Raw genomic sequence first — 218666 nt, 5'->3', positions numbered from 1 at the left:
TGATGGCATTCTCCTTTATCTTTAAGGGCCCCAGTTGATGACATCATCATGTAAAGACCTTACTACACAGAAGAATGCCGTCACTGGAGACCCCAGCACTTCCAACGGGACAAATAGTGAGTGACTGCAGTTGCTTGTCAGGAAGAATGAGGACAGTCACAGGAGGAGAAAACTGCTAAAGGGATGAGCAGGGCAGGTGACATCTGCATAGGCGGGAGAGAAGCAATCAGGCACATACAATTAACATGTGTTTGCCTGTATTCGTGTGTGTGTGTGCGCCTGTATTCAACTCTGCATGTGTGTGCCTGTGTTTATCATTCAGCAGGGGAACCATGGTGGGGAGGGGGTCTAAGGGGCCTCCTATTTAAAGAGGAACTCCAGTGAAAATAATGTAATAAAAAAAGTGCTTAATTTTTTACCATAATTACAGTGGCTTGCAAAAGTATTCAGCCCCCTTGAAGTTTTCCATATTTTGTCACATTACTGCCACAAACATGAATCAATTGTATTGGAATTCCACGTGAAAGACCAATACAAAGTGGTGTACACGTGAGAAGTGGAATGAAAATCATACATGATTCCAAACATTTTTTACAAATAAATAACTTCAAAGTGGGGTGTGCATAATTATTCGGCCCCCTGAGTCAATACTTGTAGAATCACCTTTTGTTGCAATTACAGCTGCCAGTCTTTTAGGGTATGTCTCTACCAGCTTTGCACATCTAGAGACTAAAATCCTTGCCTATTCTTCTTTGCAAAACAGCTCCAGCTCAGTCAGTTTAGATGGACAGAGTTTGTGAACAGCAGTTTTCAGATCTTGCCACAGATTTTCGATTGGATTTAGATCTGGACTTTGACTGGGCCATTCTAACACATAGATAGGTTTTGTTTTAAACCATTCCATTGTTGCCCTGGCTATATGTTTAGGGTCATTGTCCTGCTGGAAGGTGAACCTCCGCTCCAGTCTCAAGTCTTTTGCAGTCTCCAAGAGGTTTTCTTCCAAGATTGCCCTGTATTTGGCTCCATCCATCTTCCCATCAACTCTGACCAGCTTCCCTGTCCCTGCTGAAGAGAAGCACCCCCAGCGCATGATGCTGTCACCACCATATTTGACAGTGGGGAGGGTGTGTTCAGAGTGATGTGCAGTGTTAGTTTTCCACCACACATAGCGTTTTGCATTTTGGCCAAAAAGTTCCATTTTGGTCTCATCTGACCAGAGAACCTTCTTCCTCATGGTTGCTGTGTCCCCCACATGGCTTGTGGCAAACTGCAAACTGGACTTCTTATGCTTTTCTGTTAACAATGGCTTTCTTCTTGCCACTGTTCCATAAAGGCCAACTTTGCGCAGTGCATGACTAATAGTTGTCCTATGGACAGATTCCCCCACCTGAGCTGTAGACTTCTGCAGTTCGTCCAGAGTCATCATGGGCCTCTTGACTGCATTTCTGATCAGCGCTCTCCTTGTCCGGCCTGTGAGTTTAGGTGGACGGCCTTGTCTTGGTAGGTTTACAGTTGTGCCATACTCCTTCCATTTCTGAATGATCGCTTGAACAGTGCTCAGTGGGATGTTCAAGGCTTTGGAAATCTTTTTGTAGCCTAAGCCAGCTTTACATTTCTCAATAACTTTATCCCTGACCTGTCTTGTGTGTTCTTTGGACTTCTTGATGTTTTTGCTCCCAATATTCTCTTAGACAACCTCTGAGGCCCTCACAAAGCTGCTGTATTTGTACTGACATTAGATTACACACAGGTGCACTCTATTTAGTCATTGGCAGTCATCAGGCAATGTCTATAGGCAACTGACTGCACTCAGATCAAAGAGGGTCAAATAATTACACACACCCCACTTTGCAGTTATTTATTTGTAAAAAATGTTTGGAATTGCGTATGATTTTCGTTCCTCTTCTCACGTGTACACCACATTGTATTGGTCTTTCATGTGGAATTCCAATCAAATTGATTCATGTTTGTGGCAGTAATGTGACAAAATGTGGAAAACTTCAAGGGGGCCGAATACTTTTGCAAGCCACTGTATTTATAAATGATTTAGTCAGTGTTTGCGTATTGTAAAATCTTTTAAATCCCTGATTTACATTCTGACATTTATTACATGGTGACATTTTTACTGTTGGTAGGTGATGTAGCTGCTGCATGCTTTTTTGGCAGTTGGAAACAGATGTAAACAGCTATTTCCCACAATGCAACAAGGTTTACAGACAGGAAACTGTCAGGAGTACCACGGTCCTCAGAGTTTCTTGTGGGAGGGATTTCGCCACAATATCAGTCAAACAGCGCCCTCTGATGATGCTGATGTTTGTGAAAAGGAATAGATTTCTCAGGTAAAAGGGGGTATCAGCTACTGATTGGGATAAAGTTCAAATCTTGGTCAGAGTTTCTCTTTAAGCACTTGCCGACCGCCCACTACCGATGGGCGGAGACAAAGTGGCACCCCCAGGACAGGGTAACGCCTGTCGGCGGCGGCTCCTGGGGGACTAACTAGCCAGGGATCACGCGCATACATGCACGCGCATCCACCGGCATTAGGCTCCACCCACCCGTGACGTCAACCCACTGGCCATTTAGAAGCACCGGTAAGTTGTTAACTCTCGATCTGCCGCTCACAAAATGTATAATACACTTTGTAATGTATACAAAGTGTATTATACAGGCTGCCTCCTGCCCTGGTGATCCCAGTGATCGAGGGAACACCAGGGCAGGAGGCACCCCCCTAGTAAACATACACGCATACACTGACTCTGCCCCCCCCCCTGCCCCCTGATCGCCCACAGCACCCACCAGACACCTGTTTGCACCCAATCACCCCCCTAATCACCCATCAATCACTCCCTGTCACTATCTGTCAATGCTATTTTTTAGATTAGGTCCTAAACTGTCCCCTGGGGGCTCCTGATCATTCCCCCACCCCCTTAGATCCTCCCCAGACCCCCCGTGTACTGCATACATATATTTTCCCCTGTAATCATCCAGTGATCACCTGGCAATCACCCACCAATCACCCCCTGTTAAAACCTGTCACTGCCGCCCATCAGATCAGACCCTAACCTGCCCCTTGCGGGCACCTGATCACCCGCCCACACCCTCAGATTGCTCGCAGACCCACCCTCAGATCACCTCCGAACTGCATTGTTTACATCTGTTCTCCTCTCTAATCACCCACTGATCACCCATCAATCACCAATCAATCAACCCCTGTCACCACCTGTCACTGCTAACCATCAGATCAGACCCTAATATGCCCCTTGCGGGCACCCAATCACCCGCCCACACCCTCTGAGTGCACTCGGACCCTCCTGATCACCTCACGAGTGCATTGGTTACATCTATTCTCCCCTCTAATCACACCCTGATCACCTATTAATCATCCCGTCACCACCTGTCACTTTTACCCAGCAGATCTGACCCTAATATGCCCCTTGCGGGCACCCAAACACGTGCCCACACCCTCAGATCGCCCTCATACCCCCCGAATATTATTTACATCTGATCTCCCCTCTAATCACCCACTGATCACCTATCAATCACCCCCTGTCACCTCCTGTCACTGCTACCCATCATATCCATCAGATCAGACCCTCATCTGCCCCTTGTGGGCACCCAATCACCCGTCCACACCCTCAGATAGCCCTCAGACCCCCCAATCACCTTGCCAGTGCATTGCTTGCATCTATTCTCCCCTCTAATCACACCCTGATCACCTATCAATCACCCTGTCACTGCTACCCATCAGATCAGACCCTAATCTGCCCCTTGCGGGCACCCAAACACCCGCCCACACCCTCAGATTGCCCTCAGACCCCCCTGATCACCTCACCAGTGCATTGCTTGCATCTATTCTCCCCTCTAATTACACCCTGATCACCTATCAATCACCCCGTCACCCTATGTCACTGCTACCCATCACAGCAGACCCTAATCTGCCCCTTGCGGGCACCCAAACACCCGCTCACACCCTCAGATTGCCCTCAGACCCCCCTGATCACCTCCCCAGTGCATTATTTACATCTGTTCTCCCCTCTAATCACCCACTGATCACCCATCAATCACCCATCAATCACCCCCTGTCACCACCTGTCACTGCTATCCATCAGATCAGATCCTAATCTGCCCCTTGCAGGGACCCAATTACCTGCCCACACCCTCAGATCATCCTCAGATGCCCCTTGATCATCTCCCCAATGCATTGTTTGCATCTATTCCACCCTCTAATCACACCCTGAGACACCCATCAATCACCTCCTGGAACCTAGGCCTGATGTTAATTGACAGCCATTTTTGAGCTTGACACACTTGGTCAGTGGGTGAATGAGATTGAGATTCAGGAAAGTGGGTGGAACCTACAACAGACAATCAAAATTCACCTATTGATTTTCAAGGGGAATATTTAAACTGCTGCCATTCTTCCATTGTTAATGGTAGAGGCTACAAACTTACTACAGTCGGTCATTGGCTGACTGGGGCCCAAATTCAGAGGGGGCCACAAACAGCCAATCAGATTTCCTTGGTGGATAAACTGCTTCCATTCACACATTTTTGATGCCAGGAACCTGAAAGCTCACAAACTTGGTCATTGAGTTACTGTGTCTCAAGGTTACAAAAAGTGGGCAGAGCCAAAAACAAATTTCACTGGGAAAAAATAAACTGCAGCCATTCTTACACTGTTAATGGTAGGGTTCTCAAACTTTGCACAGTTGGTCACTGGGTGACTGAGATTAATATTCAGAAAAGTGAGTGGAGCCTAAAAAAAGCCAATCAAAATTCACCTATTGATTTTTAAGGGGAATATTAAAATTGCTGCCATTCTTGCACTGTTAATGGCACAAGCCTCAAACCTGGTACAGTTGGTCACTGGGTGACTGGGGTTTATTTTAAGAAAAGGGTGGCACCACAAACAGCCAATCAGATTTGTTTAATTTTTATGGGAGTATACAAATTATTGTTACAAATGACCCCAAAGCTCATAAACCTGGTAACTCCAAGTGCACACCAAAACCGCTAGCAGATCCACAAAACGTTAGCGGTTTTGGGTGCCGAGTACGAGATAAAGGCACAGTGCACACCAAGCGGATTTGGATGTGATCCGCCGGCCGCATTCCCGCTAATCCGAGTGGCTATTGTATTTCAATGGGCTGGTGCACACCGGAGGTTTGAGTTTTTTTGCAAACCGCAAACGTGCAGCAGGCTTTGCTAAAAACCTCAAACCACCGGTGTGCACCAGCCCATTCAATTACATTAGCCAAGCGGATTTTCAGGCGGATGCGGCCGGCGGATCTGCTTGGTGTGCACTGGGCCTAACTGAGTGATTGTATGTCAAGGTTAAAAAAAGTGGGCAGCACCAACAACTAAATTTTTTACATGGGAAAATATAAACTGCAACCATTCTTACACTGTTAATAACAGGGTTCCTAAACTTGACACAGTTGGCCACTGGGTGACTAGAGTTAATATTTAGAAATGTGGGTGGAGCCTACTACAGCCAATCAAAACTCACTGTCAGGGCCAGCCTTAGGTTTCACAGCGCCCTGAGCGAAACCTGATTTTTGTGCCCCCCCTTCATCCTCTTCCCACGTGCAAATACACACCCACACACGTATACTCACACACAGGCCCATATGCAATTCCCCTTTTCTCCTGAGATATCTACTAGGACAGTGGTTCCCAACCTTTTTGACGTTGTGACACATCACGCCAAATGCTCAGATCTCCGTGACACGTCACATATGTATAATAGAAAAAATACTATTAACCTCCTTAGCGGTAACCCCGTGTGTGACACGGGGTAAGCCGCCGGAGGGTGCCGCTCAGGCCCTGCTTGGCCGATTTAAATAATTTTTTTTTTGCTGGACGCAGCTAGCACTTTGCTAGCTGCGCCAGCACCCCGATCGCCGCCGCCGCGCGCCCGATCGCCGCTATCCGGTGCGGCGCGCGCCCCCCCCGACCCCTGCGCTGCCTGGCCAATCAGTGCCAGGCAGCACCAAGGGGTGGATCGGGTCTCCCAATGACGTCCCGACGTCGCTGACGTCGGTGACGTCATCCCGCCCCGTCGCCATGGCGACGGGGGAAGCCCTCCAGGAAATCCCGTTCTTTGAACGGGATTTCCTGATCGCCTGTCGCCGGAGGCGATCGGCGGGGCTGGGGGGATGCCGCTGAGCAGCGGCTATCATGTAGCGAGCCCTCGGCTCGCTACATGATTTAAAATAAAAAACTAAAAAAAAAAACTGCTGCGCTGCCCCCTGGCGATATTTTTCATACCGCCAAGGGGGTTAATAACCACGAATGGATGGAAAGAATGCATTATCCTGGATACACTTAAAAATGAAGGCTAGAACCTTTCAGGAATATTAATAAAAACAATTATTGGGACAGTTAGCAGCCTTCCCCCCATTTATAATGATAGCACAGCACTTACAATTTGCACCACGCGTTATAGCCACAGTGCGCCCCCCCAACGCCCTCAGACTCAGTATAGGTAGGTAGCCAGGTATAGGTGCCCTCAGTATATTATCTCATGTGTAGGTGCCCTCAATATAGGTTGCCAAGCATAGGTGCCCCCAGTATAGGAAGTCAGTTGAAGGTCTCCATCTCCCCCCATTGGTAGCCAGGCATAGGTGCCTCCAGTATAGGTAGCCGGGTGTTGGAGCCCTCAGTAAAGGTAGCCACAGGTGTTGGGGTCCTCAGTAAAGCTATAGGTGCCCTCAGTATAGGAAATCAGGTGTAGGTGCCCTCAGTATAGGTAACCAGCTTTAGGCGCCCCCTTGGAAGCTGGCGCCCTGAGCGACCGCTCCGGTCGCTCATATTAAAGGCCGGCTATGCTCACTGTAACGATTGTGTAATTCTTTCCGTGGTCAGCACACAGGATGCGCGCTGACACTGCAGAAATCCTCCGCAAGCGTATAATCTGAGAGAACCCAGCAATTTTTAAGGGAAATATTTACATTGCTACCATTCTTACACTGTTAATGGCAGAGGCCTCAAACCTGATACAGTCATTCATTGGGTGACTGGGGTCCAAATTCACTGAAGGGGGTGGATCCACAAACAGGCAATCAGATTTGTTAGATTAATGTCCACCTTTCTGTTATTTTCAGGGTTCTAAAACTTGACACAGTTGGTCACTGACTGGGATTGACTGGGATTAATATTCAGGAAAGTGTGTGGAGCCCACAACAGCCAATCAAAATTCACCTATTGATTTTCAAGGGGAATATTTACATTGCTGCCATTTTTACAGTCTTAAAGAACAAGTGACACCCATGCTAACCTAGAAATAAAAAACACATATATAAGTAGATAAATACTACCTCTACTTACATAACAGATGTATTATGCTATCCACGTAATGATTCCTGTGAATTTTACAAAGGAAAAACAGAAAATCCTATTCTAGGCAGTGGCCATCTTGCCAAGCTAATGCTGACATCATATCCTTCCTGACTCTTGTTTTCCCCCCTCCCTTCTCTTGCTCATTGTGTATTCATTAGCTGCCCTCTTCCCAGAGTCTTTTTTTTTATTTGCACATCCAATCACTGAGTCACCTCAGCCTTGCTTGTAAACACAAGTGATCAGCTAGGCAGGGAAATAAATGGAAGAGGAGAAATATATTATAGATAAAAAGAACTCCCAGCATTCAAAATAACTCCCAGCATTCAACTCTTTGGCACTGTTTGGCACTGGGGCCAGTGCTCCTATAGTATGTAACTCCAAACCATAACAGCAGAAAAAAGTTTTGAATGCAGGGTTAGCTTCTTTATCACTTAATACACTCAGACCAGTTGCTGTTGAAATTTGATTTTTTATGGTGACAATACCGCTTTAATGGCAGAGGCCTCAAATCTGGTACAGTCAGTGACTGGGAGACTGGGGTTTAAATTCTGGAAAGGGGGCGGGCCACAAACAGCCAATCAGATTATTAATCAGGGGAGAGGGTGGAGCCTATAATATGCATTTAAAATTCACCTATTGATTTTAAAGGGGAATATTTAAATTGCTTCCATTTTTGCTCTGTTAATAACAGATGCCTCAAATCTGCTACAGATGGTCTTTGGGTGACTGGGGTTCAAATGCTGGAGAGGGGGTGGAGCCACAAACAGCCAATATGATTTGTTTCATTTCTATGGGAATATGCAAATTTTTGATGCCAAAGACCCCAAAGCTAGAAGGACAAAGTTTTGCTCAATAGAGCATTATAGGGCGAATCGAACTTCCGGGAAAGTTCGCCTTTGGCAGGGGAACGCGAACCACCAAAGTTCACTGGGAACCGTTCGCCGGCGAACCGTTCGGGACATCTCTAGTGATTACAACAGATTTAACATGATGACTAAAATGTATACCAGAGTGCAAGCTATTAAATGAATAACATTCCAAGACACAAAAGGGTGAGAACCCTGCCCTTGCGAGCTTACAATCTAAGGAATGGGGTGGAGATAAGAGGTGGGGTAAGTACACAGTATATATACAGGCAATGCGTGATTAGGATATTTAGTAAGGAGTAAAACTAGACGCAAGATTGAAGTGTGCGTGGCCTAAGACAGAGCATATGCTTGTCGGAAAAGGTGGGTTTTGAGGGAGTGTTTAAAGCTTTTAAAGGTGGGAGAGTGGCGGATGTGCTGTGGAAGGGTATTCCAGAGGAGGGGTGAGGCACGTGAGAAGTCTTGTACATGTGAATGTAAGAAGGTAATTGTAGAAGAGGATAAAAGAAGCTTGTGTACAGATCTGAGATTGCGGTTGGGTTGGTATCTGGAAACTAGTGAGGAGATGTATAGGGGAGAGAGATTGTGGAGAGCTTTGTAGGTTAGGGTTAAGAGTTTGAACATGTATAAACAATAACAATTGCCAAGCACACATGGACAAATATTCCCAGTAGCTCAATCCAAAATGACTATCTCCAGTAAAAATACATAATGATGGAAGTGCAATAAATTGTCAATTACCAGGTAGGACATATACAGTATAGCTTATATATCAAGTAACATCCAGAGTAGAGTAAAGTGCAAGTTAGCTAGAAAAAGTGCAAAGTGCCTGAGGTAGATATAATATGTGAACAAAGAGTGTATTAACAAATAAAAATAAAAAGACTACTCAAAAGAGGTGGACTGTGTGCTGCATGCTTTTTTTTTGGCAGTTGGAAACAGTTGGAAACAGCTATTTCCCACAATGCAATAAGGTTCACAGACAGGAAACTGCCAGGAGTACCACGGTCCTCAGAGTTTCTTGTGGTAGGGGTTTCGCCACAATATCAGTCATACAGCGCCCCCTGATGGTCTGTTTGTGAAAAGGAATAGATTTCTCATGTAAAAGGGTATCAGCTACTGATTTGGATAAAGTTAAATTCTTGGTCGGAGTTTTTCTTTAAAGCCGTAGTGCCACCTGCCTTTGTCTACAACTATTGTCATTTTAATATAGTGCTGAGATTTTCCCAGCTGTCTTCCAGTAAGTTGCTATCTGTTACAAGGAATCAGCTCTTAGGGATGGTCGGAATTGCCAATTTCCACTTCCGTTGTAAACCGATTTCCGCATTCCGATGCGTATTTTTGAAGAAATTTTTTTAACATTGATTTTCTTAAAAAACACAAGGTCTTTTTGAAAGATCTTTGTTTCCTCTTGTTCCCACTTTTCTGCTTAACATGGGTGCTTTGCTATTAATCTCTAAAGTCGGTGGCATACCGCATATCAGTAATGCATATTTTCTGCATTTTACATTAGTTAATGGCCGGCAAATTTAGCGGTTAATAGCAAAGCCCCCGTAGGTGCTAGAAATACCACATTTTCAGGATTGTTATGCAGAAGAGTGGGGACAAGAGGAAAAAAAATCTTTCAAAAAGACCTTGTACTTTTTGAGAAAATCAATGTTAAAATCGAAATCTCAGCGAAAATTTCCGCTTTTGTGCGAAAATCCGCCTACCCCACTTTTATTACCAATTTCCGAACTCCGATGCAGAAATGCAATTTCTAAATTCTGAATTGCATTTCCGCGAAATCCGAACAAGCATCCCTATCTCAAATCTCTCACACCAAGAAGAACAGGATGGCTTAGTGTGCATCTACAGAATTCTTCCCTCTCTCAAAACAGGTCAGTTTCTACAGTTACATTTTGTTTATTGTTGTATCTAGTGTTGGGCGAACAGTGTTCGCTACTGTTCGGGTTCTGCAGAACATCACCCTGTTCGGGTGATGTTCGAGTTCGGCCGAACACCTGGTGGTGTGGTCGAACGTTCGGCTAGCGCTGTGATTGGCCGAACGGGTCACGTGGTTCGGACCCGAACGCGCTCTGATTGGCCGAACTGTCATGTGGTTCGGGTAAATAAATACCCGAACCACGTCATATCTCCGCCATTTGTCTGTGGGTTTAGCTTTGGGTAGGCAGGCAGGGTAGTTCGCGCTCCAGCCACGCTAGCCAGGGTCCCCCCAGTCATTGTGTCGCTGCTGGGAATAGTAGTACACCGCTCGCTCAGCCACACTATATAGCATTCTGTTTACTGCCACTCTGTGTACCTCGCTCAGCCACACTATATAGCATTCTGTTTACTGTTCTGTGTCTGCTGGGAATAGTAGTACACCGCTCGCTCAGCCACACTATATAGCATTCTGTTTACTGCCACTCTGTGTACCTCGCTCAGCCACACTATATAGCATTCTGTTTACTGTTCCGTGTCTGCTGGGAATAGTAGTACACCGCTCGCTCAGCCACACTATATAGCATTCTGTTTACTGCCACTCTGTGTACCTCGCTCAGCCACACAATATAGCATTCTGTTTACTGTTCTGTGTCTGCTGGGAATAGTAGTACAACGCTCGCTCAGCCACACTATATAGCATTCTGTTTACTGCCACTCTGTGTACCTCGCTCAGCCACACAATATAGCATTCTGTTTACTGTTCTGTGTCTGCTGGGAATAGTAGTACACCGCTCGCTCAGCCACACTATATAGCATTCTGTTTACTGCCACTCTGTGTACCTCGCTTCAGCCACACTTTATAGCATTCTGTTTACTGTTCTGTGTCTGCTGGGAATAGTAGTACACCGCTCGCTCAGCCACACTATATAGCATTCTGTTTACTGTTCTGTATCTGCTGGGAATAGTAGTACACCGCTCGCTCAGCCACACTATATAGCATTCTGTTTACTGCCACTCTGTGTACCTCGCTCAGCCACACTATATAGCATTCTGTTTACTGTTCTGTGTCTGCTGGGAATAGTAGTACACCGCTCGCTCAGCCACACTATATAGCATTCTGTTTACTGCCACTCTGTGTACCTCGCTCAGCCACACTATATAGCATTCTGTTTACTGTTCTGTGTCTGCTGGGAATAGTAGTACACCGCTCGCTCAGCCACACTATATAGCATTCTGTTTACTGCCACTCTGTGTACCTCGCTCAGCCACATTATATAGCATTGTGTTTACTGCCACTCTGTGTCTGCTGGGAATAGTAGTACACCGCTCGCTCAGTCACACTATATAGCATTCTGTTTACTGCCACTCTGTGTCTGCTGGGAATAGTAGTACACCGCTCGCTCAGCCACACTATATAGCATTCTGTTTACTGCCACTCTGTGTACCTCGCTCAGCCACACTATATAGCATTGTGTTTACTGCCACTTTGTGTCTGCTGGGAATAGTAGTACACCGCTCGCTCAGCCACACTATATAGCATTGTGTTTACTGCCACTCTGTCTACCTTGCTCAGCCACACTATATAGCATTGTGTTTACTGCCACTCTGTGTCTGCTGGGAACAGTAGTACACCGCTCACCCGCGGCGCCACTGTATAGCATTGTGCTCTGTGTCGCTGCTGGGAATAGTGGTACACTGCTCACCCGCCACTGTATAGCATTGTGCTCTGTGTTGCTGCTGGGAATAGTGTTACACCGCTCACCCACCACTGTATAGCATTTCTGTACTGCCACTGTACTGCTGCCAGTCAGCGTGTACTTTAAGGATAAGTGAAATGAGGAAGAAATCCGGTGAAAGAGGGAGGGGCAAGGGAAGAGGTGTTTCCCCTGACGGTTCACGTACAGGCCATAGGGGAGCACCCAAGAAAACCCACTCAATACCGCCCATGTTGTCCAGGACAACAACCCTCACAAATCCAAAAGAACAGGACCAGATAATTACTTGGATGACCTCTCAAGCGTCCAGCAGTGGGTTAAGCAGCACCAGCACATCACGCACAAGGTCCGAGTCCTCAGCCAGTTACAAGGAGCCAGTGGGCACAAAGCTGACACAACCGGCAGCGACACCATGCACACAACTGCCAGATAACCAGTCCGATGAATTACCTCAGGACACAATGGGGTATTCGCAGGAGCTATTCCCAGCCCAACAAACTTCCACCTTTCAAAGGTCAATGGAGGAACAGCCAGAAATGTTGTGCCCGGATTCACAACCATTAACTGTGGGAAATGCACCGCGCACTGAAATACAAGGCGAGTCCGAGGAGGACTCGGAAACCCAAATCCCAGAGCAAGTTGGGCAGGAGGTGTTGCAATTGCAGGAGGTCGGCCGACAAGATCTGGAAGACGACGTTGGAGTTAGCTGCGCAGAGGTTGTTCTGGGGAGCTCTACTCCACGGCGGCGGCCCCCCACAATGACATATGACGAGTTTGAGGAGATGGAAGAGGAGGGTATGGACAATGTGGACATAGACCCAGATTTTGTTTGTGAACGAGAACATCGCCGTCGTAGCAGCAGCACAGATGAGTCTGTTGAAGAACCCACTGCTGCACGAGTTCGCCTTGTGCCACAAGGTAGGCGGCGCGCAATTTCAGGCACCACAAGCGTGGAAGTTCAAGTGAGAGGCAAAAGAGGCGCAAACAGAAATCGCCAGCAAGTCAGGTGCTCCAATGTCTGGGCTTTCTTTGAAGACTGCACTGAGGATGGTACTATGGCAATTTGCAAGGTGTGCAAGACCCGCCTGAGCAGGGGGAAAAGTATTAACAACCTCTCCACCACCAGCATGAGCCGCCACATGCTATCCAAACATTCCACTCTGTGGGCAAACACGGCAGGACAGGGTACCAGCAACACTGCCTCCCTTGGGGTCACCAGACTCACCACCAGACCCGCCTCAGCAGCAGCAGTAGCCCAGCCATTGCGTGGTTCACAACATTCACAAACATCAGACGCTGACACTGTCACTTTCCGGAGTAGTGCTCTTGAGGTCTCCCAGTGTTCATCAAACACAACAACCAACAGCCCTTCAGTGTGCAGCCCTACGATTCAGTTGTCTGTCTCGGAGATGTTTGATCGCAAGAGGAAATTGCCAGCAAATGACCCCCGGGCCGTGGCAGTAACAGCCAGCATAGCCAAGCTTCTGGCCTGCGAAATGCTGCCATATCGAGTGGTGGAGACAAACAGCTTCAAGGGCATGATGTCAGTGGCCATCCCACGTTACGTGGTTCCCAGCCGCTACCACTTTGCGCGCTCTGCAGTGCCTGAGTTGCATGAGCACGTGGTCAGCAAAATAACCCGAAGCTTGAAGAATGCCGTTGCCTGCAAGGTTCACCTCACCACTGACACCTGGACAAGAGCGTTCGGCCAGGGTCGATACATCTCCCTTACCGCGCACTGGGTGAACTTTGTGGAGCCTGGCAGCGATTCCTCACCTGCTATGGCGCGGGTGTTGCCCACGCCGCAAACAGCTGCACTGCCGTCCCTCCCACTGGATAACAACAGCAGCACCTACCTCTCTGACTCCTTCTCCTCCAACGCATCTCAAAGCTGTACCTCATCCGGAAACGCTAACCCAGCAGCAGTAGGATCGTGGAAGCAGTGCAGCACAGCTGTTGGCATGCGTCAGCAAGCGTTGCTGAAGCTGATCTGCCTTGGGGATAAGCGGCACACAGGGGAGGAAATTTGGAGGGGAATAAAGGAACAGACGGATTTGTGGCTGGCACCGCTGGACCTGAAACCGGGCATGGTTGTGTGTGATAATGGGAGTAATCTCATTTGCGCTTTAAGGTTGGCTAAGCTGACACACATCCCTTGCCTGGCGCACGTGATGAACCTAGTAGTTCAGCGGTTCCTGAGGACATACCCAGGCGTGGCCGATCTTTTGTTGAAGGTGCAACGAGTGGCCAAACATTGTAGAAATTCCAGTACTGCTTCGGGGGCACTCGCCAAGATGCAGGAGCGCTTCAATCTCCCCCACCATCGCTTGCTGTGTGATGTCCCTACGCGCTGGAATTCTACGCTGCACATGCTAGCCCGCTTTTGCGAGCAGAAGAGTGCAGTGGTCCAGTACATGACGGCGCAGTACCGAGGCGCTTCCGGACAGCTGCCAAGCTTCTGTGGATCCGATTGGGCCAACATGTTGGACCTCTGCCAAGTCCTCCAAAATTTTGAGCAATCCACGTTGCTTGTGAGCAGTGACAACTCTTCAGTCAGCATTGCCATACCACTGCTGTGTTTACTGAAGAAGTCAATGTTGAAAATCAAGGAAACAGCTGTCATGATGCAACTGGGGGAATCTGAAGGAGAAAACGATCAGCGTGATGGTACCAACATCAGGCCATCCGCCTCAGGAAACGCTGGCCCCAGCAGCTATGACGAAGAAGAGGAGGAGGAACAGCTAGAGTTGGAGCAGGAATTTCATGCCACCACTGATGAGGGCCAGAGCGGTGCACGTTGGACTTCCACAATTCAGCGCGAATGGTCAGCAGAAGCAGACCAGGAAGAAGGTGACGACTATGATGCATCACAACAACTATCACAACGCTCACAAGAGGATGATGAGGATTCTGGCAGGACTCTGGCACACATGGCTCAATTCATGCTAGACTGCATTGAACGCGACCCACGCATTGTGCGCATTCTGGACAACACCAATTACTGGGTTTATACCCTTCTGGATCCACGGTACAAACACAATGTTCCAAAACTGCTTGAAGAAAGAGTCAGACAGGTCAAAATGGAAGAATACCAGCAGGCCCTTGTGGAGACTTTAGAGAGGAGATTGACATCCTCCCCCTCCTCTAGCCAGTTGTACGCCGACAGACTGACTTCCGCAAACCCAGGACGACCAGGAGGGCAGCAAACAACACAAGCCGCAGCTAGTGCCCAAAAGGGAATGGTATCGGCAGTGTCCTTGGAGTGGGAAAATTTTATGACACCCATGCAGCAGCAGCCCACAGAACAGCAAGCGTGCAGATCCACCTCCAACACCGTTCGCCTGGAGAAGATGGTCAATGAGTACATGTCAGATGGCGTAGCTGTGTTGAACAATCCATCTGCACCCTTCAACTATTGGGTATCGAAGCTAGACACCTGGCATGAACTGGCAATGTACGCAATAGAGGTGCTGGCTTGCCCGGCAGCCAGCGTTATGTCAGAACGCTGTTTCAGTGCTGCTGGAGGCATCGTCACAGATCGGCGTATCCGCCTCTCCACAGAAAATGCAGACCATCTGACTCAAATTAAAATGAATCAATCCTGGATTGGAAACGACTACGCAACACTCCTGGACCCCAACCAAGTAACATGAACAATGACCATCTGTGATGGGTTAGCGTTTCCGGTCCCTGTTTATTGAACCTCTCATCTGTATTACATTTATGACTGCATGGCGGCAAAAAGCATTGCTATATCCGCACGCTATTTGTCCTCATGCAAGGCCTGGGATGTTGTGTCTCAAAAAGCGTGGCCTTCTTCTCCTGCGCCTCCTCCTGTTCCATCACGTGTGCTGCTGCTGCTGCTGGGTTAGTGTTTCCGGTCCCTGTTTATTGAACCTCTCATCTTTATTACATTTATGACTGCATGGCGGAAAAAAGCATTGCTATATCCGCACGCTATTTGTCCTCATGCAAGGCCTGGGATGTTGTGTCTCAAAAAGCGTGGCCTTCTCCTCCTGCGCCTCCTCCTGTTCCATCACGTGTGCTGCTGTTGCTGCTGCTGGGTTAGCGTTTCCGGTCCCTGTTTATTGAACCTCTCATCTGTATTACATTTATGACTGCATGGCGGCAAAAAGCATTGCTATATCCGCACGCTATTTGTCCTCATGCAAGGCCTGGGATGTTGTGTCTCAAAAAGCGTGGCCTTCTCCTCCTGCGCCTCCTCCTGTTCCATCACGTGTGCTGCTGCTGCTGCTGCTGGGTTAGCGTTTCCGGTCCCTGTTTATTGAACCTCTCATCTTTATTACATTTATGACTGCATGGCGGAAAAAAGCATTGCTATATCCGCACGCTATTCGTCCTCATGCAAGGCCTGGGATGTTGTGTCTCAAAAAGCGTGGCCTTCTCCTCCTGCGCCTCCTCCTGTTCCATCACGTGTGCTGCTGCTGCTGCTGCTGGGTTAGCGTTTCCGGTCCCTGTTTATTGAACCTCTCATCTTTATTACATTTATGACTGCATGGCGGCAAAAAGCATTGCTATATCCACACGCTATTTGTCCTCATGCAAGGCCTGGGATGCTGTGTCTCAAAAAGCGTGGCCTTCTCCTCCTGCGCCTCCTCCTGTTCCATCACGTGTTCTGCTGTTTGTGCTGGGTTAGCGTTACCGGTCCCTTTTCCTGGAACCTCTTCTCTGTATTACATTTATGACTGCATGGCGACAAAAAGCATGTTACCTGTGCAAAGAAACATGACATTTTCCACATTTAAAAGAAAGTTTTTCCTTTGAAACTTTACAATCAATTTTCTCAAAAACTATAAGCTCTTTTTCAAATATTTTTTTTCCTCTTGTACCCACTCCCAAGGTGCACATACCCTGCAAATTTGGGGTATGTAGCATGTAAGGAAGCTTTACAAAGCACGAAAGTTCGGGTCCCCATTGACTTCCATTATGTTCGGAGTTCGGCGCGAACACCCGAACATCGCGGCGATGTTCGGCGAACGTTCGCGAACCCGAACATCTAGGTGTTCGCCCAACACTAGTTGTATCTTCAGTAGTGCAGTGTGGAACATTTAGTGGGATAATGTTGGCAAACCTATGAATTTCATGGATGACGGCATCGGTGTAGGGCATATCCTGAGTCAATTACTTTTTCGATTTCATTCTGAACATTTCCTGTAAGTGAGACAAACATAAGAGTTTTTTAAATAGAATCTCTATTTTGCCTTAAAATTAATTTAAAGAACTTTTACTCCCAAAATTTGTAAATTTGAAAATACATACATATCAGAGGTGGTCATAGTTAGCCAACTTCGCTATGCTGGAACTACGCATAGTTTTACGCAATTACGCTTCGCCAAACTACGGCTTCGAAATAAAATATTCACTTCATATGCATTTCGTAGACTACGCGTTAAAATCCACAATTACGCGTAGTGCGAAGCGTAGTGTATGCGGACACTTATGCGGAAAAATTTCCTTATTGATTCCTGTTTTAAATGCCTATACCGGAACTATCTATGCGTACATTCCCCTTTCCAATGCGTACTTTTGTAAGCATACAATCATACGCGGAAAAATAGACGCGAGTAACTTATTCGTAGTTCACTACGCCATACACATGTTAACTAAGCATAGTGGGCGTAAATTACGCGCAGTGGTATTTTGCTACACGTAAATTTGTAAGTGTAGTTTTGAAACTTCGCCTACGAACTACGATGCGTAGATGCGAACTACGATGCGTAAATTCACACTGGCGTAGTTTCTGCTCATCCCTGATATAAAATGTACCGTAGATTTTTCCCAGAGTAAAATGCACCATAAAATAAAAGCACTGAACGATCAGGACATCCAGCAATACATGTACAAATACTTACATTGATTGATGGTTTAAGACATCACCAATGTACATAGAAGTTAACTAGAGGGAGGACTCTTCCCTTGCAAGCTTACAATCTACAGGGTAGCAGGGGTGCTAAGGTTTTTGTGGCCCCAAGCAGACTGTACGAAGTGGCCCTATCCTGCGGCGCGCGTAGCGCGCCGCGGTGACAAATGGGTGTGGCTATCCCGCATAAGTGGCCGTGGCCATGACATGTGTGGTGGAGCTGGAGGGCGGATTGGGGCGGGGCTGTTTGCGGGGAAAATGGATGTGGGGGTGATTGAGGCGCGCGCAGATGGATTTGGCCATGACTTTGTATGGGCGGAGCTTAACCGTAGCACAGCAAATATAGCCAACTATGACCATTAAATAATAAATGCAGCAACAGTTACCCCAGACACCAGAAAATAAAAACGCAATTTGTGCAACATTTCAACAGAAAACAAACAGAATTTGGGCCACATTTCAGCAGAAATCAAACGCAATTAGGGCCACATTTTAGCAGAAATCAAACGCAATTTGGGCACATTTCAGCAGAAATCAAACGCAATTTGGGCACATTTTCAGCAGAAATCAAACGCAATTTGGGCACATTTTCAGCAGAAATCAAACGCAATTAGGGCACATTTTCAGCAGAAATCAAACGCAATTTGGGCCAGATTTCAGCAGAAATCAAACGCAATTTGGGCACATTTTCAGCAGAAATCAAACGCAATTAGGGCACATTTTCAGCAGAAATCAAATGCAATTTGGCACAGTTCAGCAGAAATCAAACGCAATTAGGGCACATTTTCAGCAGATATCAAACGCAATTAGGGCACATTTTCAGCAGAAATCAAACACAATTAGGGAACAGTTCAGCAGAAATCGAACGCAATTAGGGCACATTTTCAGCAGATATCAAACGCAATTAGGGCCACATTTTCAGCAGAAATCAAACACAATTAGGGAACAGTTCAGCAGAAATCAAACACAATTAGGGCACAGTTCAGCAGAAATCAAACACAATTAGGGAACAGTTCAGCAGAGAGCAGATATCAAACACAATTAGGGCACATTCTCAGCAGAAATCAAACACAATTAGGGAACAGTTCAGCAGAAATCAAACACAATTAGGGCACATTTTCAGAGGAGCTGCAAAAAGAAAAGAATTTACTCACCTGGCAGTGGCACTGGCAGAAGTCTTCTCTCCCCGTCTCCTCTCCTGGCCGGCTCCTCAGGCGCGCTGTTCCCACGGAGCTCCCTCCCTCCTCCAATCTCCCGCGCTGATTGAATCAGGGCTACGGGAAGATGGCCACCCGAAGCCCTGTACTGGAGGCATATAAATAGTCTCCAGAGCAGGGCTTCGGCGGCGGCCATCTTCCCGTAGCTCTGCCCTGCTCTGCTCTGCCAGCCCCGCGGGGCTGCGGGGAAACAGTGACGTCACGCCGACGTCACTGAGCCGCTGAGGCCCCTACGATCTTGAGGCCCCAAGCGACCGCTTGGTTCGCTTTATGTCTCGCGGCGCCCCTGCAGGGTAGTGTGGTGGGGACAGTAACGGAGCAGATAAAGAGGTTAGCAGATGAGGCAGTGAGCCTCCAATGCTAGCTATGACAAATTATAAGCTTGTCTGAAAAAGTGTGTTTTGAGAGAACAATTGATGGTTTCCAGGCTTCGAGCATGATGGACAGCTTGTGAGTCTAAAAGGTGAGAGATAATTTCAAAGTAGAGGTGATACTTATGGGAAGTACACTCATGTCTTATCAACAGCACCTACATGCACCCAGTACCCACCTTTGGCCTGTACCCAGCACTCACATGGCACCCACTACTGTTTAGCCCCATTTGCTGCTCAGTCAGCACCTACTGCTAAATAAATAACACCCAATATTACCTAGTATCCACTACAACTTATCAGTGATCACAAACTAGACCTTGATACCCACAGCAAATTGACTCATACTGTACTTAGGCACCTCAACACCCACTGCAACTGAGCACAAACTGGACCGTAGCATCTTAGCACCGACTGCAACTTTGCACCTACTGATTCTTAGCACCCATTGTATATTGGCAACCACTTCCTCTTTACCTGAAATATAGCCTGGGAGGCGGGAGCTTATCAAGAGGTCCCACTCATGATAGGTGAGTCTGGCCTTCATCAGGCTCCACTGTTGCCGCTCTAATAGAGGGCACATCACTGCTGACTTAGGGTGATGGAGCAAATAAGCTGCCTAATACTGCTACACAGGTGAAACTTAAAAAATTAGAATATTGTGCAAAAGTCCATTTGTTTCAGTAATTCAACTTAAAAGGTCAAATTCATAAATGAAAAAGACTCATTATATGCAAAATGAGATATTTCAAGCCTTTATTTGTTATAATGTTGAAGATTATGGCTTACCCCAAAATCAAAATCTCAGACCATTAGAATATTGTAAATATGTTTCATATTCTCGGCTCAAAGCGTCAAACTCTAATCAGCGAATTCATCCAAAAACACCTGCAAAGGGTTCCTATTTCATACAGTATATTAGTTTCACCTTTAAAGTTGAATTATTAAAATAAATGGACATTTACCACGATATTCATTTTTTTTAGTTCCACCTGTAAAGGGGGTTGAGAAGGGACACAAAATCTGCCTGACACTGCTATCAAGGAAAGCAGGGGGGGGGGGGGGGGGGAAGGGGGGGGGGGTCACTGCCTAATACTGCTTTCGGGGCGGATAATTACATACATAATGTTTCACAATTAATTGGTACCCTTTTAAAAAAATGTGAGCACCCCCCTCTTTAGGACCCTCTGCACGGCCCTGTTTCTGATGCTGAAACCAGGAGAGTTTATGTAAAAAATGGGTTATCTGGATAAATAATTACATTGTGTATATACTATTTGCAAATTTGTATACAGACGTGCCAACAAGGTTAAAACCGCTTAAAGAGGAACTGTAACGGCAAACCGTCCCCTGGGGGGTACTCACCTCGGGTGGGGGAAGCCTCAGGATCCTAATGAGGCTTCCCACACCGTCCTCTGTCCCACGGGGGTCTCGCTGCAGCCCTCCGTACAGCCGTGACGTAATATTTACCTTCCCGGCTCCTGCGCAGGCACTCTGACGGCTGTCGGCTCCAAAGTAGGCGGAAATACCCGATCGCCGTCGGGTCCGCTCTACTGCTCAGGCGCAAGTCTCCGGCGCCTGCACAGTAGAGCGGACCCAACGGAGATCGGGTATTTCCGTCTACTTCGGAGCCGAGAGCAGCCACAGCGCCCCCGCTGGAGCCAGCAAAGGTAAATATTGAAATTACAGTCGGGCCTGTCGCCGGCTGTTCAGAGGGCTGCAGCGAGACCCCTGTGGGACGCAGGACGGCGTGGGAAGCCTCATTAGGATCCGGAGGCTTCCCCCAACCGAGGTGAGTACCCCTCAGGGGATCTTTTTAAAGTTACAGAGTCTCTTTAAAAACTGTTTAAAAGCGGGAAGTTTGTGTGACTTACCTCCCTCGTAGACAAACAGACTATAGAACGTTATTGTAATTCACATTTATTAGATACTCCATAGTGCAACGCATTCCGTAGGTCTCAACCCTGCTTCATCAGCCACAACAACCAACCGAGGGCATTCAATGCTTCAGTCCTTTTAGGGGTCTTTCAGCCATATACGACAATTCGTCCCTTCACCCGATGGTCATCCGGGTAGTATCTGATTCAGTCCTCCAATTTATATTAGACCAGTTCCTCCATTTTTTGCCCAATTTTTCTCAAACCATATTCTGGCAATGGGCACTTTTGACTTATGCAATAACTGTGGGGTTTAGGGCATATATTGTAGCACCATTCAGCACTCTGCTGACATAATATTAGGAATACATGGTCCTCTCATCACCCAAATTCTCCCCCACCAACAACTAGCCCTTCTCCAGGGTCATTATCCCAACATATTTGACCACTAGTCTCATCACATGTTAGTCTATATAGATAAATTGGTAACCAACACACACTTTCTTCTACCACTCAGACATGGCCGATCGCCTCCTACTCAGTTGCATATACTGACAACTAGTTGATCATTTATCTCATCACCTCTAACTCATTAAAGAAATGATGTAAAGCTAAATTCAGTATTCAAACCATGGGGGGGTCAGTGTCCTTAACTGGTAGATCCACCTCGTCTCACTTTGTCTAAGCTTTTTATCTAGCTCTCCACCTCTGGATGGTACTTCCATCCTATAGATTCCCTTGAACTTTAGTAGTTCTGGGTTTCCACCATGAAATATGTGGAAATGTACCCCAACTGGTGACTTATCATAATTATCTTTGCTTCTAATCACTGACATGTGTTTTTGGATACGTTTTTTCAATTCATTGGTTGTTTTTCCCACATACAGTAACCCACATGGGCATTCTAAAACATATACAACGAATTTCGTATCGCAATTAATTAATCTCATAATGTCGTATACACGACTATTCCGGGCGTTTATAAACGTCGTTGAACGGTCTACCAATCCACATACGTTACATTTTCCACATGCGTACATGCCCCTCGGCTGTATGTGAGGCCCCAACCATGAACTTTTACTTTTAATTAGAGATGGATTGTATTCTGACTTAGTAAGGATGTCCTTGAGATTTGGGGCCCTCCTTGCTGTTAACTGTGGTCGTTCACCTACCACTAGTGTTGGGCGAACATCTAGATGTTCGGGTTCGGGCCGAACAGGCCGAACATGGCCGCGATGTTCGGGTGTTCGACCCGAACTCCGAACATAATGGAAGTCAATGGGGACCCGAACTTTTGTGGTTTGTAAAGCCTCCTTACATGCTACATACCCCAAATTTACAGGGTATGTGCACCTTGGGAGTGGGTACAAGAGGAAAAAAAAAATTAGCAAAAAGAGCTTATAGTTTTTGAGAAAATCGATTTTAAAGTTTCAAAGGGAAAACTGTCTTTTAAATGCGGGAAATGTCTGTTTTCTTTGCACAGGTAACATGCTTTTTGTCGGCATGCAGTCATAAATGTAATACATATAAGAGGTTCCAGGAAAAGGGACCGGTAATGCTAACCCAGCAGCAGCACACGTGATGGAACAGGAGGAGGGTGGCGCAGGAGGAGAAGGCCACGCTTTGAGACACAACAACCCAGGCCTTGCATGAGGACAAGAAGCGTGCGGATAGCATGCTTTGTACCACCATGCAGTCATAAATGTAATAAAGATAAGTGGTTCAATAAACAGGGACCACGCGGCAACGCTAACCCAGCAGCAGCACACGTGATGGAACAGGAGGAGGCGCAGGAGGAGAAGGCCACGCTTTGTGAGACACAACAACCCTGGCCTTGCATGAGGACAAAAAGCGTGCGGATAGCATGCTTTGTACCGCCATGTAGTCATAAATGTAATAAAGATAAGAGGTTCAATAAACAGGGACCACGCGGCAACGCTAACCCAGCAGCAGCAGCAGCAGCAGCACACGTGATGGAACAGGAGGAGGCGCAGGAGGAGAAGGCCACGCTTTGTGAGACACAACAACCCAGGCCTTGCATGAGGACAAAAAGCGTGCGGATAGCATGCTTTGTACCGCCATGTAGTCATAAATGTAATAAAGATAAGAGGTTCCATAAACAGGGACCGGCAACGGTAACCCAGCAGCAGCAGCAGCAGCACACGTGATGGAACAGGAGGAGGCGCAGGAGGAGAAGGCCACGCTTTGTGAGACACAACAACCCAGGCCTTGCATGAGGACAAAAAGCGTGCGGATAGCATGCTTTGTACCGCCATGTAGTCATAAATGTAATAAAGATAAGAGGTTCCATAAACAGGGACCGGCAACGGTAACCCAGCAGCAGCAGCAGCAGCAGCAGCACACGTGATGGAACAGGAGGAGGCGCAGGAGGAGAAGGCCACGCTTTGTGAGACACAACAACCCAGGCCTTGCATGAGGACAAAAAGCGTGCGGATATAGCAGCAATGCTTTTTGCCGCCATGCAGTCATAAATGTAATACAGATGAGAGGTTCAATAAACAGGGACCGGAAACGCTAAACCATCCCAGATGTTCATCGGTCATGTTACTTGGTTGGGGTCCAGGAGTGTTGCGTAGTCGTTTCCAATCCAGGATTGATTCATTTTAATTTGAGTCAGACGGTCTGCATTTTCTGTGGAGAGGCGGATACGCCGATCTGTGATGATGCCTCCGGCAGCACTGAAACAGCGTTCCGACATAACGCTGGCTGCCGGGCAAGCCAGCACCTCTATTGCGTACATTGCCAGTTCGTGCCAGGTGTCTAGCTTCATGCCCGGTTTCAGGTCCAGCGGTGCCAGCCACAAATCCGTCTGTTCCTTTATTCCCCTCCAAATTTCCTCCCCTGTGTGCTGCTTATCCCCAAGGCAGATCAGCTTCCGCAACGCTTGCTGACGCATGCCAACAGCTGTGCTGCACTGCTTCCACGATCCTACTGCTGCTGGTGCTGGGTTAGCATTTCCGGATGAGGTACAGCTTTGAGATGCGTTGGAGGAGAAGGAGTCAGAGAGGTAGGTGCTGCTGTTGTTATCCAGCTGTTTGCCGGCGTGGGCAACACCCGCGCCGTAGCAGGTGAGGAATCGCTGCCAGGCTCCACAAGGTTCACCCAGTGCGCGGTAAGGGAGATGTATCGACCCTGGCCGAACGCACTCGTCCAGGTGTCAGTGGTGAGGTGAACCTTGCAGGCAACGGCATTCTTCAAGCTTCGGGTTATTTAGCTGACCACGTGCTCATGCAACTCAGGCACTGCAGAGCGCGCAAAGTGGTAGCGGCTGGGAACCACGTAACGTGGGATGGCCACTGACATCATGCCCTTGAAGCTGTTTGTCTCCACCACTCGATATGGCAGCATTTCGCAGGCCAGAAGCTTGGCTATGCTGGCTGGCTGTTACTGCCACGGCCCGGGGGTCATTTGCTGGCAATTTCCTCTTGTGCTCAAACATCTCAGAGACAGACAACTCAACCGTAGCGCTGCACACCGAAGGGCTGTTGGTTGTTGTGTTTGATGAACACTGGGAGACCTCAAGAGCACTAGTCCGGAAAGTGACAGTGTCAGCATCGTCTGATGTTTGTGAATGTTGTGAACCACGCAATGGCTGGGCTACTGCTGCTGCTGAGGCGGGTCTGGTGGTGAGTCTGGTGAACCCAAGGGAGGCAGTGTTGCTGGTGGTACCCTGTCCTGCCGCGTTTGCCCACAGAGTGGGATGTTTGGATAGAATGTGGCGGCTCATGCTGGTGGTGGAGAGGTTGTTAATACTTTTCCCCCTGCTCAGGCGGGTCTTGCACACCTTGCAAATCGCCATGGTAACATCCTCAGTGCAGTCTTCAAAGAAAGCCCAGACTTTAACTGGCTGAGGACTCGGACCTCGTGCGTGATGTGCTGGTGCTGCTTAACCCACTGCTGGACGCTTGAGAGGTCATCCAAGTAATTATCTGGTCCTGTTCTTTTGGATCTGTGAGGGTTGTTGTCCTGGACAACATGGGCAGTATTGAGTGGGTTTTCTTGGGTGCTCCCCTGTGGCCTGTACGTGAACCGTCAGGGGAAACACCTCTTCCCTTGCCCCTCCCTCTTTCACCGGATTTCTTCCTCATTTCACTTATCCTTAAAGTACACGCTGACTGGCAGCAGTACAGTGGCAGTACAGAAATGCTATACAGTGGTGGGTGAGCGGTGTACCACTATTGTCAGCAGTGACACAGAGCACAATGCTATACAGTGGCGGGTGAGCGGTGTACTACTGTTCCCAGCAGACACAGAGTGGAAGTAAACACAATGCTATATAGTGTGGCTGAGCCGTGTACACAGAGTGGCATTAAACACAATGCTATATAGTCTGCTATATAGTCACCCCGAACAGGGTGATGTTCTGCAGAACCCGAACAGTGGCAAACACTGTTCGCCCAACACTACTGGGAGGGAACGCAGATTTTAGTACCTAAACACACGATACAACATGTTTTCCGGGGTCGGACTCTGAGGCACATACAGATGGTCCCGATCATCATCCTCATCATACAACTCTTCTCCTGAGTCTGACCCACCCACCACCTCTGCCACCCCAACATCCCCAGACACAGACCCCTCATCGTCCTCAACATTAACTTGGGATGCTGGCCTGAGCCAGACCTCCTCCTCCACATCAGGCCCCATCATCTCCTCAATGGCAGCCCTCATTAATCGCTCTGGCGACGGACTGATGGACACAACGTTCTCCTCCGGGGAGGGCTGCTGCTGACCACTGGCTGCTGGGGTGGATGTTATAGCTTGCGTGGGGCGTTGGCTGTTGCTGTTGTTGGGAGTGCTGCTCACAGCGGAGGTCTCTGGGGAACTCATGTTGAGCTCATATAGTGGTTGACGGTGAGTGGAGTATTACTGATCCCAGCAATATACACACTGACTGGCAGAGTACGCAATGCTATATAGTGTGGCTGAGCGGTGTACACAGAGTGGCAGTAAACACAATGCTATATAGTCTGGCTGAGCGAGTGGTGTACTACTGTTCCCAGCAGAATCAGAGTGGCAGTAAACAATGGTATATAGTCTGGCTGAGCGGTGTACACAGAGTGTCAGTAAACAATGGTATATAGTCTGGCTGAGCGAGCGGTGTACTACTGTTCCCAGCAGAATCAGAGTGGCAGTAAACAATGGTATATAGTCTGGCTGAGCGGTGTACACAGAGTGTCAGTAAACAATGGTATATAGTCTGGCTGAGCGGTGTACACACAATGCTATATAGTCTGCTATATAGTGTCAGTAAACAATGGTATATAGTCTGGCTGAGCGAGCGGTGTACTACTGTTCCCAGCAGAATCAGAGTGGCAGTAAACAATGGTATATAGTCTGGCTGAGCGGTGTACACAGAGTTTCAGTAAACAATGGTATATAGTCTGGCTGAGCGGTGTACACAGAGTGTCAGTAAACAATGGTATATAGTCTGGCTGAGCGGTGTACACAGAGTGGCAGTAAACACAATGCTATATAGTCTGGCTGAGCGAGCGGTGTACTACTGTTCCCAGCAGAATCAGAGTGGCAGTAAACAATGGTATATAGTCTGGCTGAGCGGTGTACACAGAGTGTCAGTAAACAATGGTATATAGTCTGGCTGAGCGGTGTACACAGAGTGTCAGTAAACAATGGTATATAGTCTGGCTGAGCGGTGTACACAGAGTGGCAGTAAACACAATGCTATATACTCTGGCTGAGCGAGCGGTGTACTACTGTTCCCAGCAGACACAGAACAGTAAACAGAATGCTATATAGTGTGGCTGAGCGAGCGGTGTACCACTATTCCCAGCAGACACAGAACAGTAAACAGAATGCTATATAGTGTGGCTGAGCGAGCGGTGTACCACTATTCCCAGCAGACACAGAACAGTAAACAGAATGCTATATAGTGTGGCTGAGCGAGCGGTGTACCACTATTCCCAGCAGACACAGAACAGTAAACAGAATGCTATATAGTGTGGCTGAGCGAGCGGTGTACCACTATTCCCAGCAGACACAGAACAGTGAACAGAATGCTATATAGTGTGGCTGAGCGAGCGGTGTACCACTATTCCCAGCAGACACAGAACAGTGAACAGAATGCTATATAGTGTGGCTGAGCGAGCGGTGTACCACTATTCCCAGCAGACACAGAACAGTGAACAGAATGCTATATAGTGTGGCTGAGCGAGCGGTGTACCACTATTCCCAGCAGACACAGAACAGTGAACAGAATGCTATATAGTGTGGATGAGCGAGCGGTGTACCACTATTCCCAGCAGACACAGAACAGTAAACAGAATGCTATATAGTGTGGCTGAGCGAGCGGTGTACCACTATTCCCAGCAGACACAGAACAGTGAACAGAATGCTATATAGTGTGGCTGAGCGAGCGGTGTACCACTATTCCCAGCAGACACAGAACAGTGAACAGAATGCTATATAGTGTGGCTGAGCGAGCGGTGTACCACTATTCCCAGCAGACACAGAACAGTAAACAGAATGCTATATAGTGTGGCTGAGCGAGCGGTGTACCACTATTCCCAGCAGACACAGAACAGTGAACAGAATGCTATATAGTGTGGCTGAGCGAGCGGTGTACCACTATTCCAAGCAGACACAGAACAGTGAACAGAATGCTATATAGTGTGGCTGAGCGAGCGGTGTACCACTATTCCCAGCAGACACAGAGTGGCAGTAAACAGAATGCTATATAGTGTGGCTGAGCGAGGTACACAGAGTGGCAGTAAACAGAATGCTATATAGTGTGGCTGAGCAAGCGGTGTACTACTATTCCCAGCAGACACAGAGTGGCAGTAAACAGAATGCTATATAGTGTGGCTGAGCGAGGTACACAGAGTGGCAGTAAACAGAATGCTATATAGTGTGGCTGAGCAAGCGGTGTACTACTGTTCCCAGCAGTGACACAATGACAGGGGGGACCCTGGCTAGCGTGGCTGGAGCGCGAACTACCCTGCCTGCCTACCCAAAGCTAAACCCACAGACAAATGGCGGAGATATGACGTGGTTCGGGTATTTATTTACCCGAACCACGTGACCGTTCGGCCAATCAGAGCGCGTTCGGGTCCGAACCACGTGACCCGTTCGGCCAATCACAGCGCTAGCCGAACGTTCGGGGAACGTTCGGCCATGCGCTCTTAGTTCGGCCATATGGCCGAACGGTTTGGCCGAGCACCGTCAGGTGTTCGGCCGAACTCGAACATCACCCGAACAGGGTGATGTTCTGCAGAACCCGAACAGTGGCGAACACTGTTCGCCCAACACTACCTACCACCTCTCGTATTGTGGGATCTAGTTGCAAGATATGCCAATTTTTGGCCAAAGTTCGTCTCAATTGTGACCAATGTGACCCATATTTGGTCACAATCCGCACTGGTCCTTGTGCTTTTTTATCAACCTGTGTTTTCTTATTTAGCAATTCCGACCTTTCTGTCCTCTCCGCTCTTACTCTAGCCTCCCTTACTGTCTTTAAGTCATAGCTCCTCTCTACAAACCTCTTTTCAGTAACATCAAGTTCTACCTTTAGATCTGAGTCGAGTGTACATTTACGTCTTGCCCGTAGCATTTGTCCCACTGGGATCCCCTTAATTAGCGATGGGGAGTGAAAGCTACCCACATGGAGCAATGTATTGCCCGCTGTGGGTTTTCGATAGGTTTTAGTAATAAGCGTATCACCACATTTTTCTATTGTCAGGTCCAAGAAGGTAATCTTATTTTCATCAATGTCATATGTCAATCTAATGTTTCTGTTGTTCCTATTTAGTTAATCTAGGAAAGAAATCAATTGCGGCAGTTGGCCCCGCCAGACCAGGAGCACGTCATCAATGAACCGAATCCAGAGGTCGGCGTGGGCCCAGAACCACTTATGCCTATATACCTCACTGCGCTCCCAAAAGCCCAAATGCAAGCAGGGCAGCATATGCCGGGGCACACGCCGCCCCCATTGACGTGCCTCTGATCTGGCGGTAGTAGTTCCTGGCAAACCTAAAGCAGTTATATTGGAGATGGTTTGAGAAGTACATATTGAAAATACTAAGATGAAAAATGAATATTATATTAATAGGGAAAAATGGGCGTGTATAAAAAAAGGGAGCCTGGAAAAAAGGGTGCGGGATATAGCCGAAATTATAGGTTGTAATGTAAAACAATAATTTTTGTTTATAGGTTGTAAATGAAAAATGTAGTGCTAAATCGGTTAACTAAACTGAAATTAAACCGCAAAATACCGTCTATAACAATAAACAAATTCTGTAATGATACGTAAAATAGCGTTTATAACAAAAAACGATATTTATACATGTATTAAGCATAGTAATACAATGGTAGATTTTACAGCTATTTTACTGCAATTATACCTAACTGTAGGCTCACACAGATCTCTTCCTATCTCTATCCCTAACCCCTAGACCCCTCTTTTTTAAATATACATAATGTAATAAATTGTATATATTACATACTGTATATTGTGCTGTAACTACACCTAACCTTACTCTCACACAGAACCCTACCTGTACCTATCCCTAAGCCCTAGACCCCCCTGGTGGTGCCAAACCCTAACCACCCTCCTGGTGGTGCCTAACCCTAACCACCCCCTGGTGGTACCTAACCCTAACTACCCCCTGGTGGTGCCTAACCCTAAGACCCCCATGGTGGTGCCTAACCCTAACCACCCCCTGGTGGTGCCTAACCCTAAGACCCCCATGGTGGTGCCTAACCCTAAAACTCCCCTGGTGGTGTATATTGTACTGTAACTATACCTAACCCTACTCTCACGCAGAACACTCCCTGTGCCTAACTCTAACCCCTAGACCCCCCTGGTGCTGCCTAACCCTAAGACCCCCCCTTGTGGTACCTAACCCTAAAACTCCCCTGGTGGTGCCTAACCCTAAGACCCCCCTGGTGGTGCCTAACCCTAACCACCCCCCTGGTGTTGCCTAACCAACCCTAACCACCCCCCTGGCAGTGCCTAACCCTAACCACCCCCTGGTGGTGCCTAACCCTAAGACCTTCCTGGTGGTGCCTAACCCTAACCACCCCCCTGGTGGTGTGTTACCCTAACCATCCCCACTGCACAAAACACCCTTACACACATATAAACAATAATATATATAATCCTTAAAATACTTCACTATAAATAACATGAATAGAACAATTTATATATTTGTAATAGAATAAATAGCCTTAAAATCACGTGCACATTAACCTCCCTGGCGGTTAATTTTTTTTGCCAAATTGGCAAAAAAAACTTTTTTTTTTATTTTTTTTTTTTGTTTCATGTAAAGCTACCAGAGTGGTAGCTACATGAAACACCACTAGAGGGCGCATGTGTCCCTCTAGTGCGATCGTCGCCGGCATCTATAGCAAACAGGGGAACGCGTATACAACGCGTTCCCCTGTTTGGCTTCTCCTGTCGCCATGGCGACGATCGGGATGACGTCATGGACGTCAGCCGACGTCCTGACGTCAGACACCTCCGATCCAGCCCATAGCACTGCCCGGAACTCATTGGTCCGGGCAGCGCAGGGCTCTGGCGGGGGGGGGGCCCTCTTTCGCCGCTGCGTGCGGCCGATCGCCGCAGAGCGGCGGCGATCAAGCTGTGCGCGCGGCTAGCAAAGTGCTGGCTGCGCGCACAGCAATTTACAGATTAAAAATCGCCCCACCAGGGGCTGAGATCTCCCCCTGCGCGGCATAGCCCGAGCTCAGCTCGGGCTTACCGCCAGGGAGGTTAATAATATTATAACTAGAAAAAGGTGTGTGTATATATATATATATATATATATATATATATATATATATATATATATATATATATATACATATATATATATATATATATATATATATATATATATATATATATATATATATATATATATATATTCATACACAGTATATATAATGGAATAAATAGCTCTACAACCACGTACGCATTAGAATTCTTAAAATAATGGTAATATTAAAAGCGATATATTAGTATTAACAAAACTATAATCGTGTGAAAAACAAAGTTAATACCAAAAGCGATGTATTTCTAATAGAAGGTTGAAAACGATATTTAAGCATTATACGTATGAAAACGAATTTTAAATGACAAAATAAGTGTAAACGAAAATTTACTTGTTACAGTCCTGTAAGCGAAATTTAAAACCGGGAAAATAAGTTAAAGCTCCTATAAGCGAAATTTAAAAACGAAAAATAAGTATAACACAAAGTCAAAACAAACTTGTAAACGATCTTTGTTATAAACCTTATGCTGTAAACTAAAACTTTTGATCCCTGCAACCGCTATTTCTTGGGCGCCCTTTTTTCCTGTGGGGTGCCGAACAGCCGATATTTTGCAATTCAGTCTATGGCGGTGCCCTTTTTGTCCACTAGCCATATGCGCCCTTTTGTTTCTAGCCCGAAAAACGGGATCTTGTGTGTGTTGGGTATATTAGATGGTGTTGTGGTGACACCTACTGGGCATTCCTAAAAACAGCATAGTAAACATGTCATATAGGGTCATTGTGGTCTAAATTGATGATACATAAAAATTACAATTGGTGTAGCATATAATAGAAATGCCTTGCCTGATGTAAAATATATGTATAGGTAGGTATCTATAAAAATATAAATATAAACATATAACCGATAATAAGAAAGAAATAAAAATTACACCAAGAGATAGGCACATTGCAAATTTGGAGTACCGTATATGTACGCAAAGCTTATATACATAAGGCTAAACAAAATATAAAAAAAAAAATCAAAGGTCTATAAAATACACACCCTGAGCAATAGGCAATAATATCAATAATAAAAAAACATTTTCGTGGTAAAAATTAAATCGAATTTATGTCAGGAATGAGTAATCCTATATAATAATTTTGAAGTGTCTCTGCGTCCCTGCACTTCCTGTGTGTGTGTCCCCGTGCTTTGTGCTACTGCGCATGTGCAGCACGGACACCCTTTGCACAGGGAGCAGGACGGGCGGGACTGTGTGTGGCGGTGGCAGTGGTCACTAGTGTTGGGCGAACAGTGTTCGCCACTGTTCGGGTTCTGCAGAACATCACCCTGTTCGGGTGATGTTCGAGTTCGGCCGAACACCTGATGGTGTTCGGCCAAACCGTTCGGCCGCATGGCCGAACTAAGAGCGCATGGCCGAACGTTCCCTGAACGCTCGGCTAGCGCTGTGATTGGCCGAACGGGTCATGTGGTTCGGACCCGAACGCGCTCTGATTGGCCGAACTGTCACGTGGTTCGGGTAAATAAATAAACATATTTCCGCCATTTGTCTGTGGGTTTAGCTTTGGGTAGGCAGGCAGGGTAGTTTGCGCTCCAGCCACGCTAGCCAGGGTCCCCCCAGTCATTGTGTCGCTGCTGGGAATAGTAGTACACCGCTCGCTCAGCCACACTATATAGCATTCTGTTTACTGCCACTCTGTGTCTTCTGGGAATAGTGGTACACCGCTCACCCGCCACTGTATAGCATTGTGCTCTGTGTCGCTGCTGGGAATAGTGGTACACCGCTCACCCGCCACTGTATAGCATTGTGCTCTGTGTCGCTGCTGGGAATAGTGGTACACCGCTCACCCGCCACTGTATAGCATTGTGCTCTGTGTCGCTGCTGGGAATAGTGGTACACCGCTCAGCCACACTATATAGCATTCTGTTTACTGTTCTGTGTCTGCTGGGAATAGTAGTACACCGCTCGCTCAGCCACACTATATAGCATTCTGTTTACTGCCACTCTGTGTACCTCGCTCAGCCACACTATATAGCATTCTGTTTACTGCCACTCTGTGTCTGCTGGGAATAGTAGTACACCGCTCGCTCAGCCACTCTATATAGCATTCTGTTTACTGCCACTCTGTGTACCTCGCTCGGCCACACTATATAGCATTCTGTTTACTGCCACTCTGTGTCTTCTGGGAATAGTAGTACACCGCTCACCCGCCACTGTATAGCATTGTGCTCTGTGTCGCTGCTGGGAATAGTGGTACACCGCTCACCCACCACTGTATAGCATTGTGCTGTGTGTCGCTGCTGGGAATAGTGGTACACCGCTCAGCCACACTATATAGCATTCTGTTTACTGTTCTGTGTCTGCTGGGAATAGTAGTACACCGCTCGCTCAGCCACACTATATAGCATTCTGTTTACTGCCACTCTGTGTACCTCGCTCAGCCACACTATATAGCATTCTGTTTACTGCCACTCTGTGTCTTCTGGGAATAGTAGTACACCGCTCACCCGCCACTGTATAGCATTGTGCTGTGTGTCGCTGCTGGGAATAGTGGTACACCGCTCAGCCACACTATATAGCATTCTGTTTACTGTTCTGTGTCTGCTGGGAATAGTGGTACACCGCTCGCTCAGCCACACTATATAGCATTCTGTTTACTGCCACTCTGTATACCTCGCTCAGCCACACTATATAGCATTCTGTTTACTGTTCTGTGTCTGCTGGGAATAGTAGTACACCGCTCGCTCAGCCACACTATATAGCATTCTGTTTACTGCCACTCTGTGTACCTCGCTCAGCCACACTATATAGCATTCTGTTTACTGTTCTGTGTCTGCTGGGAATAGTAGTACACCGCTCGCTCAGCCACACTATATAGCATTCTGTTTATTGCCACTCTGTGTACCTCGCTCAGCCACACTATATAGCATTCTGTTTACTGCCACTCTGTGTCTGCTGGGAATAGTAGTACACCGCTCACCCGCCACTGTATAGCATTGTGCTCTGTGTCACTGCTGGGAATAGTGGTACACCGCTCACCCGCCACTGTATAGCATTGTGCTCTGTGTCGCTGCTGGGAATAGTGGTACACCCAGGGGCGTAGCAATAGGCCCTGCAGCGCCTGCGCCCGCGGAAGCGGAAGTGACGTCAGCCGCTAGAGCGAGAAGGCGGCGATGGAATGCAAGGAAGAAGGTATGTATCCCGCCACCGCTGCTGCCCGCTGCCCACACACATTCACTAGCTGGAGGGGGGCGCAGAGGGGAGAGCCCCGAGGTGAGGGAGAGGGGGGAACTTCCCCTCTCCCCGCCGACTGTGGGCAAGGCTTTCTCCTCATGCTGCCACCCCTCCAGCCCCCAAAAAATGGCCCCGAGTGTGCCCGGGGGGGGGGGGGGGGGGGCGCTGTGAAATTCTGCAGGGGGATTTTCAGGTGTCTGCTGCCCACATTACGATTTTCAGGTGTCTGCTGCCCACATTACGATTTTCAGGTGTCTGCTGCCCACATTGTGATTTTCAGGTGTCTGCTGCCCACATTGCGATTTTCAGGTGTCTGCTGCCCACATTGCGATTTTCTGGTGTCTGCTGCCCACATTGCGATTTTCTGGTGTCTGCTGCCCACATTGCGATTTTCAGGTGTCTGCTGCCCACATTACGATTTTCAGGTGTCTGCTGCCCATATTATGATTTTCTGGTGTCTGCTGCCCACATTACGATTTTCAGGTGCCTGCTGCCCACATTGTGATTTTCAGGTGTCTGCTGCCCACATTACGATTTTCAGGTGTCTGCTGCCCACATTGCGATTTTCAGGTGTATGCTGCCCACATTGCGATTTTCAGGTGTCTGCTGCCCACATTGCGATTTTCTGGTGTCTGCTGCCCACATTACGATTTTCTGGTCACTGCTGCCCACATTGCGATTTTCTGGTGACTGCTGCCCACATTAGGATTTTCTGGTGTCTGCTGCCCACATTACTATTTTCTGGTCACTGCTGCCCACATTGCGATTTTCTGGTGTCTGCTGCCCACATTACGATTTTCAGGTGTCTGCTGCCCACATTACGATTTTCAGGTGTCTGCTGCCCACATTACGATTTTCAGGTGTCTGCTGCCCACATTGTGATTTTCAGGTGTCTGCTGCCCACATTGCGATTTTCAGGTGTCTGCTGCCCACATTGCGATTTTCTGGTGTCTGCTGCCCACATTGCGATTTTCAGGTGTCTGATGCCCACATTACGATTTTCAGGTGTCTGCTGCCCATATTATGATTTTCTGGTGTCTGCTGCCCACATTACGATTTACAGGTGCCTGCTGCCCACATTGTGATTTTCAGGTGTCTGCTGCCCACATTACGATTTTCAGGTGTCTGCTGCCCACATTGCGATTTTCAGGTGTCTGCTGCCCACATTGCGATTTTCTGGTGTCTGCTGCCCACATTACGATTTTCTGGTCACTGCTGCCCACATTGCGATTTTCTGGTGACTGCTGCCCACATTAGGATTTTCTGGTGTCTGCTGCCCACATTACTATTTTCTGGTCACTGCTGCCCACATTGCGATTTTCTGGTGTCTGCTGCCCACATTACGATTTTCAGGTGTCTGCTGCCCACATTACGATTTTCTGGTCACTGCTGCCCACATTGCGATTTTCTGGTGACTGCTGCCCACATTAGGATTTTCTGGTGTCTGCTGCCCACATTACTATTTTCTGGTCACTGCTGCCCACATTGCGATTTTCTGGTGTCTGCTGCCCACATTACGATTTTCAGGTGTCTGCTGCCCACATTACGATTTTCAGGTGTTTGCTGCCCACATTGCGATTTTCAGGTGTCTGCTGCCCACATTACGATTTTCAGGTGCCTGCTGCCCACATTACGATTTTCAGGTGTCTGCTGCCCACATTACGATTTTCAGGTGTCTGCTGCCCACATTACGATTTTCAGGTGTCTGCTGCCCATATTATGATTTTCTGGTGTCTGCTGCCCACATTACGATTTTCAGGTGCCTGCTGCCCACATTACGATTTTCTGGTGTATGCTGCCCACATTAGGATTTTCTGGTGACTGCTGCCCACATTGCGATTTTCTGGTGACTGTTGCCCACATTGCGATTTTCTGGTGACTGCTGCCCACATGGCGATTTTCTGGTGTCTGCTGCCCACATTACGATTTTCAGGTGCCTGCTGCCCACATTACGATTTTCAGGTGTCTGCTGCCCACATTACGATTTTCAGGTGTCTGCTGCCCACATTACGATTTTCAGGTGTCTGCTGCCCATATTATGATTTTCTGGTGTCTGCTGCCCACATTACGATTTTCAGGTGTCTGCTGCCCACATTGCGATTTTCTGGTGTCTGCTGCCCACATTACGATTTTCTGGTCACTGCTGCCCACATTGCGATTTTCTGGTGACTGCTGCCCACATTAGGATTTTCTGGTGTCTGCTGCCCACATTACTATTTTCTGGTCACTGCTGCCCACATTGCGATTTTCTGGTGTCTGCTGCCCACATTACGATTTTCAGGTGTCTGCTGCCCACATTACGATTTTCAGGTGTCTGCTGCCCACATTACGATTTTCAGGTGTCTGCTGCCCACATTGTGATTTTCAGGTGTCTGCTGCCCACATTGCGATTTTCAGGTGTCTGCTGCCCACATTGCGATTTTCTGGTGTCTGCTGCCCACATTGCGATTTTCAGGTGTCTGATGCCCACATTACGATTTTCAGGTGTCTGCTGCCCATATTATGATTTTCTGGTGTCTGCTGCCCACATTACGATTTACAGGTGCCTGCTGCCCACATTGTGATTTTCAGGTGTCTGCTGCCCACATTACGATTTTCAGGTGTCTGCTGCCCACATTGCGATTTTCAGGTGTCTGCTGCCCACATTGCGATTTTCTGGTGTCTGCTGCCCACATTACGATTTTCTGGTCACTGCTGCCCACATTGCGATTTTCTGGTGACTGCTGCCCACATTAGGATTTTCTGGTGTCTGCTGCCCACATTACTATTTTCTGGTCACTGCTGCCCACATTGCGATTTTCTGGTGTCTGCTGCCCACATTACGATTTTCTGGTGTCTGCTGCCCACATTGCGATTTTCTGGTGTCTGCTGCCCACATTACGATTTTCTGGTCACTGCTGCCCACATTGCGATTTTCTGGTGACTGCTGCCCACATTAGGATTTTCTGGTGTCTGCTGCCCACATTACTATTTTCTGGTCACTGCTGCCCACATTGCGATTTTCTGGTGTCTGCTGCCCACATTACGATTTTCAGGTGTCTGCTGCCCACATTACGATTTTCAGGTGTTTGCTGCCCACATTGCGATTTTCAGGTGTCTGCTGCCCACATTACGATTTTCAGGTGCCTGCTGCCCACATTACGATTTTCAGGTGTCTGCTGCCCACATTACGATTTTCAGGTGTCTGCTGCCCACATTACGATTTTCAGGTGTCTGCTGCCCATATTATGATTTTCTGGTGTCTGCTGCCCACATTACGATTTTCAGGTGCCTGCTGCCCACATTACGATTTTCTGGTGTATGCTGCCCACATTAGGATTTTCTGGTGACTGCTGCCCACATTGCGATTTTCTGGTGACTGCTGCCCACATGGCGATTTTCTGGTGTCTGCTGCCCACATTACGATTTTCAGGTGTCTGCTGCCCACATTACGATTTTCAGGTGTTTGCTGCCCACATTGCGATTTTCAGGTGTCTGCTGCCCACATTACGATTTTCAGGTGTCTGCTGCCCACATTACAATTTTCAGGTGTCTGCTGCCCATATTATGATTTTCTGGTGTCTGCTGCCCACATTACGATTTTCAGGTGTCTGCTGCCCACATTGCGATTTTCTGGTGTCTGCTGCCCACATTACGATTTTCTGGTCACTGCTGCCCACATTGCGATTTTCTGGTGACTGCTGCCCACATTAGGATTTTCTGGTGTCTGCTGCCCACATTACTATTTTCTGGTCACTGCTGCCCACATTGCGATTTTCTGGTGTCTGCTGCCCACATTACGATTTTCAGGTGTCTGCTGCCCACATTACGATTTTCAGGTGTTTGCTGCCCACATTGCGATTTTCAGGTGTCTGCTGCCCACATTACGATTTTCAGGTGCCTGCTGCCCACATTACGATTTTCAGGTGTCTGCTGCCCACATTACGATTTTCAGGTGTCTGCTGCCCACATTACGATTTTCAGGTGTCTGCTGCCCACATTACGATTTTCAGGTGTCTGCTGCCCATATTATGATTTTCTGGTGTCTGCTGCCCAAATTACGATTTTCAGGTGCCTGCTGCCCACATTACGATTTTCTGGTGTATGCTGCCCACATTAGGATTTTCTGGTGACTGCTGCCCACATTGCGATTTTCTGGTGACTGTTGCCCACATTGCGATTTTCTGGTGACTGCTGCCCACATGGCGATTTTCTGTTGACTGCTGCCCACATGGCGATTTTCTGGTGACTGCTGCCCACATGGCGATTTTCTGGTGACTGCTGCCCACATTGCGATTTTCTGGTGAACTCTGCCCACATTACGATTTTCTGTCCCACATTACGATATTCTGGTGAACGCTGCCCACATTACGATTGTCTGGTGAATGCTGTCCACGTTACAATTTTCTGGTGACTGCTGCTCACGTTACGATTTTCTGGTGACTGGTGCCCACATTACGATTTTCTGGTGAACTCTGCCCACATTATGATTTTCTGGTGAACTCTGCCCACATTATGATTTTCTGGTGAACGCTGCCCACATTACGATTGTCTGGTGAATGCTGTCCACGTTACGATTTTCTGGTGACTGGTGCCCACATTACGATTTTCTGGTGAACTCTGCCCACATTATGATTTTCTAAAGGCCCACATTACGATTTTCTGGTGAACTCTGCCCACATTACGATTTTTTGGCCCACATTACGATTGTCTGGTAAAATGCTGCCCACTTTACAATTAATTTACAGTGAAACGCTGCCCCATTACGATTATTTGGCACCTATGGGGGGGGGGGGGGCCCATCCAAATATTCGCAGGGGGGCCCAGTGATTTCTAGTTACGCCCCTGGGTACACCGCTCACCCACCACTGTATAGCATTGTGCTCTGTGTCGCTGCTGGGAATAGTGGTACACCGCTCACCCGCCACTGTATAGCATTGTGCTCTGTGTCGCTGCTGGGAATAGTGGTACTGTATAGCATTTCTGTACTGCCACTGTACTGCTGCCAGTCAGCGTGTACTGTAAGGATAAGTGAAATGAGGAAGAAATCTGGTGAAAGAGGGAGGGGCAAGGGAAGAGGTGTTTCCCCTGACGGTTCACGTACAGGCCACAGGGGAGCACCCAAGAAAACCCACTCAATACCGCCCATGTTGTCCAGGACAACAACCCTCACAAATCCAAAAGAACAGGACCAGATAATTACTTGGATGACCTCTCAAGCGTCCAGCAGTGGGTTAAGCAGCACCAGCACATCACGCACGAGGTTCGAGTCCTCAGCCAGTTACAAGGAGCCAGTGGGCACAAAGCTGACACAACCGGCAGTGTCACCACGCACACAACTGCCAGATAACCAGTCCGATGAATTACCTCAGGACACAATGGGGTATTCGCAGGAGCTATTCAGCCCAACAAACTTCCACCTTTCAAAGGTCAATGGAGGAACAGCCAGAAATGTTGTGCCCGGATTCACAACCATTAACTGTGGGAAATGCACCGCGCACTGAAATACAAGGAGAGTCCGAGGAGGACTCGGAAACCAAAATCCCAGAGCAAGTTGGGCAGGAGGGGTTGCAATTGCAGGAGGTCGGCCGACAAGATCTGGAAGACGATGTTGGAGTGAGCTGCGCAGAGGTTGTTCTGGGGAGCTCTACTCCACGGCGGCGGCCCCCCACAATGACATATGACGAGTAGGAGGAGATGGAAGAGGAGGGTATGGACAATGTGGACACAGACCCAGATTTTGTTTGTGAACGAGAACATCGCCGTCGTAGCAGCAGCACAGATGAGTCTGTTGAAGAACCCACTGCTGCACGAGTTCGCCTTGTGCCACAAGGTAGGCGGCGCGCAATTTCAGGCACCACAAGCGTGGAAGTTCAAGTGAGAGGCAAAAGAGGAGCAAACAGAAATCACCAGCAAGGCAGGTGCTCCAAAGTCTGGGCTTTCTTTGAAGACTGCACTGAGGATGTTACCATGGCGATTTGCAAGGTGTGCAAGACCCGCCTGAGCAGGGGGAAAAGTATTAACAACCTCTCCACCACCAGCATGAGCCGCCACATGCTATCCAAACATCCCACTCTGTGAGCAAACGCGGCAGGACATGGTACCAGCAACACTGCCTCCCTTGGGTTCACCAGACTCACCACCAGACCCGCCTCAGCAGCAGCAGTAGCCCAGCCATTGCGTGGTTCACAACATTCACAAACATCAGACGACGCTGACACTGTCACTTTCCGGAGTAGTGCTCTTGAGGTCTCCCAGTGTTCATCAAACACAACAATCAACAGCCCTTCCGTGTGCAGCGCTACGGTTCAGTTGTCTGTGTCGGAGATGTTTGAGCGCAAGAGGAAATTGCCAGCAAATGACCCCCGGGCCGTGGCAGTAACAGCCAGCATAGCCAAGCTTCTGGCCTGCGAAATGCTGCCATATCGAGTGGTGGAGACAAACAGCTTCAAGGGCATGATGTCAGTGGCCATCCCACGTTACGTGGTTCCCAGCCGCTACCACTTTGCGCGCTCTGCAGTGCCTGAGTTGCATGAGCACGTGGTCAGCAAAATAACCCGAAGCTTGAAGAATGCCGTTGCCTGCAAGGTTCACCTCACCACTGACACCTGGACGAGTGCGTTCGGCCAGGGTCGATACATCTCCCTTACCGCGCACTGGGTGAACCTTGTGGAGCCTGGCAGCGATTCCTCACCTGCTACGGCGCGGGTGTTGCCCACGCCGCAAACAGCTGCACCGCCGTTCCTCCCACTGGATAACAACAGCAGCACCTACCTCTCTGACTCCTTCTCCTCCAACGCATCTCAAAGCTGTACCTCATCCGGAAACGCTAACCCAGCAGCAGTAGGATTGTGGAAGCAGTGCAGCACAGCTGTTGGCATGCGTCAGCAAGCGTTGCTGAAGCTGATCTGCCTTGGGGATAAGCAGCACACAGGGGAGGAAATTTGAAAGGGAATAAAGGAACAGACGGATTTGTGGCTGGCACCGCTGGACCTGAAACCGGGCATGGTTGTGTGTGATAATGGGAGTAATCTCATTCGCGCTTTAAGGTTGGCTAAGCTGACACACATCCCTTGCCTGGCGCACGTGATGAACCTAGTAGTTCAGCGGTTCCTGAGGACATACCCAGGCGTGGCCGATCTTCTGTTGAAGGTGCGTCGAGTGGCCAAACATTGTAGAAATTCCAGTACTGCTTCGGGGGCACTCGCCAAGATGCAGGAGCGCTTCAATCTCCCCCACCATCGCTTGCTGTGTGATGTCCCTACGCGCTGGAATTCTACGCTGCACATGCTAGCCCGCTTTTGTGAGCAGAAGAGTGCAGTGGTCCAGTACATGACGGCGCAGTACCGAGGCGCATCCGGACAGCTGCCAAGCTTCTGTGGATCCGATTGGGCCAACATGTTGGACCTCTGCCAAGTCCTCCAAAATTTTGAGCAATCCACGTTGCTTGTGAGCAGTGACAACTCTTCAGTCAGCATTACCATACCACTGCTGTGTTTACTGAAGAGGTCAATGTTGAAAATCAAGGAAACAGCTGTCATGATGCAACTGGGGGAATCTGAAGGAGAAAACGATCAGCGTGATGGTACCAACATCAGGCCATCCGCCTCAGGAAACGCTGGCCCCAGCAGCTATGACGAAGAAGAGGAGGAGGAACAGCTGGAGTTGGAGCAGGAATTTCATGCCACCACTGACGAGGGCCAGAGCGGTGCACGTTGGACTTCCACAATTCAGCGCGAATGGTCAGCAGAAGCAGACCAGGAGGAAGGTGACGACTATGATGCATCACAACAACTATCACAACGCTCACAAGAGGATGATGAGGATTCTGGTAGGAGTCTGGCACACATGGCTCAATTCATGCTAGACTGCATTGAACGTGACCCACGCATTGTGCGCATTCTGGACAACACCAATTACTGGGTTTATACCCTTCTGGATCCACGGTACAAACACAATGTTCCAAAACTGCTTGAAGAAAGAGTCAGACAGGTCAAAATGGAAGAATACCAGCAGGCCCTTGTGGAGACTTTAGAGAGGAGATTGACATCCTCCCCCTCCTCTAGCCAGTTGTACGCCGACAGACTGACTTCCGCAAACCCAGGACGACCAGGAGGACAGCAAACAACGCAAGCCGCAGCTAGTGCCCAAAAGGGAATGGTATCGGCAGTGTCCTTGGAGTGGGAAAATTTTCTGACACCCATGCAGCAGCAGCCCACTGAACAGCAAGCGTGCAGATCCACCTCCAACACCGATCGCCTGGAGAAGATGGTCAAGGACTACATGTCAGATGACGTAGCTGTGTCGAACAATCCATCTGCACCCTTCAACTATTGGGTATCGAAGCTAGACACCTGGCACGAACTGGAAATGTACACAATAGAGGTGCTGGCTTGCCCGGCAGCCAGAGTTATGTCGGAACGCTGTTTCAGTGCTGCCGGAGGCATCGTCACAGATCGGCGTATCCGCCTCTCCACAGAAAATGCAGACCGTCTGACTCAAATTAAAATGAATCAATCCTGGATTGGAAATGACTACGCAACACTCCAGGACCCCAACCAAGTAACATGACCAATGAACATCTGGGATGGTGTAGCGTTTCCGGTCCCTGTTTATTGAACCTCTCATCTGTATTACATTTATGACTGCATGGCGGCAAAAAGCATTGCTGCTATATCCGCACACTTTTTGTCCTCATGCAAGGCCTGGGTTGTTGTGTCTCAAAAAGCATGGCCTTCTCCTCCTGCGCCTCCTCCTGTTCCATCACGTCTGCTGCTGCTGGGTTAGCGTTGCCGCGTGGTCCCTGTTTATTGAACCACTTATCTTTATTACATTTATGACTGCATGGCGGTACAAAGCATGCTATCCGCACGCTTCTTGTCCTCATGCAAGGCCTGGGTTGTTGTGTCTCACAAAGCGTGGCCTTCTCCTCCTGCGCCTCCTCCTGTTCCATCACGTCTGCTGCTGCTGGGTTAGCGTTGCCGCGTGGTCCCTGTTTATTGAACCACTTATCCTTATTACATTTATGACTGCATGGCGGTACAAAGCATGCTGTCCGCACGCTTTTTGTCCTCATGCAAGGCCTGGGTTGTTGTGTCTCAAAAAGCATGGCCTTCTCCTCCTGCGCCTGCTCCTGTTCCATCACGTGTGCTGCTGCTGCTGCTGCTTTAGCGTTGCCGGTCCCTGTTTATGGAACCTCTTATCTTTATTACATTTATGACTGCATGGCGGTACCTCATGCAAGGCCTGGGTTGTTGTGTCTCACAAAGCGTGGCCTTCTCCTCCTGCGCCTCCTCCTGTTCCATCACGTCTGCTGCTGCTGGGTTAGCGTTGCCGCGTGGTCCCTGTTTATTGAACCACTTATCTTTATTACATTTATGACTGCATGGCGGTACCTCATGCAAGGCCTGGGTTGTTGTGTCTCACAAAGCGTGGCCTTCTCCTCCTGCGCCTCCTCCTGTTCCATCACGTCTGCTGCTGCTGGGTTAGCGTTGCCGCGTGGTCCCTTTTTATTGAACCACTTATCTTTATTACATTTATGACTGCATGGCGGTACAAAGCATGCTATCCGCACGCTTCTTGTCCTCATGCAAGGCCTGGGTTGTTGTGTCTCACAAAGCGTGGCCTTCTCCTCCTGCGCCTCCTCCTGTTCCATCACGTGTGCTGCTGCTGGTGCTGGGTTAGCGTTACCGGTCCCTTTTCCTGGAACCTCTTCTCTGTATTACATTTATGACTGCATGGCGAAAAAAAGCATGTTACCTGTGCAAAGAAACATGACATTTTCCACATTTAAAAGACAGTTTTTCCTTTGAAACTTTACAATCAATTTTCTCAAAAACTATAAGCTCTTTTTCAAATATTTTTTTTCCTCTTGTACCCACTCCCAAGGTGCACATACCCTGCTAATTTGGGGTATGTAGCATGTAAGGAAGCTTTACAAAGCACGAAAGTTCGGGTCCCCATTGACTTCCATTATGTTCGAGTTTGGCGCGAACACCCGAACATCGCGGCGATGTTCGGCGAACGTTCGCGAACCCGAACATCTAGGTGTTCGCCCAACACTAGTGGTCACAGGGGAGTGGAGTGAGGGGAGGGAGTTAACACACAGACCTAGAGCCCGTTTTTAAATGGGCTTAGGTCCACTAGTAAGAAGATAAAAAGGTAGGACTAAAAGAGAGGACCAATAAAATATAGTGTTAATAGTATTAATAATGTTCATACAATGGGATAAATTTGGAGTAACCAGTGATTGATGACTGGGTTAAAAGATTTTTTCTAGTTGTCCGTTGAGGCCCTCAGGCATGAGGATTTTCAGAATCTGTATCCAGTACATCTCCCTGTTCAGCAGAACCTCAAAAAGCATTTGTGTTGTGTAACTGGATGGATTCAATGAGCGTGATTTTAAGCAAATGAGGGTTACTATTGGGACAGGAACCAAAGTGCCGTGATACACTGTGAAGGGGATAGATTCTTAGAATATTTATTTTATGTTGTCCTACCCTGCTACATACTGTTTTGGTGGTGCGGCCAACATATTGATAATTGCATGGGCACGAAATCACATAGATCACGCATCTCGACATACAAGAAATCGGTTGTCTAATAGGTTATTCAGTTTGTGTGACTTGCGATACAAACATATTGGTGGAATTAATAAACTGACAAGCTAGACAACTGGACTAATTGCAGGGGTAGGATCCAGGGTTAATAGGGAGGGGAAGGGGGTGGGGATTTAGGGTATTGGGAGGTTGGGTTCTCTCTTAAACGTGAGAGTGGGAGTTTTAGGTAATAGAGATCTAAGGTGGGGATCTTGTGATAAGATCTACCATCTGTTCTGTAGGATCAATCAAATTTGCTTGTGTTGGGTGCTATAACCTTTAACCTCCTTGGCGGTTATCCTGAGCCAGGGTTGGGGCGGAAAACTGCAGCTAAGAGCGGTAATCCTGACCTCTGCTCAGGGTAGCCGCCGGAGGCTGTATGCAGAGCAATGCGCGCAGTGGGAGCTTTTCCACATACCTCCCGGGGATCCCTACGTCGGCCAGCATTCTTCTTCCTCTACTCCGGGGCTCTGCTTCCTGCTGGTGAGATCGCCAGCTGTCGTCATGACGAAAGCTGGCAATTTCACTTTAGAGTTGCAGCGCCACCTGGAGAATGGAGGCCTAACTGCAGCGCTGGAGCCAGGGAGGTGAGTGTATGAAAAACTCCCGCAGATCTCCCTGGCAGCATGATTTTTTTTCCAGGTTTTTAGACCCTAAAATCCAGAAAGAATCATAACAGGGGGTTAAGGAATCTGGGGGGTACAATAGGATTATCATTATCCCGAGAGGATGAGGTAGGGTTAACCGTGGTGGCTTTTCTATTTGCATCTTTGATTAATTTTTTCAGGTAACCACGTTCAGTGAATTTTTGGGTTAATATGGTTGATTGTGTGTCAAAATCTTTAATGTCTGTACAATTCCTAAAAATCCTTGTGGATTGGCTGTAGGGAGTGTTGGTGGTCCAAGGTCGGTGATGGAAACTGTCAGAGTGTATGTAATTGTTAGCATCTACTTTCTTGAAATGAGTTTTTGTCTTGATGAGGTTGGCGTCAGTGAATAGAACCAAGCCTAGAAAGTCTATGGAAATTGAATTATGTTGTGAAGTAAACTGTAAACCTGCAGAATTGGCAATAAGAAATTCTATGAAAAGGGGTATTTTTATCGGTTCACCTTTCCAACTGAGTATTAAATCGTCTGATTTTTTGAAGCACTTTTAAATGTTTTATACAATTTTTAAAGCATATATGATCATGACAAAATACATTCAAGAAGGTGGTTAAAATCTGAAGATGTGAAATGCCATATAACAATAACAAGCAACATATGGTAATTTCCACTGGACAATTAATGGGCCAAGTAACGATGTTGACTCTTTGTTACTGAACTCATACTAGCAATATGATAGTTCAATATAGCTGCTGCGCTCTCCAGAACCTGCAACAGATATATAAGCTCCACATAGGGTAATAACGTTCAATAAAGAATCCTCTTCCAAGTACACCATTGAAGTGGTCAGTTCGCTTCCTGGTGCGCGTACAATGTCAGACTTTAGCTCTGCCCTACGCGTTTGTCCTCATGCTAGACTCATCAGGGGCTCCCTGATCTTAACTATATTACGCTATGTGTTTGTTTTTTATGTTTTTTATTGAGATATTTTTATTGGATTACAAGATTTATGAGACAAGTTCCGTGGCATTGATTGGGAGTCAGTATATGGGCATAATGACATGACAAGACAAGACAAATAACATTTATATTGCGCTTTTCTCCTTGCGGACTCAAAGCGCCAGAGCAGAGCAGCAGCCACTAGGGCGCGCTCTATTGGCAGTAGCAGTGTAAGGGAGACTTGCCAAAGGTCTCCTACTGAATTAGTGCTGGCTTACTGAACAGGCAGAGCCGAGATTCGAACCCTGGTCGCCTGTGTCAGAGGCAGAACCCTTAACCATTACACCATCAGCCAACTGGTGATAATCCACCTGCAGATAGAGGTGGGCAGTATCTGGTGAGCATTTTGACACGCACTGTTGTGGGATTGGCACTGAGTGAGCACACAGTGAGATCACTAAGGCACGGGAGTTTTTAACTGCATAAGATTTGCTGAAGTCTGGACAATATTACCCTATGTGGAGTCTATTTTCTATTGCAGTATCTGGAATTTAAGTGAGCTCTTTATGAGCAATGCTAAAGATCCACCTGATGGCTGGGGTGGTTTAGATCTGGTGAGCATCTTGTGAGAGGGAACAAAGGTGTACAGAGGAGAGTGGCTGTTTGGGGAATCACAAGTAGTGTTGGGCGAACACCTGGATGTTCGGGTTTGGGAAAGTTCGCCGAACATGGCCGCGATGTTCGGCATGTTCGGGCCGAACCCCGAACTCCCCGAACATCCCGCTTTTGGGGGCCCTATGGGGTCGCAGGCATAAGGGGGGAGCATGCCCCGATCGCGGGGGGGTCGGAAATTCCCCCCCCCAGTACGGTACTACTGCTGAACCGCCCGCTGCCCGGCCTCCCTCAACGCGTCACTCTCCGGACTCCTCCTCCTCAGTCACTCACTTCACAGTGCCGCCCACTGCCAGTCACCCACTAGTACCACCGGTACTGTTTTACTTCCTGAAACTTTTGTATGGGGAAGCGGGCAGAGGGGGGAGCGCTAGCGGAGGGGGTGGGGGGAATTTCCGACCCCCCCCCCGCGATCGGGGCATGCTCCCCCCTTATGCCTGCGACCCCATAGGGGGGCAGTATTCGGCCGAACAGGGCCCTGTTCGGCCGAACAGGGGCCCTGTTCGGCCCTGTTCGGCTAGTCATTCCGCAGTTCGGGCGAACCCCGAACAGTTTGGCTGAACACCACCAGGTGTTCGGCCGAACTCGAACATCACCCGTACAGGGTGATGTTCTGCAGAACCTGAACAGTGGCGAACACTGTTCGCCCAACACTAATCACAAGACACACGGGCACTTCAGTGGTGTACTCTTGGAAGAGGACTCTTTATTGAACGCTATTACCCTATGTGGAGCTTTTATGTGTGTTGCAGGTTCTAGAGAGGGCAGCAGCTATATTGAACTATTACACTGACTATTGGATTTTCTGCAGCGATCCCAGTAACGGGCAAAATTTAACAGATATAGGACTTTGTGGACTGTGGCACAGTATTGGATATTTACATACTAGCAATATGGCTAATAACTGATCACATTGTCCATATGCCTTCATTTGTTCTAGCTCACCAAATAATCAGCTCAAGCAAGGTTGATTTGTACTAGAACAAGGACAACCTGCTGTCAGTGCAAATAACAGATTGACTTGACTTTTCAGATAGACATAAAGGAGTTATTATGAAACAGATGCTAATTGGAAAACAAAATATAGACAACTATAAGGAGAAATGATTAAACTATGATGAAGTCTTCATCTTTCCCATACTTCCCTCTTTTGGTAATTTTGTTACTGAATCAATAATTTTAATCGAGCAAACAGAGAAGATAATATTTACAGTACGTCAAATTAAAGTTTGCATAGCATACGGCAAATTGAATACTAATACTTCTCAAGCCTTCCCTCCCATATGCACAGTATCCATGTCCAAGGTTATGGAGGCCAGAATTTCTTACCACCTTTGGCTAGGGATGGTCAGATATGTCAATTTCCAATTGCTCACAGAAATTCCCATTTCTGCCAATGCCGATTACCAATTCCACAGATTTCCGATCGGTTTCCGATTTCCGAGTAGTGGTTGTTGGGTCATTTTTATCATTCTCTGATTGGCCAAATGCTTCCCAGTTGACTCAACATTCTCTGATTGGTCCAATGCTTCTGAGTTCTGTGCTTGGGCTAAAATTACCGATTTGTGGTAATGTAGTATTTCTACCGAAATCCGATTTCCGGGTTCGGATTTCCGATTTCCGGGTAGTGTTTTTTGTTGTTGTCATATTTTGCATTCTCTGATTGGCCAAATATAGTTGTTTCTGCATTCTCTGATTGGTCCATGGATTTCGAGTTCTGTAATTGGGCTAAAATTACCAAATTGCAGTTATGGAGTATTTCATCCGAAATCCGATTTCCGAGTTCCGTTTTCCGATTTCCGATCAGAAATACGGAAATTTCAATTCCTTGAAATCCGAATAAGCATCCCTATTTTTGGCCATCAGAGCTTTCCTGAGAGCTTTTTAAAAAACATTCCCATTGACTTACATCAAAATATCGGTAGAATCACAGTAAAATCGCACAATTTTTCCACAATTTTACTGTGATTTTAATGTAAGTCAATAGGAGTGTTTTTTAAAAAGCTCTCAGGAAGCTTTGATGGCCAGACAGCACTCAGAAAAGCTCTTATAGTGTGTCTGAGCCAGGGGTGAGCAGAAACTATGCCAAAATTTAATTACGCATCGTAATTGTAATGCAAAGTTTGCGAATTACACTTACGCATTTACACATAAAAATCTACCGATATGCGTAATTACGGTTGTTATGCGTAGTTCACATGTATGTTGTGAACACACTTCCGAATGTGCTATAGGCGTACATTTTTACGCGTACGGGTGAATATCACGCATCCGCATGAGCTTAAACGTACTCATAAGATATACGCTTGCAAAAATATTGTCAAGGGTAAATTATGCATAGAAACAGTAAATGTATGTGGACATTTTTCCACATACAGACAAAAGCGTCCGCATACAACTACGTTCATCTTACGTGTTATTTCTTACCAGAAAAAGTACCAGAAGGGAAGTGACGTTTGGTAGAGTCTAGAAGTTCCTTTACAAGAAAGGTACCTTCAGATGTTTGTCCCCACTTCCGGTGGATCAAGTTTACATTCTCAAGTTCTACTTTCCCATTCTAACAATCAATTAAAAACAAATTGAAATTGAAAAAGGCTTTATCCATACTTACGACACCTCAATGAAATGTATTTTTTTTTCAAGACAAACTAGGTTTTCGTTGTATGGCATTCTTTTCCCTTAAACAATTTTGTTTTCTATGCATTTTAATGGGAAAAAGAGGAAGAGAAATAGAAAAAAAAAACCCACATTATTTCTCATTTTACCAATTCCAGTTAAAAAAAAAAAAAAAAACGTTACTGTAGATATAAAACACATATCTTGTTTGGCTATTTCTACCGTTTAACACAAAACTTAAATTACCTTCCTGTCACAATTTATGGTGAGGATATTTGATTCTGAAATAATGCTACAGTGTGTAATTTTCACTATGAACTGAGAAAATAAAATCATTTTAATGGATGAAATCAATTATTGGCTCAAGGAATATTTCAACAAATAGTGCTGCAGCAGATAGTGCTGGAGGTGTGCACAGGAGCAATGTCCAACTGTGCATATCTGTGCTTCAGCTACAAGATGTATATCTACGTCTTCATGGCTTAGATGAAGTCACAGAGGACGTAGATATACTGTAGCGGTGGATAAAGTGGTTAAAATGGCCACGGGGATTCCCAAATCCTGGCTACCAAGAGAGGGAGTCTGAGGGATTATTATTATTGGCAAATAGCAAGCTCTAGCAATAGATAACAATAACAATAGCAAGCCCTATTTTGGGAATGTAAGTCATTAACCACTTTACCACCGCGGGTGCGTGTATCCACGCCCCTGGTGGGGAAAGGGTGTCAAAAGGGGCGTAGATACTTGCACCTGCGATGGTAAAGAGGTTAATGAAGTAACGTGGCCGCTACCGCCAGTGTTTGCGCTCCCACTCGCTCGTGCACGCGCTCCCGTTGCCCGTTAGTTGATCTAAACCCCCAGCAATGATCGGCTGCTTCTATGAGAAGCAGTGCGATCATTGTGATTTTCCCAGACTCATTGCACTTCCTGCAAGCGTACTTCCTACGCTTACAGGACAATTGCACAAAAAATGACTGTGGCTATCTGTTGGCCAAATAGTAAAACTACACCTAAAAACATTTTTCATATATAAATACCGGTACACAGTGTTACATTATAAATTAACTCATTACCTCCCACACTCCCCATTTTTTTGTTGTTTTTTTGTAATACAAAGAAATAAAAATTACAATTAAAAAAAATACATAAATAGTTACCTTAGAGACTGAACGCTTTAAATATTTATGTCAAGAGGGTATAACACTGTTACTTTATAAACGATGGGCTTGTAATTAGGGATGGATGCAAAACTGGAAAAAATGCACCTTTATTTCCAAATAAAATATCGGCGCCAAACATTGTGATAGACACATAATTTAAATGGTGTAATAACCAGGACAAATAGGAAAATACATTTCATGGATTTTAATTACAGTAGCATGAATTATTAAAAAATTATAATGGCCGAAAACTTTAAAAAAATGATTTTTTTTCCACACATTTTTTCCTATTTTCCCATTAAAACACATTTAGAATAAAATAATTCTTGGCATAATGTCCCACCTAAAGAAAGCCTAATTGGTGGCGAAAAAAACAAGATATAGTTAATTTCATTGCAATAAGTAATGGTAAAGTTATAGACGAATGAATGGAAGAAGCGCTGAAAGGTGAAAATTGCTCTGGTGCTCAAGGGGTAAAACCCCTCAGTAGTAAAGTGATTAAGATAGCCAGTTAACATCCATTAATCCCTACAACCAAGGTTTCTGTAGGTTTAGATAAACAGGTTTGGACTTTTATTGCTTAGGATGTGGAAAAGAGGCTAAAACATTTTTAAATCCTTTACTTAAAAAAGGTTAAAACAAAATGATCAGTGCATAAAGTTATGGAACAGGAAATGCTGGGAAAGGCTGACAGCATGTGACAGTGCAATGGTATTGCTAGTTAGCTGCCTACTCAGAGTTCAGTAATCGTAAGCTGTAAGGCAGGTAACAGTCAGTACTCTCCTTGCAAAGTCAATAGCAAATTCCTTGCCCAAACGGATAAATCACAAACAACTTTTTCCTTTCTTACAGACAACAATCTTCACACAGTGAACAGGTAAGTTCTGATTTTATATTTAATGGTAGAAATAATATCAAACTAGCAGTTTGTGAAGATCAATATCCCAAAAATGATATAATGGCTAGTGGTGGTGTTCGAATCCAGCTTTCATTATTTAGAAACCCGGATAATGCCCACAGACATTCAGCACCATTCAGGGGTGTAACAACAGACCATGCAAGGAATGCAGCTGCAGGGGGCCCAGAAGCCGCAGGGGGCCCCTTGGGGTTGAGATGTTTCTTTTCCCTGTCCTGAGAGACTGACGACTAAGGGCACGGAGAGAAAAAAAAACTTTCTGCTCTCTGCACAATTGTTCTAATGGCTGCATCTGCTCAGCCACTGATAAGGAATCATACAAAGTTTTGAAGAAAAAGATTTGTAGACAGTCCCTATTCAGTGTGTAGCGGCTCTTGTGTACAACGCTCTGCCCCCTGCCTCTCCACCCCCTCCCCAAGAGCTGGGTACTGTAGTGATGCTTGAGGAGTCTGTACAGCCAGTTCAGCTCCATCAGAGGAGGACAGAGTGAGTGTAATAAGCTGAGGCTGAGAGCACGCTCATCTGTCGGTTTTCTGTATGCATTTTCTGCACACCATGCGTGTCTGTATGTGTGAAAACATGCATGTATCATCACAGAAGCTAATGTAATTTATAGAGAAAATGCTCTCAGTTCTTCACTGCTGTCTGTTTTTATCTGCATGGGGAAAACACATTCAAGTGTGCACTAGCCAGTTGAATAACATTTGCTCTTAGTTTACCTGTGCAGAAAGCGGGGGGGGGGGGGGGGGGGTTGAAGGGGAGTTGGGGTGTTGGGGCCCCATACAAAGTTTTGCAGGGGGAGTTGTGTTTCATGTCGCGCTTCACATGACTCCAGTGCTTCAGTTAATGTCTGGCTATTTTTCTGTAAATATTACTGGTTTGCTTTTTTTTCCGGGAAATTACAGGTTTGTTTTCCTCCATGCTCTAAGAGATTAGCCACGCCATGAAAAGTTTCTGGGAGGGTTTCACCTTGCCAGGCAGCACTGAGAGGGTTAATAGAATGTGTGTTTTAGACTTGATTCACAGTAGACCTAAAAACGGACCAAATTTTGGAGTGGAGACCAGCAGATAATTAGACATGTTGACAGGTTCTATGTTAACTATATAATCTGTTCAGACTGTATGTCTGTTCTCAAAGTATCAGGGTATCAATGGACAGCAACGTAATCAATACATATATCAATGGATACAGCATTGCAGCGAGTGTAGTGATTGGCCCAATAAAGGAGCCCTGATCCCACCTGAGGGACCGTCGGTTCCTGTTAGAAGTGCAGGCAGTGCATCGATGCATTCACCCTGCTCAGAAGCTGATCCAGGGACTCCTGCCCCTCTTCAAGCTGATCCAGGAAACAACTTTTGCCCCCTTCAAGCTGATCAGTAAGTATATATAGGCCTACATGGGGGTACAGAAGCACACAGGTGAGCAATGGGTGACAGAAGGATGCATAATGGGGGGACAGAAGGGTGCAGAATGGGGGGACAGAAGGCTGCAGAATGGGTTGTCAGAAGTGTGCACAACAGGGGGGCAGTGCACAACAGGGGGACAGAAGGCTGCAGAATGGGGGGACAGAAGGCTGCAGAATGGGTTGTCAGAAGTGTGCACAGCAGGGGGACAGTGCACAACAGGGGGACAGAAGGATGCACAACAGAGGGACAGAAGGATGCACAACAGAGGGACAGAAGGATGCACAACAGGGGGACAGATGGATGCACAACAGGGGGACAGAGGGCTACACAACAGGGGGACAGAAGGATGCACAACAGGGGGACAGAGGGCTACACAACAGGGGGGCAGAAGGATGCACAACAGGGGGACAGAAGGCTAAACAACAGGGCGACAGAAGGATGCACAACAGGGGGACAGAAGGCTAAACAACAGGGGGACAGAAGGATGCACAACAGGATGACAGTGCACAAATGGGGGCCAGATGGCCGCGCAACAGAGACACAGAAAACTAAACAACACAGGGACAGCAGGCTGCACAACAGAGGAACAGTTGGCTGCACAGGGGGACAGAAGCAACACTGGCGAGGGGCAAAGGAGGCCACAGGGCTACAGATGGGACACAGGTGGACACCTGACAAAGGAGACACAGAGAGAAAGAGAAGGAAATGGAGACAGAGGAGACACAGGCTCTGTTCCTCTAAACTTATGTGCGTTTTATGGTCTAGAGCATCTTAAAGTGAACCTCCGGACTAAAAATCGACTCAGCAGCACTGAAAAGGCCTGGTGTTTCTTTAACAGTTTCACAGCATCAGAACTTTGTTTCTCTTATACAAGCTTAATTTTTAGCTGCACAAGAAAACTGCCCGGGCTTTTTTCCCCTGATGCTGTGCAAAGCATGATGGGATTTCTGATGTTGTGGTTCTCTTCCTGCTGTTTTGGTGCAATTTTTTTTTTTACATTTTGAATTTGACATTTGATGCCTAGCGTGTGCAGCTGGGAGGGGTTATCAGGTCACAGGACAGTTGGAACTGTGTCTCTTGCTCCTTGTCACCTCCTTTCAACCAAAACGATGACTGCCCCATGACAAAGATGGCAGCCCCCATGAATCACAAACATTTGCCTGTTCTTTTAAAAACAGGGTGGGTAAGAGATTATATTACCCATCTATTCTAATTAACATAACTAATGTAACTTGATGACAGTATGTTTGTTTAGGCTGAAGTTCCCCTTTAAGGCCTGAAAAATACGGTATGCGCTGGTACAAATATAAACATATTTGTACTAGATTTGACATATATTACTTTCTGACCATGTATGTTCTTTGTCTGTAGGCTCTTGAATTTATGTTCAAAATCTCTGACTTTGTAAAAGGCCGCAGGAAATGGAAGTGTATGGCATCTCAGCATTTGCCTTGCTTGTTGGATGTACAAATTAGGCTAGGTTCACACTAAGGACAACTATGTAACATTTTCCGCAATGGCTAGCAGCAGACAATCGGACATGTTTATGGACCCTTTTGTCAATAGGATCCATTCAAGCATGTCATAGATAGATAGGATAGATGGTGCACACCACCAGGGAGTGCAGCATGCTATCTATGACACACCCATTACAGTGAACACTCCCTATTACATAGACGTCATAGCAGATCATACAATGATGCTGTGCTGTTACCATCTACGTCATGTCACATTTTGGTCTTTTGAAAATTCTATTTTTTTGTTTTCTTTTGTATAACCTTTTTTTTCAGCAGTAACAGTTAAAGTACACAAATAACTGCTTTATATTTCACAGCTTAGAAGCTTAACTAGTTGCTGTGGCATGTGCAGTATATCTATGTCCCTCAAGCATCCATCTAAAGTCCCAGAGACATAGATATTCATCAATCGTTGCTCCCGTTCGCTCCCACAATCACTCCTGTGCATGTTCTTGCCGCAGCCCATTAGACGGGAGATCAGTGAATGGAACCACAATCCCCATTTCAATGAATGCAGGCATCAATGAGATGCCTGCGGCCATTGTAATAACGAAAGTAATACATACACACATTACTTCCTGTTAGCGTACTAATAGTAAGCTCAGGACGATAATGAGTGAGGACATGTTGTGGCAAAATAATAAAATTACACCTACATACATTTATTTGAATAATATGTCATACACATACATTTAAAATGAATCCCTTACCATCCACACGCTTCTACAGTTACCCAAGTAAAAAACTTTTGAATAAAAAAATATGACAATTTAAAAAAAAAACTAAATAGTGACCTTAGGGACTGAACTTTTTTTTTTTAATATACATGTCGACACAGTATATTACTGAAAACTGAAAAAAATGAACCTTTATTTCCAAATGTAATATTGGGCCCTCCATTGTACTGGGGAAATATTTTAAAATTTTCAATAAACAGACAAATAGGCAAATAAAATGTGTGGCTTTTATCCACACTAGAACGTTGTATTTTAAAACTATAATGGCCGAAAACTGAGAAATAATGATTTTTTTCCCATTTTTTCTTATTATTCCCATTAAATTGCATTTAGAATAAAATAATTCTTAGCATAATGTACCACCCAAAGAAAGCCTAATTGGTGACCAAAAAAAAAATGATATAGATCATTTTACTGTGCTAAGTAGTGATTAAGTTCCTGCCGAATGAAATGGAGGAGCACTGAATGGTGAACATTGTTCTGGTCCATAAGGGGAAAAACCCTTCAGTGGTCAACTAGTTAATGAAATGCCTCATAACCAAGAAGATCAAAGAATAACAGGTTGCACTAGGTCCACAGTGACAGGAGCTTGGGTAAGTATGATAATAATAATTCTTGACATCTGCATTGAATTCCACCAGTAATTAACACCCAGTACTACAGCCATCACTAGGCAAGTTTACTTGGGAAGTCAAGTAATTTTAATGACACATGATGTTGTTCTTCCCACCTTTAGATCTGAAGACTTGCTTGCCATGGCTCCTTTCCTTCTCCTTCTGTCCATCGTTGCCATTTTGCTTTTAGTAAAACGCTATAGCAAACCACAGAAATACAAAAATTATCCTCCAGGGCCCACACCTCTGCCACTCATTGGAAGCCTGCACCTGGTGGATCACAGCAAGCCCCAGAACACATTTATGAAGGTAATAAATTACTTATGCTCTAAAGTAGCTATTCTCAGTATGAAAATGGAGCACCTGGCACATTGATGAAATTACACAGGTGTCAAGAGGACGAGGCGAGGACTACTAGGATGGACTAGAAACACTGCCTAGTGGCTTGCACCCAGGGCCGGCCCGCCCATGAGGCGGGGTGAAAAGTTTGCCTCAGGCGACACTTCTGGGGGGGCGGCACCCGCCCGTCCGTGGGTGGGGAGGGCCGCCCGAACTGGAGGGGATAGCGGGCAGGAAGGGGGTATTGGGCCTAGCGGCGGGGAGGGGGGTCGGACCCCCCCCTCCCTCGCCTGGGTCCCCCGTCCTCCGCTCCCCTCCAGCTTGTTAGGTCGCTGGCTGGCTGCAGCTATAAGAGGCAACGGGCGGGGATCACTCACCTTCCTTGTTCCAGCGTGCGCTCCACTGACGTCACTTCCTGCGGCGTAAAATTTGCCTCAGGCGGCAAATGGTCTAGAGCCGGGCCTGCTTGCACCTTGCATTTGGCTGCGTAACCTCTGGTTCGTCTTCTTGGTGATAAACTTTTTTGCCACAGTTTTGTCTTCTGGTTCCTCATCAACCTTATGGGGGCAAACACAGAAATGTATTTGGCAGGTTGAGGATCGTTGCTAGCTTTATTCAGGTCTGTAGTGTAGGGGATAAGCCGCGGGAGGGAGGGAAACTATTTGAAGTCTGGACAGTTTTTAACAAAGATTAGGGGGGTTAGATGGTAGAATATGCTATTTTTTGTTTTGGTGGTGGTGGTTTTGTGTGTGTGTCTTTCTATTGTCTCAGGCTAGGTTCACAGTGGGACGTTACAGGCGCACGTTAATGCAGCCTGCAACGCAGCCCCACCGCACAGTAATGAAAAATCAATGGGCTGTTCACAGTGCCCACGTTGCGTTACATTGTAACGCTCCATGTCAAGAGAAAGTACTGCATGCTGTGCGTTATAGGCGGCTAAGCCGCGTTAGACTGTTTGCACATGCTCAGTCATGTTGGGGAGGAGGGGAGAGCGGCCGGGCACATGGCTAATTAATATTCACTGCACGGTGTGACGTGTAGTGTTTACTTCCTGGGCGGCGATTGGCCGGGCGGGACCACGTGATGCCGCATGCATCCAAGAGTACGCATCTCGGCATCACGGACGTCAGAGTGAGCTGCACAACGCGGCTCACTCTGACGTCCACATCAGAGAGCACCAGGCGTTGCGTTAGGGGCACGTTATGTGCACTATAATGTCCCCTAAACGCAACGTCCCACTGTGAACCTAGCCTCATAAGAATTTCTCATCCACCCCACTTATGAGGGTGTTTTTGGGGGGCATGGGGGCCTACATGTGGTTCCCCTGTTGAGGTGCAAAGTATTTTGCATGGTCCAACTCCTGCAGGGCATAACAGTAAGTTGGGTTAAGTTGGTAAACGGATGCAATATGCATTTGCTGTGTCCTTTTAATTTGTCAATAGACATTTTTGGCAGCCAGTTTAAGTCAGGTGACACCTGGTTTGTGTACACAGTCACACCTCTTTTTCTTTTGAATTAAATTATGAGGGAGTTTACTTGCCATCCAATTACTCCTCATGTGGCAGATCATAAACACGTGTTTTATACGTATGAACTGGGGACATGCTTCATAGGGATGGCCAGAACTGCCCATTTCGGAATGCGTGGAAATTCCAATTCCTATTTCCTATTTCCATGTTTCCCATTTTCCGTTTTTCCGATTTCCAATCTTTTAATTTCTGATTTTCAGTTTTTCCGACTTTTTCCAATTTCCTAGGAGTATTTTATGTGTCATTTGCATCAGAGAATGCAAAAAATTACAACCCCCACCCCATAGAAATAGTAAAATTCAAAACAGGAAAAACAGAATCTTGTGCTGGTCTAAAATTACCGCGGTAATCTGATTTTTGCAGAAAAAAATCTGCACTCTTTGATTGGTCAAATCCGTCCCAGTTCTGTGATTGGGCTAGAATTGCGGTAAATCAGATTTCTGCACAATTCCGATTTCTGATTTCCATTTTCTGACCAGAAATGCAGATTTCCGATTAGAAATGCGTACATTTCAATTCTACGGAATCCAAATGAGCATCTCTAATGCTTTAAACCAGAGACGGCATTTTAAAAAGATTTGATACTTACCTGGGGCTTCCTCCAGCCCAATAAGCACTGCTAAATCCCTCGCCGTCCTCCCGCAGTCGGCCGTTCAGCCGCAATCAACCCCGGTAACAGGCTGAGTCACATCAGACGTGGCCTTCTGCACATGCGTGGAGCTCCCGCGCATGCACAGAAGGCCACAACTGATGCGACTGAGCCAGTTACCAGGGCTGGTCGCGGTTCAACGGTCGACCGCTGGAGAATGGGGAGGGACTCAAAAGTGATTGTGGGGCTGGAGGAAGCCCTGGGTAAGTATCAAATCTTTTTTAAAAAGTCTCTGGTTTCCTTTAAGCCATTAAACCATATGTTAGAAATTTGTTACCAATATTGCTTGGACGTCTTATTGTGACATTGTCCGTAATATCTAATTTTTTAATGACTGACCCTTTTGGGGGTTGTGATGATAGATTTTTGTTTAAGGTAACGGGAGGATCTGGAAAATTTAGACATAGAAAAGAGGGAGCCGTATATGCTCACATTGCCTCCCAATGTGACAAACAAATCAATCCCTCTGTGATCTGAATCTCATTAGAGAGGAATAGAGAGAGGAATAAAGTGCAACACTGGACCGTTAATCAACTACTGTTCCCCCCACTGAATTTTATATTTGGTCCGAACGTGATTTTGATACATTTTGTTGCCACAAATTGATCGAAATTGCAAGCGACGTGGCTTGTTGCACTACAGATTTCCAGCAGATTAGAGTTAAGCTCAACACACACCATACAATCTTGGTTGTACAGATTTACCAAATCTATGTAATATAGGGGCCAACAGATTGAAAATACCTTGAAAGATTGATTGGATAAGCTCTTATACTACATGAAAGTGGTAAGATTGAACAACCAAGATTGGATGGTGTGTGTTGAGCCTTAGAGTGATAAAACGTGCTAGGGGAAATCAAAGCATGTTTGTGCTATTTAAGGTGAAAAGGGTGCAAAACAGGAAAAAAAGTGTGCAAGAGCTTCAGCAGAAAAAAGGGCACCACCACTGGAGCTCATTATAAGGGCAAAGAAGGGAAATTTAGGCCCCGGGAGCCACCGTGATACAGCAATGAAGTGAAGTTTGGGCACCTGGAGACGCCTAATAAAATTGCAGATGTGGAGGCTTCCTGCTATGAAACCTGTGTCATTACAAATTGTGGCATTACATAACGCCTGCTATGTAATGCCACCATTTTCATAGCGGAAAGCCACTGCATCAGCAATTTTCTACGGGTGCGTGCCTCCCTTTTTATTCTCATTACCACAAATCACAGCTTTGTGGCAGGCGGTGAGGTTAAGGTTTAGGCACCACCGGGGGTTAGGGTTAGATGCCACCAGGGGGATGGTTAAGAGTTAGGCGACACCAGGGGGGAGGATTAAAGGTGAGGCATAGGTAGAGGGATGGTTCTGTGTTAGGCATCGGTAGAGGGAGGGCTCTGTGTTAGACGCAGGTGGAGGGAGGGTTCTGTGTTAGGCATCGATAGAGCGATGGCTCTGTGTTAGGCATCGGTAGAGGGATGGTTCTGTGTTAGGCATTGGTAAAGCGAGGTTCTGTGTTAGGCATCAGTATAGGGAGGGTTCTGTGTTAGGCATTGCTAGAGGGAGAGTTTAGTGTTAAGCATCGGTAGAGGGGCAGTTCTGTGTTAGGCATCGGTAGAGGGGCAGTTCTATGTTAGGCATCGGTAGAGGGAGGGTTCATTGTTATGCATCAGTAGAGCGAGGGTTCTGTGTTAGGCATTGGTAGAGGGAGGGTTCTGTTTTAGGCTTTGGTAGAGCAAAGGTTCTGTGTTGTGCATTGATAAAGGGGCAGTTCTGTGTTATGCATCGGTAGAGGGATGGGTCTGTGTTAGGCATCGGTAGAGGGAGGGCTCTGTGTTAGACACAGGTGGACGGAGGGTTCTGTGTTAGGCATCGGTAGAGCAATGGCTCTGTGTTAGGCATTGGTAGAGGGGCAGTTCTGTGTTAGGCATCGGTAGAGGGATGGTTCTGTGTTAGGCATTTGTAAAGTGAGGGTTCTGTATTAGGCATTGGTATAGGGAGGGTTCTGTGTTAGGCATCGTTAGAGGGAGAGTTCTGTGTTAAGCATCGGTAGAGGGGCAGTGCTGTGTTAGGCATCGGTAGAGGAAGGGTTCTGTGTTATGCATCGGTAGAGCAAGGGTTCTGTGTTATGCATCGGTAGAGCGAGGGTTCTGTGTTAGGAATTGGTAGAGGGAGGGTTCTGTGTTAGGCATCGGTAGAGCAAGGGTTCTGTGTTAGGCATTGGTAGAGGGAGGGTTCTGTGGTAGGCATTGGTAGAGCGAGGGTTCTGTGTTATGCATCGGTAGGGAGAGGGTTCTGTGTTAGGCATTAGTGTTGATCGAACAGTGCCCAGCACTGTTCGTTATTCCCCAAACATTGGCGTGTTCTGGTCGAGCACAGCCGAGCACTGCATGGTGCTCGGCCGCGCTGTTTGGTCTCCTCCCCTCACTTATTGGCGCCTTTGCAGGCAGCCAATAAGCGGCCACAATGCTTTTTCCACAGCTATGGTCACACAGCCTAGCTGGCTGTGACCGTAGCTGTGATTGGCTAAGCGGGTCACGTGCTTCGGGTATATAAATACCCGAACGCGTACTGGCTCCGCCATTCGCATGGGGGTTTAGCTTGGGGTAGGTAGGAGACAGAGCTAGCGGTTAGGTGCCAGCACTGCCAGCCAGGCAAACCACAGTGCCCCAGCCTCACCACCACTGCCAGCAGCAGCCACAGTGCCCCAGCCTCACCACTGCCAGCAGCAGCCACAGAGCCCCTGCCTTACTACTGCCAGGCATTGGCAGCAGCCACAGTGCCCCTGCCTCACCACTGCCAGCATGCACTGCCAGCAGGCACTGCCAGCAGCCACTGTGCCCATTGTTTTTGTTGCCAGGCTAGCCACAGTACACCTGCCTCACCACTGCCAGCAGGCACTGCCAGCAGCCACAGTGCCCATCTTTTTTGTTGCCAGCCACAGTGCACCTGCCTCACCACTGCCAGCAGGCACTGCCAGTAGCCACCGTGCCCATCATATTTGGTCCCAGTTTCAGCTGGGAACAGTTGTGCCCATAAAAAAACACAGTTTATTGAAGTTTATTGAATTTCACTCTTGCTTATTGTTGAAAAAAAACAGTACTTTCAATGCCAGCTGGGAACAGTTGTGCCGAAAAAAAACCAAGTTTATTGAATTTTACTGTTGCTTATTGTTGGGAAAAAAAACAGTACTTTCAGTGCCAGCTGGGAACAGTTGTGCCCATAAAAAAACACACTTTATTGCATTTTACTCTTGCTTATTGTTGCCAGCGTGCAGTTTTTCCCCATACACTGCTCTGCAAATATGAGTCCCTGCTTTTATTCTGAGATCTATGTGTAAATGCCCCCCCCCCCCCCACACACACACTATTTCCAACCCATTTTGCAGACGTTTCCCTCATTCTGCAAGTTTTTTCAGGCCTGCACAGCAGGCATGCTCGGGTCCCCATTGACTTCAATTAGGCTCGGTGTTCGGCCAAATATCCCGAACATCCGGGCCATGTTCGGCCGAGCCGACCCGAGCCTGAATATCTGGGTGTTCGATCAACACTATTAGGCATTGGTAGAGGGAGGGTTCTGTGTTATGCATTGTTAGAGCAAGGGTTCTGTGTTAGGCATTGGTAGAGGGAGGGTTCTGTTTTAGGCTTTGGTAGAGCAAAGGTTCTGTGTTAGGCCTGGGTTCTGTCTAAGAGTAGGGTTTAGTTGTAGTAAAAAATAGTGGTAAGCATTACTGATATTTTACTAGCGGAATTCAGTTGCAGAGTATTGCTAATTTTAATGATATTCTATTAGCGGCCATCCCCTGCACTCACTTTTTCCAAGAGCCTTTTTTCATGTACTTTATGTGAAACTGGGCTCCACAGTCACATGCCTTTATAGGAGTTGATTTCTGCCCCCTCCAGCTCTCTGGTGCCTTTCACACGTCTACAAAGTATCATCTGCTTGAACTTCTGTTTCTTCCTTGTTAGATGAACATATAATTTACATAATTGTTTTTCTAGTTATCGGAGAAGTACGGCTCGGTGTTCAGCATCCAGCTGGGTTTGGACAAGATGGTTGTGTTGTGCGGTTATGACACCATTAAAGACGCTCTTATCAATCATGCCGACGCATTTTCTAGCAGACCGGAAACTCCATCAATTGTGAAAATATCAAAAGGATACGGTATATTGTTTATTGTTAAAAATCATAAAAAATATATAATTGGTACTATAGTTGTAGAATAAAATACATTTCATAAGAGAAATCAGCAGCAATGTTAAAATAAACACATAGGGCCTGATTCACAAAGCGGTGCAAACACTTTGCACGCCTGTGAAAAGCCCTTTATCACGCCTAAACTTAGTTTAGGCGTGATCTGAAGGAATTCGCGCGAACTCCCGCGCGCAAAGTTTTGCGCGCGTAGCATGATGCGATACGCACGCAGCGCACCGTGCTTCGCGCAAAGTGCCCATTAAGCCCTATGGGACTTTGCGCGCGTACGCGTGTACGCGCGGGAACTTCACGCGAGTTAGAGCACAAAGCGGTGATAACTTTGCTGGTGCAAAGGTTATCACGCCTAAAGTCTTTTAGGCGTGATAACTGAGTTATCACCGCTTTGTGAATCAGGCCCATAGGGCCTGATTCACAAAGTGGTGCTAACAGTTAGCACGCTGGTGAAAAGCCCTTTATCACGTCTAAACTCAGTTTAGGCATGATAAGTTTAGGTGTGATAAGTTTAGGCATGATAAGTTTAGGTGTGATAAGTTTAGGCGTGATAAGTTTAAGCACCAACTGGGTTAGCACCGCTGTGCACAGCTGATCAAAAGTTTTGCGCTAGCAAAGTCTGGTGCACTTCGCATAGAGTTTAATGGCGCTGCTTTGCGTGCAGGACTTTGCACGCGATCTAAACTTATCTAAACTTTGCATGCCTAAATTTATCATGCCTAAACTTATCACGCCTAAACTTATCATGCTTAAACTGGCTTTTCACCAGTGTGGTGCAATGGTTATCACGCCTAAAGTCTCTAACTGGGTTAGCACCGCTTTGTGAATCGAGCCCTTTGCGCGCAATCTAAACTTATCTAAACTTAGCATGCCTAAACTTATCATGCCTAAACTTATCATGCCTAAACTGGCTTTTCACCAGCGTGGTGCAATGGTTATCATGCCTAAATTCTCTAACTGGGTTAGCACCGCATTGTGAATTAGGCCCATAGAGTGGAATGGTGGTGTAGTGCATAGCATGCTCGCCTTGCAGCCAGTAGCATAGCTAACAAACTGGAGGCATCAGTGCTGGTTTTATATTGGGTCCTCTCAAACATCTATACATCAGATTAGTATGATGCACCAAACCTGCCATGGACAGTCTCAGAGAGTTTCAAGCAGGGGAGGGGAACAGTTTGTTAATAAGTACCATAATTCAGAGTAATTGTAAAGGTTATCATTACCTCCTAAATCTACCCCATCTATATGGTCCTCTAGGCTTTGCAGAGAGTTGCAGCGGATCGTATGCTCACTTATCCACCAGCAGGCTTTACCCCATGACCTGATGGCACAAACATGACCATGTATGTGCCAGGAGGTCATAGGACACAGGTACCCCGGCGGCGATGAGAGAAGGAGATGTGCCTGCGGATAGGTGAGCATACACTCCGGTGCAATACTCTGCACAGCCCAGGGGGAGCTTATTATAGTTGGGGGAGACTGGTTGGGGTCTGTTGGCTGTACGGAAATTAAACGCCACTAGCAACATGCATTCAAGACCACCCTCATTCAACCGAATTTCTTCCCCAGGAGTGACTTACAGTCTCGGTCAATCTTGGCCAGAAATCAATCAAACTTTTAATTAGGCAGCCATGTTGTGGTGTATCGGACTCTGGCAGATTTGATCATAATGATTGATTCTGCCAGGCACTACTAATGATCATAATTTGCTTATTACAATTACGTCAAATTGCACGTAAAAATTGTGTAACTCTGGTCAAACATAAATATGATTTAAAAATTCAATTGATTTTGTGTAATCCATTCATATGTTAATGTAAATATGCATAATTTTATCATTTACATTGAAATCAATACTGCCGACTAATATCATGGTTAACTGCAGAGCCCCCATACGTGTTATCATCAACAAATTTGCTAGGAATGTTAGGGTAATAGTGGAAACAAGTAAAAAAAAAAAAAAAAAAACTTCAAAAAGATCTTGCAGTTTTTCTAAAAACTGGTTTTAAAAATTCTAAGAAGAAATGGCAACGTCTTCCCCTCTCCCCAGAGCCCTTGTCCATACCCTGTAGAAGGGGTTCATCCCCACCTTTGCGGCCCAGGAAGAGGGTAGGGGTAACTACCCCTGTGCCTGTGGCTATAAGCCCTGGGGATTTTCATGGTGGCATCTGTAGGCCCCTTTAACAAGACAACCCCCAGATGCTTCCCCCTCCCCCAAGTAAAATGGGTATAAAGTACGCTTACCCATTACCACAAAGAGTTTAAAAAGAAATAAAAACACAGCTACGAGAAAATAAATTTATTGTTCTTAATTAACCATAAATTCCTACTTTTAATTAATGTTCCAATGACCAATAACTTCAAAAATGTCTCACACCAATATCCTCTCATTATCTTGGTTGAAGATCTCCGCGTACCCGCCTGCACATGCTGCTGCCGCCATGTGCTGTACAAAGTATAGCAATCCCCTGCAAAATATCTTTAAAAACCAATGGAACTAGTATACAGTGGTGTGAAAAACTATTTGCCCCCTTCCTGATTTCTTATTCTTTTGCATGTTTGTCACACTTAAATGTTTCTGCTCATCAAAAACTGTTAACTATTAGTCAAAGATAACCTAATTGAACACAAAATGTAGTTTTAAGTGATGGTTTTTATTATTTAGTGAGAAAAAAAACCTCCAAATCTACATGGCCCTGTGTGAAAAAGTGATTGCCCCCCCTTGTTAAAAAATAACTTAAAGGTGGTTTATTACACCTGAGTTCAATTTCTGTAGTCACCCCCAGGCCTGATTACTGCCACACCTGTTTCAATCAAGAAATCACTTAAATAGGAGCTATCTGACACAGAGAAGTAGACCAAAAGCACCTTAAAAGATAGACATCATGCCAAGATCCAAAGAAATTCAGGAACAAATGAGAACAAAAGTACTGTAATTGAAATCTATCAGTCTGGTAAAGGTTATAAAGCCATTTCTAAAGCTTTGGGACTCCAGCGAACCACAGTGAGAGCCATTATCCACAAATGGCAAACACATGGAACAGTGATGAACCTTCCCAGGAGTGGCCGGCCGACCAAAATTACCCCAAGAGCGCAGAGAAAACTCATCCGAGAGGCCACAAAAGACCCCAGGACAACATCTAAAGAACTGCAGGCCTCACTGTTCACGACTTCACCATAAGAAAGAGCATGGGAAAAAACGGCCTGCATGGCAGATATCCAAGGCGCAAACCACTTTTAAGCAAAAAGAACATTAAGGCTCATCTCAATTTTGCTAAAAAAACATCTCAATGATTGCCAAGACTTTTGGGAAAATACCTTGTGGACCGACGAGACAAAAGTTAAACTTTTTGGAAGGTGCGTGTCCCGTTACATCTGGCGTAGAAGTAACACAGCATTTCAGCAGAACAACATCATACCAACAGTAAAATATGGTGGTGGTAGTGTGATGGTCTGGGGTTGTTTTGCTGCTCCAGGACCTGAAAGGCATGCTGTGATAAATGGAACCATGAATTCTACTGTCTGCCAAAAAATCCTGAAGGAGAATGTCCGGCCATCTGTTCGTCAACTCAAGCTGAAGCGATCTTGGGTGCTGCAGCAGGACAATGACCCAAAACACACCAGCAAATTCACCTCTGAATGGCTGAAGAAAAACAAAATGAAGACTTTGGAGAGGCCTAGTCAAAGTCCTGACCTGAATCCTATTGAGATGTTGTGGCATGATAGTACAATGGCCTAGCCTTCCCAGATCTAACCACCCAATGTAGCCCCCCAAATAACACAAAGACACCTGATTGGATTTTATAGGCCAGAGCAGCCCGTTTATTTAACAAACTGAACACAAATTCAGAGAGCTGAGGTAAGGGGTCCGATCTTTTCTGGCAAGCAGCCTGTAACCGGCCCCCGCCGCGGTCACCAAGTCGGGGACAGCTGCTCTGCCCATCGAATCCCTCTCACTTGCTGAGAAACATAACTGGGTGATTTGCACCTGAGGCAAATCCCCCTAAACCAAGAACTTTCGGAGCCCTTACCCCTCCTGCTGCAATGACGAAAAATAACAAAACCTGCAAGGAAAAACACAACTTATATACACTACCCAAGAGGGAGGGAGGGAGGGAGTTTTCTTCCTATCGCCTGACTGAATAACTCCATCCCCCACCAGCCTCTTCTCCCTAGCACCCCTAATACTCCTCCTTTCCGAAATCCCACCTCCTCTTTCTAACCTTAACCCTTTCCTTCCCATGCAGGCCACACTATCATGTGTAGGCCCTTCAGACTGCGTTGCACTACGCTTACAGGCCTTTTCTTGATAGTACAATGGCCTAGCCTTCCCAGATCTAACCACCCAATGTAGCCCCCCAAATAACACGAAGACACCTGATTGGATTTTATAGGCCAGAGCAGCCCGTTTATTTAACAAACTGAACACAAATTCAGAGAGCTGAGGTAAGGGGTCCGATCTTTTCACCATCACGTTGAAAGTCCATGATAACTGGCAAGCAGCCTGTAACCGGCCCCCGCCGCGGTCACCGGCTCGGGGACAGCTGCTCTGCCCATCGAATCCCTCTCACTTGCTGAGAAACATAACTGGGTGATTTGCACCTGAGGCAAATCCCCCTAAACCAAGAACTTTCGGAGCCCTTACCCCTCCAACACGAACCGGCGTGAAACCTCATGCCAGAGAGGCCCACACCCTCAGCGCCCTCTGAATACCTTCCTCTATCCCCAACGCCCACAAATCTGTCCCGATTTCGTTCAAGTGAACTCCATCCCTGCTAAGCAGTAAATGGAGATCACTTTCGAGCTCGACGTGCCTAACAGCTACACCCCCATTACGGATCACAAAGCTAGCCACTTCTTTATTCAATTTTACTCTGGCCTTATTAACTTTCTGCACCGACCTTGCCAGTCGCCATGAAGACCTAGCTATTACATCCGACCACACTACAACTGTGGCCGGAAACTCCCTCCTGATTCTTAGGAAATCGAACTTAATGTCCCGTATAATGCACCTGGTGGATTTTGATGCAATGTCATTGCCCCCAACGTGCAGAACAAGCACGTCTGGGGCCCTGTCCCACTCCGTACACCTACGGACTTCGGGCAAAACCTGTGCCCATAGCATGCCGGGAAAACCTAGCCAACGGATCCGGACCTCCTGCCGCGGAAATCCCAATTGACACCCTTCCAGGCGAACCGCAGCTCTCCTCGCTCCCCTAGTGACATAGGAGTGTTCAAAGATCCACACAAGTGCCGGATTTCCTGCAAGACAGCAAAACAAAGAAAAACAAAAGGAACAAAAGAACAAACCACATACTCCCCCTAATGAGATTCACTACATCAAATGCAACCTGACATAAGACTTATATCTCAATGAGTCCCATCTGCCTATCCGTTTTACTATTTCCTCACTAAGGCCCCATCGCGAAGCCTCCGTCGCTGCGCCAATGCGAAAGGAATGGGGGGCAAATTCGCTGGAAAGAAAACCCGCCCTATCGAGACATTTGCGAAATACGGTGGAAAACTGGAACCGTGTAAGCGGCAAACCATCCGCGTGCGCCAGAAAAACTGGTGCCGTCCCAGGCCTGATTGCCAAAAAACGCAATACATTTTCCCTTGGGCAAAGTAAGCCCCCAATTTGAAAAAGTGTAATGACCGTCCCCTTTCCCGAACGGTCTGTTTTTGATCTGTGCAGAATAACTGACACCGATCCTTCCTGGACCGTAACGTCTCCAGCGAGGATGCCCCCCATTTCCAATTTTGACCTGCTAACCAACTCCCCCACCCGGAATGCGCCGAAGAATGCTAACACAAATGCCGTGCTAAAGAGCACCACCTCACTCTGACAATAGCATACTTCCTGCAGCGCCATAATCACTTTTTGTAAGTTTTCGAACGAGACCGGGCGCCTAGAATCCCTCCTTATGGATCCCGCCCGAAAACCTTTCATCGCCTGCACCACCCTAAAATCCTTTGTCACATCTCTGAGATTTCTAGACTTAAACAGGAAGGCCAATGCCGCCAACTTCTTAGACATGGTCGCAGCTGACGTGCCCTACGCAAAATTTCTTCCCACAAAGTATAGGAGCAGGCACGACCGATCCTCATCCGTTGAGCAGTCGCCCACCTGAGCCGTCAAAACGTCCCACGCTTTCCACACAGGCGCGTACGCTGCCCATGACGACTCCGATAGAGACCTCCGAATCAGCTGCGATATCACCTGAAAGGAATCATCCACATCATCTCTGGACAGGGAACCCCACTCTCTTCCGCTGTAGGAGCTGCCGCCCGGAACCTGTCCCACTGGAAGCGAGAGAGGGCATCAGCAATGATGTTGTCGACCCCAGGCAAATGCACCGCAAAGATGCAGATATTAAATCGCAGACACAAAAGAACCAAATGCCTCATTACTCGAATCACTGGCGGTGAAGAAGCCGAAAATTTATTCACGGCTAATACCACCCCAAATTATCACAATTAAAATGTATGCGTTTGTTGGCCAAACGCTGCCCCATAACTGAATCGCTACAACAATCGGGAACAATTCAAGCAACACCATGTTTACCATAAAGCCGGCCTCCACCCATGACGGATCCCAAGGAGCCGCGCACCACTCACCTGCCATAAAAACTCCGAAGCCATGAGACCCTGAAGCGTCCGTGAACAATTTGATGTCAAAATTACTCACCTCCTCCGCCATCCAAAAGGATCTCCCATTGAATTCCTGCAAAAAAGTGCCCCATACCTTTAAATCCTCTCTCATTTCCGCATTCAGCCGAATGCGATGATGAGGTGAAGAAATGCCTGCCGTAGCGCTCGATAACCGCCTACAAAAGATGCGCCCCATGGGCATGATTCTGCAGGCAAAGTTCAACTTCCCGAGCAGAGACTGAAGATCCCTCAGAGTGATCTTCCGTCTTAACACTATTGCCTGGATGGTGACCTGAAGGTCCCTGACCTTATCCAATGGCAAACTGCACTCCATGGCCACCGTATCGATCTGTACCCCCAAGAATTTCAACGACGTTGTGGGACCCTCCGTTTTTGCAAGTGTGTGGGGAATCCCAAACTTCTCACAAACCTGATACATAGCAGCTAAAGAGGACGTACACTCGTCCGAGCCCGCCGAACCCATAAACAAAAAGTCGTCCAAATAAAGAATAACTGAGCAGACCCCTGCTACTTCTTTTACCACCCATTCAATAAAACTGCTGAATTTTTCGAAAAAGGAACATGAGATTGCACAACCCATGGGAAGGCAAAGGTCAACAAAATACTTACCTTCCCAAAAAATCCCTAACAGCCTAAAACTCGATGGGTGTACCGGCAACAAACGAAAGGCTGCCTCGATATCTGTTTTGGCTAAAAGGGAACCCTGACCCAACCTCCTCACCCATCTGAGCGCTACGTCAAAAGACGTATACACAACAGACGTGTCCTGTTCCGCTAAGCCGTCGTTGACCGACAACCCTTTTGGAAAGGACAGGTGATGTATGAGGCGGAAAGCACCTGGCTCCCTCTTAGGGACAAACCCCAAAGGTGAAACGATTAAACCTTCCAGCGGGCAACAATCAAATGGTCCCGCCACACGATCAGCCGCAATCTCCTTATTCAACTTGGATGACACTACATCAGGCAATGCACATGCTGATTTTAAATTCCTATGAGAGTCTCCGCCCCGCGATGCGCATCGACTAGGTATAACAAAACCGTCCATGAACCCTAGCCGCAAAAAATTTGCATCCTCCGTATGCGGATACTTACAAAGAAACGGTTCCATCTTTTGAACTCTCACCGGCGTCTTCCCTCTTATTTCCAGCCTCTGCCATTCTCCCTTTTCTCTGCTTATAACACCTGGACACTGGGTGTGACCCACCGCATCCTGAGCACTCGTGTTTAAAACGACACGAGGAACCGAATCTGCATGTGGCATCGTTAAATTGCCAACACAGACCTTTTGTTTTGCTGCCTGATTTCCCAGTGGAACCTGCACCACCGTGCCCTCGAAAGGACTGCGGACTGGTGGATGGGATCATCAGACTCATCCACAACTCTATGTCCTTATGGTTCCAACACACTGACGGGCGAACCGCTTTTCTCTGCCTAAATGCCTCATCATACTTGAGCCAAGCATCTCCTCCATACCTCCTATAGGCCTCGCCTATCGCGTTCTGGTAACAGAAAAGGGCAGAACAACACTCTGGGTTCTTCTCGCCAATCACACATGCCAGAATTTCAAAAGCCTGCAGCCAATTCTGGAAAGTGCGCGTTATCAAGCGATACCTGCGTCGTTCTTCCTCCTCTTTTTTGGATTCTGTAGACTTTACTTTATCTAGATTAAACTTGGCCAAGTGTAAAAGAGAAAAAATCTCTTCAAACTCCCCTCTCCATATTTTCTCGCGAACTTCGGCTTTCAAATGTACTCCAAGCGGACCGCTAAGGCACACATACATTTCTGACTTAGCTGCGTCCGCCAACCTGATCACCTCTGCTTCCACCGATTTCTCAACCTCCCCTTCATTGGTTTGTACAGATACCTCAGCGCTTCCTGACGCCACAGAGGGCAATGTCACCGGGGTCTGAACCTGCTGCGCATCTGAACTCGCTGCCCCCCTTGTTGACACTGCCAGCCCTGTCCGCTGCGCCACCATAACTGGGCTATCCCTGCTACCTCCTGGCGGCTGCATTTCCGGTTGAATCGCCCCCCAGGAAACAGAAGGCGCCTGCAACTGCGACTGTCCCCCCCAAGCCCCAACTGGTGAACCCAGCGCCGCTGGGGGCCCACCCAGCAAGCTCCTCATGCCTGCCATGAATGTCTCCAGTGCCGGGAGCATCGCTGCCTGAGCACTCAACAACCCCCCACTAACCTGCGTCGTCCCCGACTGTGACCCCATCCCCACAACACCTGTCATGCTGGCAAACGGGTTATTAAAAGTGGCCTCACCTGGTGGCGCAGGAGTGTGGACCTGCCCGACCGCTGGTCCGGATCCTGACTCCGCTCCTGTAGCTCCCGTGATTCCTGGCACCATGCTGCTTTGTCCTCCAGTAGCCGCGCCCAGCAGGCCAGCCCCATGTCCTGCCTGGCTGCCCGAATGGTGCTCACCGCTGTCCTGCCGATCATTCCCCCTGCTGGTAGCCGCTGCCTCCTCACCCCTTCTGCTGGCCGCTGAGTCACTCCGTGCAGAAGTGTGGGCCATCGCCGCAATCTGTGAAGAGGCGGTGCCCGTGCTGCTGGAACTGCTTCCTCCCCTCTTTTTCTTAGAGGCCTGCGAAGCCTGCTTGGAAGCAGCTGCCGCCCCCGACTTGTCCGTTGCCTTCCCCCGTCTGCTGCCACTCTCTGCGCCGCTCTTTGCCCTGGGATTCCTCCCGGCTGACCCACCTGCGGAAGGCTGCTGTTTTGCAGGGGGCGCCTGAGGATCCCACACGGGGCTACCGCTCCTCCTCAGCGACCGGGTGGTCGGCTCCGGGCTCAGACGATCGGGAGGTCTGGAAGTCCTCCAGCCACGCTCCTCCTGCTGTCCGCTGGGCCCCGCAGACATGGCCGCCAGCTGAGTCTGGATCCACTCCGGGCCCCTAGATGCCGCCTCCGCACGGATCCGATCTACTAAGGCCTCAATTTCCGTCATCCTGCAGCCAGGCAAGGGTAGGTCCACTCAGCTTTCTTCCTATCGCCTGACTGAATATCTCCACCCCCCACCCGCCTCTTCTCCCTAGCACCCCTAATACTCCTCCTTTCCGAAATCCCACCTCCTCTTTCTAACCTTAACCCTTTCCTTCCCATGCAGGCCACACTATCATGTGTAGGTCCTTCAGACTGCGTTGCACTACGCTTACAAGCCTTTTCTTGACATTAAAAAGGCGGTTCATGCTAGAAAACCCTCAAATAAAGCTCAATTACAACAATTCTGCAAAGATGAGTGGGACAAAATTCCTCCAGAGCGCTGTAAAAGACTCATTTCAAGTTATCGCAAATGCTTGATTGCAGTTATTGCTGCTAAGGGTGGCCCAACCAGTTATTAGGTTCAGGGGGCAATTTCTTTTTCACACAGGGCCATGTAGGTTTTGAGGTTTTTTTCTCACTAAATAATAAAAAACATCATTTAAAACTGCATTTTGTGTTCAATTATGTTATCTTTGACTAATAATTAACGGTTTTTGATGAGCAGAAACATTTAAGTGTGACAAACATGCAAAAGAATAAGAAATCAGGAAGGGGGCAAATAGTTTTTCACACTGTATATTAAAGTGTACTGCAGCAAATTGTCATTTTGCAAAGTGACAGATCCTGATTACAGCTGCATACAAAATTTAAATTAAATACCATTATTTAAAAAAGAATTATGCAAAATTCTTGCTCATCACTACCAGGGATATTAACCTTCCTGGCGGTAAGCCCGAACTGAGTTCGGGCTATGCCGCCGGAAGGCACCGCTCAGGCCCCGCTGGGCCGATTTGCATAATTTTTTTTTTGCTGCACGCAGCTAGCACTTTGCTAGCTGCGTGCAGTGCCCGATCGCCGCCGCTACCCGCCGATCCGCCGCAATTCCTCTCGCCGCGGCCGCCCCCCCCCCCCAGACCCCGTGCGCTGCCTGGCCAATCAGTGCCAGGCAGCGCTATGGGGCAGATCGGAGTCCCCTCTGACGTCACGACGTCGATGACGTCGGTGACGTCATCCCGCCCGTCGCCATGGCGACGGGGGAAGCCCTCCAGGAGATCCCGTTCTTTGAACGGGATCTCCGGATCTCCGATCGCCGGCGGCGATCGGAGGGGCTTGGGGGATGCCGCTGAGCAGCGGCTATCATGTAGCGAGACTTTGTCTCGCTACATGAAAAAAAAAAAAAAAAATTTAAAAAAAAAGATTTGCTGCCCCCTGGCGATTTTTTTGCAAACCGCCAGGAGGGTTAAGCAAGTGCACCTCCTAGCTACTTCTCCTGCCACCTTCAGGCCCTAGACCTTGTGCAATACAACTGCCTCCGTCCACACTTCCCTGTCCTGGCCCCAGTCCTCACCTTTCTGTTTAACATCTCCCTCTCCACTGGCATCTTCCCCTCTGACTTCAAACAGGCCACTGTACTTCCCCACTAAAAAAAACCTCACTAGACCCCTCACTCCTATCTAGCTACCGGCCCTATCTCCCTCCTCCCTTTTGCATCTAAACTCCTGGAGTGTCTAGTCCACCAATGCCTGACCCATTACCTTGGTTCCAACTCCCTGTTTGACCCCCTACATTCAGGATTTTGGCCAGCCCACTCCACCGATACTTCATCACACATCACACCGACACTACATCAATGACCTCATGCTCATCAAGGCCAAAGGAAAATCACTATCCTTCTCCTCCTTGACCTCTCATCAGCATTTGACACAGTTGATTATTCGCTGCTCCTCCAATCCCTGCAAACTGAAAATATCCAAGACCTTGTCCTAGCTTGGTTCTCCTCCTACCTCTCAAATCGCGCCTTTAAGACCTCCTTCAATGGTTCCTCCTCAACCTCTACCCCCCTTTCAGTTGGAGTCCCCCAAGGCTCTGTTCTTGGCCCCCTTGCTGTTCTGAATTCTGGAGTCCCAAACATGTCAGCTCCTTGACTGTATGGCTTTTTACCTGAATTAATAAAATTGGGACTTGATTGTACACAGGAGTTTGTGCGGAACTTTTTCCTTCCTTGTTCTGAATTTACACCGCCTCAATCAAAAAAAATTATCACCTCTTTTCAACTATCACCTATGACAGCAGATGCACAGAGATTTACCTCCATACCACGGACCTTTCCACCACCACCATAAAGAAGGTATCCCCCTGCCCCTCAACTATCTCATCCTGGATGTCTTCCTGGTTCCTAAAGTTAAACTTGAATAAAACAGAACTCCTAATTTTCCCGCCCTGTGCAATCTCACCCCCACGGACATCTATGTCACTGTCAGTGACACAATCATCCACCCAGCCACACAACCCCGCTGCCTTGGTGTCACCCGGGGGGGGGGGGGGAATGGAGAGCACTGTGTAGACCAAAGATATGCAAATGCTATGTTAAATGATGAAAGGTTCAAAAGATATACTTTATTGTGCAAAAACGTCTTGCATGTGATGAGGATGTGCAAGCACATGTAAATGTAAGCTAGCATCCAAATGAAGACCAGTATTTGTGTGGTCAATCATAACAACAGTTCACTGCTCCTTGAGAAATCCCAGGATTGGCTGGGCGAAACATGTAGCTGGTCCTGCATTGCACGCATGCATGTGTCACACAAAGGCATATTGGATTAAGCATTCCTTCATCTAGCACCAAGTCACCAAGCATGCTGGCCACATGTTCACCCTTCTTAAGGCATCTCATGTGTCTGTGAAGTCACACATGAGGACTACAGCACTACACCTGAGCTATTCATCATTTAAGTTAGTATTATCTGAATGAGCCAGAACTACTGTAGCAAAAATATCTGCATGAAGACAAATTTAAAGAACATTAGCAAAATTAAAGAAGTTGTAACTTTGTTCTTCTTTAGGTGTTATCTTAACTAGTGGGGCCCACTGGAAGATGATGAGAAAGTTCACTCTTTCCACATTACGGGATTTGGGGATGGGAAAAAAGTCTATAGAGAGCAGAATTGCTGCAGAGGCCGAATGCTTAATACAAAAATTTGCATCCTTTAATGGTGAGTTTGTTGTGTTTCCTCTTATATGTACAGATATTATTATTATTATTATTATTGTTCTTTATGACTGTGTGTAGGACCTCAGAGTGAAGTTCTGCTTTGCCTACTATAGATCTAAAAAGCAGATCGTTCACATTAGCGCTAGTGTTAAAAACAAGGTGTAACGGTCTTGTGTCGTAGCTCAGATGTCTGATTATATGGTGATCTGCAGAATCACCAATAATACAGACGCTATACCTGATTATGGGTGATCTGCAGAATCACCAATAATACTAGTATAGCAGACAAGGAGCAGAGTGTGTAGTGATTTGGTGCAACCGTAACTTTAATGGTTTAATGAGACCTCACCAGAGGGGCTGGTGAGGTATAAACAGTACACTGACCGTGCACTAAAGTACGACCTCCAGCAAGCTGGAGAAACAATACTGAAGAGGCTGAATTTACCGAGGAGCGGGTGATTCAGAATGTACTGCAGGCAAATGAACACCCAAGGGGCGGGTGAGTCAGACTGTACTGCAGCCTAGTGATAACCCTAGGAGTGGGTGAGTCAAACTGTATTGCAGCCTAGTACACACAGAAATACTACAAGGACAGATTACCTAATGAGCAGGTAATTAAAGCTGTACTACAGCCTAGCAGAGCTGCTTCACCAGCGGAGCTGGCGTAGTTAACACCTCACCAATGGTGAGGGCCCACTGGTGAGTAGAGTGGTCAGGCAGGCAAGGTTTGGAAACAGAGAGGTAAGTATCGGTACAGAATCGTGAGACAAGAGAGTAATCGGTAATCAGGCAGAGGTTCAGCAACAGGAGGGTACGTATCAGTACAGAATCGTGAGACAAGAGAGTAATCGGTAATCAGGCAGAGGTTCAGCAACAGGTAGGCAGATAGGCAAAAGTACAGGATCAGAAAGCAGGATCAGAGTCAGAGTAATCGCTAAGAGTCATACACAGGAGATCAATACAGTAAGCAATATCCTAGTCTCGGTGTGCAGTCCTTGGCATCAACACCAGGGAACTAGTCTAACAAATAACAAATAGCAAAGTAGCAATATCCTAGACTAGGTGTGAAATCCATAGCATCAACACCAGGGAACTAGCCTAAGGCCTGAGCGCTGACACGCAAGCATTCACGACAACAGACAATGCTTGAATGAAGCCCGGAGGCTTAAGAAGCAGAGGAGACCCCACTGGCACGCCCCCCTACCATCAGCCAATCCTGGGCGCCGTGGGACTCCTCTGACGTCAGCCGACCAGCAGGTCAGCTGACGGGCTTCCTCCCCGCATAAAGGTTCCGTCTATGCGCGCGCCCGTGCGCTAAGGCGACCCCCTGCCCGAGCGAACGTAGACGCCGGACGGGTGGATGGCCGCATGGAGGCAGCTGCAGCGGCGGTGCTGTTCCCCGCAGCTGCCTCGAGTCTTACACAAGGATGGCTTCTTGTCTGTGTAGAAGTTTACTCATGCAGCAAGGTCGGAGTTTCCAAACAATCTGTAGTCCAAACAAATTACTGTTACCATGGCTACACGGGAATTCAAATTTGGCTTACAGTCAGTTTTGAAAAATATTTAATATGCTGCAAACATTACCTTACAAAAAAGATCAACTCATTGATATTAATAGTAGTTTTGAGTGATGAGCACAAATTTCTCATAGACATAATTTTGCATCAAAATTCGCAATTACATTGCAAAATCGTAATGTGAAACTTGGGGAAAAAATGTTTTTTGTGTAATGTTGTGTCGATTTTACAGCTAATAGCAAAGCCCCCATACATGCTATTGTCACCACAATTGCTACATATGCTAACTACCTAAAGACCGCTCCACGCCAATGGACGTGACCGTGGCGGTAGCCTCAGGACCGCCTAACGCCAATTGGTGTCAAGTCCGGGGGCTGCAGTTTGCAGGAGATCGCGCACAGGCTGCACGCATCTCCCGCTTGGGAGGCTCCGCCCCGCCTTCAGTCTCCGAGCGGCGGGAGACTGTTAGACCGCGAAACTGCCGTCTTTCACTAAGTACAGCGCTGCAATCCGCAGCAGCGCTGTACTGGGGACAGCCGTGTAGCACGCGTGTGCCACACAGGAGAGTGATCAGCTCTCATAGGCTGAAGCCTATGACAGCCGATCGGGTCATTGGCTGGCTGGGGCGAGGGAGGGAGGGAGCAGGGGAAAAATAAATAAATAGCGTTTTTGATAAAAAAAAGATGATACAACTATTTATATAAACAAAAATAAACACAGGGGAGGGGGGGAGCGATCAGACCCAACCAACAGAGAGCTCCGTTGGTGGGGAGAAAAGTGTGTGTGTGTGTGTGGGGGGGGTGTCACTTTTGTGCTGTGTTGTGCTGCCCTGCAGCTTGGCCTTAAAGCTGCAGTGGCCAATTTACTGAAAATTGCCCTGGTCTTTAGGGGGTTTAACACTGCGGTCCTCAAGTGTTTAAAGAAAATTGTGGACAAGGGCTCGTTCCCATTAGAGGCGTTTTTTGGGGATTTTGTAAGCGCAGGTGATTTGTACAAATTGCCCTAAAAGTGCTTACACTATGTTTTCCAATGAGATAGTTCTCATTGGGGCGTTCCGTTTGCTTGCAGCTAACTAAAGCGCTGTACGGACTATTTTAAGGGCGATTTGCCCTGAATGGAAGGTATAGGGAAACCGCAAAACGCTCACAAAATCACTTTGTGCAGTGATTGTGTTCACATTTTCTTTTCCGGATCAAAGAATTCACTTCCTGACTTGCATCAGGGAGTGAATTAAAAAAACGCTCTGGAAAAGCGCTTAGAAAAGTGCTTTTAACAAAAACCCACCCAAGCACCGGGAATTGCAAAAAAAAAAAAAAAACTTCAAAAAACGCCCAACACGAATGCGAACGCGATCGGAGCGCAATGTGAATGAGGCCTAAGTCAAAAAAATAATTTTCCAAAAAGACCTGACAGTTTTTGAGAAAATCAATTTTTAATTTTAAAAATGCTAAGGAAAAATGGTTTTTAAACTCAGAAAAAATTAACAGTTTAAAAATAATTTTTCCTTCTCAATTTTAAATTAATTTTCTAAAAAACTACAAGGTCTTTTTGAAAAAACGGTGCCCATTACATGAAATCACGAATGATAACACAAAATCAAATGAAGTGAAGAGGCCGGCACCGTCTTATTTTTTGCATCAAAATAAGAAGGTGCCGGCCTCTTCACTATATATTGATTGGATTGGTCATCCTTTGCCTGGCACGTCACCTATGGAGACAGGGTGCATAACTACAATATATACAAAATCAAATGAAGTTACAAAAATCGTAATTACGCATGGACGTAGTTGCGAAAATTTTGTGAAATTTTGCGTAATCAAAATTAGCTAATTGCAATAATTGCTAGTAGTTTTATTACTAAAGCAGAATTCCCCTTGAGGCCAGGTTCACGGTGGTCAGTTGCATAACGTACGCGCGGCGCTATAATGTGTTATGACTGTGAACTGCATTGGAGACTGGATAAAGACTTTAATATAAAGTCTAAAGTAGAATAACGCAATCAGTTACAACGCAGTACTGTGAACAGGTCCATAGAATTGTATGGACAGTGAGTGGTCATGCAGAATTATTCTGCAAAGCAACTGACCACTGTGAACAGGGCCTCACAGTAACTTTCAGCAAAACAATAATATTTATTTTCTGCTTTCAGGGAAACCCTTTGAAAATCCGCCCATCCTCAATGCCGCTGTAGCTAACATTATTTCATCTATAGCACTGGGTCAGAGATACAGATATGATGATCCGACTATACAGAAATTTATACATGCAGTAGCCGAATGTGGCAAAGGCTTTGAAAATGTGATGACCAAAGTAAGTATGACCTGTAATGTAGGATGACCAGAGATCATATTGTCAAAGCAAACCTGAAGCAAAAAAAATAAAAAATAAAATAAAATATATATGTATGCACAGTACAGATAATTAATAGAACATTAGTAGCAAATAAAAGAGTGTCTTATTTTTTATTTTCCTTTATACAGCTTTTTTTTTATATAACATTGCATCATTCTGTCATATTTGCAATTTTCAAATCACACTCTGTATTTTAAACTATAAAACATAGCAGAACTAGTGACCCTTCAGGCTGCCCTTACAGTGGGACGTTACAGCCGCACGTTACAGCAGCCTGTCACGCAGCCCAACTCACAGCAATAATAAATCAATGGGCTGTTCACAGTGCCCACGTTGCGTTTGAGTATAACGCAGCACATTGAGGCTGGTTTCACAGTGGGACGTTACAGGCGCACGTTAGAGCAGCCTGTAACGCACCCCACCGCACAGCAATGAAAAATCAATGGGCTGTTCACAGTGCCCACGTTGTGTTACTTAGTAACGCTGCGCCATAAGACAACGTACTGCATGCAGTACTTTCTAAGCGGCAGAGCCGCGTCAGACTGTTTGCACATGCTCAGTAATGTTGGGGAGGAGCGGAGAGCGGCCAGGCACATGGCTAATTAATATTCACTACACTCAGTGACGTGCAGTGTTTACTTCCTGGAGCGGCCGCTCTGTGCGGCGATTGGCCGGGCGGGACCACGTGATGCCGCATGCGTCCAAGAGTACGCGACACGGCATCACGGATGCCAGAGTGAGCTGCACAACGTGGCTCACTCTGACGTCCACATCAGAGAGCACCAGGCGTTGCGTTAGGGGCACGTTATGCGACCTTAACGTCCCCTAAAACGCAACGTCCTGGTGTGAAACCAGCCTAAATGAACGTGCAGCATGCTGTGCGTTATACTCCTATTTCGCTGCGTTAGAATGTTTGCACATGCTCAGTAATTTTTTTTTTAATGTGTCGCATGCGCCGTTTTCGTTCGATCCGTATGCGTCAAAAAGTACGCATCACGTACCCATCAAGAGACGCATAACGCAGTGCAATGTAACGTCCAACTTCAAAGCTAACATGCGTTGCGTTAGGGGCACGTTATGCGACCTTAACGTCGCATCAAACGCAATGTTCAAGTGTGAAAGAACCCTTAAACTTTTCTGCAGTAAAACCTTATCTTAGGCCTCATTCACACCTAAAATCGTAAGTGCAAAAGTAAGCGCCTTCCCCTCTCCTGGCGCTCCACTGCATGCTGCGTTTCTGGTAAAAGCACTTTTCTAAGCGCTTTACCAGAGTGGTTTTGTCATTCACTCCCTGACGCAAGTTAGGAAGTGAACTCTTTGACACAGAAAAGAATAAATACAATGTATTTATTCTAAAAAATGGGAATGCAATCGTCACATAAAGCGGTTTTGTGTACGTTTAGCGCTCTTCCTACACAGTGGGATGCGAAAGTTAGGGTAACGTTGTTAATCGTCTTGATTTTCCTGTATAAATGGTTGGTTGTTACGATAAAAAATGTCAGTTAAATATATCACATAGGAGACACACACAGTGACATTTGAGAAGTGAAATTAAGTTTATTGGATTTACAGAAAGTGTGCAATAGTTGTTTAACCACTTGAGAACCACAGTGGTAAACCCCCCTAAAGACCAGGCTGTTTTTTTCATAATTGGCCACTGCAGCTTTGAGGCCAAGCTGCAGGGCCGCACAACACAGCACACGAGTGATTCCCCCCCCTCTTTTCTCCCCGCCAACAGATCTCTCTGTTGGTGGGGTCTGATTGCCCCGCTTGTGTTTATTTTTTTTATAAATATTTTTTATAAATATTTATGTTCATATTTTTAAATATTTTTTACTATTTTTGGTTTTTATTTTCCAGAATCCCCTCCCTACCCCCAGCCGGCCAATCATGCTTCTGCCTATGAGAGCCGATCGCTCTTTTGTCCCCCAAGGGGACAGCCGTGTCACACGGCTATCCCCAGTACATCGCTGCTGCTGATTGCAGCACTGTACTACATGTAAAGACGGCGTTTTCGCCGTCTAACAGGCTCCCGAGCGGTGATTGCCACTCGGAGACTGAAGGCGGGACCGAGCTCCGCCCCCAAGCAGGAGATGCGCGTGACTTCCTGCAAACTGCAGCCCCAGGACTTGACGCCAATTGTCATTAAGCGGTCCTGTGGCTGCCGCCGCGGCCACGCCCATTGGCATGGAGCGGTCTTAGAGTAGTTAAATAAAATTAGGCAGGTGAATAAGTTTGGGCACTGTTGTCATTTATTTTTTCCAAAACCTTTAGAACTAATTATTGGAACTCAAGTTGGCTTGTTAAGCTCAGTGACCCCTGACCTACATACACAGGTGAATCCAATTATAAGAAAGAGTATTTAAGGGAGTCAATTGTAAGTTTCCCTCCTCTGTTAAATTCCTCTGAAGAGTAGCAGCATGGGGTCTCAAAACAACTCTCAAATGACCTGAAGACAAAGATTGTTCACCATCATGGTTTAGGGGAAGGATACAGAAAGCTGTCTCAGAGATTCCAGCTGTCTGTTTCCACAGTTAGGAACATATTGAGGAAATGGAAGACCACAGGCTCAGTTCAAGTTAAGGCTTGAGGTGGCAGAGCAAGAAAAATCTCAAATAAACAGAAGCGATGAATGGCGAGAACAGTCAGAGTCAACCCACAGACCAGCACCAAAGACCTACAACATCATCTTGCTGCAGATGGAGTCACTGTGCATCGTTCAACCATTCTGCATACTTTACACAAGGACCAGGGATACTCGGATACCCCTTTTTAAAATCCGAATTGATTTAGATCCGGATAGCTAGAAATCCGGATACGAATCGGATATCCGAATCCGAACATTCCGGTATTCAAATAGAATCGGATATCCTCCAAACCCATTATCCGGGTAAATCCGAATTAATTTGGGTCTCTGGGAGAAAACCGGAAGTGGCCTTTAAATTACTTCCAAAACGTTTTTTTAGAGTAAATGATGCATGTAGCATCATGTGTTTCTTTTTTTTTTTTAAGAGAAACACTAATTGATTTTGTGGGGAGTTAAAATAAAAAAAAAAAATGGCTGTAAATTAACATCAGGACTAGGTTCTAGACAGTGGTCGTGCAGCCTACATTGGACTTGATTTACTAAGCAGTGCTAACCTACTTAGCACGTCTAAAGTCTTAAGGCGTGCTAACCAGGGTGCTAAGTAGGTTAGCACCAGTTTTCTCAATCAGATCGTGCGCTAGTTTTGCGCGCGCAAAGTCCTATGCGCACGCTAAGTCCCATAGGCTTTAGTGGGCACTTCACGCGGAGCGCCCTGCGCTCTGTGCAGTGCGCGCGCAAAACTTTGCACGCGGTACTTTGCGCACGATCACTACTTCTCACATTTCAACTGAGTTTAGACGTGCTAAGGGCCAGTGCTAAAGTTAGCACCTTTTGTAAATCAAGCCCATTGTGTCCAAAGTCCAACCGCACAACTGGGGCATCACGATTTTCAGCCCAGGCACCAGGGGCGTAGCAATAGGGGTTGCAGAGGTAGTGACCGCATCGGGGCCCTTGGGTCAGAGGGGCCCCTAGGAGCGGTCCTTCAACTACAGTTTTAGCTCTCTATTGTTCATGTGCTGGTAATTTTATCACTTCTATAGCTGCTTTAAATAGTAGTCATTATTAACAAACTGTTTACCATCCCCTACTTGCACCTCTGACACTGTGGAAATTCTTGGCAGGTTTTGGTGCGCCGCATCAATTGTTTTGTATACAGTGCTTGGGGGGCCCCATGTAAAACTTGCACCGGGGCCCAAAGCTCCTTAGCTACGCCACTGCCAGACACCTCAAAAAATTACACCGCATTTGTGTTTTGGGTTAAATATAGGTGGTATCAGCACAGCAGCAGTGGCCTGTGGCACTCTGGTGGTGGGAGCAGCACAGGCAGCTGGAGCAGGGCAATGCAGCAGCAGCAGGTGTAACGTGTGCCAGGAGCATGCCGGAGATTGTACCATGGCACGTAGCGTTGGTACCAGGGCTGTAAAAAAAATTGTGAACCAGGTGGCTTAGTTAGTAATAGTTAACAATCAGGAGGAGCCAGGATGTTGTGGTGGTGGTAAAGGGTGGTAAGGCAGGCATAGTGATTCCCAACCACTTCCTGTCCCCCTCTTGCCAACAACAGGGAAAGACTCGCCCAACAGGGTCTGGTGGCATTTTTTCCTTGCATGGGAAGCAGTGGAGGGAGCAGAGGAGGCCACTGAGGACTGGCTGCCTGAACAGGCCTCAGTGTCGGCAGGAGTAGCAGAGGGGATTCTGGTGCTCTGAGTCTGACCACCGCCAGCGCCAGCTTGCTGTGAACAGGAGTGCTGGTGGGGGTGGAGGTCTCAGTTGTAGAGCTGGTGGTGGCCTGCTCATCCACCATCAGCTGGAAAATGGCCACTACACGCTGCTGCGCCTCTGCAGCGTGACTACCCCTAACAGCTGGATGGCCAGTGGCTAGCGGCGGAATGGACAATGACGCGGCTGCACTGCTCACGGTGGCGCAAAGTGGCTCCCTCTCCTCTTGGCCTTACTGCCCCTTCCCGGCTGCCAGTGCCAGAAGACATAGTACAACTATGATATCACCAGATGATGTGGGGTACTTGTACTTTATTAAAATCTGGGTTGGACTTTAAAGGGAACCTGAACTGAGCAAAAATATTTAAAATAAACACACGATGTAGCTGCAAATGAATATTACATACTAACCTCACCAACAGTTCCTCTCAAAAGCTCACCATTTTCTTCTTACAGTGATCCCTTCCAGTTCTGACAATATTTTGTCAGAACTGAAATATACCAGTTGCTGTCAGTTATTTATCAGCAGCTGTCAGTTACAACTGAATGTGCGAGGTAATGTCAATGTTTCACTATGGCTCAAGTGGGCTATATTACAGTTTAACAGTGTGCTGGCCAGGAAGCTGTTATGGGGTAGTGGCCATTTTCAAAATGGAGGACAGAGAATTCTACTGATCACAGTGGGCAAACAGGACGCAAGAGAGGAGAAAGAGATTGATGAGTAGACTACACAGGAGGTAAGTATGACCTGTGTATGGTTATTTTGACTTTTAATTTTAAGTTCAGGTTCTCTTTAAATAAAATTAGCACAGGGTGAAAGACAGCAGAGTGCACACTAACTGTCTAACTGTAACACTGACACTGCTCAGCACAGCAGCACTGCAGTAATCTGTACCAAGTTAACTTAGTACTACTCTAACAACTAACTAGCACTGCAGTACTACTAACTACACAATAACACAGTAATCCTATTCCCTAACCTATACTGTAGCTAAGGCTAATAGCAGGCCAGCAGCAGGCCTGGCCTGTGCACAGCACACACAGACACCGGACCTAACTAGCAGCTGCTGCAGCACACAGAGTCTGACTGTCACTGAATGAAATCAAACAATTGCACAAGCTACCTAAGTAAAAAACAATAGAACAATAGTGTAGTGAAGGTGTTTAACACTCAAAAGCTTTAGGTTTATCACTGTATATAGCACTTGCTAGGCCAGCAGCACTAGAGCATGTCTCTCAGTGAGCAGTCACCAGTCACACTGTAACCCTGTGTGTGTGTCATTGCAACAGACACACACACCAAGGGTTACAGATGCATTGACTTTTTGTGGAAAGTGCTGCTGTAAAAGGAGCCTGCAGGTGCCGCCAGGGGGAGCCCATGAGCAGGAAAGAGGAGAGAGAAGCTGGGCATGTGCAGGGAGGAAGTAAGAGTTGAGTTTTTACAGTTGAAGGCTAGTGAGGGGGAGGAGCCAAGTAGCCGTGGAGACTGAGCTGATGAGGCAGCAATAGTTTTTTTTGTGTCAGGATACTATACTGTACTGCAGCAAGAAATACACTTGATTTGTGAGGAAATAGAGGAGAGACACAAGAAGAGACCAGCCATTGGTGAGACAGTCTGAGCAAGGCAGAGCCACAGACAAGTGAACCCTTACTGAAAACTAAACTAAGGAAGAGAAAGAGAGCTGCAGACATTACAGTAGAGGAGAGAGATCACTCACAACTATAGTCCAGTAAAGAGCAGCAATACTGGAGAGATAAGCCAGAAGAAAAACAGTAAGCAATAAGAAAGAAAGACAAAGAAATTAAAATGTACCTGTAACAGAGAGAGATAACAGAAAACAGCAGAGACATTACAGTGACACAGAGACAACAGGACAGCAATGCATACAAGAGTGAGACAGAGAAACAAGTGACAGGATTAAAGAAAAGGAGTGAAGACTGCAGTGCAGTGTCTAAAGAGATTGTGTGATAACAGCTGGCAGACAAATTACAGAGGAGACAGCAGTGCTTCTTAAATGTTAAGTGATCATTCACTATCATCAACTTCACATATTCTGTCCCATCCTGGATGTTGCTAGGTAACCGCCAGACATTTCTCTACGTTTCCTTCTGTCCTGTGCAAGAATTCAGGTCCACTTTAAAAAGACAGCGGTGAAGAAGTGTCAGATAGTGGAGCGCTGTGTGAGGAAAATTCTGGCAAGTTAATGCAAATAAACTGTATCACATATATGTTTCCTGAACTAGCCCTGATCCTAGCAGGCGGATGTATACAGAGGCCTACCTATACTCATCTGCTAAGAAGAAGTTTATGAATGTGTTTTGTCACTGAATTTTTTTATCTATATGATTTAATACAAATATTTCTTAAAAAGAACTTGATTGGTGTCTGGAGGATTTCTTTACAGTTCAAGCATTATAGAGGTGTTACATTTGGCGTACAGTCGGCAGGATATTACCTAAGTGCCTTAAAACTGGAAGATGGAATCTCAGCCTACACTATCCACCAGAAATGATGCTTCAGCTACTCAGGCTGCAGGAGAATGGTCAGCAAGCTACACATCAGTGTTTACCATGACCGCTATTGGGATGTTAGCTGCATATCTACCAAGGTTCAATGGTTATAATATGGCCCTGAGAGAGTGGAGTGAAAGAATAGAGAGTGCTGTGCAGGCTTATAAAGTGCCCATAGAGCTGCATATGGAAATAGCAATGATAACCTTGGAGGGAGATGCTCAACGAACAGTAATTAATGCTAAATTGCCCACACCAGTATCGCTGAAACAAATTATCGAGGTATTGGAAGACATATATGGAGATCCTACAGACCTGCATTTGTGGAGAAAGAGATTTGTTGATAGAATTCAGAAGGATAACGAAAATATTCCTAAGTTCGCCAATGCCTTACAAGAAATAATGAGTGGACTACAGATAAAAGAGGAAAAGGAAAGAGGACAAACTACCACAGATTCTGCTGTGTGGCTGAGAGATCAGTTTATATGGGGATTAAGGAGCAACTTTATTAAAAGATTCTTACAACAGAAAGTAGAATATCATCCAAGTTTGAATTTCCAGAAACTTCAAAGCTTAGCTATCAAGCTCAGTCAGGAGGAAGAAGCCAATCAGCTGGGAACACTGCAACAAAACACCACTATGATTACTCATAAGAATTCAGCAGTTGAAGTCAAAATCAATAATACTGAGGGGGAATTCAGAGAAGTAAAAACAACACTCAAAGAACTAAGTGAAGAGTTGACCAAAGTGAAACTATACATGGAGAAAAATGGATTCAAAAGAGATTATCCAAGGTGGAGATATAGAAACACAGAGGAATCTGGATGTTGGATCTGTCACCATAGTGGCCATATTGCTAGAGACTGTGCACGAAGCTTTCAGAGAAAATTAAAGAATGCTGCAGTGGTAGCCCGCATGGCAGGACAAGACAAGAAGGCCTCAGAGAAATGGAAGGATAATGCATTAAAGAGGAAAAATAAGGTCATCACACCCAAAGTTCTAGGAACTGTTAAATGGTTTCATGTGCGAAATGGCTATGGATTTATAAATCGGAATGACACCAAAGAAGATGTGTTTGTGCACTGGTCAGGCATTAGGAAGAACAACCCCAGGCATTATCTTCACAGTCTAAGACATGGAGAATCAGTTGAATTTGACATTGTGAAAGGAAGGAAAGGAACAGAGGCCGCTAATTTAACTGGTCCTGGTGGTACTCCAGTTCAAGGTAGCAAGGATGCAAGATGTTGGATTCCATATAAGCCTCGGGGAAACTATGGTGATTATCACTTGAAGAGCTTCTTGTACAGCAAGAAACAAGGAGGAGCAACAAACCCTGTACAACCTACTTTATATGAAGAATTTAGACAGAGGTGTGATCAGGATTCATCTGTTCCTCAACCAGGAAGAACAACAAGTGATACTGGAAGCTTTCTGGAAGCTGGAACTAATGAAGGAAAGAAAAATAAGACTCCAGAGGAACTTATTATTCATGCTCAGGGTAGAGCACCAGAAGATTTAGGCAATGAGAAGGCTGAAGAAAGTAGTTGGATAAATAAAGAAATACCAGGACCTAGTCAGAAAGTAATGATTAATGACTTCTTAGTAGGAGATGAAGTATTACAACATAGAACAGATACTTTTCAAAGAAAGGAAGTGGAATCGTATTGGCAACCGATGCCACAACCTCAACGGCTCAAGCGTTCTAAACGGACACAGTGTTCATTGGAAACCATTCAGCTTACAAATGTCAAGGTAGCTCAAGACAAAGAGTTTGAGAAGTCAGAGAAGGGAGAGCAAAGGTGCTCTACACAAACACCACTAGACTACGACTCACGATGGAAAAATACTCAACATTCCCCGCTTCCTGAACAGTTCGGATTATATATAGACACTGTGACTTGGTTAAAAGAAAAATTGTAGGGACTACAATTTGAAAAAAAGGGGGTGAATGTAACCCTGTGTGTGTGTCATTGCAACAGACACACACACCAAGGGTTACAGATGCATTGACTTTTTGTGGAAAGTGCTGCTGTAAAAGGAGCCTGCAGGTGCCGCCAGGGGGAGCCCATGAGCAGGAAAGAGGAGAGAGAAGCTGGGCATGTGCAGGGAGGAAGTAAGAGTTGAGTTTTTACAGTTGAAGGCTAGTGAGGGGGAGGAGCCAAGTAGCCGTGGAGACTGAGCTGATGAGGCAGCAATAGTTTTTTTTGTGTCAGGATACTATACTGTACTGCAGCAAGAAATACACTTGATTTGTGAGGAAATAGAGGAGAGACACAAGAAGAGACCAGCCATTGGTGAGACAGTCTGAGCAAGGCAGAGCCACAGACAAGTGAACCCTTACTGAAAACTAAACTAAGGAAGAGAAAGAGAGCTGCAGACATTACAGTAGAGGAGAGAGATCACTCACAACTATAGTCCAGTAAAGAGCAGCAATACTGGAGAGATAAGCCAGAAGAAAAACAGTAAGCAATAAGAAAGAAAGACAAAGAAATTAAAATGTACCTGTAACAGAGAGAGATAACAGAAAACAGCAGAGACATTACAGTGACACAGAGACAGCAGGACAGCAAAGCATACAAGAGTGAGACAGAGAAACAAGTGACAGGATTAAAGAAAAGGAGTGAAGACTGCAGTGCAGTGTCTAAAGAGATTGTGTGATAACAGCTGGCAGACAAATTACAGAGGAGACAGCAGTGCTTCTTAAATGTTAAGTGATCATTCACTATCATCAACTTCACATATTCTGTCCCATCCTGGATGTTGCTAGGTAACCGCCAGACATTTCTCTACGTTTCCTTCTGTCCTGTGCAAGAATTCAGGTCCACTTTAAAAAGACAGCGGTGAAGAAGTGTCAGATAGTGGAGCGCTGTGTGAGGAAAATTCTGGCAAGTTAATGCAAATAAACTGTATCACATATATGTTTCCTGAACTAGCCCTGATCCTAGCAGGCGGATGTATACAGAGGCCTACCTATACTCATCTGCTAAGAAGAAGTTTATGAATGTGTTTTGTCACTGAATTTTTTTATCTATATGATTTAATACAAATATTTCTTAAAAAGAACTTGATTGGTGTCTGGAGGATTTCTTTACAGTTCAAGCATTATAGAGGTGTTACAACACAAGCAAGGATGCGATTTCTCATCATTCCAGCCCTCCTTATATGCAGGAGGGGCTGGCAAGGGTTCCCTTATGTGATTGGTTGCTAAGGCTTAGGATGGGAGCCCTCTGATTAGCTCAATGAGGTCAGGAGGGGCTGGCCAGGGTTCCCTTCTGTGATTGGTTGCTAGGGCTTAGGCTGGCAGCCCTCTGTTTCATTTCTCTTCTCAAATATCACTGTGTGTGTCTCCTATATGATATACTAGCTGGACGCCCGGCATTGCCCGGGTATGTATTTGGCTGGTGTTGGCCCCGCCCACTTTTCCTAACCCTAACACACAATTACTTAATTACTTAATGACCAAGTTTGTGAGCTTTGTGGTCTTTGGCACCAATAATTTGCATTGAAATAAAATAAATCTGATTTGCTGTGGCTCCACCACTTTTCTGAATTTGAACCCCAATCACCCAATGGCCAAGTGTACCAGGTACAGGTGATTAACAGTGCAAGCGGCTTGTGCCATTAACAGTGCAAGAAAGGAAGCAATTAAATATTCCCCTTAAAAATCAATAGGTAGATTTTAATTGGCTTTGTAGGCTCCACCCACCTTTCTGAATATTAATCCCAGTCACCCAGTGACCAACTGTTCAAAGTTTGAGAACCCTACCATTAACAGTGTAAGAATGGCTGCAGTTTACATTTTCCCAATGAAATCTGCATTTTTCTCCACCCACTGATTTCCTGACATTGTTTGGGTATGCATTTGGCTGGTGTTGGCTCCGCCTACTTTTTCTAACCCTAACACACAATTACTCAATGATCAAGTTTGTGCGCTTTGCGGTCTTTGGCATCAATAATTTGCATTGATATTAAACAAATCTGATTGCCTGTTTGTGGCTCTACCCCTTTGTCTAAATTTGAACCCCAGTCACCCAATGACCAACTGTACCAGGTTTAAGGCTTGTGCTATTAACAGTGCAAGAATGGCAGAAAATACATATTCCCCTTTAAAATCAATAGGTGAATTTTGATTAGCTTTTGTAGGCTCCACCCACTTTTCTGAATATTAATCCCAGTCACCCAGTGACCAATTGTGCAAAGTTTGAGAACCCTACCATTAACAGTGTAAGAATGGCTGCAGTTTACATTTTCTCAGTGAAATGTGTATTTGTCTCCACCCACTGATGACCCGGTATTGCCCGATTATGTATTTGGCTGGTGTTGGCTGCGCCCACTTTCACTAACCCTGAGGGCCCGTTCTCACCTGAGCAGGAATCGAGCGATTCCCGCTCACAGCAAAGCGCTAGCGGTTCTGCAAGAACCGCTACACAATGTAGCGAGTGGCAGTGTTCTCACTGCCGTGGTTGCGGTTAGCGATAACCGCAACCGCGCTGCATGCAGCGGTCTGCCAGCGACGAGCATTCCGCGATTTGCGATCGTGATTAGCGTGCATAGCACGCTAATCGCGATCGCTCCAAAACCACCGCAGTGTCCAGTGATTTTTCTGCGCTAATCGCGGGAAAATCACTCCCGCAAAATGCCGGCGGTAATCGCCGGCGTTCTGCGATTTTAAGTGTGAACGGGCCCTTACACACAATTATTCATTACTCAATGACCAAGTTTGTGAGCTTTGCGTTTTTTGGCATCAATAACCTGCGTTAAAATGAAACAAATAAGATTGTCTGTTTGTATCAATTCAAACCCAAGTCACCCAATGATCAACTGTACCAGGTTTGAGGCTAGTGCCATTAACAGTGCAAGAATGGCAGCAATGAAATATTCCCCTAAAAAATCAATAGGTATTTTTTGATTGGCTTTTGTAGGCTCCACCCACATTTCTGAATATTAATCCCAGTCACCCAGTAATTAACTGTGCATAGTTTGAGAACCCTACAATTAACAGTGTAAGAATGGCTGCAGTTTACATTTTCCCAGTAAAATTTGTATTTGTCTCTGCCCACTTATGAACCCGTGTTGCCCACTTATGTATTTGGCTGGTGTTGGCTGTGCCCACTTTTCTAACCCTCACACACAATTAATCAATTACTCAATTACCAAGTTTGTGAGCTTTGCGGTGTTTGACATCAATAATTTGCATTGGAATGAAACAAATATGATTAGCTGTTTGTGGCTCCACCCCCTTTCTTAAATTGAACCCCAGTCACCCAAAGATCAACTGTACCAGGTTTGAGGCTTGTGCCATTAACAGTGCAAGAATGGCAGTAATGAAATATTCCCCTTGAAAATCAATAGGTGAATTTTGATTGGCTTTTATAGGCTCCACCCACCTTTCTGAATATTAATCCCAGTCACCCAATTATCAACTGTGCAAAGTTTGAGAACTCTACCATTAACAGTGTAAGAATGGCTGCAGTTAAAATTTTCCTGTGACATTTGTATTTGTCTCCGCCCCCTTTTCGGTTATGGGAATAAAAAGTATCCTATACTTTATTCCAGGTAATGTACTATGTGTGTGCCAAATTTCATTCAAATCCGTTCAGCCGTTTTTGCGTGATCGAGTAACAAACATACAAACATCCGAACTTTCCCATTTATTATATTAGTAGGATTAACTGACATTTTTTATCATAACAGAACCAACGATTTATACAGAAAAATCATGACTATTAACAACAATGCACAAACGTTCGCATCCCACTGTACCTTCCATTATAGCAAAAACGCCCCAAAAATGATACAGGCACCGCTTTGCTGAACGCACAGCGCATGATCCGTGTTAATATGAACCTTCTCATAGAGATTTAAAAATCGCCTGCACTTGAAAAAAGGCTGAATATGCCCCTAGTGTGAATGAGCCCTCAACCGGTCTCTCATTGCTTCTTGTTTGCTTAAGTGCTTCAGAAAACAGGACTGTCTTACGCCTGGTAAACAACATGAAATTTCCTGTCAGTTAGACATTTCAAATAGGTACAAAAGGAAAGCAGTGCTTTCAAATACAGGTTACACCTGAATTGCCCAACTGCCTAGATTTGCAGAGCCCAGAACACGGCAGATTACACAACTTGCATTCAAAACAGATGCAGCAATTGGAGGGCGTTAGCTTCCAAAACAGTTTGCACGCAGATTGTTATGCACTAGATTCTTCCACGGCGACAACGTGCCGTTTCGGAAGAGGCCTAACTACTAGCTAACAGTTAAAACATAGTATAAACCTGGGGCTGCTAGCCATAAATGGTCTACACATTTTCTAAAAAAACAGGGAAAAGATTGGCAGCACTCCTAATCAGGCTGCAACTGAAATAAAACCAACAGAGGTGTGCAGCCCCCGCCAGAGACTTAAATACACACCTTGAATACAAACCAGATGCAAAGCTATGCACTAAACCCTAATGCAAACTGACACACATGAATGCAGATAGCCACAAGTAGACTTACATTTTTGTACAACAGGAGATATTGGCAGTGCTTCCAAATGCAGGCTGCACCCGAGTTGAACAGCTGCATAGATGTGCAGAGCCCAGAACACGGACAGATAACATAACTTGCATTTAAAACATGTGCAGCAAATGGAGGACGTTAGCTAGCGGGCCAATGGAGGACGTTAGCTAGCGGGCCAAATAGATAATTTCCGACAGGTCCAATCTGATCCCCGATCAACTTTCTGATCAATTTTGTATAGAAGTGGTCAGAAAATCGATCAGAAAAAAATGACCGGAAATCAGATCGGACCTGTCGGGTATTATCTATTTGACTTGTCTATCTGATGGGAAATTGCATGGTGTGTACCAGGCATTAGACCTAAGTTGGTAGAACAGCTCAGACAAGCTAATTTGCATTGATAACTGAAGTTTCTCAATTCTTCATGTACTGGAAAAAATATGAGACTATTTTCTTTGCTACTAATGTTCTATTTCTTAGTTGTACTTCAATTGAGTCTTCTTTGTGTCTTTTTTTACTTCTCGCTGAAGACTGGGAGAACAGTAACAGGTCTAGACATGGAAACAGTTGCACTTACCTAAGGGTTGGTTCACACAGGGGTAACTGAGATGCACTTGCAATCTCTAATGCATAAATTATTTTACTTAACTTTTTTGTGATGTCTAGCAATTTACTTTGTTTTGGTAGCCACTAAAATAGTTCTCCCTTGTGGGGCTCAGCCCAAACTGTTAATGTTTCTTTTTGTTTGGATTTTATCTGGTTCTGTTAATGACCTGGGTAGCACATGGTGCCCGTGAGGGCTTATTTTAGCTCCCAGGATATTATAAGTTCTCTTAGAATAAGATACTCTTATGTAAATTCTGTTTTGTTGAGACTTTTATCCCTCCCTGTTCTTACTTATGTTTTCTTTTCAAGTTTGAAATCTGAATTGTGCTGTAAACAATTCAGATATCAAACTTGGTCGGCATCTACTGCACCTGTGCAGTTCTCTCCAGATGACATCAGCATGACTGCGAGCAGCTCTCGTGCAGGCGCAGTAGATGGCGAAAGCGGCATCTGCAACAAAGGGGACCCCCAGGGCCAATGGCTGGGAGCGGAGCTGTGGCGAGGGCACAGGGCAGCTGTCAGGGGCTGGAGGAAGCCCCGGGTGAGTAGATTTAAAAAAAAAGAAAGAAAAAACCTTGGACATTACCTTTAATAAAAATGAAACCAAAAATTGCTCTAAAATTTCTTTGAAAAATTCTTAGTGATTGGTTTTTTTTAGGGATGGGACGACGAATCCGGCGAATCCACGAATCCCTCGAATATTGGGAAATATTCGAGATTCGTGGATTCGAATCCCGACGCCATTTTCCACTTTGCGAATCCGCCGAATCCCGACGCTGCATCGCCGCGCATCCGCCGCTCGCACTCGTCCTCGTCCTCCTCCGAGCCCCCCCCCGCGTCTCCTCCGCCCGCCCCGCGCCTCCTCCGCCCGCCTGCATACATTGTATCAACTCACCTGTCCAGTGGAGCGCAGAGCGGCAGACCTCTCGCTCACTTCCTGGTTCCCTCTAGTGACGGCTTTTACAATGACGTCATCAGTAAAAGCCGGTCCGGCCACTAGAGGGAACCGAGAAGTAACGACGAGGTCTGCCGCTCTGCGCTCCACTGGACAGGTGAGTTGATACTTATGCAGGCACGGGGGACGGAGGAGGCCGTGGGGGTGAGCGGAGGAGGCACGGGGGGGGGGGGGGGGGGGGTGGGGAGCGACACCTACCTACCTACCTACCGACCTACCTCTATACCTACCTCTATACCTACCTCTATACCTACCTCTATACCTACCTAAAGGCCCCCTATACGTACCTACCTACCTACCCGCCACTATACCTACCTACCTACAGGCCCCTATACCTACCTAAAGGATACGTACCTACCTACCTACCTACCACTATCCCTACCTACCTACAGGCCCCTATACCTGCCTAAAGGTCCCCTATATGTACCTACCTACCTACCTAAAGGCCCCTATACCTACCTACCTAAAGGCCCCTATACCTACCTACCTACCTAAAGGCCCCTATACCTACCTACCTACATATCTACCTATACTTAAGGCCCTATACCCTGCTACCTATACTGAAGGTCCCTTTAACTACCTACCTACCTACCTACAGGACACTATACCTACCTACCGGCCACTATACCTACCTACCTACAGGCCACTATACCTACCTAAAGGCCCCCTATACGTACCTACCTACCTAAAGGCCCCCTATACGTACCTACCTACCTAAAGGCCCCTATACCTACCTACCTACCTAAAGGCACCTATACCTACCTACCTACCTACCTACCTACCTAAAGGCCCCTATACCTACCTACAGGCCTCTATACCTACCTACCTACCTACCTAAAGACCCCTATACCTACCTAAAGGCCCCCTATACGTGCCTACCTACCTAAAGGCCCCTATACCTACCTACCTAAAGGCCCCTATACCTACCTACCTACATACCTACCTATACTTAAGGCCCTATACCCTGCTACCTATACTGAAGGTCCCTTTAACTACCTACCTACCTACAGGACACTATACCTACCTACCTACTGGCCACTATACCTACCTACCTACAGGCCACTATACCTACCTAAAGGCCCCCTATACGTACGTACCTACCTACCTACCTACCTAAAGGCCCCTATACCTACCTACCTAAAGGCCCCTATACCTACCTACATACCTACCTATACTTAAGGCCCTATACCCTGCTACCTATACTGAAGGTTCCTTTACCTACCTAAAGGCCCCTATACCTACCTACATACCTACCTATAATTAAGGCCTCTATATACCCTGTTACCTATACTGAAGGCCCATATACCCTGCTACCTATACTGAAGGCCCATATACCCTGCTACCTATACTGAAGGCCCATATACCCTGCTACCTATACTGAAGGCCTATATACCCTGCTACCTATACTGAAGGCCTATACCCTGCTACCTATACTGAAGGCCCATATACCTTGCTACCTATACTGCAGGCCCCTATACCTTGCTACCTATACTGAAAGCTACCAATATTGAAGGCACCCATACCTAGCTAGCTATACTGAAGGCACCTTTACCTCGCTACCTATACTGCGGGCAACTATACCACGGATCGCACAATTCTTATGTGCAGGATTCGTTAGATTCGGGATTCGAAAGGTTCGAGATATTCGAGAACCTTTTCAGATTCGGATTCGGATTCGAAAAAATTGTGGATTCGTCCCATTGTGGATTGTGCGAATCCGCCGAATCCCGACGCTGCATCGCCGCGCATCCGCCGCTCGCACTCGTCCTCGTCCTCCTCCGAGCCCCCCCCCGCGTCTCCTCCGCCCGCCCCGCGCCTCCTCCGCCCGCCTGCATACATTGTATCAACTCACCTGTCCAGTGGAGCGCAGAGCGGCAGACCTCTCGCTCACTTCCTGGTTCCCTGTAGTGACGGCTTTTACAATGACGTCATCAGTAAAAGCTGGTCCGGCCACTAGAGGGAACCGAGAAGTAACGACGAGGTCTGCCGCTCTGCGCTCCACTGGACAGGTGAGTTGATACTTATGCAGGCACGGGGGACGGAGGAGGCCGTGGGGGTGAGCGGAGGAGGCACGGGGGGGGGGGGGGGGGGGGAGCGACACCTACCTACCTACCTACCGACCTACCTCTATACCTACCTCTATACCTACCTCTATACCTACCTCTATACCTACCTCTATACCTACCTAAAGGCCCCCTATACGTACCTACCTACCTACCCGCCACTATACCTACCTACCTACAGGCCCCTATACCTACCTAAAGGATACGTACCTACCTACCTACCTACCACTATCCCTACCTACCTACAGGCCCCTATACCTGCCTAAAGGCCCCCTATATGTACCTACCTACCTACCTAAAGGCCCCTATACCTACCTACCTAAAGGCCCCTATACCTACCTACCTACCTAAAGGCCCCTATACCTACCTACCTACATATCTACCTATACTTAAGGCCCTATACCCTGCTACCTATACTGAAGGTCCCTTTAACTACCTACCTACCTACCTACAGGACACTATACCTACCTACCGGCCACTATACCTACCTACCTACAGGCCACTATACCTACCTAAAGGCCCCCTATACGTACCTACCTACCTAAAGGCCCCCTATACGTACCTACCTACCTAAAGGCCCCTATACCTACCTACCTACCTAAAGGCCCCTATACCTACCTACCTACCTACCTACCTAAAGGCCCCTATACCTACCTACAGGCCTCTATACCTACCTACCTACCTACCTAAAGACCCCTATACCTACCTAAAGGCCCCCTATACGTGCCTACCTACCTAAAGGCCCCTATACCTACCTACCTAAAGGCCCCTATACCTACCTACCTACATACCTACCTATACTTAAGGCCCTATACCCTGCTACCTATACTGAAGGTCCCTTTAACTACCTACCTACCTACAGGACACTATACCTACCTACCTACTGGCCACTATACCTACCTACCTACAGGCCACTATACCTACCTAAAGGCCCCCTATACGTACGTACCTACCTACCTACCTACCTAAAGGCCCCTATACCTACCTACCTAAAGGCCCCTATACCTACCTACATACCTACCTATACTTAAGGCCCTATACCCTGCTACCTATACTGAAGGTTCCTTTACCTACCTAAAGGCCCCTATACCTACCTACATACCTACCTATAATTAAGGCCTCTATATACCCTGTTACCTATACTGAAGGCCCATATACCCTGCTACCTATACTGAAGGCCCATATACCCTGCTACCTATACTGAAGGTCTATATACCCTGCTACCTATACTGAAGGCCTATATACCCTGCTACCTATACTGAAGGCCCATATACCCTGCTACCTATACTGAAGGCCCATATACCCTGCTACCTATACTGAAGGCCCATATACCCTGCTACCTATACTGAAGGCCCATATACCCTGCTACCTATACTGAAGGCCCATATACCCTGCTACCTATACTGAAGGCCCATATACCCTGCTACCTATACTGAAGGCCTATATACCCTGCTACCTATACTGAAGGCCTATACCCTGCTACCTATACTGAAGGCCCATATACCTTGCTACCTATACTGCAGGCCCCTATACCTTGCTACCTATACTGAAAGCTACCAATATTGAAGGCACCCATACCTAGCTAGCTATACTGAAGGCACCTTTACCTCGCTACCTATACTGCGGGCAACTATACCACGGATCGCACAATTCTTATGTGCAGGATTCGTTAGATTCGGGATTCGAAAGGTTCGAGATATTCGAGAACCTTTTCAGATTCGGATTCGGATTCGAAAAAATTGTGGATTCGTCCCATCCCTAGTTTTTTTTTACTTAGTTTGCTACCATGTAAAAGGCAGGAGGCTGGCTGTGCAGTGTTTCTTTATTTGACACCTTCTGGTCTTCCTTCCCTGTTAGGTCACCTTAAAAGACAAAGATAGAGATGCATGATGCATAAACGGAGCTACCAATCATGAAACTGACAGTTTGGGAGGTGGAGTTTGAGGATGTTGGGTGGTGCCGTTTTTTTTCCTAATCTGTGAGACAGTTGGAGCCCAATCTCTGTAAGGAGATGTGTAATGGAGGTGTGTGTGAGGAGCATGCCAGTTTTAGCCAGGTATAGATGCCCCCAGTATAGCTAGCCAGGTATAATTGTCTCCAGCATAGGTTGCCAGGTATAAGTGTCCCCAGGGCCGGTCCTAGACATTTTGTCCCCTGAGACAAACTGTGAGGATGCCCCCCTCCCGCTATAGGTAGCCTGGAGGGGCTAGCAGCCAGAAAGGAGGAGCAGTGGGCACAGCAGAGGGGAGGAGGGTCCGACCCCCCCTCCCTCGCCTGCGGCTCCCCGGTCCGCGCTCCCCTTTCCAGCTATTATTGCTAAATTTAGATCTGGCAGGGAGCGGGTAAGCTATTACTCACTTACTTCCTTGCGTTCTACCACTCGCTACTTCACTTCCTGCAATGCCGCCCACTGTACTTCAGTAAAGGTATAGATGCTCTCAGTATAGGTTAGCCAGGTATAGGTGCCCAGTATCGATTAGCTGGGTATAGGTGCCCCAGTATAGGTTAGCCAGGTATAGGTGTTCCCAGTATAGGTAGTCGGGCATAGGTATCCCAATATCAGTTAGCCAGGTATAGGTGCCCAGTATCGGTTAGCTGGGTATAGGTGCCCCAGTATAGGTTAGCCAGGTATAGGTGTCCCCAGTATAGGTAGTCGGGCATAGGTATCCCAATATCAGTTAGCCAGGTATAGGTGCCCAGTATTGGTTAGCTGGGTATAGGTTCCCCAGTATAGGTTAGCCAGGTATAGGTGTCCCCAGTATAGGTAGTCGGGCATAGGTATCCCAATATCAGTTAACCAGGTATAGGTGCCCAGTATCGTTTAGCTGGGTATAGGTGCCCCAGTATAGGTTGGCCAGGTATAGGTGTCCCCAGTATAGGTAGTCGGGTATAGGTATCCCAATATCAGTTAGCCAGGTATAGGTGCCCAGTATCGGTTAGCTGGGTATAGGTGCCCCAGTATAGGTTAGCCAGGAATAGGTGTCTCCAGGATAGGTAGTCGGGCATAGGTATCCCAATATCAGTTAGCCAGGTATAGGTGCCCGGTATTGGTTTTGCCAGGTATAGGTGCTCCTTTATAAGTTAGCCAGGTATAGGTGCCCCCAGTATCAGTTTGTGTTGGTTCACACTTGAGCGGATGCAGAATGGAAATAGTAAATGCATCCACGAGGCAGATGCTTTCTGTCCATTCTGCATCTGCATACAACATTTTTACTTTGCCTTTCCGCATCTGCATGTCCACTCCTGTGTTGATCACGTCCGCCCGTACCCATCACCGCTCACCTGTCCCGCTGGCGCCGCTCATCCCTTCTAAACATTCTAGACTCCAGAGGCAAGCAGAAGCATGGGGCTCTCCATAGTTTGTACTATGACCGCTTCCCGTCTGCAGGGACACACGCACAATTTCCATAAGTGTGGTTTTTGCCCAAGGTTGTGCTGTAGACAATGTTCTGTTCCACTATAAAACAAAGGAGTGCAGGCATGTCCTAATTAGAGCACTAATTATCACTAAAGATGCACATTTTATTTTGATCATGCAATTTGGTATTTCACTTCAGATTCACATACTACTAACAGGTTATATCATTAGTGTACATGTGATGCTTATCATAGCTATTTTGTATGTATTTTCTTTCAGCTTTACAACAGTTTTCCCTCAGTGGTTGGCTTACTCCCTGGCAGACATCAAACTCTTTTTGAAAACTTTCAAAAGATGGAAGATCTCGTAAAGGAGGTCATCTCTAACCAGAAGCAGGAACTGGACATCAATGACCAGAGGACCATTTTTGATGCCTTCCTAGCTAAGCAAAAAGAGGTACAGCTTCCTTCACTTCTTTACAGTGTTGCTTGCAAATTTTTGCCAAAGTCATTTTCAATTTCAAGAAATTTTCACAAAAATAGCTTTTACCACAACAATTTTTACCACAAAACCACAAAAAAATTGATACCTTTACTGCAAAAATGTGCAAAAAGCATGGAAAATAAAGTTTTTTGTGGAATTTTCGCTCCAAAAATCAAATTGAACATTTTTTCGAAAATTAATGCAAAAAGAATATTGGCATTTTCGCTCATGACTGCTAGACATGGCCCAAACTGTTAGTCGGCAGGCAGTTTATATCAAACAACATGTGATTGTGTTCGCGTCTGCAGGCGAGCACATGGCGTGTTCGACCTGCCCCCCATACATCATCATAGAGACAAAATTTGACCTCTCACCCCAGAGTCAATAGACACATGGCAGCCAATCAACTATCCCTCACTCCTGGACCACACCCTCCAGCCACTATAAAAATGCCAGCACGATAGTCATTTTGCAGTCTGCATTTGGCTACTGTGCTAGGAGAGAACTTTGCTGTGCTGCAGATAGGGAAAGCGTTAGTGAGGCCTGTGTTCTGTGTTTGCAGTGCAGTTTCATGCTGCTATAGTACCAATTTACTATCTACATTAACCAATAGCACTTCTGAGGGCTGTGTTTTTTTCTTGTGATATTGTTGTTTAGTGTGTCCACACAGTGCACTTTAGCTGTTGGAAACAGGTGCAGTCAGTGCTGCTAGTGTTATGGTAGTTCACCCAATAACCCTTCAATGTGCTGATTTTCCATTTATTGCTATTGTTATATTGCAGTTCTGTGTGTCCAGTGAACATGTGTAACGATCTGCGGGCGATTTCCAAAGTCAGCACACGCCACGTGTGCCGCTGAAGCAGAAGGGAATCGCCACAGTCACAGAAGCAAAGTACCCAGTATAGATTTGTAGAGGAGAATTCCAACCAGCAGGTGAAGCTGTGGAGTACAGAGGGATAAGTCCTCTGTACAGCCACAGATGCCAGATTGGAATTGTACGATTAAGCAAGACTGGGCAACAAAGTAGCAACTCAAAAGAAAGCAAGAACAGAGACAGACTATGTGAATGTCTACCAATCTAGTCGCCACCCAGTGACGGTAGACATATCACATCAGAACAGACCAGAGTAAGAAAGCTAATCGCAAGAGAGGCGATTGCTATCAGCAACAAAAGATAGAGCAAAGACAGAGGGTGAACTGAGTAAGAAAAGCACAGCAAATAACCACAACCTGAATGCCAAGGAAAATAACAAATGAACTAGCTAAACTCGGTCCCCGCACGATATGCGCAACCGAGACAAAACACGTTAACTGTACGGCCACCGTACGATAAGCGCAACAGTGGCAAAACGTTCCAACCCTGACTAACATATGAACACGGAGAAAGAAAACAAACAGATAACGCGAACGCTTGCTAATCGGTTGCCTCACACCAGACAACAGAAAGCGTTCATTCCAGACAAGACAGACAGAAGGAGTAACCAGTAGCAACCGAAGCTAAGGTTATACTCCAAGGTTCAGACAAGAAAGATCCACCGCCTCTAACGCTAGGGCGAATGCGATCTAAGAACAGGACAGAACGATTCACTGTCAGCCTCCGCTGGCGACAGTACAATCGCACAGACATTATAACTCAAATCTGACTGCACTAAATAGGAGTGCAAGGAGCACTCCCCAATAATTAACTACACTAGAACATAGTAACAAGATGCTGAGGCTCTAAGGTAAGTTTCCCTACTGAGGAACTATGTCGAGCGAGGAATTCTGGGAGGAAATGACATTTATACTAGAAACCTCCAAAGGAAGCAGACAAGCAATTTGCATGACAAGTGGATGCAAATCAGTCAGCCTTTCAAACTGACAGAAAGGACTGTTTTCCCTGGACTGAACTATGCAAGTTGCATAGGAAACAAAGCAGTCCAGGGAATCAAGTCCAGCAGAGCGGATTCTGACAACATGTTAGCTGTTAGAGACAGGTCTGCTGGTCCTAGTAGTGCACCGACTAGATAACCCAATAATCCTTCACCACCACCACCACTGGCATCTAGTATCCACTACTGCCCTGCATAAGGCCTCACTGGCATGGTCTGTATTTTGAAGTGATTGTTGCACATAGTATAGTATAGTATAGTATAGTATAGTATAGTATAGTATAGTATAGTTCGCAAACGTTTGCATATACGAACCAAAATTTTGTTTTTTTTGCGACATCCCTAATCGCTGCTTCTTTAGTGTTTAATTTCAGAGAAATTGATGATAAAGCTTTCATCTGCTGCTATCATTGTGGCACCAGAAACAAGGATATCAGCATGGATTTTGGCAGGACTGAGGAGAGTAAGATATTATTATTTTCAAGGCCAGTTTAGGTTTGTGCTACAAAAATATCAGTTTAAGGTTTGGGTAAATGACAGTCAAGTTAAATTTCAATTTACCTTAGTCTGGTGGTAATGGTTAGGCTTGTAAAGGACAACTGTAGTGAGAAGAATATGGAGGCTGCCATATGTATTTCCTTTTAAACAATACCAGTTGCTTGGCAGCCTAGCTGGTCTAATGGCTGCAGTAGGGTCTGAATAACACCAGAAACAAGCATGCAGATAATTTTGTCACATCTGACAATAATGTCAGAAACACCTGATCTGCTGCATGCTTGTTCAGTGTCTATGGCTAAAACTATTTGAGGCAGAAGATCAGCAGGACTGCTAGGTAACTGGTATCGCTTAAAAGGAAATAATCAAATTAGGTCCATTTCGAAGACACACAGGGCTTCCTTCAGCCCCTTCCAGTCTGATCAACCCCATGCTGTCCTCCTCTGACTCCCCGTTCATCCACAATTGGCCCTAGACAGTCCTCCTGTCCAGGGACAACTGCGCATGCATGACCTGGCCATACGCACGCTCCCGCTAGGGATGCTCACCGCATTCCGCGGAATTCTGCTAGGTCCCATGGCTTAAGCGACACCTCCTGCGGCGCCAAAATGACCGCCATGGAACCACCGCCAGGTCCCAAAGCTTACGTGACACCTCCTGCGGCGCCAAGAGCACCGCCATGGAACCACCGCCAGGTCCCAAAGCTTACGCAACACCACCTGCGGCACCAAAACCACCGCCATGGGACCACCGCTAGGTCCCATGGCTTAAGCGACACTTCCTGCGGCGCCAAAACCACCGCCAAGGGACCACCGCTAGATCCCATGACTTAGGCGACAGCTCCTGCGGTGCCAAAACGACCGCCATGGGACCACCGCTAGGTCCTATGGCTTAAGCGACACCTCCTGCTGCCAACAAAAGAAAAAAAAATTAAGAAAAAAAAATCAAGAAAAACAAAAAAATGACCGGTGGAACAGCCACTAGGTCCCATGGGCTACCATTTAGCATAAACTGGGTTTCAATTGCGATTACTTTCATTTTTCTGCCGGAATGCGGAAATCCGCAAAATTCCACGGAAATGTAACGTTACGGAATTTACCGTTGGCGGAATTCCGGAATTCCGGCGGAAAGGAAATTCCTCTTTCCGATCATCCCTAGCTCCCGCTGCGTTCATGCCGCTAGGAGCGTTCTGCCCCTGTGCAGTACTAATGCCCGGGGGGGGGGGGGGGGGGGCTGGAGAAAGCCCCAGGTATGTATAGATTTTTTACATGGCCCCATCTCAAGTACACTTTAATGTATCCAGTAACAGCTCAGTTGATCATCATATGATTTTTCTAAAAAGCTACAACAAGCAGCTGGTAATTCACGCAGCCAAATCTGCTGCAAGATTTTCAAAACTCCTTGCTAAACCAAACTGAGATTCTTCGTTATTGCTAGAGGTGATTATATAGGATAATTATTTCCCACGTATGTTTTATTTCCATTTGTGTTTATGCAGGAGAAGCCACAATCTACTGTGTACTTCCACGATGACAACCTGCTGGTGCTTGTGTCTGACCTTTTTCTTGCTGGGACGGAGACCATCTCCACCACTCTGCGCTGGGCTCTCCTGCTAATGATGAAATACCCTGAAATACAAAGTAAGTAATAAGAAATCAGTATTGACGAGTCCAACTAGACTGCAATTAAACTAAACGGTCATTTGGGCATTCCAGTAAGGCTACGTTTCCACTGTAGCATGACATTTTCGCTTGCAAAAAATCGTATAAGATTTTTCTGATTGGTGAAAATTCACATGTAAATTGTCACGCATTTTTATGCAAATTTTCATGCGCGACAATTTGCATTAGTTAAATATAACGTAATCTGCCTAGCAACAGCTTAGTCATGACTGCTGATAACTTCCTGTAACCATGGATCTAATGTGAATTTTCGGGTAAATAACGCGGAAATTTGTATTGCCTATATAAAGCATTGTACGCGAATCGTACGCGATGTCTGAAAAAATGATACAGGACCTCAGATTTTTTTCACGCATACGAACACGCATCATTCACGCATACGAATGATGTTGATCCAGGGATTTTATCTGATTGCTATCTGGAGTCGGGAAGGAATTTTTCCCTTTTGGGGATAATTGGACCATGCCTTGTAAGGGTTTTTTCGCCTTCCTCTGGATCAACAGGGATATGTGAGGGAGCAGGCTGGTGTTGTACTTGGATGGACGTATGTCTTTTTTCAACCAAAATAACTATGTAACTATGTAACTATGTAACTATGAACACGTACGAAAATTCGCATTGAATGGAAACAGCCCCATTCACTAACATTAGTTGCAAAATCAATGCAAATTTTCTGAGAGAAAAATCTGACACAAAACGCACAAGTGGAAACAAGGCCTTAGTTATGTGCAGCATAAGCAAGGCTGGAATTGTATTTTTTGTGCCCCTAGGCCAAGTATGTTATGGCTCTGCTTTCATGTGCAGCAGTGCCCCGCCCATTGCATGTGCATCTCCCTCTTCCATGTGTATCATCCATGTGTAAGCCCCTCTTACTCACAAACAGCTTCCTTAACCTCCTTGGCGGTATGAAAAATACCGCCAGGAGGGAGCGCAGCAGTTTTTTAAAAAAAAAAATTTTTTTTAATCATGTAGCGAGCCGAGGGCTCGCTACATGATAGCCGCTGCTGAGCGGCATCCCCCCGCCCGCTTCGATCGCCTTCGGCGATCTCCGATCAGGAAATCCCGTTCATAGAACGGGATTTCCTGGAGGGCTTCCCCCGTCGCCATGGCGACGGGGCGGGATGACGTCACCGACGTCATTGACGTCGGGACGTCATTGGGAGTCCCGGGCCACCCCTCGGCGCTGCCTGGCACTGATTGGCCAGGCAGCGCTGGGGTCTGGAGGGGGGGGGGGGGGCGCGCCGCAGCAGATAGCGGCGATCGGGCAGGGGCCGGCGGCGATCAGAGTGCTGGCGCAGCTAGCAAAGTGCTAGCTGCGTCCAGCAAAACAAAAATTATGAAAATCGGCCCAGCAGGGCCTGAGCGGCACCCTCCGGCGGCTTACCCCGTGTCACACACGGGGTTACCGCCAAGGAGGTTAAGCATCAATTTCCCTTTTTCATGCGTTGCTCCCCACTTTCAGCCTCCTCTTTCATATGCAGCATCCCCTCTTTCATGTTCAGGTGCTCACTCAGGGTGCAGCCACCCAAGGCCCGGGCCTTCAGGGCCTCTCCAGAAATCCAGTCTTGTGCACAGAGGCACCGGTGAGACGAGGGTGGCATGTGGTGACACGGCAGCATCCACCTAGGGGTTCCAGACTGGGCTCATACTATGATGGAGCCAGCCAGACCAGTAGTGTATCCTAAGACTGGGAGTGCACCTGTGTTGGAAATGTTGCGATTATTTTTGGGGGTCTGCGTTTGCATTTTCCGCACATGCTTTTCTGTGATCATCCACAATATTTCAGATGCAAACAGGAACGCATGTGGCGTAGAAGAAAAAGCAAAATGCCGTCCGATTTTAAATCATGGCAAAAACGCAAATGGAAAATGTGAATGGATGCAAATGATGTATGATTCCTGAGAAAGCCATTGAAATCAACACATGATTCTGACAAATGGACTTCCTGCCTTATACAGTGGATACACTGTACCTCTCCAGAGGCCCATTGCTGTGACTCCGGGGCAGATGGGTGTTATACTATCAACTGAACAGCAACACATCCGTTGTCTGTAAATATCATGAATGTTCTCCATTGTGTTAGCTTAACAGAAAAAGTGGACTGAACAGGCCCATAGTAAAGCAATACTCTGTTCTGCATGTCCCATGCGTCCTATCTAGGCAGGGGTGTTTTAATTAACCTCCTTAGCAGTAATCCAGAGTCTCGGGAAGGAAAGCCACAGAAGAGGGTGGTAATCCCGTGCCTGAGAGAGTTTCATGCAGGAGCTGCTGCAGACCTCTCTGTAATATGTTTTTCTTCTTGTTTTTAGGGTCTAAAAGCTTGTGAAAAAATGTTATGGCTTTTAGAACCCAAATCTGGAAATAATCATAACACCAGGGAGGTTAATGGGCAGACACTCAGGCAATCACCTGCAGCCCTGTCCTACGTAAGGGACCCACTACGTTGTCATGATCCCATGCTAATTCCTATCTCTCACGGTACAAACCTGCAGGAGACAAGCTGAGCACATATCCTGGCCCTGTGCCTGCCTCCTGCCTCCTTCTGATGGACCAATCAAAAGGAGGTGGGAGTAGATGACTCCACCCTTTCGACCGCAACACTGCTCATTGTTATGGGGGAGGCAGGGGCGTAACTAGAATCACTGGGCCCTCCGGCAAAACTTTGGATGGGGCCCCCTGTGATGATATATAGCATAGGAAACTGGCAAAGGCTGTTATGGAAAGGATCCAGGTGTTTATTATTCCACCAACACTACTATTCCAGCAAAACAAAACTTAAATAACAGCAGCATAAGCAGAGCTACCATCATCTGTAGTGTCCGCAGATAGAGAACTCAAAAAACAGTCCAAGAAGTCCAAAGGTAAAGTCCAGGCAATTAATCCATTATTCCATATACAGGCAATTGGATTTATTCACTGCTGTGACTATTGGATCCAGGGAATTGGAGAAACGACATAGCTTGCTGTCCCCTTCACTGGCTCACACCAAAAGCTCCAAGTCCCTGACCTTATATGGCAGATCCAGGATCCTATCTCAGTGGCGTACCCAGGGGGGGGGTTACCGATGCCCAGAACCCCCCCCCCCCTGCTGCAGGGCTAATCCTGGCTGCTATAGTCTTTTTTTTTACTTTAAAATTTCCCCTTAGTACTCCTCTACCCCATCAGCCTTCGCCCTAATCCCCCCTCAGTTCCACAAGGCAGAGGCAGGCAGGTGAATAGGAACTATTTTTCCACAGCGTAAGGACACACTGTCCTCACCAGCCGACAATAAATCTTTAGTACCGGCTGGAGAGAGAGAGCGGAAGCACTCGCAGAGGGAGGATGTCAGCACTGCAGGGGGCTGTGCCTGTGACAGCCGTACAGAGGTGAGAGAGTGGAGGAGTCAGCTCCAGGCACCAGGGCTCTTTAGCACAAAAACAGTCCAGGCTTGTGTGCACTGTGCAGGACTCTACTCATGTTTCCCCAGCACTCTGCTTCCATTAGGATGCAGGCTCTGCCCCGCCCTCTATCTTTTCCCGGCTGCAGAGACCAATTTGAAAGTGAGCTTCTAGCTCTGGCTGCAGTGACATGCTGTGTGACATGCTGCTGCCCAGCAGCAGAGTGAGGAGCAGAGGAGAGACTGATGCCAGATGTACGGGCTCCAGTTCTAACATGGCATCAGAGAGAAGGTGTGTGTGTGTGGAGGGGGGGAGGGGGGACATATACTTGTGTGTTGTCCATTGCTGTGTTTCTGAAAGTTTCACAAGGACCTTGCAAAGTGTCACTATCCCTTGATAGTGAGGTGAGGTGTCACTATCCCTTGCAATACTGATCACAATGATAATAGTGTACAGGGCAGTCTGCTATTGCAGAGATCAGTTGTACTGAGCATTGTTATGAAGGCTGATATTTGTACTGTGTGAGGTCCTGACTTGTTTATTGTAACCTCACTTGTCTGTGGCTGCCAGGAGGATTCTAAGTAGTCATCTCTCCTGCCCCCCTCCCCCCAAACCTGATATCTCCCTGTCTCTCTCTCTCTTTCCCCTGTGTCACCTCTACAGGATCTGACTATATATGCTGGCTAGCTACAGGGGGATCTGATGATATACACTGGCTAGATACAAGTGGGAAACTGGCTATATACACGTGGATCTGACTATATGCACTGGCTATATAAAAAGGAGATCTGGCTATATGCAGGGGGAATATGACTATGTACACTGGCTATATACAAAGAGGATCTGGCTATATGCAGGGGGAATATGACTATATGCACTGGCTATATAAAAAGGAGATCTGGCTATATGCAGGGGGAATATGACTATATACACTGGCTATATACAAAGGGGATCTGGCTATATGCAGGGGGAATATGACTATGTACACTGGCTATATACAAAGGAGATCTGGCTATATGCAGGGGGAATATGACTATGTACACTGGCTATATACAAAGGGGATCTGGCTATATGCAGGGGGAATATGACTATGTACACTGGCTATATACAAAGGGGATCTGGCTATATGCAGGGGGAATATGACTATGTACACTGGCTATATACAAAGGGGATCTGGCTATATGCAGGGGGAATATGACTATGTACACTGGCTATATACAAAGGGGTTCTGGCTATATACAGGGGGAATATGACTATATACACTGGCAATATACAAAGGGGATCTGGCTATATGCAGGGGGAATATGACTATGTACACTGGCTATATACAAAGGAGATCTGGCTATATGCAGGGGGAATATGACTATGTACACTGGCTATATACAAAGGGGATCTGGCTATATGCAGGGGGAATATGACTATGTACACTGGCTATATACACAGGGGATCTGGCTATATGCAGGGGGAATATGACTATGTACACTGGCTATATACAAAGGGGATCTGGCTATATGCAGGGGGAATATGACTATGTACACTGGCTATATACAAAGGGGTTCTGGCTATATACAGGGGGAATATGACTATATACACTGGCAATATACAAAGGGGATCTGGCTATATGCAGGGGGAATATGACTATATACACTGGCTATATACAAGGGGATCTGGCTATATACCCTGGCTATATACAGGGAGGATCTGGCTACATATACTGGCTATATACAAGGAAGATCTGACTGTATACACTGGCTATATACAAGGGATCTGCGTATATACACTGGCTATATTTTTTTTGAGTAGATACAAGGGGGATCTGGTGAAATACAAGGGGGAATGTACTGAACGGGGAGTCATCTGGCTATATACTGTAAATAGGAATCATGTGGTTACCTATCCTACCTGGGGATCATCTAGCTACATATACTGTAAATGGGAGGATGGGGGGAGAGGAGGCTCCTCTCGCTACCTGTGAGATAAATGGGGGGGTCATCTGGTCACTTATACTAAAGGGAGGGGGTAATTTCGTTATCCATAATAAAGGGGGGTGATCTGGCTACCTAATCACTGCCACATTATATACATTTTGGTGAAACACTACTGCATCATGTGTATTTTGAAGGGAAACACTGCGCATTGTGTGTATTTAGTGGGCAGACGCATGCGCGGTAGTGTGCGGCTTGCCGTAAGAGACCTTTCAGGAACCCCCCTCCTTGAAAATCCTGGGTTTGCCCCTGTATCTACCTGGAGACGCCTTGCTCCCAGACCATTCAGTAGATACAGACAATTCCCTGCTCCAGGAGCTGTGTGGTCCAGCAGAAAGCAGTCAGATCATTGTCTATTTGGTAAACAGAGAAGACAAGGACATGTCTGCTAGCAGACAGAACAATAGAAACTCCAGCAAGCTAAAACCAACAAGACAATATACAGATCACAGCAGGAAAAAAATACATTTAGCAAGAATAATAAATACCATACATCACACCCCCTCCCCCTGCTTTCTGCACAGGTAAGCTGAGAACCAATGTTATTCAGTTGGCAAGGGCACACTTAAATGTTAAATTTTCTCAATTACATTTTACCTTCTGTGATAAAACGTGCATGTTTCCACACATACTGACACACATGGTGTGCAGAAAACTCATAAAGAAAACTGACAGACCAGTGTGCTCCCAGCCCCAGCTTATTACATTCACTCTGTCCATCTCTGATGGAGCAAAATTGACTCTGCAGCCTTCTCCAGCATCACTACAGTACACAGCACTTATGGAGGGATAGAGAAATTGGGGGCTGGGGGCTGTACACAAGAGCCTGCTGCAGACTGAATAGGGACTGTCTACAAATTTTTGTCTGCAAAACTTTGCATGATTCGTTATCAATGGCTGAGCAAATGCAGTCATTAGAACAATTGTGCAGAGAGCAGAACGTTTTTTTCTCTCCGTAGTTGTAAGTCTCTCTGGACAGGGAAAAGAAACTTCTCCCCCCATGGGACCCCCTGCAACTTCTGGGCCCCCCTGTGGCTGCATCCCTCACAGCGTTTATTGTTACGCCCTTGGAGGGAGGAGATCCGCGTGTAAGAAGGTGAGGAATGAAAGAAATTCTGCCTGCCATTGCTCCTTTTTGACACTAGGTACCAGGGGCAGCCATCCACTAGAAAAATGTAAGTATGCACCATCTAACTGTAACCTCCCTTAGATCGTGCCACATGGCACTCATTAACCTTCCCTATCCTCATGTCACCCATTAACCCCCACACACATGGCCAGTAGAGATGTAAACATAGAATTTGTTGTTCACAAACTTTTGCAAAATGTTCGTGAGCAGGCGCAGCTGGTGAACTGCCATAGACTTCAATTGGCAGGCAAATTTTAAAAACCTGCAAAGACTGTTTCAGGCCACAAACGTGATGAAAAAGTTGTTTCAAAGGGTCTAACACCTGGACTGCGGCATGCTGGAGGGGATCCATGTCAAAAGTGTCACCAAACATTACGGAGTTGACGCAGAGTCAGGTTTTAAAACTTAATGGGCAGAAATCACATTATGCACAGCTCAGGGCCGGATTACCGATCAGGCAACAAAAGCAGTCGCTTGGGGCCCCATTCAGAGTCAAAGGGGCCCCATCAGCACATAAACCAGCCCTCGCTGGCATCCTGTCAGCGGTGGCTGAATGGTATAATGGTTAAAGGGACTCTGAGCAGTGCAGTAACTATGGAAAGATGCATATCATTTTAAAGCTCTCTTTCTCCTCTTTCCAATGATATATAAAACGCCGCCCTATGCCTTTTAGTTTTCGCTATTATCGGGATCGAAATCGCGGCCATGACAATTTCGATCACGAAAATAGCGAAAACTAAAAGGCGTAGGGTGGCAGTTTATCTATCATTGGAAAGAGGAGAAAGAGAGCTTCAAAATGATATGCATCTTTCCATAGTTACATTGTATTACACAGGACGACATTTCTCCAAATTCGGCAACTCGATTCAGCACAATGCAATGAAATATAAGGAACCCAGGGGATATAATTACAAACATCATGTTGGTAGGTATGAGCATGTAATTAATTAGTTGTGGGTATGCTTAAAGGCATACCCACAGGCACTGCTTGGAGTCCCTTTAAGGGCTCTGCCTCTGACACAGGAGACCAGGGTTCGAATCTCTGCTCTGGCTGTTCAGTAAGCCAGCACCTATTCAGTAGGAGACCTTAGGCAAGTCTCTCTAACACTGCTACTGCCTATAGGGCGCGTCCTAGTGGCTTCAGCTCTGGCGCTTTGAGTCCGCCAGGAGAAAAGCGCGATATAAATGTTATTTGTCTTGTCTTGTCAAATGATGCTGTGTACTGCTGATTGTCTTCAGAGCCAGGCTCTCCTCCTAGGTCCACTTCCTGCTACTGTGTGCTCCGCCGCTGCCCACTCCCTCCCTCCCTTCCCCCAGAGAACCACAGCTGCAGCAAGAATGATAGCAGCAGATGGCAAAACGCTCACTCACCTATCCATGATCCAAGCGATAGAGATCCCGTCATCTGAAACCCATTTGTCTCTTCTACAGTGCAGCCGCTCGCTCTCAACTTCCTGATTCTCAGATCAGACAGGAAGTAGGAAGTAGTAATAGTAGTAGTAACAGAGCGGCAGCCCTCTAGAGAAGACAGATGGGCTCCGGATGACGGGACCTCTATTGCTTGGATTGCAATAGGTGAATGTGAGTCATCTGGTGCTGTCATTCTCCCCCGCTGCGGCTACCTTCTCTGCTGGACTATCGTATTCACTGGGATGGAGGCTGCATGGTGTCTGTCTAGTTTGACAGGAAATCGGTTGTTCGGTGGTGGGGGTGGTTATGTAATTCTGTCTGGGGAACGGCTTCCGGTTTGGCGGTGTCCAGAGCTTTCTGCTATTGCCAGGCTGGAGATGCAGGGGGAAAGTGCTGCTGCTTTGATATCTGGTGCCCTCTTCACAGGGGTGCCCCAGCCCCTGAGTGCAAATGTCCCAGCCATTCATCTCTCACTTTGCATTTTGCCGCTGCTATTCCCTGCATTGTGCACCCACAGAGGAAAGCGGGCTGTTGCCCATAGCAACCAGTAGCTCGGCTGCCCCGGTGTGTGTGGCATGTTGCTGTGCAGCTGCATCTTCTGATTCTATTACGACATGATGGGGGGGCCCAAATCAGTTACTTTGCTTAGGGCCCCATTTAGCCTTAATCCGGCTCTGTGCACAGCTCTGGGTGTCAGTGGGCTGTGGAGTGTTTCACACAGAGAGATACAATAGTACAATCAGAATACAGTGAAATAATAATGCGCTGAGTGTTTCTGTGCCTGCAACTTAATGAGGCAACAGCATTAGCGTGCACACAGCTCTGGGTGTTAGTGGGCTGTGGAGTGTCACACACAAAAAAATCACAGGAGACCGATGTGCTAGCCCTCAAAAGGGCTGTCTGAAGTGCTGTCACAGCAAGTGATTAACAAGAACACAGGCCTAGATAATACTTTCCCCACCTATCTGCAGCAACTCTGACCCTGCTCTCACTAACAGTCAGCAGCCAGCAGGGATGGTCGTAGTCAGCCAACTTCGCTACGCTGGAAATACGCGTAGTTTTACGCAATTACGCTTCGCCAAACTATGGCTTCGAAAACAAATATTCGCTTCGTATGCATTTCGTAGAATACGCGTTAATGTACGCAATTACGCGTAGTGCGAAGCGTATTGTATGCGGATACTTATGCCCGTATGCAGAAAATTGTACGCATTAATTTCTTTAGAAATGCATATGCTGGGAACCCTTCTATGCGTACATTCCCCTTTCCATGCGTAAATTTGTAAGCATACAATCGCATGCGGAAAATTAGACGCGAGTAACGCATTCGTAGTTCACTACGCAATACCCATGTTAACTACGCATAGTGGGCGTAAGCTACGCGTAGCGGTACTTCGCTACGCGTAAATTCGTAAGCGTAGGTTTGAAACTTCGCCTATGAACTACGATGCGTAGATGCGAACTACGATGCGTAAATTCGCACTGGCGTAGTTTCTGCTCATCCCTGGCAGCCAGCAGAAAATTGATCCAATACAGCTGCTGCAACTGCTTTTTGATGGGGGGGGGGGTCCAGGAAGGGGTGCTAGCTGATTGGCTGCCATGTGTCTGCTGACTGTGAGGTAAGGGTTCAAAGGTTAGCTTAATGATGATGTACAGGGGGCGAATTAAACATGCCAAATGTTCTCAATTCACCGCGAATGCGAACAGCCAATGTTTGCAAAATGCTGATTACCGGCGACCAGTTCGGGCCATCTCTAATGGCCAGTACCTCCCATAACCTGCTGCTACATATTCAGCACCCATACAGCCCACACCACACCAGCACCATCATGGCATCTAGTATCCCCACCCATTCCCATAGCCTTCGCTTATCTCCACATGACATCCTGCACCCACATAGCCTACACCCAACTCCCATATGGCCCCCAGTACCCTCCATAATCTTCACCTAGCACTGAATGAGACCAGACCAAGCAGGCACATAGCCCACAGCTAGCACATACATGGCACCCAGTACCCCCCATAACCTTTACCCAGTACCACATGATACCCAGCACTACTTTGCACCCCCTGCAACTTGACACCAACTACTGCTTCACACCTACTGCAGCTTGGCACTCCATATTGCTCACACTTACTTCAATTTTGCACCAAGTATTGTGTAGCAATCACTGCAACTTTGCAACCACTACTACTTAGCACCCCTTACTACTTAGAACTCAGTGCAACTTAGCACAAACCAGAGCTTAAACTGGACATTGGCACATTAATACCCACTGCACCTCAGCAGCCACTGTACCTTGACGCCCACTGCATCCTAGAAACTATGACAACTTAGCATAATCTGGACAATGGCATCTTAGCACTCTCTGGACCTTGGCACCCTCTGCACTTCTCCACAGTGGCATAGCTAAGGAGCTGTGGGCCCCGATGCAAGTTTTACAATGGGCCCCCCAAGCACTCTATACATAGCAATTGATATGGCGCACCAAAACCTGCCAAGGACAACCACAGTGTCAGAGGTGCAAGAAGGGGATGGGGAACAGTTTGTTAATGATTACCACTATTCAAAGTATCTATAGAGTGACTATTATGAGCACAGGACCAATAGAGAGCTAACACTGTAGTTGAGGGAGGGCCCTTCGGGGCCCCTCTGGCCCAAAGGCCCCGATGCAGTCGCTACCTCTGCATCCCATATTGCTACGCCCCTGCTTCTCCAGTAACACATGGCATTTACTGTTGCTTCACACTCACTGCATCCAAGCATCCGCCGCTACGTTGCACCTCTTACTTGTCCTTCTCCCATTGCTTGTCAACCACTACCTACTGCTTGTCAGCACACTGTCTATCACTGCTTGTGATCTACTACCTTTCACCAGATGCCTGACTAACCATCACTACTTGATGGACTGGATGGATGGATTTTACCGATGGCTAGAATTTAACTATTACTACCAGCCTGCCTCTAGAATCTGCTGATTAATACTTGCCTGCCTCTAAATTCTACTGATAACTACTTATGCACCACTAGAATGTATGGCTCACTACTAACCCACCACTAGAATCTATGGTTCAATACCTACCCACCACTAGATTTTACTGACCACTACCAACCTTCCAGTAGAGTCTAGAAATAATTACCTGCCTGCAACCAGAATATTCCTATTAACACTGACCTACTGGGCAGGATTTAACCTAAAGTCATAAATGAGTGGTTAATCATCCGGGTCTTGGTATTCCACTGACATAAACTCCCTTCCGTCTGGGGCACCTCTAGCTACTTAAAGTGGTCTGAAACTCAGCATTTCTTTTTGTTTTAAAGGATTACTTACAGCTTTAAACCTACTACCAGAAAAACAAATTGTAGCAGAACAGTATTCAAACAGTTAAACACAGCACTTTGCTCTGCACTGGAAAGCCCCTTTAGCTTATAATCTGCATCTATAGAGGAGATAAGATTTAATCTTTTGTTTACAACAGTTGTTACATTCTTAAGATGCAAACAAGCTTTCTGTGCTTCAAGCATGCACAATGTTGAGGAGAGCTCACTAGAAGATTTTAATATATAATTAATTTTTTTAGCAGCTATGAATAAAATGCAATGGCAGCTTTCAGAGCAGATAAACTGTACTTTGGGAACTTGTAATTCGTAAACAGGCAATATTACTTGTGCACAAAGCAAATATGGTAACTGTATGGGTAATTAAAAGCAGGAAAACACATTTTTATTGAATATTATGTCAGAGTTTTATTCTACTTTAATACTGAGGGTACCTACTTGTAGCTACCTATGACAGGCAAGGGAACTATAGCAGAAGTTGAGCTGAAAACCACTGTATCACACGGTCTTGGAAATGCACAATCCCGGTTGGGAGAGCAATTTCCGGTGCCAGTCCTTGAGGTAGGTACACCACTCCTACCAACCCGTACTCTGAGAAGTATAGCAAGTAGAAGGAGGCAGTCCACTGGCTGGAACTTGCATTCAATGTAGTGACATGTCTCACACACTTCTCTTTTTTGGGACTTTTAGTTGGACTTTAACCAGTTGAGGCATCAGCCTATGAGAGGGGATCACATTGTGGGCCACTTGAGGGGACAGCTTTGTCACAAAGCTGCCCCCTTATAGCGCTGTGCATAGATGGGGAAAAATAAAGTTTTTCTCCTTCTAAAAGCCTGCTAGCTGCGATCATGGGCTTGCAGGCTTATCTCAGAGTAGAGCTACGTAACTAAAGCATGTGATGCGCATACATCACCAAGCAATCCCCTCTAATCTTCACCCACCGGTCTTGATGCCTTCCGGCGTTAGGCGGCCGTGGGGCTGCCACCTTCCCGTGTTAGGCGGTTGGGAAGGGGTTAAAGGTTTAATGTCAGATTTTGTTTACCCTGATACAGCCTCTCCGGAGATTAGGATGAGACTTTGTTAGTAGTGAATTCAAGATACATGCAGGTAATATTGGATGATGTAACACTTGTGTGAATAGGGTTAAATGGTACAACCCCACCTGAGTTGCAGTACCTAAGTGAGGACTGCCTACAAAGAAGTAGATACATTGCTGGTGATTATGTAAGGCGTCACACCTGATGAAGGGCTCTGCCCATAACATGTAGTGTGCGAGACATGCCAATAAATTTGCTATATTTCACAGAAGTGATATCTGGGCCAGCCAGCAAACTTGCGGTGCGATTTGGTGTTTTCAGGGTCATGGAAGGTGAAGTATAAGGTGCCAGGACATCTGTGCCTATAGGCTCCTGTGATGTAAATCCAGGCCTGCTGACCTACAACGAGAACCTGCTGATTACTACCTAAATCACTGGTAGAATTAATCAATGTATACTAGCCTGCCACTTGCTGCCGGGTCATAAAGAGGTGGGGATGGGGGGAAGCGCACAGACTGATGAAGGCACACATTGGCCAGACAGGTTAGCTCACAGGGCCTTGGTGGGGAACTCACTTGAGAGGAAGACTTGGTCCATCAGTCAGCTCTGGGGCCTTGGGCAATTGCCCTGTTTGCCCCTACGGAAGTGCCAGCCCTGAGGAGAGAGATGATAAAAGTTTTTCTTGACCTCACTTTAAACAGGAAAAGTCCATGATGAAATTGACAGAGTGATTGGATCGGCACAGCCCCAGTTTGAGCACAGGAAGCAGATGCCGTATACTCATGCCGTCCTTCATGAGGTTCAGCGATTTGGTGATATTATACCCCTGAGTATACCGCGCACAACTGCTACAGATGTCACTTTCAGAGGATACACCTTTCCAAAGGTAAGTGTTTTTCACCACCCTCGTTTGTTTCTATGGCCAAAGTTTCAAGAGAAAATATTACTTCATTTCATAAGTTTATTTTCACTTTAGGTTTGCTTTAAGGACTATTTTTAAACCTGTAAACACACAGACAACAGACTATATACATAAGTCATATGACCGTGTTTTGTTTTCCCACAGGACACTGTAGTTATTGCAGTGCTGTCCTCTGTCCTCAGGGATAAGGCCTTCTTTGCAAAGCCAGACGAGTTTTACCCAGAAAACTTCCTTGACTCGGAAGGGAAGTTCAAGAAGAACGAGGCCTTCCTACCATTCTCACTCGGTAAAATCTTTAAGATAATATCATATCTTTTAAATGATTGCAGTGCTCTTTTGTTGGTAAAATTATTATCATTTAGTATTTATATAGCACCAATATCTTCTGCAGTAACCAATGTTACAGAGGCGCCAGAAGGATAAAAATAGATAAAATGCAGTGCTGTACAGAGTATATTGTCTTGTCACTTAGAGGGGCTCAAAATCTAATCCCTACCATAGTCATGTCTATGTATGTATTCTGTAGTGTATGTAGTATCGCAGTCTAGTGCCAACTTAGCAGGAAGCCAATGAAAGGATCTGTATGTTTTTGGGATATGGGAGGAAACCGGAGTCCCTGGAGGAAGCCAACACCAACACGTAGAGAACATACAAACTCTCTGCAGATAGTGCCCTGGCTGGGATTCGAACCCGGGGATCCAGTGACCATGTTGCTTTAAAGTGTACCTGAGCCAAAGCTCATGGAATTAAATCAAATATTTACCTAAGAAGAAGTAAGCCTCTGACTATACCATACTATACTAAAGGCAGGGGTGTAAAACCGCGAGAGTGCTGACCACTACGCCACCATACTGCCCATACTGTATTCCACAAATCTGCTCACAGCAAACTGTGTATAGTGGGATAACCAAGCCAAACAGCTATACTAGTTGTGTAGTAAACACCCAAGGAGGGAAAGATGGATGTGTTAAAGGGTACCTGAGACAAGAAGCATCTCAGGTTTCATACTTACCTGGGGCTTCCTTAAGCTCATCCCTCGCTGTCTCACCAGTTGGCTCCTGTCCCTGCTGAATGGCCCTAAAGCTCGTGTTTGGCCGTAAATGCGCACCCATTGCTGCTCCCATGGCCGGGAGTGTTCTGTGCCTGCACAGAACTACTTTGCAAGTACAGAACGCTCCCAACTGTGGGAGTGCAAGGGGGTGAGCGCGTGGCCAAGCCGTGCATATGCAATGAAATGCGACTCAGCCAAGCTTCCGATAAGTAAAAATCCAGTCAGTTCAGGTCTTGCTGCTTTGCAGGAAGGACCCAGTGATGTAAAGACTAGTGATGATCGAACACCTAGATGTTCGGGCTCGGTTAGGTTCGGCTGACATCATCCCGGCGGTCGGTGGTAGCAGAGGGGGGGGGGGGGGGTGTTCAGGCCGGCTCTCGGGAGGACCGGTGCCCCCTGGTGGTGGGAGGGGGCAGGCGGGCTGGATGACGTCAGCCGAACCTAACCAAACCCGAACATCTAGGTGTTCGATCATCACTAGTAAAGACATGGTGCCTGTTTCTAGTGGCTGCAACAAACAATGAGAATACATTTCATCAATTAACATATGTATTGGCAGGCCAGGCGGCTGCAATAGAGTAGTATTCAATATTCATACTAGTGTTGGGCGAACAGTGTTCACCACTGTTCGGGTTCTGCAGAACATCACCCTGTTCGGGTGATGTTCGAGTTCGGCCGAACACCTGACGGTGCTCGGCCAAACCGTTTGGCCACATGGCCGAACTAAGAGCGCATGGCCGAACGTTCCCCGAACGTTCGGCTAGCGCTGTGATTGGCCGAACGGGTCACGTGGTTCGGACCCGAACGCGCTCTGATTGGCCGAACTGTCACGTGGTTCGGGTAAATAAATACCCGAACCACGTCATATCTCCGCCATTTGTCTGTGGGTTTAGCTTTGGGTAGGCAGGCAGGGTAGTTCGCGCTCCAGCCACGCTAGCCAGGGTCCCCCCTGTCATTGTGTTGCTGCTGGGAACAGTAGTACACCGCTCGCTCAGCCACACTATATAGCATTCTGTTTACTGCCACTCTGTGTACCTCGCTCAGCCACATTATATAGCATTCTGTTCACTGTTCTGTGTCTGCTGGGAATAGTGGTACACTGCTCGCTCAGCCACACTATATAGCATTCTGTTTACTGTTCTGTGTCTGCTGGGAATAGTGGTACACCGCTCGCTCAGCCACACTATATAGCATTCTGTTTACTGTTTTGTGTCTGCTGGGAATAGTGGTACACCGCTCGCTCAGCCACACTATATAGCATTCTGTTTACTGTTCTGTGTCTGCTGGGAATAGTAGTACACCGCTCGCTCAGCCACACTATATAGCATTCTGTTTACTGCCACTCTGTGTACCTCGCTCAGCCACATTATATAGCATTCTGTTCACTGTTCTGTGTCTGCTGGGAATAGTGGTACACCGCTCGCTCAGCCACACTATATAGCATTCTGTTTACTGTTCTGTGTCTGCTGGGAATAGTGGTACACCACTCGCTCAGCCACACTATATAGCATTCTGTTTACTGCCACTCTGTGTACCTCGCTCAGCCACATTATATAGCATTCTGTTCACTGTTCTGTGTCTGCTGGGAATAGTGGTACACCGCTCGCTCAGCCACACTATATAGCATTCTGTTTACTGTTCTGTGTCTGCTGGGAATAGTGGTACACCGCTCGCTCAGCCACACTATATAGCATTCTGTTTACTGTTCTGTGTCTGCTGGGAATAGTGGTACACCGCTCGCTCAGCCACACTATATAGCATTCTGTTTACTGTTCTGTGTCTGCTGGGAATAGTAGTACACCGCTCACCCGCCACTGTATAGCATTGTGCTCTGTGTCGCTGCTGGGAATAGTGGTACACCGCTCACCCGTCACTGTATAGCATTGTGCTCTGTGTCGCTGCTGGGAATAGTGGTACTGTATAGCATTTCTGTACTGCCACTGTACTGCTGCCAGTCAGCGTGTACTGTAAGGATAAGTGAAATGAGGAAGAAATCCGGTGAAAGAGGGAGGGGCAAGGGAAGAGGTGTTTCCCCTGACGGTTCACATACAGGCCACAGGAGAGCACCCAAGAAAACCCACTCAATACCGCCCATGTTGTCCAGGACAACAACCCTCACAAATCCAAAAGAACAGGACCAGATAATTACTTGGATGAACTCTCAAGCGTCCAGCAGTGGGTTAAGCAGCACCAGCACATCACGCACGAGGTCCGAGTCCTCAGCCAGTTACAAGGAGCCAGTGGGCACAAAGCTGACACAACCGGCAGCGACACCACGCACACAACTGCCAGATAACCAGTCCGATGAATTACCTCAGGACACAATGGGGTATTCGCAGGAGCTATTCCCAGCCCAACAAACTTCCACCTTTCAAAGGTCAATGGAGGAACAGCCAGAAATGTTGTGCCTGGATTCACAACCGTTAACTGTGGGAAATGCACCGCGCACTGAAATACAAGGCGAGTCCGAGGAGGACTCGGAAACCCAAATCCCGGAGCAATTTGGGCAGGAGGGGTTGCAATTGCAGGAGGTCGGCCGACAAGATCTGGAAGACGACGTTGGAGTGTGCTGCGCAGAGGTTGTTGTGGGGAGCTCTACTCCACGGCGGCGGCCCACAATGACATATGACGAGTTTGAGGAGATGGAAGAGGAGGGTATGGACAATGTGGACAGAGACCCAGATTTTGTTTGTGAACGAGAACATCGCCGTCGTAGCAGCAGCACAGATGAGTCTGTTGAAGAACCCACTGCTGCACGAGTTCGCCTTGTGCCACAAGGTAGGCGGCGTGCAATTTCAGGCACCACAAGCGTGGAAGTTCAAGTGAGAGGCAAAAGAGGAGCAAACAGAAATCGCCAGCAAGGAGGCAGGTGCTCCAAAGTCTGAGCTTTCTTTGAAGACTGCACTGAGGATGTTACCATGGCGATTTGCAAGGTGTGCAAGACCCGCCTGAGCAGGGGGAAAAGTATTAACAACCTCTCCACCACCAGCATGAGCCGTCACATGCTATCCAAACATCCCACTCTGTGGGCAAACGCGTCAGGACAGGGTACCAGCAACAACACTGCCTCCCTTGGGTTCACCAGACCCGCCTCAGCAGCAGCAGTAGCCCAGCCATTGCGTGGTTCACAACATTCACAAACATCAGACGACGCTGACACTGTCACTTTCCGGAGTAGTGCTCTTGAGGTCTCCCAGTGTTCATCAAACACAACAACCAACAGCCCTTCCGTGTGCAGCGCTACGGTTCAGTTGTCTGTGTCGGAGATGTTTGAGCGCAAGAGGAAATTGCCAGCAAATGACCCCCGGGCCGTGGCAGTAACAGCCAGCATAGCCAAGCTTCTGGCCTGCGAAATGCTGCCATATCGAGTGGTGGAGACAAACCGCTTCAAGGGCATGATGTCAGTGGCCATCCCACGTTACGTGGTTCCCAGCCGCTACCACTTTGCGCGCTCTGCAGTGCCTGAGTTGCATGAGCACGTGGTCAGCAAAATAACCCGAAGCTTGAAGAATGCCGTTGCCTGCAAGGTTCACCTCACCACTGACACCTGGACGAGTGCGTTCGGCCAGGGTCGATACATCTCCCTTACCGCGCACTGGGTGAACCTTGTGGAGCCTGGCAGCGATTCCTCACCTGCTACGGCACGGGTGTTGCCCACGCCACAAACAGCTGCACCGCCGTCCCTCCCACTGGATAACAACAGCAGCACCTACCTCTCTGACTCCTCCTCCAACGCATCTCAAAGCTGTACCTCATCCGGAAACGCTAACCCAGCAGCAGTAGGATCGTGGAAGCAGTGCAGCACAGCTGTTGGCATGCGTCAGCAAGCGTTGCTGAAGCTAATCTGCCTTGGGGATAAGCAGCACACAGGGGAGGAAATTTGGAGGGGAATAAAGGAACAGACGGATTTGTGGCTGGCACCGCTGGACCTGAAACCGGGCATGGTTGTGTGTGATAATGGGAGTAATCTCATTCGCGCTTTAAGGTTGGCTAAGCTGACACACATCCCTTGCCTGGCGCACGTGATGAACCTAGTAGTTCAGCGGTTCCTGAGGACATATCCAGGCGTGGCCGATCTTCTGTTGAAGGTGCGTCGAGTGGCCAAACATTGTAGAAATTCCAGTACTGCTTCGGGGGCACTCGCCAAGATGCAGGAGCGCTTCAATCTCCCCCACCATCGCTTGCTGTGTGATGTCCCTACGCGCTGGAATTCTACGCTGCACATGCTAGCCCGCTTTTGCGAGCAGAAGAGTGCAGTGGTCCAGTACATGACGGCGCAGTACCGAGGCGCATCCGGCCAGCTGCCAAGCTTCTGTGGATCCGATTGGGACAACATGTTGGACCTCTGCCAAGTCCTCCAAAATTTTGAGCAATCCACGTTGCTTGTGAGCAGTGACAACTCTTCAGTCAGCATTACCATACCACTGCTGTGTTTACTGAAGAGGTCGATGTTAAAAATCAAGGAAACAGCTGTCATGATGCAACTGGGGGAATCTGAAGGAGAAAACGATCAGCGTGATGGTACCAACATCAGGCCATCCGCCTCAGGGAACGCTGGCCCCAGCAGCTATGACGAAGAAGAGGAGGAGGAACAGCTGGAGTTGGAGCAGGAATTTCATGCCACCACTGACGAGGGCCAGAGCGGTGCACGTTGGACTTCCACAATTCAGCGCGAATGGTCAGCAGAAGCAGACCAGGAGGAAGGTGACGACTATGATGCATCACAACAACTATCACAACGCTCACAAGAGGATGATGAGGATTCTGGTAGGACTCTGGCACACATGGCTCAATTCATGCTAGACTGCATTGAACGTGACCCACGCATTGTGCGCATTCTGGACAACACCAATTACTGGGTTTATACCCTTCTGGATCCACGGTACAAACACAATGTTCCAAAACTGCTTGAAGAAAGAGTCAGACAGGTCAAAATGGAAGAATACCAGCAGGCCCTTGTGGAGACTTTAGAGAGGAGATTGACATCCTCCCCCTCCTCTAGCCAGTTGTACGCAGACAGACTGACTTCCGCAAACCCAGGACGACCAGGAGGGCAGCAAACAACGTAAGCCGCAGCTAGTACCCAAAAGGGAACGGTATCGGCAGTGTCCTTGGAGTGGGAACATTTTCTGACACCCATGCAGCAGCAGCCCACTGAACAGCAAGCGTGCAGATCCACCTCCAACACCGATCGCCTGGAGAAGATGGTCAAGGACTACATGTCAGATGACGTAGCTGTGTCGAACAATCCATCTGCACCCTTCAACTATTGGGTATCGAAGCTAGACACCTGGCACGAACTGGCAATGTACGCAATAGAGGTGCTGGCTTGCCCGGCAGCCAGCGTTATGTCGGAACGCTGTTTCAGTGCTGCCGGAGGCATCGTCACAGATCGGCGTATCCGCCTCTCTACAGAAAATGCAGACCGTCTGACTCAAATTAAAATGAATCAATCCTGGATTGGAAATGACTACGCAACACTCCAGGACCCCAACCAAGTAACATGACCAATGAACATCTGGGATGGTGTAGCGTTTCCGGTCCCTGTTTATTGAACCTCTCATCTGTATTACATTTATGACTGCATGGCGGCAAAAAGCATTGCTGCTATATCCGCACGCTTTTTGTCCTCATGCAAGGCCTGGGTTGTTGTGTCTCAAAAACCGTGGCCTTCTCCTCCTGCGCCTGCTCCTGTTCCATCACGTCTGCTGCTGCTGGGTTAGCGTTGCCGCGTGGTCCCTGTTTATTGAACCACTTATCTTTATTACATTTATGACTGCATGGCGGTACAAAGCATGCTATCCGCACGCTTCTTGCCCTCATGCAAGGCCTGGGTTGTTGTGTCTCACAAAGCGTGGCCTTCTCCTCCTGCGCCTCCTCCTGTTCCATCACGTCTGCTGCTGCTGGGTTAGCGTTGCCGCGTGGTCCCTGTTTATTGAACCACTTATCTTTATTACATTTATGACTGCATGGCGGTACAAAGCATGCTATCCGCACGCTTCTTGCCCTCATGCAAGGCCTGGGTTGTTGTGTCTCACAAAGCGTGGCCTTCTCCTCCTGCGCCTCCTCCTGTTCCATCACGTCTGCTGCTGCTGGGTTAGCGTTGCCACGTGGTCCCTGTTTATTGAACCACTTATCTTTATTACATTTATGACTGCATGGCGGTACAAAGCATGCTATCCGCACGCTTCTTGCCCTCATGCAAGGCCTGGGTTGTTGTGTCTCACAAAGCGTGGCCTTCTCCTCCTGCGCCTCCTCCTGTTCCATCACGTCTGCTGCTGCTGGGTTAGCGTTGCCGCGTGGTCCCTGTTTATTGAACCACTTATCTTTATTACATTTATGACTGCATGGCGGTAAAAAGCATGCTATCCGCACGCTTTTTGTCCTCATGCAAGGCCTGGGTTGTTGTGTCTCACAAAGCGTGGCCTTCTCCTCCTGCGCCTCCTCCTGTTCCATCACGTGTGCTGCTGCTGCTGCTGCTGGGTTAGCGTTGCCGGTCCCTGTTTATGGAACCTCTTATCTTTATTACATTTATGACTGCATGGCGGTACAAAGCATGCTATCCGCACGCTTCTTGCCCTCATGCAAGGCCGGGGTTGTTGTGTCTCACAAAGCGTGGCCTTCTCCTCCTGCGCCTCCTCCTGTTCCATCACGTGTGCTGCTGCTGGGTTAGCGTTACTGTTCCCTTTTCCTGGAACCTCTTATATGTATTACATTTATGACTGCATGCCGACAAAAAACATGTTACCTGTGCAAAGAAAACAGACATTTCCCGCATTTAAAAGACAGTTTTCCCTTTGAAACTTTAAAATCGATTTTCTCAAAAACTATAAGCTCTTTTTGCTAATTTTTTTTTCCTCTTGTACCCACTCCCAAGGTGCAAATACCCTGTAAATTTGGGGTATGTAGCATGTAAGGAGGCTTTACAAACCACAAAAGTTCGGGTCCCCATTGACTTCCATTATGTTCGGAGTTCGGGTCGAACACCCGAACATCGCGGCCATGTTCGGCCTGTTCGGCCCGAACCCGAACATCTAGATGTTCGCCCAACACTAATTCATACCTGGAGACAGTGCGTTTTAATAGGCGTGTCTAATAAGAGCACAGCTTGTCCAGAGGAAAGCAGTGAGTTTTGAATGCATGTTTCAAGATATCAAATGTTGGTGAGGGACAGATGAGTTGTAGCAGGGGATTCAAGAGGAGGGGTGAAGCACGTGCAAAACCTTGTATACATGAAGGGGAGGAGGTGATTCTAGTGTAGGACAAAAAAAGGTCATGTTCAGATCTGAGTTTGCGTGTCGGGTTGGTATCTGGAAACTAGTGAGGAGTACAAAAAAGAGAGATTTTGGAGAGGCTTGTAGGTTTGAGCTAAGAGTTTGAACTGTATCCTCCAATTAATTGGTAGCCAATGAAGAGCTTGACAGGGAGGGGCAGCAAAGGAAGAGCGAGAAGAAAGATAAATGAGACAAGCAGCAAAGTTCAGTACAGATTGGAGTAATGCCAGTCTGTTAGTTGGTAGTCCACAAAGAGGTATGTTACAATAGTTTAGACAAGATATTATAAGAGTGTGCATTAACATTTTAGTTGTGTTCTGAGTGAGAAAGAGGTCGGAAGTGAGATATCAGATATGTTTTTGAGTTGGAGATTAGGGATGCCCATTCGGATTTTGCAGAATTGAAATTGCTGCATTTCCGAATCGGAAATTGGAAAACGGAACTTGAAAATCGGATTTCTGCAGAAATACTGCTTTACCACAATTTGGTAATTTTAGTCCAATCACTGAACTCAGACGCAATGAACCAATCAGAGAATGTAGAGTCAATTCAGAAGTATTTGGACAATTAGAGAATGCAATAAATGACCAAATAACCACTACTCAGAAATGAGAAAATTATACAAAATTTGCTGAATCGGTAATCCGCATTTCTGCAAAATCTGCACTTCCGACCATCCCTATTGGAGATGACAGGAGCTGGTTAGGGAGTGAATGTGAGGAATAAAAGGGAGAGAGGAGTCAAATATTACCCCATATTAAGTTTTAAGAGGCGAAAAGTCATGAAAAGGGAATGGATATAGCAAACAGTGGTGCTTATCCGGATTCCGGATATCCGAACTACCCAGATAATCCAAACTTTTTCCACTATCCGAACTTTGAATAGCAATTCGGATATTTTTTTAAGAGAGAGAGAGATTTTGACCATTTGAAGAGACTTTTGGAAGCATTTTAAGCCATTTTCAGGTCACTTCCGGTTTTCTATCCGGATATTCGAATCCGGATGGATATTGGGTTTGGATATCCGAGTTTACTCGGAAAACAAAACGTTCGGATTCGGATATCCGATTCGGATCCGGATATCTGGGTATCCGGATCCGGATAAATTCAGATTTTGAAAAGGGGTATCCGAGCACCCCTGATAGCAAACAAGCAGTCATGAACAATTGTGAGAAGGGAGTTAAGGTCTGGGGCTGAGAGGTACAGTTCAATATCGGCCACATATAAGATGTATTGGAACCCAAATGAGTTGATTCCCCTTTTGTCTCACAATGCTGTGTAACGTGTGTACATACCTCCCACCGCTATGTGAAAATATGTAGTTCATTTGTTAATGTGTTAATTGCATCAGCTGTAATCCACTCTTGTCTTGTATTAACTGTTATATTATTTTGTATTGTTATACCCTGTATGCTGTTGTACAGCATCACAAAAGATGCTGGTGCTCTATGAATCAAATAATAATAACAATAATAAAAATAATAATAATATTAAAAAGACCATGCATGTAGATGGAAAAGAGAAGGGGGCAAAGGACAGAGCCTTGAGGTACCTCCCGCAGGTTAAACATTGGGGACATGAGATTTGATCTGAGTAAAAGACTGTGAAAGACCTTCCAGAGAGATAGGACAATATCCAGGAGAATGTAAATGAAGCGGCGCTTTAGGGGTTAACTAAGCTGCAGGTTCCAAACAGGGGGTTCCCAAAACCCCTAAAATAAAATACAGAAAATTATGAATCAAGGAACATGCGCTAATATATGCTATTTTCTTTTATTCTAAATATACTTTTTCCATAAAATGACAATAAAACAGTATAAAATTCCTGTAATCACCCTTACTAATTATGCATTATACACACTCTCATTCATACCATCCACATTCAAGAAATTCTCCAGATCTCGGAAAATTAACTAAAAAAAGGATGAAGCAAATCCCAAATCTTGTGCAAAACTTTCAGATCCACAGTCAATATTGTGATCAGAAGAAAAGGGGATTAATTATCCAATATGCATAAAATAGATTGCAATCAATTGTGGGCGTAATCTAGGTTGCAAGACTCCCAACCGTTAAGTCTGTTACTGTGGGACCCGTCTTGTTAGTATACAACGGGTTTGGTGTAAGTCTTTTATACTTCTTCAAATAATAATTAGGTACATTGTCTCATCAAGGGATACCTTTAAACAGTCTGGTGTCACTCCGTTTGTACAGCTGCGTATACAGCTAAAAGACTTCTGAGCTCTGGCTCTCCGTGTAGCTGTTCTGCAGTATCCGGGGGCATACGTCACTTCCTACTGCTAGTTCCAGGACGACGCTCGCTCTTCCGGATCTCACCGCTATCAGCTGCTTCTCGGTGACGTCACTTTAAAGATAGAGGAGCTTGTGTGTATATGTGATTGGCCGCTGAGCGCTTTCACAGCCTTCCACACTCCTGAATCCTTCATAAAACGGAGAATATAATCTTATTTACACCTCAACGCGTTTCTGCTAATAAACGTTAGCCTTCTTCAGGAGGAACAGTCTCATTTCACCGGAGTCGTCTGTTATACTGGTTGTCCTGACCATAAAGCCGCCCATATATAGGATTCTCTCCTCCCACAATCCAAGCATTGTGGGTATATGCAAATTAATCTCTCTACCTGTTTTAACCTCTTCCATACCCTCATTCAATCCATCCTATATTCACATACATGTGAGCAGCAATTGCAAGGGTTAATTGTTAAAAACAGGTATTGTGAAAAAACATTGGAGGGTATTAAAAGGGTATTAAAAGAGGATAAAATCTTGGGTGACTTATTGCCAGAAATCCCTAGACTAATTTTCAGAAAGGCTCCAAATATTGGGCTATCAATAGCTACAGCTGCAAATGAAAGTAAAAGAGATGTAACAGAATCGAAAAGGAAAAATGGATTCATCAGATGTGGTTTGTGTGTTGGCTGTAAGGCGACACACAACCCTGGTAGAATTATGGAAGTGACAACAGCAGGTGGGGTGTGCTATAAAATTAAAGACTCTATTACCTGTAATACCAGTGGGGTCATATATTGTATACAGTGTCCATGCTGTAAATTGTATGTAGGTAGAACCAAACGGGCACTACATACACGTATTGGTGAACATTTTAAGAACATCATAAAGAAAATTGAAAAACACCCACTCTCTAACCATTATAAAGAGAAACATGGGGGAACCCTAAGAGGTACCATCTTTTTTGGTCTGGAAGTGATAAAGAAAAGCTTAAGAGGGGGTGATTTTATTAAGAAAATGTCTAGGAATGAGTCTAAGTGGATCTTCCAATTGGATACATTAATCCCTAAAGGGTTAAATAGCGAGATGGAAACTTTTGCATTTTTTTAAATAATATGTTTTTAACAATTAACCCTTGCAATTGCTGCTCACATGTATGTGAATATAGGATGGATTGAATGAGGGTATGGAAGAGGTTAAAACAGGTAGAGAGATTAATTTGCATATACCCACAATGCTTGGATTGTGGGAGGAGAGAATCCTATATATGGGCGGCTTTATGGTCAGGACAACCAGTATAACAGACGACTCTGGTGAAATGAGACTGTTCCTCCTGAAGAAGGCTAACGTTTATTAGCAGAAACGCGTTGAGGTGTAAATAAGATTATATTCTCCGTTTTATGAAGGATTCAGGAGTGTGGAAGGCTGTGAAAGCGCTCAGCGGCCAATCACATATACACAAGCTCCTCTATCTTTAAGGTGACGTCACCGAGAAGCAGCTGATAGCGGTGAGATCCGGAAGAGCGAGCGTCGTCCTGGAACTAGCAGTAGGAAGTGACGTATGCCCCCGGATACCGCAGAACAGCTACACGGAGAGCCAGAGCTCAGAAGTCTTTTAGCTGTATACGCAGCTGTACAAACGGAGTGACACCAGACTGTTTAAAGGTATCCCTTGATGAGACAATGTACCTAATTATTATTTGAAGAAGTATAAAAGACTTACACCAAACCCGTTGTATACTAACAAGACGGGTCCCACAGTAACAGACTTAACGGTTGGGAGTCTTGCAACCTAGATTACGCCCACAATTGATTGCAATCTATTTTATGCATATTGGATAATTAATCCCCTTTTCTTCTGATCACAATATTGACTGTGGATCTGAAAGTTTTGCACAAGATTTGGGATTTGCTTCATCCTTTTTTTAGTTAATTTTCCGAGATCTGGAGAATTTCTTGAATGTGGATGGTATGAATGAGAGTGTGTATAATGCATAATTAGTAAGGGTGATTATAGGAATTTTATATTGTTTTATTGTCATTTTATGGAAAAAGTATATTTAGAATAAAAGAAAATAGCATATATTAGCGCATGTTCCTTGATTCATAATATCCAGGAGAAAGCGAGGCCTTTTATACCTATACACTAAACAACCTGTAAGGAGTAAGGTGTGGTCATCAGTATCAAATGCTGATGACAGATCGAGAAGGATGAGTTGGATGGAATAATGGCCTTTAGATTTAGCAATATGAAAAGCATTGGCAACTTTAGCGAGGGCTGTTTCTGTGCACTGGTTAGAGGGAAAGCCAGACTGCAGGGAGTTAGCAGATAAATAATGGCTTAGTTCAGCCCATAAATGGCATTCAAGTAAATAATTGGATCCGAATGGGAAAAGTGACACATGGCGGTAGTTGGCAAGTGCGGTGGGATCTAGAGATGGTTTTTTAAGCTGTGGCATCCCCACTAATCAATGATGGGCTATTGTATTCTATTTTCTCAGGCAAGAGAAGCTGTGTTGGAGAGAACTTGGCAAGGATGGAACTTTTCCTGTTTTTTACATCATTGCTGCAGAACTTCACCTTCCACGCCCCTCCCGGTGCTGAGGTGGACATCACCCCTTCAACAGGGTTTACCACTGTCCCCTTACCACACAGTATGTGTGCTGTAGCACGCAACTAGAATGAATAGAGCCTTCATCTAATCAACCTTCTGAATCACAGGTTTTACGTATTCACAGCTTTCTAATGCCTAGTTAGATACACAATGGGGTAAGAGGCACCCAAATGGATATAAAACTGTGTTAAAAACAGATAAAAATGAAATAAGAGAGGTGGTTTACCTCTAAGGTGACACTTGAAAAATGCAACACAAATTATTTGATTATATTAAAAAGATATGGGACAAATCCACAATTTCCATGAATCCGAATTTAAAAAAGACTTTCAGGTGCCTCCAACCTTTCGAATCTCGGATTTCATGAATCCTGTACATATGAATTGTGTGATCCGTGTTATAGTTGCCTGCAAAATAGGTAGCAAGGCATAGATGCCTCGAGTATAGGTATCCAGGTATAGTTGCCCCCTGTATAGGTAGCAAAGCATAGGTGCCCCCAGTATAGGTAGGTTCTGGTATAGGTGCATCCAGTATAGGTAGCCAGGCATAGGTGCCCCCAGTATAGGTAACCAGGCATAGGTGCCCCCAGTATAGGTAGCTAAGTATAGGTTCCCCCAGTATAGGTAGCTAAGTATAGGTTCCCCCTGTATAGGTAGCCAAGCATAGGTGCCATCATTATAGGTATCCAATTATAGGTGCCCCCAGTACAGGTAGCTAAGTATATGTACCCCTGTATAGGTAGCCAGGCATAGGTGCACCCAGTGTAGGCAGCTATAGGTGCCCCCTGTATAGGCAGCCAGGCATAGGTGCACCCAGTATAGGTAGCTAAGTATAGCTTCCCCTAGTACAGGTAGCTAAGAATACGTGCCCCCGGTATACATTGCTAAGTATAGGTGCCCTCTAGCATAGGTAGCAAAGCATAGGTGCCCCTAGTATAGGTAGCTAAGTATCAGGCATGGTCGGAAGAGCCAATTTCCGATTCCGCGGTAATTCCGCATACCGCCACTACCGAAATTCCGCTTCCGCTACATTCCGGTGGAATTCCGCTACATTCCGCGGAATTCCGCGGTATTCCGCCACGTGCACTTTCCGTATTTTTAAACGGACTTCTGTAATTTTTAAACGAATTTCCGTAAATTTAGGAGGAAATACTCAATCGCTCATTTGAAATATCTATTGTTAATAAAGTTGATTTGTATTTTGTAAATTTGGATAAAAAAAAATGTTGAAACCGTTATTTTAGCGCGGTAACTTTCCGCTGATTATGATTGGTCAACTCATTCCGCATCTCCTGATTGGCCAATTCATTCCGATTCCAATTTTGCCGGAATTCCGAATTCCGGATTGCAAATTCCGAATTCCGCGGAACCATGCGGAAACCCCAATTCCGGCGGAATTTCGGAATTTTAGCTTCCGCGGAATTCGGAAGCCCATGCCTGCTAAGTATAGGTTCCCCCAGTATAGGTAGCTAAGTATACGTGCCCCCCAGTATGCATAGCTACGAGCACTGTGATTACAGCGCAGCAGATTTGGGCACAGCCGGCGCCACCATAGGTCATAATAGGAATTACAGCTATAGCGGTGCACAGTCAGTAACTTCGTCGCCGTCAGAAGACGGTGCTGATGTTGCTCTTAAAACACTGTAACTCGGCTTCCAGCAATAGCTGGTAGCCGAATTACGTTATTCCCCACTATCCACTTGGACCTAGAAGGGTAATAGTATTTAACGCCGCTGGGAACTTGTGCAGCAGATAAGCCATATACCGGCTATATCCTGCGCCCAAGTCTCCCGGCGGCCAATTCATATGCATCCTGTAGCTTAGTATAGGTGCCCCCAGTATAGGAATATACTTTACCTGCATCCAGGACGAGTAGGGTCTGCTGTCCACACCTCTGGTCCACTCTCCACTCCTCTGGTCCACTCATCTTCACTCCTCCGGTCCACTGTCGGGAGTTCCTGTATGGTGGCGCAGCATCAGCATCTTGTGTGGGGATGTCTGGGACTACACATAGGTGGTGCAGCATGAGTAACTTTGCAGCAGTGCGCAGGCACAATGTCGCACCTTTGATGATGTGAGGCGTGGGTGGAATGCATTGTCACGGTCAGCGGGGGATTCGACAGTTTCGAGTTCTGCTAAATTCCATTGGGATTTGAATCCATGAATCCTGAATATTTCCCAGGATTTGAGGGATTTTTGGATTCGTCGTCCCACCCCTAATATTAATATAATAATACATGACTTGTAGTCGTATTATTCCAGTGTTGTCTCAGAGGTAAGCTACCTCGCTCATTTCATTTTCATTATTTTTAACCAAGTTGTTTTACCCATTTTGGTGCCTCTTACCCCTTTGTGCATCCTACCCCTCCATGTGGAGGGACTTAATTCTCCTGTGGCCTAGTCTTAGTTGGGATCATACTTTTTGACAGAGAGTGACGACACCCAGAATGTCTGGGAAACACATGACTGGAGACGGGCTTATGAATCTCCACCTGCCTGTTGTAGTTGGTTGCCCTTGCTGAAACCCATCCTTTGTGAGTACCACTCCTTTGCTCTTCTTTATACCGGTGACATATTGCGTCATTTGGGCTCCCATTGTTCCTTTGCTTTGTTTTTAAGGTGTGGAACCACCTCATTCCCATTTGCCTAGTTAGATCTCTGTGTATATGCAAACTTAGAGCTTAGATTACCCATTTTATCAGATTTATGGACTTTGTATGCATTTGCATATCTGGTCTTTTAAAGGAAACCTGAGGTGAGTATAAAAGAAGAAATGATACTTACCCGGGGCTTCCTCTCGCTCCATGTACTTGGGCTACCTCACCCTTCAGACTGGATTGGGCTCCCTCACCCAACCCAACTAGCTTGACTCAATCCTTCCTAACGGAGAAGAATGAAGACTCCCAAGAGGACAGTGAGGGAGCACCCACTGAGTACATGGGGCTAGAAGAAGCCCCAGGTAAGTAAATTCTTCTTTTATACTCATCTAAGGTACACTTTAAATGCAAGGATTAAAGGGAAACTTTATTGAAAATAAAGTAATTGCTAAAAAAATGTTGTTTTTGTTTTTGTATTTGTTTTTACAGTATTACTTTATACATTATTTAGTTGGTGTTTGCACATTGTAAAATATTTCCTTACCCTGATTTAAATGCAAAAACTCATAGAAAGACAATGCCGATTCACCAAGCAGCACCTGCTATTTATCTGGTCTGCCGAGTTGAAGACAGTCAGTCAATTTAAAGACAAAGTAATGTGTCCAAATCTGCAGTACCGAATTTAGCATGGGCTGAACTGAATTACACCATCTCCCCTACACTACAAGGTGACCCTCAATTCCACATATTAAGGTAGTAGCAGGGGCAGCACATGCAGCCACTCTCCAGGTCCCCACCTACCACTAATATGCAACCCCTGAGCTGCATAGCCTATGGAATGCTGAAAGATACAAACAAAAGTGAATAATATAAGGGGGGGGAGGGTGGGGGGAGCACTGCTACCATTTGTGATCCCAATGGCAATGGCAACTCACCAAGCAGCACCTGCATTTCATCTGGTCTGAAAAGCGAAGCCAGTCAGCCAATTTAATGAGACAGTATTATCTCCAAATTTGCAGTACAGAATTTAGCCTGGGTGATACAGTGGTGGGTGAAGTGCCAGAGGTAGCACAGAGAGGGACACTGAAGGCACAGGAAAACAGAGGTGACACAGAGGGGGATGCTGAGGGCACAGGGGAACAGAGGTGACACAGAGGGGGACGCTAGAGGCACAGGGGAACAGAGGTGACACAGAGAGGGATACTGGAGGCACAGGGGATCAGAGGTTACACAGAGGGGGATACTGGAGGCACAGGGGAACAGAGGTGACACAGAGGGGGACGCTGAAGGCACATGGGAACAGAGGTGGCACAGAGGGGGACGCTGAAGGCACAGGGGAACAGAGGTGACACAGAGGGGGACGCTGAAGGCACAGGGGAACAGAGGTGACACAGAGAGGGATACTGGAGGCACAGGGGATCAGAGGTTACACAGAGGGGGATACTGGAGGCACAGGGGAACAGAGGTGACACAGAGGGGGACGCTAGAGGCACAGAGGTGACACAGAGGCGGACGCTAGAGGCACAGGGGAACAGAGGTGACACAGAGGGGGATACTGGAGGCACAGGGGAACAGAGGTGACACAGAGGGGGATACTGGAGGCACAGGGGAACAGAGGTAACACAGAGGGGGACGCTGAAGGCACATGGGAACAGAGGTGACACAGAGGGGGACGCTGAAGGCACAGGGGAACAGAGGTGACACAGAGGGGGACGCTGAAGGCACAGGGGAACAGAGGTGACACAGAGAGGGATACTGGAGGCACAGGGGATCAGAGGTTACACAGAGGGGGATACTGGAGGCACAGGGGAACAGAGGTGACACAGAGGGGGACGCTGAAGGCACATGGGAACAGAGGTGACACAGAGGGGGACGCTGAAGGCACAGGGGAACAGAGGTGACACAGAGGGGGACGCTGAAGGCACAGGGGAACAGAGGTGACACAGAGAGGGATACTGGAGGCACAGGGGATCAGAGGTTACACAGAGGGGGATACTGGAGGCACAGGGGAACAGAGGTGACACAGAGGGGGACGCTAGAGGCACAGAGGTGACACAGAGGCGGACGCTAGAGGCACAGGGGAACAGAGGTGACACAGAGGGGGATACTGGAGGCACAGGGGAACAGAGGTGACACAGAGGGGGATACTGGAGGCACAGGGGAACAGAGGTAACACAGAGGGGGACGCTGAAGGCACATGGGAACAGAGGTGACACAGAGGGGGACGCTGAAGGCACAGGGGAACAGAGGTGACACAGAGGGGGACACTGAAGGCTTAGGGGAACAGAGGTGACACAGAGGGGGATGCTGAAGGCACAGGGGAACAAAGGTGACACAGAGGGGATACTGGAGGCACAGGGGATCAGAGGTTACACAGAGGGGGATACTGGAGGCACAGGGGAACAGAGGTGACACAGAGGGGGACGCTAGAGGCACAGGGGAACAGAGGTGACACAGAGGGGGGTACTGGAGGCACAGGGGATCAGAGGTGACACAGAGGGGTATACTGGAGGCACAGGGAACCAGAGGTGACACAGAGGGGGACGCTAGAGGCACAGAGTAACAGAGGTGACACAGAGGAGGACGCTAGAAGCACAGGGGAACAGAGGTGACACAGAGGGGGATACTGGAGGCACAGGGGAACATAGGTGACACAGAGGGGGACGCTGAAGGCACAGGGGAACAGAGGTGACACAGAGGGGGACGCTAGAGGCACAGGGGAACAGAGGTGACACAGAGGGGGATACTGGAGGCACAGGGGAACAGAGGTGACACAGAGGGGGACGCTAGAGGCACAGGGGAACAGAGGTGACACAGAGGGAGATACTGGAGGCACACAGAGGACACAGGAGGTACAGGGAGATGGCACAGTGTTTCGACTTATGGACAAATTAAGGTTATCCTTTTTCATACTTTTCTCTATGAGGACAAAGGGAGCTGGAGCATTCGTGAGGTAGTGGTGGACTTACCTCTCAACAGATGACACCATAGGTCTATTTCAGTATAGAACACAATTTTTATTAGGATTTACCTATCTTTGTTGCGACGTGTTTCGCTGGTCGAACCTGCTTCCTCAGGCAATAGGGGGGTAACTGTGGAGAGTATCTTAGTGCATGGGCACCTTTTGGATTCAAAATGAATGGAGATGAGGCACGATTATGTCCATGCTCACATTTATAGTGTGTAGTGAACTTGTCAGAGGGCATACATTGAGCCTAGGGGCCCACTAGAGTGCTTTCAGATGCACTCTGGGATTGCTGTCAATCCCAGATACCATTATGCTAAGTCAATGGTGGTGAACCCACATGCGCAATTGCAATTTGGTCCTGCAGCATTTTTGGAAAAATCGCGCTCCAATGCACATGATAGGAGCGTTGCAAAATCGCTTTTTAATCTATTTCAAAAGCAATTTTTAGCAACTCTGTAGGTGATTTTTAATTTAGATAAGATTTAAACTATTTGCCTGTTGTCTGGCTTCCAGTGCATAGTAGAGATGTCGCGAACCTCCAATTTTCGGTTCGCGAACCGCAATAGACTTTAATGGGGAGGCGAACTTTGAAAAATAGAAAAAATTATGCTGTCCACAAAAGTGATGGAAAAGATGTTTCAAGGGGTCTAACACCTGGAGGGGGGCATGGCGAAGTGGGATACATGCCCAAAGTCCCGGAGAAAAATCTGGATTTGTCGCAAAGCAGCGTTTTAAGGGCAGAAATCACAATGAATGCTAAATTGCAGGCCTAAAGTGCTTTCAAACATCTTGCATGGGTATACATCAATCAGGGAGTGTAATTAGAGTTCTGCTTCACACTGACACACCAAACTCACTGTGTAACGCACCGCAAACAGCTGTTTGCCTAGTGACGGCCTTGCTGGACTGGTGCGCAACATGGCCATTGGCCAGAGTGTAGGCCGTGGCGTTTTTCAAGCCCATATGGTCGCCGGGCTGTGGTAGCTCAATGATAGAACAACAGTGACTGTCCAGCTGATCAAACTTGGTCTGACCACAATGAAGCAACGACCTTATTATCTTTTGTGTGCCACCCCCACCCAAGACACTCAAATAGCCGGTGGTCATTGCTTCATTGTGATACGCAAGGTAATGATCATGAAGGGGGATGGGCACATGTACATGCCTTTTGTTTTTTTGTTAGCCAGGCATGTACACGCAGAAAAATTAGTGTAGCGGCAACTGCAAGCAGCGGCCTTAAAAATTCAGGAATCCGCCTAGAGTCCTGGACCCTGTTGGTGGTGGCGGAGAAGGCAAGCGGCCTGCAGGCAGAGATGCTGTGTGTGGGGACTGACTTAGTCTTCGGTCGTAGCCCTCCGTGATCCATTCCATATTCATTTTGATAAAGGTCAGGTACTGAACACTGTCGTGACTTAGGTGACTTCTCTTCTCAGTAACTATGCCTCCAGCTGCACTGAAGGTCCTTTCTGACAGGACGCTTGCGGCAGGGCATGAGAGAAGTTGTATGGCAAATTGGGACAGCTCTGGCCAAAGGTCAAGCCTGCGCAAACAGTAGTCCAAGGGTTCATCGTCGCTTTTCGCAGTGTCTACATCCACACTCAAGGCCAGGTAGTCGGCTACCTGCCGGTCCAGGCATTGGTGGAGGGTGGATCCGGAAGGACTATGGCGAGAAGTTGGACTAAAGAACGTCTGCATATCCCACATCACCCTGAGATCGCTGGAGCATCCTGTCCTTGCCTGCGTGGACTTGGGAGGAGGAGGGTTACTGCCAGTGGTACCTTGATTGCGTTGTGCAGCCACATCACCCTTAAACGCATTGTAAAGCATAATCGACAGCTTGTTCTGCAAGTGCTGCATCCTTTCCGCCTTGTGTTGAGTTGGTAACAGGTCCGCCACTTTGTGCCTGTACCGAGGGTCTAGTAGCGTGGCCACCCAGTACAGGTCATTCGCCTTGAGTTTTTTGATGCGGGGGTCCCTCAACAGGCTGGACAACATGAAAGAGGACATCTGCACAAAGCTGGATGCAGACGTACTCTCCATCTCCTCTTGCTCTTTCTCAGTGACGGGATGCAACTCCTCTTCCTCCCCCAGCCACGAACAATACCACGGGAACGTGGAGCAACAGAAGCCCCCTGTGACGGCTGCTGCGGTTGTTCTTCTTCCGCTGCCTCTTCCTTCTCCACAGAAACACCTTCCTCACCATCACCATCATCAGAGTCTGACTCCTCTCCTTCCCCACACAACTCCTCTTCTTCCTCCTCCTCCTCCTCCCCCCTCTGTGCTGCCGCAGGTGTTGTGGGAACATCGGGTTCGGGTGTAAATGGCTCCCACGACTCCTGCTGCCGTAACTCTTCTCGTTCACGCTCCTCCACAGCTGTATCCACCACTCTACGCACGGCACGCTCCAGGAAGTAGGCGTAGGGGATCAAGTCGCTGATGGTGCCCTCATCGCGACTCACCAGTTTGGTCACCTCCTCAAAGGGCTCCATAACCCTGCATGCATTTTGAATCAGTGTCCAGTTGTTGGGCCACAACATCCCCATCCTCCCAGATTGTGTCCTTGTACTGTAATGATACAGGTACTGGGTGACGGCTTTCTCCTGGTCTAGCAGGTGAGAGTTGGAATTCCAGCGAGTCGGGCTATCGCAAAATCAGGCGTCTCACCGGCAAGTTGTTTCTACGCTGAATGTCCGCAAAGCGTGCCATGGCCTTGTAAGAGCGCCTGAAATTCCCACACAACTTCCTGGCCTGCTTCAGGACGTCCTCTAAGCCTGGGTACTTGGACACAAATCTTTGCACGACCAGATTCAGCACATGTGCCATGTAGGGTATGTGTGTCAGCTTTCCAAAATTCAACGCAGCAATGAGATTGCTGCCGTTGTCACACACCACGTTGCCGATCTCAAGCTTGTGCGGGGTCAGCCATTGCTCCACCTGTTTGTTAAGAGCAGCCAGGAGAGCTGCTCCAGTGTGACTCTCCGCTTTCAGGCAAGACATGTCTAACACTGCGTGACACCGTCGTACCTGGCATGCAGCATAGGCCCTGGGGTGCTGGGGCTGTGTAGCTGGAGAGGAGATTGTGGCACCAGCCAAGGAGGAGGAGGAGGATGACGACAGCGAAGCGGTGGTAGCAGGTGGAGAGGAGGTGGCTGGAGGCCTGCCTGCAAGCCGTGGAGGTGTGACAAGTCGGTCCACTGCGCAGCCACGTACTCCCTGCTTGCTGCCATCGGTCACCAGGTTGACCCAATGGGCTGTGTATGTAATGTAGTGGCCCTGCCCGTGCTTGGCAGACCAGGCATCCGTGGTCAGGTGGACCCTTGGCCCAACGCTGTGTGCCAGAGATGACACCACTTGCCTCTCAACTGCACGGTACAGTTTGGGTATGGCCTTTTGTGAAAAATAATTGCGGCCTGGTATCTTCCACTGCGGTGTACCAATGGCCACAAACTTACGGAAAGCCTCCGACTCCACCAGCTTGTATGGTAATAGCTGGCGAGCTAAAAGTTCCACCACGCCAGCTGTCAGACGCCAGGCAAGAGGGTGACTGGCAGACATTTGCTTCTTACGCTCAAATACTTTCTTCACGGACAGCTGGGTACTGCTGTGGGCATAGGAGAAGGAACCGCTGAAGGGAAGAGGCGGTGTGGAGGAGGGTGGCTGTGAAGGTGCAAGGGAGAAAGTGGATGAAGATGATGCACCTGAAGGAGGAAGAGGAGAAGGAGGGTGGCTTGTCTTTTGAGGGGTGCTGCTTTTCCTCAGGTGTTCTTGCCATAGCTGTTTGTGCCTTCTCTCCAGGTGCCTTCGTAAGGCACTTGTCCCTACGTGAGAGTTGGCCTTTCCACGGCTTAATCTGAGACACACACGTGAAAACACACAGTGCTTGTTGTAGCGCTGGTGGCTGCGGGAGATGAGGTGTTCTGTGTTAAATAGTCAAGCACGTCCTGATCTTGGGAAGTGATGGCACGTGCCTTCTTCTGAGCACTGTATTTTGGATCAGGTCCGCACGAAATCACAGCAACACCACCTCACACAGACCTGCCGGTGCCTGGTGGCCTTCCTCTGGGTCTGCCTCTACCTCTTCCTCTACCTGGTTTGTCCATTTTGTCCATCTCGGGGCGATGCTAGGTATATGCAGTGAGCTGGGTTCACTCAACACAACAGGTTCACTGAACAGTAAAGGTACTTAGATGCAGTGAGGTGGGTTCACTGAACAATAAAGGTGCTTAGATGCAGTGAGGTGGGTTCACTGAACAATAAATGTACTTAGATGCAGTGAGCTGGGTTCACTGAACACAACAGGTAGTAAGATGCAGTGAGCTGGGTTTACTGAACAATAAAGGTACTTACAGTGGAGGAAATAATTATTTGACCCCTCACTGATTTTGTAAGTTTGTCCAATGAAAAAGAAATGAAAAGTCTCAGAACAGTATCATTTCAACGGTAGGTTTATTTTAACAGTGGCAGATAGCACATCAAAAGGAAAATAAAAAAAAATAACCTTAAATAAAAGATAGCAACTGATTTGCATTTCATTGAGTGAAATAAGTTTTTGAACCCCTACCAACCATTAAGAGTTCTGGCTCCCACAGAGTAGTTAGACACTTCTACTCAATTAGTCACCCTCATTAAGGACACCTGTCTTAACTAGTCACCTGTATAAAAGACACCTGTGCACAGAATCAATCAATCAAGCAGACTCCAAACTCTCCAACATGGGAAAGACCAAAGAGCTGTCCAAGGATGTCAGAGACAAAATTGTAGACCTGCACAAGGCTGGAATGGGCTACAAAACCATTAGCAAGAAGCTGGGAGAGAAGGTGACAACTGTTGGTGCGATTGTTCAAAAATGGAAGGAGCACAAAATGACCATCAATCGACCTCGCTCTGGGGCTCCACGCAAGATCTCACCTCGTGGGGTGTCAATGGTTCTGAGAAAGGTGAAAAAGCATCCTAGAACTACACAGGAGGAGTTAGTGAATGACCTCAAATTAGCAGGGACCACAGTCACCAAGAAAACCATTGGAAACACATTACACCGCAATGGATTAAAATACTGCAGGGCTCGCAAGGTCCCCCTGCTCAAGAAGGCACATGTGCAGGCCCGTCTGAAGTTTGCCAATGAACACTTGAATGATTCTGTGAGTGACTGGGAGAAGGTGCTGTGGTCTGATGAGACCAAAATAGAGCTCTTTGGCATTAACTCAACTCGCTGTGTTTGGAGGAAGAAAAATGCTGCCTATGACCCCCAAAACACCGTCCCCACCGTCAAGCATGGGGGTGGAAACATTTTGCTTTGGGGGTGTTTTTCTGCTAAGGGCACAGGACAACTTAATCGCATTAACGGGAAAATGGACGGAGCCATGTATCGTGAAATCCTGAACAACCTCCTTCCCTCTGCCAGGAAACTGAAAATGGGTCGTGGATGGGTGTTCCAGCACGACAATGACCCAAAACATACAGCAAAGGCAACAAAGGAGTGGTTCAAGAAGAAGCACATTAAGGTCATGGAGTGGCCTAGTCAGTCTCCGGACCTTAATCCAATAGAAAACCTATGGAGGGAGCTCAAGCTCAGAGTTGCACAGAGACAGCCTCGAAACCTTACGGGTTTAAGAGATGATCTGCAAAGAGGAGTGGACCAACATTCCTCCTAAAATGTGTGCAAACTTGGTCATCAATTACAAGAAACGTTTGACCTCTGTGCTTGCAAACAAGGGTTTTTCCACTAAGTATTAAGTCTTTTATTGTTAAAGGGTTCAAAAACTTATTTCACTCAATGAAATGCAAATCAGTTGCTATCTTTTATTTAAGGTTATTTTTTCGATTTTCCTTTTGATGTGCTTTCTGCCACTGTTAAAATAAACCTACCATTGAAATGATACTGTTCTGAGACTTTTCATTTCTTTGTCATTGGACAAACTTACAAATCAGTGAGGGGTCAAATAATTATTTCCTCCACTGTAGATGCAGTGAGCTGGGTTCACTGAACACAACAGGTAGTTAGATGCAGTGAGCTGGGTTCACTGAACAGTAAAGGTACTTAGATGCAGTGAGGTGGGTTCACTGAACAATAAAGGTACTTAGATGCAGTGAGGTGGGTTCACTGAACAATAAAGGTACTTAGATGCAGTGAGCTGGGTTCACTGAGCACAACAGGTAGTAAGATGCAGTGAGCTGGGTTCACTGAACAATAAAGGTACTTAGATGCAGTGAGCTGGGTTCACTGAACACAACAGGTAGTAAGATGCAGTGAGCTGGGTTCACTGAACAATAAAGGTACTTAGATGCAGTGAGCTGGGTTCACTGAATACAACAGGTAGTAAGATGCAGTGAGCTGGGTTCACTGAACAGTAAAGATACTTAGATGCAGTGAGGTGGGTTCACTGAATACAACAGGCAGTAAGATGCAGTGAGCTGGGTTCACTGAACAGTAAAGGTACTTAGATGCAGTGAGCTGGGTTCACTGAACAGTAAAGGTACTTAGATGCAGTGAGCTGGGTTCACTGTACAGTAAAGGTACTTAGATGCAGGTAGGTGGGTTCACTGAACAATAAAGGTACTTAGATGCAGTGAGGTGGGTTCACTGAACAGTAAAGGTACTTAGATGCAGTGAGCTGGGTTCACTGAACACAACAGGTAGTAAGATGCAGTGAGCTGGGTTCACTGAACAGTAAAGGTACTTAGATGCAGTGAGCTGGGTTCACTGAACACAACAGGTAGTAAGATGCAGTGAGCTGGGTTCACTGAACAGTTAAGGTACTTAGATGCAGTGAGGTGGGTTCACTGAACACAACAGGTAGTTAGATGCAGTGAGCTGGGTTCACTCAACACAAAGCTAGGTATATGCAGTGATGAGGTGGGTTAAGTAAACACAACAGGTACTGGGTATATGCAGTACTGGGCAGTACAATGTGCAGCTCCCTGTCACACACACAGGTAGTCACTGAATGTGCTGGGCTGCTGGCAGTGGCACACACACTATCAATTAGCAAGGCTATGCATGCAACAAAAGTGTCAGTTTGACACATAGAAAAAAAAAAGTACAGGATGAGCTCTGAAAAGAGCTATTGAGGGGTGCTATAAAAGCAATAATAATCAGCCAGGAGCAAGCTAAGCAGCCAAGAACCTAACTAATCTGTCCCTAGAAGAACAAGTCTGCAGCAGCTGTCCCTAGTCTGTCTCTAGCAGGCACACGAGTGAGTGTAATGGCCGCCGCAGCCTGCCTTATATAAGGGGGGGGGGGGGGCTCCAGGGCTTAGTGTAGCCTGAATGGCTACAATGTGCCTGCTGACTGTGATGCATTATGACAGTAGTGCATTATGGGGCGAATCGAACTTCCGCAAAAGTTCGCCGCAAACCCCCAAAGTTCGCCTGGAACCGTTCGCCGGCGAACCGTTCGGTACATCTCTAGTGCATAGTGCCGCCCTCTAGCACAAGCAGCTTCCAGTGCATACCGCCAACCTCTAGTACAAGCAGCTTCCAGTGCATAGCACCACCCTCTAGCACATGCAGCTTCCAGTGTATAGCGCCACCCTCTAGTACAAGCAGCTTCCAGTGCATAGCACCACCTTCTAGCACAAGCAGCTTCCAGTGCATAGTGCCACCCTCTAGCACAAGCAGCTTCCAGTGCATAGTGCCATCCTCTAGTACAAGCAGCTTCCAGTGCCTATCACCACCCTCTAGGTACAAGCAGCTTCCAGTGCATAGTGCTGCCCTCTAACACAAGCAGCTTCCAGTGCATAGTGCCGCCCTCTAGCACAAGCAGCTTCCAGTGCATAGTGCCGCCCTCTAGCACAAGCAGATTCCAATGCATAGCGCCGACCTCTAGTACAAGCAGCTTCCAGTGCATAGCGCCACCCTCTAGCACAAGCAGCTTCCAGTGCATAGCGCCACCCTGTAGCATAAGCAGCTTCCAGTGCATAGCGCCACCCTCTAGTACAAGCAGCTTCCAGTGCATAGTGCCACCTTCTAGCACAAGCAGCTTCCAGTGCATAGTGCCACCCTCTAGCACAAGCAGCTTCCAGTGCATAGCGCCACCCTCTTGCACAAGCAGATTCCAGTGCATAGCACCACCCTCTAGTACAAGCAGCTTCCAGTGCATAGCGCCACTCTCTTGCACAAGCAGATTCCAGTGCATAGCACCACCCTCTAGGACAAGCAGCTTCCAGTGCATAGCACCACCCTCTAGCACAAGCAGCTTCCAGTGCATAGTGCCGCCCTCTAGCACAAGCAGCTTCCAGTGCATAGCGCCACCCTCTAGCACAAGCAGCTTCCAGTGCATAGCGCCACCCTCTTGCACAAGCAGATTCCAGTGCATAGCACCACCCTCTAGTACAAGCAGCTTCCAGTGCATAGCGCCACCCTCTTGCACAAGCAGATTCCAGTGCATAGCACCACCCTCTAGTACAAGCAGCTTCCAGTGCATAGCACCACCCTCTAGCACAAGCAGCTTCCAGTGCATAGTGCCGCCCTCTAGCACAACCAGCTTCCAGTGAATAGCACCACCCTCTAGCACAAGCAGCTTCCAGTGCATAGTGCCACCCTCTAGCACAAGCAGCTTCCAGTGAATAGTGCCACCCTCTAGCACAAGCAGCTTTCAGTGCATAGCGCCACCCTCTAGCACAAGCAGCTTCCAGTGCATAGCGCCACCCTCTAGCACAAGCAGCTTCCAGTGCATAGCGCCACCCTCTTGCACAAGCAAATTCCAGTGCATAGCGCCACCCTCTAGCACAAGCAGCTTCCAGTGCATAGTGCCACCCTCTAGCACAAGCAGATTGCAGTGCAAAGCACCACCCTCTAGTACAAGCAGCTTCCAGTGCATAGCGCCACCCTCTTGCACAAGCAGATTCCAGTGCATAGCACCACCCTCTAGTACAAGCAGCTTCCAGTGCATAGCACCACCCTCTAGCACAAGCAGCTTCCAGTGCATAGCGCCACCCTCTTGCACAAGCAGATTCCAGTGCATAGCACCACCCTCTAGTACAAGCAGCTTCGAGTGCATAGCACCACCCTCTAGCACAAGCAGCTTCCAGTGCATAGTGCCGCCCTCTAGCACAAGCAGCTTCCAGTGAATAGCACCACCCTCTAGCACAAGCAGCTTCCAGTGCATAGCACCACCCTCTAGTACAAACAGCTTCCAGTGCATAGCGCCACCCTCTTGCACAAGCAGATTCCAGTGCATAGCACCACCCTCTAGCACAAGCAGCTTCCAGTGCATAGCGCCGCCCTCTAGCACAAGCAGCTTCCAGTGCATAGTGCCACCCTCTAGCACAAGCAGCTTCCAGTGCATAGCGCCACCCTCTAGCACAAGCAGCTTCCAGTGAATAGTGCCCTCACTGATAAAAAAAAATCCCCTTTTTACCTTTTTCTTGCTCTCAGAAGCCATTTTCTGGCTTTAGGAAAGTAGTCACTTCCTGTCTGAGTCAGGACTGAGCCAGCCACTTACATACCTGATATTTAACTCTTTCATGCAAAGAGAAAAAGAAACACAGCATATGTAACGATCGGTGTCAGCACGCAGAGAGAATCTGATTATTGGCGATCTGCAGTATCACCAAGAATACAGATATATACCCGATTATTGATGATCTGCAGAATCACCGATAATACAGATATATTACTAACCTCTGGACACCTATATAGTGTGAGTGTTTGGTGCAACAGTAATAACTTTGAGTGAGGACCACCCGAGGAGCAGGTGGTCCTTGGCAGTATGAGAAATACCTACCTTTGGAAGTGCAGCAGCCTGAGACCTCCAAGAGGCAGGGTCTCAGGCTGAATAGCAAGAAAACCCGGTGACTAGTGACCCCTGGAAGATGGGCGTCACAAGCAGGTCTGGAGAATAACACAAATAATAATACAATTCCCTAGTCTTTGGGTGTGAGGTCCTTGGTCTCTACACCCTGGAACTAGTCTGAAATATAACACAAAGACAATACAGTTCCCTAGTCTTTGGGTGTGAGGTCCTTGGTCTCTACACCCTGGAACTAGTCTGAATAATAATACAATAATAAATAGAAGTAATCTGGCTCAGTGTGAATTCCCAGGTCCTCCTGGTTCTAACACACTGTAGGATCTGACTATGGTCTGAATGCTGCCTTCCACGTAAGTGTTCGCAATGGCAGACAACCAGCAACTGGCAAGCAAGCTGTATATATAGTTGCAGGACTCTGCCGCCCCGCCCGAGCAACTCAGCCAACCAGGAGTCCAGCAGGAATCAGCTGATCGTCCTGATCAGCTGATCCATCTCCAGCTGGCATAAAGGTCCTGACTTCTGGCGGCCGCGCGCGTAGCTCTCCATCCAGGTGCACTAACAGAGCCAGCTACACCAGACACACACTGCTGCGTGTTGGACGCGGAAACAGCCGCCTTGCTGGCAGTACATGTGGCGGCTTTTCCGCGATCTATCATAGTATCAGACGCATGCTGCTGCATACAAACCGCCGCGCTGGACGCGGAGCCAGCCGCCTTGCTGTCAGTACACGTGGCAGCTTTTCCGCATTTTCTCACAGCATAGTTATTTGTGTGCTAGGCACTGTACATACACATGTCTATCTCATCATGTCACATGTCACTTCGGGTATCCTTTAAACATTCACGATCCACCTGGAGTCCTGGATCCTGTTGGTGGTGGCGGAGAATAGAGATGACCCGAACGGTTCACCTGGCGAACGGAATCGCGGAGAACCGCAAACTTTTCCGGAAGTTCAGTTCATCATCATAGTGCACCATTACGGTTAACTTTCACCCTGTACATCACAGTCAGCAGGCACATTGTAGCCAATCAGGCTACACTCCCTCCTGGAGCCCCACCCCCTTATAAAAGGCAGGCACCACCGGCCATTATACTCACTTGTGTGCCTGCAGTAAATAGAGAAGGGACAGCTGCTGCAGACTCGCTCATAGGGAAAGATTAGTTAGGCTCTTGTAGGCTTGTTAGCTTGCTCCTTGCTGATTCTTATTGCTAAAATAGCACCCCACAACAGCTCTTTTGAGAGCTAATCTTGTTCTTGTGATCTATTTTTTTTTCTGTGTGTCCCACTGACACTTATGTTGCCTAGACACCCTTGGTAATTCATACTGTGTGTGTGCCACTGCCAGGCCCAGCACATTCAATGACTACCTGTATGTGTGACAGGTGCACATTGTAATACCCATTACTGCATATACCTACCTACCTGTTGTTTACAGTGCACCCACCTACCTACGTGAGTTGAGTGCACGCAGTGTCACTGTGCCTGTCCGCTACCTGTCTGTGTGTGACAGGTGCACATTGTAATACCCATTACTGCATATACCTACCAACCTGTTGTTCACAGTGCACCCACCTACCTACGTGAGCACACGCAGTGTGATATACCACTCCGTGCATACCTATTAACTGCACCTGTGTGACTGCACATTGTATTAGTCAAGCCAGTGCATACCTTTCACTTCACCCCCCCCCCCGATATGGACACAATGGACAAAACAGTAAGAGGTAGAGGCAGACCTAGAGGAAGGCCACCCGGCAGGTCTGTGCAAAGGTCGTGTTGATGTGATTTTGTGCGGCCCTCGACCAAAGTACAGTGCTCAGAAGAAGGCATGTCCTATCAACTCCCAAGATTGTCAGGACGTGGGTGAATATTTAACATAGAACACCTCATCTTCCGCAGCCACCAGCGCTACTACAAGCACCACATCCTATGCATTTGACACTTCGCAGGAGTTAATTGGTGGGGAATTAACTGATTCACAGCCATTATTGTTACAACCAGATGAAGGTGCTAAGCAAGTTACACCACCTCATATGTCTGAGTTAGGCGGCGACACTATGGACGTAACATGTGAAGATGATGCAGTACCTGCTGTTGGTGCAGTTTTGGAGGTGTCTGAGGCAAGCGAAGCTGGGCAGGATGATTATGATGATGATGATGATGATGATGATATGGATCCCACGTATGTTCCCAATAGAGCAGATGAACAGGGGGACAGTTCAGAGGGGGAGTCAGAGAGGAGAAGGAGGAGATGAGTTGCTGAAAGAAGCAGGGGGAGCTCGTCGTCAGTAACAGCTGGTGGCAGTGTCCGGCACCATGTATCACCACCTATGGACAGCCAGCCAACATGCTCTTCAACGTCAGCTGCTGATGTCACCATAGCGCCTTCACCCCAGGGGGGCTCAGCGGTTTGGAAATTTTTTAATGTGTCTGCCTCAGATTCACAGCCACCCTCCTCCACTCCACCTCTGCCCTTGAGTGGTTCCTACAGCAGCCATGTGTCCGTGAAGGAAATCTTTGAGAGGAAGAAGCAAATTTCTTCCAGTCACCGGCTTGCCCGGCGTCTGAAAGCTGGCGTGGCGGAACTGTTAGCTCACCAGCTGTTACCATACAAGCTGGTGGACTCTGAGGCTTTCCATAAATTTGTGGCCATTGGGACACCGCAGTGGAAGATACCAGGCCGTAATTATTTCTCTAAAAAGGCAATACCCAAACAGGCCGTAATTATTTCTCTAAAAAGGCGATACCAAAACTGTACCTTGAAGTTGAGAGGCAAGTGGTGTCATCTCTGGCACACAGCGTACAAAGTTCTCCACTAACTTCTTTGCTTGTTACTGATAAGTCTCATCATCTCATGTGATTCTTCTAGCTCTCGGGAAGGCCACATATTAATGAGTGAAGATGGCAACTGGTAGCCAATAGAGCATTATTTCTATCAGTTTTCTTACGGAAAAAATAAAAAGTACTAAGTACTGCCCCTCTCAGTCTGTAACATCCATGATATTAAGGTTAAGGGGATGAAACCCCAATGTGAAGTTTGTGCCCCCCCCCCAAAAAAAAAATAAAAAATAAAAATAAATTGTCAATATAATGACAGTACCATTTACAGGACTTTGCAAAAATGTTGTTCTGGAGGATAAATACGGACTCAAACTACGCCATCAAAGTGTTAGCCTGAGTGGGAGCATAGGGGGCACCCATTGGTACACCCCTTACCCATAAGAAGAAATCCCTCTGTACATGGAACTAGGTTCCAAACATAGTTCCAACATGCAACCTAATTGCATTGTTAAGGGACATACTGCATAGTTATGTTATTTGAGTAACACTCTCTAAATAATTATGGTACTGGTTATGTTATTTGGGGAACATATTCTGCATAAGTACGCATCATTATAGTTATGGTGTTGGGCGCCACCTGCTATGTTATAAATATAATTTGTCAGACACTTGCTATTGCTATTGGAGGACACCTGCTAAGCAAATGTGATATTGGGGATACTTATGCTGTATAATTGTACTATTTGGGGACACATGCTGCTTACCTGTGTTTTTGGAGGAGGCATGCTGTTAAATTTTGTTATCAGGGGTACATACTTCACAACTATTGGGGATAGATGCTGCATGATTGTTATTTGCAGGATACGATAATTCATTATAATATACCATTTCTAAATGTGATTGTTGAGGAGAACAGTTTATCTATGCTGCCTTCTCTAGCATGACTCATATGGCTTTTTTATTGTAATTAGAAATATTTTGACTTAGTAATTAATTGTGTGAGTTTAGAGAGGGTGGGGATCCACTTAGTTCTAGCTTTACCCGGGTTAAGCTCACATGATTTAAAGTTATGTCCATTATTTGACCCCACCCACGATCTTATATTTTCAAGCACATCCCTTGCACTTACAAGCTAAGCATCTTTCCTTTTTTTCATTGCACTTTAGGATCTCATATTTTGTTAGTTATATCTGACTATTGTTGTTCTTATCTGCTTGTCCTTGACAATTTTGCCTGTTGTTAGTAATATCTGCATGTCATGTATCTCTGCCTGCTATTGGTACAATCTGTTTGCTTAAAGGATACCTAAACTGAAATGTGACATAATGAGATAGACATGGGTATGTACAGTGCCAGGCACACAAATAACTATGCTGTGTTCCTTTTTTTCTTTCTCTGTCTGAAAGAGTTAAATATCAGGTATGTAAGTGGCTGACTCAGTCCTGACTCAGACAGGAAGTGACTACAGTGTGACCCCCACTGATAAGAAATTCCCTTTTTGATCTCTTTCCTGCTCTCAGAAGCCATTTTCTGCCAGGAAAGTGTTTTATAGTTGGAATTTCTTATCAATGAGGGTCACACTGTAGTCACTTCCTGTCTGAGTCAGGACTGAGTCAGCCACTTAATTACCTGATATTTAACTCTTTCAGACAGAGAAAGAAAAAAAGGAACACAGCATAGTTATTTGTGTGCTATGCACTGTACCTACCCATGTCTATCTCATTATGTCACATTTCAGTTCGGGTATCCTTTAAATTATTTTTTTTGTCTTATTTTTGTTGTCTTTTTCCTGAGGACCATGCGTGACATTGTGGCATGAACAGCACTTATTATGACTAGGCCATATGTTAGAGATAATGTATAGGTAAAACAAGAATGTCAATTTAACACAGTTCCAACAGCAATGTGATGTAACCTAGGCTTACATATTTGTATGTTATGACCATCACTTGACTAGGCTCACGATTAGTTTTGACCACATCCACGTTTTGCCAAGACAAGATAAATATGCTGTACAGGACCTGTCTTAAGAAGGACCCACCATTTGCAGCAGTAATCCTAAAGATTAGCTTGTTTTTTCTTAATTGTATAAAAAGTGAAATATTGATGCCTTCAGTTCAACTTTAATAACAGTATGTTGACTGTAAGTTAATTGCGAGGAATTGCACAGATTTCATGCTTTAGTGGATGAGCTGTGAAGCTACCAACAGCTGTGAGGTCCAGCTTGGCTCCGGGTGGTGGCTGGAAGGTGAAGTTCTGCAACAATGTTGTAAAGAAGAGGAACAACTCCATTTTAGCCAAATTCTCTCCGACACAACTTCTTTTACCTTAGGGGGAAAAAAGAAAGTATACCAGTTACCTGTATGATGATGAAGTTCCAAAGATATCCCTTTAGGCCTGACTTTATGTAACCGTCCTCCCAAATCTAGGGTAAGGATACAAAAGAATGCAAAAAATGCAGGCCCATTTTATTAATAAATTTAGATATAACGTTTTATGCAAGATTATGAGCTGAGCAATTAACATCCATTTTAACTAATATTATGCATAATGATCAAACTGGCTTTGTCCATCGAAGAGAGATATTATATTTAAAGCTATCACCTTGATAAAGTTTACACTGCAAAAAAAATAAAAAAATAAAATAAAAATCCTGATGTGTCTCTGTAACGTTTGCGAAATCGTTTTCGTGGTCAGCGCACGAGATGCGCACTGACACAGCGAAAACCTTCCACAAGCGTATAATTGGGTGAACCCAGGCTAGGTGCAATGCACCAGCAGAGGGCAATTCCCACCGCAGATGGCGCTGTGGAGTGCAGACGAGTACAATCGCTGCACGGCCACAGATGCTAGATGGGGATTGTACAGATCAAGACAATGCGGGGCTGAACAGCCCATAAAGAGAAAGAGCACAGGGACCGGACGAATGTGTGTTCACCAATCTAGTCGCGACCCTGCGACGGTGAACACACATCAGCAGAAACAAAAGTAGGAACGCGATCGCGAGAAAGGCAATCGCCAGAAGTGACACAAGACAGACTAGAACAGAACACAAGAGGAGCAAAGGCACAGCAAATAATACAATGAGAATGATAACGAAAATAGCAAACGCTAACTAAACGTGAACACCGCACTCATTCGCAACAGCGAACGCGTTTATAGTGCGGTCTCCGCGTGTTAAGCACAACAGAGACAAGCACGCCTAACTAACCACCGACAGACAAACACGAAACAATGAACGTGAACGCTTGCTTTACGGTTACCTCACCGAGCCTACAGCAAGTGCCCGTATCAGACAAGACAGACAAACGAGAAACAGGAACTAGGCAGAAAGGATCCACCGCTCTTCCGCCAGAGGAAGTGTGATCCAAGCAGGAACACAGATCAGAAAGATCCACAGCCGCGAACGCTAGCGGCTAGTGCGATCTAAACAAGACAGATCAGATGAGGTAGCCGGAAGCAACCACAGCTCCAGCTTACACTCCAGAAACTAGATCAGAAGGATCCATAGCCACTAACGCTAGAGGCTATTGCGATCCAGGCAAGACAGATTAGACGAGGTATCCAGAAGCGACCGCAGCTCCAGCTTACACTCCAGAAACTAGATCAGAAGGATCCACAGCCACTACCGCTAGAGGCTATTGCGATCCAGACAAGACAGATCAGAAGGGGCTACTAGTAACTACCGCAGCGCCGGTTAGCACCCCAGACAAACAGAACGATTTCCTGTCGACCACCGCTGGGACAGGACAATCGCAACAGACAAACAAACAGATATGCAATCCTAACTGCACTAGGGAAACTGCCTAGTGCAGTCCTAATAATTACTCTAAGATAACTTTAACAAGAAGTAGCATGGCTGACACTCTAGGAGTGTTTACTACAAACCCTGAAGGAATGACCAGCAAAGCATTCTGGGAGCAGAAAGCTCTTATAGTGCCAGTCATCAAAGGAGGCATGCAGGGGATTTGCATAACGAATGTATGCAAATTCCACAGCAGCAGAACAGAGCAGAAACTTGCAATGGAAAAACAGGTCTCTCTTCCAGAGACCTGCAGCCCACAGACTAGAGGAATGGTCAAACAGCTGTCTGCCTGTGCAGCCAGCTGAGCGGATCATCACAGTCTCATGTCAATAAATGCAGAATAGGTTTTCAACGGGGCCCATTGACTATTCCTAGTAAAATCACTTAATAATTTAGGTTTAGGCACATATTATATTAATAGGGTTTTGGCCCTTTATGGGAATTCTTCAGCTAGGTAAGGTTAGGGTCAATGGACACCTTCAATATCAGAAATGGAATAAGGCAGAGATGCCCAATATCCCCGTTATTATGCCTCTTAATTATGGAACTTTTTGCAAATTCTATTCAACAGAATGGCTATAACTCACTAAACATTACTGTACCATTATTACTATTATTTTTATTTACGGTATATAGCGCCAACATCTTCCATATAGCAATGTTCCTGCACTAGCGGGAATGCGTAAAAATGTACGCAATGCGGCCCGCTGACCTCCTAGGTCGGCAAGCTGCCAGCGGGGGACTGGAGCAGCAGTGAGTGACTACGAGAGCACAGGATGGCTGCATGGGGCTGGTAGAAGCCCCAGGTAAGTGAAACTCATTTTTTTATTTTGCTTGGACCTTCCCTTTAAGGTAATTATAAGAAATGTTCCTATTTAAGTGGAAAATGCTAAATCTTCTGTACTTAGAGATCGAAATACTGACCAATACATTGGATTTATTTAAATTACTTTACATTATATTACTATTATCCAAACAATTCAGACAGCTGTTGAATAACCCACCTACTTAAAACTAGGGATGGTCGGAAAAGTGTCTTCACAATGGAATTATGCGGCAATTGGATTTTCTGTTTTCAGTGGAATGTTATTATTATTATTTTTTGCTATTTTTGTTTTGGCAATAAAGTTCGTTAATTTAAAAAATATATATATATATTTTTGTGCAATCTGCAATTTTTGCATGTGAACACTATTATCCATAGTCCACATCTCTGATTAGCAACCAGAATACTTTTGAATTCTGCAATTGGCCTAATACTCCCGACTCTTGTGATTGGCCGAAAAATTCAGAGTCTTAGTAATGTGGTAGTTCTCAGAATTTCTGAAATTTGGAAGATCGTCTCTACTTAAACCCTCTTTGGTAAAAGTGTACACAGCATATTAATTGCTAAAGTTAACACAACACAAAATGATGTGTAATCATGAAATTATAGTTCCTGATTACAGTTACAAACTGATTAAGATTTTTTTCAGAAATTTCACATTACGGTTTTGCATCATCGTTGCAAATTACGATGCAAAATTATGATTGTGTAAAAATTGGTGCTCACTTGCCACGGGATCTAGGTCATACTCCTTTAAGGGATTCATTTTTGTTTTGTGGTGCCTCTGAAGTTTATTGCCCACTTTTGGGTATGGTTCTACTCAGTCAAGTGTGTGTCTACATTTTCCCCCTTCCCTGGAATGGTGTCCATATGCTCACATACATCTGTATGAAAGATAGTCTACAGGTCTGCTATGTGTCCTCATTTATGACCTCCCAATATGTCCTTGAAAATCATATCCTTAAACTCAAAAGATCTAAACATCTTCAAAATAAAAATGCTATGTAGTAAAGCATTGAAACAAAAGGCTGACATTTTGTCCACACAAGAGACACACTTCAACAGGGGTCATCTGTCTACATGCACTCATCCATCATACTTAGGGATGAGCGTAATGAACTAATTACGAATTTTCGAAATTTCGCGAAATTACTACAATTACGATTTTAGCAGTAATCGAAATTTCGTAATTTTCGCAAATTTTCGTAATTACGATTACGAAATTTAGTATTTTAAAGTTTGCAAAGGTTTCTATCCCTCTAGATGCCTAAAATGAATAACCAACCTCCTCCTTCTCTCTCTCTCTCTCTCTCTCTCTCTCTCTCTCTCTCTCTCTCTCTCTCTCTCTCTCTCTCTCTCTCTCTCTCTCGAGATTTGTAGTATTTCAAAACCATACTCACATTCATGACATGTCCAGGGATCAAACCCAGGCCAACCACATGGAAGACAGCTATGCTCACCACCATACCACCAAACACACACTAAATAGACTGCTAACCTAAATCTTACTTGTAGACAGTCATATGAGACACATGCTGGGTGCAGGGCTTTGTGATTGGACCATGCGATAGAGTGAGGTGCAAAAATGAAATCATGCCTAGCAGAGGATGGTTTCACAGTGCTAAATGCTAGGCTGGCTGTGGTGCAATTGGTTAGTGTGTCTGGCTGGTAACAGCAAGGTTACAGGTTCAATTCCATCCAGGCATGTCTTTTCCTTTTGCGTTCAACAGTTGTCCAAACAGAGCCAACAGAGCCCCAGATAGCCATGTAGAGTTAGGTCACAGCTAGCCTGGCTGTGGTGCAATTGGTTAGTGTGTCTGGCTGGTAACAGCAAGGTTACAGGTTCGATTCCATCCAGGCATGTCTTTTCCTTTTGCGTTCAACAGTTGTCCAAACAGAGCCAACAGAGCCCCAGATAGCCATGTAGAGTTAGGTCACAGCTAGCCTGGCTGTGGTGCAATTGGTTAGTGTGTCTGGCTGGTAACAGCAAGGTTACAGGTTCGATTCCATCCAGGCATGTCTTTTCCTTTTGCGTTCAACAGTTGTCCAAACAGAGCCAACAGAGCCCCAGATAGCCATGTAGAGTTAGGTCACAGCTAGCCTGGCTGTGGTGCAATTGGTTAGTGTGTCTGGCTGGTAACAGCAAGGTTACAGGTTTGATTCCATCCAGGCATGTCTTTTCCTTTTGCGTGCGCGCGCTGCGCCATTGAACCCCATGGGGTATTTTGCGTGCGTAAAACTTTACGCATGCAAAACTTTGTGCTCGGTGTTTGGACAACTGTTGAACTCAAAAGGAAAAGACATGCCTGGATGGAATCAAACCTGTAACCTTGCTGTTACCAGCCAGACACACTAACCGATTGCACCACAGCCAGGCTAGCTGTGACCTAACTCTACATGGCTATCTGGGGCTCTGTTGGCTCTGTTTGGACAACTGTTGAACGCAAAAGGAAAAGACATGCCTGGATGGAATCGAACCTGTAACCTTGCTGTTACCAGCCAGACGCACTAACCAATTGCACCACAGCCAGCCTAGCATTTAGCATTGTGAAACCATCCTCTGCTAGGCATGATTTCATTTTTGCACCTCACTCTATCGCATGGTCCATGGTCCATGGTCCAATCACAAAGCCCTGCACCCAGCATGTGTCTCATATGACTGTCTACAAGTAAGATTTAGGTTAGCAGTCTATTTAGTGTGTGTTTGGTGGTATGGTGGTGAGCATAGCTGTCTTCCATGTGGTTGGCCTGGGTTTGATCCCTGGACATGTCATGAATGTGAGTATGGTTTTGAAATACTACAGATCTCTGGAGAGAGAGAGAGAGAGAGAGAGAGAGAGAGAGAGAGAGAGAGAGAGAGAGAGAGAGAGAGAGAGAGAGAGAGAGAGAGAGAGGGAGAAGGAGGAGGAGAAGGAGGCCGGGCTATTCATTTTAGGCATCTAGAGCAATAGAAACCCTTACAAACCTGAAAAAGTAAAATTTCGGTTGGAGACACGAAATTCGTCATTACGGGAGTGAAATTTCGATTACGAAATTGTAAATTACGATTTGAAAATTAATTACGAAATTACGAATTTGGGTCGTAATGTTAAATTTCGCATTCGTAATAAAAGCAGTTCGAAATTTCGAAAATTTCGGCTCATCTCTAATCATACTATACTTTCATTTGCAACTTGAGGATGAAAAACAAGAGAGGGATGTTGGTTGCCTTTCACTTCAGAGCTACAGTGACAATATATCCTGTGCAAGACCACCAGGGCAGATACTTGATCATTTATTTTTCTGTGAACAATGTCAGGCTGACCTTGGTTAATCTATACACACCTCATTTGGGTCAGTAGTTATTTGTTCAGAGGCTACTTAAAAAGATCAGGACCATCAAACTGGTTAATCTCATCATCAGAAGTGACATTAATTGCTACTGTAACCTAACCTAAACATAGACTCTAGCAACAAAAAAGCTACTACTGCATCCTTACTACAGTCCCTCATCTACTGAGAGAATTTATACATGTGCAGGGCCCAAATAGTGAAGAACAGGACAACACTTTCTTTTCCACAGTCCACAGGTTATATTCAAGAATTGACTGGTTTCTCGACAGACAGAAAATTGTTACAACTCATCATCAAGTCTGAAATAGGCTCAATCATGTGATCAGACCATGTTCCCATATACATTACCATTAGTGTTCTGAAAAGGCCAGTGCCTTCACAGATCTAGAAGCTGAATAACTGTTTACTGACTAAAGATAAAAAATGTGCTTATATTGCCCAATAACCGGTTTCTTTTTCTTTTCTTTTTTAATAAATGCGGATAGTTCAGTTGGAGGGGCAACAGTGTGGTCAGCACACAAAGCGTACATGAGAGGCCTTTTAATTAAATTAGGGACTAGAGAAAAAAGTAAAATGTCCAAAATTAACTCTATCCTGGTACAGATTAAACATTCTGAAGGTTTACACAAAACCCTTCTTACCTCATAACTAATTGTGGAGCTCTTTTCCTTAAGATAGGAACTGAGGCTTCTGCTAATTTCTGAGCATAAACTTCAAATTACACACTTAAAATTCTTGTTTTATTATTAGGGGGGGGGGGGCACGGCTGGAGGTTGATGGTGTAAAGATGTACTATGGCACAACAGCAGACACTACGGGAAAGAGTGGTAGAGACAGAGAAACACATCTTGGCAGCCTGGAAGCTATCACCAGACTATTATTTCCTGCTATAGAACTGTCACAAAAAGCAGCCAAAGCACATATTTTCTCTGAAGATTAATAGAACAGGCTGTGCAGGACAAAGATTGTCGTTCTACCAGAAAAAGCAGAACTGAACAGCAACTTGTGAATCAATTTGGCAGAGGAGCTTTTTCCGCTGCTTTCATTGTAGAGAAGGTGCACAGAATTGCTACCAGGGGCCCTCCACCTGGAGCTCCCCCCAGAACCTTCATCTTCAAATGGTTAAACTACAGACAAAACAGATGCAGTGTTGATGGCTGCCAGGAAAAAGGACCAGATAAAACTGTGACCATTTAAAGAGACCCAGAGATGAACTACTTACCAGTTTTATACATACCTGGGACTTCCCCCCGCTCCATAAGCCTGGATCACTCCCACGCCGCCGTCCTTCGCTGCCTCTGTCCGCCGGTCCCGTCTTTTTGGCCAGTCGAGCCAGTCGACGTAAGCGCAGTGCGATCCCTCTGTACTGGGCAGGCGCATGCGTACAAAGCTGGAGGGAGCCCCTGCGCATGCGTACAACTGGTCGCGACCGGCGGAAGTGATGGGACCCGGTACCAGCGATAGAGGCAGTGGAGGACGGTGGCGTGGGAGCGATCCAGGCTTATGGGGCTAGAGGAAGCCCCAGGTATGTATAACATCTTTTTTCATTTTTCACAGATCGTTCGTCTCTGGTTTCCTTTAAATGTATCCAGATTTCTAAGCTGCGATTAAAAGGTAGAGAGCTAGATTTGTCACAGCTAAAAGGCAGCTGCGTGATATGCACACACCGCAGGGGCAAACACAGGATTTTCAAGGGGGGATTTCTAAAAAGGTTCCCCTCAGCCACGCACAATACAGTATAATAATAAGGTAGGTCATCATGCTGGGTACACACAATGCAATTTCCTGTATGACTGATAGGATCTGATGAATATTTTCGACATGTGTGATCTGCTCTCATTCAATAACGGGTTTCGATAAGGAGCAGTTTGGATACAGATAATAAGGAGGACCGCCGACATTGGTAACGAAGGGGAAAGTGAAGCACATTGTTCTCTGGGATTGCTTCATAGCCTTTGTTAACCACTTAAGGACTACAGTCTTTCTACCCCTTAAGGATCAGAGCCTTTATTGCTCGGTCATATAACCTACCATCTAAATTAATTTTCCCTCCTTTTCTTGTCACTAATACAGCTTTCTTTTGGTGCTATTTGACTGCTGCTGTGATTTTTAGTTTTTATTATATTCATCAAAAAAGACATGAATTTTGTTAAAAAAAATAATTTTTTAACTTTCTGTGCGGACATTTTTCAAATAAAGTAACATTTCTATATACATTTTTGTCCAAATTTATTCTGCTACATGTCTTTGATACAAAAAAATCCAATAAGTCTATATTTATTGGTTTGGGTAAAAGTTATAGCGTTTACAAACTATGGTGCCAAAAGTGAATTTTCCCATTTTGAAGCATCTCTGACTTTTCTGACCACCTGTCGGGTTTCATGAGGTGCTAAAATTCCAGGATAGTATAAATACCCCCCAAATGACCCCATTTTGGAAAGAAGACATCCCAAAGTATTCACTGAGAGGCATGGTGAGTTCATAGAAGATTTTATTTTTTGTCACAAGTAAGCAGAAAATGACACTTTGAAACAAAAATTAAACAAACAAAAAATGTTTCCATTTCTGCTAACTTGTGACAAACAAAAAAAGAAATCTGCCACGGACTCACCATGCCCCTCTCTGAATACCTTGAAGTGTCTACTTTCCAAAATTGGGTCATTTGTGGGGTGTGTTTATTGTCCTGGCATTTTGGGGGTGCTAAATTGTAAGCACCCCTGTAAAGCCTAAAGGTGCTCATAGAAAGTTGGGCCCCTTAGCGTACCTAGGCTGTAAAAAGGGGTCACACATGTGGTATTGCCGTACTCAGAAGAGAAGTAGTATAATGTGTTTTGGGGTGTATTTTTACACATACCCATGCTGGGTGGGAGAAATATCTCTGTAAATGAGATTTTTTTGATTTTTTTTTTACACACAATTGTCCATTTACAGAGAGATTTCTTCCACCCAGCATGGGTAGGTGTAAAAATACACCCCAAAACACATTATACTTCTTCTCCTGAGTACGGCGATACCACATGTGTTACACTTTTTTGTAGCCTAGGTGCGCTAAGGGGCCCAACGTCCTATGAGTACCTTTAGGATTTCACAGGTCATTTTGAGGCATTTGGTTTCTAGACTACTCCTCATGCTTTAGGCCCCCTAAAATGCCAGGGCAGTATAGGAACCCCACAAATGACCCCATTTTAGAAAGAAGACACCCCAAGGTATTCTGTTAGGAGTATGGTAAGTTCATAGAAGATTTTATTTTTTGTCACAAGTTAGCGGAAATAAACTTTTACTGTTTTTTTCCCAAAGTGTCATTTTCCGCTAACTTGTGACAAAAAATAAAATCTTCTATGAGCTCACCATACTTCTAACGGAATACCTTGGGGTGTCTTCTTTCTAAAATGGGGTCATTTGTGGGGTTCCTATACTGCCCTGGCATTTTAGGGGCCCTAACGTGTGAGGAGTAGTCTAGAAACCAAATGCTTCAAAATGACCTGTGAAATCCTAAAGGTACTCATTGGACTTTGGGCCCCTTAGCGCACCTAGGCTGCAAAAAAGTGTCACACATGTGGTATCGTCATACTCAGGAGAAGTAGAATAATGTGTTTTGTGGTGTATTTTTACATATACCCATGCTGGGTGGGAGAAATATCTCTGTAAATTAAATTTTTTTGATTTTTTTACACACAATTGTCCATTTACAGAGATATTTCTCACACCCAGCATGGGTATGTGTAAAAATACACCACAAAACACATTATACTACTTCTCCTGAGTATGGCGATACCACATGTGTGACACTTTTTTGCAGCCTAGGTGCGCTAAGGAGCCCAAAGTCCAAAGAGTACCTTTAGGATTTCACAGGTCATTTTGAAGCATTTGGTTTCTAGACTACTCCTCACGCTTTAGGGCCCCTAAAATGCCAGGGCAGTATTGGAACCCCACAAGTGACCCCATTTTAGAAAGAAGACACCCCAAGGTATTCTGTTAGGAGTATGGTGAGTTCATAGAAGATTTTATTTTTTGCCACAAGTTAGCGGAAATTGATTTTTTTTTTTTTTTTACAAAGTGTCATTTTACACTAACTTGGGACAAAAAATAAAATCTTCTATGAACTCATCATACACCTAATGGAATACCTTGGGGTGTCTTCTTTCTAAAATTGGGTAGATTAGGGCCTGATCTGATGGATAGGAGTGCTAGGGGGGTGACAGGAGGTGATTGATGGGTGTCTCAAGGTGTGATTAGAGGTGGGGAATATATGCAAGCAATGCACTGGCGAGTTGATCAGAGGGGGTCTGGGGGGCTATCTGAGGGTGTGGGCGGGTGATTGGTTGCCTGCAAGGGGCAGATTAGGGTCTGATCTGATGGGTAGCAGTGACAGGTGGTGACAGGGGGTGATTGATGGGTGATAAGTGGGTGATTAGAGGGAAGAACAGATGTAAACAATGCACTTTGGTGGTGATATGACGGTGGGTCTGCGGGCGATCTGATGGTGTGGGGGTGCCCGCAAGAGGCAGGTTAGGGTCTGATCAGATGGGTGGCAGTGAAAGGTGGTGACGGGATGATTGATTGGTGATTGACAGGTGATTGACAGGTGATTGACAGGGGAGAATAGATGTATACAGTACAAATGGGGGGGGGGGGGGTCTGGGGTGGATCTGAGGGTAGGGGGGGTGATCAGGAGCCCCCAGAGGGCAGTTAGGGACCTAATCTATAAAATAGTGCTGACAGATATTGACAGGGAGTGATTGATGGGTAATTAGGGGGTGATTAGAGGGAAGAACAGATGTAAACAATGCACTTTGGTGGTGATATGACAGTGGGTCTGCGGGCGATCTGATGGTGTGGGGGTGATCAGATACCCGCAAGAGGCAGGTTAGGGTCTGATCAGATGGGTGGCAGTGAAAGTTGGTGACGGGATGATAGATGGGTGATTGACAGGGGAGAATAGATGTATACAGTACACAGGGGGGGAGGGTATGGGGGGTCTGGGGTGGATCTGAGGGTGGGTGGGCGATCAGGAGCCCCCAGAGGGCAGTTAGGGGCCTAATCTATAAAATAGCGCTGACAGATATTGACAGGGAGTGATTGATGGGTAATTAGGGGGTGATTAGAGGGAAGAACAGATGTAAACAATGCATTTTGGTGGTGATATAACGGTGGGTCTGCGGGCGATCTGAGGGTGTGGGCATTTGTTTGGGTGCCCGCAGGGGGCAGTTTAGGATCTGATCTCTGATAGGTGGCAGTGACAGGTGGTGACAGGGGGTGATTGATGGGTGATTGACAGGTGATTGACAGGTGACCATTGGGTGATTATAGGGGAGGATAGATGTATACAGTACACAGGGGGGGGGGGGGGTCTGGGGAGGATCTAAGGGGGGGGGGGTGATCAGGAGCCCCCAGGGGGCAGATTAGGACCTAATTAGAAAAATAGCGTTGACAGATAGTGATAGGGAGTGATTGATGGGTGATTAGGGGGGTGATTGGGTGCAAACAGAGGTCTGGGGGGTGTTCAGGGGGGGGGGGGGGTCTGAGGGGTGCTGTGGGCAATCAGGGGGCAGATCAGTGTGTTTGGTGCAGACATGGAGGGCTGCAGCCTGCCCTGGTGGTCCCTCGATCACTGGGACCACCAGGGCAGGAGACAGCCTGTATAATACACTTTGTATACATGACAAAGTGTACTATACACTTTGATTGCGGCGATCGAGCAGTTAACATCCCGCTGGCACTTACGAACGGCCGGCGGGATGATGTCGCGGGTGGGCGGAGCCTGTTGCCAGGGGCAGCGCGTGTCACCAGTGACGCGATCGATGCCCCGACATGCCCAAAGGAGCCAGCGCCGAATGGCGTATTGCGGTCCTTTCGGCGTCCACTTTGCCGCCGCCCATCGTCTGTGGGCGGTCGGCAAGTAAATAAAAGAGACACTGACACAAAAAAAAAATATGATATAATGAATTGGTTGCATAGTATGGATAATTACTAGAACATTAGTAGGAAAGAAAATATTCTCATATTTTTATTTACACTGACAGTTGAGATAACAAGCTTCAGAAGACAGAGCTCAATGGCTGTTTTGCATAGATAACAACTTGAGTTTCTTAACTCTTCCTGTACTGGAAACAATATTAGACTTATGCCTCTGCTCTTAATATTTTATATCTTAGCTGTACTACACGTACATATCATTATATCATATTTTTGTTTTCCAATTCAGTGTCTATATAAGTGGATTCCAATTTTGGCAGTGTTTAATTTCAGAGCACAAACTCACACACAGTTATCTGAACTAGCTTCTCAAATAGAGGTGTTTGAGTGACAATCTATCTATATATATATAATAGAGTAAGTGCCGTAACCTTCAAGCAAGAAGAAGAAGTAGCGCCCTGCCTCCAGGGCCGGTCCAAGCAAGAAGAAGGGGCTGGCCCAAGCAAGAAGAAGAAGGAGTGTCATATCAAACCAAGGGCAAAGAGGGGTAATTTGCATATTCAGTAGCAGTGCATTGTGGGTAACCACAAATGTTCACTTATAGCTGAATTATTGCAGATTTGCTTCTGTTTTAAGAAGGAAAATTACAGCAAGCTTTGCTTTTTTTAGTAGGATGGCTTTTTGGTCTCTTTTATCCTCCTATACATTTCTTAGTAGTTTGGGTCACCCTGAGCTGCTTGGTTACTCTGTTGTACTGGTCCAAGCCCTATCTCATACAGCCTTATTGATTCCTGCTATGTACTGATGAGGACCAAACATCAGAAATACGCTGGCACATGTAGGATTGATATGACTGTGTAAAACTTAAAGTTATAGGCTTGCTTGACTTACCAAGGGTGAAAAGGAATAATTTGCATATTTAGTAGCGGTGCATTGTGGTTAATCACAAATGTTCACTTATAGCTGAATTATTGCAGAATTTCTTCTGTTTTAAGAAGGTAAATTACACCAAGCTTTGCTTTTTTTAGTAGGAGGTCTTTTTGGTCCCTTTTATCCTCCTATACATTCCGAGTGGTTTGGGTCACCCTGAGCTGCTTGGTTACTCTGTTGTACTGATCCAAGCCCTATCTCATACAGCCATATCAATCCTTGCCATGTACAGATGAGGACCAAAAGTCTAAAAAAGGCTGTCACATGTGGGTTTGATATGGCTGTGTAAAATTTAAAGCTATATGCTTGCTATACACCAGTGGTTCTGGATGCTTGCCCGGCTTACTAAGGGTGAAAAGGAATTATTTGCACATTTAGTAGCAGTGCATTGTGAGTAACCACAAATGTTCACTTATAGCTGAATTATTGCATATTTCCTTCTGTTTTAAAAAGGCAAATTACACCAAGCTTTGCATTTTGTAGTAGGAGGTCTTTTTGGTCCCTTTTATCCCCCTATACATTCCAAGTGGTTTAGGTCACCCTGAGCTGCTTGGTTACTCTGTTGTACTGGTCCAAGCCCTATCTTATACAGTCGTATCAATCCCTGCCATGTACGGATGAGAACCAAAAGTCTTAAACAGGCTGTCTACATTTGGGTTTTGATATGACTGTGTAACATTTAAAGCTATATGCTTGCTATACACCAGCAGCTCTGGATGCTTGCTTGGCTTGCCAAGCGGGAAAAGGGGTAATTTGCATATTTAGTAGCAGCGCATTGTGGGTAACCACAAATGTTCACTTATAGCTGAATTATTGCAGATTTCCTTCTGATTTAAAAAGGCAAATTACACCAATACAGTGTGCAGCATTGCAGGAAGTGACGACAGTGGAACGCACAATGGAACACGGAAGAGGTGAGTCATCCCCGCCCGCTGCCTCTTACTAATACTGGCGGCTGCTACTGTGCTTAAGCAGGAGAGGGAGCACACATGGGGGACCCAGGTGAGGGGGGGGGGTCCTGCTGAGCTTAAGCTGGAGGTAGAGCACACATGGGGGACCCAGTTGAGGGGGGGCTATAACCCCCCTCCCCGTCGCTGTGCCCAATACCGCCTTCCTGCCCTCTACCCTCTTAAGCGGCGTATGCTACGCTGCGGGTCGGCTAGTATTATATAAACCCTATAAATGGCTTATGAAAGTGTTCCAGAGGCAAGAGTAACTGCATATTCTCTAGCTTAGGCCATGCACCCACTAAATAACCTAATTACGCACTGCCTGTACATTTACTGCCTGTACATATACTATACCCCCACCTCTTGTTTCCACCCCATTCCTTTAGATTGTAAGCTTGCAAGGGAAGGGCTCTCACCCTTTTGTGTCATGGAATGTTATTAATTAAATTGCTTGCACTCTGTTAGATATTTATACATTTTAGTCAACATGTTAAATTTGCAATTGTAATCAGCAGTGCTGTATTTTGTATCAGTGTTCATATTTGATGTATATCATTGTCTGTATCATTATGTATCCCTTGTTTGTTTCTTACATTATACAGCGCCACGAAATATGTTGGCGCTTTATAAATAAATAATCATAATAATAATGATTTATACTTACCTGGGGCTGTCTCCAACCCCATGAAGACCATGGGCTCTATCGCCATCCTCCAAAACCTCTCCATTTTCCCATTCTGAGCTCTGTTCGTTTAGCCAGTTGCAACCAATATTGCTCTTCTGCAATCCGTTGTGCTCCCATGGCTGGGAGTACCGCACAGTTGCAGAACTCTCCCGGAAGCGGAAGCGAGCAGCCGGGCCATGCATGTGCAGAACAGTGCAACTGGCCAAATTAATGGAATTCAGAATGGGACAACAGAGCAGGCCGGGGAGGACAATGATGGATTCCATGGTCCTCATGGGGCTGGAGGAAGCCCCAGGTAAGTATAAATGACGCAATTAGACTGGTCTCAGGTTTCCTTTAAAAGAACTTTGCAAATTGCAAAGGAAACATGCAAACTTAATACAATTAGGTTGAACGAAATAAAGAACACAGGGACAGTGAGAGCCCAAATATAGTGTAGTATGTATGTGCAAAAGGGAGGATAAATGAAAGGTAAGTATAGAATACTCACATGTCATGGTTACCTCTTAGGCAACCACTGTGACGGCAGGTAGGGAGAATGAGCCTGTCTCTACTCAGGAATTAAATAGTTGCTCTCTGTAGATAGGAAAGAACCGTAGAACATTCTCCGCCCTTCCACTATCCACCAGGGTAGATAGATAATCAATGCAAATGAACAGAGGCGCCAAAAGTATAAAACAATGATATAAATGTTTTAAAATATGGATGTGGCCGAGGTGGATATCTGGTCACTCCAAAGGACACTCAGGAAAGACAGGTGTGTATTATAACACAAACAAAATGTATTTATATACTCCACAATTTCAAAACGCGTTTCACAGGCGTGACCCCACTTCCTCAGTTCAGATGGGAGCATATAACAGTATAAGTCCAGGTCTGCATTTAGTGCCTCTGTGAATTGCCTGTCCTCAACCAGAGCTAACGTAGTGAAACAAATCAATTACCTTCAGGTTCCATCTGGAGCCTGTCAGCATTTTATAAACTCCACTTGATCATTTTAAAATGTTTATGCACAGGAAAAAATATACTCCAAGGCCCATATGCAATTGATTTTTTTCACCTGAGTTATTTCCTAGGAGATAATTTTCATTTTCTCTTTAAACTAAATGTTGAGCATTTTACAAATAAAAAAGTACCCAAAGTACCCAAAGGTTGTGAAAATATCACCTAAGAGAAAACTCAGGTGAAAAAGTAAATTGCATATGGCCCCAATAGTCCCATATGCAATTCACTTTTCTCCTGATTTTTCTCCCAAGTGATATTTTCAAACTTGTTAATGAAATGCCCTTTAAATCACTAGCAAGTAAGAAAATACATAAAATAGCTTTGATAGTACTTTTTCACCAGCATGTTGATACTTTTTTTAAAAAGCAAAGTGCTGAAAAGTGAAAAGTTATTCTAAATAGAAGATGAAAAATTATCTCTTAGGAGAAAAAGCAGGAGAAAAAATCTCATAGGAGAAAACTCAGGAGAAAAAGTTAATTGCATATGGGCCCTAGGTTTTCTCCTAGGCGATATTTCCAAAAGTTGTCAATAAAATGCCTTTTAAGTCATCAGCAAGGACAAAATTATTCAAACTAATTTTGATAGTACTTTTACACCCACTTTTTGATACTTTTTCAAATCAAAAGTGCTTAACATTATTAGAAAGAGAAGAAAAAATGATCTCCTAGTAAGAAAATACAGGATTAAAAGTTAATATATGAATATAAATTGCATATGGGCCATAATGGGCCTGATCCAGTCCACTTTTTCTCCTAAGTTTTCACTTAGGTGATATGTTTTCATTTTAAAATAAAATGCCCTTTAAAGAGACTCTGTAACAAAATGTTGAGCCTTAGTTCTTCTATCCTATAAGTTCCTATGCCTGTTCTAATGTGGTGTGTCTTACTGCAGCCTTTCCTAGTTGCACTCTCTCTGTAATAAATCTAAACTTCTTTCCTCTGTCGGCTCTGTCGGGCTCAGGCTGGAATGTGTGGAATGTGCAGCACTGCTTGTCATTGGCAGAAGCTTTACACACCCTCTCTAAGCGCTGCATGAGTCACACAGTAAGCTGCTCTCAGCCTATCATACTCTGGTTAAAAGCCATGTCTTTTGTTTGTAAACACTGCCTAAAACTGATAATTACAAGCCAGGATTGCAGCAGGGAGTGGCAGAAACAGCACAGAGGGGCACAGGAGAACATAATAAAGAGAATGGTATGCTTTTTATTGTAAGAATTTTAGAGTATAGATTCTCTTTAAGCCACCAGCAAGCAAGAAAATATTAAATAAACTTGAAAGTACATTTTCATTAACTTTTTGGTACTTTTTCATCTGCAGAGTGCAGAAAAGTTATCTTAAACAGAGGATGAAAATTAATCTCCTAGGAGAACATTTAGGAGAAAAAGTGAATTGGATTGGGACCAGTGTTACTAATAATGATTTGATACTGTAATTGTACATATGTCTATGGGATGTATAAACATTTTGAAGTGATGATCCAAAGATAAGCTTACATTAATTTTGATGTGAGGACAACTCAAGAGAAAAGTTTAATTTGTACTATTGTGGTGCAAAATGTTGAATTACCCACCAGCAGAAAATGGTATACATGCTTCATTCTTTAGAAAGTTTCCATCTGAGTCCAGGAAGTGCTGAGGGTAGAACTCATCTGGCTTCTCGAAGTGCTCTTTGTCTCGTAGGACTGAATGCAGTAATGGGATGACTTGAGTCCCCTACAACGTTTAAAAGAATAACAGCAACATCATCAGGAATTAAGCTCTGAACAAATAATAATATAAAACATAACAGTATAATCAATATGCAATACATTCAAATAATGTATCTAAACAATATAAACTAAAGCCAAGTTTACAAATTAATCACTGCCCCGGAGGAAACACTAAAAGGAGAAATCCAGCAACGAGGGTGTCCCCCATTAGTCTATTAGTAGATTATGGAATTGGATTTGGTACAGAACCATTTGGAGAGTTGTATAGTCACACTCAGGGCTTGATTCACTTAACCGTGATAACTCAAATATCACATCTTTGATAAGGTGTGATATCTTTTCATAAGGTGTGATATCTTTTCATAAGGTGTGATATCTTTTCATATGGTGTGATATCTTTTCATAAGGTGTGATCTTTGATAAGGTGTGATATTTGAGCTATCACAGTTTAGTGAATCAAGCCCTCTATGTGGAAGAGACAATAAGCAAGCAAGCGCTCGAGTCCTCTGTTTCATGTTTGTCTGTCAGTGGTTAGTTAGGCGTGCTTGTCTCTATTGTGCTTATCACGTGGAGACCGCGCATGAACGCGTGCACTGTTGCGAATGAGTGCGGTGTTTGCGTTCAGTTAGCGTTTGTTATTTTCCTTATCTCCTCATTGTATGATTTGCTGTGCCTTTGCTACTCTCGTGCTCCGCCTTGCTGTAGCCTTGTGTCACATCTGGCGATCGCACCTCTCGCGATCGCGTTCCTACTTCATATCTGCTGTGGTGTGTGCACCGTCGCGGGTTGGCGACTAGTTTGGTGCACACACATACAATCTGTCTCTGTGCTCATTCTCAATCGCCTCTCTTGCGATTGCGTTTCTTCCCTTCGTACAATTCCTGTCTGGCGTGTGTGGTAGGGCAGAGGAGCTGTTCCTCTGCACTCCACAGCTCCACCTGCCGACAGGAATTTCCCTCTACAGGTGCATTGCACCTTTTGCTGGGTTCCCGCAAATTATACGCTTGTGGAGGATTTCCGCAGTGTCAGCGCACGTCTTGTGCGCTGATCACGGAGAGAATTCCACAATCGTTACAGTATGACCAGCCCAACCAAAATTCCCAGTGTAGAGGGAATTTCTGATTTGTATGATTTTGTCGAGTATGGGTCCTGTGTCTTTAAGAGCTTTAAAAGGCTAAACTCAGAAACCAAAGCGGAATTTCTCTCTGAATGTGTGAGGTTTTTCCTGGATCCCACCTTTCAGATTGCTGATCCGTCTACGTCGGCTCTTCAGTTTGCCTATGTGCTCTTAAAAGACGATTTGTTCACCTGGGCGTATGATGTGCTAAAAAACAATTCTTGGAATGATAATCTGTATCAGTTTCTTGCAGTGATATTCTCTCACTGGTTTGGACTGCCTGGCTTACCACCTGCTCTGATTGAATGTGTAGCTGCTGATAAGTCAGCTGATCTTTCCCTTCCATGCAAAACCATTCAGTATGATAATGATGTTGATCTGTCTCCTGTTTTTTTGCCTCAATCCAAAGCTTATGTGGATCCTACTATAGTTAGGATCGCACACTATATTAAAGCAGTTAAAAAATCTGTTCTTGTTCCTGAACTCCACCCATATGGAGATTATCTGGATACTGGCCTGTTTGAACCTCCATTTGCCTCATGGGACATTGAGGCCTTGATGGAGGAATTTGATTTTGATTGGAAAGCCTTTTGCGATTTTTACATCGCAAAAAGCGAAGATGTCTTGAATGATTGTCTCGATTCTATGTAACTATTGATTGATTCCGATGAATGTGACGAGGGTGATGTGGATCTGATGATTTATGTATGGCAGACGATTTTGGATGAGTTGCACACACACCAACCAATTGATTCCAATAAAGAGACATCGTTGTCAGATGATTGTTCCTGCCTTTCTGGGGTAAAGCATGTGAGTCGTGACATTGTGCGATCTGAAGTGAGTGGGTGCGCCACTGTGGTTGATTCCTGTGCGAATCCTGGAGGATTCTCTCCTGACTGCGTGCAGTTTAAATCTGTGCGATCTGATGCCTGTTTCTATGATGTTCCTGCAGATTGTGATCAGCATGAATGTGCCAGTTTTCTCAAGGATATGTGGGACCCCTTGTCATTTAGAGACAGATCTTTAAGATCTTCCATCTGTGATCCTGCCATGGGGAAAATTCCTAAATTTTGCAGCATCAAAAGTAAAATTAATATGTCTAATAAAGTTTTTCCTGATGTTGTCACTATTTCTACTGCAGATGCGTCTTTGTCTCACCCTGTTCACACCTGTAAGGGCCCGTTGCCTGGTGACAGTTGCTCCAGTGTTTCTGTCCTGAACACCTTACAGTCTGCCCCGCAGATCGCGGAGGTTTGCGCTATGGAAGCATCAGTTTCACAACCTAAAGCGATTTTTGATTCGCAGGTTTTGCGTTCTGGCTCCTCGGATTTGACATTGTTAGCCGAATCTAAGAGTGAGACAGCGCTTCGGTTTTGCGAATCTGACTCTGAAACATCTTTGCTGGGTCCAGAGAAAGTTTCTCTGAGCCTGCCCTGTACCATGAATAACAATATGATGTCCAATCACACTGACATTTGTGAGTCCCTTTCTTGTTCTGAGGAAAATGCTGATTCTGCACCCTGTACTCTGGATGAGTTAAGATGGCCTTGTTTAGAGTCTCCTGCAGTGTCCCTAGAGGCTCGTCTAGATATTGCCACTATACTCACCTGTTTTTCTGCAATTTTGGAGTTGCAAGCTGGTTTGACTGCTACGCAGGATTCTGGGTGCAGCGAGATTAAAGTTAGGGAGTCAGTGTGTGTTCCAGTAAATATTCCTGTACGTTCCGCTCATGATGATGAAATTCAGTCCCAGTTTATGGTGGAACCTTCCCTGGGACATCTGCCCTGTTCACAAAATAAAGTTCCAGTTTTGCCCTGTAACATGGATAGTTCAGAATCCTTCTCAGAAAACTTGAAAAATGATGTTCCTGAGGTCTTGTCTGATGTCCTGGAGACCTCCGAGTTCCTCCCAAAGGGTGCAGAACTTGTAGGAGATGTCTCCTGCCCCCCAAGTCCTTCTGAGGTGTTGCCCACTTCAGTAGGCATTGCTGTTGTGCTGACTACCTTTGCAGCTCTGATGGAGCTTCACGCATGTGTAGTCAATGATGATATTGCAGTCACAGAAATTTCTGAATTTGAGTCCGAGTCTTCTTTTGAAAGACCAGTGCCTGTGGCCCCTACTCGTGATGAATTTATGCCCGGTCCTGGTTTTGGTTTTCTCGTATCGGAGTCTGAGGTTGGCAGTTCCCCAACATGTCCTGAGGTTTCTCCTGTGCTGGTGTACCCCAGTGTGCTCTGTGACCCAGAAAGCCCAAGTGTGCCTCGGTTACCAGCATACTCAGATGCTTCCTCAGTGGAGACATGCTCTGATATGGCCTGCCTGGTCGCATGCCCAGAAGTGGTCCCGGAAAGTCCTGATCTTGATGGGTGTCTGGGTAATTCTGAATCCAGAATAATCATTAGTTCCATAGGGGTTCTTGGCGGTTCTCCATGTGAGCCTGGTGAGCGTTCTGGCCTCTTGGGATCTCTGCAGGGCTTCAAAGGGTTTTGGGAGATTCCGGGAGAGATTTTGCCTGATACACTGGATAGGATCAACAGTGGCTTTTGTTTTGAAAGAGACACTTCGAACAGGTATTGTGGCAGGTATGGTGTCTTCGGACGCTCCTTGGAAGGTGGTGGGTATGGTCTGGAGGGTGTCGATGGCTTCTTCTCTGGCATTCACAGTCCTGATGGGTGTTACACTGAGACTTGTAGTACTGATGGGCATGTTTCGTTGGCTTCTGCTTCCGATGAGGTCGGTTTCGGGTGGACTGACTCTGTAATTGGACCTTGTCGGGCTGTCCCGACCTTCATGAGTCTTCGGTTGGAGTCTTTTGCTAATAGCAGTTTTGAGGGTCATCTGGAATTCGACCCTGGAGGGGGGGGGGTACTGTAATGATCTGCTCAGCTGCCTGTGCAGGCAGGCAGCTTTTTGACCATTGTTCAGGTCTGCATTCTGCAGGTCTCTGGAAGAGAGACCTTTTGTCAGTTTTTCAGCTTGCTGCTGCTGAAGAATTTGCATACGTTTGTCATGCAAATTGCCTAGCCACATCCCTTGTAGGCCTGCTCTATATATACCATGTGATATCACAGACCTTGGCTGGTCATAAGGATTCTTCCTGTGAAACACTCTGGAGAGTGTCAGTCTTGCTCATTGTTTGAATATCAGCTTAGAGTAATTCCTGGGACTGCACTCGGCAGGTTCCCTAGTGCAGTTAGGATTGCTTATCTGTTTTGTTTGTCTGTTGCGATTGTCCTGTCCCAGCAGTGGTCGACAGGAAGTCGTTCTGTGTGTCTGGGTGCTAACCAGAACAGCGGTTGTTACTGGTAGCCCCTTCTGATCTGTCTTCCTGGATCGCACTGGCCTCTTTTCACTGGTGCTGTGGATCCTTCTGGTCTGCTACTCTGTACTTGGATCGCACTAGCATCTTGCGCTAGCGCTGTGGATCCTTCTGTTCTGTCTGCCTGGATCGCACTCGCCTAGCGCTAGTGCTGTGGATCAGTCTGATCTCCATCTCTCTGTCTCCCTGGATCGCATTGGCCTCTTTTCGCTAGTGCTGTGGATCCTATCTCTCGCTTGTCCCTGTTTTCGTGTGTCTGTCTTGTCAGCTACGAACGCTTGCTGGAGGCTCGGTCAGGTAACCGTTAAGCAAGCGCTCGCATCCTCTGTTTCATGTTAGTCTGTCAGTGGTTAGTTAGGCGTGCTTGTCTCTATTGTGCTTATCACGTGGAGACCGCGCATGAACGCGTGCACTGTTGCGAATGAGTGCGGTGTTCGCGTTCAGTTAGCGTTTGTTATTTCCCTTATCTCCTAATTGTATGATTTGCTGTGCCTTTGCTACTCTCGTGCTCCGCCTTGCTGTAGCCTTGTGTCACGTCTGGCGATCGCACCTCTCGCGATCGCGTTCCTACTTCATATCTGCTGTGGTGTGTGCACCGTCGCGGGTTGGCAACTAGTTTGGTGCACACACATACAATCTGTCTCTGTGCTCATTCTCAATCGCCTCTCTTGCGATTGCGTTTCTTCCCTTCGTACAATTCCTGTCTGGCGTGTGTGGTAGGGCAGAGGAGCTGTTCCATTGCATTGCACCTTTTGGTGGGTTCCCGCAAATTATACGCTTGTGGAGGATTTCCGCAGTGTCAGCGCACGTCTTGTGCGCTGATCACGGAGAGAATTCCACAATCATTACAGCAAGGAATGTGGATGTGTATGGCACTGGCTGCAGCAGCCTGTGTATGCTGTTTCTGCTCACACAAGCACAGCACACAGCACAATAACCACCCAGAAAGTGAAACCAGAGCTTGGCTCAAAGCTTTTATACTGAGGGGTGGGCTAGATTTCTATTGGTTGCTAAGGGTGAAACAGCAACCAAAAGTTTTACCTGATTGGCCAGTCAAATGGTCTGTTTGTGAAACTACGCGTCCAAAACTATGCATTAGCGTAAGCTATGCCTATTGCGGAAACTACGCCTGACAACTTAACTACGTCCAAAAGCGTTATATGCGAAGTACGTGTAGTGTACATGTGTCTACGCGTAGACAACTACGCAATGCGAAGCTACGCATAATACGGACTAAGTACGCGTAGCAAACGTAGTTGCGAAGTGCGGAATATTGACTACGCGTATTTTACTACGCGTAGTTTTCCACATACGAAACACTACGACAATGCATATGCGCCAACTACGATGCGTAGATTCGCATAGGCGTAGTTTCTGCTCAACCCTGTATGCGAAGCTTTGCCCGCTACGCGTAGTTGCGGTATGTATAGATTACCATAGCGGATTATTGCGGAAATTTTTCCGCATATGCGTCTGCATACAGTATAGCGTATTTTTGTGGAAATTTTTCCGCATAAGGGCATAAGCGATCGCATACATCGTAAGGGCATGGGCGCTCTAGTTACAATCCCTGATTGATGTATACACATGCAAGATGTTTTAACCTCCCTGGCGGTAAGCCCGTGTAGGAGGATTTCTCAGGCCCTGCTGGACCGATTTGCATCATTTTTTTTTGCAACACGCAGCTAGCACTTTGCTAGCTGCGCGTGCATTCTGATTGCCGACGCTACCCGCCGATTAGCCGCCGATCGCTGCGCCGCCCCCCTCCCCAGACCCCGTGCGATGCCTGGCCAATCAGTGCCATGCTGAGGGGTGGATCGGGACTCCCTGTGACGTCACGACGTCGATGACGTTGGTGACGTCATCTTGCCCCTTCGCCATGGCTTCTTTAACGGGATTTCCTGATCAAAGCTCGCCGGAGGCGATCGAAGCAGGCGGGGGGATGCCGCTACACAGCAGCTATCATGTAGCAAGCCCTAGGCTCGCTACATGATTTAAAAAAAAATGTTTAAAAAAATGCTGCGCTGCCCCCTGGCGGTTTCTAATAGACCGCCAGGAGGGTTAAAGCACTTTAGGCCTCCAATTTAACATGCAATGTGAGTTCTGCCCTTAAAACACTGCTTTCTGTCAAATCCAGATTTTTCCCCGGGACTTTTGGCGGGTATCCCACTCCGCCATGCAAAAACTCAGATGTCAGACCCCTTGAAACATCTTTTCCATCACTTTTGTGGCCAGCATAAATGTTTCTAATTTTTGAAGTTCGCCTCCCCATTGAAGTCTATTGCGGTTCGCGGAAGTTTGCACGAACTGAACTTTTTGCAGAGGTTCGCGTTCGAGGTTTGCGAACCAAAAAAATCGGAGGTTCGAGCCATCTCTACCCAACAGCATGCCTGCCCCTGGATCTACCGCTCTTATACCTCAATCAAACACTATGCATTGGTAAATGTGCCAACACTGTGGCTAACTATTCTAAGTCAGTACTATGTAAAAGCTGCAAATAATAATACACAACCTGAACTTTTTAGACAACAGGACTAAAGGTGTCTTCTCTCCACACAGGTCTATCTTATGTGAATGTGCAGTGAAAAAGATTGTTCTGTCCTGACAGTGCTTTTATCACAATAATAATGCAATACATTTTGCAGAAGCTCTGCTAACAAAACAGTAGACAGACGTGTAACGCGTTACCGAATTGGCAATCACTGTAATAGCAGGTGGGAAGATTAGATCGGTCCACATTCAGGATTAAGAAGTCACTCTACGTAGATCAAGGAAAAAAGGGGTAACAACCCTCCACCAAGGATGGATATGTATGAAGTAGTTTGGATACAGAGGCGCCAGAAGGATAAAAAGAAGCATAGCAGCCGCCTGGACGGGAGGATCACGTCCAGGCGGCATAAATGGTTCATTTATTAGTGGTACCATAGAAAGCACAACTTTTCAGCACACAGGCATTTGTCAAATGCTCAAATGCATTTGACAAAGGCCTGTGTGGCAAAACTTTGTGCCTTAGATGGCTATGGTACCACTAATAAATGAAGCTAATATTGCAAAATCCAGGTGGCGCACTGACCAAGAAAGGCCCTAATTTGCCATGAGGCCGAATTTACGATTTTTGCTCAGTCATCCCTAATTTCTGACAAGCAACTTAAAAAGAGTTACTGCCCAAAACTGGCACTTTATTTTCCAGTACTTACTTTGGGTATAAAGAATCCTTTGAAAGTGACATCTTGCGAAGTGCAATGTGGTAGAGTCATTGGTCCAAGGTCAGCAAATCTTTGAATTTCATGAATGACGGCATCAGTATATGGCATTTGTTTTCTATGCACCAAGTTAGGCTCTCTTGAGCCAATTACTTTTTCAATTTCGTTCTGAACAGTTTCTGTCATTGAGAGAAATACAGTCTTATCATCAAAGAAAATCTCAACTTTTCTATAAGGATACATTTAAATCCCCATGCAGCAGGGAGAAAAAACAGGCACATGGGATCCAAAATCCCGAGCTTTATTAATCATCAAAGCATAAAAGCATAGCTGACATGCAGTGGTGTGAAAAACTATTTGCCCCCTTCCTGATTTCTTATTCATTTGCATGTCTGTCACACTTAAATGTTTCTGCTCATCAAAAACCGTTAACTATTAGTTAAAGATAACATAATTGAACACAAAATGCAGTTTTACATGATGGTTTTTTTTATTTAGTGAGAAAAAAAACTCCAAATCTACATGGCCCTGTGTGAAAAAGTGATTGCCCCCCTTGTTAAAAAATAACTGAACTGTGGTTTATCACACCTGAGTTCAATTTCTGTAGTCACCCCCTGGCCTGATTACTGACACACCTGTTTCAATCAAGAAATCACTTAAATAGGAGCTATCTGACACAGAGAAGTAGACCAAAAGCACCTCAAAAGCTAGACATCCTGCCAAGATCCAAAGAAATTCAGGAACAAATGAGAGCAACAGTACTGTAATTGAGATCTATCAGTCTGGTAAAGGTTATAAAGCCATTTCTAAAGCTTTGGGACTCCAGCGAACCACAGTGAGAGCCATTATCCACAAATGGCAAAAACATGGAACAGTGATAAACCTTCCCAGGAGTGGCCGGCCGACCAATATTACCCCAAGAGCGCAGAGAAAACTCATCCGAGAGGCCACAAAAGACCCTAGGACAACATCTAAAGAACTGCAGGCCTCACTTGCCTCAATTAAGGTCAGTGTTCACGACTCCACCATAAGAAAGAGACTGGGCAAAAAAGGGCCTGCATGGCAGATATCCAAGGTGCAAACCACTTTTAAGCAAAAAGAGCATTAAGGCTCGTCTCAATTTTGCTAAAAAACATCTCAATGATTGCCAAGACTTTTGGGAAAATACCTTGTGGACCGACGAGACAAAAGTTGAACTTTTTGGAAGGTGCGTGTCCCGTTACATCTGGTGTAGAAGTAACACAGCATTTCAGCAAAAGAACATCATACCAACAGTAAAATATGGTGGTGGTAGTGTGATGGTCTGGGGTTGTTTTGCTGGTTCAGGATCTGGAAGCCTTGCTGTGATAGATGGAACCATGAATTCTACTGTCTACCAAAAAATCCTGAAGGAGAATGTCCGGCCATCTGTTCGTCAACTCAAGCTGAAGCGATCTTGGGTGCTGCAACAGGACAATGACCCAAAACACACCAGCAAATCCACCTCTGAATGGCTGAAGAAAAACATAATGAAGACTTTGGAGTGGCCTAGTCAAAGTCCTGACCTGAATCCTATTGAGATGTTGTGGCATGACCTTAAAAAGGCGGTTCATGATAGAAAACCCTCAAATAAAGCTGAATTACAGCAATTCTGCGAAAACGAGTGGGCCAAAATTCCTCCAGAGCGCTCTAAAAGACTTGTTGCAAGTTATCGCAAACGCTTGATTGCAGTTATTGCTGCTAAGGGTGGCCCAACCAGTTATTGGGTTCAGGGGGCAATTTCTTTTTCACACAGCTCCATGTAGGTTTTGAGGTTTTTTTTCTCACTAAGTAATAAAAACCATCATTTAAAACTGCATTTTGTGTTCAATTATGTTAACTTTGACTAATAGTTAACGGTTTTTGATGAGCAGAAACATTTAAGTGTGACAAACATGCAAAAGAATAAGAAATCAGGAAGGGGGCAAATAGTTTTTCACACCACTGTACATACAAAGGCAGTGGGGGTACTTACAAATAAATTCAACTTATAAACAATTACCTGGAACATATTTCTAATTAATTAATAATTACATAGAGCACTGGAATGCAAGGTAGTGGGTAGGGTGGAGGAGCCCAATGTATGTTCTATTTTGATATTTTTAAATGCAAATAAAACAATTATATAATAAAAAGAGGTAATTGCTTACATCTCCAGAAGATACAGACACCAGTTCAACTGGAAAAAAAGTTTTTAACCAAAAAGCAATCTGACAACGTATTTCATAGGTCATGGCCCGCTTCCTCAGGTCAACACAAAATGCCTTGATAGCATCGGGGATAGAGTGTAGGCACCTCTAATGTCCTTAGAGGCGCCTGTACTCTATCCCCAATGGTATCAAGGCTTTCGAATTGACCTGAGAAAGCGGGCCATGACCCGTGAAACACGTTGTCAGATTGCCTTTTGAATAAAAACTTGTTATCTAGTTGAACTGGTGTCTGTATCTTCTGGAGAGGTAAGCAATTACCTCTCTTTTTATTATATAATTTTTTTATTTGCATTTAAAAACACCAAAATAGAACACACATTGGGCACCTCCATCTTACCCATTACCAGTCAGACCTCCTTTGGAGGTAATAGCTTTGCAGTTTTTCTGGAAAGTATATCGTACTACAGGAGAGCGACCATCCAGTATCCAGCAGGACCTGGAGTACCGAGCAGGGATGGTTAATTCCCTGCAGGCTTATACGGTGGTTGCAGCAATTGCAACCCACATTTGTTAGTATATACAGTGGCTTGCAAAAGTATTCGCCCCCCTTGAAGTTTTCCACACTTTGTCATATTACTGCCACAAACATGAATCAATTTTATTGGAATTCCACGTGAAAGACCAATACAAAGTAGTGTACACGTGAGAAGTGGAATGAAAATTATTCATGATTCCAAACATTTTTTAAAAATAAATAACTGCAAAGTGGGGTGTGCGTAATTATTCAGCCCCCTGAGTCAATACTTTGTAGAACCACCTTTTGCAGCAATTACAGCTGCCAGTCTTTTAGAGTATGTCTCTAGTAGCTTTGTACATCTAGAGACTGAAATCCTTGCCCATTCTTCTTTGCAAAACAGCTCCAGCTCAGTCAGATTAGATAGACAGCGTTTGTGAACAGCAGTTTTCAGATCTTGCCACAGATACTCGATTGGATATAGATCTGGACTTTGACTGGGCAATTCTAACACATAGATATGTTTTGTTTTAAACCATTCCATTGTTGCCCTGACTTTATGTTTAGGGTCGTTGTCCTGCTGGAAGGTGAACCTCCGCCCCAGTCTCAAGTCTTTTGCAGACTCCAAGAGGTTTTCTTCCAAGTTTGCCCTGTATTTGGCTCCATCCATCTTCCCATCAACTCTGACCAGCTTCCCTGTCCCTGCTGAAAAGAAGCACCCCCAGAGCATAATGCTGCCACCACCATATCTGACAGTGGGGATGGTGTGTTCAGAATGATGTGCAGTGTTAGTTTTCCGCCACACATAGCGTTTTGCATTTTGGCCAAAAAGTTCCATTTTGGTCTCATCTGACCAGAGCACCTTCTTCCACATGTTTGCTGTGTCCCCCACATGGCTTGTGGCAAACTGCAAACGGGACTTTATGCTTTTCTGTTAACAATGGCTTTCTTCTTGCCACTCTTCCATAAAGGCCAACTTTGTGCAGTGCACGACTAATAGTTGTCCTATGGACAGATTCCCCTACCTGAGCTGTAGATCTCTGCAGCTTGTCCAGAGTCACCATGGGCCTCTTGACTGCACTTCGATCAGCGTTCTCCTTGTTGGGCCTGTGAGTTTAGTTGGACGGCCTTGTCTTGATAGGTTTACAGTTGTGCCATACTCCTTCCATTTCTAAATGATCGCTTGAACAGTACTCCGTCGGATGTTGAAGGCTTTGGAAATCTTTTTGTAGCCTAAGCCTGCTTTAAATTTCTCAATAACTTTATCCCTGACCTGTCTGGTGTTTTCTTTGGACTTCATGGTGTTGCTGCTCCCAATATTCTCTTAGACAACCTCTGAGGCCGTCACGGAGCAGCTGTATTTGTACTGACATTAGATTACACACAGGTGAACTCCATTTAGTCATTAGCACTCATCAGGCAATGTCTATGGGCAACTGACTGCACTCAGACCAAAGGGGGCTGAATAATTACGCACACACAACTTTGCAGTTATTGATTTGTAAAAAATGTTTGAAATCACGTATGAAATTTGTTCCACATCTCACGTGTACACTACTTTCTATTGGTCTTTCACGTGGAATTCCAATAAAATTGATTCATGTTTGTGGCAGTAATATGGCAAAATGTGGAAAACTTCAAGGGGGGGCGAATACTTTTGCAAGCCACTGTATTTATATGATTTTTATCCTCCCTATACCTAACTATACTGCACCATTGGGCTCCAGGTCTCTTCCTACTCCTCACCTAGGTATTCTTGGCCCTTACAAGAATCACCAAAAGAAAAAAAAAAACCTATACACTGGAATGCAAGGTCATTTAATTGAAGCACAGTTAATTATAACAGGTAAAAAGAGCCACCCGTGTCGACAACTGTTTAACGTGTTTCAATGCTTCCTCAGGATACCCAGGCTTATCCCTTCCTATCCACACCCACCTATATACCTGGAGGGGGGGGGGCAATCCTCTAACGGCAGTAACATACATTGACCCTTACAGAAACAGAGTAAAACATACAAATACATTATTATCTACAAAAAGCTGAAATTTCATGCCTATCATTAAAGTCTACGTTACCTATAATTATTATGCATTTCATGGTAAAAAAACAAAACAAAACAGAATCAGAGTTCTTATTTATTGTCTTGCTTAAAGGATTCAAAGAGTATTTTTTGTTTTAAAGCTTTCTTCGGACTCACATCATTTCTTTCTGAGGAACATTGATGGACTAAAAGCTTGCTTTTAGAATAATTTATGTATAGATACTTAACCTATTGGGGACCGCCGCAGGTTGAATCAACGTCTGGCAGGTGGTGGTACCGTTCTGACCAGACGTTGATTCAACGTCCGTGCTAAAGAACCACTCTCGACGCGATCGTGCGCACCCGGAGGGCGAGATTAAGCTGTCATATGACAGCTGACATCTCCCCCGAGTGATCAGCAGCCATCGCGTTTGGCTGCTGATCACGTGATCACTACGATCGCCGTCGGATCGTAGTGATCACTTTGACGGCGGCAGCGGCGGCAGGGGGGAAAAGAAGAGGATCCACTCACCTCCCTGTCGTTCCAGTGACGATCGGTGCCCCCCTCTGCTCTGGCCGGCATCTCTGCTCCGTCTGACATCAGCGCCGGGTCCCGGCTTGATGACGTCATCAAGCCGCGACCCGACCTTAGCGTCATTTGGAGCGGAGATGCCGGCCGGAGAAGAAGGGGTCTACTGCGGCTCATCGCTGGAGCCTGGAAGGTAAGTGATGGCTGCTGCGCACAGGGGGGACACCAGCCCAGCCAGCCACAGACGGGATCCGGCCCCCCGACCCCCCCCAAACATGCGCACCCCCCTCCACCGCAAAATGCCCTGGTCCTTAAGGGGGGTTAGGCGGCTGGTCCCGAAGTGGTTAAAGTGACACTGAAGCAAAAAAATAAAAATAAAAAACTTATGATATAATACGTTGCATGTATAGTACGGATAAGTAATAAAACATTAGTATAAAAGAATAGAGTCTCATATTTTTATTTTCAGGTTTATAGAATGTTTTTAATAACATTGCATCATTCTCTAATATTTACAGTTTACAAACTACACTCTGTATTTTAAATGATCAACAGCGCAGAGATAATGACCCTTTGAACTTCCTGGCAGTAAAATCTTTAAACAAACAAAAAACAGTGAGAGACAGGTTGAGATAAGTGCTTCAGAAAACATCACTGTAGCCAACCTGAGTTGGGTCAGAGAGCTCAGAGAAGCTCTTTGCATAGATAATGACTGATGCTTCTTAACTCTTCCTGTACTGGAAACAATATGAGACTCATATCTGTGCTACTAATGTTCTATTTCTTAGCTGTACGACACATACAATTCATTATCTCATGCGTTTATTTTCACTTCAGATTCCCTTTAACAGTAACTAAACATTTTCACCCTAAACTGCTGGCAAACAAAGTACAATCATTTATGTGTTTAGGGTCAGCTAGCTACTTAGACACCATATCACTATAAATTAAATTGTTTTGTCACTTACTATACCATGTCCAACCTCTATTTTGTTTAACAGATGAAGACCCAGCAGTTTTCTTTAACTTAGCCTCTCTGCTTTTCTCTCCATAGGGTAGAACCCCAACATAATTATTTGTACAGCAAAGCACTGCCTGAAACAATTATTTTGAATGACCATTGTTGCAAATGTGTACCCGGGCTTATGCTATGTACACACTGGCGACTACGGTCGTTTGAAACAGGTAATTAACGATCGTTCCACCGACAATTGGAGAAAAAACTTTACCCAACGATCATTAACACGAACGACAAAAGAACGACATCGGGAAGATGGAAATATCCAACCTGACGGATCGTATCTACCGACAATCGTTACAAAACTATAGTGTGTACAGACATCGGCCGAGAACGATCGCTACAAGGGCCAATGCGCCTGCATTGAATTCCGCCCAGCTTCAGTACTTTCTTTGTAGTGCGGCCTTAAACATTGTTACATTGCTCATTTCAATTAAACTTTGTTTTCAAGTTAACAATCATATATTTGTATCTATTGTAACTCCATGTTAGTGTGTTTTTTTTTATTTTAAATAAATATGTCCGTAACATTTCCTTCTGATCGTTCTTTTCTGCGAGAATGATCGTTAAAATGTGTATGATGATCGTTGCATCCCATCGTTGCATTCCTATCGTTGCCGTATCGTTCATCTTTCAATCATCGTTCCTAGCGAACAATCGTTATCGCAAGTGTGTACGTAGCATTAGGCATCATGTGTCCAAGGTTCCATACTGTAATCCGGTCACACTCATAATTACTAAGTATACATTGAAGTGGAATAAAAAGTGGGGAGAGTATATGGGCACTTTTACACTTAATCAGTTGCTCTTAGTTATAATTGAAAGAAAACTGATTTTCAAAGTAATGCTCATGTTTCCCTATTGCTCAGTTCCCACTATACGCGTTTTCTCTGAAAGCGTTTTCACAATGCACTGATATGGAAAAACGCGTACCAACGCACACTAATGCATACCAACGCATTAAGTGTAAAAGGACCCTAAACAAAGCCCTAATCAAGTGTTTTGGGAAAATTGCACAAAATGATTCACTTACTCTGGATTTCAGGGTATTTCATCAGCAGCAGAAGTCCCCACTGGAGTGTTGAAGCAGTTGTCTCAGTCCCGGCACCAAACAACTCAACAATGAGAGATGTTAAATTTGCATCATGAAAATACAGCTCAGGGTTTGGCTTCTCCTGGAATTGTTATAACATGCAGTGTTTGCCATTTACAGTTTATGGTATATAACTTACACAGGGCCTGATTCACTATTCGGTGCTAACCTAGTTAGCACGCTTTAAGGCTTTAAGCGTGCTAACTACCGTCTTTCCCCAAATTTAAGACGCAAAGCTTTGTGCGTGCAAAGCCCAGTGCACGCAAAACGTTGCACCGGGTGCGACGAAAACGGCGCACCCAATGCGCCTACAAGGGCGCATTGGATGCTCCCTAAACGTTGCATGGGTGCGACGTTTAGGGCGCATACAATGTGCCTTTATAGGCGCATCGGGTGTGCCGTTTTCCTCACACCCGGTGAGATGATTAGCGTGCACCGGGCTTTGCGTGTGCAAAGTTTTGCGCGCGATACTTCGCGCGTGATCGCTAATTTGCGCGTGCAAAGTTTGTTTAGGTGTGATAAAGGGCTTTTCACAAGTGTGCTAACAGTTAGCACCGCTTTGTGAATCAAGCCCATGGTGTCATTACCAGTTTGAGAATTACATTCAAACATACAAAAACATTGGTGAGTAGTGATGGTCATGTCTAGGAAAACACAAAGAGAAGCATGTGATAATTTGGGTCAAGTGATAGATATGTACTGTAATGCTGGGAATACACGTTTCATTTTTGCCTGCGTTTAAACCTTCGTTTCGATTGTGCCTTTTGTCCTTTTCGATCCCGAAATAATCGACCGTACGGTTAATATCACCACCCACGGTTTCGTTTTTTTTTTCGATTCTGATGGTTTCGTTTTTCCAATGATCGAAGGCTGCAAAGAAACGAAACGTAGTACAGGGACGGACGGCATAAACGAATATATAATCGATCTGAACAGCCATCAAGCCTACCAATGGCTCGATTACATGGATAAAGAGAGATAATATCAAACATGTTCGATCACTAGTCGTTCGTTTTTGGGGTCTATTAATCGAAACTATAATGAGATTATGACTATTTTCACATACGTTTTCAACACTCGATTCGTTTACCGAACGAAACGAAGGCTAAAACGAAGGCAAAAACGAAACGTGTATTCCCAGCATAAGTCTCTGATTTGCTAGTCAGAGCAGGATAAGATCCCACTAAATGAGGCCTTTGCAAATCTATTAGCTCATTAATCAAATCACATGCTTCTACATGAGTTCTCCTGAACATGACCAGCACTATTGTCGATTAAAACTAGGTCTAAGAACAGCCCTGGGAATAGCCTATGGACTGTAGGCCCCTAATCAATTCACATTTTCTCCTGAGTTTTCTCCTGATATTTTGATATTTTGACACCTTGTCATTAAAGAGACACTGAAGCGAAAAAAAAATGATGATATTATGATTTGTATGTGTAGCACAGCTAAGAAATAAAACATTAAGATCAGATACATCAGTGTAATTGTTTCCAGTACAGGAAGAGTTGAGAAACTCCAGTTGTTATCTCTATGCAAACAAGCCATTAAGCTCTCCGACTAAGTTAGTGGTGGAGAGGGCTGTTATCTGACTTTTATTATCTCAACTGTTCCTGGACTATTTACTTTTCCTCTGCTAGAGGAGAGGTCATTACTTCACAGACTGCTCTGAAAGACTCATTTTGAATGCTGAGTGTTGTGTAATCTGCACATATTATAGAATGATGCAATGTTAGAAAAAAACACTATATACCTGAAAATAAAAGTATGAGAATATTTTCTTTGCTGCTAATCTTCTAGTAATTATTCATAGTACACAACCAATTCACTATATCATATATTTTTTTTCGCTTCAGTGTCTCTTTAAATGCATTTAAGCTGCACCAGCAAGCAAGAAAATACTTTAAATAATTGTGATGTTACCTTTTCACCTATTTTTCCTACTTTTTCAGGGAACTGATGACAAGTTATTTTAAAGAAAAGATTAAAAAAAGTGTCTCCTAATAGAAAACTTAGGAGAAAAAGTTAATTGAATAAGGGCCATAGTGTCGCAAAATTGGACCAACTCTGACTAGTGCAGGTACCTTGTAATGCTTTTAAGTGCTTTTAATATATCTCAGTTCACTTTTTGTTAACCTAGGAAGACCTTCAGGATGAGGCACGTCAAACAAATAGGCTTCACGTTACTTATTTAGAGAACTACCTATCTGACCTAAGTCCCACCCTTCCTGCATTAATCCTCACTAAAATGGCTTGACAGTGCAACATGGAAACCACTGAAGTCCTGGCATTGCTCTGGTAAAATTTCTGGACACAGGGCTTAGCAGAGGTAAGGCCTCTTTCAGATAGACAGCTGAAATGCACGCTTGTCAAGCAGCTCAGCTTCATGTGTGCCGTCCATGAGCGCCATTTTGGTGCAATTTAAATGCATACAAATGGCAGTGGTTGTACACGAGACCACACGAGTCAGTGTTTCACATGCTGAGGTGTTACCTTGTGGCAGAAAACTATCACATCTGACTAAGGTGCTTAGTGACATGCTTAGATGTTACTCTTTCGGGAGGGGGCGCCAGTGAACTGTCAGCACTGAGTGCTAACAAGTGCCTAGCCAAAGCTTGGAGCAGCTGACGGGCAGAGAATTCACTGACTTTAGCTAACAATCTGAAAAAATCCTACGAGTCAATGGCATCGGTAATTAAAATAAATAAATAATACATAATGCCCTGGTAAATTCTTAAAGAGGAACTCCAGTGAAAATAATGTAATAAAAAAGTGCTTCATTTTTACAATAATTATGTATAAATGATCTAGTCAGTGTTTGCTCATTGTAAAATCTTTCCTCTCCCCGATTTACAGCCTGACATTTATTATATGGTGACATTATTACTGTGGGCAGGTTTTGTAGCTGCTGCTAGCTGTTTTGGCTGTTGGAGACAGCTGTAAACAGCTATTTCCCACAATGCAAAAAGGTTCACAGACAGGAAACTGCTAGGAGTACCTCGGTCCTCAGAGTTTCTTGTGGGAGGGGTTTCACCACAATATCAGTCATACAGCGCCCCCTGATGGTCTGTTTGTGAAAAGCAATCGATTTCTCATGTAAAAGAGGGTATCAGCTACTGATTGGGAAAAAAGTTAAATTCTTGGTTGGAGTTTCTCTTTAAATAAAAATGGTCAGTGAGATGCAAATAATTCCAAGCTCATGAAGGATTCTGAAAATGTTATAAGGAAATGTATACATCTTAAAATAGACCTATTGAATCTCACCAAGGTGGTCCATTTTCAAGCACATTCATTTGCACATATAATTTGCATATTTCTGCATCAACTCAGAATTATTTTGCATCCCATTGACTATCCCTATATATAAATAGGGTAAATGTGAACAGAAGCTAATAACAATAACAATAACAATAATATTTATATATCGCTTTTCTCCCTGGGGACTCAAAGCGCTGTGACCCTGCATTATGCAGTCTCAAAGGCTAGGGAAAAGAGGTGAGTTTTTAGCCTTTTTTGAAAGCTGTCCAGAGAGGGAGCCTCTCGTACTGATTGTGGAAGTGAGTTCCATAGAGTAGGGGCTGCGTAGGAAAAGGCCCGAGCACCAAATGTTAAGTGTATCCTGGGAATAATCAGCTTCATCTTGTTGGCAGAGCAGAGGGTGCGTGGAGGGGCATAAAGTTCCAATAGATCCGCTATGTATTTGGGTCCCATGTGGTGTAGAGCCTTGAATGTCAGCAGGCAGATCTTAAAATTGATTCTCCATTTTACTGGCAACCAGTGAAGAGTTTGCAGTACTGGGGTGATGTGTGAGCTGCGGGGGGCATTGGCTAGGAGTCTGGCTGCAGCATTCTGCACTAGCTGTAAGGGGCGCAGAACCTTATCTGTAGATCCGATGAACAGGGCGTTGCAGTAGTCTAGGCGGGAGGATACAAATGCATGAACCAGGGCAGGTAGGTCTTCAGCTGGGATAAGGTGTTTGATTTTCGCTATATTTCTTAGATGGAAGAAGGAAGACTTGACGACAGCTGATACCTGCTGTTTGAGTTTTAGATTTCCATCCAGGATCACCCCAAAGTTTTAGCACAGAGTCTTTATACTGTACAGTATCTCCCCCAATTGCTAGTTTGAGGTGGTGAGCGTTTTGAACTTTATCCATCATGTGTGGACCACCTACCACCAACACCTCATAAAGTACTCTGCTAACCCATTCATTTCTTATCTATGGAAGAAATAGTAAGAGCAGTGGAGTAGCTAAGGAGTCATTGGCCCCAGTGCAAGATTTACATTGCCCCCCCCCCCCTCCCCAAGCACTCTCGATATAACAAATGATAGAGATCCCCAATACCTGCCAAGGACAACCGCAAGGGCAAGGAGATGGGGAACAGTTTGTTGATGATTACTACTACTCAGGGGCATAACTAGAATTAATAGGGCCCCCCTGCAAAAATGATAGCTTTGGGCCCCCTTGGTCCCCAAACCCCATGAGGTTCACGTGATTGGGAGCTGGAAAATGGCAGCAGCGAGTGTTCAGCTGTAAAGCAGTGTTGGAAGCAGGAAAAAATTACAGACGCTCCCGTTACTTGCAACTCTGAGTGGCGGGAAGAGGTGGCAAGGACTTTTTTCGTGAGCAAACGGGGAGGGTTTTTTTGCTAATAGGCTGCACTTGTGATTGGGGAGAGGGAGAAGGAGGGGCCCTCAAATCCTCCTGGCCCCCCTGCAATGGCAGGGGTCACAGGAGTTATTGCTACTCCCATGCTACTACTCAAAGCATCTATAGAAGTGATTATTATCAGCACAGGACCAATAGACAGCTAATATTATGGTTGAGGGAGGGCCCTTCTGGCCCAAGGGCCTCAATGAGGTCTCAAACTCTACATCCCCTATTGCTACACCACTGAGTAAGATTCTAAGATCATAACACCGAATTTGCTAGCAGCAGGTTTACAGACAGTGGTTTAGCAATAGGGGATACAGAGGGTGTGACTGCAACGGGGGTCCCTGGACCAGAGGGGCTCACTAGGAGCCATCCATCATCCATCTTATTAGCTTTGCATTGGTGCTATGCTGGTAATAAGCACCCCTATATGTGCATTGTATAGAAGTAGTACATAACAAACTGTTTTCTTACTCCGATTACACCTGCAGGTGTCTATGGTAAGTTTTGAGGCTCCATATCAAGAGAGTTCTAGGGGCCCCAAGGAAAAATCTCACACTGGGACCCCAAGCTTTTACAGCCTGTACCCATTGAAAGCTCTATGAGACAATTTCTAAGTGGAGATACATTTTAACCTCTAACCTATCAGCATTAGTAAATAGGGAACGAGATCACTTAGAAAATAAAGACATACCTCCTTCTGTTTGACCAGGAAAACATCAATGAAGTTACTTTCATCATTTATGTCCAACTGACTTCTCTGATTGGTGAAGGTTTCATTAACAAATGAGCGGAGTTCATCTGCACTTCCAGAGATTTCTCGGTGACTTCCAGGCAGCCACCGAAAGAGAGATGGAAATGCATTGTACAGCTGGAAGAAACATCAAAGCCAGCCTCTGAATATGCTAAAGTAGACGTATCTTCCGAATCTAAATGCACAGAATGAATTGCCTTGTTGTCACACTATGCACTAAAATGAATATTCTGTGGATCTTATTTGGATTACCAACCGCCAGTGACATAACCTTGATACACCCACTCACTCCCTACATAAGTGCTGTTAAAGCGGTTTAAAACTCTGACAAAATTTTCTACAAAAATGTGTTTTCCTATTTTTTATAACCCATACAATTATCATATTTGCTTTTGTGCACAAGTATTAATATTCATTTAGATATTATAACTTCCCAAAGTTCAGTTAATTTACTTTGAAAGCTGCTGGTGCATTTTATTTATAACTTTTGTCATTCTGTTGTAAATGCTGCCAGCAGTTATTTCTGATCTGTTTTTCACTTCAGCACTCATCAGCTGAAGTCCTGCACAGCCAGTAGAATGTTTACATAAATGTATCAAGTAAAGAATGTGTACACAAGATAAGATTATAAGCAGTTCTGATGCGGGTTCTCCCTGCAGAAGAAAGAGTCAGCCCTGTGATGTAAACCTTTGAATGCTGTTTTACTAAAAAAAAAACATTGTGTTAGTATATTATATGCTGTAAATAATCTTTTAGAGCAAAGAAGAAATTCTGGGTTATATTACGCTTTAAGAGAGTGCAGGAGATTTGGGTGCAGCTGTTGGCACCATAGGCCGTAATAGGAATTACAGCTATAGCTACGCTCACTGAGTAATTTGTGCGCTATCAAAAGACGGTGCCCAAATTACTTTCAACACACTGTAATTCGGCCGCCAACAATAGCGGCCAAATTACAGCATCATTCCCTACTATCCACGGTGACCTGGAGGGGGAATAGCAATTAACGCCACCGGGTCTTGTGCAGCAGAAGGCTTTATCCTGCCGCCCAAATCTCCCGGTGGCCAATTCATAGGTATACTCCCTACAGCCCTTATGCAATTCACTTTTTCTCCAAAGCTTTCTCCAGGGAGATCATTTTTCATCTTCTGTTTAAAATACCTTTTCAGCACTGTTCAATGGAAAAAGTACCAAGCAGTAGGTGAAAAAGTACTGTCAAAATTAATTTTAAGTATTTTCTTGCTTGCTGTGGCCTTAAAAGTATTTTATTGATAAGGTGTGAAAATTTCAGCTAGGAGAAAACTTTGGAGAAAAAACAAATTGCTTGTTATATAAATGTATTCGGGTCAGCAATATAGGTTCAAAGACAATAGGCATGGAACATTACAGTTCAGCATAGAACACTGCAAGACACTTACAAAATGTCAAAAGATGCAAGCTACAATCACTATTACAATATTATTCAAGACTTCTAGCAACACTTGAATAGTGCAGCTTTACTATCAAGATAGCACGGTATTTCAATCAAGATGGAACTGCTTGTGAAGGACTACAAAGACTTGTATCAACATGAAGATAGAATACAGTATGTGGTGTGGTTTATTAACCTCTCTGGCATTATGATTATTTCCATATTTAGGGTCTAAAAGCCATGCAATTTTTCCACAAGCTTTTACACTCTAAAACCAAGAAAAAATGCATACCACAGAGAGATCTGCAGCAGCTCCTGCATAGAACTCACTCAGGCACGGGATTACCGCTCTGAGCTGCGGATTTCCATCCTGAGCCTGACTCGGGATTATCGCTAAAGAGGTAATCCCGAGTCAGGATTACCTCCTTACCAGTGGTGCTCATCTGGATTATCCGAACTACCCAGATAATTCGAAATTTTTTCCACTATCCGAACTTTGAATTGCAATTCGGATATTTTTTAGAATCCGAATAGCACTGTCCGACAAACTCGGATTTCCCATCTGAAATCCGAAATCCAGGCAGATAGCTAGTTCAGATATCCGAGCAGAAGTCAAAATCACCTTCAATGGCAAAAATCCCTTTCGAAGGGAGAGAGGGGGAGAGAGAGAGAAAGAGAGATATCTCAGAAAGGGATTTTGACCATTTGAAGAGACTTTTGGAAGCATTTTTTTAGCCATTTTCAGGTTACTTTCGGTTTTCTATCCGGATATCCGAATCTGGCTGGATATTAGGTTTTCTATCCGGATATCCGAGTTTACTCGGATAACAAAAAGTTCGGATTTGGATATCCAATTTGGATCCGGATATCTGGGTATCCGGATCAATCCGGATTGTGAAAAGGGGTATCCGAGCACCCCTGCTCCTTACCTCCTAAAGTTAAGTAAATTTCACCTAACACTTATGGTAAATAAGTAAGGGGTCTGGCAGAAGACCTCTGGGGGTTGCTTGCCTGGACACTTCATTATGAGTTAGCACCATTAAGCATTGCTCCATTTACTGGATGTACCCCATGGCAAATAAAACACAGTTTATCAGCACAGGTGGCAGAAGTTATAGTAAAGTTGCAGAAAAAAAATATCTAAAAACTGACCACTTATAACATACCCTCCAGGTTTTATTGGTTTTGTTGGTTATTTAGAACCTACTATTGCAAATTAACTTACCAATGCCATAGGGGTACCACTCTTTCTGAATATATCATCCACTGCTATCAAAAGCTTCTGAAGTTTTGGATCATCATAGCTGAAGCGATGGCTAATCAATATAGACACAATAATATTGGCCACAGCAGCATTCAGGATCATAGTGTTTTCAAATGGTCTTCCTGGAGTTACAAATGGTAGAACTATTTTAATGGACATGTATGGTCAAGCAGCTCAAGGTACCTAAAGATACGATACTTTAATTTGTAGAATGTAGGCTAGCAAAGGGTGGTGACCAGCCTACTATCTGCAGAGCGACATTGTAGACTAATATCTGCTGAAATAAGACCTAGTGATGCTGTTTTAAAATACAAAATATACATTAAAATTCAGTATTATAATAGTTACTGATTGTCCAGCAAGCTTGTGGTGAACCAGAACTCCTAGGAGTGTGTAAGGAGCTTAAAAAATATACAAAAAATACATAATTACTTAAAAATACATCAATAGGGACTCAGCTTTTTAAATATGTATGTCATGACAGTATGTTACTGTTATTTTAGCAAAAAATGGCTTGCAATTATTGATAGGGTATAGTGGAAAAACAAAAAATACACCTTTATTTCCAAAATATATATTTTCACCATACTTTGTTCTAGGAACATAATTTAAATGTTGTGATAGTCAAGACAAACGTGTAAATAAAATGTGTGGGTTTTAACTTCAATGGCATTGTTTATATCAAAACTATAGAGAATGGAATTGAGAAATCATATATTTTTTTTGTTTCCTTGTTTTTCCCCTTAAAGGAGTTATCAGGGATTTTTATAGAAAATAAACACTACTTACCGGGGGCTTCCTCCAGCCTCAAGCTCCCAGGACCTCCCTTGCCGCAGCTCTGCCTTCAGCCATTCGCCGGAGCTCTGGCCCGGTCCCCGGCGATGACATCAGAGCGACCTCCAGGTCGCTCTGTACTGCGCCTGTGCGAGCGACGCTGTCAATCACCGCCATGTGGGCCGGAGCGGACTGCGCAGGCGCAGGCACAGAAAATAAAGTAATTACTGAAAACAAATATCACTGCCAGAAATCCTACACTTGCCTTATGCACACACACGCCTCAGTTGATAATCAGGTGTGTGTATAGCAGCTTGTGACCCCGGCCCCTCAACCCACAAGCTATCTACCGGGCAACTCTACTCACCACCAGTGATGCAGATCCTCCACCAATCCCATTGTTCACACTGTTCCCCTGCCCAACATGTGACATCATGCATGCACCACTTATTATCCCATTGTAGCGAACCTCCCCCCCCCCACCCTGCATAGCAACACAGCACGTCATCAGCTACACAGCTCACACATGTGCATGTAACCTGGCCCAGCAATGTCTGTAGTTGGGGTAAAAAAAAAACCAAGATCATTTAGGTGTCATAAGCAGTGATAAAGTTATTGCCAAATGAATAAGAGGGTCATTGAAAGATGAAAATTGTTGTTGGTAGGAAGGGTAAAACAGCCTGTGGAGTAAAGTGGTTAAAGATGAATAAATACACAATACTGTGGTATTTTACACAATGGTTGCCTAATTTGCTGACACAAACCACACAAGTAGCTTCTAGTTCTACCTATCATACTCATATCTCGGTCCAAACCTTCTTCACCAGAAGCATCCTCCTTGTCTTTACTGCCCACTAGAGATGTCTCGAACAGTTTGCATGCGAACTTATTCGCACGAACAACTGGGAATCGCCTTTGCGGCTGAACGCAAACTTTATGGCGGTTCGACCCGTCCCCTAACCTACATCATTGGGCTAAACTTTAACCCTCTACATCACAGTCAGCAGACACATGGCAGCTAATCCGTGCATACCTGTTAACAGCACCTGTGTGACAGCTGCAAATTGTATTGTAATACCATTCACTGTATACCTTTCACTGCACCTGTGTGACAGCACGCAGTTTTATATACTAGTCACTGCATACCTGTTCACTGCATCTGTGTGACCGCACGCTGTTTTATATACCAGTCCGTGCATACCTGTTAACTGCACCTGTGTGACAGCTGCACATTGTATTGTAATATCAGTCACTATATACTTTTCACTGCAACTGTGTGACCGCACGCTGTTTTATATAGCAGTCACTGCATACCTTTCACTGCATCTGTGTGACCGCACGCTGTTTCATATACCAGCAGTCAGTGCGTCCATTTTCACTGCACCTGTGTGACTGCACATTGTTATACCAGCAGTCACTGCAACCTTTTCACTGCATCTGTGTGACCGCATGCTGTTCCATATACCAGCAGACAGTGCATCCATTTTCACTGCACCTGTGTGACTGCACATTGTTATACCAGCAGTCACTGCAACCTTTTCACTGCACCTGTGTGACTGCACATTGTATTAGTCAAGTCAGTGAATACCTTTCATTTTATCCCCCCCAATATGGACAAAACAACAGGCAGTGGCAGAGCCAGAGGCAGGGCACCCAGCAGGTCTGTTCGAGGTCCTACTGTTGTGATTTTGTGCGGCCCTTGACAAAAGTACTTTGTTCAGAAGAAGGCACGTGCCATCAACCCCCAATATTGTCAGGACGTAATTGACTATTTAACACAGAACACCTCATCTTCCTCAGCTTCCACACAGAAGCGTGACATATCTTCCTCCTCCGGCTCTGATTCTGGCACCCCACTTAACACTCAGTCGGCGGCCATCACCAAAGTGCCATCATCCCAGGGCTCAGCAGTGTGGAAATTTTTAGTGTGTCTGCCTCAGATGAGAGCAATGCCATCTGTACTCTCTGCGACTGAAAATTGAGCCGTGGAAAGACCAAGACCCGCGTAGGGACAACTACCTTACAAAGGCACATGATGAAAAGGCACTGCAATGGGATGACCACCTGAGGAGAAGCAGAACACAAAAGCAAAGCCACACACCGCAGTGGAAGATACCAGGCCGCAATTATTTCTCAAAAAGGTGATACCCAAACTGTACCAGGATGTTGAAAGGCAAGTGATGTCATCTCTGGCACACAGCGTTGGGTCAAGGGTCCATCTGACCATGGATGCCTGGTCTGCAAAGCATGGTGAGGCCTGCCCGAAGACTAAGTCAGTCCCCACACACAGCATCTCTGCCCGCATGCCGTGTGACTGCCTGCCCCAAAGCAGAACACATTACTGACCTTTGTAAGCTTTCATTGCTTGCACTAGACACTTGCATTCTTCAATGATTTTATCTTCTAGAGTTCTGCTCCCCATCCCCAAACTTCTCAGCGTAGAAAGAGTGAAACGTCTCATCACTTTCCAGTTATTGCCACTGCAAAATGAGACGCCTAAAATAAAATAAAAAATATATAATACATATGTATGTATTTCTTGTTTGTATAGGGGGCACGTACTGTACTTAGACTTTAGACTATTGATGTCAGCTGTGGGCTACTTTGTTGTCTACTTTTGTTGTCTGAGTGCAAACAAATATTTTGATATTTACAGTATCATGTGACCGTTAAATTCAAGAGTTTATTTTACAGTTACCTTCCTGTTCTCAATCTTCTCCTCCACTTGTTTCTTCTTAAAGAGGAACTGTCGCAAAAAAAATGAAAATTAACGCATACAAATAAGAAGTATATTTCTCCCAGAGTAAACTAAGCCATAAATTACTTCTCCCCTATGTTGCTGTCGCTTACAGTAGTTAGTAGAAATCTGACATTACAGACAGATTTTGGATAAGCCCACCTTCTCATAGGGGGGTTCTCAGGGTTTTCTTTATTTTTAAAAGCACTTAGTGAATGGCAGTTGCTCCGTCCAACTGCCAGATAAGTGTGCAGCGAGCAGGGAGGCTGGCCAGCATCTTTGTAGTAATCATTTTCAGAGAATGTCTTTATACATAATAAAGTCCATGCTGAGAATCCCCCATTAAGAGATGGACAAGCCCAAAACCTGTTGGTAATGTCAGATTTTTACTACGTACTGTAAGTGACAGCAACATACGAGAAAAGTAAAATATGGCTTATTTTACTCTGGAAGAAAGGTACTTCTTATTTCATGACAGCTCCTCTTTAAATAGAATTATGACATAATACAATTATTATTAAAGGGGCACTATGGCGAAAAACTGTAAAATGTAAAATATGTGCAAACATAGACATATGTTGTTTTTTGTATGTTTTTTTTTCCAGAGTAAAATGAGCCATAAATTACTTTTCTCCTATGTTGCAGTCACTTACAGTAGGTAGCAGAAATCTGACGGAAGTGACAGGTTTTGGACTAGTCCATCTCTTCATAGGGGATTCTCAGCAAGGCTTTTATTCGCTATAAAGATATTCTCTAAAAAGGATTTAAACAATGATGCTGGCCAGCTTCCCTGCTCGCTACACTGTTTTTTGGCAGTTGGAAAGAGCAACTGCCATTCACTAAGTGCTTTTGAAAATAAATAAATCCCTGAGAATCCTCTGTGAAGAGATGGACTAGTCCAAAACCTGTCACTTCTGTCAGATTTCTACAACCTACTGTAAGTGACAGCAACATAGGAAAAAAGTAATTTATGGCTCATTTTGCTCTGGAAAAAATGTACTTCTTATTTGTATATGTTTACATGTAGTTAAAATTTGAAGATTTTCATGAAAGAGGTCCTTTAAACGACTCTCCCAAATATTCTATTAGAACTGAGCCCATATGCAATTTAGCGCCACGGAAGATGCTGACGTTATTTTGCCAACGTGTTTCTTTAATATAGCACCAACATCTTGTGCAGTGCTGTAGAGAGTATGTATTGTCTTGTCATTAACTGTCCCTCAGAGGGTCAATCTGATCCATACCATAGTCATATGTCTATATTGTGTAGTGTATGTATTGTAGTCTAGGGCCAATTTGGGGAAACCAATTATCTTCTCTGTATGTTTTTGGAATTTGGGAGGAAACCAGAGTGCCCAGAGGAAACCCACACAGACATGAGGAGAACATACAACCTCTTTGCAGATAGTGCTGTGGCTGGGATTCAAACCAGGGACCCAGCGCTGCAAGGCAAGCATGCTAACCTTTACACTACCAGGCTGCCCAATATAATTCTGTTTCCTAACTCCTTTTTTCCAATATACATTACCACAGTCTGCATAGGCAACAAGCAGATGACAGCTCTTTGCAGCAATGTACTGACAGCCAGACATGAAATAACAGTAATAATGAGACTCAATAGACTAAGGTACCGTGTCCTCTGGATATGTCCATAAAAACTTGCAATTCTGGTCTGTCACTAAATTCCTCCGCATGGTTGATGAGAGCGTCCTTCACTGTCTCATAGCCACACAGAATAACGGACTCAAGTGTCCCAAGGCGTACGCTGAACACCGAGCCATATTTAGCAGCAAGCTGAAATGTAATGGAGATAAGAAAAGTAAGAAAAACCACATAAGCAAAGAGGTGAAATTGTCGCCGCCCCTCTCAGTCTTCTTTCACTGAGAGGGGCGGAGAGAGGCGGAGATACGCGCTGATTGATGCGCATGGAGGCAGAGCTGCAGCTCAAAGCTCTGCCTACCTGGGCAGCAAAATCCACAACCAAGAAAGCTGTGGATTTTTGCTGGGGAGTTTGGGGTGATTTAGTTAGCGTTCAGCCGCGGGGATGCAGCGTTTTAGTTAGGGCATTGATGTTAAAGAGATTTTTAAAATAAAAACCTGAATTTTATGAAACTTTAGAGTCTCTTTAAGCTCTTTATCTAGAGAAAAATATATATATAGCTAGATATATCATACTAAGGGGTAGATTTTGCCAGCACTTTGAGCTGGCTAGCTGTGAGGACAAGAACATTAATGTTACTATGTATTAGGGATCTAAAGCCACTGACCACTTTTGGTTACATGTGGACATCTTGTTTCTTGTAACTATGCAGATAAATGCCCCATCCTTACCTCGAGGAATGTCAGGTGAGGTGTCTTTGTGTTTATCATGTGCATATTTCCTATGATTGGCCAACGCGGGGGTCCAGGAGGATAGTTTGGGTGAATTTTTTTCTTCTGTCCATATAAAAGCATTGCCAGAAAAAGCAACGTCACAATGGAGAGGACAGTTGTAACTGGATTGGTGAAATACATGTTTGCAACAACACCTGAAGACAAGAGCAAAAATGTTCATTACTAATGAAACTAGTCAGATATACGCCTAAAATAAAACAACTATATAAGCTTTTTGAGTATAGTACTGCGCTACTATGTCCAGGCCCAGATTTACCTCACAGGAGCCTATAGGCACAGATGTCCTGGCACCTTAGACTCCGCCCTCCATGAACCTCCAAACCCCCTCCAAACCGTACTGCAAGTCTGTGGCTGGCCCCGATGTCATTTCTCCTTTACTTCCTTTTCCCGTCATAGGTAGCTACAGGTGCCCCATAGTATTAGGTAGCCAGAGGTACCCTCAGTATTAAAGGGACTCCGAGCAGTGCAGAAACTATGGAAAGATGCATATCATTTTAAAGCTCTCTTTCTCCTCTTTCCAATGATATATAAATCACCGCCCTACGCCTTTTAGTTTTCGCTATTTTTGCGATTGAAATTGCCGCGGCCACGATTTCAATCGCAAAAATAAAGAAAACTAAAAGGCGTAGGGCGACGATTTAGGTGTCGCCAGAAAGAGGAGAAAGAGAGCTTTAAAATGATATCCATCTTTCTATAGTTACATTGTATTACACAGGCCGACTTTTTCTGCTGAATGGAGCTGCTGACACTGGGGAAAGTGTCGTCCTGTGTAATACAATATAACTATGGCTTGATGGATATCATTTTAAAGCTCTCTTTCTCCTCTTTCTGGCGACACCTAAATCGACACCTTTTAGTTTTCTTTATTTTCGCGATTGAAATATGCATCTTTCCATAGTTTCTGCACTGCTCGGAGTCCCTTTAAGTTGTCCCTGACTGGAGGGAGATCTTGTCAGTGGAATGCCGGGAGCAGGGTTGCAGGGTGAGTAACTTCTCATTTACACTTTGCTTGGGACTCTGCATAGAGAATGAGGGAAAGAGGCACTGGGGGAGCAGAGTGAGCCTCCTTTCCATCATCAGGCGCCTGCAGACATATGTCTACAGTGCCTTATGGTAAATCCAGCACCAACTATGTCACATGAGTCAGAATAGCCAGTGATAGGACAGGAAACCCACTGGAACTGTGCATGAACTCTGTATACAGTTGTAGTACCCAATACAATCTGTACTGTACCTAGTACAATATTAAAGATGATACATCTAAATACTGTAGCTGATTATTATTAAAGCTATTCATTTGTTGTTCTTGTTATTATTATGGTTTCCTTTAGGAACTGGAAATGTGTACATATAAAAATAGCACCGGATATAGCCGTTATATGAATTTATCGGCTAGTAAAACGGACGCCTGGAAATGCCATAGAATATTGGTTACAATACTGATATTCTACCACTGTAACCTCTATTATTGCTTATAGTAAAATGCACAATAGGAAAAGCTGTAAAATATTGTTAATTTTACAGATATTGTACTATCCCTTATAGTATAATATAGGTAATTGTACTCCCTCCATAATTCTACCATAAATCCTCCCATATCTATGCTAACACTAACCCCCCCCCCCCCCCCCCCCCACACACACACACACACACACCTGCGAATGCTGCAAAAACAGTGCAGAAAATGTGGGCCACCATAAGTTGTAATAGGAATTATGGCTATAGCAGCGCTGATTTGGGTGCCCTCCAGGAACAGAGCACAAATTACTACAAAAACACCAGCAATGGGTTGTCAGCAATAGCTGGAAGCCGAATTACATTTTACCCCCACTACCCATGGCAGCCTGGAGCTGGAATAGTAATTAACTCCGCCGGGACGTGTGCAGGAGCAGGGTAAGCCGTATATTGGCTTTATTCTGCCCCCAAATCTCCCGACGGCCGATTCATAGGTACACCCTACCTGTGCCTAACACTAATCTCCTCCTACCCACACCTAACACTAATGGCCTCCCTACCTGTGCCTAACACTAATCTCCTCCTACCCACAGCCCTACCTATGCCTAACACTAATTCCGCCCCTCTTACCTTTGCCTAACACTAACATCTGCCTACCTATTCCTAACACTAACCCCCCCACCTACTCCTAACACTTACCTTCTCCTACCCTAACCTAGCACTAAGCTCCCCTGCCTACTCCTTACAATAACCTTCCCCTATATATGGGTAACTCTAAGTTCCCCACCTACTCCTAACACTCACCTTCTCCTACCTACACCTAGCACTAAGCTCCCCTGCCTACTCCTTACAATAACCTTCCCCTATATATGGGTAACTCTAAGTTCCCCACCTACTCCTAACACTCACCTTCTCCTACCTACACCTAGCACTAATCTCCCCCACCTACTCCTAACACTAACCTATAAAGCCACTTTTGTTTTTAAAGAGTAACTGTCGGGCATAAAATCAAAAATCAATTCTTAATTTTTATCTGGTAAACAAGTAATGAGGATGCTAATCAGGCAATTCAAAAGTTAAAATCACCATTACTTTTCTTGCTGATAAATGATCATTCCCCAGTTTACCTGACTCTTATTTGGTACACAGAAAGTTTGGTACACAAAAAGGAAGTTGCAGGGCATGCTGGCTTGTCTTGTTTTGCTTCTCTACTTCCCCTCAGACTTAACTAATGCAGCCTGATTGGCTGAAGCCTCTTTCCCTCCTGTTTTCCCCTCCTACACCTCTGTTCCTCTCTGATTTGCCAATATTTCACATGCTGAAACAATGCACTTTCTATAGTAAAGGGTGGGCAAATCAGGCAGAGGAGAGTAAGGGAGGAAATTATATCAGGACTGACTTCAAAATAGCCGCAGTAAATATGGAAACTGTCTAGAATAGGATTCTCTACTTTTCCTTTATAACATTCACAGGAATCATAACATGCACAGTGCAATACATATGTTATGTAAGTAGAGCAAGTATTTATCTACTTATATATTTGGTTTTTTTCCAGAGATAGTATGGCTGACAGCTCCTCTTTAAACTGATAACTACAGCTAAGCGGCAATTCCAATGTAAGTAAAAAAGAGGCCTTAAATAAATTTACAATGCTGTAACCTGAATAATTTAGGCTCTTTCCTATATTTTCTGAAAGTCACTGTTTTTTTTTTTTTGCTGCATTTTTTTCCTAAATCGCACAATAATTCTCACACATGTGTTGATCTTACAATGCTTTTTATTACATTTAGCGTCTGAACATGCTCTCTAGAGGACACAAACCATATTTTTTCCCCAATCACATAAAATAAATAAGATTTGGTCCTTCCTTTAACCTGAATTTAGAGACTGATTTGGATGATTGGGACCCAAAGCAAAATAAGGGCAATTCAACCAACCTGAAGGCCTCATTCACAGTAGGATGTTGCATTGTAATGCGACATTAAAATCCCAAAGCAGCAATAAAACGCAACTCAAAAAAAAGGTGGTAATGTACATTAACGCTACGTTACCGTGGCATACAGTAGGTACAGTAAAGCATACAGGCAATGAAAAGTATGCTTTCCTGTACGTGGTAACGTGTGCGTTTAGATGCAAGCAGTGCATTACCATTAGTGATGAGAAGAAATTATGCCCATGCTTAATTATGTATCGCAATATGCAATGACGCGGAATAGCGTAATCAATTTTGTAGTTAATTATTCCCATTCGTAATTACGCATGCATTTATGCGTAATTTTGTGCTGGATTTGGCGGTGAATAGCAAAGCTCCCATACATGCCATTGCTACCAAACTTGCTGCATATGTTAAGAAGAATAGTAGGTACAAGTTAGCGCTCCCGCGCTCGTGCACTCCGCCGCCCGCTCGCCTGGAGATCAATGAATGGGAAAAACCATTCCCGTGTGTTGATCTCTGCCTCCCAGAAATGAGAAGCAGCACGGTCATTGTGAAAAAAAAAGTTTCCCAGCCTCCCTGAACATTCTGTAAGCATACTTACGACGCTTACAGGACGCATTTCCAAAAATGTACTATGGCCATCTTGTGGCCAAAAAGTAAAACTATACCCAAAAACATTCTTCATATACAAATACATTTTTGTACATTATAAATTAGCTCATTAACTCCCACACTCTCCAATTGTTACCATTTTTTTTTGTAATAAAAAAAAAAATTACAAAAAAAACCCAAAAACCCATAAATAGTTACCTTAGGGACTGAGCTCTTTAAATATTTATATCAAGAGAGTATAACACTGTTACTTTATAAATTATGGACTTGTAATTAGGGATGGACGCAAAACTGAAAAAATGCACCTTTATTTGCAAATAAAATAATGGCGCCAAACATTGTGATAGGGACATAATTTAAATGGTGTAATAACCGGGACAAATGGGAAAATACGTTACATGGATTTTAATTACAGTATCATGCATTAATTAAAAACCATAATGGCCAAAAACTGAAAAATAATGATTTTTTTTCCAAATGTTTTCCTATTTTCCCATTAAAACACATTTAGAATAAAATAATTCTTGGCATAATGTCCCACCTAAAGAAAGCCTAATTGGTGGCGAAAAAAAACAAGATATAGTTCATTTCATTGCGATAAGTAATGATAACGTTATAGACAAATGAATGGAAGGAGTGCTGAAAGGAGAAAATTGCTCGGATGCTGAAGGGGTAAAACCCCTCAGTTGTGAAGTGGTTAAAAAACATTTTGGCATAATGTCCCACCTAAACAAAGCCTAATTGGTGGCGAAAAAAACAAGATATAGTTCATTTCATTGCGATAAGTAACGATAAAGTTATAGATGAATGAATGGAAGGAGCGCTAATAGGTGAAAATTGCTCGGATGCTGAAGGGGTAAAACCCCTCAGTTGCGAAGTGGTTAAAAAACATTTTTATTTGCATTTTTTAAATCGATTTGCTCAAAAACTACAAGGTCTTTTTGAAGAATTATTTTTTTGAGTTGTACCCAATATTCTTCTTAACATATGTAGCCATTTTGGTAGCAATAGCATGAATGGATCTTTGCTATTCACCACTAAATTTGGCACAAAATAACACGTAAATTACGCGTAAATTCATGAATAATTAGGAATGATTATAAAACGTCAATTGAATTACGAATTTGTAATTACATGTATGCGTTATTGCCAAAAATTACGCGTAATTTTTTGTAATCATAATTGGCAGATTACGATCATCAGTGGTTACCATAACGCTATACGTTACAATGCGACGCTAACGTCACACTGTGAACGGCCCATAGGATTAGCATTGCAGTGCAGTAAGCTGTGTTATAAGAGTTTATAACACAACTCCGCAATGTCCCACTGTGATTGAGGCCGAAATATAAGTACACTAACAATTTTAATTTATATACACAAAAGTGAAAAGATGATAAATTAAGTATTTTGCATTCATTCAAATTGATATACAAAAATGCATGGCCTATGTTGCTCGGTGGGCGGGTTCACATTTTGTTATAATCTACTGTCTACAGTGTCTTTCTGTACAATGAGTATGCTAACTATGGTTATGGCTACAAGTAGTTCACTGGGGCATAACTACCATGCATTGGGCCCCCCTGCAATAAAAAAAAATTGCATAGGGCCCCTAAGTCGATAGCCCCTCCCCCAAGGAACCAAGCAGGCAGCCAGTAAACAAACATCCTTGCCAGTTGCCACCCCCTCCCACCATGCAGAGTAGAGAAAGGAGCTGTATATTTACCCGTGGAGATCCGTGGTGCTGAAAGTAGGTAAATATGATACTCTCCGCACTACTCTGCCTGTGCATGGGTGGAGAGGGGCCCCAAAGCCCCGGGCCCCCCTGCTGTTGTTTCATAAATCAAAAAGATGGCTTCAGGTGATCCTTTGGAGATTTAGTTCTCCATAATTGGACCTCAGTTTACAGATGACTCACCTTTCCTCAGTGTGACTTCTCTGTAAACCTCTGAAAAGGAAAGACAGGCTGAACTTTAAATTGCAAACATCCAACTTAATGTCAATAAAGCTTTCTGTGTAGGGAAGCCCCACCCAGGTATCTTAACAAACAAATGTGGTGTAAAAACTTTGAATACAGATACTTCTGATGTGAGAACAAGTTAAGGGCTGGTGTACATAGATTTGTGCAAGTTATGCAGTTTAACCACTAGGCAAGTGCATCACGTCGTGGACACGACCGCTAGCCCCAGGACCGCCTAACACCGATTGGCATAAAGTCCTGGAGGCGTGTTTTGCAGGAGATCGCAAGTGCTGATGACGGAGCTCCAATCCGCTATCAGTCTCCCAGCAGCGATTACCGCTAGGAGACTGTTAGAGTCTAATAACACTGTACAGCGCTGCGATCTAAGGTAGCACTGTACTGGGGACAGCCGTGTGACACAGCTGTCCCCCTGGGAGGCACAAAATCGATCCACTGTTATAGGCTGAAGCCTATCACAGCCAATCACTGTAATTGGCTGATGGCTGGGGGAAGAAGAATTAAAAAAAATACAAATATTTATAAAAAAAAGGAAATAAATATTGATTAAAAAATAAACAAACATCCCAGCAGGGATGAGAGCCCACCAACAGAGAGTTCTGTTGGTGGGCAGAAAAAAATGGGGGCGGGAAATCGCTTGTGTGCTGAGTTGTGTGGCCCTGCACTGAGGACTTAAAGCTGCAGTGACTCAGTTTGTAAAAAATGACCTGGTCTTTAGGGGAGTTTAAGCCCATGGTCCTTAAGAGGTTAAAACTACATTTAAGCACCCTGGCGTTCTATTAAGATCGCCAGGGCGGCTGCGGGAGGTCTTTTTTTTAATAAAAAAAAAACTATTCCATGCAGCCAACTGAAAGTTGGCTGCATGAAAGCCCACTAGAGGGCGCTCCGGACGCGTCATTCTGATCGCCTCCGGCGATCAGAATTAACAAGGAAGACCGCAATGAGCGGCCTTCCTTGTTATGCTTACCTCGTCGCCATGGCGGAGTGACGTCATAGACATCAGCCGACGTCCTGACGTCAGCCGCCTCCGATCCAGCCCTTAGCGCTGGCCGGAACTGTTTGTTCCGGCTACGCTGGGCTCGGGTGGCTGGGGGGACCCTCTTTCGCCGCTGCATGCGGCGGATCGCCGATCAGGTAGCACACGCGGCTGGCAAAGTGCCGGCTGCGTGTGCTGCTTTTTATTTCATAAAAATCGGCCCAGCAGGGCCTGAGCGGCAGCCTCCAGCGGTGATGGACGAGCTGAGCTCGTCCATACCGCCAGGCTGGTTAAAGGACCACTGTTCCAAAAATCTTAAAATGTAAAATATATATAAACACATATAAATAAGTACATTTCTTCCAGAGTAAAACGAGCCATAAATTACTTTTCTGCTATGTTGCTGTCACTTACAGTACATAGTAGAAATCCTACATTACAGGTTTTGGGCTATCCATCTATCCATAGGGGTTTCTGAAACTGGCTTTTATTCTTTATAAACATATTCCCTGAAAAAGATTTATACAAAGATACTGGCCAGCTTCCCTGCTCACAGAACACTTTTTTGGCAGTTCAATGGTACAGATGGCCGTACTTCAATTTCCGTGCGAAAAAGTTTGCGAATACGCGAACCGGGTGAACCGCAACAGACTTCAATGGGTAGGTGAATTTTAAAAACTACAAAAATTGTTTCTGCCCACAAAAGTGATGGGAAAGTAGTTTCAAGGGGTCTACCACCTGGAGGGGGGCATGGCGTAGTGGGATACACACCAAAAGTCCCTGGGAAAATTATGTATTTGACAAAGAGCAGGGTTATAATCCCTAAAGGGCAGAAATCACATTGCATTCCTAAATTGGTGGCATAAGGTGCTTTAAAACATCTTGCATGTGTATACATCAATCAGGGAGTGTAATTAGTGTACTGCTTCACACTGACAGACCAAACTCACTGTTTAGTTTCAAAAGATTTTTATTGTGACAGCATAGAAAGATAATCAGACATTGTGCCCCAAATAGGGGGAAGATGCAAATTAACATGGTAAGCATGGGGTACAATCAGAACTAAAGCACACAAAAGAACAGCAGAATTTTCAGAGAATAATCAAATAAAAACATAAACAAAAACATAAACAAAAATATCAGGACAGTTTAGTGCTGAACCACTTCAGGATTCTGCGTACGCATAAGTATGCCCCTGAATCCTGAAGTGGTTTCCATGGAAACAACGGCCGCTCGTATGAGCGGCTCGCAGGGTAAATGTAAACACGCGGGGAAGATCTTCCCCGCTGTTTACATACATACGGCGCTGCTGCGCAGCAGCGCCGTAAAGGAAATCGGCGATCCCCGGCCTCTGATTGGCCGGGGATCACCGGCATCTGATAGGCTGAAGTCTATCTGAGGCGGCGCAGGACGGAAATCCAGGAGGGAGGGGGAGGGAGAGGGAGGGAAGGGGAAGGAGGCCAGAAAGCGCTGCGAAGAAGCACCGCAAGCGCAAACAGCCGGCGGCGATCAGACCCCCACAGCAGGACATCCCCCTAGTGGGGAAAAAAGGAGGGAAGTCTGATCGCCCTGGCTGCTATCTGATCTGTGCTGCAGGCTGAAGAGCCCCCGCAGTACAGATCAGCAAAACCACCCGAAACTCGGACGTGGTTAAACACAAAACTTATTAGCCAAGATAAGCTTGCGTACCTTGCGTACCTATGATTTATTTAAGTGACGTATTTGTGAACAATCAGGAAAAGTAAATGGAAGAGTGAAGGCCTTGAGCATCAGCATATTCCAATGGATCCCAGGTTTTCTGAAACTGTTCCATATGGTCATATATAATTGCTAGCATTCGTTCACTAATCATAAGTCTGTGGACTCTTTGGATCACAGGATCAAGCACCAGTCTGGGTTGTCGCCATTGCGAGGCTAAGTATTATTTAGCCGCCATAGCAATAAATTGAATCAAGCGATGGGTTGGAAATTTTGTAGAAGGTCTCTTTTAACCCAGAAGAAGGATAGCTGGGTGTTTAGTGAAGGGGCACCTAATAATTTGAATTATGTAACGATCGGTGTAACACAGAGAGGATCTGATTACCGGTGATCTGCAGTATCACCAAGAATACAGATATATACCCGATTATTGATGATCTGCAGTATCACCGATAATCAGATATATCTCTAACCTCTGGACACCTGAGTAATATGAGTGTTTGGTGCAACAGTAATACTTTGAGGAGGGCCCCCCGTAAAGGGGGTACAAGGCAGTATGGGATACTGACCAAAGAACAGGCTCCTTCCAAGGCCTGCAGCTCCCCAAGGGGAGGAGACAGGCTGAGAGTGGGAAGGACCAGAGTGTGAGTGACACCAATGGTGGAGTGTCACTGACAGATCTGTGAACTATCTCTAAACAGAGGAGATAGTTCTCGAGGTCGGACTAGCCAGGTCGGCAACGGACAGACAGATAAGGTACAAAGACAGAAGGCTGATTCGGTATCCAAGACAGGCAGGTTTTGGCAACGTGATATCAGATATGCGTGGTACCGAATCAGAAAGCAGAGGGATAGTCAGGAAAGCAGAAGGTCATAACAGATAATATACAATGCCTAGTCTCGGTGTGAGCTCCGTGATGATCAACACCCTGGAACTAGTCTGAAGAATAACAGAATGATAATACAAGTCCCTAATCTGGGTGTGAGATCCGTGATCATCAACACCCTGGAACTAGTCTGACGTATAACAGGTTGGTAACACAAGTCCCTAATCTGGGTGTGAGCTCCTTGATCATCAACACCCTGGAACTAGTCTGAAGTATAACAGGTTTGATAACACAAGTCCCTAAACTGGGTGTGAGGTCCTTGATCATCAACACCCTGGAACTAGTCTGAAGTATAACAGGTTTGATAACACAAGTCCCTAATCTGGGTGTGAGGTCCTTGATCATCAACACCCTGGAACTAGTCTGAAGTATAACAGAGATATAACAGAGAATCTGACAAAAGGTCTGAGTGCTTCCACATAGTGATCGCAACGGCAGACAACCAGAGAATGACCAGCACCCAGTATATGTATCAAAGCGCTCTCCAGCGCCTCCCCTAAGTGCTGGACCAATGGGAACTGGTTGAATCGTCAGCTGACCGGCTTGGTCAGCTGACTCCCTTCTGGCTGACATAAAAGTTCTGCCTCTCTGCGTGCGCGCGTCCTTCTGAACCTGTGTGGACTATCAGTCCCAGCCACACCAGACATGTGTTGCAAATCACCCTCCTTGCTGGACGCGGAAACCGCCGCACCGCTATCAAGGCATGCGGCGGTTCCTCCGCGTTCGTCCATCTTACTGGATGTAGGCCTATGCGTGCAAACCGCTGCGTTGGACGCGGAATCAGCCGCCCCGTTCTGAGTACACACGGCGGCTTTTCCGCGTTTCCTCACAAATTAGAGATCTTATTATGAATCCAGAAGGAGGTTGCTTTAGGGCAGGTCCACCAAATATGGTAAAGGTTGCCATCCATGGAGCAGCCTCTAAAGGAAGATTTACTATTTGTGGGAGAGATTGTATGAAGCCTGCCTGGAGTCAGATATGCACGATAATAATAATGGCAGTATTTGTATAGCGCCTTTCTCCTGTCGGACTCAAAGCGCTTGCGAGGCAGCCACTAGAGCGCACTCAGTAGGCAGTAGCAGTGTTAGGGAGTCTTGCCCAATGAACTCCTTACTGAATTACTGGCTTACTGAACAGGCAGAGCCAAGATACGAACCCTGGTCTCCCATGTCAGAGGCAGAGCCCTTAACCAGTACACCATCCAGCCACTGGAGCAGCTTAGCATTAGTTTAATGTATTTACTGGTAGAGTAGAACAGGCTTCCCCTAAGTAGAGTTTCAAAGCATATGGACCAGGAATGGGGGGTATATGAGGGCAATAAGTCTACTCCCCAAGTGGACAAAGTAGCTTCAGTAGGATTATTGCCCATTAGTGATAGCTCAGCATAGAAATAGGAAATGATCCCTCTAGTGGTCTATTCATACACCAGTCCTCAAAGCAAGTAATGCGATGGTCTATTTCCTAGGTTCTCAACAAGCGGTACGCGTACCCCAGGGGGTACTTCTGATGGTTCCAGGGGGTACTCAGGCTTGATACACTTAACCAAGAATAACCAATTTAGAGTTTTAGAAAATTATAAATCTTATTTAAACAACACCAGATTAGTATTTTAGCTAATTAAAAGCAATAGTAAATACTTGGAAGTTGTTTAGAACCATTATCATGCACTACGATTCAATATAGATTTGTTAAGGGGTACTTGTCATAATGGTTACTATGCTAGGGGGTACTTGGTGAGTACACGAGTTTTAAAGGGGGTACATACCAATAAAATGTTGAGAAACACTGGTCTATTTTACCTGAAGGGACCAATGGTCTTACATAATGATAGGCTTGAAGAAGTTGAAATTGTTGGGCAAAAGTAAATGACTGTAGAGGGAAGATTGAATTTAAGGGTGGGAGTCTATCCAAACTCACTGTTTAATGCACTGCCACAAACAGCTGCAAAGGCTGTTTATATTTGTGCTGCAAAGGCTGTTTATATTTGTGTGCTGCTTTTATTAATGTGTGCATACCATTGGTGTTTGTGCTTTGCGATCAGGTGCCTTCACAAAGCAGTTGTCCCTAGTTGGGTGTTGGGCTTCCAACGACTCAGATTCTTTTGGCAGAGGTTGCAGATGGCATTGCTGGTATCAAAGGCACACAAAAAAAAAAAAGCCACACCGGTGACATTTGGAATGTCGGCATTCGGGTGGTGGCAAAAGCAGGCGTTTAAGGGCGAGTTGGCTGGATGACCCCACGTGTATCACTAAATGCATCATGTGTGAACAACTCCTCTGACACATCAAGTGGAGCAGCTGGGTTGCTAGTGGTAGTAGTGTTAAGTTTTCGTGTGAAACCAGAAGCTGAGCAGGAGGAGGTGCGTCAAGGAGGTACTGTGCGGAAGCTGTAGAAGATGTGGTGCGCTGTTTAAGCCAGTCAACTACGTCCTTGGAATCTTAGGGATTGAGGGTACGTGCCTTCTGAACACTGTACTTTGGTCGAGGGCCGCACAAAATCACGCCAGTACGACCTCGAAAATACCTGCCTCTGCCTGTTATTTTTCCCATATTGGGGGTATGCAGTACTATTAACAATATTCAATAGTGGTAGACAGTGTGTGTAATCACAAAGAGGCACGCAATCAGTGCCAAATACACAGCAGCTGTGTGTGTGTGTGTGTGTGTGTGTGTGTGTGTGTGTGTGTGTGTGTGTGTGTGTGTGTGTGTGTGTGTGTGTGTGTGTGTGTGTGTGTGTGTGTGTGTGTGTGTGTGTGTGTGTGTGTGTGTGTGTGTGTGTGTATCGCTGGGCTGTGTACTTTAACACACACACAGGGATATGCATTGGTCTAATACAGTGTGCTGTCACACAGGTGCAGTGGAAATGCTGTGCACTTCTCTGGTCATAAACCAACTAAGGGATGTGATTGCTACAATTGTACAGTATCTAATGCACCATAGAAGCCAGAAGAAATACACCACATTACACCAGCAAGACCACTAGCTTTATATGCATCAAGTAATCTTGGTGTTCAAGGGTCTTGCAAAACATGTATGCTATGGGGTGGTGTTACCGTGTCCTCAACATGGTGGCTCACAGTGTTTCACCTGCATAGAAATTCAGGTCACATCACTGTCAATAGTCCAGAGTGGAGAAGGGTGCTTCAGCTAGCAGCGATAGTAGGCTACCCTAACCAACATGTCATGGGCTTCCTAAGGTTGTAAGTAACCTTGCAGGCCACTCACATCCTAGATGTAAAGACCCACGGAGACGCCGCCGCCGCGCGGGGCAACATGGCAGCGGTCTCCGCTTCCCTGCCAGTGAGTTCCGCTTCACACGCGGAACTGCTGGCACGGGTTGGTGGGGACACCGAGGGTGCAGCCGGCGGTATTTAGTGCACGTTCGCGCGCGGACCCTGGCCTCTCTAGGGCACAGAGGCAGAGGGTCACACGCGCGCGCCCAAAGAGGCAGGATATTTACCTCTTACGCAGGAGGGTCAGCTGACTCTCCAGTCAGCTGATCGCAGGAGCCCTGGGATTGGATGGGCGGCTGGGTGGCGCTGCAGATGCGCTCCCAGCATAAAAGGAGCCTTCCTTTACTTGCTCTTTGTCTGCTGTCGTGAATACACTTCTGTGTTTGCGCTCAGACGTTAGTTCAGTGCCCTGGTGTTGATATTAACCTTAGTTAGGATTGTATTTGATATTATCTGTGTTTGACTCCGGCTATCCTTGACTACTCTCTCTCTCTCTACGCTATTGTACCTCTGCCTATCTGATTCTTGTTGCCGACCTCTGCCTGATTACCGATTACTCTTCTGCCTTCCGTTCCTGTACTACTGCCGTCATCTCTGTTGCTGAACCCTTGCCTGTCTGACCTTTCTCCCTTCAGTGGAACGTCTCCCACTGGAGGGTTATCTCTGAGGCTTGCCTCTCCGAGACGCCTGCCCCAAGCAGACGATTACTGCTAGGGGTCGAGATTCCTCACTCTGCCTGGTTAGAGGATCTCACTCACGGGGTTCCCATTCAGAGGTAACCACACCTCTGAGGAATTGCCGTGTGGTGGATATTTCCACACTCCTGTGATATATTACTGTCTTTATTGTGTTTCTTTTGCTGAGGTGTCCAGAGGTTAGCAATATATCTGTATTATCGGTGATTCTGCAGATCATCAATAATCAGGTATATATCTGCATTCTTGGTGATACTGCAGATCGCCAATAATCAGATTCTCTCTGTGTGCTGACACCAATCGTTACACTAGATGTTTAAAATGTTTTGCATAAACATGCCTACCACTATCCAGCTGGTTCAAGTGTCTACCAATCACATTTCAAATCCAGCTTATGTGAACACTATAGGCTAATTCTGGCCATATCAAGTCCAGGAAACCAATGTTAATGGCATTATTATTATGGTGGTTTATGGCAAGACATCCCCTTTATAATACAATTAAGTTGCTTATCTAATACTTAAAGTTCACTCTAATGAGTCATCAGGCTCAGCAGAATTGCACTACATTTTGTTAGATCCAATTGTAGCCTGCTGGTGGACAACAAAAGTTAAGCTTATTATCCCAAGTATGTCAGCATGCTGAACTCTTTATTTAACCCTTCAGGGGTGTAGATCCAAAAGACTTTCTTATGTAGGACAATTTTATCAAAATCCCCCCTCTATAGCGAATGTCACAGATGTCACATTATGAAATGCTCATATAATGAGACATTTTGCCATCGTCATGCATTGCTTGCAAATGTTCTTCAATACGATCTTTGAATCTACTCCTGGTATTCCCAATATAGGACAAATTACATGGACAGGTTATCATATGAACAGTACACTATAGAAGGAAACTGGAAATGATTGTGGCCAGTAGAGAATCTCTGGGTATTCTTAAAAAAAAGGAAATACATTTTACTGCACCATCATATATTAAAATACAGATGATCTATTATTTACTTAACCACTATACGACTGCGCCACGCCAATTGGTGTGGACGCGGTGGCTGCCCCAGGACCGCCTAACACCAGGCGTGCAGTCCTGGAAGCGGAGTTTGCAGGTGATCACACGGGCCAATGCACACGCATCCCTGCTTGAATGATGAAGCTCTGCTCCGCCATTAGTGTCCCAGCAGCTATAGCCGCTAGGAGACTGTTCGTCGGCAAAACAGCCGTCTATTTACTAGGTACAGCACTGCAATCTATGGCTGTGTCACATGGCTGACCCCCTGGGAAACAGGATAAGGATCGTCTCTCATAGGCTGAAGCCTATGACAACCGATCGCCGCTATTGGCTGGCTGGGGGAAGGAGGGTGTTTGGGAAAAAAAATATTTAAAAAATAAGGAAATATATTTGTAAAATAATAAAAAAATATTTATAAAAAAAAAAAAGATTGTAAAAACCAATTTTAGAGTGATATCAACTGAGGGAGGCCTATGTCAAGTACAAACTATTCAGTTACAAACTAAATTTAACATTTTAAACCAATTTCATGTTTCAAATTATGGTCAAGTTTGGGAAAATGTCAGAAAAACTTAAAATACTTTACATGACTTAAAATACTACATGAATAGCATTGATTGTTTCCTATTCATAATGGTGATATTTGTGTCCTTTTTGTAATGTCCAGTTTCTTTTAGGGCAATGAAAACAAAGAATGGCTCTGTAACAATTAGTACATTTAAAAAAATGGACTTGGGTAAAAAGTCATATGCGCACCTTAAAAATAGTGGATTGTTGTACACCCAGTTTGTTATCAAATTAACTATAGTTGGCCTCCTTGTAATCAGATTAAGTGGTAGAATAAATTTTGATCTATATCGCAAAAAATAGGTAGGGAAAGCCTCAGTCTAACATTTAATAAAAAAAATATAGATATATGATCAAACGTGGAAGAATTTCAGAAAGACAACTTAAAGAGACACTGAAGCGAAAAAAAAATATGATATAGTGAATTGGTTGTGTACTATGAAGAATTACTAGAAGATTAGCAGCAAAGAAAATATTCTCATACTTTTATTTTCAGGTATATAGTGTTTTTTCTAACATTGCATTATTCTATAATATGTGCAGATTACACAACACTCAGCATTCAAAATGAGTCTTTCAGAGCAGTCTGTGAAGTAATGACCTCTCCTTTAGCAGAGGAAAAGTAAATAGTCCAGGAACAGTTGCGATAATAAAAGTCAGATAACAGCCCTCTCCACTAATGCTGGGAATACACGGTTCGTTTTTGCCTTCGTTTAAACCTTCGTTTCGATTGTGCCTTTTGTCCTTTTCGATCCCGAAATAATCGGTCATACGGTTAATATCACCACCCACGGTTTCGTTTTTTTTTTCGATTCTGATGGTTTCATTTTTCCAATGATCGAAGGCTGCAAAGAAACGAAACGAAAATCCCTTTTTACAGGGACGGACTAACATAAACGAACATATAATCGATCTGAACAGCCATCAAGCCTACCAATGGCTCGATTAGATGGATAAAGAGAGATAATATCAAACATGTTCGATCACTAGTCGTTCGTTTTTGGGGTCTATTAATCGAAACTATAATGAGATTATGACTATTTTCACATACGTTTTCAACACTCGATTCGTTTACCGAACGAATCGAAGGTTTAAACGAAGGCAAAAACGAACCGTGTATTCCCAGCATTAGTCGGAGAGCTTAATGGCTTGTTTGCATAGAGATAACAACTGGAGTTTCTCAACTCTTCCTGTACTGGAAACAATTACACTGATGTATCTGATCTTAATGTTTATTTTCTTAGCTGTACTACACATACAAATCATAATATCATCATTTTTTTTTCGCTTCAGTGTCTCTTTAAAAGGGAATCTTACACACCTCCAATATTTTTTTTTTTTTTTTTTTTTTTAATAATGGGGACATGTGTGGCTTTTTTCTGATGCCCAGACTCTTATGGGGATTATTCAAGAAAGTATGGTGCTCCAACAATTTGTGTCAACAAATCGTCCTGTAGAACCTTTAAACGCGCTCTAAAAACACACTTGTTCCGACAAGCATATGCGCTACCTTAGGCCACTTCCCTTTGTACTAAGACCAAATTGCACTCCTACTAGGTATCCTAAAACACAAAAGCCTCTATATATTTGCTGCATACTACCCCTCCTCCTGTTTCCCCCCCCATTCCCTTTAGATTGTAATATCGCAAGGGCAGGGCTCTCTCCCCCTTTTGTGTCTTAGTAACCATTATACATTTTATTCATCATGTTAATTTTATCACTGTCATTACCACTTCTATAATTTGTATTTTGTATCATTCTTTGTATTTTGTCACTAATTATGTATCTTGTATATTGGTGTATAGCATTGTCTGCATTATTATGTACCCCATGTTTGTTTCTTACTTTGTACAGCGCCACAGAATATGTTGGCACTTTATAAATCAATAATAATAATAATAATAGAACGCCACATGCACACTCCTGGATTTATGGCCTGTGATGGGATTTAAAAACATATTTTTGCAAATAGAGGCTTGTAACTATTGAAAGAGTGCGATGAGAAAGTAAAAAAACAAAACAGAAAAAAATATTATTTATTTAAATAAAATATAATGCACTACGATGTTCCACTGCTATGCCTCTGCTATTTTAGGATATAGAAAAGAGAAACCGAGAGCCCAATATAGTGTAGTATGTACTTCAAAATAAGGGGTATGTGAAAGAGTACAATAGATATAAGGCAGGGTTACCTCCAAGGCAACCACTGTGCAGGCAGTTGAGGAGATTGTCCTGTCCCCACTCAGGAATAAGAAGTCACTCTCTGTAGATAGGAATACATTGGGGTATCCCCCTCCACCAAGGGTGGATGTATATAGCTATGTAGGGAAAACAGAGGCACCAGAAGAATAAAATCACAATGATAAAAAGTTTAAAAATGCTTAGGAGGCAGTGGTGGACTTACCTCCTACAAGCAGACACTAGAAACTGTCAAAGAGGTGCCAAGCGTGTACTGGACCTATACGTGTGTAATACTCCCATTGTTGAATGCCTGATGAGGCGGGGTTTTGCCCGTGAAACGCGTTGCGTTATTGTTCGTGGAGTATGTGAATAAATTGTTTGTTTCTCAAGTGACAGCATCAAGTCCATTTTTGAGTGGCTGGTCCACCGCCGCCACCGGAATGCTTTAAACTTTTTAGTATTTTTTATCCTGTTGGCACCGCTGTACATCTATTAGTCATATCCACCCTTGGTGGAAGGGTGACAAATCCTTCTTCAGAGAGCGACATCTTAATCCTGAGTGGGGACAGGTCTAATCTCCCCACCTGCCTATACAGTGGTTACCTGAGCGGTAACCCATGTTTGTGAGTATAATACTTACTAATCATTTCTGCCCCCTTGATCCAATACATACTACACCATATTGGGCTCTCGGTTTCTCTCTTTATCTTTCATACTAGAAACTGTCAATTTAAGTAGATACAAATTTTTTTGGCATACTCCAAAGGGGGCTGCTTACGTTGATAGAAAGGGTCAGGAGTAGAGATGTAGAGAACGATTTGCCGGCGAACGGTTCCAGGCGAACATTGGGGTTTCGTGTTCGCAGAAAACCGGGAACTTTTTTTCAAAGTTCGGTTCGCCCATAGACTTTAATGGCCGCCGACTTTAACGGTTAATAGCAAAGTCCCCTTACATGGTAGAAACACCAAAATTGTTGGGAATGTTAAGTGGAATAGTGGGAACAAGAGGAATTTTTTTTTTCAAAAAGACCTTATACTTTTTGCCTTATACTTTTTGAGAAAATCAATTTTAAAGTTTCAAAGTAAAATGAGTCGATTCATAATAAAAAGAACCGATTCATTAAAAAGAACCGGATGATTCAAGAACCGTTAGTATAGCAGAGAATGCGTCCTGAGCAGGACGTGAAGCTGCCAGCTCGCTGCTGTCTCTCCCCACCTGCCTGCACCTGTCACCCTCACCTAGCCTGGCACCCAGTGCACCCATGGGTGCCAGGCTAGGTGAGAGTGACAGGTGAGGAGGTGGGGAGAGATAGGGATGCTCAAATTCGGCTTCGGGAGATATCCGGATTTTTGCTATCCGGATATCTCCCAGTAATGCTGTGCGGGCTGGGCGGGGGGGTCAAGCTTACCTCTCTGACGTCTTCTTCGGTCGTCCCTCGGCGTCTCCCACGATGCGCTCCATGCGCGTCACGTGATTACAAACACTTCCTCCTTCAACCCGGAAGGAGGAAGTGTTTGTAATCACGTGACCGCCGCTTGGAGCGCATCGTGGGAGGCGCTGAGGGACGACCGAAGAAGACGTCAGAGAGGTATGCTTGACCCCCCCGCCCAGCCTGCACAGCATTACTGGGAGATATCCGGATAGCAAAAATCCGGATATCTCCCGAAGCCGAATTTGAGCATCCCTAGGGAGAGACAGCAGGAGCCGGCAGCTATGCGTCCAAAAGGAGGCATTCTCTGCTATGTGGGAGGCGTCGGAGATCTTCAATCAACTTAATTGAAGATCGCAACATAGGAGGATACAGTTCGTGGGATCGTTTACCGTGGATATTGGTGTGGGAAAACTTTTTTAAAGGTACAGGTAAGTATTTATGGTTAATTTAGAATAATAAAATACTTTTCTCGTGGTTGTGTTTTTATTTTATTTAACCCTTTGTGGAAATGGGTAAAGGGTACTTTGTACTCCTATACTCATTTCTCCTGGGAGGGGGGTGGGCATCTGGGATCCCCTTCTTAAAGGGGACTCCCAGATGCCACCATGAACCCCCCCCCCAGGGAGTCGTCGCCCCCACCTCCTCCTGGGGCACCTGAGGTGGGGAAGAGCCCCTTGTCCATGGATTGGACAAGGGCTCCGGGGGGAGAGAAGGGGAAGGCTTGGCTGCCCCCCCCCCCCCCCGGAGCCCCCCATACCATGGACCATGCGGGCTGGTATAGCTCAGGGTGCGAAGCCCCAGTCGGCCGGGGCTCCGCATTCTGGCTATCCCAGCCTGCATGGGGGACAAGGGGTTACAGAGGCTCGGGAGGGGGGACCCCACGTCATTTTTTTTTCATTTATTTCCCACACTCAGCACATAAAGATAATAAAAAAAAATATATATATATATATTTTTTAAGGGACTTACGAGGCCACAAGTATGAAAAAAGTTAAATACCATTTCATAATCCAGATCCATGGAGGACGCCATCTGCGCTGCGTTCATTCCACCATGGCACCCGCAGTAATACCGGCCCCGGTCGGGTCCCGACCCCTCCAAACGGGTCGGGTTCTCATTCCCCCCTCAATATGGCCGCCACAGATTGCCGCGGCTGCGCAGTTCGCATAGATGCGATTGCGGCTGCGCAGCTCTAGGTCCTCCTCCCGATGCGTCAGATGTATGCACGCATATTGATGACGCGGCAGGAGGAGGCCCTAGAGCTGCGCAGGTGCAATCGCGTCTGTGCGGACTGCGCAGCCGCGGCAATCTGTGGCGGCCATATTGAGTGCGGAATGAGAACCCGACCTGTTCGGAGGGGTCGGGAGTCGGGACCCGACCGGGGCTGATATTACTGCGGGAGCCATGGGGGAATGAACGGGAGGGCGCGGATGGCGTCCTTCATGGATCTGGATTATGAAAAGGTATTTAACTTTTTTCACATTTGTGGCCTCGGAAGTCCTTTAAATATTGTTTCCCGCTATCTTTTTAACATATCCTGCAAATTTGGTGTTGCTAGGATGTAAGGGGCCTTTGCTATTAACTGCTAAAGTCGGCGGGTGATGATAACCAACCAGAATTATAGGGGTGCAAAAGTGCTGAATTCTGCCATAGGCTTCCATTAGGCTCCCTATTTCACTTTCAAAAATCTCACATCTTTTCAAAGGGCAATTGCTCAGCAGTGGCAAATTTTCTAGCATTGTAGGAACTGTTAGGGGGATCATAACTGGTGAGTTTCGGGCCCCTAGGCCGAAGAGATCATATCCTAAGGTCACAAAAAACGGTTTATTTGGGCAATTTCAATGGTAGTGATTCTGACGTACATAAATCGCAGCCATGGCCGTTAGCAACGTCTGAATTTCACGAAATGTCTCATGCAGGTAGAAGACATATTGTTAGACTTGGATTCCAAAGATGGGGTCCCTACATCTCTGCAAACCAGAGTTACAGGGGTGCAAAAGTAGTAAAATCCCCCATAGGCTTTCATTGGCTCCCTAAATTGCCCAAATAAACAGGTTTTTGTTACTCTAGGCTATGACCTCTTCGGCCTAGGGGCCCGAAACTCACCAGTCATGTTCCCCCTAAGGGTCCCTACAATGCTAGAAAATTTGTCACTGCTGAGCAATTGCCCTTTGAAAAGATGTGAGTTTTTGGAAAGTGAAATAGGGAGCCAATGAAAGCCTATGGGGGATTTTACTACTTTTGCACCCCTGTAACTCTGGTTTGCAGAGATGTATGGAACCCATCTTTGGAGTCCAAGTCTAACAATATGTCTTCTACCTGCATGAGACATTTCGTGAGATTCAGACGTTGCTAACGGCCATGGCTGCGATTTATGTACGTCAGACTCGCCACCATTGAAATTGCCCACATAAACAGGTTTTTGTGACCCTAGGCTATGACCTCTTCGGCCTAGGGGCCCGAAACTCACCAGTTATGATCCCCCTAACAGTTCCTACAATGCTAGAAAATTTGCCACTGCTGAGCAATTGCCCTTTGAAAAGATGTGAGATTTTGGAAAGTGAAATAGGGAGCCTAATGGAAGCCTTAGCAGAATTCAGCACTTTTGCACCCCTATAATTCTGGTTGGTTATCATCACCCGCCGACTTTAGCAGTTAATAGCAAAGGCCCCTTACATCCTAGCAACACCAAATTTGCAGGATATGTTAAAAAGATAGCAGGAAACAATATTTAAAGGCCTTGGCTACAAATGTGAAAAAAAGTCAAATACCTTTTCATAATCCAGATCCATGGAGGACGCCATCCGCGCCCTCCCGTTCATTCCCCCATGGCTCCCGCAGTAGTACCGGCCCCGGTCGGGTCCCGTCTCCCGACCCTCCGAACAGGTCGGGTTCTCATTCCCTCCTCAATATAGCCTCCACAGATTGCCACGCAGTCCGCACAGACGCGATTGCACCTGCGCAGCTCTAGGGCCTCCTCCTGCCGCGTCATCAATATGCGTGCATACATCAGATGCATCGGGAGGAGGACCTAGAGCTGCGCAGCCGGCAATTGCATCTATGCGGACTGCGCAGCCGCGGCAATCTGTGGCGGCCATATTGAGGGGGGAATGAGAACCCGACCCGTTTGGAGGGGTTGGGACCCGACCGGGGCCGGTATTACTGCGGGTGCCATGGCGGAATGAACGGGGGGGGGGGGGGGGGGCGCGCAGATGGTGTCCTCCATGGATCTGGATTATAAAATGGTATTTAACTTTTTTCATACTTGGGGCCTCGTAAGTCCTTAAAAATAAATAAATATATATATATATATATATATGTATATTGTGTATATATATATATATATATATATATATATATATATATATATATGTGTGTGTGTACATATATATATATATATATATATATATATATAT

At 45.6% G+C, this 218666-nt stretch overlaps 2 protein-coding genes across 5 annotated transcripts; one reads left to right on the top strand and one right to left on the bottom strand.

Moving 5' to 3' along the window:
* Positions 1–2248: 2248 nt before the first annotated feature.
* On the top strand, positions 2249–182002 carry LOC137571258 (cytochrome P450 2G1-like). 3 transcript variants are annotated; one of them, XM_068280135.1, is made up of 11 exons: positions 2251–2339; positions 51599–51623; positions 56060–56246; positions 62434–62596; positions 75143–75292; positions 78958–79118; positions 99734–99910; positions 103802–103943; positions 116965–117149; positions 117330–117471; positions 130257–130549. In XM_068280135.1, the coding sequence occupies exons 3-11, from the start codon at positions 56079–56081 to the stop codon at positions 130433–130435; spliced, it is 1467 nt and encodes a 488-aa protein (XP_068136236.1). In that variant the 5' UTR covers positions 2251–2339; positions 51599–51623; positions 56060–56078; the 3' UTR covers positions 130436–130549. The 3 variants fall into 3 exon arrangements, with proteins under 3 accessions (XP_068136237.1, XP_068136235.1, XP_068136236.1); XM_068280136.1 differs by lacking the exons at positions 51599–51623; positions 130257–130549 and adding an exon at positions 181549–182002 and having other exon boundaries at positions 2249–2339; XM_068280134.1 differs by lacking the exon at positions 51599–51623 and having other exon boundaries at positions 2249–2339.
* Positions 150615–196711, bottom strand: LOC137571261 (cytochrome P450 2K4-like). 2 transcript variants are annotated; one of them, XM_068280140.1, is made up of 10 exons: positions 196529–196711; positions 195829–195991; positions 193807–193956; positions 190648–190808; positions 187955–188131; positions 182546–182687; positions 175257–175441; positions 167486–167627; positions 150826–150891; positions 150626–150722 (listed from the first exon to the last, which is right to left on the bottom strand). In XM_068280140.1, exons 1-10 carry the CDS (start codon positions 196709–196711, stop codon positions 150667–150669), a joined length of 1425 nt encoding a protein of 474 aa, XP_068136241.1. In that variant the 3' UTR covers positions 150626–150666. The 2 variants fall into 2 exon arrangements, with proteins under 2 accessions (XP_068136239.1, XP_068136241.1); XM_068280138.1 differs by lacking the exon at positions 150826–150891 and having other exon boundaries at positions 150615–150793.
* Positions 196712–218666: the final 21955 nt, after the last annotated feature.

Source organism: Hyperolius riggenbachi, chromosome 4 (assembly GCF_040937935.1).
Source record: "Hyperolius riggenbachi isolate aHypRig1 chromosome 4, aHypRig1.pri, whole genome shotgun sequence".
NCBI lineage: Eukaryota > Metazoa > Chordata > Amphibia > Anura > Hyperoliidae > Hyperolius > Hyperolius riggenbachi.
This window is presented reverse-complemented; position numbering and strand designations above follow the sequence as displayed.

Coding starts and splice junctions, on each gene's coding strand:
- LOC137571258 (XM_068280134.1), top strand. CDS start 2,302: ATGATGCTGATGTTTGTGAAAAGGAATAGATTTCTCAG. Junction 99,911..103,801: donor TCCTAGCTAAGCAAAAAGAG/GTACAGCTTCCT, acceptor GTGTTTATGCAG/GAGAAGCCACAATCTACTGT. Junction 117,472..130,256: donor CTTCCTACCATTCTCACTCG/GTAAAATCTTTA, acceptor CTATTTTCTCAG/GCAAGAGAAGCTGTGTTGGA.
- LOC137571261 (XM_068280138.1), bottom strand. CDS start 196,711: ATGTATTTCACCAATCCAGTTACAACTGTCCTCTCCATTGTGACGTTG. Junction 193,957..195,828: donor GGACATATCCAGAGGACACG/GTACCTTAGTCT, acceptor ATTTTATTTTAG/GCGTCTCATTTTGCAGTGGC. Junction 188,132..190,647: donor GTGGTACCCCTATGGCATTG/GTAAGTTAATTT, acceptor TGTTTCTTCCAG/CTGTACAATGCATTTCCATC.